We start from the raw sequence: 267098 nt of genomic DNA on the forward strand, positions 1-267098 counted from the left end.
CACACACACACACATTACACCCACAGGCTAATAAAAAACTGCCAAGATGCATTTAAACTTCCTACACTGCCAGTAAACTGACTCCTACACACGGTAACGGACTTTAGGTGGAAAGTAACTAATTACAAATGACTTTACTTATTTTATTGTATTTATGTGCCAACACAACAGATCTGTGATGTATGTCACATGATCAATAACAAGGAATCATGAATTGGAAACCAATTTTAGGTGAATTCATCACTAGAATTACAACACTTATACACAGTATTCCAGCATTGTTGGTCTGTGCTGGTGTCTGAATCCACTCCGACCTGTTACCCTTCACACACATTTTCCATCCAAGCCAACTGCAGGAATGAGGTGCAAGAGCCAAAACTGATGTCATGTGGTTTTGACCATTTCTGTGGTGGACTTTCAATTGTTGTGCTCAGACTGTCTTAAAACGTGTCCGCATGTGGGTGACTTTCACAAGGAGGAGATGAGGGAAACCCCAAAGAGAGTCGAGTCCAACGCCATGTCGGTAAATGACCAATGCAAACTTTTTATATTATGTTTTGGGAAAAGGTCCGTACTACGGAGGCCCAGAGTGGCCCTAGAGAGGAAAACATCTAATCGTGGATACAAGATATTATTTTGTGCGCACAAAATATTAAATCCAGGCCACAAGATACTAAATCGAGGCCACGATTTACTATCTCATGAAGTTCATTGCACCTCCTTCAACTGTCATCTGACCAACTATAAAGTCGATAACATCCTCAAAGTTAACATATTACCAACGATATAATCCACAAACTCTCAATATCATCGTTATTGACTGTTACTAACAATAATCCTTTGCAGCTCTTGAATTACCGCCATCCTGTTGTACTGTGCTGTCTCTATATAAACGTATCTCGTGCCACAAATGATTTATTACGTGCAACAAATTAATTAAAACGTGGGAACTAAATGCTATTTATTGCGCACGATTTTGTATTTCAGGTGCACAATTAAAAATGTTTTTCTCTCTACGGCCACTCGGACTCCGTACCTTCTCTTTATATTTGGTATCAATACTTCAACTGATCCTATCCATCTATCTATCCATCTATCTATTGATCTATCGCTTCTTCCACTTCTACCTCTGACACTGTTGGAGCTGCATTTTGAAACAAACCCTTGACTTAAAGGTCATTTCACTCAGCCACCCCTGCTGCTCTCTGATTGGTCGGCTGAGCGAACCGTTATGTGAACAGGGTTTCCAGACTGTAAACACAGGGACAGTCGAAGCTATGAGTGGGCTGGATGTTTTGTATCAACAAGATGTCTTAATGCTCATTTCAAAATATGAAATCTCATCAAAGCATAATTTTAATGCAACAAGTTTTTCATCTTTAATAACTATATACGCAGTATATGCCCTCCCATCCAACACGAGACGTAGGAGCAGTTGGAGATGAACTGCTAAAAATGATTGTTGATAAGTGCTATGATGGTTCAGTTAGGCTTAGATACAAAAACAATGTTAAAGTTGAAAGAAAGATGATGTTTTTGTTAAAGTAAGTACTTTATGAAGGCATGCGGGTTCACTAACAATTAAACTTTATGCAGGTGAGTCAAAATGGCTGCTGTGATAAAGGTCTGTTGTTGAGGCCAACGGTTCCTATTTATCTGATCCAATAAATCACTGATGTCACCATTTAATCACCACAGAAAGGGCAAATAACAGCAACATAAGGCTGCTGGTTTAAAATCAAAGAATACAACAACAGACCAGATGGATAGATACGGAGGTGTTAATACTAATTTAAAATATTAATAGTAATTTTAATTAATATTGAGTTCATTTGGGTGAATTGACCCTTTATTAAACAGCCCAACAGTAGAGATGCTGCAGTGTATTTTACTCTCTTCAAACTCCTTCAAGACTTCAAACTCCACCAATCAAAGGATGAGATATTCACATAAAATGCAGATTTAATAAAAACAGACGCTTGACAGAGAGAATTTAAAAAGTGTGAAAAGTTTAACATCTGTTTCACAGTAGATTGTTGAGGTCATGTGGTCGAAAGATAAAACAAAGTCAATAAGTTACTGCAGCAGACCAAACCCATCATTAACACACCCACTGTGTTCCCATTCACCTGCTGGGCTGTACTCACTGTGTGTGTGTGTGTGTGTGTGTGTGTGTGTGTGTGTGTGTGTGTGTGTGTGTGTGTGTGTGTGTGTGTGTGTGTGTGTGTGTGTGTGTGTGTGTGTGTGTGTGTGTGTGTGGCATAGTCAACTATGTGTGATGGGCCGCCCTCTAATGAGCTCTCAGGGAGGGGCGTGGTCACAGCGGGGGGATGTGATTGGTCAGACGGTCAGATTAAAGCAGCTTGTAAAACTTTATTAGCACCCCACATTGTGACCATGTACAGACTGTGGGATGCATGCAGGCTGTTCAGAACACCAGAGAACACCACACACACACACACACACACACACACACACACACACACACACACACACACACACACACACACACACACACACACACACACACACACACACACACACACACACACAAAAGTCATATCTGTTGAGAAACAGGAGGCCAGACAGACATCATGAAACATGTACTTAAAGAGCGTCTGGCAAGCGAAACATATCGGAAAGAAAAACAGATTCATTCAACCAGCACATTTAATTGTGACTCCTTTAATATAGAAAGTGAGACATGTTTCTGTGTGTAGCTGCCGTGGGAATCAACATGATGCACACTTTTTAGTTTAGTGTGACTGTGACTCTGATGGGATGCTGTCTGTTCTCATGACCTCATCCTGCTGCTGTCTTCCACTCACTCTCCTCACTTCTTCCTACTTGTTATTTCAGCTTTATAGTGAAAGTCAATTTCATGGTGAATTTTTTTCCTTTTGGTGAAGGATGTTCTCTTGTTGTTTACTCTGTGTTTTTAGTTAATTCTGACCTTTAGAACGAGCTTCATTGGGAGCATATTGTTACATAATTGTTTCATAATACTCACATATTTTGCCAATTTGTATTCATATTTGGGTTGTTTTTTCTAATATGTTTTATTCATATTTAATGATAATGCCATAACAATCTGTAAAACACTTTAACTTATTTTTTTTCTGAAATCTTTGGAGTCACAGAATTTGCACAATTTCTTTTGTCAAAACTTTATTGCCTTTAAAAAGAACACTTCAAAACATCTTTCTGTGAAGCTCCAGCAGGATTTTTTTTGTGTGTGCAAACAATTGAAATGAATTCAGTTCTATTGTATTTCATTTATATAGCGCCAAACCACAACACAAGTGATTTCAGGGTACTAAACATAGTAAAGTCCCTACAACAGAACTTTTTACAAAGGAAACCAACAATTCAACAATGCAAAACCTATTCCAAGATAACGCAAAACATAACAATACAAAAATGGTCCCCAAAAAAATTATCTCCGTGACCTTTAGGAGATTCTGAACCTTCTGTTACATTATTGGGAAAGTAGAAACTTAAGTAGTTACAGAGGTGTGGAAAAGTCTAAGGCCACATCATGTCTGTTATATTTTCAAATTATTTCTACATCATCATTAACACCGTTGCACTGTTTTTAATTTAATTTAATTTAATTTAATTTAATTTAATTTAATTTAATTTAATTTAATTTAATTTAATTTAATTTAATTTAATTTTTGTCTTATTTATTTGCATATACTGTGCATTTTTAAATCTTTTAGATTTATACTTTTACTACCTCTATTTTTATTGTGTAATTTATATTGCTTCTGCCATATCTTCCATGCTGCTGTAACAAACAAAGTTCCCCTTGCGGGATTAATAAAGTCTATATATATATATATATATATATATATCTATCTATCTATCTATCTATCTATCTATCTATCTATCTATCTATCTATCTATCTATCTATCTATCTATCTATCTATCTATCTATCTATCTATCTATCTATCTATCTATCTATCTATCTATCTATCTATCTATCTATCTATCTATCTATCTATCTATCTATCTATCTATCTATCTATCTATCTATCTATCTATCTATCTATCTATCTATCTATCTATCTATCTATCTATCTATCTATCTATCTATCTATCTATCTATCTATCTATCTATCTATCTATCTATCTATCTATCTATCTATCTATCTATCTATCTATCTATCTATCTATCTATCTATCTATCTATCTATCTATCTATCTATCTATCTATCTATCTATCTATCTATCTATCTATCTATCTATCTATCTATCTATCTATCTATCTATCTATCTATCTATCTATCTATCTATCTATCTATCTATCTATCTATCTATCTATCTATCTATCTATCTATCTATCTATCTATCTATCTATCTATCTATCTATCTATCTATCTATCTATCTATCTATCTATCTATCTATCTATCTATCTATCTATCTATCTATCTATCTATCTATCTATCTATCTATCTATCTATCTATCTATCTATCTATCTATCTATCTATCTATCTATCTATCTATCTATCTATCTATCTATCTATCTATCTATCTATCTATCTATCTATCTATCTATCTATCTATCTATCTATCTATCTATCTATCTATCTATCTATCTATCTATCTATCTATCTATCTATCTATCTATCTATCTATCTATCTATCTATCTATCTATCTATCTATCTTTGTAAAGAAGGTTTCATTTTCTCAGGTTGTGTCCCCTCATTTAAAGCAGAATCCAGATGATTTCAACAATTTATCAAACAATTGTTTAAGTAAATCAACTTGCAGTCAATGTTTACCGTGTGGAAACATGCATCTGAAGTAAACGAAAATGGGTGAAGACATATTAACATTTTGTAGTTTGTATTTAGAGACCCCAGTAGGAGAAAGAATAATACTGCAGTGTATCAAAGTGAAGGACAGCGGTGAGAATATTAAAGTTGGACACCTGCAAAGCAAACATTAAAAAAAAAGAAGCAAATTTTCACTTTACAGGAAATAAAGAAGTACAGATTACATTTTATGAAGGATTTTCATGTGAGAACAACAGTACAGTAAATGAACCTGTTTTGTATTCACCATCATGTTACTTATAACTCTCTAAGTATCATAACCTTCTTCTTTCCTTCCTTCCTTCCTTCCTTCCTTCCTTCCTTCCTTCCTTTCTTCTTTCTTTCTTTCTTTCTTTCTTTCTTTCTTTCTTTCTTTCTTTCTTTCTTTCTTTCTTTCTTTCTTTCTTTCTTTCTTTCTTTCTTTCTTTCTTTCTTTCTTTCTTTCTTTCTTTCTTTCTTTCTTTCTTTCTTTCTTTCTTTCTTTCTTTCTTTCTTTCTTTCTTTCTTTCTTTCTTTCTTTCTTTCTTTCTTTTACTTAATTATTATCACACCCATTCATCCATCCTAAGGAAAAAGTATCAAACCCGGAACTAAAGAGTCCTCATCTATGTTTCCGACCGGATAGCCGAACCAAACACCTCCGTCACCGCACGTTTCTATTTTGTATTTACTTCTGTATTCTGCTTCGTTGTGCTCATTTTTTCTTTTATCAATACATCACATCAAAGCGGTCAACAACATAAGCAGAAGAGTTTTACCGAGTTGAGCTGACGAGGTGAGTTTGTACGTCAGAGTGTCAAAATGAGAACAAAACTGTGTGTGTGTGTGTGTGTGTGTGTGTGAGAGAGAGAGAGAGAGAGAGAGAGAGAGAGAGAGAGAGAGAGAGAGAGAGAGATTTTTAAATAAAGTCAGTGGAGACACTTCAGTTCAAACACGATGTGACTGAACTGGTTTCATTTCGTTGTCAGGATTTATATAACCCGAACATGTAAACCTAAAACACGTGACTCTAAATCCTTCCGTCATTTAAAAATCACTTTGTATTTATTTTTAAAACAAATATCTAAATATAAACAGTCATTTCAGAGTAAAATCAAAATGCTAAAAAAAATTTGTCCGAAATAAAGGAATACAAGATAAATTACCAGCAAAAACAAGTGTAGTTTTAATTGTGTTTATATTTTATTTTCTCTTTTTCAAACCAATATCTTATAAATCTACTGCTGAACTCATTCAAGAAACAAAAAGTGGCAGATATGTAGGATTAAAAAAGTCCGCCTGATCCCTGTTTTACTCAATCAATGAGTACTTATTGTTAATTTATATAGAATTTTATATGAACATGATAAAGAGGGAAAGAGTCTTCAAAAATGATTTCATTTAAAGACTGATGAATACAGTCTCTCATTGTTTTATGGGTGTTGTTAGTGTTTGGAAGAATGATTGTATTAATGATATTAAATCTACTTCCTGTCCGTGTTGTGTGCAGGTTATTAATGATATTAAATCTACTTCCTGTCTGTGTTGTGTGCAGGTTATTCATGATATTAAAAGTACTTCCTGTCTGTGTTGTGTGCAGGTTGCCCGTCTCTGTGGTCATGCTCCTGGTGGACGCCCGTCTGTACATCGGCACCGCGGCCGACCTCAATGACCGACGGGCGCTGGCCGACGCGGCCGTCTCTCACATCCTGACCGTGGACTCCGTCGACCCGAGCCCTCTTCTTCCTGCTGACGCTCACTTTCACACCAAATGGGTCAACATATTAGATGAGGTGACCTCTGACCTCCTGAGTCACATGGACGACTGCTTCCTGTTCATTAAGGAGGCCGTGGACGGAGGACGGGCGGCGCTTGTTCACTGGTAAGAGTCCTAGGTAACCGCCCGGGTTTTACTGCTCACTCTTCACTGATGGTTTTCTGATTGATTCATACTCAGAATCATCATTAAAGTGTGTGTGTGTGTGTGTGTGTGTGTGTGTGTGTGTGTCAGCCAGGCCGGTCGGAGTCGCAGTGCCACCATTGTGACTGCTTATCTGATGAAGAGGTACCAGCTGGGCTTCACCGAGGCCTACGACAAACTGAAGAGAGTCAAACAAGATGTACAGTAGGTACCCCCTTCCTCCCCCACCACCACCACACACACACACACACATCCAGTGACATGTCCCCAGATCAGTCTGCTTCGTGTCCTGGGTTGTGTGTATTTCAGATGTGATGGATGTTGTGGTTGTGAATCCCCTGAAACGACAGACTGACTGTGGGAAGATGAAGCTGATTGATGGAAACACGAAATGAAATGCAGCTTCCAGTTTTCACTGTCTAAAATGTCATGAAGAAAAAGCGCAAAAGGGAAATAAGTGAGCAATGAAAAGGTTCAATACCACGTCTATTTGGCAGAAAGATAAAGTCTCTCGTGTGACTTCAGAGCATCGATGCACTGATCTGATATCTGGGCTTTAGGTATCAGTCGATACCGAGTAGCAATCCGATAACCATGTTTAATTAACACAATGTATGTCTCCCTGTGTGGGAGAGACTAGGATTGTTCTTTCATGTGGCTTTTTTTTAATTTTTAATTTTTATTGTTATTGACTTGAACATTGCTTTTCTAAGTTTGTGAAACCAAATGTAAGAAATTAATAAATGGGGCTGGTAAGACAAAATGGCTCCGATTCTAACTGCTGCTATTGTCACGGACGGCGGTATCGAAGTCAAGGTTTCACCACCAGAATCAAAAAGTATTGAATGATATCCATCTAGCCAAAAAAAGGAAACATTATTGATGTGCTTTACTGTTATTTACTATTGATATAAATAAATAATAGTCCACCGGCAATCTTGAACATGTTCATTTATGAAGTCCCTGTTCAGTCTCTCTATCTCACTGATGAAGATCTTTGCATTTGCAGTCTAACAAAGTGACTGAGATGAGAGTGTTTGCTGGTGTTGGAGGGAGAAATCCTAAACGATGCAGCGTTCTCCATCAGTGTGTCGAACAGACACCTGAATCACTGATTCTGTGCTTCAGGGTCAACGCTGGTTTTGAGGAGCAGTTGTGTCTGTATGAGTTCCTGCAGTGTGAAGTGAACACTTCCAGTCCGGTGTACAAACAGTACCGGCTGACCAAGATCTCACAGAAGTTCCCCGGTGAGCGAACACACACACACACACACACACACACACACACACACACACACACTGAGAAATACACAGAAACATAAAAATACACAAAAATGCACAAACACACGACAGACCAACTCAAGCACACTTTTCTACGAGTCTCGTTACTCATTAATGTTTCCCTGTTGTGTACATGCGTGCGTGCATGCGTGTGTGTGTGTGTGTGTGTGTGTGTGTGTGTGTGTGTGTGTGTGTGTGTGTGTGTGTGTGCGCGCGTGTGTATGTTTGTGTGTGGTGTGTGTGTGTATATATATATATATGTGTGTGTGTGTGTGTGTGTGTGCGTGTGTATGTTTGTGTGTGGTGTGTGTGTGTGTATATATATATGTGTGTGTGTGTGTGTGTGTGTTGGGTGGTGAACAGAGTTGCAGCAGGTTCCCAGGGAGCTGTTTGCCGTTGACCCCGCCCACTCCAGCTCCTCTGAGGTGTCGTATCGATGCAGGAAGTGCAGGTGAACGTTGATACAGCGGCTGAATATCAGAACAAAGATCCACTACAGACCTCTGAATGAACCTGAAACACAAAAGGAAACCTTCGGTGGACTTTACATTCTCCTGACCTGAACATCATATAACTTTACTACTAATCTGATTTATAAAAGCAGCTTCAGTAATCATTTGTTTGTGGATGTTGTTATAATGAGTGATGCAGTTGTTTCTTGTTTTAAGTGGGGATGCATTAATATTGGCCTGAGTTCTACTTCCTGTTGTTAAGCTCCACCCCCTCCTCTGCAGGCGAACTCTGTTCCGCGGCTCCAGTATTCTCAGTCATCCAGTCGGAGAAGGAGCTTCAGCCTTCGGCCACAAGAAGTCCAGGAACCTCAGCGGTAAGAAGACGACCGCACAGGAAACACTCGCTCTGTCGTTGTGAAAGAATAGTTTCTGTAGGTCGTCGAGGACTTTACATCCATGAAGGCTTCTGAGCTGACGTTCACCTCGACCTCAGAGACAGGAGGGACCGTCTGTACGTTAAAATCAATTTAATATATAAATAGCATTTCAAGTTGGTAGTACATTTTCATTCAAACTGTTCCTGTGCAGTTATTCAGCTGGATCAGTTTGTTTGCTGTCAAAACTTTAACTTTCAACCTTAACATTTTTTTGTTTAACTCGTAATTTTACTTTTGAATGAGTGAATTCAATTGTTGACTTCCCTGTTATGTTTTTTTTTTACACATTTTGTTTTTTATTTTATTAATTTTTTTCCCAGCTGAAATGAGCTTCCCCCTCCCAGGACACCTGAGTGTCCCATTGTTGATGTCGTTGGTTAAATGTCTTCGCTGATGACGGCTTGTTGTAATACTCACATGTGTTGACTGTAGGAGAAGTCCAGTGTACGTCGTACTTCATCGAGCCGGTGCAGTGGATGGAGGCAGCACTACTCGGAGTGATGGATGGACAGGTGCGACACACTGAACCCCACAGACACACACACACACACACACACACACACACACACACACACACACACACACACACACATAACTACACAGGAGTGTGTAGAACTGGTACAAGCTGAACAGAAGCACCGCGGCTTTATATTCCAGTTCTCATCAGATGGAGTCGGTCCACAAATCTAATAGATTTCAGGGATCTTATGGATGAGTCACAATTTCAATCCGTGTTTCTTCTACGTGTGTGTGTGTGTGTGTGTGTGTGTGTGTGTGTGTGTGTGTGTGTGTGTGTGTGTGTGTGTGTGTGTGTGTGTGTGTGTGTGTGTGTGTGTGTGTGTGTGTGTGTGTGTGTGTGTGTGTGTGTGTGCAGCTGCTGTGTCCGAAGTGTAGCTCCAAGCTGGGCTCCTTCAGCTGGTGTGGGGATCAGTGTTCGTGCGGCCGCTGGGTCACTCCGGCCTTCCAGCTGCACCACAACAGAGTGGACGAGATCCGGCAACTGAACATCCAGAAATAACACACACACACACACACAGATACATGTTTTCAGTCCATGCAAGCATAAAAAGAAAACATTTTATGAGCTTTAATCCAACGATCCAGTTCACAATAATTTTTTATGTGTATATAAAACATGATGGATCTGTAATATACACATATACCCAAATAAAACCATATTTGTAAATATCAAAAGGCAAGTCTAATATTTTACTGGTCTGTGTATTGCAGGAACAGAGAGAGAGAGAGAGAGAGAGAGAGAGAGTGTGTGTGTGTGTGTGTGTGTGTGTGTGTGTGTGTGTGTGTGTGTGTGTGTGTGTGTGTGTGTGTGTGTGTGTGTGTGTGTGTGTGTGTGTGTGTGTGTGTGTGTGTGTGTGTGTGTGTGTGCGTGTTGCATATGCCGCATATGCCCAAAAAGGTCCCATGAACAACCTTCTCTCTTTTGGATGATGTCACCGCCTCATTATCCAAAATCAGCTGTCGGATCACAATCTACCGAAGACAGATTGCTTCCTCCAGGCCTGAGTTCTTCATCCTTTCTCGCTTAAATTCAGAAATGTTTTCTTTCCACCTGAAGGTTCAGTGTGATTCACGTCCAGACCGATGAATCCAACGAGAAGATCTCGGTCTGAGTGATCTGTTCTGGCGTCCTGCTGCTGTGAGGCAGATGTTGGAAACACTCAGATTATGCTGCTCAGTCATAATTCAGATGACATCATATTTTCTTTAACCACAGCCCAAATAAACTCGCTGGAACATGTCAGTCAGAATGATCAATAGGAAGAAAGATTTTCCTCACACTAACGCCATCAATATGTCTTTAAAAAAATATTTTCTCAAGTTCTCTGTGATCCATTGTCATGTTTTGGTTGGTAAAAAGGCAGAAAATTGTACAAGACTTTTACTTATTCTTCTAATAACTAAAAGAACGTATTATTGTAATAAGTAAAAGTAGGTACAACACAGTTTTCAAAAACCTTGGGACGCTGTGCAAAATGTAAATAAAAACCGAATGCAATGATTTGCAATTCCCATAAACACATTTTAACTGCAAAAAGACAACATGTCAAATGTTGAAACTGAGAATTTTTTTTTGTTTTATGAAAAATAAATGCTTATTTTGAATTTAATGGCAGCAACACGTCTCAAAACAGTTGGGACAGGGTCGTGTTTACCACTGTGTTGCATCAATTCTTTTTACAACACTGTAAATGTTTGGGAGGAGAGCAGTTTCTGAAGTTTTAAAAATGGGGTTGTAAATGAATTTACATGAATGCATGACTACATATAAGGCATTGCTTCATTTGAGTAAGTTGACATCAATATTAACAGAGCTGGTGGAGATATAACTTATTGATACGTTGTAGGAGCTCAAAAACAAAACATAGCTTCTGTTTCCTGGACAGCTGGTGTTTCAACACACGTGGCTCAGATTTAGATTGGAGAAGTGAAGATGACATTAATAAAGCCCAAAAGAGCAAACATCTCTCGGAGAGATACCAAAGGTAATAAAATCAACAGGTTCATTTTCAAAGGGCTCACAGGAAAATTAGAAAATGGCAAACGAGCTGGTGGGAAGTCTTGTTGATGAGCTGAAGATTGTTTGCATGGTGAAGAAAAATCCCTTCATGATGCACAGAAAGTCAAGAGTGCTCTCAAAGTTGTAGGAGAACATGTTTCCTTTTTCCACGATCAAGACAACACTCCTTGAGCAGAACTTCAGAAGATGCAAATCTCGGGCACGATGGGCCGCAAGTTCTCTGAAGCTGTCGGATCCAAACCTTGTTCAGAGTGAAAGCTTCCTTTATTTACTGCATCCATGAAACAAACTCCACTTGTTGATCAAAGCAAAAAAGGTTTATTTTTCCACAAAAATAATGTTTCCACGAGCATTATCATCCTGCAAGTCTGCCTAATAAAAAAACCTTCAAATCATCCACAACGCAGCCAAACACGCTCAGGAGAACTGTACCGCTCCATCTCTGCTCTCGTGTCACTGACTGCCCAAACGTTTTATCACCTGAAGGACAGGTATGTGTCTTTCATACAAAGTATATCTCAAGCAAATGTAATATATGAACGGCAATATCTGAAGAGTAGCTGCAATTCAGCTGAATGTAAAAATGGAAAGAACAATAAACAATATTTAACTCCTCATACTAATTTGGCTCCTGTAGAAGTGACGCAGCAAAAATCGGTCTCCATTAAAATGATGAAGAAGGTGTGGAGTAAAAGAGAAACAGCTCATGAAGCAGTTCATCTGTGGAAGCTGCAGCTGCTGCTTTGACTGGTGTGACTGTCCGAGTCGTACCAGTATAAAGGAGCATGAAGTCGGTCTCCTGATCTCAGTCTGACCGAGCTGCAGTCCACCTGCTGAAGACCAGACTGAACGAAGAGAGACTCCACATCAGCCAGACCTGAAGGCGTCTGCAGTAACATCCTGTTCGCGTGTTCCTCACGTCTCTCATGGTTTCAGATTCTCTTAGTTTGTGTGAACATTTTCCATCATCCAAATTCAGAATGCTTGAAGATCTGAGGCAATACATGTCAAAACTTCAGTTGTTACCATGCACTCACATCAATGAGGTTAATAGCAGTAGTGATGGCGAGTGCTTTGTTAGCCCTCAGCTTTGCCTCTCAGACTACCAACGGGCTGCAGTACCTTACTGGTGAAGGTTGTTGTGGCGTTATGCAACTTAACAAGAATACAGAATACCTGCTGACACTACCGAGGAACATTTTTCAGGTTGAAAGAATAATTTTATCTATATTTTTATTCTCCATAAATTGTTATATTAAACAGCAGTCAGTAAGAAGTCAGTGAAGCACAGTGCTCTAAGATAGTGTGTATACTGTTGTATTACTTAAAATAAAACATTTAAGGTGGTTTATTTTTCTTTCTTAGATACTGTACAGTCAATCAAAATCTGAACATTTTAAACCAACAAATGCGTCTAAATTTGAAGTTGGTCACAGAATATTTTCTGATTGTCAGACTGTATTTTGCCCATTGAAATGGATAAATTCCCATAATGTCTTAAAAATGATTTAAATCTATGATTAAAAGACAATTCAGGTTAGAATTTGAGGGTTTACGGTGATAAAATTGAGACTGCCATGTGGCTCAGATGATACTGTAGGTGTTCTGGACCAAATCCAGTTTTAGCTGCCTAATCTGGAACAAACAAGGAATCCAGACCAGATGTGGTTATCTTTATATGTGTAGTTGTGTTTCTCTGTTATTCAAGGAGCTCATGTTACAGTCAGGACAAGTTGAGATGCTGCTGAGACAAGCACTGCGTAGTTATATTTCTTTCATCTTGTGAAGGGCTCGTTGCATGCAGGGAACATGATCTCAGTCCAAAATGTAAAGGTAAAATATCCTTTAGAATAAGGCACAATGTAGATTTGTGAAAAATTGAAATGCCTCCATGTTACATGGCGATCTGTATGTGACCACCTGTGTTCACTCTTCTGTAGTAACACCTGGCAGCCACCAGGTGGGAGAGGAGCTCCAGTAGAAACAGCTGCACCTCTAACAGCTGATTGTTGTGTTTCTTCCTCTTGAACCAAACTTTCATTTCATTTTAACTTCTTATACATTGCAGAACTATTTTAAAGCGATTTCAAGGTTTAATATGTACGGGGTTTTTTTTTTCAATTTGTCCCGTTTTAAGCGCAAAACACTGTTCACTTGCTCATTCGTTATCCAATCAGTAAACTGGGGGACAGTGGGACGTGTTACATCCTGCAGATACACTATTGAATGAGGGAAAAGCTCTGATCTCTGGCCTGATTGTTGGTGAAAGACTGAGGCTTCTGAAACTACTGACTCCTGAATTTTCTCTTTAACAGACAGAATTTGTCACCAACATCACGAGTCCAACCCGCCTTGTGTCCAAGCTGTTATAATCCAAGCAGGAATCTTTTTCTTTCAATTCATCTGTTTTTATGGCCATAGTTTTCCATCTAATTAGAGCTGCGTCCAGCAGGATAATGCACCAGGTCATGAGGAAAAGTTATAATAAATGGCTTCATCAACATCAGAGTGAGTTCAGTGGACTTCAGAGGCCTCCCCCGCCACCACATCTGGATCCAGTAGAACACCTGTGGGACGTGGTAAAAGGAGAGTGAATGTGCAGCCGACCGATCTGCAGAAATGACGTAAAGAATCATGTCAACATGCAACAGGATCTCAGAGGAAAGTTTGCATCAGCTGATCTACTAGTCAAATAAGAACTCTCCAGACCTTTGGGGTCATATGACTCTGGACTTCTAGTTGTTCCCAGAATTACTTCCAAACAAGCTGAAGCAGCTTTCAGCTTCCATGCTGCTCAAAGATGGAATAGGCTCCCAGAAGAACTGAGACTTTTCTGACCTTTCTGTTCAATACTGCTTTTGGTTGAAATTTCTATGATATTTTAATTATTTTATTGTTGCTGCAGTAGGCTGCATTGCCTTTATTGATTGTGCCTGCTGCCTGTTTTTGTTGATTGTGTTGGATTTGATTGATTATGACTTTTCCTGCATTTTTAAAAGCATTTTGTGTTGCCTTGTGGTATGAAAGGTGCTTTATAAATATATTTTGCCTTGAAGAATCCATGGCACCAAGAGCTGAGGCTGTTTGAGAAAAAAGGAAGGTTCAACCCAGCATCAGCATGCTGTTCCTTAAAGTGCTTAGTGAGACTATACTGATGCAATCAAAGCCAAATTCAATGAATAGCACAAACACTCAAAACGAAGGCACTGTTTGAAATCTTTATGTGGAGCTAATAACTATACATTATTACCTAACACTGAACGGTTATGATATAACATAGTGGTACAGTAAATTTAAGATTCTAATAATGAGGTACATTTTCACCAATGATTGCTGAGAGTGTTGAATGCACAGGTCCTCCAGTATTGAAAGGATAATGTCACTGAGACCAGTCCTGTGCAAACCTCCAAGTACAGTATGTATGTGCTGTCAGGTCCAACAGACACCTGGAAAACTGGAGCAAACACACTGGAAATGTGATGGCAGAGCAGAAGGAAGGAGGAGGAGGAGCAGGAACCACAAAAAAGGAGGGTTATGTAAAAGATGTGGAAAAAGGGTTCAAATAAGGCAAAGTGAAAATGTGTGAAATTGACCGGAGAAGAAAGGAGAAGGGGACGTGGCCAGACTTTTCCATGCTCTCATAAACGCTGCAGTTAGGAATCAATCGCAGGAGACTTCCCTTCCAGCTTCACGCACGTTAAGTCACGAAGGAGACACGAGACCATAGCAATCCAGAGTACTGCGCATGGTCACGTTTATTCTGATGAGATCCTGCAGCTGCCATTTTAAATAGACAAGTATGGAAAAGAGTTGCTTTATCCTGACATCGTCTCCAGAGAGAGGAGAACAGAAATCTGTCAATAAAAAGTGAACCTTTGTCTGCAAAGGCCTCATCTGAAATATGTTATGTAGCTTTAGCATCATTTTAACTCATCAGTCAGAGCATACTTTTCTGTGTTCACCATCTTTGGTGTATTAGTGTCAATGTTTGTCATTTTGTAAATGACCACTGGGGGCACCAAAGTCACAATGTTTCAATCTCAACAGAAGAGAGAATGCTGCTTCTTCTTGCAGGATGTGCAGCTGAGAGCTGAGTGACAGCACTCCATCTTGTTTCTAATTTGGAAAGTACAACTGACATGTTTGGACAAAACTAAAGTGATATTTTGCATCTGAAATTTAGAAAACAACCTTCCTCCAGGCAAGATGGTAGACTGACACCACAATGAGGAGGCTGACAGAGTCGCTGTGTCCAGAATCTCTCCATGTTTACTATATAAGACATGACATCTAATCTATGTTATTTTATTTAAGTGAACACATTCTAAGCGTATAAAGCAGACGCCTATGATTGTTGCTGGGCTTTGTGGCAGTTTTGGCGTTCCTGAGTTGTATACCGTAGGAATTCTTTACAGTCCCAATACTGTCCCAATTGGCATCCATCCATCCATCCATCCATCCATCCATCCATCCATCCATCCATCCATCCATTCATCCATCCATCACCGCTTCACTCCGCTTTCACCCCGCTTTGCCCCCGCACCATCCCGGTGTGTAGCGACAGTGCTAACCACCGCACCACCATGCTGCCAATTAATATCCATTCCTATATAAAGGTCCAAAAATGAGCAGCTTTACAATGGTTATAAATTTAGTTACAAACCACATAAAATAACTCGAATTTGATCCCTTCAGCGATTAACATTTGGAAAGTCCAGAGGAGAATTTATTGAATTTGATCCCATTTGTGTTTGCAGGAAGACAACAGGAAGTCAGCTGGCTTGTTAATTGAGAATCTCTGTCACGCTACTGGCTCAACAAAGAACAACCCTCAGGAGCTCTCTGGAACCAAACTTGTAGAATTTTTTTCTGCATATATGCAGCTCGATGCATGATATGAAAGAGTCAAAATATCCAAGAAATGTATCCAGTGGGAGACTTGAATGTCTGCTTTAGATTTCATGACAGTTCATCCAGTAGTTGTAGCAGATATGTCATTCAAAATCCAAAACGGGAACTTCATCATGGCACGAGAGGAAAAGCTTCAGGATGACTGAAGTCTGTGAGGATTTATTATCTGGGTACCAGGAACCTTACAGTCCATGTAATCGTTGTTGAGATATTTTAATCTGGACAAAATCAGTGCACTGAATTACCAACAGACAGACCAACATTACTGCCATCGATTTTAGTGGGATTTCTGTGAAAATTCTTAGTTTTTAAAACACGTTTATGATGTAGATTTTATGGCTATGAGGCAGATTTGAATGGAAATCATTACTGGTTACATGCTGTTATTTAAGGGCCCACTGAACTCAGACTGCTACCGGTTTGAAGGCTCCACGTCTGTTCTTCTGACACTTCACTCAGCTGACCATAAAAGTATCATCCTCCTCTCCGCTGAGATGATTTCTTTAACTTTGATGCCCTGTATGAGGACGGCGTGAAGTGCAGGATTAAAGAAAGTGCTTTAAATGGCTCACATATGGCCAATATGTCAGTAATTGAAAAAGTTCAGTTAGTTACTGATGGTGTTGGTGGAGCCTCAGGACAGCCGGTGCTCTCAGTTTAAGGCTCCTGTATGCCTGCAGCAGTGCGTCTGCTAATAAAGCTGACATTGAATTATTGTAGTAATAAAAGTTAGAGCAGTGATGCAGACGCCAGATGTTGCTGGAAACATAGAAAATGTTCAGTGATTTCTTTTTTGTTGTTACAAGTGTTGTCACAATGCCTGGATTTTTCCTTTCATGGCCATACTGAGGGTTCTCCACTCTTTTTGGAGTTCACAGTTTTTATTGCTGCTGTTAAAGAAACATTACAGGTGTTATTATTTCAGTTTATTTTTACTTCAGTACAACAGTGTCTGCACTGTTTCTGGGGTCAGCAATAGTACTTTTAGAGCTTTATAGCTTTTTATCTTTTAAATAACAGAAGTTTGACTCCAATACAACAAATTGTAAACAAATTTTGGTCCAACTCTGCTGAATCTCACCTCAAATTTATTTAAATTCTTTTCAACTGGTTGCACACATTTCATCCCACAGTCAGCACACAGCAGTGACAGTCAAAACTTAATTTTTTGAAAAAAGATGAATTTGATTCAACATTTTTCCATATTTATGAAAGGTTTCTTTCTACAGACTCTATATAAAAGTGGACGTAGCTTTAGGGTCTGAAAAATGAGGCAGATGTGAAAGTGCCTTAAGCTGCAATACTAATATAATAATTTAATTAACTACAAACTGAAAATATGTATTAAAAACAATGATAAATATTAGGTAATGGGAAAAAAATATCCTGGAAATATAAAAATATTGTTGTGAGGAATGATTATGAGTTATATGCAATAACCTTGGTATTTAAGTCTAAAATCAAAGTCATCTTGTTAGAGATGTTTTAAGTGTTTTTAAAATGAAGTTGAATAATGAAGATCTGTCACCCTGCGTCATCGTTTAATTCCACCTCGGTGAATTGATCCTGCTGTGCTTCATCTTCTGCTCCACTTCTGCTGTCAAATCCCTGTTCTTTAAATATCATTGTGATTCTGTCATTCCGACTTTCAGACCTCCTGATGCACAACCCTCCTCCTCCCCTTCCTCCTCCTCCTTCTCCTCCTTCTCCTCCTCCTTCTCCTCACCCCCTCCTCCTCCACCTCCTCCTCCTTCTCCTCACCTCCTCCTCCTCCTCCTCCTCCTCCTCCTCCTCCTCCTCCTCTTTCTCCTCCTCCTCCCCATCACCACCAGATACGTCTGGTTTTCCTGGGAATCTCATACCACGTTCCCATCAGTCATTTCTCCCCTCCCCTATCGGAGGTTTCTTCCCGTTTTCTCTTCAGGCTGTAAGAGGCTTTTTTCTTCCTGTTACAATTTATTACACAACTTTTTTAATGTCAGATGCTTTTAACCACTTCGGAGCACATAATGGTTACTTGTTCATAATGTGCTCATAAAGTGACTTGATTCGGCTGTCACTGTCAGACCCGTTCACCCTGCACGCAAGAAGCAACACAAAGCTTAGCGTGGAAAGGACCTGGGTGTCTTTCAAGAAAATTAGATCAGATATATTGAGCAGATGTGTCTGGATGCAGTTTTAAATAAGCAGAGATTTCATGTGGATGTCTGACACTTTTTTGGCTCTCATTCTTTCTCTTAGATGTTTTGCATCAGAGTAGAAGATGTCTTTGATGAACCTGCTTCCTGTAACCTGATCCAATGAAGATTTCCAGGAAGGACAGCAGGAGAAAAGGCGAAGGAGCGGTGGAGGATGTGAGTCACGTTTAAACCCCCGACCCTGTGACTCTGCGGTTTCTGTGTCTGGGCTCTGGGGAAAACTAGGCAGGATTTCCACTTAAAGAGCACTCAGCAGGGATCTGCTGCTCTGACTGGACTTTTGGGAAAAGTGATTTTAATGAGGTTTTGTCTCGGGCTTTATTCAGGAGAATGATTTTTTTGGCAGAGAAATGTGGGGGTCTGTCAAAAGTGCAATATTTGCAGATTCATGCAAAAAACATCTTTCCAAGTTTCTACAACAAGAAATGTCTTTCCTTCTGTTTCTTCTCCAGTTCTCAACTTCTGGCAGCAGACAGACACGGCAAACAAATTTATTTTCCTCTGTGTGAATTAAGTGTGATTTAATATCCTCTAGCCACTAATTTGTGATATTCTTCACAGATTTGTATCTCTACAGGCCACCTAAACTCCTTGTTATATCTGCGTTGTCTCCATTACCTCATTGACACCACAACAACGTTATCCTGTCAGTACTTTGACTGTATTTCTCTCTCAGTCTGTCTGAGACTCTCAAAGTGATAAACCAGATGTTGAAATCTAAAGTCTGAGGGACACATTAGCCCTCTCCCCTGTCTCCTCCTTTTCTTCCTCTCATTCATCTTTAATTTTTACTTCTCTATTTCCTCTCCCCTCCATTTTCTTTTTCCACCATTTTTCTCCTCTGCTCTCCAGTATTTCCTCTCAGGTCTGTCTAGAAGCTGAAGCACAGTCCCTTGCTGCATAAATATTCAAACCTCCACAACCTGTTGAACTTAGATTCATTAAATGCAGAAAGAAACTTTGTCCACATCAGGACATAGACCATAAGCACTATATGTTTATTTTTTTTTTAAGTTTGTAACTAAACCTGCACGATTTACATTATGTTTTTCAAATTTCCTAGTATCTCCCCCCTCCAAAATGCCAAATACACATAAATAAAAACAACTTTTTCAGTAAATAACTGGGGTCTTAAAAGAGGCCAACAGAACAACGTGTTCCCTCAACAAACAGAACAGGACACGATGGAAACCTTGATACTGTCAGATCTGACCTTTACAAGCACAAAGGGGATGATGACAGGAACCAAAGCTCAGTACAAAGAAACACAGGCCTCTGTGGTGAAGATGTAGGAGGGCGTGTCAGACCCTCAACCTGTGCTCTTTATTTTTATGTTGAGTGTGGTGAAACTATATTTCTATTTCAGTTGTGTGGCTGTGGATACGTCCCTCCCACCCAGGGTTACACAGAGGGAAGGTTTGGCCCAAAAATACTTTAATTTTGGAAGATACTCTTTTCATTTGTTTATCTCGGGCAGCTGCAGCCTCATATTAACTTCCGATCAACTTTGGAAAGTCTTTTTTCACAAAAGGACTGTGGAGTTTGGCCCCTTACACTTCCACTGGAAGCATGTTAGAGCACTATTCACACCTGCTATTAACATATATCAGGTAAAGCTCTTTTTATTATTATTATTACTTATTAGTTAATTATCAGCTGGAAAATAGCATAACCAGAAGGATGGAGAGTGTTGCAATCTGTTGGCACCTTCTTTGATTTAAATGAACATACTGTAGTATATTTTTTGACTGATCCCTCTGGACCAACACGTGTTGACATCTGCAGTGGTCAGCTGTTTCAAAGAAAACATGTTTAAAAAGAGCACAAAGTCTAAAAAGACCAAATGGGACGTTACAGTATAATTTTAAAGAGTTCAATTTTCAGGAGCCAGTGGACTTACAGTTGAGTATGGAAGTCAGAAAGTGTTTGTTTTAGTCTATTTACAAGATTTGTGATAATAAGAATCATCCAATAACCCCAGCCTCTTTCTGTAACACGCTGACTTGAAAGAGTACATGTTTCACTACATGTTAATGCTGCAGGACCAATTATGAATCAGCAAAATGTCAAGGCACATATGCAATAAAACCTTCATAATTTTGGCTTTTCTCCTTCTCCATGGTGGTGCTGGACTTCATACAGATGTTTAGATGGGAGGAGAATTTTTCCATGTGTCATCTAAAAGTCAGGACCCGTTGGTAAAAAAAATAAAGAAGTTTTCATGTGACCTCTGACCTTTAGTTTCCCATCCACTCTCCCTTTCTTCATGTCTTTTTTTTCCTCAGTCTTTTTGTTTTCTATAGTTGATTATAACGGTCCTCTTGATTTGTGTGTTTACAAACCAAAGATCTTGATAACCATAAGAACCTCTTTCACTTTCCAACTTTTTTTCTTTTCTTTGTTCAGAGTTTGAGCTCATTGGCAGTCAGGAATGTGTATTTAGATACCACCGCTATCTTGAAACCAGACATTATGTAGTGTGTGTGCGTGTGTTTGTGTGTTTGTGTATGCTGTAAACCAGAACTTCTCCTCTGTGAACTTGAACCGATCGCCTCCTTAGAATGTGCTTTCCAATGTTCGTGTGTATGTATGTGTGTATGTATGTGTGTGTGTGTGGGTGTGTGGGTGTGTGTGTGGTCCCCCAGCTTTCAGACAGTTATAGCAAGTGGGTCAAAGACTGACAGTTGTACAGAACACACACACACACACACACACACACACACACACACACACACACACACACACACACACACACACACACACACACACACACACACACACACACACACACACACACACACACACACACACACACACACACACACACACACACACACACACACACATTCATCCACTGTGCTCGATGAGTCATTTTGAGTATGCAGTGGAGGTGAATGGGCATCTTTCTTCTGCATCCTGCTAGGTGGTCACTCACCACACACACACACACACACACACACACACACACACACACACACACACACACACACACACACACACACACACACACACACACACACACACACACACACACACACACACACACACACACACACACACACACACACACACACACACACACACCAAACCACATAAACATGAGGGTTATATAACTTTTGATGTCATCTCCGGAGGATCCAATCAGCTTCAGTGGAGGAACATTCCTGCTGTAATTCATGCATTTGTAATTAATATGTCGTTTATGTTGCTACATACACCTTGTTTAGTTTTTTCTGAGGTTTAGTTTCTGCCACAGTTTGCTGTGTCCCATTATTTGAAGCTGTTGCTAAAACCCAGTGCCAGTGAGACTGTATCATGGAGAAAAAGGGAGCAGTTTCTTTTACAATTATTTTTCCCTGGAAAGTTTTGGGTATGTGTGTATGTGAGTTCTCTGGAGAGTCCATCATGGGTCAGAAGCTGCAGAATGAGTGCAAAGAGCCCATAAAAAAAAGTCCGTGAAGCAGGTATGAACTCCCATTGTGCTCCGAACACGTGTTCTTCTTATAAATCATTTTGTTTTCAGGCTGTTTTCAGTTGATTTGGACTGATTTCATGCGTAAAGAACTGAGCTGAACTAAAACAAGCCAGACTGGAGTGACATGTAACTACTCTTGGCCTTATCAAGCAGCCTTCATCACCCTGTTTGAATCTATCAGGCTTTCTGACATGTTGAAGGTCAAGACCTGAGCATTCCCAGCTGGAGGTTCACCAGCATCTGGCCCTGTGCTCATTTTCCACCCAAGGATCCTTCCAGTGGCTCTGCTGCTTCCAGGAAAACTAAACCAGACTCCACAAATCATGTCCACTACAAGCTGGACAGGCACAGGACACACAGGGCGGAAAGAAAGGGAGGAAGGCTAAAAAATTATCGTTCACCTTAATGTTTTTGAAACATTTTATTATAAATTAACAAAATAAAAAGCAAGCTTGGAGGTAAGCAGTTAAAATCAACTTTGTCTTTTTTACAAGTGAAGCAGTCGTGCTAGTTTGAAAATGGTTTTAAATGGATGAACTTCCCACCTGAATCTAAAGCTTATGAAGAACACGAATCAGACATACAGTAAAAAAAAACATTCAGTACAAACTTTGATTACGTAAGAAAATAGGCTGCTGCTTTATTACAAAATCAAAAAACAGAAGCTTAACAAAGCTTAACTCAACTTAATAAAGCTTGACTTAAAGTCAAAGTATCCGTTTTTAGTCTCTGTAGTTCAACATTCTTTGGAAAGCTGCTGATTTTTAGAGACTTCATAGGCAAATATGATCTGATGTTGTGCATACATCATTAAAAAGAAACTTTGCCTTTATCTGTTTCACTCTCCGAATGTTAAGAGAATTTACAAAAATATATCAGATATCTTGACTTTTAGTCTCTAAAACACTGGATCCCATGATGCAGTTTTATTAGTTTCATTTAAGAAAGGAGGTTAATTTTTTTTTTTTTTTTTAGGTATTATTTTTCATGCCCTTAGTTTACAAAACAATATTATAAATAATCTAAAGAATGTGATTAACAAAGTCATTTATTGGCTTTTTTTTTTGCACTGTTTCTCAGTGGTTAATGTGCACCAATACAACGTTGTACAGTCTGAATTTCTTCAAACCAATCAGTCAGTCAGACGGATCAGGACGGATGAATAGGGTGGAGATAACAGCAGCACCGCAGCCTGACAGGTGCACATGTAGTGAACTCTGGGCTCCATTCGTACTGTCTGGGGCTGAAAATAGGGACTGGCCGAAGTGCATGTGAGTAGCTGTTGTTTTGGGAAGAACCCTGGACAGCGCTGCGTTGTGTGTTGATCGAGAGACCGACAGACAGAACACGTCACCGGATTGGGTTTCTTGGCTTAATAGCTTTTTGTGGTGATAAATAAAACGTTTCCCTCCGTTGTGGCGATCCACAGGCAGAAGGGAAATAAAGAGTCAGAGAGAGATGGAAATCTGTAAGCAGCTGTTTCGAAACGTCTTTACCTGCTAACTTATTGTGAATTCTTTGATTATTAAATGTAAATAGATAATGCTTTTTGTTTGTGATGACACTTTTGGTCGGTTTTAACAGTTACCACCTCAGCATTGTCCAACATGCTCCCGGCACTGTAGATTTTTTCATTGATGTTTTTCCCCCTGACCTGCCCGAACAGTTTCCTCTGTGTGTAGAACAACCTCCTGGTTTACAAATTAAACACCGCAAACAGTTATACATGGTTTTTCATAAATGACAGGAAGTGTTCAATTTGTTGGAAAAGAATAAGATGTGTGTACATATAGTATATTTACATTCATTCATGTGGCCCGTGAGGTTTTGGGCTTCTCCAAAGATACATTTTCTGAGGTCTCTTGTAAGTGAGTGCTGTTCCTGCTGGTTAATATGATGTTGATGTGTGTTGCAGAGCAGCCGCACACTCAAAACACTGAATCTGACTGATCCACAGTCATTTCAAAATAAAACATCTCTTCATTTCTTCTGTTCCTCTGCTTTGTTTCAAGCTACTGTTGATTTGCTAAGCTACTGAACATCCATCTAACCATCATGTATTCCATCGGTGAGTCAGGTTTTTTTATGCTAATAAGCGAAGATGACATCATACATCATCTGATGTCCGTCATCCCATGCGTACAGCTTCTTGTCCAGCGGGCAGTAGGCCACCTGGGAGGTGTGCGCGTGCATGTTCGTGAATGCCAGGCTGGGAACTGTGTGTGTGAGCGTGTGTGTGTCGAAGGCGTACGTCACGTTGGCGTAGCGACGCTCCATGCTGTCCACCGCGTAAAGCACGCCGCAAACCAGAAAGCTGTTGCCATAGCGACCGCGCCGAAGACCCGTGCGAAAGCTTCGTATCGGCTGCAGGTCTCTAGGGTGGAGGTGGATGAGTAGGATCACCTCCTGGTGGAAGCCCTCAGTGTCCAGCGCCGGATAGAGCAGCCACAGGCCAGACTCATCCACAGCAAATTCAACCTGCAAAACAAAACATTATGGGATTTACACACAACCACATATCTAAAACTCTCATTCCAATTCAAGTTTACATTAACTTCAGGCCTAAAAGCGGCAGATGAACAATGGAAAACACAACCAGTGACTGGTATGTCGTAGTGATGGTCCTTTAACCTGATAATTCATGAATTAATCAGCTTGTTGTTGTGGTTTTAGGACCTGTAACATTACAGCAGCTGGTTATAACACTGATAATCCCACTGTACTGTTCTTACTCAGCACTGAACACCACACAGACAAAGTTAGCGGGTAGCTGGAGAACATAGTTTAGTACCTGAAATGCCAAATAGTTCTTTCAAGTGTTGGTAGAGACCAAAAACAGAGCTAAAAACAGTGAATAATTGACCTACATAGATCAAGTGGACACAAAGATAACTTCAAATGAATGCTAACCTGTTCCATGTTTGCTGGTTATGTAAAAAGACAACTATTTGCTAAAAATACCCCACATTTACATTTTCTCATTTTCCCTTTTTCTTTATTTAAAACCTCGGAAGATCCATTGAGGAGAAACCCTCATTTTAAGAGCTGCTGACGTACAGACATTAAATGAATCCGGGGAGAATTACAGCAATAGCAATAAAAGTAGAATACATGAATTATATCTAAAAACAGGTGAGGACAACTTAAAAGTATGACCATTATAATCAATAGAATTAGCAGTTAAACTTTAAAATTGTTTCAGTGGTACTAATGAGGTCGACTTCAAGTTTTGTTGAAGCATGTTCCAAATATGCAAGTTTTTTATTGACCCAAATGGCTGAATTCAAAAATATTGTTTTATAGAAATGTATTATATGATGGTGTTATTAACAGAAAAAAATGAAAAACTATCTTAATATTTCTTACATTCAAAAACAACATCAATTTAGTCTTTCCACAGTTTAGAAGTTATGTAAATGTTTTGAAGGAGGTTGTAAAGCAGCAGTAGATTTAGTGCGGTGGACTGAATCGAACTACACAGGAATAAAGGACATTGTCATCTGTGTGTAAATGAGAATTATAGTTTTGTTTGGTTTTGAGATTGGACGATAATGATCTAATATAGTTTTTTTACCACCTTCATGGGGAGGGAGGATGTAGGCAGTCTTTCAAACTTTGTGGGAATAATCTGAGAGGTAAAGCAAAGATTAAAAATAAAAGCTGTGCTGCGGATAAAAAAAAACCCCCAAAAAACAGTTTGAATTTTTTATCAGCTGTTGATTTTCACTAATCAAGACATCAGCCATTATTCTATTAGAGACAGGAGGTAAGCTAAAGGAGTAGTTTTCAATCGATGCAAGTAGTTTTAAGGAAGGAAGATGTCTAGGAAGACTATCGAATAACTGACAAGATGCAGCAAACTGTTAAATGCAAATTTATGGCTAGCAGTTAAGCAGCAACTCCACACTTAACCCACAGTGGTGATCCATCATCTCACGCTCCCAAACTAATGGATTCTGTGAATTTCCCAGAATTTTTAATCATTCCTTTGAAGATTTTTTTCCGACACCAGCAGCAGTTGTTTCTGCTCCTTACTATTTGCCCTTTCATGATTTGTAGTTTTTTTTGTTCCTCTTACTGACCTTAAATGACCCTTTGAGGAGTTCAAAATGTACAAACCCAGAGTGTAAATCACCATGCAGGGTTAGTTCAGTTAAATCAAAATGAGAGTGAAGAACACCGTGAATCTTACTTCAGTCTGTGTGCGGTGAACCTGCTCCTCCAGTAAAGCATCGTGTAACGTGGTCCAGGCAGCCACGTATCTGTGTCTCAAGTCGTATCTGATGACGTCCCTGCTGAAGGCCCGGTTGTAGTAGAAAGCTCCGTTAAACACCACGTGGCCCGTTCCAGTGAAGCTGTACGGCAGCTTGTACGTATTACTTGCCTGACCTGAACGGGAAGAACACGCAGAAAACACACATGCCATGCGTGACCGTCAAGGAAAGAAAAGTGTGACCATGGCTTCGTATGACAGTTTTATACAACCATCATTATCTAAAGAAAATATTTTATCAACTCACTGCACCAAAAAAAAAAACAACTGTAATATAACTGCTAGCTCAATGGATACTAATATTTCAAGCTTTCTAACCTCTGAGTACTGGCTGGTGATAAAACCACGTAGCCACCTTCATAACATTAGTGAAATGAGAAAAAAATGTACAAATGTCCATGCTAATGTGGAGATGGCATTATGTCTGTGAAGAAGCAAACATTAGGAATTTAAGATCATGTTTATTTTTGACGTAAGATAACAATTATCTCACTAGCTGTTTGATTTGTGAAGGAATTAAACCTCAATTTTAGTTTCAGTGTCCCATTCCACAATTTATTTTTATTTTCGGCTTGAAAAATGAACGAAATTTATGAAATTATGTGTTTTTGCAGCGCACACATATTCAAATCCCAGGTTGTGCTGAAATCAAAGACCTCAGTTATCAATTGCATGTATCTTTCCGTGTGCACCATTTTATTTATTCAAAGACCTGAGGTCAGATAAGCCCTCTTAGCCCTGCTGATGTTGAAATATCTCTAAAGTTACCGAATTCATTTTAAATTCAAGGATCTGATTATAATCTGTTAATCTAATCTCTATGAAAGGCTGTGTGTTTGCTTTTTTCTCTGTTTCTACTCATGTTTTCGTCATAAATCTATTTTCCTTTTTAATTGGTAATTTCCAGTGGCTAGCAGGGTCTGATATTGGAGTTTTAATTTCAGGACTAAATTACATCACTTGCATGAGTTGTATATATATGTTGTATTAAGTAAAGCTTGTAAGAACTGGATTGATCAAAGTACAAACAATACACAATTTAACTTGTGTTGTCAGACTCATCCAGATCTCATAACATGTTTTTTCACTCGTGTACAGTGTCAGGTTGTTGGAAAATGGAAGACAAATCATTGCTAACAGTTTTAAGTCTACCAGAAACAAAACACAACTTGAAACAAAACCAAAGGTTAACAGAACCTTAATGGGCTGGAAGATGAGGGGATTTAATTAAAAATGAATATTTTCTTGGAGCAGATTTGTTTTAGGAAATTCATTAGATTGATTACGGAGCCTGAAAGTGGGACTCTCTTCGGGTTGATAAGATCTCACATTTTTTTGAAAGTAGATTTGTCTTAAGACCTCTAATTGTACTGACTAAGTGAGCAATGTCCAGATTTTTGCAGCTAATTTATTCGCAGTTGTAAAAGATGGTTTGAAGGGGCAATAGATAGAAAATAAGTCGCGTCTGGTATTAACACTTCGTATTTTAGGAGGTTACAGCGAGAGGCAGTCTGTCTTAGGCTCTCAGAGGCTTCGCCATTTGGCATCAGGAAGTAGTTGGCTTTTTATAACTGATGATTGTAATGTGAGATTGTTTGGATTATTGCTTATCTTCATTTTTAGTATGATTATAGTAGCACTATGTGTTTTTCTGTTCACTTTATGTTGTCATTAGCTGCAAGAAAGATTCGTTTAAATTTATTCAAATAAGGTCTTCATCTAGTTTGTTTGCCACATAAACGGCCTCAGTTTGTTAGATCGCTGGATGCCGAGCTACTGGAGCTAATCAACACTATTTCTTCATATTCTGTGGATAGTTTGAGTTAATTGTTATATTTTTATATTAAAAACTTAAATGTTGCATTGTTAAATTAGACGTGGTTTAATGGTTTGGAACAGTTGAAAATAGATGATGAGTTTATTCTCTTCTACACACATAAACTCATACCTAATTTGAAGGTGTCCATATCTCGGAACTCCAGTAGATTGTTGCTATAGTGACCACTCGTGAGGTAGATGACGTTGCCATGGCCGCGGGCATCTCTCATCCAGGCTCCATCACTGAGTCCATAAGAGTTCTGCTGGACTGGTTCGGAGATGCTAGCTACTGTGTCTTTACACACCGCTGTAGGAACACACACAAAAAGTGACATCATGAGTCGGGATATAAAATATGTGCAATCATTACCAGATGGACTATTATACCATATATACACAGATGAGTCAAAAACAATCATCATCCATCAGTGATGTCATCAACCATCAGTGACGTCACCCGTTGGTTTGTGAACGTTATGAATCCTCCAGTTCAGATTCTGTCCGTCACCATCTTTGCTAGTTCGGAGCGGTTTGGAGCAGGAAGTGACCATATTTGGACGAGCTGGGGGAGGAGCCAGAGGTGGATCTGACCGATCTGACTGGAAACCTGACGATACTACGTCCCGCCCACCGATAGCTGTAACCTGACTGCACCGCAGGCCTGTCAATCAAACAGACACGCCCCCAAAAACAGGTCTTCTTGAATCTTCTTTTCTAATGAATGAGGGATTATTTTCAGATGGACCTCCAGAAAACTAAGAAGAAGGAGTGACTTTAGCTAACAACACCGAGAGAACTGATGGACACATTTTATTCACTTTGGATTTGATGAGAGAAGTTGAATGGGAGTCTATGGAGCCGGAGGCTTTTTGGAGCCGACCTCTAGTGGCACTCGCTGGTATTGCAGCTGAAGGTATCGGAACCATTTTTCAGAGCCAGAAGCCGAGAACACTTTTATATCCAGTCTATGCTCAAAAAGCTATGACCACGCCTGCTGTTGGTCTTTCACATGCCACCAAACAGCTCCAACCATTCAAAGCTGTGACTCTACAAAACTTCTGAAAGTGATCTTCATGTCCTGTAAATTGTTGGAGCAGCACATCCCCCAACACCCTGACACCAGTTCATGGTTTGTCCTTCCGCAGATCACAATAGGTTCTTTCAACTGCTGACCCAGAGCACCCCAAGTCTTCCTATTTGAAAGATTCTCCATCCGAGTTGTCTGGTCATAATAAGTGTTGCTGAGGTCTTTATACCTGCCTGTTTCTCCTGCATCCAACACACTGACCACTTGAACCAACTTACCGTCAAATATCCCAAACCTCGACATGTTGCATTATTCTCAATGTTATTAGTTTCATCTGTGAGTGGTCATCATGTTTTGGCTCATCAGTGTAACTTTACCGGGCTTTTTGGTCGTCTTTAGTTGGTCAGCCGGGCTCTCGGTCCAGCTCAGTCGACTTTTGCTTCCTGGCTGAGATGGAGATGCATCAACGGGTGAACCAATGTTGGTGTCTGAGGGTGAGATGGTCTGCAGGGTGACAGGCATGGGGGGCTGAGCAGCAGCTCTGGTAGTTGTAGTTTGCTGGGATGTGGTTGTCTGTTCGGTTGTCGTTGGTTTTGAAGTTGTTGTCGTGGTGGATTTAGTCTCTAGTTTGATGGTAGTGGGAGCTGCTTTGGTTGTAGTTGTGGTTTGTTGGCTGGTTGTCGGGGGAGCTGTTGGTTTATTTGTGGGTGCAGAGCTGCTCAGAGTCCTTGGCAGGTTCTTGTCTTCTGGTTCTGTGATCACAGCGGTTGAACGTCCGGTACTCTTGGTGAGGAAAGTCCTGGTAGATGGAAGCTGGTCTGCGATCAGCAACTCCACTGAAGCGTTTGTGGTTCGAGTAGCTGTAAGACGAGGACAGACATAAGCAGACAGTTTTCAATACATCTGTAATTTAAGCCATGTTGTCATTATAACAGCTCTTACCATTTGACTTACTGTCCTTTCCTCTCCCCTTCTCATTCTCCTGGTAGCTCTCTACCTCTGCCTTGTAAAAGGTCACACCCCTGATCACCACATTGTTCTTGTCTTTGATTGGCTGCTTTGGCTCCATCTTCTCTTTGATTGGCTTATGAGTTTCTGTCTCATTCCTGGTTGGTTCCTGTTGCTCCAGACCATCTTGTTGTTGATTTTTCTTGAGCGGACTTTCATAGTTCTTCTGCAACATAAAAATGTGTCTCATTTTACAAAGAATATGGCAATTTTGGTACATATAACAATATTGATATTCATCGAGGCTTCTGATTTTCAGATAGTTATCACCTGCTTTTGGGCATAGGCCGCTGCTCCACTTTTAAGTCCTGTATGCTCCAAGTCGTTCACCTTCTTTTTTTTCTGCTGGCTCTTCTTGTCTTTATCCTTTTCTTTCGCTTTTTCCTTCACGCGCTCTTTCTCTCTCGCTTTTTCAGTCAAGTTTCGGATGAAAGCCTGAAATGTACCAAGCGGTTGACATGGAGGGTAAATGTTGAACAGTCTGTCTTGAAGTGCAATTCACAACAAAAGTTTCCACATCCACAGCTGCATATTGAACCGTGGTTGGAGTCCAAGCTGATGGCAATGTCATAAATCTCTCTGGTTTGTACACGTTTAATATATTATCATATTAGGATGAGCCCTAGAACATTTTTCCACTTCAGTAGATGAATATGCAAAGCTACTGGTCTCAAACTTTGCATGAATAATACACCATCTTTAAGTAATTAAAAGAAGTATTGAGGTTCATAAAAAAAACTATCCGATCAAACATTTGCACTAAAAACAACAGACATAAATCACCTCCTCATCTGTTCTCTCTCTCCAAGCCCACATAACTCCGCAGCACACTGATGTCAGATTTTAGGACCTAATTTGATGAAACATCTTCAGCCTCATTCTTAGATTGAATTAAATTAAAATTGTATTGTCACAAACCACTGGCAGATATGTCAGATTGTCAAATTTTCATCCCAGCATGTTTAAGTGCGGTTAAACTGTAGGACAGCTGTATGGGAAGGCTATGTGCACAATCCTCTCTTTGAGGATAAGAAAAGTACAGCTCTTCCCAACAGAAAAGTAGGAACTGGGACAATCAGATTTATTTTTCTTGTCCTGACAATTAAAAATCTCAAGTACATTCTCGTATTTGGAGCTGTAGTTTTCAGCTAAAGGAACACTAAAACGTCCATTTGCTAATTGCCAACCGGTGTCATTCTTCCTTATGGAACAGATATGTAATCTGTAGCTGTTTAGGTGAGAGGTGGCGCCCCGGCAGAGCGTGCAGGAGGATGACAGAAACGTCATTAATATGCCCACCTGCTCGCTGTGAACTCTTTCGGACAATGACTTCATATTTACACGTGGGCTCTGTTGAACATTTCACAGTAGCTGGAGGGGTGAAATCCATTTGCTGTCCTGTCCAACTGATTCAGACGTTTGCGTTCTCACATACAGATCATGTCTGGATTCGGTCAGGGTTGTGTGAAAGCAGCTTGTGTGTGCTCACCCGTTCCATGTTGTCCACCCTGGTCAGCAGCTTGGTGGTGACTGAGTGGAGTTTTAACAAGTCCAGTCCATACAGAGATCCCTCCAACAAGTCAATGATAGTTGCCAGCTAAACAGACAAAACCATAGAGATGAATGGTATGAAGGAGGCATAAAGTCTTGGAAAGAAGATAACTTTTCAAATGGGTAACATCGTTAACTAAAGTTCAAACTCCAAAAAGAGATACAGGAAATAATTTGTCCTCAGTAGCCAACAGAAAAAAACATAAAGTGTGTGTATGTGTTTCTACCTTGATGTCATCTTTGCTCGCCTCCTGCAGTTTTTTGAATCTGTACTCTCCCTCACAAGGGTTAACGGCTGAAGGCGGAGCCATGCAAAGACACTTCTTGCAATCGGTTCCCTTGGTAACGGTCTCTACAGTGTAAAAATCCGAGGACAGTGATGCTGGGTTGCTGTCATGGATACGGCTGCAGTCCGAGCGCTTGATAGGTCGAACAATGCAGCGGCACACACAGTCGGACCCCGACGACACAGTTTTCACTTTGTCATAGTCACCCAGCAACTGAAAGAGAGGGACAGGCTCTCTTCCTCAGTACCTTTCTCAATTCCGGACAGCTCAGAGGAAAGGAAACTTAAAATAAATAATACACTGATCATTACTTTAAATGCATGTCTGACATTTTATATTAGCCTCAGAAATATATGAAGCAGAATTCAAACTAAAAAGAGAGTTGCAGACTGTGAGGTGAAGTGCAGCTGCAGCAGCGGAAAGCCGCCTGGGAGGAAGATCACTGGAGGCGTTTACAAACAGGCACTTTTTGGTTTGGAGCTCATATAGTGTGAAGGATAGGCCTGTTACATAACCAACCGCCAGAGGGATGCAGAGTGCACACACACACACGCACACACGCACACACACACACGCACGCACGCACGCACGCACACACACACACGGCTTTGGGTCTGATTCACCACGTCATTTAAGATGAACAATCTTAAATGATTAAAGGATTAAAACACAGACAAACACAAACCTGTTGAAAGGAAAAATAAAGTACAGACCAACTTTTGCAAACTAAAAACTGCTGTCTTATAGCCACCAACCTCAAATCCTATTTCATATAGCAAATGGGAAATTTAAGGTTTATAGTTAAAAAAAGTAATAAAGTTCAATGGGTTTCTCAGGACTTTTTCAGGCAATTCTCATGTGCTCGTCACTTGATGTAAAGGATGGAAAGTTTTGCTGAGTCAACTTAAAAGTTACAGCGAAGATCTTGTCTGATATGCAGGATTGTTGGAAAAGAGATCAAAGGAAGGGTCCTAGAAAGAGGAAAATCCAGCAGGTTGTGAGTTAAAGTTCAAGGTTTTTAATATGTCCAATTATTATCAAGTTGTTTTTTAATGGCATGGCCCACACAGAATTTCACTTATCAATTCAATTTTACAATCACACATCTATTAATCTTGTGATTAAAAAAAAGTTTTAAAACGGATTATTTTATATGACCAGTGCTGCTCAGTGTTGAATGATGCCGAATAGAAAATGTCTTCTCAATTATTTGAAATCTTTCTTGTACCACCTTTGTGCGTTTGCAGTGTGAAATCTCTCATTAAACTAAATGTTTGTTAATAAAGTTCGGCGTTGAATAAATAAAGCTGTATGAAGGTGCATTCACTGACCTGGCTAATTATATTCTCCTGGTTGTCCAACTCGTCCTCCAGAGGCTCGGCGGCGGGCGGCTGAACAGGAGCGTCTGTCCCCGGGAACTGGTGCTCACCTCCCCGCTGACTGTCCTCCACTTCAGCCGCGGATGGAGCATCTTTGTGCGGCTTCCCCAGCTCTTTGGCATCGGCCGACATCATCCTCTCCTGCGAGGAGCCCGCGCTACTGTCCGCTTCCAGAGCATCGAGTCCGCTCACAGCACAGCATAAAACCAGTAGTGAGAATCTGCGCCACATTTCTCAGAGTTTCACAGAACCAGATAATGAACGTCACTGTGTATAAAAGCAGCCTCAGGTAATTATCAGTTGTTACCAGCAATGACTGCAGGTCCAGTCTGACGGCGCGGAATAAATACAAGCCCACGTATCCAACAATCCATCAAACAACCAGAGGGTTTGTCTTCCCAAAAGCTTTCAAACAATAAAGGTCAGCGGGTCCTCAAATGGTCCACGTTCAGCCTTTACAACTTGCAGACTCAGATCAGGGTTTTTTTTTAGATAAAGTTATGAAATTAAAAGTTTGACCAAAAAAAAGAAAGAAATTATTCAAACTAAAGCACGTTAAATAAAAAAAGAGCTCTAACTCGGTACCGTGTGACGTGTCGCCGGTGAGTTGGGTGGTGCTGACGGAGGAGACAGTCCTCTACACACCGGCCCGGTCCAAGCAGGACTGACTGCGAGGGAAGGAGAGGTAGAGCGCGCGCGCAGGGTAGAGCATGAATTCAGGTTGGACGCTTGAGATTAAAGGAGCAGTGTGTCGGGTTGGTTCAATTCACTCTTAATGCAGCTCTACAGTCAGGACAGAAAACGGATTGATTTAGTTCCTTTTCCACATGGACATGCTGACTTTGCAAAAATGCCAATGTGTTATACTAAAGGGGAGTTTTCTTTATTTAACCCTTTTTATTTAGCCACGGCAATTTTTTTTGTCTGCTGGAAGGAAGACATCAAACCCATTTTGGTGAGGTGACACCAGGAAGCCCGTTTCCAAGTGAGATGAAAGAAAAAAAACATCCGACGAATCGTAATGAGAAATTATCTCCAAATATTGATTTACTATTTCTATATTGTGACTTAATATCTAAAAATAATGAGAACATTTCTCAGTATTTTGACTTAGGCCAACAAATCAGGAAGTCTCATGTACTAGCTATATTAGGGCAGGCGTGGTTTAGGTCAGTGGTTCTCAAACTTTTTTTGTCACGGCCCCACTTTGGAGGAAGAAAAATGTTCACGCCCCACCGCCCCAACAAAATTGTAACAAAGTGGTCCATGTTGGATTTTTATTGAAATAACAACATTTTGTGACTCCTCCATCGGTGCTTTTTCAAATAATAGAATAAAGAAAATTGCAATCACTTTCAAGTAAACCAGATTGCTCCATCAGACAAAAACAAATAAAATGTGCAATCACTTTGTTAGAACAATGCAAATAAAGTTCTATCTGTGCAAATAATAAGTAATATTTGGCCCAAAAAAATAGCTTATTGTGGCTGCAATTAACCTGTTTTGCACTGAATATCTTTTCAAGACAACAATAAAGTGCAACCTGTGAAAAACTAAATACAATTAGTGCAGATATGTGTGAGCTGTCACCTTTTATCAGTATTAGTGGCTGCAATGAGCCTGCTTTTCAATACAAATATTTTTAAAACGGGGTTGCAGACTTGATACGGCCACTCTCAATTCATGCTCAATGTTGAGCTTAGATCTGCATTTTGTTTTGAGAGAGGCAACAGCAGGAAAGCCGATCTCACAGAGGTAGGATGTGGCGAAGGGAAGCAGAATGCCCACAACCCTCTGTCCGATGAGTGGATGGTCCCTCTCCACACCGAGCCAGAACTCACTCAGTGTTAGAGCTGTAAACCTCAGCCTCCGGGTAGAGTCGGACGTGCACACTAAGCTACACGTGAGTCGGCGAGGATCTTGGCCGTCGCGCAAGCGGAATCTGTTAATGGCGTAACGTAAACATTTACACAAAAGTACAGGCATTTTACTTAGTTTTATGTCCGTGTACTTTGTACTTTTGTAATATGTGAACTTCTCAATAAAGTTCTTGAAATAAAAAAATTCTGCATTTCCCCCTGCGCCCCACCTGTAATACCACTGCGCCCCACTAGAGGGACGCGCCCCACAGTTTGAGAACCACTCGTTTACGTGCACTGATGTAGAAAGTAAGTCTGTTGCGGTGCTCCCACCAAGCTTAATTTAGATGTGTGCTTCGTAAAGGTCTACAGTAAAGTTAAAAAGATATTGGCAGATTCAAACTTTCCGAATCAATAACTCAATAACTAAATGTTAAAATCCAAAAGGCTGTTCTTACCTGTAGCAGGAAGGTAGACTACAAGCTACAACCTCAGTTTCATTAAAGGGAGCCCTCCTCAGAGCTGGAGAAATATACATTTGCTGTATTTTTGCTGTATTGTTGTACTTTTGTTTTGTTTGCCTTATTTCATCCACCACCCGGTCTTCAAAATTAGATTTGCTTTGGCTGATTTAATGAATATATTAGTATCAGTATTTATAACAATCTTGAAGGCCAAAAACATTCTAACTCTAAGTTATATTATGTTATACTTCACCAAAAGGTGGTTTGTTACAATGGTCCGTTTTTTCCAAGTTAACTCCTATTGTGTAGTGACTGTAGGAGAATACATGGTGGAAAATCACAAATATTGTAAAAGGCCCTCCAGAACTACTGTTTGGTATCTTTTCTGTGAGACTGTATTACAATGGTGTTACAATGACATGACCAGGGTTTGTTCTACCTCTGTTGCTGACTGGTTTGGCCTACGCAGGCTGCCTTTTGACAAACTTTAAACAAAATTAATTTGTTTTAAATAACATCTACAAGACAATAAAGTGGGCAAAAAGTGAAGAGGTCTGAAAACTGCCTGAAATTGTGGAGATCCTGAAAAAAAAAAAGGTTTAAGTGAGAAACAAACATTAATTTAAAAAAGTGTAAACAAACCTTGTGAAACACAAGAGAATAGTTGTTTACAATGATTATCTATGATCACTTTTTCCTCAAACTCATTACAGTAATAAAATCATCATTTAATAATGTCAGAGCTGTTTCATGTCAGTGTGTACCAGCAGATGGCGCTCCAAGTCAGACACAGATGCTACAGCTGTTTAGAGGACAAACTTCACCTCATACATCAGTTCCGCCCATCTGGCCACAGAGAACAGAAGAAATGTGCTGAGTGAAAAAAAGACTCTTGACACATTCGAGCAGCTGACATGTATGACATATAAACTTCCTGTGTTCACCGTTTACACGTCCAAACAACCCAATTCAGCTTTTCTACAGACATTTGTGAAGAAAGGAAACATAGATTATGGGAGCATCTTCTTCTGGCCTGTTGGATGAGGCCAAAATCAGCCACATCAAAGGTAACATCACTCACTTTTCTTCACTTATTTTTACCAACAGTTGCAAAAAATAAATTTAACAATTGAGATATCTTACATCTCAATATGAGCTTTCTATAGAGAAGGGATTTAATAAATAGAATTGGAAGGAGGAGAGAGACGGAGAAATGTCAAGTAAAAGTGAAATGACTGAAGCTGCAGGGGTGTAGGGGTGACAGGGACACTGGTAGTCATAGTAAGAGCAGCAATAATAGTGATACTTGTATGTATTGTAGAAGTGGCTGCAGCAGCAGTTACGTTTTAGTGTGTAGTAGCAGATAAAAAGCCTTTTTGCCTTCTGCCCCTGTCTCATGTCTCACTTTATTGGATCAGTTAATGGGATCTGGACTGACAATTTCTTAAAGTTGATAACTGCTGTTCAGAGTATTTAATTACAACCACAGAGTCCACAGCTGCATCACAACAGTTGATATTGTGCTTGTACTGTATACAAATGATTTCCCAACATTTGCACTGACTGGTGGGACAACCTCACTAGAGGTCACTGGCAGAGGGGAGCTTATTCAAAATACATGGTTGTTTTGGGGGCTGCAGTTTGTAATGTTTTGTTGGATTGCAGTCTAATAGACGACATTAATGTATTTTTGCTTTTATTGGACAGCTTTCAGTTCAGAGGCAGACAGGAAACGTATGGAGGGGTGTGACATGCAACAAGGGTCCTCTGAATCAGACTGCAGTTAAATGACACGAGGCCTGTAGGGTGATTTGGGTGTGATAGTGACATGTACGGGGAAATTATAATTTAAAGTCTAATAAAAAAAAAAAAAATTAGTTGACTTTAATTTTTAACTTCAAATCAATGATGACAACAATACAAGACAAAAATGATGTGCTGTGTGAATTTTTCTGCGTATCTCTCCCTGTGTGCATTCCTATAAATGTTATCAGCACGGTCACATCCTGTCACTAAGATTAGCTGCCAAACTAATTACAGCCATTTCCAACTATTATATTGTTATGGGTTGTCTGATGTCGCTCTGTCTTTATCTGTGTCAGTGTGTAAGATGAAAGTCCAGCCAGACGTAGAGCCAAAGAATATGCGATCCTCGCCACTAAAAGTAAACAAATGATAAACAACAGATTATGATCCACATTTAAGACCATCAAGAGCTTCCAATTTATAGATGTTAGAGCAGCAAACGAAATCACACACAGACCAGGATACAAAGCATTTAAAGACAGAAATAAAAATTAATTTTGGAAACAAGCTGCCAAATTCATACACTTTTAAATGATGTTTGTGTATTTGCTGGAGTTCATCCTTTATGTGAGAGGAATGCTGCTTTCTCCTCACCTCATCTTCTACAAATTGTCCTACAAACTACTCAGAGCAGAAAAGCATCCCCCAAAAATCACTTCCTGATAGACATTATTTATCTCAATGGGCGGGTCTTATTTCCCCCGCCAAAGCTTGTTTAAACCATTTGAAATTATTGAATGAAAAAGTCTTCCTGGAGACCAAAGGTCGTTCCAAGAGATACCTCCTCATCTCCACTCGACTAAAACCTCACTAGATGTACTTTGATAATGTAACTTCAAATGGGTGGGAAGTCTTTTTAATCACGAGTGGGGCAGTGGAACGAACTAAAAACAACTAATTTAGTTGTACAATAGTACTTGGAAGTGTTTGATGATTCACCTGATGAATGTAGGTGCAATGGTTCCTCTCCTTTGAGCTTAATTTGAATCTCCATTAATTCAGGCTTCTTAGCAGTGAAATGCTCCACTGTGTTCACCAGCTGGATGCTGATTTGGTCTGCTGAGAAAATGTTGTTGAGAGTGGCGATAGTGAACCAAAACAGGAACATTGCTGGCAATAAAATCTAAATAGTGAGCTAAAAGAAACCAAAACGCTCTGTAGAGCTCAGGAGCACTGCAAAGTATGGTGATAACTCTATAGGTTATTCTCTAAGATTGGTCCAAAAAACTAGAAGCACCACCAACAATTAGGACGCACAAGTATTTATGTTGCACAGATAAAATCAAACAAAAACACACAAACAAAAACAGGGAGCAAAAATAAATGTGCAGGAAGAGAAACAAAAAGCCCAGATGGGATTATCAGTTACCGCTGTGTATATACAGTATATATATATATATATATATATATATATATATATATATATATATATATATATATATATATATATATATATAAAAAAGCTAACAAAGATAAACTGGTGAAATATTGACTTTTCCATATGCTCGAAGTTATTTGAACAAAGAACACACTTTAACCCAATGCTAATCTGATTAAGACTATGGTTGTCAGATGTTTGGGAAGATGAATATTAGCTGACTCTGTTTGAGTAATCGGAATCTAAGACTTAGTTTCTGAAAGATCCTGAATGGGGTTGAATATTTTCTTCTTTGCATACAGCATGTGGAAAATATTATGTCAATAGTTGTGAGAAGTGTTTTTGTGTTTGTGTTTCTGTGCGTCCAGGACTTGTCGACAGCATGTTCCAGAGCTTCAGTGTGTTTTACCAGCAGCAGTACGCTGTCGCTTACTTTGGACACTTACACCAGGAGCTGGAGCCAAAGAAAGAAAGAAGGGGCCTGTTGCTCACACACAGGGTAGGAGCTGAACCTGTCAATCCATCAATCAATCAACACTGGTTTATACAAACTATATTTATACTGGATGCATCTGGATTAGCGTTATTCTAATTATCTTAAAGGCTAATCAATGTGTGTGTGTGTGTGTGTGTGTGTGTGTGTGTGTGTGTGTGTGTGTGTGTGTGTGTGTGTGTGTGTGTGTGTGTGTGTGTGTGTGTGTGTGTGTGTGTGTGTGTGTGTGTGTGTGCAGCCTCAGTATGCCCCAGAGGAGGTGCTATACCAAGGGAGTGTTAAGTTCTCCTGCTGGGATGAGCATGGAAAGAAATCCAGGGAGAGACACGTTGTCCTGAGGAGAGACTACAGAGTGGAGATACATGACAACATGGAGGTAACACACACACACACACACACACACACACTTACGCACACAAATATTGAATGTGTTTGTCTCATTATATTTTTGTGATTTACTTGGCGTTTAGTATTGTTAATACCCCTTTGCCATTTTTGTGACTAATTTGAGGTTTAATATGCCTTTAATGTATTTGTAGAAACTCTAAAAGTAGTTGAGTGAAAAGTACTTAACTTAAAAAGGAAATTAATAATTATAAAACTGGTGCATTTATTTTACTTAGTCAACACCTTATAGGCAAAGTTACTCGCTTTATTCTGATATTGTTTAGGCCAGTTTTCGGGTCAATAATCTGTTTATTGATATTTTAACATTTTAAAAGTTTCATAATTATTGGTGTGTTATTAAAGAGTTTAAAGGTGCTTATAGTGAGTGTAAAGGTTCATTACATGTAGTTATGACTTAATTATTTAACAAAGAAGACAGTCACACACTCAATACACATTGGTAGCACACATTAGAGTAGTTTTACTCTATTGAGTGTAGGTGAAGGAATCCAGTGCACTGTTGCACATGGCATATGCTATTTAAATGATTTGTGTCTTGGTGTTGGGATTGTTGCTTGTGTTTCCAATTGTAGACTTTCAATCGTGGATGTGCAGCTAAGTTGGTACTCCAGCCAGCAGGGGGCAGTGTGTTCACCACAGATGCGGAGTCCAGAGCTCACCTGGAGAAAACCTGTGCTGGAATACTCAATGGTATTTACCAATCGCTGGCATGTTCATACCCAGAAATGATATCAACCTTTATGATAAAGTGTGGATTATGTGCACTGATTGAGATGTTCACCATGTGTGTAATAATGTTTGGTAGAACATCTAAACAGGAAAAGTACAGACTGTCTTCAAACTGCTGAATTCACACAAAGCATCCCGATCCCTTTACTGTATCACTTTATCACCACTGGATATATAGATGTTACTCAGACCTGCTGCGAATGTAACACACAGGTCACTCGCAAAAGTGCAACAAAAAAAAAAAGAAATCTCCCGTGGCTCAAAAGATATTTTCTCCTTTGACAATTATTATAAAAGAGACATCTGTAAAAGAGGACACATTTGAGTGCAAACACGGGAAGATTTAATTCTTTCTCTTGGCTACTAAACCATTTCTACAAAATATAAAATATTATTATCTTCACCTGGATTATTAGATAAATAATTTTCTGTGTGTGTGTGTGTGTGTGTGTGTGTGTGTGTGTGTGTGTGTGTGTGTGTGTGTGTGTGTGTGTGTGTGTGTGTACGTGTGTGTGTGTGTGTGTGTGTGTGTGTGTGTGTGTGTGTGTGTGTGTGTGTGTGTGTGTGTGTGTGTGTGTGTGTGTGTGTGTGTGTGTGTGTGTGTGTGTGTGTGTGTGTGTGTGTGTACGTGTGTGTGTGTGTACGTGTGTCTAGGAGTGAAGGAAGATTCTCCTCCAGTGGATTCGTCTCCAGATGTATTTGCTGTGTATCTACACCTGCCTCACACAGGTCACACCTGCTTCCTGTTTCAACGAGAGGAGGAACGAGATCACTTCCTGTTCAGCCTCCAGACCTGCATCAGACACCGCAACCTTGGTAAAACACTCACATTTTCTCTGTGGCCGACCTTTACCCCATTGTGTTTGAAATATGTAGTGTTTTAAAGGTTCAGCGATCTATTGGTAGGAATTAAACATAATATTCATAGTTAGGTCTCATTTCTGTGTAATCAACCTGAAACTGAGAATTGTTGTGTTTTCGTTACCTTGGAGTGAGTCATCATATCTACAGGGAGAGCAGGTAATCTTCCACAGAGCCCACTAACTACTTCTACCTCAGGATATATCCTGCAGCCTTATATTGTTCAAGAAATAGTAACAGCATGAAACTCAGAGCCACCATGACTCCAGCTCATACACTGATTAACAAACTGTAGACAGACATTTCTTTTCTGCTAACCAGGCAAAACATGTCCATGTACAGCTGGAAAGACGGCAAATAGGCCTTTATTTCTACAATGTTAAAGTATTCATTTGAATGGCTAACAGACAATTAAAACAAAAACCTAATAATAAGTCTTTAGAAGTTTCTTTTAATTAACAAAGTCAATTTTATAAAATGATGCCTGATGTATAATCACATGCTGTGAATTCTCCCCGATTGAAAATCTTTCTGACAGCTGAAGCAGTATTTGAGCACTTTACATGTGTATGATATCAGATGAGGGTTTGAAACATTTCTTCCTGCTGTATCTGAGGCTGCTTCCGGTTGGCTCATCTTCAGCCTGTCAGCCTGTTGTGGCAGTCGCCCGGGCAACAGATACAAATATTAATGCTGCTGACTTCCTGTGTGGTTAGCCAGGGTACAAACCAAAAACAAGCCCCTCTACTTCAAGTTGTGAAAACCCAGCGTGTCATATCTGCACAAAGATATCCTGAGCAGTGAAACATGAAACAATGCCAGTGACTATTTCACTTTAGATATCTAAAGAAGCCCCAGTGCATTAAACAGTATTCATCGTATTGATCCCAAAGTAATACATCAGTCTCTTCTTCAAACAACGTTCTCATTTTATTTATGAACATCTTTGAAATGTATTTTGTATTTATTTATGAACCTTTAAATTTATAAACATACCAGACAGAGTTCATAAAGAGTGAATATTTAGCCTTTAGCCAGGCGTCCAGAAACACCACTTTAAATGACTGCTACTTTTACTTTATGCCTGTTAGTTGTGCAAATATGCAACTTTTTGTCAAAATATTAGTCATAGCGACTTAATGTGGGGATAGGGGCAGTGGTTAGCACTGTCGCCTCACAGCAAAAAAAAGGTTCTGGGTTCGAATCCGGTCCTGGGCCTTTCTGTGCGGAGTTTGCATGTTCTCCCTGTGCTTGCGTGGGTTCTCTCCGGGTTCTCCGGCTTCCTCCCATCATCCAAAAACATGCACCTCAGGTCAGGTTACCTGGCGCCGCGCTAGTGGCAGCCTGCTGCAGCATCTCCCCCCTGAGAGCCCCCCTGCTGTAGTGAAGAAATTTCCCCTCGGGGATTAATAAAGTGTATAAAATCAACAAAAAAAAATCAAATAAGAGAAACTAATTGTAAATAAACTTGTGTGTATTTTTTGTAAAGTATTTACAGTAGTTTATCCAGTTTTTGGGGAAAACCTGGGAGCATTTGGGGGCAGTAGAAACAAGTAATGAGCACAACATTGACATACCATCACATTTTAAATTGATGTAATGAACTGGTGAGCATACAACAGATCATTTTACATATTCATGAGCTGTTGAGTTGTTTTTTTCTGACCATCTCATGAATGTAATTTCAGCACTGACTCTGTTTTAGCTGTGTTTTGGTCTCCATGAGGGAAATATCCAACTCTAAGTGCTAAATGCTCTACTGTGCTCACCAGCCGGTCTTTGACCGTTCACTCACTCACTCACTCACTCACTCACTCACTCACTCACTCACTCACTCACTCACACAGACACATACACACACACACACACACACACACACACACACACACACACACACACACACACACACACACACACACACACACACACACACACACACTCCGTCTACTATCAAACTGTGTGGAGGGTCGAATTTGTAGAGCTCTGGTATGCAGTCAGATCTGCCTCATAATTCATAAATGCACTCAGAAAAAAAATCATAAATGTATTTCTGATGGACACACAAATATTTCTTATTATGTTTCTTGTTATATGTAGTTAATGAATTCCACAAATACATGTATTAAAAAGTATTTGTAATTTTGATGAAAAACACTTTTGGATGTTAAATTTATATACAAACTGTTGACTTACATTTACGAACTGCCTTTATTTTGTGAATCTCACTGCATTTGTGTGACATTTGACAAAATAAAAGTGTTTCATAAACGCAAGTTAAACAAATCCACACACAAATGCAGTGAGGTTCACAAAATAAATGTAAGTCAACAGTTTGTATATAAATTCAACAACATCCAAAAATGTTTTTTTTACAAAAATTACAAATACTTTCAAATATGTGTATTTCTGTATTTTAGTTGTATATTAAACAATAAATATTTGTGTGTGCATCAGAAATACATTCATGAATGTTGCATGAGTGTATTTATGAATTGTGGGACATATCACCATGTCGGTCACGGTGTGGGCAACACAGTCCTTTTGTTAGACTGAGTAAATAAAGATAGTTTAGGACAAAAACTGCTCTTATTTACTGCAACACTTTGGAAATATGACCCGAGAGTTTAACATGCAGCTTTTAACTTGAAACTTTTAATTCAAATTGTAACAGAAACCATTTTGTGTGTGTAAACCGCCACCCTCTGGATTAATTCAGACAGAAGTGAGCAAACCGTTCAGAAACGGGTGATGATGGTGCTTGTGTCAACTTGTGAAAGTTTTTTTTTTTTACTTCAAACTGTGTCGCTGGTGTTGCAACACATTAACTATTGGAGTACATCTCTTCATGAGTCAGTGACATCAGTGGGGAAATGGTCTCATAGCTGTCAGCTCTTAGCTGCACTCGTGTGATTCATATCGAGGATGTTGACGGTAAAAAGAAGTGTGCTTTCTCAGCATTAGTGGAGCTTTCTGTTCCTCAAATCTTTGCAATCAATTAAGTTAGAAAAGAGGTGTCCAAATGCCTCATAAGGAACTGGATGTTATGTGGTGGGTGTTTTACCAGAACCCAAATGCAGGCTCACAGACTCGGGTACAAAATACAGTCTTTTATTTCCATAAATAAAAACAAACAAACAAACAAACCAAAAGGTGGCACCTATAGTGTCCACTTGCTTCCAAGTCGGGAGGGCAACTCAACCGACTGATCCGGGGAGACACGGCTGGCAGGGCAGCTGGCGGACCAGCAGACAGGACCGCTGGAAGAAACAGAGTCTATAATCCTCTGAGTCGGGAGGGCAACTCCACCGACTGGTGACTCCGACAGGGAGCTCCGCAGGAGGAACAGAAGCCGGAGGAACGGGAACAGGACGGACGGGTGACTAACTAATGAACCGACCACCAGAGGAGTGCAGGGGCAGGGTACATATAGTCCGGGGAGGTGATCAGGGAGATGCAGCACACCTGCAGGTGGTGATCTGGGGTGAGTGGCTGCAGCTGCTGGGACTGGTGAGGGGCGTGGCCACGGGAGGTGAGAAGAGGAGGACACAGAACAAGCAGACAGGGGACTGAGGGGACACAGGAGGAGAGGAGAGGAGGACAGAGGAGGAGAGGTGATCGGGGGCAAAACGGAGGAAAACCAGACTCCTGACACTGGACAAGAAAAGGCGTAATAATGTGATTCAGCAAAGACAAAAACAGAACATGAGAGTGTTGAAAGTAAGAGATGTAGAAGCTGACACCATTAAACACAGAAAAACTAGATGGTGTGCCTGAACAGGAGAAATCAAAGCAGTGTGAATGCAGAATGTGAAAATTAACAGCAGGACTTAAACTGTTAAACAGATGAAAGAATTAGATGAAGGGTATTTACCACTCATATCGCTTTATTTACATATGTTTCTACAACGGTTTGATTTTTCATGATTTATTTTGGGCCCATTTTATGCCTGACAGTAAAGATATGACCAGAAAGGGGAGTTGGGGAAGGGCGTTCAATATGTGGTTCTTGGTCAACCGTAACGCCGACGCCACCATTTTAAATAGATTTCCTTCAACAGCTGGACGCTGTATTTTTTTTTATTATTTAAACAGTTTTAGGAAGTATAACACATTTGTTGGGGATTATTTTCAGCTGTGGATTAATTCCGATTTACTGATTATTTGTGGCAGCAGCACACTGTATCTGAGACCGAGTTCAAATGAACCACCGTGTGTGTTCATAGCGGTGAAAGAAGAGAAAAGTGATGTTTAATTTATCAGCTGGTCATTCTGATAATGATTTCAGGAATACAATTCAAGTTTTCATTCTAAGGAAGAATCCTGCCAACCTGAAATAAAATACATGTAAAATGGGAAGTTCTCTTAAGACAGACTCTATACTTCACTTTTACAACCATTAGAGTAAAACAGGAGTTTCACATGTTTTCCACCTGGGAAACATGATCACATGAGACACATGTTGCAACAAAAATCTGGAAATATTTTCACATGGGAATCTACATGGGCTTCACACAATAGACCATGAAAAGGTTCCATATGTTTCCCATGGGTCAAATATATGTTTCATGTGCACAATCATGTGTCATGTGATCAAATTAGTTTTTGCCCGTGAAATTCATGTTGTTTTCTGTCAGGATATATATATATTTTTTTACAGTATCCATGTTTTTAAATCTGTATCTTTTACTTTTTAATAACAGTATTTTAAGATAGTGCGTCCCTGCGACTGTCGTTGGTCCAGTGTGTTCGATGAGTGTGAGAGTCAGACACTGATGTCCAACATCCACGGAGGGAACAAGAGTTTAGTTCAGAGAAAGGAATGACTTCCACCAAACTCTTTCAGAATCCTAACTCAGTCTGCTCTCCCTGCAGACCCCTGGTGTGATTCATCCCATGAGAGCCAGGCGTTCGCCCGCGCCCTCCGACTCTACCGGCAGGACAAAGGATGCTATGAATCCTGGGAAAAGCTGCTGGGCACTGAGGAACAAGTGAGCAGATACACTCTTACTTCAGCCTCAAGTGTGTCAGCGGTTCCTCGTCCGATGAGCTTCATAAACGCTGCGTTTGTCTGTGCAGGTGCTGGCCTCCCAGGCAATGGAGGAAGTGTTGCCATGGTTACAGAGTCAGCTTCAGTCCAAGGTGAAGGGCAAGAAGACTGAAAGGATACGACTGTGGTTGGCAGTGAGTTAAACTAATACTCCGAGTCTACTGTATGTTGTCCTCTCTGTTGCATTCATGCTGTTGGTGCTCAGTTGATTCAGACAGTCCCTGAAGGCAACATACAGTCCATGAAGGCCTCCAATAGTGGACATGATGATGTTAAAGGACAAGTTCGCTCGAATCAGAAACGACCACTAAAACCTGGAGGCCTCCAGCCATGGAGATAGTTTTAGATCTACTGTATTTGATTGGTTTTCAGATTTCAGAAGAACAACTTCTCTGGTAAAAAGTAGTTCAGAGTGAAACCTGTTTACATTGAAGTCTGTCAGAATATCCAGCGTGAAAGAGGCACCACATGCTCAGCCGCATGTTGACCAAAGATCAGCTTCATAATGAAGTAATTCAAAGTTGTGCATTCAAGAATTTAAAAAATGTGAGAGTAAATCATGAAAAAAAAAAAAATTCTCAAAATCTGCACTAACCAATTTTTTGATTATGAAAGTTAATGAAATTATTATATTAAACACTACATTGTGTTTACAACTCTACCGAGCTTTTGCACTATTGAGGTCTTTGAGCCTGTTGACATCGGACGTTAGTATCCGTTCTGGGTGATCAGATCACAAGTGGTCAGCATGAACAAGTACAAACTTCGCACCTGGCATCATCATGTGTGTCCACATGCATCTCCAGGAAACACTTGTCAGAAATTAGAGAAGAGATAAACTAAAAGAAAAATAAGCTAAACCAAGAGGAGGCTTTGGTGAAGCAGCATGTACAGCTTGTGTTTTTAGATAGATATATATACGTTATTAATCCCTCAGAGGGACATTTTTTTTTATGTTACAGCAGCATGTACAGGGATACAAAATATTGAATATAATTTTTTTTTCTTAATTATATTTGAATCATTTTACAGATCTTTTATAGCCACCAGTTTCATTTGAAAGTAAATCTCTGGTGCTTTCCGCACAGTTCAGCTGAGCTCAGCAGAATCACGCAGGATAATTTTAATGGTGACAAAAAAATGAAAGAAGAGCAGGTAGAAATCTGCAGGTGTAAGAACATCCAAACGTGTGTGACGTGACGGTAAGACGTGGAAGCACCGAGTCAGATCTGAACACAGGATGGTGGCACAGAGCTCTTTCAGTATTTCTGTTACTTATTCATCTTTCTTATTTCAATCTTTCTCAGGAGTTAAGAGACCAAAACAGCAAAAAGGAGAGTGAATATTAAAAATAACTCCAAATATGTGCTTGTTTATTGCCTTAAAATTTTTAAATATCAATGTAGTGTTAACAACAGCTTGTTATGCTGCCTCCATATGTGCAGCTTTAACTGAAGCATGCAGACTTTTTCTCATATAATCTTATCACACACAAAATTTAGACATTAATCCGAAAACATTTATAAACTCCTTCAACACTGCTATCTTGAAATGTGTATTCAATTTACTGATTAATTGTGTTTAAAAGATGAATTACATTTTCAATGGGGTATGATTATGTGATTATATGTATTCATGTGTGTGTAGACAGTGCAGGCGACCTACACACTGGTGCTGGAACAGCTGACTGCAGATCTGGAGGCTATGAGGGAGGAGTGTCGTCAGACAGCATCAGCCAATCAGACGCTCATCAGATCCAACCTGGACCAGATCATGTCCTCTCACCGCTTCCTGGAGCAGAAAGTCAGAGGTACAGTATGTGGACGGTTAAACCCTAAAGTTAGAACATACCAAGAAAATGAATGTTTTTATAATGAGCAAACACAGTGCTGTTAAAGCAACATGTGAGGCTACAATCTGAGCTTCCTGTCTGATAAGTGTCATCCAATCCTATTTAAAGAACACTGTTCAAGGAGTCTGTTGTTTGTCCTCATGAAGTGAATGTGTGTGTGTTCCAGCGTGCACATGTGAAGAGGCAGAGAAAGCGTGCAGCGAGTCCGTGTCACCCTACCTGTCCTCCATCCTCCAAGCACTCACAGAAAACATCAGTGTAGCGATTGTCGGGATGCAACACACACTGCACACACAGATGAGCTCCGCCTTCTCACACACGAATGGAGGGACGGAGGACACAAAGACGGTGAGACAGGCTCTGTGTCCTCTGAGTGTGTGTGTGGCTCTGTCTGTCTTTAGAATAAGAGACTACAGGGCAAGTTGACTGCACATGTTATTTTCCTTAGTTTTCTTTTGGCTCATGGTTGTGATTTTATCTGTGTGTGTGTGTGTGTGTGTGTGTGTGTGTGTGTGTGTGTGTGTGTGTGTGTGTGTGTGTGTGTGTGTGTGTGCGTGTGCGTGTGCGTGTGCTTTAGGCCTTGTCCATTCTGCTCTCCATCAGACTGGATGAGTGCTACAGGCAGGTGGAGCAGCTGGCAGGGAAACTGGAAGACTTACAACAGCGATTTGGAATCAGCAGCACTCAGAGACTGGTTCATTCTGCACATCTGGAGATGGAGCAGGTACGAGGAGCAACCCTCAGGACAGCCACGGTCCCGCAAAGATCCTCGGCTGAAACAGGAAAAGGTCGAAGCCCACAGTGGAGGTTACAGAGTCACAGTGTTTGTTGTGTCCGTGTTGCAGCTGCTGGACAGCGCCGTCTACACCTTGGAGCAGTATCTCCGGTCCTCAGCCAGACTGCAGCCCGCTCAGCTTCCTGTGAAGATGGAGAGAGCTCGAGAAAGAGTCGTCAAGGTGAAGCAGTTACATCACACAACACCGAATGTCAACCATGTGTAACTTCAACATTTGTGAAATTAGACTAAAGAGGCATCTTTGCATGAGCTATTAATGATCCGAGCTCCATCCGACTTTTGCTCTCAGGGTTTGCTGTGACTTTAATCACAGTGTTGATAATTGTTTAGGAGCCACAATCTGCAGAAAATATTTGATATGTTGTCAGGCGGTAGACAACCATGCCAATCCCACCAGAACGCCCGTTCTTGTATGTTGTAGCCTGTGCTGTTTTCATGTAGAGGAATTATCCCTGAAAACATCTGAAAAGGAATTAAAACGCTCAGTTTTCTGAGATCGTGGATGGAGAGACGTGTTGAACTTTGGGGCTTCACAGAGTCCACTCTGTAAAAAAAAAGTTACCTTAAGCTAATGCTCTTTCTTCAAAGCTACGGCTCCTTCTGATACATACAGGTCGTGTCATCGGACACCGATGTCACAAATATCAAAAAATATTCAGAATCTCTAAATCTCTGTAAGAACAACAAGCATGAAAAAGTCTTGATGTTAAGAATAAGCTTCAGATTGATTAAACATTTATTAAAGATGAGGTGTTATGCTGCCTGTATACACGCTATAACTTTAAATAGTCTTTACGTTACAGGTGAATAATAATTATTCATGTTTGCAAGATCATTTTAAGCTGTGACTTTTCATATTTATGGGTTGAAAAACAGGCAAACTTGTACTAATATTAAATTACTGCTCCCACACTGGTGACTCTCTTTGATTCTAGTGGGTTAAACAAATACAATAAAACTATGACATGTGAGGATGGGATTCAATATGTTAAAGATTGTGTGTGTGTGCGTGTGTGTGTGTGTGTGTGTGTGTGTGTGTGTGTGTGTGTGTGTGTGTGTGTGTGTGTGAGCAGCAGCTGGACTACGACAGCAGGGTGGTGCAGCGGCGGCTCTACGAGGAGGCTCTGCTGGAGATCACTCTGCCTTCTCTCAGCAGGAGGATGGACAGCAGCTGGAGAACTGTAGGTCACACCGTCGGTCCGCCGCCGTCTCTCACACCAGTTACTGCCCGACTGAACTCTGCATGCAAAGCTGTGTTTTCTGTGTTTTCTGTGTCCAGGAGCTGCAGCAGTTCGAGCAGTTCATTTTCTCCGATTACGGCAGCTTCATCGTCGTTCGTAACGTCTATGAAGATGTTCTGAGAAACATCCTCAGGAAGGAGATAGAAAGAGGTGAGCACGACAACATTAGCTGCACACTGACCAAATCTCAGTGAGTCTACACAGGAGCCGCTTCATCAGCAGTATTTCAGCTGTCTGTGTGGGACAGAACAGACACTCTGCTCCTGGTATTAATCGAGCTTGTTTTGCAGTTGGCACATTTCAACACAGGAACTGAACACATCCTGTTTGACAGACAGCTGCAGCTTGTACTACGTCTCCTGTGTAGACACGGGGTCGGGTGGGGCGGGGTCAGGCGGGGTGGGGTGGGGTCGGGCTACACTCCCTGAGAACTTGTCATATTGTGGAGTACATTTTGAGGCGGTCTCTCCTGCAGGACTTCTACAGAGTTTCTGAGAAATACAGCACAAGTGTGCAAGCTTGAAAGATGATATTGGAGCACAGTGTGAGAGTACCGAGTACAACCTGCCATAATCTTTTGTTGTGTATGTCATGGATTAGCCGAATACAAGACAACTGTGGTCATTAAACATGAGTGCACTGTGAAGTATTGGGGCGTCACGGTGGTGCAGTGGTTAGCATTGTCGCCTCACAACAAAAAGGTTCCGGGGTTCGAATCCGGTCCTGGGCCTTTCTGTGCGGAGTTTGCATGTTCTCCCTGTGCTTGCGTGGGTTCTCTCCGGGTTCTCCGGCTTCCACCCAAAACATGCACCTCAGGTTAGTTGGTGCCGCGGTCGTGGCAGCCTGTTGCAGCAGCTCCCCTCAGGATGCTGCTGTAGTGAAAGAATTTCCCCTCGGGAATTAATAGAGTACAATCAAATTTAATATGACATCAGGCCTTCAGCCACTTCCCAGCGGTTGCAGATACACTGCTCACCACTCAGCTCACAGAACCACCGAAATAGCTGATGCTTCAGAATTTCCTGTTTACGCTCGCATGCAAACACATGTCGTTTCCTGTAACTGCTTCATAGATGACTAGTGAGGTCTGAATACCTGTCACTTAGAGATAGAGTTAGACCACGATATAGACCAGATATCACCTCTGCCTGTATGTGTTTCAAATTAAAAGCCTTCTAGCACTTTTATATATGGTCCCACTGGTTCCTAGTGTTCAGACCGAGTAACATACTATGTACTGGGACATAATAGATCTTTGTGACATGCATCTTGCCGTCACCGTGGGTTCTTCCAGCACGAATGAACAACGACCAGCCAAAGTATATTGTTCAATGTGTTTTATTCGCACACAGCACAGGAGCACAGCATGTGCTCTCCTGCCGGGCATTCGAGCACATGCTACCCGTCCTGTCTGCAAACAGCCTGCTGCTCAGCGTCCCCAGGAGTCGGCCCCATCCGGCGTCCTGCCAGGTGCTTTTATGTTGGGAGAGACAAAACATGATTCACTGCAGCTGGGGCTAATGAAGCCTCCTCCAGGCACCGGTCCCTGAACCACTCCCCCAATCAGGCCCTCCTACAGCTGAGCCAAACCACACCCCACTACCACAATCTTTTTCTGGCATACTAAGTGTGGTGGTGTGGATACTGACACACACACACACACACACACACACACACTTTAACATATTGAATCCCATCCTCACATGTCATAGTTTTATTGTATTTGTTTAACCCACTAGAATCAAAGAGAGTCACCAGTGTGGGAGCAGTAATTTAATATTAGTACAAGTTTGCCTGTACTAAAACACCTCCGCTCTGTACACGTGGAGGTCGGTGTGAATGTTGGGTTGTTCGTTTGGAAGTTTTCCTGAAATGGTTCAACACAGGCTTCTCAAATCCGACGCGGTTGAGTTCCTAAAGCTGTCGGATGCTTTGACAGGCAGATCTAACAGATTATCTTGATTCCCTCTAATACACAACGTGCTGTGAATGGTCCAAGTGTGATTTCTCTCTGTGCCTCTTCATGTCTCTCAGTGGTCCAGGACACGGCCAGTAAAAAGAGCAACAATCTCCTATTGGACATCTCCGATCTGGCCATCAGTCAGTACAGCCTTCTGGGACAGACGCCCCCCCGCTCGGCACCGGGCAGCCCGGCCGCTCACGCTCAGCGCTCCTCCTCCACGGTGCCCCGTGACCAGAAACAAACTGCTCCTGTGGTGGAAGAGAGAAGTCAGACAGGTGATGTTGGACCTCAGAGGGACCCAGAACTTACTGCTGATACCAAACAGGACCCCGGTACCACTCAAAGCTCTGACCCGAGTACAGCACTTCTGTCCCCTGAGATCGTTGTGACACAACAGTTGGATGATTCTGGAAACAAAGAGGCTCCGTGCTTCGAGGAAACCAGAGAAGAAGTCCAGATCAGAACCACAGCAGCCGAATCGTCCAACTCAGATGTAGCTGTTGAAGATGAAGGTGGTGCACCTGACCCACCTGCTGACTCCACCAACACAGACGCTGCAGATCCGTCACCTCTGGTCTCACCACAGTCCGCGGATGTCCAAGCTGGTTGTGATCAGTCTGAGAATCCTGCTCTACCTGACCTCAGATCAGCCTCAGACCAGATATCAGAGGAGGTTTCTCCTGGTACAGATGGTCAGGTGAAACTCAGTCTCGGCTCACTGAGCGATGCGATTGGCTGCAGCTCCTCTGAACCTTCTGTCATGCACACAGCGGTGCAGCAGACCACCGACAGAGCTGTCTACTTAACGGGAGAAATTAAAGACAACTGGGAGATAGAGAGGCTGAAAGAGCAGAAACACAAAGAGGCAGCAGAGAAAGAAGGAGATGAGATAATCAAAGAGAGGAGAGAGGAAACAGAAGGGACAGAAGAGGAGATGGAGGAGGAGGAGAGCGTCAAAGAGCAGATGGATGGCGAAGCCCAAACAGGAGGTGAGCAGATCGATGAAGGCTGCAGATCCTGTGCATCACCAGCAGAGGGCGCTGACGCCTCAAACAAAAAGCAGAGCGAGAGTCAAGAAACAGACACTGACCTTAAGACGGAGACGAGAAAGGAAGAGGAGAAAGAAGAAGCAGAGGAGAAAGGAGATGATGCAGGAGAAGAAGAAAAGGGGCGGGATGAGGATCTCCCTCGGCCAATAGGATCACAGCCTCAGACTGCTGCTGCGCTGCCATTGGACAGTGTGGCTCTTATCAGGGAACTTGTGACTGAGGTCACTGAGGTCCAGACAGTAGTCACCCCCCCCCCCTCCGTCCCAACAGCAGCAGTACACCCTGACATAACGTTACCATGACAACTGCAGGTCCTGACTGATGCATCTCCCAGCCTGATTAAAACCAACATTGCAGTTTCTAATTAAATGGTAGAGAACAGAGGTCAAAGAAGAGGAGAGGGATGAATCCAGACTGACGGTTTGACTCATTTCTTTCTTGATGCATCACATTTTCATACATTTTAACAAGAAAAAATTGATGATTTGATTTCTTGATGAAACCTAAAACTTTTTTTTTACTTGTCTTATTTTTCTCTATGACCTAATAAAGATGTTAAATTTGCTCTTTTCTTAAAGCTGCTTCAGTTCTTTTTTTTTTTGCCACTCGAGAACAAATAACCAAACATTTAAGCCTCAGAAAATGTAAAAACTTTGATTAGCGCAGCTTTAAACTCATCCTGTGGAACTATAGGGAAACGTCATTAAGAGAGTAATTGTTTGCATGTGTATGAGCACGTGAAAAACACAATACATACTGCTTCTCCATATAAATATTCTATACTTCCTGCTTATGTTCAATGAGGTACAATGCAATAACGAAAGCAGAAAAATAGACTTAAGTTTGCAAACTTGAATATTTAATGAGCTGTGTTTATATGAAGTTTTCCTTTTCAACTGATAAATGTTATTTTAAACTAGATCATAACACAATGACTTTTTAGGATGTCTGCATGACTTCCTATGGAATATCAATTGTTCTTATTTTTTTTTATGCTTACTGTCAAATCTGGTGTGTTAAAGGTTAGCGGACTGTGGAAACAGCAGGGTGTCCGATAGAAATAAGTCCTGTCATTCTATTCATGACAAAGTCTGCTTTGTTGTGTTTCATAAATAGATGCTAAAATTTTAATCAAATCTAAAATCCTGAAAAGTTCCATGCAGACGAATGGAAATAAAACAGAATTGAGCGCCATGAATGTCACTGTCAACAGGTTTTTATATCAAGAGTCGCATCACAAATATGAAATGTGGGATTCTGTTTTATTGAAGAATATGAGGATGAAAGACGGTGAGAGAGATGGGCAGTATCTCTACTAAAGTACTTGCCTCTGTTTACAGTGTCTTGTTAAGAAGCAATAAAGTTATCTATTATTAAAAAAAAAAACAACCCAGTAATATACACAGAATAACAATAACTTATCATTAAAAAACAAAACATGACCATGCATTGAATTTGAACTATTTGTGCAAATATGCCTAACAAAACACTATGTAACTTTCCTGCCAAAAAAACCACGTGTGAACCTGCCTTTCATATGTAGTTTGCCACAATAATGTTTTTGTTTTAAAAAATGGATTTATGTTGCTCTGATTCATGTTCATACATTTCGACATGGAGCTGCTGTGTTGTTAGTTTTCAGGTAATGACCTCCACAGCTGTGAGAATAGACAGTGAGCAATAACAGAGGGACACTTTGTGCAGGACACCGTTAACACTGAAATCACACCAGTCATGTTGATTTACGATGACACGGCAAAAACATTTCCTCCTCCTGATCACTCTGAAACAGGTGAAACTCAAAAGCACTGCACCGACAGGCTTCCTCATCACAGGAGAAATGCAACACTGCTGTTTGACACCAGTAACACATCCAGTGCACTGAATGAATGTCCACAGACACTTAATGGCACGAGACTGCAGTGATAACGTTTCACTCTGGACTTGAATCAGACCGCCCGACTTTTAGACATGTTCGGGGAAAAACTGGAGAACAACGGTAGAGACATGTGACCGTGATTGACAGGAGGGTGTCCTACAAAACAGGGAGAAACATGCACCCTCGTCCATTGACCCTCCCAGGAAGATACACACTGCTGGGCTTCAATGTTTCTGCCTTTACATCAACGAGGGATGAACTCTGACTGCATCATACTATGAGTTGTTTAGAGACTTTATTTTCTCAAGAGGGACTGTGGGGAGTTTTATTAATGTCCGTTTGTGATGTCACTTGAGTCCGTGTGATTTAGACTTTTGAGTTTGAAATATATATATATATAAAAAAAAAGAATCAGTGTGTTTGGCACACCAGGATTCTGTAACACACTCCTCATCGGTGCTGCAGGCTCGCAGCTACATCAGCTAATACTATTAACTATTAATACTGTTAACTCACAACCACGTTCTCACCAAACTGTCTGTAGTTGAGCTGCAACTACTAGTTACCTAGGCACTAGGTTTGTTCCATTTACTTGATTATCCTACATCAATTTTGATGCTTTTAACTGCCCATCGTGAGTCAGACAATGTCACTGAAATGCAGTGATTAACTTTAACTGATCTCAGATCACCTCACACAGGCAGAAGCAGCTGGAGCGTCCGGACTGAGGCACTCTTTAAAAACACAATGTGCCTGTTTTACAGTGACACAGACAAAACAAACCTCTGCACGTCGTAGTGCATGTTATTAAAATGTAATTAAAATGTGACATGTTGTCTCAAACACTTCAACAGTGGAATGTTTTCTTCACTGGATATGAAGTGGAAACAACTTTTATTACTACACAGGAAAAACATGCAAAACCCTTCAAACACACACTATCAGACATGTGGAGTCTGTTCACATTCTTTAAAGTATTCGCTGACTGTATGAGGATGGTGATGAGGAAGACCAAACTACGCATCTGTTTGAGATGATGGTGAATGAATGAAATGGTTGACTGTGAGATTATTACTTTAAAATCTGAAAATCTGTATCATTTATTTCATGTGTGACCATCGTGTGAGTAACTTCCCCTCAGGAGTGGTGACAGTGGGACTGGAGCGGTGTGATGGTGGATGGGGACTGGATCCAACATGACAGGATGTGCTGTGTGTGTGTCTATGAGTACTGGTAGAAGGGCTGTTCATCGGGTCTGAAGCCGTACGCAGTGGCCGGTCGCCCCGGTGACGAGCTGGTCTGGTCGAAGACATCGTTGGCATCTCTGGTGGGAAAAGTCAGACAAGAGCACAAAGAGTGTACGTTTCTATTTTACCAGATGATTAAAGGCAGTTTGCTCATTACTACTGACATGTGAGCTTTGACAATAAGATTACAGACCACGTTCTTCTCTGATTGGCTGGTGTTCAGTGAAGGACATTTAAGTGTGTGAGACTGGATGGTGTTTCTGGTGTGTGTTGAACTCACCCTGTGTGATGGGAGTCTCCGTTCTGGGGCTGCAGGTCACTGAAGAAATCTGGGCTGACCGAGCCGTCAGCTGGAGTTATTCCATCTGCAGACGCATTCACATGAGAATACCGACACACAAAATATGATATTTATAAGCTCTTTAGTTTTAGTGTTGAACATCCAGCAATCTCGTTAGAAAACAGTTTACACTGACACCAAAACCTTCAGAGGCTGAATTAATGAATCCAACAGTAAAAACCTGTTTTTCCTTCCAGTTCGTTTCTCTTATGAACCACTTTGGAGGTAGTTTTTAATTTAATGAATTTAATTGTACTGTAGTTCGCTATTACTACCCTTCCGCCTCATGTCAGAACCCAACCAGCACTGTAGATCACACAATCTGATTGGTCACAGACTTCAGTGTAACACTAAACTAAGCAGTGACTCACTATCGCCTCCTACAGCACAAAGTTGTATTACAAGATGATATTTACTTTGTAAAAACTGAATTTTTAACGCAATATTTACAAAACACTTTCTTGAAAACAAAAACCCTTTAAAGTGTTTATTCCTATATTGATGTTCAAGGTGATATTGATTACATAAATAACTTTTATAGGGCCAACAATCAAACCATGTACATTACATTTCATTTAGCTGACACTTTTATCCAAAGCGACTGACAACAAACTGATGGTACAACATCGGGAGCAAACACTTTAAACTTCTAATCATAATTTTATGATCAGATCTTGTCATTTCTAAGATCTGTTATTTTAATTATGACATAGTAAGTCATAATTATTATAAATTGAATGTGTTCATCAAAGTTAATAAATAAACATTAAAAAGAAAACAGTTATGGTAATGCTTAAACAATATTGATATGACCAACATGCACTTTGTGGAATTTTTGGTTTGAGCTGAATATGAGGATGAATTGTTCTGTGTGCTGGTTTGTCCCATAAAGCCATTGCGAGATGTTTAATTTCCCATCTGCAGTGTTTTGTAATGCACAATAGTAAAAAGATTATTATTCAGTCCCTCCAGGAAATCACCATCTTACAATCGCAATAATTAACGCAAATTCAAGCAAACTCTGCAATATTTGCAGGAGCTTGCAAATTTTTTTAAATTCCCACTATTCTTTTGTAAAAAACATCGGCAGCAGAATCTGTGCTGAAAGTTTTAACGACATGAAGTAAGTCTTTTCAAACAAAACTGACTTTATTAATAACAATAACTCCTCATTTCCAACCAGAAAGGCTCTGCTCCTGTTTTCATCACCAAGTAAAAGAAATCGGAACAAGAGGAGAAACAGGAAGTGACGGGGTTTGTGGGAAATGTGTTCTTCACATTAAAATGATGATTAAATGTTTGTGATCAAAGGAAGTGATTCCATATTACTGGATGTTAAATGAGTTTTCTCCACACGTCCAGTTGTCAGAGACGTCTCTTTGTTTGTTTCATCCAGCAGGTCTATGTGTTGAATGAACATGAATTAAACAGCATCTAAAGCTCTTATTTTGACAGCTGATGTCGTCCTTGTTTCTATATTCCAGTCACAGACCCTCTGTTCTGGAGACATACGCAGCTTTTTAGGAGATTTTAGGAACTTTTATCTCCACGGTTCTCTAAGTTCAATAAATGAATAAGAAAATGTATGAAAAAATAAAAAGTATTTTTTACTTTAACAGGTATTGCTTAAAAAAAAATTCACATTTTTCTTTTTGTACATGCAATTTTTTCAAATTCCCCCAATTTTACACAAAAAACTCACTTATGGCATCAAAAAACACTCAGCTCACTGGTAAAACCCTGTTATGTGTATGTTATGTGTATGTTGTGTGTATGTTAGGTGTTTGTTATGTGTATGTTAGGTGTTTATTATGTGTATGTTATGTGTATGTTAGGTGTTTATTATGTGTATGTTATGTGTATGTTAGGTGTTTATTATGTGTATGTTATGTGTATGTTAGGTGTTTGTTATGTGTATGTTATGTGTATGTTGTGTGTATGTTATGTGTATGTTAGGTGTTTGTTATGTGTATGTTAGGTGTTATATGTATGTTATGTGTATGTTAGGTGTTTATTATGTGTATGTTATGTGTATGTTAGGTGTTATATGTATGTTATGTGTATGTTAGGTGTTTATTATGTGTATGTTATGTGTATGTTAGGTGTTTGTTATGTGTATGTTAGGTGTTATATGTATGTTATGTGTATGTTAGGTGTATGTTATGTGTATGTTAGGTGTTTGTTATGTGTATGTTGTGTGTATGTTAGGTGTTTGTTATGTGTATGTTAGGTGTTATATGTATGTTATGTGTATGTTAGGTGTTTGTTATGTGTATGTTATGTGTATGTTGTGTGTATGTTATGTGTATGTTAGGTGTTTGTTATGTGTATGTTAGGTGTATGTTATGTGTATGTTATGTGTATGTTATGTGTATGTTCGGTGTATGTTATGTGTATGTTAGGTGTATGTTATGTGTATGTTAGGTGTATGTTATGTGTATGTTAGGTGTATGTTAGGTGTATGTTAGGTGTATGTTAGGTGTGACAGAGTGGATGAGATGGACAGACACTGACACGCCACTTCTACTTTGAATATTCAAATGAGCTTTAATAAAGAACATATTCTCTGAAGGCAGTATTATAATCTGTGGTTCCTGTGACTGAAACTTTAATTAAAAGTTATTCAGAGATTAAATGACCTGCTGATCTCATCACTTTTTGCTCCGTGTGTTTGTCTACATGCATCTGTCAGAGTTTGGTGTGTACCTGCGCTGTAGAATAGATCCGTCCTGTCATTGTCATTATCGTAGAGATACGGCTCCGACTCGTCGGCTTGGCGACTCTCGACCATCTCCAACCACTGGTTGTTATGGAAACGGAACTTCTCGGACTGAATCTTCCTCCCCCACTCCTCATCGTACTCCTGGTCGAGGAAGACAAGAGAAGTCAGCGAGCGGCCGACAGACACAGACAGAGGGGTGTGTTTCTAACAAACTACGTGCATCAGTAACATGTGGCTCACTTACAGCGATGATGTCGAGGGTGTTGTCGCACACTTTTCTAATCTCAGCGTTCTTGTCGTGCATTAGGTCGATGAGGTAGGCCGGAGCCTCTGTAGGAGACGTTGAGGAGAAACGACAGAAATTCGGCTGAAAGACTCACGGATATTTAACTTAGTAGACAGCGTGAACTGTGGGAAGGATACGGGTGTCTTTGATGATGACTTCTCGTGTAGCTTGGTGAAACACCATCTGATAGAAGACGTAGACGATCTGACACACAAACTCATCGTCCTCCTGCTGAGCTGCAGTCAACAAGCAGAGACATGTGGAGAGGAGGTTAGAAATACTCAAAGTGTGTGATCATGACAGCTACAACCACAGGTGTGTGTGTGTGTGTGTGTGTGTGTGTGTGTGTGTGTGTGTGTGTGTGTGTGTGTGTGTGTGTGTGTGTGTGTGTGTGTGTGTGTGTGCGTGTGTGCGTGTGTGTTACCGTTCAGCAGCTCTATAAGTGCAGGAATAATGCCTGATTTCGCCAACATGGCAGCGCAGGCGTCGTCCATTGAAACCGTTCCGATCATGATCACCACCTCCAGGATGAGGTCGTCCTCTGCGGAGCCTGAAGCACACAGAGGAGAAAAAGGTGTGAAACTCTGGGAACCTCACAGGTCGATTCAGAATCAATTCTCAAATTAAAATGGATCAGTTTAGCTAATGATGAAGGTGAATGACTGACTAACAACAACAACAACAACAACAACAAAAAACAGGTGTGTGGAAGTATGCAGTTTTTTTGTCTTTTGCTTTTTGAAGACTTAGGCTGCATCTCAAATAGCGTACTTATGTAATTACACTAATCTTAGTACATGAGTGCAGTATAGGAACGTGCAGGGAACCACGAGTACCCAGATGGTGTACTGATGAAACGTTGGACTTGGATCATAACCACGTAGCAGAGAGGGAGGGGTCACTAGCGGTGCAATATCAGATTGTTCACATCAATACTGGTACAATCTTTAACATATAAAAAAAAAAAAATACTATTTTTATAATGGCAATCCTCCAACCTGTTGACGTAATAAGGTCATACTGTTACGCAGTATAAACAGAGGACATACATTTCATACATTTACAGCTTATACAGCAACACAGATGGCTGAGAGCAGCTGTATTCTACACGCCTCCAGCTCAGTTTAATTCACATTTGAAGACAAACTGTTCCTGTATGCTGACATAAAACTCTTAACACTTATTTTATCAAATTTATTAATCAAACATTTTTCGGTATTTTGCCATATCCTCAAGAATATTGGTATTGCAAAAAACACTCAGACATATCGTGATATTATTTTGGGACCATAATCCCATTTTCAAACTGCAGCCGAGGAAGCTGCTGCTGTTACAGAATACAAATTAAAGTTGTACACGTCCGCACAAAAGTCTTTATTTCTTACTAGTTAAACTGCTGCTGGATAGAAAATAAAAGTATATTAATTGTTTACGTGAAACCGAGGGCACAAAGAGCTGTGATTTATTTGTATTTTTTAGTTACAATAACCAAACAAAGGCAGCTGATATGTTGGCAGGCACCAATGTGACTTGGCTGAATTATCGTGAGGTGTGTTTTGGTTGGCAGTCCTGGACTTCCCTTCCAGTGTAGTTCCACATTTTTTTACTCCATCAAAAGGAATAACATGATATGAAAAATGAGTGGAGGTGGTTCCTAAGTGTAATCAGTACCTGGCTTGAGTCTGTCTTTGAGATAAGGCACCAGGTTATACTCCTTCAGCACCAGCTCCCAGTCCAGGTCTGGGATGGTGAGGTTGGCCAGCGTCCCCAGACACTCCAGAACCCACTCCTCCTCTTCCTCGGCACGGATCTCCGCTGCCAGGTCACCGACGTAGTCCTGACAGAGACGGAGGAGGGAGCTCACATCACGAGACTGAACCATAACGAATACTGGTGCAAAGTCTTATATATAACTCACTATGAACAGTGGTTTGGTCGGCCCGTCATGTTGGGAGATGTTTCTGATCATCTTCATGAGCAGGCAGTCTTTCATCTTCAGAGCTCTCTTCATCAGCATCTTCAATCCATTTCCTGCAAACACAGAAACAGAAATACTGTTTTACCCTGAATCCCACAGCATGTTGTACACAGACGGCTTTCTGCTGAAGCCACGAAGACTCCACCAGACGAACCGGAGAGCAAACCACCACCACCGATCACTGAATGGAAGATACATGTGAGGAAAGTGAAATACCTTCACACATGAGTTGTCCATTCCTCTTGTTTGCAGCCAGATTGATGCAGATGGAGATGAGCTCAGCTTCCATCTCATCCTCACCATGCTCATACAGCATCTGCATTAGCTACACACACACACACACACACACACACACACACACACACACACACACACACACACACACACACACACACACACACACACACACACACACACACACACACACACAGGTCTCCCTCAGGCTCTACAACCATCAGTGAACACATATGTCATTGAATTAAATGGGCCTTCTGGTACCTGAGGGATGCAGTCAGTGTAAACAAACATCCCCTTGAAGCGGTCATCGATGCTGATGTGATACAGGATGCGCAAAGCGACCTGACGGTTGTTCTCGTCACCTGCAGGACAACAAACGCACACAATCAGTCAGGTTATTCATATACTCAAGGCTCATTGATCAGCTGACATTAGGAAAAACAGAAAGAATCATTATCATCTTACAGAATATGGAAATGAACACTTTGTTTATAAAACAAGACAATGAGTCCACAGTCATGCTCGCTGCACTGAGATTTAAGCTAAACGCTAACATCTGCATGCTAATATGATCTCAATGAACATGCTGATGTTAAGCTGGTGAAATGTTATAACCATGTTCACTGTCCTGGTTCAGCACGTTAGTCGGATAACGTTTGCTAATTAGCTGTAAAATGGCAAACTTGAGTTCATGTGTTACGTTCTGAAGGTGTTTCATCTAAAACCAAAGTACAAACTGAGTAAGTAACTTCTGGATTGGGTCATTTGTTCTTGATTTTTCTGCTTCTGATGTGTAAAAGTTACGCTGTCGAATGGTTTCTTGTTTTTGTGTGTTTAAATTGTGCTTTTTATTGTTATTTTGTTGGGCTATAGCCTACAAAGTTGACACAGTTTGTTGTGTTTTAGTTGTTAAAAAGAATTATTCCTCCTCCAAGTAAGAGGAGAAAGCATTTCTTGTTCTACTTGAAGAACTGTTTTCTAAGAACCATGGATGACCAGTCAGTCGCTGTTGAGCCGTTTCACAGGCCAGGAAACATGTTAGACATGTCAGTGATGGTACAGGAAGAATCATTAGGATGTTCATCCACCCTATAAACAGACAAACCTGACCAGATTAAATGTAGGTGGTTTTGGTAGAGAATAATATGCAGAAATAAATGATTACAGGTGACAAATGGAGGCTTTTAAACAACACAGAAGAGTTGAGCACACTGAGCTTTTGGTGGCTGTGTGCTGCAGCTCGACTGGTCCTGGATTAAAGTAGAAACAGATATTTGAGAATAATAGAAACCCAACGATGAAGAGTCAGACTCGTGCTGCAGGACGAACAACATGTTCAGCAACAATCCCACAGAAAAACGCAGATAGATGTGTTTGATATTTTACAGTTGAATTGTGAACAGTGTTGTTAGGGTTCCTCCTCTGGGCACCATGAACATCTGCATCAGATTCTTTCAACAGTTTATAAAGATGTTTCACTAAAATCTAGAATTGAAACCAGGAGATCATCAATAATGACTCATCGTCTGGGGACCATGAATGTTATTACAATCTTTCATGGCTGTTAAGACATTTCAGTCTAAACCATGACATCACCATTAAGGGCTAAAAACTGAGCTCTGTGAAGGCAGTTATTCATTGCAAGGCTACTTTACAATTAATAAAACCCAATGCACCGTTTGCTCCTCTACTGGTGTATGTTGTTACCTAGCAACGCAGTCAGTTTGGGTAACAGTCCAACTTCCACCATCTTGCCTCTGAGTCCGGAGTCAAAGGAGAGGTTGAGCAGCAGACGCAAAGTCAGGTTCAACAAATCTTCATGTTCACAGGGAACGAGACGGCTCAGTCTCTCCACGGTGTCCACCTCCGCCTGAAAACACACAGACATCATGGAACTCAGCTGAAGGACACTAGGGAGAGAGGCAGTGGAGAGGAGGGACGATGCCTCAGGCATGTTTTCTTAAAAAAAAAAAAAAAAGAAGAAAAGAAGAAGCCTAAATTAAACCGTTTGTCACGATCAGAAAACGTAAAAATAGATATTATTGTGGAGTTTTCAAATTTCTGACGATCCCCGAACTAATCACCGGAACCAAAAACATCTGTCAGCAAAAATAAACAAATCTGATCTGAAGTTTTTGATACTTCATTCATTCTATGTATCATTTAACATTTTACCCAAAATATAGCATGTGCACGATTCACATCTGTACAACAAATACAATTCTGCTCTCCAGACCAACAGTCATGTGATAAAAATTCAGCAACTTTTGTCGAGCTTGTAAAAATGTAAATAGTTGAATATGTGTGGCATGTGCAGCCCCTTTTTTCCAATATTGGTAACACTTGTGGGCAAATGTTGTATATGTAGATTCGATCTTTTTAACATTTTTGTAAAATGAATTATGATAAATCTTTTATGACATTATAATTGTGTTATACTGCAGAAAAGACATGTTTCAGTTCTCCCTCCTTCTGACCGTGCCGGTGCTCTTAGAGGAGCAGGAACAATATGACGGCAGCAACAAACATCCAGGAATTGTTCAAAGTGGCAAAGAATGATATTAATGATAAATGCAGTGAGTTGTCCTGGCTCACTTTTGGAAACTTAACATCTAATGAAAAATTTGTAGATAAAAATATATTGAGGTTCTTCTTCTGGTCCAACTCATCTCTTCCACTCACCATGTCGTTCTTGTTTTCCAGGAATATGGAGAGTTTTTTGAGGAATGAAACCACAAGGACCAGCAGCTCCTCATCGTCCCGCTCCAGTACTTTGACCAAGAGGCCAACGATGTTTTTATTTCTCATCTTCAGCTCTGTCCTCGTGTCCTCGGCAAGATTCAGCAGAAGGTAGAGAGACACTGGGAGACAGTCAGAGAGACAGGAAGAAATGAAGGAAACAGATTAGAAATGATATTTGTAACCTGTTAACTCTGATAACATTACTAAACTCATGCTTTGACTACAAGTCCCTGTATTGATAATGAGGTGAAACATCTCTGTGATTTTATGCTTTTACACTAGATATAATTATTTAATATGGATGAGAAAGTCACAGAATGGATTCTTATTCTTACTTCTAAACTCAGACAAAACTGAAGTTATTGTATTTGGTCCAGGAACTCTTTCTCCAATCGTTCAGTTCCTCTGGCCGACATGTGACCCTGTTTCCATTTGGCTATTTCAATCCAGACATGTGATCTGTCGGTCTTGAAACACGTTGCCCCCCCTCCCTCCCACAGAGGAGCGTCTCACTCCTCAGAAGAGGACCGTCTCACTCCTCAGAGGACAGTCTCACTCCTCAGAAGAGGACCATCTCACTCCTCAGAGGACCATGTCACTCCTCAGAAGACAGTCTCACTCCTCAGATGAGGACCATCTCACTGTCTCATTCCGCGTACCAAGCTCCACATGAACTTCTCTGATTGGTGATGTGATTGGAGAGATCTGATTGGTCAGTAGGCGGTACTTTCCTACATTTTGATCTGATATCTCCAACATAACCTGCTCCAGACCAGGTTAAGTTTGCAGCATCAGTTACCATGGTGACCTAGCCAATTTAGTAACACTTATAACCCTGGCTTTAGTCTCAACATACCTCTCTGACCCACTGATCTCACTTCATAGTTCACCCCTCAGGTCTGTGTCGTTGCTGCTGAACCACTAAATAACTCCGCCTACCTCGGAGCAGCTGCTCCTGCTTCGACAGAAGACCCTGGTACTTCCTCAGAGCTTTGTCCTGGTCTCTTCTCAGAGAGCCGTTCTCCGGGGCCGACTCACGTACAGAGAAGGATGTTAAGGAACACATACTGTACACGCACGCACGCACGCACGCACGCACGCACGCGCACACACACACACACACACACACACACACACACACACACACACACAGTGTGTCAGCTAAGCAATACAGGAGGAAGGTATGAAAGTAACAAACAGCTTAAACAGGAAACAGAGGAGAGCAGGAAAAAGGATATAAGCCTTGTTTTTCTTGCGTAGCTCCTCGCGCCACCCATCATGCCTCTTCAGCTCATGTTCCACCACACTCATACACAGAGCACCGATCTTATAGTGACTCACCACTCCGTGAAACTGGGAGAAGCTAGAGGAGAGGATGAAAAAGGATGAAGCACAACAGGAAGACATACTGAAGGAACGTGCGGCACTGAGTCGACGTTACCTGGAGAAGCAGAAGAAGATGTAGATGATGATGGTGGCCAGATCTACACTCTGCTTCCAGTCCTCCCGCAGCACTCTGGCCAGAGCACCGAGAGCTGCCTCTGAACACACACACACACACACACACACACACACACACACACACACACACACACACACACACACACACACACACACACACACAACCATCAGTGAGCACATATGTCATTGAGTTAAATGGGCCTTCTGGTACCTGAGTGTGTAGAGGAGATTGTTTAGAATCTGATAATATATGAACCATGTTTGTGGGAATCAACAATTTGAAAAAATATGTGCTTAGCGCTTGACAGAAAATAAATGTCATGAATGACTCCGGGTGGCCAAACCAGGAACTCACACTCAGGACATACGGCCCTGTGATGTGAGATAATAACTCAGCTGTAGTTTAGGCACAGAAATACATTAATATGACCTTATTTCTTTCCATCAAACTGGATGTAATGTCAGCTCTACGTTGGAGACAGTACAGAGGTCAGCTGTGATTATAAAACTGAGCTTAAAGCTCTTTGTCGGACAGAGAAATGAGAGGTATCATCAGAAAGGGTCAGTTCTGCTCTATTTTTGATATACAGCATGTTCTGAAGCTATCGGGACTTTGGGAATTATTCAATCAAGAGCAGCAGGTGTGGAGATGGACGCACGCTTCATACAGAATGTAACGACGATGCAACTTCAACTTCGATTATCTCTGAAACGCTTCGTCAAGCAGACGAGGCACCGAGTTTTCTGGAAAGCTCAAGTCTTTCAGTTTCAGAGGATATGTGTTACATCTCTCTGTGATGAAAACACACTGTGCTATTCAACTGAGAAGAAGAGGAGTAAATTTGAACGCACTTTGCGTTCTGGTGTAACCTGCAAGTTTCTGAATGTTTCGCTGCCACATAGGAAATAATATTGATGATGAGTGAAAATAAGATCATAGCTTCTCCAACTGTCTTATACTGCATCATCAGACTCACAGGTGCATCACCAGCAGAGATAAGCCCTCCAGAAACATGAGTGAACGCTGTGGGAGCTGCTTTGTTAAGCATCAGTATGGACAGGCAGGATGAAATGATACCGTTGTGCAGCAGCTCCTCCAGGTTATCAGGGTTGCGGGCGAGCTGAAGGATGAGAGACGAGCCTCTGATCTTCTCTGGAAGGCCTTCATAGAGCAGCTCAACATACTCATCCACTCTAGTTATATTGGCTTCCTCGTTTAACTATACACACACACACACACACACACACACACACACACACACACACACACACACACACACACACACCTGTTAGTTAGATTACTAGTAATAAATAAATGTGATTCAGTCAGAGAAAGACATTTGGGGTGACTTGTTGTTGTGTTCATGAAGGATCAGCTGGTGCAGAGCGATTTTCTCAGACACAAATGTAACAAAGAATGTTTCTCATTGAGAAAACTGAACGGTCGTGAAGAACAAACTAGAAATGCTGAATAGTGTGTGAGATGAAACTGAGTGCAGCGAGTTGTCACCTCCATTCCCTCAAACGGAGTCAGCTCTCTGGGCTTCACTGGTCTCTTCTCTTTCTTTTCCACTTGTGATTTAAAAAACAAACAAACAAAAAAACAGAAAAAGCCAAAAATAAACTTCACAGTACTTCATTCTATACATAAGTTTATATAAGATTTGTGATTTTATTGGAAACTGTGAGTTCAATAATTTTACAAAACATACTCTGACCTTTGTATGAGTAAATACTGACTTTAATGCTCTTAAAATCAGCCATCCTTCTATTCTTTACATGTTTAATATTTATGAAAACGTTAACAGCCAACACTCTACAACAAGTGTGCAATGAGGGTGACATGACTGACCTTTACCCTCCACCGGGGAGGACTTCCTGTTCTGCAGGTAGTAAAGAAGCTGCTCCACCTGGGGCAGACGGGAAGGAGGGATGAGTTTACACTCCTCCACCACCTTCTTGGCCAAAGCGCCCACATCTGTGCTGGGAGAAAGGCTTTTCACCCGGATACTGGAGGGAGAAAGAAAAGACACAGAGACGGGTGAGATGGACATTGATGGACTTCATCCATCTTATCTTACCTTACAGGTTTTGTTACAAACCTGCGACAGAGTTTAAGACCGATGCAAAACCTGAAGTGAAGCTGGAAAAACAGCCTGCTGCCAATTGACAAATATGACAACGTATTCGGGTGGGAATCTACACAAAAGAAATATCACCAAATATGTTGGACCAAATATGTCGATATCAATATTGCGAGTTTGTAGAGATGACTGCTGTTGCTTTCACAAAATATTTACACAGAATTATCCTCATTAAAGAGGATATAATGACAAGAACAGACCAATAAGTTTAGAAATTGACATCTCTTTCAGGGTTTCTGGAGGGCTTAGATCCTGTAGTAACACGGAGGGCAGGTCAGGTGGGCAGTTATTTGACTAACAATGCATTTACGGACAATTATCACAAAAATGTTGCCATAAAAATATCACCAAATGTTGGTAAAACAAACTTTATAGGCTATAGTGGCATAGACGCTGTGAAAAAAACACTTGGGTGTTAACACCTAAGTGTTATAGCGGCAGGGAAAACCCAAACTTTACTGTTACGCCGCCTTCAAATTTGAAAATATCCTAAATTGAAGATGATCTCAATAAAATATCTATACATTGCTCAGCCCTATCTATCCAGATTAGATGGAGAAGAGAAAGGCACATCTGGTGTTCGGGTTCACCTCTGGCATTACCAAGTATCTCGAGTGTTCCCCACTCTATACGTGAATAAAGACAGGAAGACCTGTGTTCAGTATTTCTTCCTTAGAAATATTAATTCAGAGGTGGTGGCCCAGGATTCATACACATGAACACCTTTTAACTGACCACTTGTGATCGGATCACCCAGGACAGTTGTTAATGCCAGCTGCTCCCTCAGTGCAGGAAAGAGCCCTACCGCAGGTCGTTTGTTCCGATGGCTGTCAGACTATTCAACACCACCCTATAATAACGTTGCACTGTTCATTTCATATCATAGCACCTCACACTTTCATCCTAAATTGTATATATTTATTTTAATGTCATTTATTTTTGTGTCTGTAGTCTGTGCGTGTGTATTTATTCATTGCTCTTATTTTTTTCTAAAATAATTGTTTTTGTCCATCATATTTTATGTATACCTATTTGTAAATTTGTTCATATTGTCTGCACCTTTTTTTTGTGTTTTCTATGTTGCTGTGATGACAAAATGTCCCCACTATGGGATTAATAAAGTCTAAATCTGATCTAATCTAATCTAAATATGCTGATTTCAGGTATCGATCATCCAATCAGTTTACCGCTCCATTTCAATTCAGGGAAAGAAAGAAGAGCAGGAACAGCAGCCCAGAATGAAGGAAGAGCAGTTGTGAGTAGAAAACCACGAGCACACTCACATTTTTTGTCCCTCCTTGCGTTCGCCCAGCATCTGACCTCCACTTTCCCCCAGGATAGACGCCTCCACCTCATAGTGGACCACGAGGGCCTTCTCTGTGGGATGGACGTCCAAACTGCCTGCAGTCACTTTGCTTCGGGTGATGAAGAACAGACAGTGAAGTCAACAACACTTCAAACGTTTAAAAATGTGTTTCCTGAAGTTTTTTGTTTTTTTTAACTCCAGTGACCTGATTTTAGATGAATAATCAAAGAGACTTGCTTTGGGCTTAACAAACTAATCAAATAATTCCACAATAACAGTGACTTATAATGTTGATAAATATGATCTTAAATGTCATGCAAGTGGCAATTAAACACTTTACATTCATCCAACCACCAGATTAGTGTCTGTAATATGTAGGACACGCCCAGACAGCACAACACAATGGTCGCACTGACGAGCTGCTTAACCAAAGAACATGATCCCATACAGAGTTGATTAACCCGAAAAATTAGCTCCACTCACAGTGTAAACTACCAGGCAGTAAACAAATTCAACATGACTTCTTCATATCTGACTGGACAGTTTGTCATTTCGCTGCAGCCTAGTGGCTCGGTGAGCTGTAACGCTGACAAGCCTCCTTTGGTTTATTGCCAAACCCGGAATGTAAATCTGTGGGAGAATGAAATAGATTTTTTTAATAACTTGTTATGGCCTGAAAGTGGATTCTGAGCTGTATAAATGTACGGCGTTACACAGATGTAACTCCTTGTCCTGATGTACACAGGTCGCCCCTGTAGCCGCGCTAACGAAGGGGAGAACAGTGGAAACATGCCGCTTGTCAAATGTGACATCTTCTCGTGTAAGCTGTGTGTCTTATCTGAGGACTTCATGTATGCCGAATGGATCGGTGGGTCATTGTGGCCAAGAAGAAGCTCTTTAGTATCTACCCTTGACGCTCGCGTCTCCTGACAAGCAAGAAAACATTAAATTGCCAAAACTTTGACTGGATATTGGCATGAGCTTCTTTCCATGAAACAGAACTGCACACATCGGGGTAGCTAACTAGCAATAATGTCAGTAACACTGCACAGTCTCGTCCAGGAGCTCGTTAAACGTCCGGAGCTCGTTAAACGTCCATGTTAATAGCCGGTTAGCAGCTGAATGTATTCCATGTTTTATTTCTATTGAAATGCTAGACTCATTAGCTAGCTAATGATAACGTTAGACTGAGCAGTCAACATCAGCTTTGTTACGTCTCACCGTTTGAGGTAGCGCGCGTCATCCTGCATCTTCCTCAAATTTAATGTTTCAGATTTTTTTTAAATTAATTTAATAGCTTGATTACATTTGATGAAACCTAGAAATCCGTGCGCTAACCGCTCGCAGTCCCGTAAACACACCGCGGTCGAGTCAGCCGTCCCTCGCGCTGGAGGTCTCCCCGCCCCGCTGGGATCCCAGTGCGCCACTGACCTCATATTTACGGTAATAATAATAATAATAATCAGAACAGCTCTGAGGAGCTGCCTGAGGGAATTTTGAACACAGTTACAGAAACGCTTTTTACATGACTTATTCCTGGTTTAACGTCTTTGTTTACAAAATATGTGATGAACATAAATTTTTCTTCGTTTTGATTTCACACTGCAAACCAACGTTTGAAGGTGCATGCCGCCCCCTACTGCACCGGAGCGTGTCACATCATGCCCTTATACGAAAGTTATATTCTGGATATAAAAACGTGTTTCGGTTAAATATTCTAATAAAGCCCTTTTAACCTGTGCTTCTTTGTCTTCGGTGCCCCGCTTCCTCTCCATATCTACTGCCCTCCAATCTGTCTCCGTCAGCACCAGTTCAACAATTTCTTTGCAGTTATGATTCACTCATTTACTCACCGTGTCCATTTCATGCTGTATAAAGTAGCATTGAGTCCCGTGTGTCATCATTTTAACCGAGAATAAATACCATCATCTTTCCGACATTCATGCCTGCCTGCATGAAAAGCAGGGGATCGAACCAACAACCTTAAAATTAGCATCTATTTGATGACTTGTGAATTCTACAATAAAATCTCAACCCTTTGGTGTCATAAATTCGGATTTCCTGTCAAGGTGTCATTACTCTCTGATGAATTTGTGATTTTTCTTCTGATCTCCCAAAACAAAATTTCTATTTCAATTATCATTTGTATTTTGATGGACTTTTTGCTAATTTATTTGCAAACCTCATGCAAGAGGGGAAAAGAGAAAAAATAAGCAGAAAACACGTTTTAGTTCTTATTTTCCTATTTTTTTCTTCTTATGGCATTTTAAAGTATTTGTATACTATATTATTTTTGTTAAAGAATTGAAAAGCAATTTTCATGCATTACAAAAGAAAGAAGCCAAAATCCAAAGAGTACAGGTTCAAATCCCAGCTCTGGCAGGGTTTACATTTATATTATACACATACAGTATGAACATAAAGTTGAACTGATGTAAAACGTTTACAAAATATTTTTTATGTTTAACACAATAGTTTAACATATATTATCTATAGTAAATTAATTTAGTTTTTAAGTTAATTTATCAAAGGTTTTAATTATGGATTATTTAATGTTTGTGTTCATCCTAAGGACGGAAAGGAGGCCCAAACTGTTTTTTTCAATGAAGCAATTTATTAGGAAATCTGATTGCAATAAATTACAATTTGGTATTAGTGTTGAAATGTTTATTGTGAGTTAGCTGATTTAACAACAAAATGGTAAAATGACTGTGACTGGTGGAAATGTAATATGATTAATTTAGAAGAAGAAAGAAAAGTCTCTTACTTTGACAAGTCGTCTTGCAGCAGCTCTCATCCTGGGAGGCTGTGGCTCAAAGAGATGCTGATTGAAAGGTTGGTGGTTTGATCCCCTGCTTCTCCTGTCCACATGCTGGTGTCCTTTTTAGTGACCTGCATATAGCATGTTGATGCTGCTAAAAATGTTTAATCTCCATTTATAAAACCAATCCTTCTACTATGACTATTGCTTTCCGTATACGTTTCAACACACGAGAAAATGTTCCCCCTTCCATGTTGCTCCATCGTCAGCTTGTCTGCTTAGCTGTACCTGTATGACAATGATATTAATCATTACAGTTGAAAAACATTAGATTTGAAAAACAGCTGGACCGAGGACCCTACCTTGCAGTATCCTGTTTATTATGGCAAAACTGTCCCTTACCCTACTTTAACTTGAATTGTTCTATTTGACAGAAGATCGATGATTCCGTCATTTAACCCTCGTGTTGTCCTTGGATCAAAATGACCCGCAGCTGTGTTCGACCAAGTTCTATTTTATTTTCATATTTTTTGGGATCATTGGTGACAAGGAGGCTGTGAGGGTTTCTTTAAAGAATGATGACCAATGATCCCAAAAAAATATAAAAATATAGAAATAAAATAGAACTTGGTTGAACACAGCTGCGGGTCATTTTGACCCGAGGACTACACGAGGGTTAACCCTCCAGCTTGTTCCGAGCTTGTTTATTTCACTTAAAGAACTTCTCTCCACATGGAACTCTAAGATTTCTGAATGTGAAAGGGGACTCTAGCCTTCCCTTCCTTCATACTGTATTGGGGGTCCTTTCCATCTCATTATTTGCTTTAACAATATAATTTGCTGTGGATCCTCTGTTTCTAAAGCCACTCTGATCAATCTTCTTTAAAAAGAAAAATGTTAACCTGGATACAATCATTTTTTTCCATCCATTTACACCGGCGGGAGGTTAGGGCTACTGGTGTGCCATTTTAGGTATTTGCTGCATCTCTTCTGCATTTCTTTTCTATCATGATCATTCAAATGACAAACAGCTTTCCAGTCACTGAAATTGATATTTCTAAATCTTGCTTCTATCTCAGTCACCTGTTGGATGAACACGGTAACGGGTCTGCTTTCATTGCTCTACAATAGAACTTAACTTGCACTGCTGTTTTGTCTGTTGTTTTGTTCTAATTCATTGCACTGTTGTTTATTTTAGTTTATTTCATATTATTCTATTCTATTTTATTGTATAGAATGTGCACTTTTTTTTGTTATATTCAATATTTTTGCCATGTACATGCTGCTGTAACATAAAAATTTCCCTCTGAGCGATTAATAAAGTATCTATCTATAGAAATTATGGAAAATTGGCTTTGGCTATGAATACTGTTATTACAACTACCAATATTCTCTAACATGTTCTCTTCATTCATTCACAGATTGTTTTCAATGTGAACTGGGTAGAAAAGTACCACTTCAATGGAGTTTTTAATCTCAAACTCATCATATACAAAGTAAGCGTGTCAATTCGCCACATTTAGCACAGTTCGACCGAAATACTTACTCCTCCCTGAAACAGTGCCGACAGATAAAGGTGTTATACTCCAAGAAAGGACACGTCAAATTGATATTTTGTTAATAATTAAAAGAACACATCACAAGGCACCTAATCAAGAACCCTTGATTAAGTTTTCATGGATTAGAAGATATGATCAATGTCGGGATGTATGTCCTTTTTTCCATGTGACTCTTTTTATATTTGAAATATTAAATTTACTACTAAGTGTCAATTATATGTCATTTCTTTGAGGATAAGATCGAGTGTTTGCTTGTTCAAATACTGTATGTTCAAAACGTCAACAATTTACATGGGAAGGACTTGTTTTTTCATGTGACTGTATATGACCTCCTATGGCAGTAAATCTATTAAAAACATAAAAATGTCCGCTAGTTACCTGTAACATTATAACACAGACAGACACAGACAGCATCTTTAATGAGGACGTCTTTTATTGGAGAGTTTTGATATGACTGCCAAGCAGTGTTTCAGCACGGACTTCCTCCCACCCTGCAGGTTCTACCGACCTGCTCCTAAAGACAATCAGCATTCAGAGTGCTGCTGGATGTTTACTATTGTGTGTGTTTATCTGGACATGCAGTATATATGCTTTCTTTACTTGTGTGCGTGTGTCCTCCTCCACGTCTTCAGCTCTCCTTACACCCCCCCCCCACACCCCTGCCTTCAGGTACTCTATTCCACGTCCCCTCCCTCGTCCTCATCATCAACACATGCTGCGAACTCCTTCTCTGGTAGGAGGCCGTATTCGTTGAGGAATCCCTCCACGTCCGTTGCAAAGAAATCTTCATTGAAGTGTTTGGTGACATCCAGGAAATTACCCAGTAACTCACCACTTTTATACACCAGCAGGGCGGGAAGAACCTGGAAGGAAAAAGACAGGAATCCAGATGTGCTTGTCTCTGAAGTGGATCATTTATTACTGACAGTGACACTTCTCTTAAAGGAGTCAATATTCAGCCTCTTATAACACGACATGCGTTTATAAGTTAATGTTCCTCAGTAATAATACAACAACTGACAACAATTAGTTATGTTTGTTATTATAGCCTATGAGCGGGTAAATTAAATTTAGCCTCATTATTGCTGCAGCTATTATAATGAGGCATTTTAGTGGGTTTAAAATTAATTTTAATATGAATAAAATTATAATATTTCAGCATGATGCTATTTACAACTATACCAGTGGTACATTTACCACTTATTGAAATGGAAATCTGTTTAAATTATCGGTCCTTGATTTAACACATAAGACAAACAGTTTTATTTATTTTTTACTTTAGCCAGCAGCCGTCAGTTCAGCCATCTGCTCAACAACTTCTCAACAACTGCTCAACAACATTTGGATTTCATGAGCTGCTGTCGCTGGTAATTCAACTTTACTTAAAGTTGTGAAGAAAACAAAGTCTTAATGTTGCTGGCTGACTCTGATAAACTTCCAAAAAATCCTGAAAAGGGACATAAAATAGAGATTTGATGGGGCATTTGTACAACGGGAAACTTTTCCAGTAGACCCTGAAACCTTCTGAGAAAAACAGTCAGAACTCAGAAACTAAATGTAGTTTATTTCAGGGACTAAATTCTGTTCTAACTCGGCGGTTGCCTTTCAAAGGTTCAGGATGTTTTGTGGAAGAGTTTGCAAGGTTAACTGTTTCCAACTGGTCAAACAGACACAGCAGCAACAAGGTCCTGACTTCATTCACTAAATAAGACGCTGCTTGGTGCAGCCATGATGGACTGGATACTTATGTACTAAAACATTTTGGACATGGCATGGACATCTTGTGCTGCTGATATCATATTTCTGTGATATCAGTCTCATGTCTCTTTGCCTCGGCCACTTCTGTGAACACTGGTTTTAAATGACATCGCCAGTATAAGATGGCAGCGAGCAGTTCTCCGATATTATGGCTTCACTTTCTTAAAGGACGTCATCCATCTTTATCGACAGTCTTTGGGTGCAACAAATGTCAATACGACAACGACACCTGGACATTACCTGTTGTTTATCACAGCTGTAGTGCAGGACTTTTAAATACAGCCCAGATGACATTTAAGTCCTTGCTAAACGATTGTTTTTCAGATGCACTGATAATGTGTGCAGCATTTGGACTTTTAGTTCCTTCTTTTGTCCCTTCGGTTCTTTAGTTCCAGGAACTTTGCTCTGTGCCATCTAAAAACATAATGTTGTGTTCTTTTGCCTTCTTTTGAAAAGACAGAAATCTCCTTTCGTACCAAGTACTTCTCTTTTTAACACCCTGTGCACAACACTTTAACTGTTGCTGTTCAAAAGGGGGAAGAATGGGAGGGGGGCAACAGTCATTTAACCTCTTATAACCTCACAGATCTTAATATGTGTGCCGTTTACAAACTTTGTGCTTTAATCAAAAGTAGAATCTATACTGTTTATGCTACATGTATATACAGTGAATATTGTGATTCAATTCACCCGATGTTTTGTTTTGCTATGAGTATTACCTGTGTGGTTTTGTTTTGGGAGCAGTTTACTAACCTCCGGGGAAAAGCGCTCAGCAGCGCCTGTCGCCACAGCATCAATACGACAGAACTTTACGCTGGAGTACTCCAGAGCCAGACAGTCCAGACATGAGTTCAACTGTTCACAGCCTGACAAAGGACAAACAACGTTGTTACCTATGAGCAAACAGCTCTGTAGCGAAGCATCCTAAAGAGATACATGGATTCATCAGGAGTATAATATCTTATTCAATCAGACTGTACTACACTGATGGGTCATTGATCAAGACTTGAGCATGCACAATAAAAAGAAGCCGAACCTTTGACGCCATGCTGGTAGATGTGGACAACCACAGGGGTCAACTGATGTTCCTTCTCTATCACCTCCAGGAAGGCTTCTCCACTTTCAAGCTCATGGACTATTTCAAACTTGGGACCGAAGCTCAGGCGCTCGTGCATTTCCTGCATACACTGTTTCCTGTAACGTTTCAGGCAGCGTTCATCCTCCTCTTGGATCAGTTCATACTCCTGAACACTCATCTACAGCCAAGGAAATACATGTTACTGCTTCGTTTTAGCTCCAGTTAAGTGTTTTCATTTGTGTTTCTGCGTCAGTGGTTTCCTGAGGTTTGGTGTGTGTTTCCGTTCACCTTTCTGTTGAGTCGCTCCTTGTCATCCTCTCGAGGAGTGGACATTTGCCTGAGCAGCTCTTTCCTGTTATGCGGGACAGTCTGATCCACACTGTCCAACTTAAACCTTCGCCAGTCATTAATTACACCTTTTGGACCTGGAGACACACGAAAATATGCCCTCGAAAATATTACTTCATGAAGACATACTTAAATATTAACATACAGTTTAAACAACAATAAAGTCAGTCAGCCTTTCCATGAAAGGTCTCGCTGGGGATTTGTTGACGCCTCAGTTAAACTATGTTACTGATACTCTATGCTGAGCTCAAACACTGCACTGCATCTGGCCGACTAATGTCTCTGACCTGTGTGATTGGCGGGCAGATCCTCTTCATCCTGGGAGGCAGACATCCTGCTGGCAGCCTGCAATGCAGAGAACACACAAACGGACCGGGTCCATGCAGAAAGCAGGTGAGGTGATTGGAAGTCAATTTCAACTCCAACTTCAAACAAGCCATTTATTTGCATTATTTATGAACAATCACTCCAATTGGCTGGAGGTGTGGCCCCGACATCAGCCAATTGGAATATTACCCAATGAATAATGAAAACATTTTTCCACTGCATATTGTACATAATGTCTGCACCTGAAAAGGTTCAGAGTGTGTAGCGGTCTATGAACTGAAATCTGATCCTGAATGAAGAACTTCCTGTTGCAGTGTTGAGACTCAAGCCGGATGTTTTGGATTGATAAGGACTCCTACAGGAGGAAGCTGGAGGCAAAACTCCAGCAGAACAACATGAGGGAGGTGTATGAAGGAGATTGCTGGGTTCAAGGGGAGAGAGAGACAACCAGGGGGAACCTGGAGAGGAACAACCAGGGGGAACCTGGAGAGGAAGAACCAGGGGGAACCTGGAGAGGAACAACCGGGGGAACCTGGAGAGGAAGAACCAGGGGGAACCTGGAGAGGAAGAACCAGGGGGAACCTGGAGAGGAAGAACCAGGGGGAACCTGGAGAGGAACAACCGGGGGAACCTGGAGAGGAAGAACCAGGGGGAACCTGGAGAGGAAGAACCAGGGGGAACCTGGAGAGGAAGAACCAGGGGGAACCTGGAGAGGAACAACCGGGGGAACCTGGAGAGGAAGAACCAGGGGGAACCTGGAGAGGAACAACCAGGGGGAACCTGGAGAGGAAGAACCAGGGGGAACCTGGAGAGGTCCAATGAGCTAAACTGTTTCTTCAACAGGTTTAGTTCACCACCCTCATCTGTCTCCTCCACACCTCACACCTCCCAAACACCTCTGCTGCCCCCCCTCCCCCTCTGTCCCCCCTGGTGAACTGCATAGAGCCCTCAATCTCAAAGGGCTCTTCCTCCATCGACACCTTGACCCCCCTCTCTGTGACGACTGGCCAGGTTAGGAGACAGCTGGAGAGACTCCACCAGCGCAAGGCTGCAGGACCTGACGGCATCAGCCCCGGGGTCCTGAAGACCTGCGCTGTCCAGCTGGCTGAGGTCCTACAACACCTCTTCAACCTGAGCCTGAAGCAGGAGGAGGTCCCGGTGCTGTGGAAGACGTCCTGCCTGGCTCCTGTACCGAAGAAGACGACTCCATCCGGCCTCAACGACTACCGACCGGTTGCCCTCACATCTCATGTGATGAAGGTGCTGGAGAGGCTGGTCTTGGCCCACCTCAGGCCGCTGGTGAAATCTTCTCTGGACCCTCTGCAATTTGCGTACCAGCCTCGTGTGGGAGTGGACGATGCCATCATCTACCTGCTGCAACGAGCTCAGTCTCACCTGGATGGAACCGGTGAATCTGTGAGAATCACTTTCTTTGATTTCTCCAGTGCATTCAACACCATCCAACCACTGCTGCTGAGTGAGAAGCTGCGGGTGGTGGAGGTGGATGCGCCCACCGTCTCCTGGATCACTGACTACCTGACAGGCAGACCACAGTTTGTCCGTCTGGGCAGTGTGCTGTCTGATACGGTGGTCAGTGGTACTGGAGCTCCACAGGGAACTGTTCTGTCTCCCTTCCTGTTCACCTTCTACACAACTGACTTCCAGTACAACTCAGAGTCAAGACATCTGCAGAAGTCCTCTGATGACTCTGCAGTGGTAGGATGTATAAGGGATGGACGGGAGGACGAGTACAGGGCAGTAGTGGAGGACTTTGTGGAGTGGGCGGGAAGGAATCACCTGCTCCTGAACGTGGCCAAGGCCAGAGAGATGGTGGTCGACTTCAGGAGGAAGACGACGGCTCCACAACCGCTGAGAGTTCTGGGAGAGGAGGTGGACATGGTTGAGGAGTACAAGTACCTGGGTGTCTCCATGACAACAGACTGAACTGGAAGACCAACATCAACGCTGTCTACAAGAAGGGGATGAGTCGACTCTTTTTCTTGAGGAAACTTCGATCCTTCAATGTGTGCAGCGAGATGTTGGAGATGTTCTACCATCTGTTGTGGCCAGTGAACTGTACTTCGCTGGGGTCTGCTGGGGGAGCAGCATTGGAGCCGGAGACACCAACAGACTTAACAAACTGGTTAAGAAGGCCGGCTCCATCATCGGCTACAAACTGGACAGTCTGGAAAAGATGGTGGAGAGGACGCTGAACAAACTATTATCCATATTGGATAATCCTGATCACCCTCTCCACCACCTGCTGCAGGGACAGAGGAGCACTTTCTCCAAAAGACTCCTCCAGCTCCGCTGTCACAAGGACAGATACAGGAGATCATTCCTGATACAGGAGATCATTCCTGATACAGGAGATCATTCCTACCGACCACAATTAGACTGTACAATAACTCACCTCTGGCAAAATACATCACATAACAATAATACTGTTGACTGTGTTTTCTTGGTTGTTTGTATATAATATATATAGATATATACTGTACTGTATATACTGTGCATTTTATATTTATATTTTTAGTGCTATTTTACTGCTATTTTATTGCTTTTCTATTGTTCTATTATTATCTTATTGCTTCTGTATGCTGCTGTAGCGAAAAAATTTCCCCTCGGGGATTAATAAAGTAACTACCTACCCTAACCTAACCTAATGTCACGTCTAAGTTACCTAACATAGTCACACTCTCCACATTGTATTTTAATTGTTCTGTTGCATATAATATATATAATATATGAGGAGAGAAAACTTTGGACCCTACCATCAGCCTAACGCAGCCAAAAAGCTTTTCTTCTTTTCCAGAATTCCACCACTAGTATTGTGCAACTGGTCTCAGTGACTCCAGTCCCTGTTACCAGCCCATTCAAAAGCTTAATTCTAAAGATTTGCTCACCAAATTGTTCAGTGCTTGATTGCCACTTTGACTAAGAAGTTGGACTCACTGAACTCAAACATGGTCATGGCATTCGTCACGATCCCCAATTTTGGGAATCAATATGCACTGCAAGCACCTGATATTTCAAAAGTTTCCTCACTGAATATCAGAGACAAACACTGGTTTTATTGACTCTTAGGTCTTTTTAACTGATCTACATTTCTGCATTCCTCTTGCGCTTGCAGGGGGTTATGGTACGGTAGTTATCCCAGCAAAGTAAATGAGTGTATCCCTGCACATTTGCTTGAAACCAACTGAAAGCTCATTGATCATCGCCACTTTAGAAAAGTGGGTTTTCCTGTGTACCTGACCTACAAATGTACATCTAATCTTGTACAATGTTCCCTCTCAGCAGGTCTAACTTTCTCCTAGATCCCTACAAAGCTTATTAGGAGTCTAAAAAATGGAACAATACCAAATCCTGCTGTTTGTTGCTAATGTTGAGTTTGATTCTGAGTTGATTCTGATTTCACATTTTAGTTCTTGTTTCTTTGCTCATGGTGTCATTTTGATGAGAAAACATTTCCGTGTGGATGAAAGGCCAAAACAATGAGCAATTCAGCATTCAGTAATATTGAACACTGTGACACATCCAACCCTGACTATCTGCAGCATCGTCTGTGTGTGTGTAAGTCTGAGGCCATGTGTGTGTGTGTGTGTGTGTGTGTGTGTGTGTGTGTGTGTGTGTGTGTGTGTGTGTGTGTGTGTGTGTGTGTGTGTGTGAGTGTGAGTGTGCATTGGTCCATGCAGAATGACACTGTTGTCATGAACACTTACTGTGAACCAGGCTGAAGTTTACTTATCAGCTTATGCTGCTGAGATTATCCGGAGTCTGACATGCACATATGCTCAGGATATCTTCCTACGTACGTATGTGCGTGTGTGATGACATAATTTGCCAGCTAATCTGATCATTCTGTTGACACTTTTGAAACTCAGATCAATTTTAATCTATTTTTGTGATCCAGAAAATATAACATGACATCTTTAGAGACTCTAAAAAGACAAAGAATGTTACTTTATCAATTAATTACTCATTGATCACCAGTATAATCACTAATTAAAGAGAATATATACTTTTTGAATATAATAATCTCATGGGAGATCACAATATTTGAGCTCCTTCGTCCAAGTGACTTCTTTTTTTCTCGTTAGCTGTTTTTCAAGTGACAGCAACATAATGACGTATGCATGCACTAAATAAATGACTAGAAAACTAACGGAGATTGTTGTTGTGGCTCTGCACAGATTGTGCACTGGACCTCATCATCCAAAAACATGCACCTCAGGTCAGGTTACCTGGCGCCGCGCTAGTGGCAGCCTGCTGCAGCATCTCCCCCCTGAAAGCCCCCCTGCTGTAGTGAAGAAATTTCCCCTCGGGGATTAATAAAGTGTATAAAATAAATTTAAAAATTTAAAAAAAAAAAGTACCAAGGAGCTGCCTCATGAAAAAACTACTTGTCCACTCAATCCACCAGTAAAGGCCACATTAAAAGTTGATGATGCAGCTGAGCTGACGATGACAACACGGTCCTAATCAAAGCTACGTCAGACATAAAACTGATAAAGCCCATAAGTCTGAGGCAGCTTATTCCTCCATGTTATCAAAGCAATACATTTGTTTGCAAGGTTGATATTACCTAACTCAAATACAATTCAGAAAGTATACATATACTATAAATCCCCATGTGCTGCTGAGAAAACAACGCACATGTCTGGGAAATCTGATGATACTGCAAAAGTAAATATATACAGAAAATATTTGAATGCAAAATGGTTACAAATTAAAGACTGCTGACCAACGACTTATATTAATGGAATTCTGTCTGTGTAAGAAGCTCTGATTAAGTCCTCTGTGGTGAAGTTATACCTGCTGCTCCAGAAATGGCTCTTTGCAATGCAAGAAAAGGGTTGTTAAACTATCTGCATGGTATCTAATTAAAACAGTCAGCAATTCTTACCTTTGTGTCTTGAGTGAGAACTATGTCAGTTTTAAGGACTGTCAGTTGTCTAGTTTATCTTTTATCTTCTGTCAATCCAGATATTCACTCTGCAGTCCAGAATGAGAACTGATGTGACTGGAGCACAAGTTTAGTAAACGGTGGGGAGAGGGATAAGGGAATAAGCTTTATCGTCACTGTCATCTTCATCATCACAGTCACTGTAACATGATGTTGTCTAATATGATTAGTTGTAATACCAGGCTCAGTGTTATAGACTGATGACAACAACAAAAAAGCAGAAATAAGAGAATGCGTTTTTTGATTTGTTCTAAACATTGGCAGTCAAAATAAAATTTGGCCAAATATACCAGTCTGGTACTTCCAAAACTTTTAAATTGTAACAAAAGTAAATCTGTGAAGTACAGTCATTCAACTACTGGATTAAGATGTTGGAATTGTAGCTGCCATCTCTGCAGTCACTTTTCTCATATTTTGATGCATTGTGAATGTGGATAGTTGTGCTTTCTAAATTTAACGGCAACAGTTCTCTTCTTTTGTTCACTGTTGGTTTCCATTCAGCAATTTCAGTTCATCACAGTATGCACAAAACGCTGCCAAGCTGCCTCACGCACAGTCAAGAAACTGTTTGCTTCCCCCATTCACACACCTGCTGCTCATCACCTGAAGCTCACTTCCACACATTTCCTGCACCTTCTCAATCAAACCAGGTGGGAAGACTGGTTTCCTTTTCATTGTTAGCAGGGTGTGACAGCTTCCACATCATTTGGTGTCCAGATAACTGTGATGGGGTGGTCGTTTAGAGTGGCTTTGACTTCATACAGAGCTGTATGTATGGAAACCTTCATCATTCAGGGTCTGTTGATGTAAAACTGATGTTAGTATTTGTCTGACCATCCTTATGATGCGCTCCCGTACACCTCCATGATGAGATGCTGTTGGTGGGTTGAAGCTTCACTTTATCCCTTCCTGTGGAGAGGCGTCTTGCATTTTTCTGTGATTTTAAACAGCAAGAGCTTCCCTTGACTTCCTTTCAGCACCAATGAAGTTGGTTCCATTGTCTGAGCATAGATGAGAGACCTGTCCTCTTCAATAAACAGACCTGGCCAGGGCGATTATATACAAGTCAGTATCCAACGAATAAGCAATTTCCAAGTGGACTGCTCTACGTGCCATACATGTACAAATGTGCCCATAGCACTTATCCAGGCTACGTCCTCTCTTGATCGCGATTTACCCCAAATAATCAACCCCAACGTTGGTGAATGGAGATCTGGAAGGATTCTTTATAAAGGAAGGTTGGCAATTTGTATGTATCCTTTGCCTCTTGTCTCCCTGTCTGGTGCCACCATCTTTTCTAAATTAGACCTACGTAATGCTTACCACCTTGTCCGCATCCATGAAGGGGATGAGTGGAAGACTGCTTTTAACACACCAACGCGATATTTGAATACCTCGTTACACCCTTTGACCTCACCAACGTTATGTCCTCCAAAGCCTTCTTGAAAATAAGCTTTTCATGAAGGTGGAAAAATATGAGTTTCCCGTTAGCTGGATGCAGTTCCCCGGATACATAATAGAGACTGGCCAGGTCAGGACGGACCACAAAAAGACCCGAGCTGTAGCTGAGTGGCCCACCTCCTCCGTGTTAGTGGCAGCCTGTTGCAGCAGCTCCCCGTGTGTGTGTTTTAGTTTTAAGTCTTTATAAACCTTTTTCCCCTCTCTTCTGAGTTGTTTTTTCTTTCCTGTTTTGTTAAGGCAGGCAATGGACCGTGGCTTTTTTTCCCACTTTTCTGGTTGCTTTTCTGTTACTTTTTTCCCTCTTTGTAACGGAGAGCCACACGCAGAGGATTGGGGGCATTGTTTACTCTTACGTCCACCTACCCCTGGATCACTGACTACCTGACAGACAGACCAGTTTGTCCGTCTGGGCAGTGTGCTGTCTGATGCAGTGGTCGGTGGTACTGGAGCTCCAAAGGGAACTGTTCTGTCTCCTTCCTGTTCACCTTCTACACCACTGACTTCCAGTACAACTCAAGAGTCAAGACATCTGCAGAAGTTCTCTGATGACTCTGCAGTGGTAGGATGTATAAGGGATGGACAGGAGGATGAGTACAGGACAGTAGTGGAGGACTTTGCTAAGACCAGAGAAATGGTGGTCGACTTCAGGAGGAAGACGACACAACCGCTGAGAGTTCTGGGAGAGGATGTGGACCTGGTGGAGGAGTACAAGTACCTGGGTGTCTCCATGACAACAGACTGACCTGGAAGACCAATATCAACGCTGTCTACAAGAAGGGGATGAGTCGACTCTGGTCAAATGCATCAACTAACAATAATACCGTTGGTTGTTTGTTTGCTGCTTAAATCTTTGCTCTATTGTTTAGTTAGTTTAATTTAATATGAAAGGCTGGGCCTTGTTCTTTGGCAGATTTAACTTCACCATCACCTACTGTCCCGGATCTAAGAATATCAAACCTGATGCCCTCTCTCACCAGTTCGCCTCTGAGGATGAACCGTCTAATCCATCTGTCAGCAACTTCAACACTTTTTAGGATTTGCACTTTATTTACCATTATTGCTCCATTGCTGTTTCTCTTGTTAACTTTACCACGGCCTTAATGATGTGTTGATGTGGTCCCCCAGCGGCTCAAGAAAGGTTTTACTATTATCCTGATCATCCCGGACACTGATCAGCATTTCATAGTGGAGGTTGACACTTAGATAACTTTGGTATTTGAGCTGTTCTCTCCCAGAGGTTCTTTCAAGACAACAAGCTTCACACTGCACATTCTTCATTTCTCTCAGGCAACTCATTTGTGTGGAGTGTGCTCAATACTTTAACCTGTTCCTCTTCTGGTCTCTCTCTCCTTTTCAGAGCTCCTACGAGTACACAAAGTCAGTGTACAGTTTACTCACCCTCTCATTCGAAGTGGCCGATCCTCCCATTGCCGAAGTGGTAAAACCGGTGTCTGAGAACACAGTGGCAGGGCAGAAGACTCCAAGTGTGTCACCAGGACAAATAAAAGTCATTCACTACAGTACCAGTAATAATTCCGTTTTTAAAAGCAGGCATTTAGCAAACTCTAATTCTGCAACAACAAAAAAATGACTGTAAGCAAAACATGACCAAACTGCATTAAGGAAAAATATATACTCCCCGTCGGGGAATTGAACCCCGGTCTCCCGCGTGACAGGCGGGGATACTGACCACTATACTAACGAGGAGAAGATGACAACTACAGGGTGAATTCCATTCTTGTTGCACAACATCCCATCAGTTACTTAAATAAATAATGATGATAAACCATTACGGGGAGGACGTTGACGGTTCGACCTACTGTATCACAGACTACATGAACTTCTGTGTGGAGAACACTGTGTCCGTCAAGAAGGTGCAGTGTTTTTCAAACAAGCCCTGGGTGACTTTAGATCTGAATGAAACGAGGACTGTTTTCTGATCAAGGGACAGAGAGGAGCTGAGGAGGGTGCAAAAGGAACTAAAAAGGAAAGTAAGAAAAGAAAAGGAAAGGAAAGGATTGACAGAAGGAAGCTGGAGGAGCAGAAGAGGTGGTGGGAGGGGCCATAATCTGGAGACCGCGAATGGGCAAAAAACTAAACATATTTTTCAATATGTTTGATTCTGCCCTCTCCCCTTTCCACTCCCCCTTCCCCTCCCACCAGAGCACAGTGCAGGCGTCCCAACCTTTCTGGCAGTCTCCACCCTCCCCCCACGTGACATCAAAAGCACATACAGATCAGCGCTGTGATGTACTTATGCACATTTTTAGGCTGAGCCTCAGCCTGCAGAGAGTCCCGGTCCTCTGGAGAACCTCCTGTGTGTGGTTCCCAGTCAGGTGAAATGAAAGATGTGTGTAAAGCAAAATAATAACCTCCCCGTCGGGGAATTGAACCCCGGTCTCCCGCGTGACAGGCGGGGATACTGACCACTATACTAACGAGGAGCAGATACGTGAATATGTTTGTGGCAATGAGTATGACTGTGCAATCCACACATAAGCACTCAAGAAAGACATATCAGCGTTTTAATCTCTTCAGGGACGGATGACAGACAGAACAACACGGATTGAAGGTGGCTTCCAGGCGGTGCAATTTGACACTGGACAACCATTGTGGGAGTTGTCCCATATATAGACTGGATCCAATTTTGCAGGATGGCCTCTTGACAGTTGAAGGAAGATCCTTGCTGAATGTGTTTGTTGCAGACGTTGCAAGGGAAGAGCAGTAGAACAAAATATGGCAGATCTTTGAAAGGAGAGAATTCTTCCTAATCTACCACCATTTACCAAGATGGAAGTAGATTAGGTAGGTAGGTATATACTTTATTAATCCCCGAGGGGAAATTTTTTAACCAGTTTGGACCAGTTGAAGTAAGGAAGGTGAGAAGTTCTTCCGCAGGTGAGAGTAGAGGACCTCCAGGACAGGTTCCTCCGGCAGACGTTCCGATTACACCCTCACTACGCGTTTGGGTTTGCCAGGACTTTCCAGCTGACTCTCCCATCTTATCCAACTCACCACCAGGTGGTGATCAGCTGACAGCTCCTCTCCTCTCTTCACATACAGCTGCAGATCAGCTGAAACAACTACAAAGTCGATCATTGATCTCCAGCCGAAGGTGTTCTGGTACCAGGTACACTCATGAACCACCATATGCTCGAACATGGTGTTTGTTATGGCCAACCCGTGACCTGGTCCACATTGTGGACTTATATGATTCTGAATAACACCACAAGGGTCAACTGGCTAAATATTACCACCTGCCTTCACCTATCAGATGCCTCACTAACTCTATACTATGCTTACACTGTGCATGCTATTCTTACACACCCAAGTATGACACTACCTCGTACAAAGCCTTAGCAACAAGGTAAGAGTGTGCAGGGGAACCTCCTTTTACCTGTGTTTCGTCACGTTAGGCCCACGACATCTTGGGAAGGCTCAAGAAGAAGTTGACATCCCAGAAGTTACTCCCCTCAACACTCATACGCTACATATTTTACAACTAAACTAGTATAACTTACATGCTTCGGCAACATTATCTTTACTCCATGCCAAGAGTTCATACCTGCTACATATGAATACCACTACCATTCCTACTTGTTCCTATGTCCTGGGCAACCTTTAGTCTTAGAATTTGTGTAGACCGTAACATCAACATCAGGCAGAAAATTATAGTTTTGTGCAGGCTCTACAATACATTAACCTTGTCAAGGCCAAAAAACACGTCCCTGGGTGGGCTTGAACCACCAACCTTTCGGTTAACAGCCGAACGCGCTAACCAATTGCGCCACAGAGACAGCCCATTATAGCAACTCAAACAGAAATGCTGCACCTGTTATGTGGACATACCACAAGACATTTACGATGGTCTTTCTTTTAGGACACTGTGCCTTCACCCTAAGAAACCACCCAGGATCCTGCAACATTAACTAGATGCTCTTTCCTATGGAATCTGCAACCCAGCTAGAGACCATGTTACCACCTTCATGTGTGGTTGCTGCTGTCTCTTGGGAGGTTGAGTCTCTGGTGAGGGAGTCCCAGCAGACTCACCCCCCCCATACAAAAGTACCATACTCACCATCATGGGCAGGTTCTCCAAGTGTGTACACTTCCTTACCCTACCTGGTCTTCCCATAGCACAGCAAAGATCAGATCGCTGCACCATTCCACCTTTCCGTAAAAACATTTCACTTGTCTTTCATTTATGGTCAATGTCCTGCATTTGGAGTCAGTTTTGTCACAAAACCTAACACACTGTTCTGTTTGGAGCACCACTCAGATCGACACATACTTAGCAATTCGGTGCACATGGACCCCTGTGCACATACAGAAGTGCCCTTGGGCAAAACACTGAAGCCCAAGTTGCTCCGGACGGGAGGTGAGCATTTTGCAATGCATCTCTGACTGATAAACTAATCTGGTAAATACTACATGAAAGAAATCTCATCAACTACTGGCTGCCAGAGAAAAACACATGCCTTCGTCCCTGGGTGGGCTTGAACCACCAACCTTTCGGTTAACAGCCGAACGCGCTAACCGATTGCGCCACAGAGACCTGATGCAGCACCTAACAGAGATATCTTGATACAGCAGATCCAACGTAACCTTGAGAAACGTCACGATAAATATAGGGGGGGGGGGGGGGGGGGGGGGGGGGGGGGGGGGGGGGGGGGGGGGGGGGGGGGGGGGGGGGGGGGGGGGGGGGGGGGGGAAAGTCATGTGATAATAGCCAAATGCAGCCCGGCTAGCTCAGTCGGTAGAGCATGAGACTCTTAATCTCAGGGTCGTGGGTTCGAGCCCCACGTTGGGCGGCAATGTTTTGTTAATATTATTTATAGTAGAGTAATACAGTTGCAACAGATACTATAAGTAAAAAAAAAAAAAAGCTACATCTAGTCTTTTTTGATTTCCTATATTGTACATTGCCCTGATTAAGGTTGCTTTTTAAACGCATGCCGACAACAAGTGTATGTCAGACTCATGTGGGTGGGGAGGAAGGGGGGGAGAGAGGGAGGAATGTTCAAAGCGGTAACGAATACAAAACAAATACCCTGTTGAGCAACAAGGGATATTTGACTTAGCTTGCAAACATGGCCGTCTATGAGGCCAATTCACAGATTTCATGGAATGTACATTTTTCTACAAAACAAAGCGTTGGTGGTATAGTGGTTAGCATAGCTGCCTTCCAAGCAGTTGACCCGGGTTCGATTCCCGGCCAACGCAAACACTTTTACTCTAAATGTTTCTTGCAGCTTTTGATATTGTGGTATTGTTAAAGGTTGTGCAAAGGCAAAAATAATCCTTCTCTTTTCCTGTGCCATGTGAATACAACTCAGCACAAGTAACTACTTACATGGTGATCCCCATCCAGAAAGAAACAAGAGCCAATTCTTTACTTTACTATTCCTGTACACACTACCAAATCCATGATTACATCAGTTTCAATTTAACAGGAAACGACAAGAATCATATCTTGTCACTTTGACTGATAAGCGTTAGTAATTGAAGTACCAAGTTCTCATGCAACGGACTGCACTGGGCCAGTGTAACAACAAACACAACTACTGCCGCTCTTCTAATACCAGTAAAAACAGGAGGGTGAAACTCAGGGACAACAATGTCCATTCAGCATCATCATGTCAGCAACATTAAGATAGAACATTTATCTCAGAGGAGTTAGTCACCCTTTAGTTGATCACTTGCTTCTGGGTGGAGAATGCTTGTAACTTTCATCCATCTCTAGATTCAGACAAAAGATACTATAGTGAATTCATTCATTTCAGTAATGATACTAATAAGTTTATAATAACTTCTTAGTTACCACACAGAAGCTTTCAAAACCAAAGTTACAAGATACAAAGTACTTTACAATAAAAACAGTAAAAGTAAAGACCTATAATTTAAGATAAAAGATTAAATAGTTTGAATAATTACAAACAATTGTCATTAGTTAAGAAACAACATACAATATAAGATATTCATGTTAGTGTCCTGTTTCAAAAACACTGTGACTTGACATTTAAAATTATAGGCAATGCCTCCTTTTTATTACTAATTCTCACTGCCAAATTGTGCACCCATTCATAGACATCATGGTTTAGCTTGATAAACCATTACGGGGAGGACGTTGACGGTTCGACCTACTGCATCACAGACTACATGAACTTCTGTGTGGAGAACACTGTGTCCGTCAAGAAGGTGCAGTGTTTTTCAAACAAGCCCTGGGTGACTTTAGATCTGAATGAAACAAGGACTGTTTTCTGATCAAGGGACAGAGAGGAGCTGAGGAGGGTGCAAAAGGAACTAAAAAGGAAAGTAAGAAAAGAAAAGGAAAGGAAAGGATTGACAGAAGGAAGCTGGAGGAGCAGAAGAGGTGGTGGGAGGGGCCATAATCTGGAGACCCCGAAGTTAATTTCCTGTACAATTAAATATACAGTACTTGTTTTTGAAGAAAACACCACAATGATGCTCAACTCCTAAATCCAAACATGTGTACCTGATTTATTCTTGAGCAGCGGCGTGCAAATCATCAGTAACAGTCATGGGCAATATGGGTCAAACAGAAAACTCAGTCAAATCACATGGTAATTTTGAAATTTTACTGTATATGGGCCATTGTTAATGTGTTTTTTGTTCAATAATATCAATAGCTGTTATAAAGCTGTTATGTTTTACAGAAGTAGATTTTCCTTCGTCTTCAGACACCATATATTTTAGCTAGACAGACGTTTCCTAACGCATGGGCTCAAAAGACCTTGTGGTGCTCAGCTGCATAGAAACCTTCCGCCAGCAGGGGGCGCTTCACGTGTACGAAACCTCTGTACGAGGACAGCGTTTCTTTTTTTCCCGCACACACGCATGCCTCGAAGCCACTGCAACACTTCCATCCAATAAAACACTGATTGGTTTATAATTATTATTTTTTTATCGATTTGAGCTGCTGTAAAAAATGTTTTATTTAAAGTCTAACGCTGGCAAACTGTTGTCAAATTTGTGGTGCAAAAACAATGATTTTCTTTGCACACACAAATAAGATGTCTACTTATAAATGTAAATAAATAAAGTACAACTCGCCCGATCACGTCCAAGTTAAAGAGAAACACTAAAAAAAAAAAAAAGGGGTTACGGAGAAATTGGACACCATCATGCCAATTTAACACGTTAACACAGGTGACACTTTACCTAGCAGACATTATTACAGAGCTGCCCTGGAGTCCGGCCAAACTCTTACAAAACATTACGAGAATTCAAATTTCCAACACTTGTCTTGGGCCGTGTTGTTGTTGACACGTTGGCTGAACGTAGATAAACAACAACACAACGAGCTCCGCGTCTGAACTTCACGTGAAGGGAACGACGCCTGGTGGGCAAGCTAGCATTAGCATTGAATTTAGCCGAGGTTTGCTCGGCTCCACAAAAATAAATCGTAAACAATCGCGAGTTAACATTAAAGTAAGGTGATATTTACCTGGGCTCTCGTTCCCAAATCCGGTAATGTCCCGTACCCGCACTGGCGAAAAGAGTTCCCAACACAGCATGCTTTAAATTCAAACTAAACCGCCCTGATGACGTTTCGCCTCGTCATCCACCGTTGACCTCGCACGCGCTCGCTCACTCGCTCCCAGCAGCACCTTCGCGAACAAGTGACCTACCTGTTCAGGTACCGGCCTTGTTACCTGGTTGTTATTTCAAGTAGTTTGGTTAGAATCAATTAAATCTCGGGTTTTTTTCACTAAACTAAAAGTGAGGAATGAATAAATGTGTCCTCTGTTATTTCCACACCTCCACTTGGTCACTCAGGCCTGTTGGATGTGATCCCTTCATAATTTAGGCACATTATATGGAATAAATCACTTTTTACAAACAGGTACATTTCGATCACATTTATTTAGAAATTAAGTTATTATTGATAACTGTTCGTTTTAAGTCATGTTGCTTTTATGTCTCAGTTTGTTAGATGAGAGCACTTGACTACTTTAACATTTGAAATGATAACTCAGTCATTCACATTAAACTTTAAAGTTAACAAAATATGAACAGACATGGAGAAAGACTAACCTATACAGGCTAATACGTTGTTGTCAAATTATTTGAAGCACAGATAAATACGTAATAATAGTGGTAATATATTTTGAAATGTAAAAATCCTAATAATTTAAGGTTGAAAGACAGATTTTTACCTTAAAGAGTAGAAAGCACTTGGGATTACATGAGGGATTTTACTTTATTATTTTTTTGTGCTGATGATTTAACTTAATTTGACCGTTTCATATACAGCTAAAAGTGCAAAAAGCATGTATCCAGACGTTCACAGCACGAGGTGGCGACATTAGTCTGTTTATATTCTTAAACATGATGGCTTTTCTGTGCTTCCTAAACTTTCAGCAGTGGTGGAAAATACATTTACTCAATGTCTGCAATTAAGTACGATACTTAATTGTTCTACTCCACTACATTTCAGAGGGAAATAACAACTTTATACTCCACTATATCTATTTTACAGCCATATTCAGTTACATGTCAGATTTTAGAAATAAAACATTTGATTATGATATGCTTATAAAATGTAATGCATTGTTATGAATGAAACTAGTAAAAGAATGTATAACTTGTTATCACATCAGTGAGACTTTATAATTTTAGTATTTTATACGATGAATACGAAGCTCTGAACAAGGAGTACTTTTGATACTTTAAATGGCCCAATGCGTTGTTGCTAATACTTCTGTACTTTGACTGAAGTAGAAATTATTCAACATAGGGGTTATCGTCTTCCGTTTAATTTAATTATAGCCAGAAATGGCCTTTGAAGATTAAACTGTACAACATTATGAACAACCACATTAATGCCTCAATAATCTAAAAACATGTTGACATGATATCCTCTGGATCAATGGAATGGTAAATTGTTCAAAAGACGTATTTTTACTTTTGATAATTCAAGTACATTTTGCGAATTATAGGTATCTCAGGTTTCCATGGAGAACTTTAACTTGTAAAAGAACATTTTTATACTTTTTTGCTACTTTTATCTTCGTCAAAGATCCAGTCCCATTTTCATCCATGTTTGTGTGGTAAATATCAAATGTAAGCGCAGTTTTTTTACGTATTAGGCGTGTTACAGTGAAAATAAATGAATCTTTGATTTGACAGGGATTTTCAGGGACCTTGCAACGAGCCGCAGGTTTAACCACGGACAACAACGTAACACGTCGTCACGTGACAAAGGCGCTACAGTCTAGTTGTCATGGAAACAAGTTCTTCATCAAACAGCGCGAGAGCTTGCAACAGCTGCAAAGCGACCAAACCAGAGGAAGCGAAGATATCATCGACGGGGTTTTATCTGTGGTGAGTACACGTCATTCATGGTGTTGGTGGTCTGAAGCACAGCTGGACATACTTTCATTTCAAAATAAAAAAAAGACAGCAAATGAGGAAGAAGAAGCCGCGGAGTTGGTTGTTATCTGCATGTCGCTGCTGGTGTCAAAGTAAACACAATTTGACAAGGTGTCTGTCAACGGCCTTCAAAATAAAACTGTCATTGTAGCTCACAACATAAGCTAATGTAGCTTTTGATGTTGGAGAGGGGGGAAACACAGAACATTTATTTTAAAAAACACAACAAAAGTGGCGATGAACAATATAATTAAATAATGAGAGTGTGCTGTCACATTTTGGATTCAAGTTGTGTCAATGTGCTTTTATTTTAAAGTTGAAGTCACTTCACATCCGGTCAATTACTGCGTAACTTCACAATGCGTGAGCCGCATGAAACACTTTTTACACTAAAACAGCCGGAATAGTTGTGCTTTTAATGTGTCAATCAGCTTTAAACACTCATACAATGATGACTCACATTTTAATGTTGTTTGTCTGTCACACACACACACACACACACACACACACACACACACACACACACACACACACACACACACACACACACACACACACACACACATTCTGCATAGATCTACTAAAGCCACATGTTTTGATTCATCCGAAACGCTCTAAAATGCTGTTTTGGGTTCAGAGACCATCTGACTTTTGTAAAAATGCACACACATCGGAGGGGTGCTTGGTGTTACTGCTATTAGGTAAAGGTAACTGCTGTTACACGTTTCCCCACAGGTCAATATGCAGGACACCAGAAGTGGGATGATGCCATTCCCACCACCAATCAGCAAAGACAGGATCATCTGGGACTTTCCCAAGGTACAGCTTGTTTTTGTTGTTTTTTGTTTTTGCCAATATACTGTACCGTTTGATCCAGGTCCAAAAAGATCCTCGTCTTTTCCAGTCTGATCTGTGGTTAAAATGGTAGGAGCGCCACTCAAGAGGATGTAACATATATAGGAGTCAAATGACTTCTACCTAACTTTCTCACATTTAAATCAGTATCACAGCACTCAGGGTAATTATGGGCAGCACTTATTATTATGGGTTGAAACTTCTCCAAACAGTAATTTTATTATTTATAATTTGAATAGAAATGTATGATGTTTACTGATTTTGGCTTCTAATGGGGTCAATTTAGTGTTCCTACCCGGCATAACAAAATACATTGTCCATTAAAACATCATATCTCAGGTTTTTATAATTCAGCTTCTTAAATGGTCATGAACATAGGTAAACATGTAATTATAAAATACACATTCAGTCTGAGAAGTCTTGTGGTATCTTGGCTTTTCAACTTATGCTTGGGGTGACATCAAAATGAACTTTCAAGACTCTGACTCTGGGTTTGAGGACCAAAAGTAAAAACTGTAAGTCAGACTTTGCAGTACTACAATTATTAGTTTAATAGCTCAGTAATGCAAGCAGGTAGGTTCCTTGGTATCAGTAGTATATCTTAATCTAGTTTGCTCTAACCTAGTTACTTGAGTAACCATGTCATAAAGGATTTCTCTTTCAGTGGTACTTATTGACTAAGTTATGTAATTTATTTGATATACGATTGCATACACAACATGAAGTGTTTTATATGATAAAGTATGTTTCATCATACCAGCATCCCGAGGGACGCCAAGTTTGAAAATGTGGCTGATGTTATCTCACTGGTGTTGCAATGGCATTTAATGCTCATATTCGCATGGATTGCCATAAAAGTTAGTGCCGATATTCATGGTGCTCAGCTGAAGAATCCTAATGACTTTAGTGATCCCCTGACTTTCATCATTAAAATCCAATGTTTCATTTATTCGTTGAAATATCTCAACAACTAATGACACAAATATTGGTAGACATTCATTTATTCATTCCAGTAGCTATATCTAAACACTGGTCGTCCTGGGACTTTTCTTCAAGCACCACACTGAGAGGATGTAGTTGTGAACATGTCAGCATGGTGACGTTGTAGCATTTTTATAAAAGCACCGCTTAATTTAGTCCTGTTGTAACAGGTTCATAGTGACTGTGTACAGAATGAATGTGAGTAGTGCTGTATGTGTCCTGCTGTTGTCAGTGCTACACGCCGGAGGCCTCCCTGCTGCTGAAGACAGACTGGGACATTCAGGCCAAAGCAGCCTGTAAAGACAGAGCTGCCAGGCATCAGCCGTGAGTCTCCTGCTTTTGGCTGACGTGTCATTCTTTACTTGGCTTGAACATCAAAATTAACAGCATGCGTCGCGTATATTTAATTAATAGAAAACCTGTTGTCTTCTTTAAAGGTGGGACCGACAGAAAATGTCAAAAGTGGTGGTTGTTGGAGACCTTAATGTGGGGAAGACCTGCCTCATAAACAGGTACATCATCAGCTAGTAAGGAGTTATGACGTGAGACAAAACACATCAGCATCAATATCAGATCTCTTTTACTATCTGCACATTGCCTGGCACCCTGACCCATGTTGCATATAGTTATCCATAATTAAAATAATCTATATAAAGAGGAACACAAATCAGATTTTAAGCACAAAGGGTGTTGAGGCAAACCACCAATAACATCCCCGATTCCAACAAGTTGGGCGGCACGGTGGTGCAGTGGTTAGCACTGTCACCTCACAGCAAAAAAGGTTCCGGGTTCGAATCCGGTCCTGGGCCTTTCTGTGCGGAGTTTGCATGTTCTCCCTGTGCTTGCGTGGGTTCTCTCCGGGTTCTCCGGCTTCCTCCCATCATCCAAAAACATGCACCTCAGGTCAGGTTACCTGGCGCCGCGCTAGTGGCAGCCTGCTGCAGCATCTCCCCCCTGAGAGCCCCCCTGCTGTAGCGAAGAAATTTCCCCTTGGGGATGAATAAAGTGTATAAAATTTTTTTTTTTTTTAAAGTGAATATTTCAATTAATGCAACTTGTACTATTATGCATCAATTGTCAGTTTTAGTAGCAAAGTACATGTTTCAATCTGATAATCTGTGATAAATTCAATCTACCGTAAATGAATCTGAATGAGTCTGGAACCATTTACTAGGGATGTTGCAGTGAACATTTGAAGGAAGTACCTGTGAAGCCTTCTGGCAGATCAGCAGAGTGACACAGATGTCAATGGGAATCTGCAACACAAGAGTCTGCTTCTTTATTTTCCAGATATTTGGCCAAAGTGTAAGAATTTTTAGACAGGTCCAAAAAATATGTCGTCGATTTGCCTCAAAACCCTCACATCTTTCCTTGTATGTATAGCTTACAGATATGAGGATGTAATTATTTTTATTCTAATAATTATTACCATGGTACGTTGTGAATTATAAGTAGTGAAAAACAAAACAAAGTTTTTCCAACAGTGACAGTTTTGAAATGACCCGCCAGTATATGACTGTGCTGTTAATTGTTTTATTCATTTAGATTCCACATTTCTTTTAAGAAATATTGATATTAGAGTTGCAATGTTATAATTAGCGTCTCCGAAGATATCACGGTATCAAAGTAAACAGAATTTCACAATTATTATTATTTGATTGATTATTTGCTTTATTATAGTTGAATTTTAAAAGAATCTTTTAAAAACTTGGAATTTAAAAAAAGTGAAGCCACTTTGCGTCCCTTTCCCTCCATCAGGAAAACCCCAAATTCATTTTTGGGGAATCCAAAGTAATCCCACGCTCTAACTTTTCTCCGTTCGGTTGTTTGTTTGTTTTTAAAAAATATTTATAATTAGCAATTGTACATGATTTAGTAACTATCACTTTTCATACCATGATGTACCATGATACTTCCATACCCCTGAAACCCTTATTGACATAAATGTAAGTAGAGATCTGACCATTTTTGTGCAGCAGAAATGTTTTTCTTTCTCTTCCCTGCTCACAAACAATTTGAAAAGTCTCTAAAACTTTATTACATTATGAGACATAGAACATCATTCAAAATGATAACAGAACTGCATTTAAAGAGAGTTTTATGTTGAATTTCAAGAAAATCTTTCTTACCTGCACTGTGTGAACAGGATTTTCTGTCACTGAACCCATGAATGTAGTCTAACCAAGAAAACCTAACTTGCTTTTACTGTTTTCAGATTTTGTAAAGATGTATTTGAAAGAGACTACAAAGCCACCATCGGAGTGGACTTTGAGATCGAGAGGTTTGAGATATCTGGAGTTCCTTTCTCCCTTCAGATGTGGGTAGTTTCATTTTAAAGAAATAGTTCTGCGCGTATCTTTAGAGTATTTTGTGTTTTTTCCATCCATGTTCATCAGCAATTACATTTTCTTCTAGCTGGGATACTGCTGGACAGGAAAAATTCAAGTGCATTGCTTCTGCATACTACAGAGGTGCTCAAGGTAAGAAGTTGCTGCAATACCAAACTTTACAAAGATAGTCTGATGTGGTCATGAGGACATTTTAGCTCGTGTAAACTACTAATGCAGAGATTTTGCATTCATCTTTTTCAGTCATTGTAACAGTGTTCGACATGGCAGACATTAAGTCCCTAGATCACACACGGTAGGTCGGATTCTTTTTATTCTGGGGAGAAATACAGTAAGCGGAAACATTTGTTTTTAACTGAGGTTATCTTGCATTTGAGCATCTTGTTTCACCCGATGAAAGCAATTTTTACCGCACGCAAGTTGCGTGCAGTCCACTAGATTAAAGACATCTCACCTCGCTAGCATCTTACCTGCAGGTAATAGCATCTATTGATAGTCTGAATGTGAGGCTTTTAAGGGACACCTACAACATACAGCTACAGAGAATAACCTGCATTACACTCTTTCCCTCTAAACTGCACGAGTCTCTGCCTACACGTCATACACTGCCCGGGAGGTCCATTCAGTAATCCTCCTTGTTTAGGTGTACAACATAATATCTACGTCAGAAGTCTTTAGCCTGACAAGCCATCTGAATCTGCAATTTCTTTCCCTTCATTGATATTTTGAATCAATAGACAAATTGCTGATGTGGATGGTAATTTGGAATTTTAAAAGTCTTTGCAGCTCTTCAAGACAATTGTTTCAATTTAAGTGTCCGCAACCATTAATATTAAAATTACTGTGATTTTAAAAACTGAACCAGCAACTCATTCTACTGTAAATTACATTTCTGTAGAAAGTTTATACGAATAGTGAAATAGAATCTTCTGTTCTCATAGTCAATGGTTGGATGAGGCCATGAGAGACAATGAGCCAGATTCCTGTTTCATCTTCCTGGTTGGCACTAAGACTGACCTGCTGGTGAGTATCGTTTATATTTCATCTATATTTTGCAGATTTCGTGGACATGCTTTTCTCCATTACCCAACTCTCTTGCTCTTCAGCCCTCAGAAGAAAGATGGAGGACCGAAAAAGATGCCATCAGGATCGCAGCAGAAATGCATGCAGAGTTTTGGGCTCTTTCAGCTAAAACAGGTAAAACCAGGAGTCCAGTGCTTTAGGGTACACTAAGACTGCAAAAATACAATCCATCAAAGAAAAGCATCTTTAAGAAACTGCATATTTTCTTATTTTCAGGGGAGAACGTGCAGGGTTTTTTCTTCAGGGTGGCAGCTTTGGCTTTTGAGAACTGCCTACTGAAGGACATGGAGAATGGGGTCCCTGTCAGCATTGGACTTGGAGACAGTATCAGTAAGTAAATGACTAAACTCCTAACAAGTTCAGATGTTCACGGTCTTGATGGTGTAAACGTGTTCATCTTGTCAGAATCAGATTGTGCCAACCTGGAGGAGGCTGCACCTCAAAACACGAGGAGAAGCTGCTGCTGATGAAAAGTGGAACGGTCCGTGTGAGCTGTTCAGGCGAGTAGAACCAGAACGAGGCTTCAAAAGTCGTGTTTTTTTAGTCTGCGTTCCACTGGACTGAAATGTGCCTAAGGACATGTTCCATTAGGTTACTTAAGTCATCAAAACTGCCATGTATTCTGATGTTTCCAGAAGGATTCACCGATTTCTTATTACAACAAGGCCACCACTAATTAAATATTTTTTTTGATACGAGCTCTCATGTATTGTGATTAGTGTGTCTCATTACAGTCACTTCAGTTCATGTTCTTCTCATGTAGTTATGAACAATCTGCAATAACCCAAAAATAAATAATCCCTAATCCCCATCATTCTGGAGGTGGGCTGTGGAACTAGACCAGACTCATTTGGGACAGACCATTTGGGACAGTGCTGAAATTCTTGTTTTGGATGCTTCAGATTTTCTTTGCTACTGTTATAATGTTTGTTTCTTCATACAGTATTGTTGTGGAAAATAATAATTCACCCTTTATCATGGGCTGTATGGAATGTTTTAAACTAAGGAAACCAAATGTAAATGTGTATTATGAAGTAATAAAAGAGAAAATTAGTCTCCCTGTTTACCAACTACTTTTGAACTGCTGGTGCAACACGTATAATGGTCAGAATATTCTTATGTAGTTTCTTAAAATAAACTATCAATGCAACAATTGATAGCATCTGTTCATTTATTAAACCAGTATTTTTGTCAAAGCCTTTTGTTAATTAATAAAGTAGTGCTGACTGAAGTGTCCCTGTTGAATGTCTTGGTTTGATGTGGTGGTCCAGATATCTAAACAAAATGAACAAAATATATATTTACATGACCTGGAAAAAAACCAATACCAGGATTTCTCTGAAGTACCTGCATTTAATTTAAAGAAATAAAGACACAATATGTTAGTAGTTTAGGGACGTTTGTGCAAATTTGCATTTTAATCTCCGGAAAGAAGAAGCGAAAACAAAACTAAGCGGAGTGATCCCTCTGTTCCGGTAACACGATCTCTGAGCGGCAGCGGACCAATCACGTCACACATCCCCGTGTTTTGGAGGAAGTGAAACATGCTAGTTAGCTGGCATATTTTCACCCCTAAACAGCGGTCCGAACCTATTTCAACTATACGGATGTGTTTTCATTGCGAGTAATTACTGTATCGTCGCGGCTACAATCACTTAACTTAGTTAACGAACTATTTGTAAGTTCTCAAATCAACCACATGCTACGCTAGCAAACGTCCATCTCCCAGGACAGTTCGAGTGCTGGGGAGAGTTCAGGTACTGATGTGTGTTCTGCATGTGTTCACTTCTTCAAACCTTCATGGGGTTTTAAATACTTATAAAGAAGTTACCATGTCACCTACATATAGCCTATATTCATTGTAATTGCTTGTTTTCCTTTGCAAAACCTTTGCTAACAGATCATTGTGAGCTATCACGGGGAAACGCAGTAGTTTATCAGTGTCAGCAGCTTTGAGCCCAAATATAACGTCATGATTACTTTGTCTAGCTCACCACCTGAAGACTAAAAATAACACATTCAATGAATCAAGCTATGTCACAAAGTTACAATGCTAATGTGGGAATTGAGTTTAGGAAAGGCAAGACAATAAGAGAAGTAGTGCCGCAGCTCACGTGCTAATTTCTCTGGATCTTTGAGCAGGAGTCACAAGAACTTCTGAGTTTGTTCCCCAGCTGGTTCCTCATGAAGACCAACAAGTCATACAAGCTTGTGCTGCACAAGAAAGGTTTTGGTGGAAGCGGTAAGAAGAAACTAGTCCAGCTGCATTGCATTTTTAGTTTTCTGCCTTTCTTGTGAAAGATTTTATTTCTCTCTGGTTGTTCTTCAAATGATGGTTTTCTTTGGAACAGATGATGAGTTGGTTGTCAACCCCAAGGTTTTCCCTCAAGTCAAATTGGGAGATATAATTGAGATTGCACATCCCACAGATGAATACAGGTGAGCTTGCAGAACTGTGCTGGGTTATTTCTTCACGCTCTTTAACTGATGTGTTTCCTTTGACATCCACTACTGAGCCTGTGATATTAATGTGTCACTTAAAATTCACAGTCCTCTCCTGCTGCAAGTGAAGAGCCTTAAAGAGGACCTGCAGAAAGGTAAACAAATTATGAATTTGTTGAGGTTAGATCGGATTAAACATGAATGATGTGGGAATCCCAACAAACAATTGTGTGTTGCTGCAACAATATTAAAGTTCATAGCAGAAACAATCAACAGGTGATGAACTGATCAGTAGATTTATGGAACATTTGGCATTTTGTTTTTTTGGATTAAAAAAATGACCTCTCCTGGTTTTTAGATATTAGGATTTACTGCTTTTCTTCTCTTCTGTCTTCTTCTCTGGTGAAACTACACCTCTGGCTTTGTTAGTTGCACCTCTTGAAATCTCTTAGTTGTGCAGAATAATGGGAATACCTCACAATGTAATGCGATCCAACACACCATATCGCGCCTTTTGATGCTTATAATGTTCTGTGCTTGTCTGCTCTGTGTTAAAGGGCCAGATTTAACTCTGTGGTCATTTTACAGACTATTTTTGGTGGCTGTACTGTATTTATCTGCATTAAATTCAAGTTATTTTCTTTTATCGTATCCACGTTTTTTGAATATAGAGCATGAATATGCGTTAATTGTAAATGTTCTGATGTTATATTTATTACACAATGCAAAAGTTTCTTGATACTTTGCTCAGCGGTGATTGATGTTCTTCTGCAGAGACGATCAGTGTGGACCAGACTGTAGCACAAGCCTTCAAGCTGCGTGCGTACCAGGATGTTATTGTTAACATAGTTGACCCCAAAGTACGTTACTCTGAGCACTCTGCAGGCCCTCCTCGTCACATTGGAACAGAATCTCTTATTTTTTTTTTATTTTTAATTTGCTCACAGGATGTTACACTGGACCTAGTGGAGCTGACGTTCAAGGACCAGTACATCGGTAGAGGAGACATGTGGAGACTAAAGAAGAGTCTGGTGGGCCACGGGAATATTTTACCTTTGTGAAAAAACTGTACGTGACGGCGCTTCAACTTTTGTGTTCTTTATTTCAGGTGAGCACGTGTGCTTATGTGACCCAGAAAGTGGAATTTGCAGGAATCAGGTAAATTTGCATAAAAGCACGTATAGTGAAAAATGAAATTAGCTGTAAGCAGTGAAATAAATTAGTATTTATATATAACCAATATAAAGTATGTGTAAAGGTTAAGAAAAGAGGCAAAAGGGACAGAAATAATGCTTCAGTTCACATAGATGGAGGCCAGTCTTCTTGGTGTGCACTGATGTGACTGCATACGTGCGTATTCATGATGTTTTTCACTTTCCAGAGCACAGACCAGTGAGCTGTGGGTGAAGGGAGAGAAAGTGACCTGTGGGTACATCAGTGAAGACACCAGGGTGAGTGGGGCACTGAGATGCAAGGCAGATGTTTACCAGTCAGTGAGTCTTCTTCATGTCCACCAAGGACTTGATGTTTTCAGTGTGGTGTGTAAATATCTTTGTTTGTTTACCAGCACAATTGCTGGAAAAACTACCCGTCTGATTTTCTTTTTAAACGAGGTGGAAATTCAATTCAATTTTGTAGCGCATCCAAATCAAAGGGCAGATCCTAAAATAATATTTCACTTTCATTAACATTATGAGTTAGTGCATTTGGCCTACATCTTAAAATCCAGTAGATGGTAGTAAAAGTTAAATAAATAGGCCACTCTTATAGTAGGATGAATACATATAACAATCTACATTCACAGTCACTTAATACAGCAAGCAATTATTATGGAGCCCTTTGGGACAGTGGTTTGATAACAGTGACCCAGAACTGGTTGAAAAGCTGAGTGAGAGGATTCATCTTGGCACACATATCCAGACAAGGTGGTGTGAAAAAGTGTTTGCCCCCTTCCTGATTTCTTATTTTTTTTGCATGTTTGTCACTTAAATGTTTCAGATCATCAAACAAATTTAAATATTAGTCAAAAATAACACAAGTAAACACAAAATGCAGTTTTTAAATGAAGGTTTTTATTATTAAGGGAGAAAAAAAATCCAAACCTACATGGCCCTTTGTGAAAAAGTGTTTGCCCACTAAACCTAATAACTGGTTGGACCACCCTTAGCAGCAACAACTGCAATCAAGCGTTTGTGATAACTTCCAATGAGTCTTTTCCAGCTGTGGAGGAATGTTGGCCCACTCATCTTTACAGAGTTGTTGTAATTCAGACACATTGGAGGGTTTTCCAGCACTAACCTCCTTTTTAAGTTCATGCCACAGCATCTCAATAGGATTCAGGTCAGGACTTTGACAAGGCCACTCCAAAGTCTTCATTTTGTGTTTCTGCATCCATTCAGAGGTGGACTTGCTGGTGTGTTTTGGATCATCGTCCTGCTGCAGAACCCAAGTTAGCTTCAGCTTGAGGTCACGAACAGACGGCCGGACGTTCTCCTTCAGGATGTTTTGGTAGACGGTAGAATTCATGGTTCCATTTATCACAGCAAGTCTTCCAGGTCCTGAAGCAGTAAAACAGCCCCAGACCATCACACTACCACCACCATATTTTATTGTTGGTATGAGGTTCTTGTTCTGAAATGCGGTGTTACTTTTATGCCAGATGTAACGGGACACACACCTTCCAAAAAGTTCAACTTTTGTCTCGTCAGTCCACAGAGTATTTTCCCAAAAGTCTCGGGGATCATCAAGATGTTTTCTGGCCAAAATGAGACGAGCCTTAATGTTCTTTTTGTTCAGCGGTGGTTTTGGTCTTGGAACTCTGCCATGCAGCCATTTCTGCCGAGTCTCTTTCTTCTGGTGGAGTCATGAACACTGACCTGAACTGAGGCAAGTGAGGCCTGCAGTTCTTTGGATGTTGTCGTGGGGTCTTTTGTGACCTCTGATGAGTCGTCGCTGCTCTCTCGGGGTAATTTTGGTCAGCCGGCCGCTCCTGGGAAGGTTCACCGCTGTTCCATGTTTTCTCCATTTGTGGATAATGGTTCTCACTGTGGTTCTCTGGAGTCCCAAAGCTTTAGAAATGGCTTTAGAACCTTTTCCAGACTGATAGATCTCAATTACTTTCTTTCTCATTTGTTCCTGAATGTCTTTGGATCTCGGCATGATGTCTATCTTCTGAGGATCTTCTGGTCTACTTCACTTTGTCAGGCAGGTCCTATTGAAGTGATTTCTTGATTGAGAACAGGTGTGTCAGTAATCAGGCCTGGGTGTGGCTCGAGAAATTGAACTCAGGTGTGATAAACCACAGTTAAGTTATGTTTTAACAGGAGGGGGCAAACACTTTTTCACACAGGGCCATGTGGGTTTGGATTGTTTTTCTCCCTTAATAATAAAAACCTTCATTTAAAAACTGCATTTTGTGTTTACTTGTGTTATCTTTGACTAATATTTAAATTTGTTTGATGATCTGAAACATTTAAGTGTGACAGACATGCAAAAAAATTGGAAATCAGGAAGGGGGCAAACACTTTTTCACACCACTGTTATATAGTGGTTGCAGGTGCAGATTTGTACATCATAGAAGAGTGGACCGTTGGCCTTGGTGAACATCTGCGCTCTCTGTGTGGCCTTCTAGTCATATTTGGATTTCACTTGTTCATAAAACAAAAGAACAGCAGGTTAGTCAACCTTTTAACAAAATCTAACACTCACTGAGTTTGAAAACATTCATGGAATCCTTGAACTGAATACTGACCTCCACATACAGTGTTTTTAATCTTGTTAAGGTAACTCACCTGTGTTGCCTGGAAGTCTGTGGTGCACAGTGTATCTGCAGCCGTTGATTTCAGTGTCCTTTAAAAACATTAAATAAGCCCACGACCCAGTGGCTCAGTATTTTGCTGGTTGAGCCGTTGTTTGACTCCCGGTCGCTTAGACCTTTTCTTCATGTAATTTTCCTGCTGTTTTTCCCCACATTTCTTGTGTGTGTCTACTAAACTGTGTATAGTGAATAAAGGCAAAATAGATCTTTTAAAAGGTATTAAAAAATCCTATCTGCCGTAAGCAGGAATGTAACAAAAGTTTTTAATGCGATATTTAACAAAAACTCCCCGGACAATCTTCAATACCGTTGTTGTGTAAAACTTATATGTGGATCTAAAATAGACAGATGAGTTGTTAATGTTATTGTTAGAAATGATTATTTTTCGTAGCTGCAAATGACACTAAAATTTTTATTAAAAAGTCATATTCATTTATTTTATAAAAGGTATTAAAAAGACAAAAATTTCAGTCTGTGTTTAAATGTATTAAAGTCACATGGTGGTGAACCTGCAGAAGAGATGGACAGCACTGACAGGCCCACATCTGGGATCTGGAAAACATGAAACATATTAAAAACCTTTTCGGAAACAAATTCAAAATTTCATTTTTGAGAATGTTCAGATACAAATAATTACGTTGATATTTTTGTGTACAATATGTTGGTTGTAGTTCTCTGTGCTTTATGTTGGAGTCACTGACGTCTCTCATCTTGTGACACAGGTGGTGTTCAGGTCCACATCTGCGATGGTCTACATCTTCATCCAGATGAGCTGTGAGATGTGGGATTTTGACATCTACGGTTAGTTGTGAAGGAGCTTGTTGATGACAGAAGGCTTCTCGTCTCGTGTCTCTGCAGCTGAATGTCCTGAACTTGGTTGAATGTCTTCCTCTCAGGTGATCTCTACTTTGAGAAGGCGGTAAATGGTTTCCTGTCTGACCTTTTCGCCAAGTGGAAGGTTTGTGTTTTTCCTTTTGTTTACCTGTGATGTAACTCTTATCACCCTTTTTATGTTAAAAATTAAACATAAGTAAAATGTTTAATGTTAAAACAGGAGAAGAACTGCAGTCATGAGGTGACAGTTGTTCTTTTCTCACGTACATTCTACAATGCTAAAACTATCGGTGAGTTTTTTCCTTTATAATCACAGTGAATTACGATGAATATTAATACTACAGCAATGTTAAAGAAAACAACATCTGACTTATTTTCCCACAGAGGAATTTCCAGAGGTTTTGAGAGGGTCCATTAGACAGGATCACGAAGGACGCTTTTATGAAGACTTCTACAGGTATACATACTAACGTGCTAACGTGCTTGGAGCTTAACAAAGAGACAGACTTGGATGACGGGGGTGTTTTACATCTCCTGACTGTTGTGATCAGGGTCGTGGCTCAGACTGAAAGACGGGATGAGTGGACTTCGTTACTGGTCACGATCAAGAAGCTCTTCATCCAGTATCCTGTCCTGGTGCGACTGAAAGAAACAGGTAGTGAATCATTTTAGCATTTGGGTCACTGATGGATCTCTGGATCAGGTTCCTTTTATAACCAAAATCTTGTGCTGATTTCCCTTCATGCCAGATGGGTTTCCTTTGGGTTTTAACTCCACTGCTGCTCAAGGAAACTACCTGGAGGCCATTAACCTTTCCTTCAATGGTAAGTCGTGTGAAACCAGAGTAACTTCCCACCTGTAAACTTCTAGTAGATAACCTGTTAATTAAGTTAGTTTTTCAGGAAAGTAAATGCTTTTAGGGTTTGCATTACACTTTAAAACTTTGTGCAAGAATTTAGTGAAATCAAATAATCTTTTCTTTGTAATTTAAAGGATAGGTGTGCAGAATTTATTGGCATCCAGCGGCAAAGTTTCCGAATTCAACTAATTGAATACGTCTCAAATTACCCCTTCAAGTGTGAAAATCAAATCAATGGCGGCCGCAAAACTCGCTGAAAACGCAAATGGCTCTTCTTAGACCCATAGTTTATTTGTCCCTTCTGGGCCACTGTTGAAACACCTTTTCCATTGATTGCACTGATTACACTAAGTTTTTCATTTAAGTGCAGGATTTTTTTCACATACCTTTTGATGCCTGTAATTTCTGAATATTATGCAACTGACTGAAGATTCAAACAGTATCTTGCTTCTTCGAGAAAGCTCAGAGACACTTTTACTGCTCCTTTGGAGTAAATTGGTTCCCATTCATGTCGCTACAAACAGCAAAATGTATTGACACAAAAATTCAAGAACTCTGCTTTGCTCATTGCATCGCATGATATTTATTCTTAAATGAAGATCAAAATATTCATGTGCAGCTCCATTTACAGTTTGTTCTGGTCACCGAGCTCTGCGCCGATCAGAGATGTCCACCTGTAAACTGTCTTTGGGTCCAAACAATTAAACCAGTGTGGAACTGCTTTAAAGTGCAATACCAGTGAGGGCCACTAGGGGTTGCCTCCAAAAACCTCTGGCTCCAATAAACTTAAATAAAATTTGAAAAGTGCCAACTTCTCTCATGAAATACAAAATAAAATAATGCCATGATGAATTGGATGTTAGGCCATAAAATGTGCTTTGTATTCCAAAGTCTTCATTAAGTTAGACAAATCAAGTGGATATCTTCCAAAGACTTTCCAACACAACATTTCCTCTTTGTGTTTCTCTGGCTGGTTCTTTGTTCATCTGCATTGTCCCAGAAAACAAGTTTTTACTTATGAAAGTGAGAATTTGTTCTTTAACATCAAGATTCAATCACTGTATTTCACTCAACTTGTACAAAAGAAGAGGAGCTGATAGTCTCTCTGTCTCCTCAGTGTTTGACAAGCACTACATCAACCGTAACTTTGACCGCACCGGCCAGATGTCCGTGGTCATCACACCCGGGGTCGGAGTGTTCGAAGTCGACCGTCTGCTGATGATTCTGACCAAACAGCGCATGATTGACAACGGTGAGCGTGAAGAAACGAGCTCAGTCTACTCATTAACAGAGAATTAGAGGTTCGTGACGCATACTTGTCCCCCTTCAGGTATCGGTGTAGACCTGGTGTGTATGGGGGAGCAGCCATTGCACGCAGTGCCGTTATTCAAGGTAACACATCCAGAGGATCAGTCCCTGAAGGTGCAGCAGGTCACGGGTTGGTTTGTTTGTTTGTCACTGATGGTCTTTGTCGTTTCCTCCGTAGCTGCACAACAGGACGACACAGGGGGACTCTCGCGTAGGCGACGACTACAACCTGCCCCACTGGATCAACCACAGGCAAGAGAACATGACTGATGACTGCAAAGATTCTACACAAAGTTACACTTGCAATCAAAATTATTCAGCCACTTTAACCTGAAAGGTGCTGAGGTGATGTGAATAAACTAAAACGACTAAAGCCTCGGTCAAAGTCAGAAAATGTTTAATTATGTTTAGTTAGGGTTTTAGGAGCATCATTTAGAGCTCACTAGTTGTGATAAAGATGAATAACATTTTCTCCAGAAAAGACTAAAAGCAAAATTACTCAACCTGCAGAGTCGGTGTTTTACGATGACATCCTTTGACCACTGGGACTAAAAAAACCTTTCCAGTGACAAGTTTTTACACCTCTATTTTGGAATTTAGCTCGCTCCTCGTGTACAAAAGCGTCCAGCTCACTACTCTTTGGTTTCTGTGCTGCTGCTGCTTTCTTGATAATGTCACCAACATTTTGAGAGAGGCTTAAATCAAGGGACTGAGATTAGGGGAGTCAAGAAAGAGTTTCTGCAGCAGCAAACAGAGCCTCCTCCATGCTCCGCTGTTGGATGCTGTTCTTCTTGTCCTTCTTTCCTCCACTGAACGGGAACTTGGTGGGAAGGCGCAACCAAAGCCTGCGAAGTAAACAAAAGCAGTGCGCAGTCAGAAAACCTTCCCCGAGGACACAGGAAGTAGAAGCATAATAAAATAAAAGCATCAACAATTATAAGCAGCTCAATAAGATAAAATGAAGAAATACAAATTAATCTCTTACACTATAAAACCTGAACACCTATATGGGCAGAATTTACATGTATAGTTGTGACACAGCTGAGAAATTCAATGTTCATAGCCTTAAATGAAAGTAAGTGGTTCCACATTTTCCTCATCAGTTTTAGTAAGTCTAATTGATCTTGTTTGCATCTTCTTCCATGATCACAGCTTCTACACCTCCAAAAGTCAGAACTCTTGCAGCTCCTTTACGCCTCGAATCAAACTGGCCGGCCGGAAGGTACGTTCACATTTCTTGCTCTGCTGTTGCTTGACCTTCATATTTTTTTAACAGCTCTTTAAATTGACAATTTCCTTTAGTTCCATGCTGAAAAATTCAAGAGCAGCAAAGACCACAGTAAGTTTTTACAGATGAGCTCTCTAGTGTCCTTTTATTTTTTTTAAAGCATAAATCAGACACTGACTTCATGCCCTCTTCCAGCTCTTTGTGCACCAAAGGACTCAGAGAACAGTTTACCAATCCAGGTGGACTATGACGCCTACGACGCGCAGGTGTTTCGACTTCCAGGTCCTTCACGAATTCAGAGGAGCACCAATTTCAGGTATTTCAATCGTGAAATCCTCAGTTGTTTTTTTTATCATCGTAAGCCCGGTTGAACAGCTGATCCTGCATGTCTTTCAGGTTGGGTCGAGACAAAGAGACAAGCGGGAGGAAGAGTTGGGGCTCAGTGGACGTCAGCACAGGTACAGGTGCGTCCCCTCCTGTTCGCTCAGGAGGTCCCGAGGAGCAGCGCAGCCTGGCCTCTGATGACAGTCTGGGTCCTGTGTCCAACATGCTGCTGATACCCCGGATGCCTCCTGCTCACTACGAAGTGAGCAGCTCTTTGGGATACACCAGCACCAGAGGTAACCGCTCCGCAGCTTCAGGGACAACCCCTGCAGGGGATGTGGTGGTTTCACCATGGTCTCCATCCCATCATCCCATTCCTCCAGTCGTTTTTTATCACTCTGTTGTTCAGAGCTGTTGGAGAAGATGATGGACTCTCAGCGGGACTCCAGCGCCCCGGGCCGGTTCACTGTGGGGAGTGCTGAGTCCACCCTGCACATCCGTCCGGGAGGCTACACCCCGCAGAGAGCACTCATAAACCCCTTCACCCCGTCCAGGATGCCCATGAAGCTCACCTCCAACCGCCGGCGCTGGATGCACACCTTCCCTGTCGGTGAGATCACACAAAAACACACTTTCCGTCATAAAGTCTGAAATTTACAGGAACAAGTGAAGTCCTAGAAAGAGTTTACTTAATGATGGTCCCCCTGCTGCATCAGCAGGATCTTTCTGTCTCTTTCTTAACAAACAACATTTCTGCAGGAAGTTTGCAGTGTTTTTTTTTTCTTCAACCTTAATTTATAATTTAGTGAGTTCATAATGATTGTCTGATCTGTTATGTCCCATCAGCCTGATAGACGGCACAAAGGTTCAGCCCATCTGTCTGCAGTAACTTCAGTATAATGTAGACCAGGAGTCTCCAACGCACAGATCCAGATCTACCAGTAGAGTGCGACCCGGTTCTGAGTAGATTGTGGAAGGTTTGAACAACATGCAATGCTTCCTATACATATGCTTACGATCCATTTCGTTTTTTTAAATTTATTAATTTTTTAACCTGTCCAAAAGAACAATGTTGTTAACGAGATGGATTAACGTTCTCCTCCACTTGTGTCTGCTTTGCACCGTGTGACTGACACACAGAGATCAGAGCACTTTAACTACCGCGACCTTCAATACGCCTGCAGAACACACACACACACACACACACACACACACACACACACACACACACACACACACACACACACACACACACACACACACACACACACACACACACACACACACACACACACACACACACTGAGCTGGAAAGAAACGGGTGCGCATAAATTTGGTAAATAGCATAAATACAATATTTTCCAAATTTGTTTCCAAATTCAAAATAATTATAATGGGATCCCAAAACTCATTTTACATCTCAATAATGTACTTTTTGAATGTCTTACTGCGCTGATTTCTGTCTGTTTAATAAACAATTTCTCAAATTATTCCAGCTTTAGGAATGTGTTTTATTTAATGTTCTCGGCTATCTCAGCAGTAATTTTACATTAATATATTATGTAGTGATTGATCTCATTGCAAAATTGTTTATTTTTCTAGTCTGAGGATGATAATCACCGTCGTCTTCGATCTGGTCCTGATCATTGCTAGAAATACATATAGTGTGACTCATGGTCCTCAGAGGAAACAGGAACTCTGAACTTAAAATGATTTCAAATATCCTCCTTGCTCTTATTCTGTGACCAAGGAGGGTAAAGTTGAATCGCAGGTTTTGTTTAACGCAACACAATGTGATGAGTAACTCCCTGACATGTTCTCTAGCACCATCATCAGTCTAAAATTTACAGTACAAATTTATGATACCGTGAGAATGAACCTTTTATCTGAGGGCCACCCGCATGTCTTAGATTTCTACAATGATGATGGACCTTCTATTGTAAAGAAGTAATTGCCAGAAACTATACTTTTTTCAATGGTTGACATTCATCTCATCAGCAAACTGTGTGTTGATGTTCAGGTCCATCTGGAGAGGCGATCCAGATCCATCACCAGACCAGACAGAACATGGCCGAGCTGCAGGGTAGCCAGCAGAGAGATCCGGCCCACACCTCCGCCGAGCTGCTGGAGCTGGCCTATCATGAGGCCACTGGGAGGTTAGTCCACACATTTCCTTTCAAAACAATGTCAGCCTCATAAAAATATCTTTATTTATTTGTTATTTTACTCTTCATTTAAGGCGAACGGCTTCCAGGCAAGCAGGAGAGAACGGCCTTTACATCAGTGGAGGGATGGAAGAGTTTACTGGAAGTCCAGGGAGCCACAACAGTGGTGATACACCTGCACAAAACAGACACAGTATTTAAACAAGTGTTGTGTAGCTCTACCTTACATGCAGTGACAAAAACTGCAATGGGCATATTAATCAGTCGCTGCATCCTTAACAACACTCTTAACTCTGCTGCTCTTCCTTCATTTTGAATGTGAACCCTGTACAGGAACTCTCACCAACCGCAGCTCCTCATTTCAAGATTTTTCCTCCAGCAGCACCGATCCAAGTGAGTCCAAAAAAACATATCCTTACTTATCATTTGATAGTTGTCATACTGCAGGATCAGGATGCTATTTTAAATCACCAAACTGATGATGGCAATAAACCTTCAGAGGTGTCTTTAACCTTTGGGGGCTTATTCAGCTTCGGCAGGCAGGTTGCTCCACTGGGCCCGTGTATCCAAGGACGCTTACAGGTCATGTGGTTCGGGTTCCCCTCTCCTTCCTCTGTATCCTCACTTTCTCGATCTTATTATTTTCTGTCTTTCTCTGGGTCTCTTCCTGGTTATCTTATTTCTCATAATACTTTATTAGCAGGTCTTAAGTCTGCTGATTAATTCGCACTCCCATAATTTTCCAACACCACGACCTGTTTGTATTCAACACGCCTTCTTTGTATATTCCATTTCTGCATGGCAGCGTTGTAGCATCTATCTCTTGGTTGACTGTAAATCGGTGCTTCTGTCAAACAAATCTGTCTGTTTCACACCATATTTTTATTTTAGATTTTGCTCACCAATCTATGTGTGCATGATGTGATTTCTCTGCTTAAATTCACTCAGTCACTTCACAGTTCACACCCTTGCTGAGCTCAGGACACATTTTCACTTGCTTCTGAGTGATGCTGATTACAGACTGACTGTCACAGAGCCACAATCTGCATGTCTGATCACTGCTCCACAACTACAGGCCCCTCAGGAATCACCAGCATGGCCGATGAGGCCAGTGAAAGTAACACTTCTCTTGTTTTTTTCTTCCCCTCTCTTCTTCTTTCTCCTTTTTTTGTTTGCATCTTCACTCTTTCTTTTCTGTCTTCATGTCTTCATCTTCCCTCTTCCTTTCATTCCCTGTCACCCCCCTGTGCTTGTCCATCCTTGCCACCTACACACATGTACCCCTCCACTTTGGGTACATGCATTTGTCTTTGCCGTGGGGGTGTTTTTTGTTTGTGCGTGTGTGAAGCCCTGCTGCTGTCTGCACCCCCGACAGTGCCCAGCTTCTGCTGCACGGTGGGGGTGGACTGGAAGTCGCTGACCACACCGGCCTGCCTCCCCCTCACTACCGACTACTTCCCTGACCGGCAGGCACTGCAGAACGACTACACTGAAGGCTGCTACGACCTGCTGCCACACAGCGACCTGGACAGGTAGGCCACATCCTGTAAGACTGTCTGTAGCCAATCACTTTGTCCCTGCACCTGGTTAGTGTGCTCAAAAACCCTGTTTCCAAAAAAGTCAGGACACCATGTAAAATGTAAATAAAAACAGAATGCGATGATTTGCAAATCATGTAAATCCATATTTAATATATATTGAAAGTGAGAATTTTTCATTGTTTTATGAAAAATATGTGCTTATTTTGAATTTGATGCCAGCAACACGCCTAAAAAAAATTGGGACAGGGTCAGGAAATGTTGTGTAATGCTAAAAGATACACCTGGAGGAACATCTCACAATCAGGTTACCTGGCAACAGGTAGAGTAACATGATTGGTTATAAGTAGAGCATCCCAGATAGGGGTGAGCTTCACCAGTCTGTGAAACACTGCATGGGCAAATAATTCAGCAATTTAGGAATAATGTTCCTCAACGTAATTTGGGGAATTTATCGTCTGAATCCAGAGAAATCTCTTTATGCAAGGGACAAGGCCGAAAACCAATATTTGATTGCCGCAATATTCAGGCGGCACTGCAGTGGAAATCACTGCATGGGCTCAGGAACACTAATGAAAACCATAGTGTGTGAACACAGATCATCGCTGCATCCACAAATGCATCTCTGGACCTGAGCTCATTTAAGGTGGACTGAGGCAAAGTGGAAAACTGTTTTAAAGGATGCTCACACCAAATATTGATCCAACTTCGTTTTTGTCTTCTTACTGTAGTTTGCACCAAAAATCCTTTATGTTTTCCTGCATATTGTGGAAGTTGTTAAAATTGAAGATGAAGAAAACAAATCCATTAGCACAAGAGAAACCACATCTGAAATGTTTATCTAGAATCACATGTAATTCTTGTGAAAACAAAGAAACAGCACACGGCAAACTACCGTCAGAACGATGAGCCGTCTCGTCGCGTTTGTGTCTCTTCATCAGGCGAGAAGATGAAGCTCCGGTGATGAGTGCATCTCAGGTGTTTGAAGAGTTCATCTGTCAGAGATTGATGCAGGGATACCAGATCATCGTCCAGCCCAATAACAGGAAACTGCCGCCTGCTGTGGCCACACCTCTCGGCAGCAGTCCTCTGTACTCCAGAGGTAAATCAATGTTTCATATAATTAACTTTTTATTTTTTCAAACAGACCTTAATTTCCTCATAAATAAACATGCAGGGAACAAACATTGATGGCCAAACATATTTTAGATGTGAATGAGAAAAATGAGGCTGCATCTGAAAGGTGAAAAAACAGCAAGCACCACTACCGCGCTGATTACCTCACCTTCGCATGACAGTCACAGGACCTCCTGCTTTTTAATTATGGAGCTCATCTTAACAGTTTAGAGCATCCATGCAGCCTGCATGAGATGTGTATCCGAGGCGCAGCTCGAGTTTTAGCATGCGGCCTATTTTTCATGCCTGAGAAACGCAGTTCTCAGCAAAAACGTACGGTGAAAAGATCTGTTGATAGTCATATTAAACATCATACTGGCCACATTACATAACTGACACCTCTCACTATATATCTAGGCTATATCTAAATATGCCCCGTACAAAAATATATACTTTTTTAAAACCATTTTAACAAATTGCATGTTATCAAAAGAGAAAATGGAGGCTATACAGGGGGGAATGGAAAAGTTTAGTGCTCCTGTTGTGCGTGGCACCATGATGTGCACGGAGCAGGAGGAAGCTACATTCTTCGTGAGTATTCAAAGTTTTGCCCCTTGATCAACATCAGCACCTAAATTACTCACAGTTTTGTGACCACTGGTACGTGCACGTTTGCGACGTCACTATGGACCTGAAACGTGAGCAGAGAGTACACATCAAATGTTTGGGGAAAAGAGAGAAGTTGCAGGGAGACAAGTCAGATGATTTATAGTGGTGGGGAGCGACAGTTGTGTTGTTGCGGTTGGGAAACTTGTGCTTTCAACACGCTGTAAGTTAACGAGTGCCGTCGATCCAGAGCTCAGGTTATTTGCACCTGAGGCGTCTGTGTTCTCCCACAGACACCTCACAGTCGAACTCGATGTTGACAGTCTGACCCGGCGGGAGAAAGTCATGATGCACAACGTTGTGTCAAAGAAAACGCACTCGGTCGCAACCCTGACCTGAGGCGTCCTCTTCAGCCTTGGACAGAGACGTTTTGCCCCTCTTGAAAAGCGAATGCGAGCTCTTCGCTTCATTGCTGTCGGCTTTCAGAAGCATTCCAACGGTCTTTGTTGACGATTTCCAGAGTTTGACTCAAAATGTCATGTGTTCTCTCTGCTTATCTACGTGGACAAATCGCAAATGTGCCCATAACAGTGGTCACAGAAGCGTGTGTAACTCACAACAGCGTTCTCTGAACTTTTTAATCCACCCTTGTATGTAACATGTAGTCACAGAAGAAATCCAATGTAGGCTGTAGTTATATGATGTCAATAAGTAAACAACACATGAGGTAAAAAGCAGGAGTTTTCCGGTGTACTCTCTCTCTCTTTCTGTCTTAACTAAATATAAATCATTTTTTAATAATGAAATGAAATCAAACATTCTATTATTGAGCAAACTCTGTTGTGTTCGTGTCTTCTCCAAAGTGTGTCTGTAAGAAACATCCACAGACCTTCTGGGACTGTATGTGCCCGATTTGTTTTGGTGTCTTCAGGTTTGGTGTCTCTTCGTCGAGCAGAGGAGGAGGAGACGGTTTACTGGCTCAGCATGGGACGCACCTTCCACAAAGTCTGCCTCAAAGATAAGATCATCACTGTGACTCGCTACCTGCCAAAGTGAGGGGACCTGACAACACCCAACAAACACACAAACACAAAGTCTGCACTCACATCATATCCCCCAAATGTATAACACATGCGTGATCTTACCCCGATCTCGTACTTCAACGGGTGCTTTTGAAGCTGCTCAATGAAAGAAAGCAGAAATTATGAAATGAAAAAGTCTTCACTTGATTAGGTGTAACTGTGTTGATTTTGAATGCATGAAAACTAAAGGTAGCAAAACGGCAAATAATTCTGAGCAGTTTGCTAAAAGTGATCGATTAAATGGTTAAAAGTGTTATCTCAAAGTAATATATAGTCAGCGAAAAGCACCAGCTGAAATAGAAAGTGATGTTTGGAACATGCCGGCTGGTGTCAGTGAAAAGGTATAGTTGTTTATAATACATAAATATAATATAATAAATAAAAAGTAACGTACAAGCAGAATAAATTCCTGTTTCAGGTCGACTTTGGATGACTTGTGGTGCGTTTGTGCTTCAGGTACCCGTACGAGTCGGCTCAGATCCAGTACAGCTACAGTCTGTGTCCTCCGCACTCCGATGCTCAGTTTGTTTCCTGCTGGGTGGAGTTTGGACACGAGAGACTGGAGGAGTACAAATGGAACTACCTGGACCAGTACATCTGCTCGGCTGGTTCCGAGGACTTCAGGTACGCACGCAATCACGCTCACGTAGAACGTATATTTATATTTATATTTACTCACACTTTCCTCTTCCTCCTCAGCTTGATTGACTCGCTGAAGTTCTGGAGGACCCGCTTCCTCCTGCTGCCAGCCGGAGGGGCTCGGCGGGTGGCAGACGGGGAGGGGCACTGGGACGTGTACGGTGAGGGGGCGGGTGCTGGGATGGGGGGCAGCGGGGATTGGGTCTTGCTGGACGGCTTCATTCGCTTCCTGGAGGGTCTGAACCGCATTCGCCGACGCCACCGTTCAGACCGGATCATCAGAGTGAGGCTCTGCCACCTTACACATTTTCTTAACACTAACACAAATGATACTGTGCTAAAATATATATTCATTTTGGTTTGTATTTTACACACCCAGCAGAAAGGCTGTTTCTTTGTTCATTTAGTGACGAAGTAGCGTCCTTTGATTTGTCATCAGCCGTTACTGTATTCAGTTGCAAATAATAAAACCCCTGTAGCAAGCTTGGTGCTACCGGGGTCTCTCCTGGACACAGATGACACGCTCAGCCGTACGTTCAGGTGTAAAATGCTTTTATTTGCCCGGCCCATACACAATGCACTCGTGTAACCACTTCCTCTCCTGGTCCTCCTTCTCCCTGCTCCCTTTATAAGGGAGAGCTCATTAGTCCACATCCAGCTCAGCTGTGCTCATCAGTCCGTATTCGGCTCAGCTGTGCTCATTACACCTGCCCGGCACTGTTCCCTGAACCACTCCTCCCACTCTCTACCCCCTGCAGCTGAGTTAACCACACCCCGCCACCACAACCCCGTTTCCAAAAAAGTAGGGACGCTGTGTAAAACGTAAATAAAAACAGAACACAATGATTTGCAAATCACAAACAGTTAAGAGGTTCTTGAGAAATCTCTGAATACAAGGGACAAGGTTTTGACAAGGGACCAATATTGGATGGTGGTGATCTTTGGGCCCTCAGGCAGCACTGCATTAAAAACACACTATTCTGGAGTGGAAATCACTGCATGGGCTCAGATAAACTGATAAACTGACCTCCTGCAGTCCAGACCTGTCACCCATTGAAAACATCTGGAGCATCATGAGATGAAAAATACGACAAAGGAGACCCTGAACTGTTGAGCAGCTGAAATCCTATCTGAGGCAAGAATGGGACCACATTTCACTTTTAAAACTCCAGAAACTGGTCTCCTCAGTTACCAGTCGTATAGAGTGTTGTTAGAAGAAGAGGTGATGCAGCACAGTGGTGAACATGACCCCGTCCCAACGTTTTTGAGACGTGTTGCTGCCATCAAATTCAAAGTAAGCATATAGTTTTCATAAAACAACATTTTCTGTTTCAACATTTGACATGTCTTTGGTTTATTTGCAATTGTGTTTGCAATATGTGTGTACATGATTTTTATTCACACGATTTGCAAAATCATTGCATTGAGTTTTTATTTACATTTACAGCGTCCCAACTTTTTTGGAAACGGGTTTGTAGATCTATAAAGGAAGTTTCCTAAATTTGATCTACTTGTACTCGGCACTGTAAAGTGTGAGGTCATGGTGTTTCAGTGAGAGCGTGTTTTAACGCTCACGATGTGTCTGGAGCTCAAAATGAAACCTCTCTCTCTGTCTCGTAGCAGAAGGGCACACCGATGAAAGGTCTGCAGGTCACCAGTCCTCTCCCTCCGTACCCCGCCGAGCCTTCGGGGCCTCCACAAGGCAAGAAAGGCACGTCGGCTTTATCCGCCCTGCTGGAGATGGAGCAGAACCAGAAGTGAGTGTCCGGCTGCCGCCGCTGCTCATCGTGTTCTCTGCACCGCGGCCGTGAATCTCAGTCTTCCCTCTGCTTCCTGTCAGGATGCTGGAGGAGCAGCAGCAGGCCAAGCCCTCAGCGGCGGGCAGCGACGCCTCCGGTGTCGCCACAGCTCCCACATACATAGACAGTCCCCGCAAGGTGAGCGTTATTCTGTTACACTGCTGTGTGTGTGTGTGTGTGTGTGTGTGTGTGTGTGTGTGTGTGTGCGTGTGTGTGTGTGCGTGCGTGCGTGCGTGCGTGCGTGCGCGCGTGTGTGCACGCGCACCACAATAACCTTCAGGCATTAAGCTTCTGCAGAAACATCTTAATTTTGTTTTTATCAGCTGCAAATATTGCGATCAGGAAGTTCTTCTCTGGTGGTGCTTTGGTTTTGGGGCTGTTGCTCTTGTGTCTCTCCTTCCATCTCTATTTCCCACCATGCTGTTGTGTTCCTGCTGCTGGGCTTTGGGTGTTTCATCCTGCGCTTTGTTCTTCCTGTACACGGACAGGACGCTGCCTTTATTTTGGATTTTATACGTAGCCCTCGCTCCTCCTACATCTATCACTCTCAGGTCAGTAATAGGGTCCGCGGGCATCGCTGTGTGTGTTTGTGTTGTTTGTGTTGCTGTGGCTCCTCTAACTCACTCTGCGGTACTGCACGAGCATGCTGTGCAGCGAACACACTCTCTGAGTGGATGTCACGTGACTTTTGACTTGAAGTGCTCCTTCACATTTGGTTTGTTGAGTGTGTACTTGTGTCATGTGTTGTAGTGCTTGCTGGTAGACAGACGCTTCACACTGGGATCAAATGTCATATTTAAGTTAAAGCTGCTGTTGTTTCTCGATTCAAAACCCCTCAGCTGAAACATTTGGACCTAAAACTTATTCAGGTTGTTGAGGTTAGTGGTTGTAGTTTTACCACAGGAAGTAATGTACCAACAAAATCAGGGTCTGTATTTGCAGAAAAGATTTTATTTAACTTTCAATTAATATTTAGTGACAAAACACTTGAAAGTATTTATTGATTGTGTTTAGTTTAGCCAGTTAAAAAGAGGAATGTGTGCTGCCAACCAAAGAGCTGCATCCTCAACAACAACATCTGTCTGTTTAGTCACAGTTTGTGGCCTAAATTCTAAAGCATTATCTTGGAAAGTCATGAAAAGGATTCAATTTATTTCCTGCAGGTAAAGTTTTGAAGTGAACAATAGTTGCATATTCAAAGCTCCTTAATATTTCTGCAAAAGGAGAAAAAGTTGATTTGCTTTTTTGATTTATTTAATAAGTTAAATACAAATTTTGGTGGAAAAACATTTCAAACTTATTTTATTCAGAATAATTTTAAATGTTTAAATGCATGACTTAAGAGAATGTTTATTCTCAAAGGGGTTTCTGTGGACGTAGATTGTGCTGCAGGAGGTTCTTTACTCATGTTTTGTCGTGGAGTTTCAGTCAGCACCATCAGCCAGGCAGCAAACACGTTCACTAATGATCAGAATTAGAATCAGAATCAGAATCAGCTTTATTGGCCAGGTATGTAACATACAAGGGATTTGACTACGGATTTAACTGCAAAAAACAGACAGACATAAATAGACAAATAAAACATAAATAGACGTATATACAACATAGAAAGAAAGAAAGAAATATATACACATACAACAATGGTGAACATTGATAAGATAAAGTCTGGTCCTGGTGTAACTAACACATACTGAAACACTTCTAGACTCACACTCTTTAGATGAATATTTGAAGCCTGTTTCCTGTTTCCTGTTTCTACGCATGCTCTCAGACTGTAAAAGGTCTCTTCACCATCTTACAAAATGTTTTCTCACTTCCCACCGGTGGTATCATACATGCAGATGAGTTGGACTTATGTATTTCCATGTTCATGAGATTTATACTTCTGCTTCATCACGTCTCAGTTGGAGATATTGTACATTAGACTCTCACATTTATCTGACAGCTGTAGTTACTGGTACATTACAAATGAAAGGCTCTGGACTTATTCTAGTGAGTCTCATTAGACCTCCAGCTCTGCAGGGTGTGATGCAATGTCACCAAACTCTTTTCACTCATCAGAATAATTGCAGAGTTGGTGTTCCTGCACTAATACAGTACAAGTACAACTAAACCTGCAGAAGGCAACAGGAGTGAAAATAGCTTGTTAGTTGACTGTAGGAGTGGTGGAGCTTTAAAATTCTTGTTTGGACTGTTTGAAGTGTCGTTGTATGAGCTACTATCTGTACTCAGTGTATTTCCTGCAGTAGCTCAGGGTCACGAGGTAGTTTGGAGAAGCTAATCTATGCATAGAGATGTGCTCTTTAAAAGTAAAAGGTTTCAGTGGTGTGTCCATTCACCTCCACTGTGTTGGTGGGTCAGAAGGAATCAAGGAGACTGACAGTTCAAACCGTCCGTGTGGCTGAATACCACTAGATGGGAGTGACTAAACAGTGTTTTTGTACTGTGGAGAAACCCTGAAAACATACAGAGTGAACCAGCATGTTGAGTGAAGTATGTGTGACTGTCCAGCTGCCCGCTGACACCAGCGAGGCTGCAGATAAAGGGGCGCCGCCCGGAGCGACCGCTGGAGCAGCAGCGCCGCCTGCAGGAGAGACGGCAGCCAGCAGCACAGACACCAGGTGACCTTCAGCTTTATGGAGCAAGGAAGGAAAAATGCTTGTAAAATGATTATAAAAGCTAAAACTGTCAATATGGACACCGTGACGGAAGTTAATAGTCTCTGGGATAGTCTGAGTTTGTCATTAAAATATTTTACTGGTTGATTAATATGAACCATGAATTATTTTGACCTGGTGTCAATGTTATTTTATCCTGTGCCTCGTATGTTGTGGTTGCCATAGTGATAACAGTGAAAAGCTGTGGTTTAGAGCTGATCTGTGATCTGTTCACAGTGGGCAGTCTGCAGTGGGGGGGGCCCTCTCTCTGTCCTCCTCCTCGACGCTGATGGAGATCCTGGAGGCCATCAAACATCCAACGTAAGACCTGTGTGTGTGTGTGTGTGTGTGTGTGTGTGTGTGTGTGTGTGTGTGTGTGTCCTCACACATTTGCATTGAGTGTCAGTAAGAGTTTACAAATCCTCTGAGATGTTCTTGATTTTCTTGATTCAACTCCAGTGAAGAAAAACACTTGTGTAGTTATGTAATCATCTCATTTTATATGTACTGAAACATTTTCTGTAAATTCTGTGTGCGTTAAATACATTTTACTTTGGGTAAAAGTACACGGAAACGGATAAGTGTCTGGACACGGATACGAAACACCTTTTCAGCTGGATGGAACATTCACTTCCTGAGGATCTCTTTATCTGCGCTGTCCATCCTGAACAAGCCTCCATGAATAGATTTATAACTGCAGAAGTTGCCTGAGAATCATCCTGTAATAAATTATTAAAGTTATTTATTAGCAAACAGGAGCAGCTGAAGACTGATTCATTTATAGTGGTGCCACCTCGCCAAAGCATAAAGAAGTGCAGTATGAGCCAAAAACACAGCTAATGTGAGATTATACTTCCTGTTTACCTCCCTCAGTTTATAAGAAGTGTAGTTCCACAAGAGAGTGCGAGGTTAATGGTCATCCTCCAGATCAGAGACACTGTCAACAGTAGTTTGAATCAAAAACAGGCACTTTGGTTTTCATCTTCTGTATTTTAGTATCTTGTTCCATGTACATGTTTTCTGCTCTTCTGATATTTCAGGACAGGTGTCCAGCTGCTCCCAGAACAGAAGGGCCTGCCACTCAACTGCTTCATCAGCGCTGAGGTTGTTCATTGGCTGGTCAACAACGTGGAGGGTGTGGCCACGCAGGGGATGGCGGTCGATATCATGCAGGTAGACGCTCCCTACTTTCCTTTCATTTGAAGAGATGAAAGAAAGATGTGAAGAAAAATGTATGAATGTACAGATTTTTTTCAGATTATTAGGATTTATGGTGTGTTAGTAGAGCAGCACTCAAACTGATGGGTGATGCAGAGACACTAGAAGAAGAAATGCAGGTGGCCGAGAAACAGGTTCAAATGATCAGTTGTAAACAATCTTCAAGGTGAAGCTGAATTATTTTAAAGACAAAACAAAAAAGTAAGTCCAGGAAGTCTGTTGTCGCTATGGTAACCAGCTGAGACATTTTTACATTGTGGTTTATGTGTAAATCAAACAATAAGATATGACATGTTAATACGTGAGCTTGAAAGGTTTTTTTTTCAGCAGATCATTGGCTTTTAACTTTTATCTTTACAGATCTATTCTCCTAGAAAACGTCACAATTCAAAGATTTTTCTTAGAATTTGTTCATTAGGAGTCTTTATGAAGACGCCCCCTGATGACTGATTAGTGTTAAAAAACAACAACTTTAGTGCTGAGAGAATTCCTCTTCATGTAACTTGTGAATCCAGAATTTGTCCCACAAACACAAACAGGATTTCACTGCATCAGGAAGGAAGGTCTTCTTCTCTGGAAACGCTCTTTTGAAAAACAGTTTGTGCGTGCTGACTTTGCTGTCGTGCTGTTTAAGCTGATGTATTGTGCGGAGTGTGTTTCACTGTTGTGTGTGTTTGTTTTGTGTAGAAAATGTTGGATGAAGGTGTGGTGGCCCACGCTTCTGGGGACGCCATGCGCACCTTCGTCTACGGCTTCTACTTCTACAGGATCGTAGGGGAGAAGGACGGTGAATGCATTTCAATAAAAAAGGACTCCATGCTTTTATCTCAAGTATATTTTCCATACAGTGACTCCATAGTTGATGTTATATAACCGGAGAACACGCCTTCTTCCTCGCTGCAGGCCTGACCTCCCAGCTCCCCACCGCCGCGGCGGGCGGCTGGTCCGCCGCGGCGGTGGAGGACTTCGCTCTGTTCCAGAGGAAGTGGTTCGAGGTGGCCTTCGTGTTGGAGGAGCGTCGACCCTGCGACCTCCCGGCCTTCCTCCTGCCGTGGCTGCCGAGCCGGCCGGCCTCCTACGCAAGTAGGCACAGCTCCTTCAGCCGCAGCTTTGGAGGGCGCAGCCAGGCCGCCGCACTGCTAGGTATACCCAGCCCGACCCTCCCGGCCCGACCCACACCGAGGAGGAGCCCCGCCCTCCTCCCTCATCCAGTCTGATGCAAACAGTCAGTCCACCTCTGGGGACGTCTGGGCCCGGTGTCATAAGGTCACACAGTACAGAGAGGGCGCATCTGTTGTCAGTATCTCGGTCAGATATCATAGAACCCATCAATACCAACAGAAACCCAAATTCTACTGATTATTTATGTTTATTATGGCCGATATCCGCTCATCACACGACCCACGAAGGTGTTGAGCAACTTCAAATGAGCCCTCAATCTTCCATGCAACATTTCTCCCACATCTTCCTACTGTCAGGCTCATTGTTGTCAGTTTTCAACCAAACGATACCTCCAGCATGAGGACCACCTCTGAACCGGAGCGCTGTGAGAGTTTCCAGCTGAATCTACGTGTCAGAGAAGAGAAACCGTGTTTAAACTGGAAACAATGAGCTCTGCGTGTACACAACCACCACCACCACTCACCATCCCAACGTCAGTCACAATCATACCATCACCTTCATCAGCGCTCGTCGTCGTGTCCATTTGACTGTGTGACGCAGACGTCCGGGCTCGGATCTCCTCTCGGTGATCTGCACATCTGCATCCAACAGCTGCTGCTGGATTCTCCGGCGCGTGCAGAGTAGATTTGGCTGTAATCCGTCAGTCTGATTTGATGCGATCAAACTTCTCTCCATCTCCACCTTCAAATCGGTGCATGCTGTGTAGTTGGTGTGTAGTAGTAGTAGTGTCCGTGTGGTGTGGTGTTCAGGTGCATGCTGTGGTGTTAGTGGCTGTGGTCCGGTAGTGCTGTGGTGTTAGTGGCTGTGGTCCGGTAGTGCTGTGGTGTTAGTGGCTGTGGTCCGGTAGTGCTGTGGTGTTAGTGGCTGTGGTCCGGTAGTGCTGTGGTGTGCGATGACCTCGGTGTCCTTCAGCGCTCTCACGGCACGTCGTGACAGCGTTTCTGCTTGGGCTTGATTCTTCTTTCACGCGGTCCGTTTAAAGCTTCGTTTGTCACCTTTGACCTCATAACGCTTGCATCCTAAAAGCAACAGCTTCGCAGCATTGATGCTTCTCCAGTTGGACTCACTGTGATGCTGAAATCCATCATCAGACACTTTTTCATGTTATTTGTTCAACCAGGAAAGCTCAGTCTGAACTGCAATAATTCAGACATTCATACTTCTTTATGTTTGATTTAAGACCGTGAGGGGAAAGACTCTGATCTTTACAGCTAAAAGTATTCATGCCATCAGATAACTAAAGACAGCATTAGTAACACACTGACTGAGCTGGTAGTCAGCGTGTGTGTAATCGTTTTATATTTATATCACTAACAAAAAAACAAATCCAAAAGGTCTTTATAATAGATATAAAAGCAAGAACTGCAAAATGGGCAACGAATTTATTTGATTGGTGGATTTAAGAGGCATCAGATTTTTGGGCAACAGGAGATGGATCGAATTTGGACAATATTATTTCCCTCCTCTCTTTCACTGCATTTACTCTTCGCCTCCTCTGTAAATATCGAATGAAGAGCAGAAATTGTCTTTAAGAAAATGTAGGGGAACGTCACCATCAGTATGATGGCAGATATGCAGGTCGATCAGATATCAGAAGGGGTTCTCCCTGCCGACCTGCTTTTACTTTTTAGAAGGTCTCATATGCAGATAGTTTCCCTTTATGACTTCAGTATGCAGCAGTACTAATACAGGATTGAAAACCTCTCATATATATATATATGTATATGTATATACATATATACTGTATATGTATATACATATATACATCATATTCTTTGGAGCAGCTCAGCAGCTACATATAGAAGTCATACATGTATATCTGTTGCACAGCCGCCTCCATGCTGAAAAGTGTTAAACTACATCATTTAGTTTAGATATAAAAGTTTTGATATTGAATGTAAAAAAAAAAGGTATTTTTGATAGATCTGGTGCTGACTTCTTTTGTTTCCCTAGTACAATATAATAATAATAATAATAATAATAATAATATAATACAGTAATAAATTCACTTTGTGAGTACCTGAACAAATTCAGTTTATCAGCAAAATTCCCGGTTTTTTTCTTATGAAAGACAGTTAATTTAGCATCAATAACAACTATAAACCACAACTTAAAAGCAAATATGTAAAAGTTGAGCTAGAAAAATAAGTTATGTAGAAAGTATATACAGTATTCAAGTTGTAGTAAAACCTATAAAATATTGTAAGGCCGCTAAAGTTCAAAATTATGAACGTTAAAAGAATCTTTAATTTCTTTTTATGGCGTTATTAACCCTCCATCACTTTTTCACAGTTTCCTGTTACTTACTTAATCTTGATCAAGTTGTGTAGATCAGATCAGAAGATCTTCAGAAGCTCAATAAATACCTGAACATCTCTGAGCCTCCATCCAGCTCTCATCGCCTCCGCCCGTCGTACTATCCAACTCCTCCTCCTTCTGTCCTCTTGTCTGTCTTCCTCCTCCCGTCTTCCTGTCTGTCCTCCTCCCTCCCGTCCTCCTGTCTGTCTTCCTCCTCCGGTCTTCCTGTCTGTCCTCTTCCCTACCATCCTCCTGTCTGTCCTCCTCCTCCCGTCTTCCTGTCTGTCCTCCTCCTCCTGTCTTCCTGTCTGTTTTCCTCCCTCCCGTCTTCCTGTCTGTTCTCCTCCCTCCTGTCTGTCTTCATCCTCCTGTCTGTCCTCCTCCTCCCGTCCTCCTGTCTGTCTTCCTCCTCCCGGTCTTCCTGTCTGTCCTCCTCCCTCCTGTCTTCCTATCTGTTTTCCTCCCTCTGTCTGTGTGTCCCTCAGCTGCTACAGTCCCGGAGCAGAAGACGGTCACGCTGGACGTGGACGTGAACAACCGCAGCGACCGGACTGAGTGGTGCAGCTGTTATTACCATGGCAACTTCTCCCTCAACGCTGCCTTTGAGATCAAGCTCCACTGGATGGCCGTCACCGCTGCAGTGCTCTTTGAGATGGTGACCGACCTACTGCATCTCTAGTTCTAGTTCTAGTTCATTGTCATCAGTCAACAACAAATTAGATTACAATTTAGATCACATAATGTTGAAACTTTAGTGTTTTTTGGCGAATATATGCTCATTTTAAGCAACTTTAAAAAGTAAAAGGAAGTTAGGGATCGGGGGAAATCGACTTTTACACTGAACTTTAAGGAGTTGTTGTCCGTCAGGTTCAAGGGTGGCACCGGAAAGCAGCGTCCTGCGGCTTCCTGTTGGTTCCTGTGCTGGAGGTTCCTTTCGCTCTGACGTCTTACCTGTACGGAGACCCGCTGAGAGCGCAGCTCTTCATCCCCCTGAACATCCACCGCCTGCTGAAGAACGGCAGCGACAACCTGTTCGAAGGTACCGACGTCCTCTGACCCGATGCTGCCTCCGTGTCTGCGTTTGTAGTTCAGTCATGACTTCTGTCTCCTAACAGGCTTCGAACCAGAGACGTACTGGGACAGGATGCAGCTGCTCCAGGAGGCCATATTGTACAGGTTGGTGTTTTTTTTTAAAAAGAAAAAGATTTCATTATATTTTGTTAAGAAATCATTGTCACTCAACAGTTGTGGTTACCAGGTTTGAAGGTTCGTTTTTACTGCAGAAAAAACACGTTAGACCGATTAAAGACAACAAAACATTCATCATTTTACAGTTTGATATTAAACAATATTGAATATGTATGAATGTTGAAGGAATGAGAATCACAGAATTTTTGTGTTTTTTTGTCTCCAGATTCGGCTTCGTGCACGACAAGTTTTCTGCTTCGACTTTTAATTTCCCGTCTGAGAACAAGCCGCAGTACATCCACGTCACCGGTTCGTCACATCGCAGCACAGAAAGCAGTGTTTCCCTCCGGCTGAGCGGTGACTTGTGACAGGGAGAGAGTTGAATCCAGGTTTTATCAGCCAAACGCCTCGTATGCAGACCGCCGGTTTACTGCAGTACTGTACACCCAATTTATGTGAAATAAGGCATCTCGTTACGCTGCTGCAGTCAAAATATGGCACTTATGTTATTTTCCCAATTTGTGTGCGCTCATTTCATTTTATCTCGGTGTTTTCCTGTAGTCGAAGGTCGCGCACATTTCTTTCCTCGTCTCTCTGTGTTTCTTGAAGGGCGTGGCTCCGCCCCCTTTACACACACACAGAGCGGAGCATAACGAGAGACAGGTGAAGACAACGTTACTTGAGTTGATGACAGCTTTGCTTGTTACGTTAGCACAAGTGAAATAAAAGTGTAACTAATGACGAGATTAAAATATGAACTGACACACATCAACTTCTCGTAGCAGCAGAGCGAACAGGACCGGGAGGGTTGGAGCGAGGGGAGGCCGGTAATCGGGTGGATGTCACCGTTCCTGGGGGGTGCCTACACGTAATGTTGATGCGCTTCGGTTTCTTCTTCTGGCTGGAGAGTTTTACTGCCTTCTGTTTCCGTCAGGTACCGTTTTCCTGCAGCTGCCGTACTCCAAGAGGAAGTACTCGAGCGGGCAGCAGCGTCGGCGCAGGAACTCCACCACCTCCATCAGCCAGGGCCTGTTCGGAGGGGAGGAGAGGGTGGGCTACTACTGGGCCTACAACACCATGCTGACCAAAGCCTGGAGGACCGGCGTGCTGGGCGACGAGCGGCTGGCCGACCGCCTCCTCCGAGACTTCACCGACTTCTGCGCAAACAAGGACGACCGACTGCTGAACTTCTGGGACGGCTGCCAGGAGAAGATGAACGCCAGCGCCCCCTGATGGGACGGAGGCTCTGAAAAACTCTTTTAACTTTTATTTCAGTCTTTACACTGAACAATATTTAAGCTCTTCTCAAACACTGAACCTGAACTTCCACACTGATAACGGTTCAGGTCATTATTCAGACGTGTAAAGCTTTATTTCTTACTTAACTTCCACAAATAAATCAAAACTTATAATTTGCGGTTTGATTTTTTTTATTTTTATGTTACCTTCATTTATTCACCACGTTTCCCGTTTTTTCCCGTTACTTTCTGACATTTTGAAACCTGCCCCTTTTGTTCAGTTTCTGGTTTTGTCTCTCAACTTTAATGTAAAAACTCTCGTCCTGATTGGTTCAGCCAGCCAACTGTCCTGGTTTGTATTTATCAAGTGTATTGGTGATATGAGGCGAGGACAACTGACTGGCTCACCTACTCACCCTGAATATTCATCTGCACACACCGGCTTGTAAGTGTGTGTGAACTGTTTATCATGTTTGTACTGGAGAGGTTGCAGCGAATCAGATATCAGGACATAAGATGACCTCAGGATGATGCTGTTTACACACTGTTGTTATTGTTGTTGTCGTTGTGTTACTCTGAGTCTCTACTATAGAGGTGGACAGTTAGCATTAATCATAGAACCATTAACAAGAGGCGGAAATAAACTGGAATGATCCTTTAATATAATTTCCATTCACCAAAATCACTAAAACAGATAAGTTTGACTTTCCTGTCTGGAAGATGTTTCACAACATGATTTTAAACATCTTTTCACCCAGTTTATGTCAATTATATTTCACTGATAATATAATTAGGGCAAACTGACCTGTTACACAGCAATAAGTTCATGTGGACTGAGTGTAGTTTGTGTCATTAACCAAACACATTACTGCACTGAAGAATCAGTCTGAGCTGATTTGGGTTTGTAGGAAGTCGATCGTTCTCTCGTCTCTCCGGCAAAAACTGAAAACTGGTCAGACATCTGAAAAAATGTTGCACGAGGTAATCACCGACAGAAGCTGTGGGACAGGAAGTTACAAGACAAAATAACAGAGCTACTTCCTTGTTGCTGAAACATTCAGGACCAGGTGGATCAACAGGAAATCAATCTCTTATCTCTAATGTGAAACAGACACACGTTGAACCCGTTTATGGAGCGTCCCTTTATTAAAGTCTGTCACACCCACAATCAGAGAAGTGACCCGGAGAGTAAACATCAAGTTATCAGAACTGAGATGAATGATTCTCACAGAGGTCACAGCAGAGAGCTTCAAGCTTAACAAATCATATCAATACACATATTGTAGCAATAATCCCTTTATATGACCTTTATTTAACCAGGTAGAATCAATTGAGAACCAATTCTCATTTACAATGATGACCTGTCATTTGATTTTTGTTAGACCTGAAGTGCATGTTTTTGGATGTTTGAAGATTTTTCAGATCAAACTCAGTTCTGCTTTTCAAGTTTCTTTTGATTATAAAAATATGTTATATTTCATTTGATTGGAAAAAACAATGTACAAAGAAAAATGATTAAAATCGAAAAAGTTTGAGATGAAAGCACGCAGTTGTTCCATCACAGAGAAAAAAATATATATATATATTGTTAATCCAAATAAAATCCACAACGTCAAAGTCCCCTGTAGAGGTTTTAAATGAGACTAACGCTCCTCGGATGAGACGTCGCTGAGATACAAGCTCTTGTCCAGAACATCAGGAGGGGCATCGTGTTGTCTTCTGACAGGCTCAACTCCTCCAAACTAAGTCCTTGTTAAAGTGGCCTTCGTCCTCGTCCTCCTCGTCCTCCTTCTCCTCCTCCTCCACAGAAAGTCTCTGACAGTCTGTGGACTCACTGGGTTTTAAATGCTCCCCACCTGTGAGCTGGATTCCCTTCACCTCCTTTCTTTGTCCCTCATCAGATGTTGTGCAGCAGCAGGAGAACAGTTTTTTTTGTTTCTTTTTTTCGTCTCCTGCTCTGAACAGTTTGATAAAGCAGATGTGCAATAAAATAAAAAAGTTGAACTGTTTTCTCATCATTTTCCAAAGTTGTGTGTAACAGCAGGTTCCCACTTTTATCAACCAAGTTGTTGCCTCCTTCATCGGCTGGTCAGCTGACTGGTTTCATCCAGTCTGATTGGTGCAGCTGCCGACACGCTCCGGTTTGCTGCTCAGGTTTGTTCAACGTGTTCAACAGGGAACGATTTATGAAGTAACACTTTGTAGTCAAAATAATAAGCAAGTTGTTGTTCAGTAACAAACAGTGTTAAGAGATTAAACATGTGGAATTCAGTGATTGCATTAAATTCCAGTGACGCATCTCTGGAGTGATTTGTTCGCTGTGTCAGCAGGACTTTGATGGAGTATTAGTTTCAGTGTGATTTGAACAGTTTGGGCCGAGCTGGCTCGGTCAGAAAGCGTCCGGTTGGGAGGTGAGATGTTCCAGTTAGAGGCCCCCGGTCTGGTGTAATGCAGCTGAGTGAAGCTGTGTCCATTGGTAGTGTATTTGTGTTGTCCTGACTGTACATTATTCTACATGGACAAATCTCCACATTTAGTTTAAAGCTTGTTTGCTTGGAAATATTGAATAACTATTTTTAATGATTTACTTTTAAATACATTACTAATTGCAGAGACACCTGAGATTTTTGTTTAGTTGAATCTTCTGTCCCTCCAGTGACTGACTGTAATTACACTATTTAATAACATACAAATTTTAAAAAAAATTTAAAATACATTTTTGAAAATTATATTACATATAAAGTTGTTGATGAATTTGCTGTTGATTGAAACGTTGAGTTTAAACCTGCAGTAAGTAAAACAGACCGAGGAACAACGGGAGGTTTTTACGTTTTAAGCTGATTTTTTTCTATATCACCAAATATTTGTTAGGAAAATGATGGAAAACACGGTTCAGGTTATAAATATCTGCAAATGTCAAATAATGTTAATCATTAAATTAAAAAAAAATCCCTTGTCACTTTCTGTTCACGCCAGCTGAGCAGCCAATCAGGAAATCTGAAAAAGAAATCTAAAAAAACAAAAAAACCTAAAGTGAAACTCCTCCTGTCCAGTGGAGAGTCGAGTCCGTTCGTCTCTGGTGCACCGCAGCAGAGACGGTTGGAGGGGTGTGTGTGTGTGTGTGTGTGTGTGTGTGTGTGTGTGTGTGTGTGTGTGTGTGTGTGTGTGTGTGTGTGTGTGTGTGTGTGTGTGTGTGTGTGTGTGTGTGTGTGTGTGTGTTGTGGAAGTGGGGGGAGCTGTTAGTTGACTCTGGCTGCATCGTCAGAGATGATTGGCTGACCGCCTACAAACACACACATTCACAGGAGAGAAGTGTTTGAGCGATGCAGGTGAACACACACACACACACACACACACACACACACACACACACACACACACACACACACACACACACACACACACACACACACACACACACACACACACACACACACACACACACACACACACACACACACACACTGTTTAGGAGCGTGTCTGCAGGACTCACGTGGTCGGATCTTGATTGGCCAGATGAGGATGGTGCAGAGGGCCGAGGCGGCGAGCACGGCCACGCCCCCCGTCACTATGACCATAACGTAGTGGTAGAACCAGACGCAGCCCGGGCAGCACATCACAGTACTGACAGGCACAGAGAGGACCGTTGTCATGGAAACACTACATACAATGAGTCGTGTTTGTTTTACTGTTCTAATGTTGTTGAACCTGCAGCGCTGAACTTAAAGGGCTATTCCACAATATTAAAGTGTGACCGACATTTAAAATAGAAGAGGGGTGATAGTCAAGCCTCACTTTTTAAAGATTTACATCTTCAGTAGGAATTACTGGACTTGGAGATGACAAAGTACTGAAGTTGGAAATTGCAGAGAGACTAAGGTGTGTTATTTGTGTCTTATTATGGGATTTGTTCACAATAAAATAAACTATAAATCCACAGCAGCCTTGTTTTCAGAGGAATGAACAGTTGAAGAGTGAAGCAGCAGAGAATGACATGTCTCCATTTTCTGGATCCTACATGTGGTAAGTCCTCACACTTCCACTCAATAACACAAACGGTGTGTGTCGGTTTCAAGCCAAAGTCAAGATACATCACCATGACATCATCAGGGTTGTTTACTCAAACTGGATAAAGGTCCTCCAGAGTCACAGCAACTGATCTTCATATGTAATACTAGTGGAAAACCCTTTTAACTGTCATAGCAATAATTAAATAACTGAAATCGTGTGTGTGTGTGTGTGTGTGTGTGTGTGTGTGTGTGTGTGTGTGTGTGTGTGTGTGTGTGTGTGTGTGTACTAACTGGCAGGGATGCAGGGCCTGGATGATCATCACAGCGACTCCATTAGCAAACTTATCGGTGAAGCTCATGGCTCCGTACACGAACGCTCCACTTTGCTGCAGACAGAGAGATGAAGGTACTGGTTGAGACTTCACTTTCTTTCTTTCTTTCTTTTCTCTCTCTCTCTCTCTCTCCCCCTCCTCCAACACCCTCCCCCCCTCCCTCACACACACACACACACACACACACACACACACACACACACACACACACACACACACACACACACACACACACACACACACACACACACATCTCACCGTCTGATTGGCGATGAGCTCGGCGGTCATGCTGAGCGAGATGACCAGGATGGTGGCCGACCCCGCCCCCAGCAGGACGGCGGCCCCGTACACCTGCTGACCCATCCTGATGTCCAGCAGCACCCAATAGGAGAAGACCATGATCAGCAGCAGGCCCACGAAATAGGTGAGCTGGACCAATCAGAAGAGGAGAAGACAGATACAGAATGAGAGCCAGCTGGAAAGAACACGGCAGCGTGTTACTGAAAACATGAGGAACTGAAACTACACAGAACCAGTTTAAATGCAACACACAAATCACTAGAGAGCATTTCTCTCTTCCACTGTTTCCTGTTTTTATTTCTTTCACTCACTTCACTGAAACTGGTCATAACAATATTTAACAATACCAAAGTAAACGTGCTTGTATGAAAAAAACTAAAAAGAGTCTAAAAAGGAGACACACGTTGAGACTCTAATTCAAGCTTGTGAAATAAACAAATTCCATCAGAGCAAACACAGAAATCTTCTGCAACCACAGGTGGCTATGAAGCATCCCAGAACCAACACAACACTGAGCTGTGACAATAAAGAGACGATGAATCAACTCGGCCGTGGCTGGATCTGAAGGAACGTTTACAGGGATGTAAGTTAAAGTGAAAGGAGCCTGAAAATCAGACTGATCTTCTGTTTTGTTTGAAAACTGTTGTTTTCTTGTGTTTCTTGTATTAAAAAAGACTCATTTCAAACAAAATAAAATACTTTCAACAAATATCTTGATATCAATATAGCAGCAATATAGTAGGGTTTACTGTTGGTACTTTCACTACATATTTACACAATGAGATGATTTGTAATAAATAACCTTCGGTAATGTGGATATAAAGGTATAAATGTGTAAAGTTACTGTAAGCAGGAAAAGCCAACAAATATTGCGATGTACGATCTCCATAATCTCAGATATCTGGTCTCGTTTCACGAGAACGATTTAAGATCAATATGTCGCTCAACAACAGTGGAAGGTCCTTCCTACTTACACATTTTCCGATGAGTTTGGTGACAGGCTTCACAATGAAGGAGGACACGAAGCCGCTCAGGTACATCACTAACGGGATCGTCGCAATGAACTTCTGTTAAAAGGTGAAAAGAGAAACAAACCATGAGAAAGAAGGTTTTTCATGAAACATATGGACTGGATGAGTGAAATGGGACGATGTGGTGTTACCTTGGGCAGCCCCAGCGTGTTGATGAGGTACATGGAGATGTAGGTCTGAGACAGGTTGACTATCAGCCGGGTGGACATGTAGAGTAAGGCCACCTGAAGACACACAGGGACACGTCAGACAGGGACAACCTTCAGATACCGTTCTGTTCTACGTCAAGTCCTTCTTTACCGACCAGCAGACAGACAGACAGACAGACAGACAGGCAGACACCCCCTTCCATTAGTTTTACTCTGCAGCTACATATATGTTTACAACTGTCAAATTCATAGAGATCAGTCCTGTTTAAAAAAAAAAAAAAGTCTGATCAAAAGTTTAATAGTTTTCTGCAAATATTGATATCAATAATAGAACAGTTACTCTTCAGCTTTTCAATAGAGGATTTAAATCTGCTCTTAATGTAGAAGTCACATAATCTGGATGAGAAAAACAGTTTGTGTCAGAATCATAACAATATAAAATATGTCATGTTACAGTTTCCAGAGAATCACTTTCAGATTAAAAGTCAATCAAAGGTCCATTTCTTTGATTATACAGGTATTCGTAGTATTTGCCTATAAAAAGAGACAGAAAAGGGAAGTTTTGGCTTCACGAAACACAAAATGTGGCAACCATCGGAGCTGCTGAAACAGGAAGTGCTATTTCTGTCCCTGTTGGAGGAGCTTCAGGTGAACAGCTGGTTCTGATTCTAGCAGAGTGACACTGGGTCAGACTCGCTGGAGTTCTCCTACCTGGTAGAACGACGGCTGCTGCAGCCAACATTTCCATTGCAGGAGAGATGAGGGGGTGTTGGAGCGAGGCAGCAGGGGCCTCCGCTCCCCCTCCCCCTCCTCCTCCCCCTCCACCCCTCCAGCCCCCCCTCCTGCTCCGGGCCTCCTCTCAGTGGTTCCCAGGTGGAAGAGGACGGAGAAAAGAGCACCGATGCCCAGCACGGTTAGAGCCAGATTCTGTGATGGAGCACAAGGACAGCAGAGCAGATGATGACATCACGCCGGAGGAAGACCAGCTGCTTTCTCTCACTTCCCATAAACCGTGTGAACGCAGACAGATGGTTTATGATGGTTTATGAAACACACGACAGCTGTGCTGAAGTAACTCATGGTACCACAAGAAGAAATTCTCGCTTAAAAGCTTCCAAGACCTGAAATGTGATCTCACCAATCACTGGTTGTTTTTTTTTTTTGTTTTTTTTTTACAGTTGAGACGCCACATTGATAAAAACATTTTTTTTAAATGTATAAAGAAGATCTGGAAAAACAAAATCCAGTAGTGGCCTGTTATTGGTGCATTTCCTATTAATGTGGTTTTATGAGTCATGCTAACTTTGCACCTCCTGTGTGTGTGACTCACATGGAGTCACACACACAGTGAGGCCATTTTGCGAACTGCATCATGGGTATACATCCTGCATATTCCTCTGCACATATCGGTTTGTTTACATGTGTCAGGTCCTGGATGGCGAGAATAAAATGATCAGATTGACCACCGCTGCGCATAAAAGAGAGATTTTGACGTAGTGGCTGATCATCATGTGAATTCACAAGTGTCATGTTGATTGTAAAAAGACCTGAGTTTTTTTCATTATTATTATTATTATTTGGAGAGAAAATTTCTTCAAATTCTTTTTGTAGTTTTCTTCCTTTCAACACAAAAGCTGCTGTCTAGTGACATCAAACTTCTCGCATCTCTCAAAAACCTCTAACTTTCCCAGTTCAACAGCCATTCAGGTGTTTTCTTCCTCTTCCAAGTTCCTCATGGATGCAAAATAAATGTCTAATTTCACTGGTCGGAGGGACGCTCATATGTTAGTGGCTCCTTCTATTCTAAAGTGTGACGTATCAGTGTATGAGAAGTCGTCCTCACCCTGAAGACAGGGATGTCCACCGGTCCCAGCACGTCGCTCTCTCCGTCCTGGACGTGGAACAGCAGGTACGCCAGCGCGTACACGGTGATGTTGGCGATCACTGTGAACGCATACCTGCTCACACAGGAAAGAGAGCATGTTCACAGTACCTCCGTGTACCTCTGTGTGTACCTCTGTGTGTACCTCTGTGTGTACCTCCGTGTGTACTTGTGTGTACCTCCGTGTGTACCTCTGTGTACTTCCGTGTGTACCTCCGTGTGTACCTGTGTGTGTACCTCTGTGTACCTCCGTGTGTACCGCCGTGTGTACCTCCGTGTGTACCTGTGTGTAGCTGTGTGTACCTGTGTGTACCTCCGTGTGTACCTGTGTGTAGCTGTGTGTACCTGTGTGTAACTGTGTGTACCTGTGTGTACCTCCGTGTGTACCTGTGTGTACCTCCGTGTGTACCTCCGTGTGTACCTCCGTGTGTACCTGTGTGTAGCTGTGTGTACCTGTGTGTAGCTGTGTGTACCTGTGTGTAGCTGTGTGTACCTGTGTGTAGCTGTGTGTACCTGTGTGTAGCTGTGTGTACCTGTGTGTGCGTACCAAACGTACCTGTACGCGGTGAGCTCCACTTTAGCGTGCTCACAGGTGACGAGCTCTGGAATGAGAGACAGGTGTGAGATCTGCGTGGCGGCCCAGCCAAACTGGAAGACGATGATGAACGGGATGAAGTAGATCAAACTGGCCCACTGGGGGGTGCTGGGGTCACAGCCCAGACACCGGTTGAAGACGAAGGAAAAGGACAGCACCACGCTCAGCGTACCTGGATCACACACACACAATGTATGACTTATGGTTTACTTTTTGTTATTTTTTTTGTTGATTTATTTGCACATATAACGATTTAAAATTAAAAAAAAAAACAGATTCTCTGTCTCAAACAAGTTGAGAAATGTCTCAACTTATTGTCAACTCGGCAGTCTTTCAGTTCATCACCCAAGAGTTTCTTTTTAGATCTATACTCTGATATTTAACACCACTTCTGCTTCTATCGTTTCAACAACCACATCATCAAAGGGAACTTTACTGTTGTACATATTTTGTACAGGAAATCATCAACATCGTGGAAAAGGTTTTTTTTTCTTCTGCCCGGTCAGTGATATTGTACGAGAGGCCAGTAAAACTCTGACCTCTGGGCTGAGTGGGCTGGCAGGTTGAACCCTGAAGGTCTGTACACGCATGAAATGACGCATGAAATGACGGCCTGATGAGTTTCAACAATCACAGCCACAGCAGAAAGGGTGAAATACTTTTCTGTGTCAAATCCTTCTTTACCGACCAGACAGACAGACAGACAGACACCAGTTTTACTCTGTAGCTACATATATGTTTACAACTGTCAAATTCATACAGATCAGTCCTGTCAGACAAGTTTCAGTTCGTCCTGCTTCAGTAAAAGAGAATTCAAGGCTGATCAAAAGTATCATAGTTTTCTGCAAATATTTATATCAATAATAGAACAGTTACTCTTCAGCTTTTCAATAGAGGATTTAAATCTGCTCTCAATGTAATGTTAAAAAGACGCAGACGGCTGCAGCGAGGTTCTGGTCACATGAAGATAAAAACATGTTAAAAAAGAAGTCACCATAGTTATGACTTTCTGCTTCCTGACATCTACTGAGGATTTCATATTTGAACTATCAGTCTGTCCGATTTAACAGCATCACATGGAAATTACTTCATTGATTTTCAATTTTTTTTTGTAAAATCTTCACAAGGTAACGGTTGTTTACGCCACAAGACCGCTGCAAATGTTCTATGAATGAACTACTATGTATACTCTTTATAAGATGAAATAAGTAAATGTTATAATGATTATTTTGCAACACACATCTGAATATTGGCAGAGTTGTTGTGGCTTCTTCCTGATTGATTGTTTGGTTGCCAGATTTCAGCATTATACTGCTAATTCTGTTCAAACCTGTGTGAATATGGATCAACAGTCTTCGAGGTCATTGTGGCTCCTTTCAAAGAGAACACAGACTCATAATAAATATAGAGATGGTGCGTCCTTACCTTCAACCTGAAGGTTTATTTCAGGTGTAAGTAGGTTATAAACTCTCTGTATTTAAAGTTCACCGTCTCGTAATCATCCCTGAATCTTGTGGGGCGGTAACATGGGGCTGCAGTGTGATGATGTCTGTCTGTCTGTCTGTCCAAGTATCTCACTTACCAACTAAATGCCATGTTTTCCTCTTGCCGTAGCTTCCACAGCCGGGCGTTTGGTCCGACTCATAGCCGATGAGAGGCGTACAGACGGCGTCGGCTATCTGCCCGACCAGCAGCAACACACCTGGAGGAGATGTTCACAGGTCAGACATGCAGAGGAACTATCTGAGGGAGAACCGAGAATATCTACACTCAGATGACAATCTATAGTTTACAGAACAGCAATATAGGCATCAATAGTCTAATTAGAAAATATAAACTGTTGTAAACTGACTGGAGGTACAGAAGAGTTCAGCTGACTTCATACATCCACTAAAATTATTAGTTTGAAAAGCAACAACAAAAAAAAGGCAAAGAGAAGTGAGTTCAGAGAGAAAGTGCTCAGTGCTCAACAGTTGGTTGTTTTAACAAAAAGTCCAAAAGCTCAGGACTAAAGAGTGAAAACAGAAAGCTGCAGTCGGACCGCACAGCTGTGAGAATACAGATCAGCAGCTCTACAAGATGTTTTCAGATTAGTTCAAATTTATCCTGCACGAATCTGATGGTAGAAAGTTTTCAGTTTATTCAAACCACATTGCATGAAGGGAACCAACGATGGAGGAGGGAGATGATTGAATCATAATCTCTGAAGGCCTGGGTTCCAACTTAAAGTAACTAAAGTGGATCCTTCAGCAGGATAATGATCTAAATCACAGCAGTCACTCATAGAAACGATAACTGACCCAGGAGAAAACCGAAAGTCTCTGAAAGCCTTCATCTAAATCATACCGAGCACCGACAGGATGCTGGAAACTTATTACAACTTATTACAACAACGCTGAAGAACAGATTATAATACCTCACGATGACGAGTTGGACAAAATAAAGGAAAAATACCAGTTACTGTGATGAAGACATGATGAGGGGCTAAATACTAAAACAAACAGACAGACAGACAGCATCACAGACAGACGGACAGAGTCACAGACAGACAGACAGCATCACAGACAGACGGACAGAGTCACAGACAGACAGCATCACAGACAGACGGACAGAGTCACAGACAGACAGACAGCATCACAGACAAACGGACAGAGTCACAGACAGACGGACAGAGTCACAGACAGACAGCATCACAGACAGACGGACAGAGTCACAGACAGACAGACAGCATCACAGACAAACGGACAGAGTCACAGACAGACAGACAGACAGAGTCACAGACAGACAGCATCACAGACAGACAGACAGACCAACACAGACAGACAGACAGCATCACAGACAGACAGACAGACCAACACAGACAGACAGACAGACAGACAGACCAACACAGACAGACAGGAGGACAGACCGACCTGCATTAGTGTTCTGGAAGCCCAGCACTGAGTGGTAGAAAACCAGCAGGTATGTGAACCACATGGAGGCGCACAGGTCATTGAGGAAATGTCCCACCGCATAGCTGAGCCTCCGGAGGGCTGGCAGGGACCTCACTGGATCCGACATGCTGGCGCGTGGAGGACCACAGAACAAAAATCTCAGCACGCGCAATGGTCAAATTGGTTGAGCGGGTAATACAGCTTGAATTAATGTCCTTAAGTTTGACGAACTTTTTAGGACTGAGAGAAGTTTGGTCAAAGCTGAGTGGCACAGACCCGTTTTCGGTTCCCTTTTTTTCCACGTTACTTCTTTACATAAACGTAACTTTTTTGTTCAATCAATAAGTTATATGTTGCTGCAGCCGGAGGTAGAACAAAAAGATGGTCCCTTTCAATGTCCTCTTCAAATCAGCTGACACTGTAGAGGTTTTGAAAGCCGGGAGGAGCAGCCGAGAAATAAAAACCGAAACAGATCCACACCAGGGAACGACCCGCTTCACCACCGCATCTCTGCCCTCACATCACATTTAAAGCTTATAAAATCATTAAACGGTACGAACCTTGCTCAAAATAAACCTAATACCCATTATTGACCTCCAAATTAGAGAGAAACCCCCTTTAAACATTTCGCAATTCCTGCGCTACAGAAGCAGGGAGCAGCTGAATAATTAGCTTGTAGCGAGCCGGCGAAAAACGTAAAGCGTATCTGGTGATCAAATGACGAACAGATGTAAACAACGCCGCATATCCGCAACGATGACGCATCGATCACCGATGAGAGGAAATAACCAATAGAAGAGTCGCCTCGATCCTTTCAGCCAATAGAAGTCGCCTCGTGGGTTCAACGTCCTCACGTGACGCCGCCTAAACAGCCAAAGATCGTGTATGCAACAAACAACGAAGCGGAATGTGAGCGAAATGCCAACCTCACTTCCTCCGTTGCGTAAAAAAAGCATGTGATGTCACAGATCAGGACTTTTCAGATCTATAAATCAGTGATGGGGAGATTTGAAAAGTAGGTGCTGTTAAATAGTCAGCATAATGACTGACTGACTGACTGACTGACTATCTATCTATCTATCTATCTATCTATCTATCTATCTATCTATCTATCTATCTATCTATCTATCTATCTATCTATCTATCTATCTATCTATCTATCTATCTATCTATCTGTCTGTCTATCTGTCTGTCTGTCTGTCTGTCTGTCTGTCCGTCTGTCCGTCTATCCGTCTATCCATCTATCTATCTATCTGTCTGTCTGTCTATCCGTCTATCTATCTGTCTATCTGTCTATCGCCATCCAGACATTTATCTATAATCGTAGTAACAATGTTTTCATTTTTATTTTTCACCCTTGACTTTGAACTGCTGCCTGTCAATATCTGTTCATCTGTGGTGAAGGTTTCCTCGTTGTTTCCCTACAGCATCCTGTAAGTGCATATTTATGACCCTGTATGTATATATTCAACCCTGTGTTGATATCTGAAAACCCAAAGTAGATAACTTGTGCAACTAATGCTTATTTTTTCTATTAAAGATGTAACGTTGTATAATAATGTTGCACTGAAGAACAGTTCAGAGAAATTATCGAAATCCCAATATTAACCTTAACATTCATGTCCATGATGAGTGTATGTAAACTCCTGACCATAACTGTAGGTCTGGCTATGAGGGACTTTACGTTCCCAAACTTTTCAGACCAAACCAAATGTACCAAGTATCCCTTCCCAGTGAAGATACCAACAAATCTATTCTTTCTCTTCATAAGATCAATTTCACTAATTTAACCTGACAAGTCTTTGAGTGGTTAAATTAGGCTTAAATACTAGTTTGGGACTCACTGTTCTAAATGACCATCAGAACTGCAGTCAGATTCTTCAGACTCGTGTCCCGACCCGTTTTATATTATCAATTTGTGTCTGCAGAACAATTTTAATCATAACACTTCCATATACTGTTACTTCAGACACTATTAAGAGATCTTGGTGTTGTAAATTTGATTGTAAATGCTAAAACTGGCATTCTTCCAACATCAAACTATCCTCAGTGACCCATAATAACAGTGAAAACATGTTTTTAGGAAACTTTTACAAATTTCTTAAAAATCTAAAACTGAAATCTCCCATTTTAAAAAAAGTATTCAGACCATTAATTCAGTAGCTAAAATCATTTAAAAGCCTCTGGCAGCATTTACAGCTTGGATGTTTCTTGGGTAAGGGTTTGTGGTGTTTTTCCAGGTTATGCACACTTGGATTTGGGAAGCTTACCCACTCCAGTGTTGTCTTGGCTGTTTGGTTGAGGTCACAGTGGTGCTGAAAGGTGAAGCGTCTCCTGGTCTCAGGTTGCAGACTCAGGACAATCAAGTTCTGCACACATCAGTGCTTATCTGAGCAAACACCACCACAATTTGGAGGGCCACATCAAAGAGTTGTGGTTTTGTAAATGAGAGAGCAAAAATGTCTCTTTCCCTTTGTCATTATGAGTGTAGATTTAAATTCTAAAACTGCAGTAAATTGTGCAAAAAATGGAGTTCCGGATCATTTCTGAAACGACAATATGTAAAAATTGCTTCCTTAAAACGCGTCACCATCCCCTTAAATAAAGATCAGTTTTTATTTGGTTGTTTTTTTAATGGAGTTATCTGACTTTCAATCCTCCAACCCAGAGAAAAAAAAAGAGGGAAAAAAACAAAAACAGAAAATTAAAAAGTTATTTCAGAAAAAACACATTTTGAGGAACACACTAGAAGCTACAAAACAAACTTTTTGAACAACTCAAAAAGACGGAAAAAAACAACAAAAAAAAAAACAGGTTCATATTAGAACAGGTTTTTTTTTAGTTTTTTTTTTTTAGTTACAAATTAAAATGGGCAAAAAGCATAGATTTCACTTAAACATCTTTTTTAAGCTTTTGATTCTGGTGGTTGTGAGGTTTTCCTCTGAGGGCGAATGAGAAAAAACACTGAGCCCGACCCACTGCAGGAAATACACCGGGACGCTCACCGTGTACTTCCTCTGACCCTAGGGAATAAAAACTTTATAGACTATGTGCGAGAGCTGCATCTCTTTGTCCATAAATTCTCTTTATGATGAGCTCAAGAAAAGTGTGCAGCGTGTTTGCACGTGTGTGTTTTGTGTGCACGTATGGTCCGACAGTCTCGTTGCACCCCTTTACTTTTGTAGTCCTCTCTTTTTGTATTTTCTCAGAAATACATTTCTCTCTTCTCTGAACCAGTCAGTAAAGAAGAAAAAAACAAAAACAAAAAAATTGAGAACAAGCCAGTCTGCCGGTGAAGCTGCTGAATACAGTCTGTCAATTAGCCGGCGTTTCATGGTCTGACCAGCGTGTCGGTGGCCACGTGTTTCCCACGGTGGTTCAGTCTGTGACCGTGAACACAGGAAGCGTCCGGCACTGGGACGGCCGGCCCACGTTTCAAACTCAGAGGAGGAAGAGCAAACACGCGCCGCTGCCCGTCCGCTCAGTCCGGAGCCGTCGGAACCAGCAGATCAGGCGGTCCAGCTGACCCAAGGTAGACTATAGGACCTCCGTCAGCGGAGGTGAAGAGGAGGGCGAGAGGAAGGGTTATATGAAAAGGGCTTAGAGAAAGAGAGAGAGAGAGAGAGAGAGAGAGAGAGAGAGAGAGAGAGAGAGAGAGAGAGAGAGAGAGAGAGAGAAAAAGGACGAACAGCTGGCGAACGAGAGAGCGGGAGTTTCACACTCATCTCGCTTTTCATTTGTGTCTCTGGAGAGCTTTCCTCTTCCTCCTCTTGAAGAAACAGCAGCACCTGTAACGCACAAGCCGCCATTAACGGTCTGCTCTAATACTCTTTCATTTCAAGTTATTGATGCCAAAGAAGGAAGAAACATATCACAAAATATGTGACTTTCTGTATGTACGACTGAATGATAAATGCACTGAACTGTTAAATGCGGACCAATCAGCGACCAGTATGGTGTTTAAGTGTGATGACGCTGGAGACCTTCCAACAACAGTGGTGGTAGACGGACGGTACATGGTGGTCAATGGTTGCTCCAAGAGTTTAAAACGTAACCTAACATCTAAGGCCTTTAGGTTGCAGCGATTAGAAATAATCCTGAATGGAGCTTGAGCACGGTTAGACCTACAAAATCACAATTGAACTGAGACCAAGACCGTCTGACCATTGGGGATGAATTCACGGCACACAAACCCCGAAATATCAAAGAAAATCATCATTTAATTTCAAGGGTTGTTCTGAAATACCGTCTGAAGTGTGATTGTCCGATTTCAGTTACACCACGTTCCTGTAAATGTTTTACAATACAAACCCTCTTTATTAAAAATGAAGGGTTGCTGTCTAATTAAACACTAAAAGGCTTTTATTTGAAATAATACAGGAAGTGTTGAGTTTGTATCACATGTACTTCACTAGCTTTTACAGCGCAAATGGTGTCCAATCATAAGAAGACTTCGAGCTGATGTCATGAATCTTAAATGTTAGTATGACTAATTTGACCGGTCCATTTGTTTTGATTTGCTCTCTTGCAGGACAAACACCTTTCAATTTTCAAACATTTAAAAAATGGACATGAATTTGAACCACAACTGTGATACTTAATTTCCTCACTTGGAGAAAAAAAGTGGCAGAGCGTCATGTTTCTATAATGTTGATATAGTCTACACATTGATAATACTTTAGTGTGTGTGTGTGTGTGTGTTGTGTGTGTGTTGTGTGTTGTGTGTTGTGTGTGTGTGTGTGTGTGTGTGTGTGTGTGTGTGTGTGTGTGTGTGTGTGTGTTCTCACTTGGTATCATCAGCCACTTCAACCTCTGCGTTGGCTGTGATTGGTGCGTTGGAGTGTCCGGCAGTGGGGTCGTCTGTGTTCAGCTCTCCGTTGGTCGAACTCATGACCTGGAGGACAAACATGGAAGAGAAGCTTGATGAGCACAGAGCTGCCGACTGCCACATCCGGAGCGATGAACTACAAAAAAGACTTGCATTACATCCACACTAAGCAGATCAATCGGAAAATGCTGTTTACGTGTAAAAACTTGTTTACGCACCAGTGACATTTTTGAAAAGTGCTTTTCCTTCACTGCAGAACAAAAGAAATACAGATTTGTCCTGCTGTCAGTAAGCACTCAGGAAAAGACTCTTTTCAAATGTGGCCAGCTTAATGTGGATGTTATCCTCAGAGTCCTTCAGAGCCGGGCAGCTTTACACCAGATACACGTTGTGCCAACATTCATCTCGTTGCCATGCATTTAGCAGCACCTCTGCTTCATAGCTGACACGTTTTTGGGTGTTCGGCTGATTTGAACTTTGAGGCCTTTAAATGTTTTAAAGCTGCAGCTTACATTTGCTTTTTTAATTTTGTTGTTTTTTTAAACTTTAAATTTGACTCTTCAAAACCTCTCAAGCGCAGTACTGAAGAGGAACAGGCTCAAGACGTAGGACCACAAATAGACCCTCAGCACTCCAACAGAAGCTCATTCAAAAATGGGCCAAATTTTTAAAAACACAATTAAAAACACAATCTTTCAGATCTCGATCATTAATGTCACTTTCAATAATGTGTGGCATGATGGAAATGTACTGCTCCAATAAAAACATGACATTTCTACTCAAAGCGGTTGCATCCTCTGGTATATATCGAGTCTCATCGCAGGCAACAGAATGATTGTCTGATACTAGTGGGGATGTGTGATGTCATAATCTGACATATAATCCTGGTTTTCAGGACCACCCGTCATTTACACTACGAATAAACGTGGTCACTATTACAGAAGATGTTCTTCACTAAAACACTGAGCAAATTATATTTGATTGACTGATAAAATAAAAGAGATTTAATGTGGCTCCACACCTAATAGGACAAGAGAAGTTTGGACCTACTTACTCAGAAGTTTTTCTTTATTTTTTTACTGCTTTTTACACTGTGGAACAAAACTGAAGACATCATAAAATACACGCATGTACTTACGGCAGTGTGATGATTCATTGTTACACACCTGTGAGTGGTGGTAAGTAAAAACCCTTTTCAGTATCTGGTGTGACCCTCTACAACTGCAACTAAATCTAAATTTTACCTTCAAATGGAAAGGTAACTCGCTGCCACACACAGACATGAAATATCAGTCACGCAGTAAATAATTGATCAAATATAATATTTTTTATCCCGTTTGTTTGTTTGTTTGGCTTCTCTTTATCTACTTTTGGGACTTGGGTAAAAATCTGATGATGTTTTACATCATATTTATGCAGACGTAGAAAATTCTGTGGTGAAAGCTTTGCAAATAGTTGGCAAAATGTAAACCAGCTTCATGAGGTCATCGACTAAAATGGTTTCCAACCAGCAGTGACATCACCCGTTGGTTTGTGAACGGCTGTTACGAAGCCTGGAGTTTGGAATTTGTCCGTCGTCATCTTGCTAGTCCCGAGTGGTTTGGAGCAGGAAGTGACCATATTTGGGCGAGCTGGGGGAGGAGCAAGTGGGGGATCTGACTGATCTGACTGGAAATCCGGCAATACTACATCCCACCCACCGATAGCTGTAACCTGACTGCACCACAGGTGTGTCACTTTTTAGAGGCAACTTCTAGTGGCCCTTGGTGGTATTACAGTTTAAGGCACTTCTGCAATGGCATCATTTTTCGTAAGCAGAAGTTACGCCCAACAGAAAGGCCTTATCAAAAGTAAACTGGATGAATTTCTTGTCTTCTTGAAGAGGTTGAGATCATTAGCTGTGTTGTGCTCTATTCAGCTGCTTCAGTCCGTACTATGGCAGGGACTGCTCCAGTAAGTAAAGAGAAACAACAGTCCATCATTACTTAAAGACATGAAGGTCAGAAATCACAAGCCTCAGAGATCACACATGAACATGACCGCAGATTAGAGCTGACATCAGTGCATTCATGTAGCAGACACATCATAACGTCAACTGTTGGGAGGCAACTATCAGGTCTTTATGGTCAAACACATAATCCACTGCTGAGGGAAACCACAAAGAAGAAGAAAGAAAAAAAACACAAGGAATGGAAATCAGACTAGTGGATATCAGACCAGTTAAAATCAGACCAGTGGAAATCAGACCAGTGGAAATCAGACCAGTGGATATCAGACCAGTGGATATCAGACCAGTTAAAATCAGACCAGTTAAAATCAGACCAGTGGATATCAGACCAGTTAAAATCAGACCAGTGGATATCAGACCAGTTAAAATCAGACCAGTGGAAATCAGACCAGTGGATATCAGACCAGTGGAAATCAGACCAGTGGATATCAGACCAGTTAAAATCAGACCAGTGGATATCAGACCAGTTAAAATCAGACCAGTGGATATCAGACCAGTGGAAATCAGACCAGTGGAAATCAGACCAGTGGATATCAGACCAGTTAAAATCAGACCAGTGGAAATCAGACCAGTGGAAATCAGACCAGTGGATATCAGACCAGTGGATATCAGACCAGTTAAAATCAGACCAGTTAAAATCAGACCAGTGGATATCAGACCAGTTAAAATCAGACCAGTGGATATCAGACCAGTTAAAATCAGACCAGTGGAAATCAGACCAGTGGATATCAGACCAGTGGAAATCAGACCAGTGGATATCAGACCAGTTAAAATCAGACCAGTGGATATCAGACCAGTTAAAATCAGACCAGTGGATATCAGACCAGTGGAAATCAGACCAGTGGATATCAGACCAGTTAAAATCAGACCAGTGGAAATCAGACCAGTGGAAATCAGACCAGTGGATATCAGACCAGTGGAAATCAGACCAGTGGATATCAGACCAGTTAAAATCAGACCAGTGGATATCAGACCAGTGGAAATCAGACCAGTGGATATCAGACCAGTTAAAATCAGACCAATGGAAATCAGACCAGTTAAAATCAGACCAGTGGATATCAGATCAGTTAAAATCAGACCAATGGAAATCAGACCAGTGGATATCAGACCAGTTAAAATCAGACCAATGGAAATCAGACCAGTGGATATCAGACCAGTTAAAATCAGACCAGTGGAAATCAGACCAGTGGCTATCAGACCAGTTAAAATCAGACCAGTGGAAATCAGACCAGTGGATATCAGACCAGTGGATATCAGACCAGTTAAAATCAGACCAATGGAAATCAGACCGGTTAAAATCAGACCAGTGGATATCAGACCGGTTAAAATCAGACCAGTGGATATCAGACCAGTTAATATCAGACCAATGGAAATCAGACCGGTTAAAATCAGACCAGTGGATATCAGACCGGTTAAAATCAGACCAGTGGATATCAGACCGGTTAAAATCAGACCAGTGGAAATCAGACCAGTTAAAATCAGACCAGTGGAAATCTGGACTTTGGTCTGATAAGTCCGAATGAGAGGTGGCTTGGTTCCAGCTTTCATGTCTTTGTGAGACGAAGAGAAGGTCTGCTATCAAAGCAAAGGGGACTCATGACGAATCTTTAAATGATTTAAATGATAAACAATAAACAATAACAGTTGACTGTGTTTCTTGGTTGTTTGTATATAATATATATATATACTGTACTGTATATACTGTGCATTTTATATTTAATATTTTTTACTGCTATTTTATTGCTTTTCTATTATTCTATTATTATCTTATTGCTTCTGTATGCTGCTGTAGCGAAAAAAATGTCCCCTCGGGGATTAATAAAGTAACTACCTAACCTAACCTAACCTAATACACTATTTTGTTCAGTACATAATGACGTGTTATTTCATGGTATCGATGTCTTCAGTTCGTTCTACAATGAAGAAAATAAATCAAGTACATTTTAACGAGTAGGTTTGTCCAAACTTCTGAGTGGTATTATGATACCTTTTATAGTACATTTCAGTCCGCTGCGTGACACAAACCACGATGAGGCGTTACTTTCTGCAAAGCATGACACTATTTATGGCAAAGTAAGCCATCGCAACAAGACAACAGCAGCGTGCTTTTACGAAGACCAGCAGACGTCAGCTAACGACGCTAACTGCTGGTGCAGCAGAATGCATTAGTATGTCTCAACATGGACTCTGTTAAATATCAACTTTCCAACACCACACTTACCTCTGCACTGCGTTTAATCACATGCCAAGTCACTACATGTTGCCACAGTGGACACCACCTACTGTCTCACAATCTCTAAAAGGGAAAATCAAGACTTAAAGGTGGAGTCAACGATCCTAATCCAAAACTGTTTTTGTCAAATCCAGCGAATATCTCCTCACGGGACGATATTTTCTTTTATTCTGTATGAGCTGGAAAAAAAAAAAGGTTTTTACAAAAACCTGGCTCTGTAAATGGGAAACAACTCAAATGGCTCAGATAGAGTAACACTGAACTATTACAGCCACCAGGGGTGCTGGTGTTCGCACACAGGACGGGGGGGGAGGGGGGGGCTGACGTACCAAACAGCACAACATAACCACACTGTCAAGAAGAAGACGTTGCCAAGAAACAGCCAAGGAGGAAGGGAGAGGAACAAAATCAGAGTTAAATGCTTCGATCCAATGAGCTGCTTTAACATTGGCGAGACTTTCCAACAGCGGAGATGTCTGATTTTTGAAGGAATGAAGACGGTTTCTGTTTCTGCTGGACAGGTGAGTAAAACGACTTTTGCAATGTTTCACAGAACCAAAAGATCAGTGTTGTACTTGAGTCACGTGTGTGCGTGTCAGGTAACCTTACATTACTTGCCCACAATTATTCTGCTTACATACTAGTTTGCCACTCTGAGAAACCGTCTCATCCTCTTTGCAGCAGGAAGTGTAGCGACACCAGGTACATTAGCGGCTGTGCTATTGGTCGGTTTCTATCATGGTAAGGGTTTTATAGCCACTGAGATCCAAGTTTGCTAGCACAGTGGGATTGTTTGGATTAATGCAAAATTCTAAATTCTATACTAGGTAACGTGATCATCTCTAATCCCTGTAGTTTTGTCGAACAAAGTAAACAACTAACTCTGACTAGTTTTTACTGGTTTGTATTTTGGATCTTGTGTTTGTGAGCTTGCATGTTGTTCCTTTGTGGATATTTTATGCTTGTTTTGCTTTGGAAATGAGAAAGACACATCACCTTCCATGCAGTATAAAGCTGGAACGTCTACCAGTTCGTGTCGGTGCGTCTATGAATATTGGCGGCCAAATTTCTGAAGGAGCACTGAAGGGAGCGGCGTATTTCATTGGCTGTTGTGTTCAAACATCAACAGTCTTTATTCTGATTCGTTGACTGGACCTTTAAAAGAAAATAATGACATATATTCAACTACGTCTGGAGACCTGTCTCTAGTGTCACTCTTCTACACCAGACGCCCCCCTCCCCACACACACACACATTTATCATACACAGTTATGGGTAAAATGGGTGTTAAAATCACAACAATTCTTATGGTTAGAATAATAACCTACTTAAGTTCTCTGCTAATGACCTCTGAACTCTGCTCTGTCAGTAAAGAAGCCAGGCAACCACCTTCTGTCCCCTTGCAGATATTGAACTACTGAACTACAGTATGAAAAAAACAAAAAAAAACATGATGTCTCAAACTAATGTGGACAACAAATTTGTACAATTTATTTTTTTCATATGCCCATATGAGGGAATAATTGAGGTTGTGACTTGAGGTCAGCCCTGCTGCAGAGACAGAGAAGGCCATGCAGGCAGACAGATAGACAGGTAGGCAGACAGACAGGAAGCCAGCAGAGCTAACCCTTCCTCTCAGTACCTGGACAGACCCGCCCAGCCTATCAGCAGTGAGATGGGAGCCCAGCAGCTCTCGATTGGTCACTGGAGTGGGCTGGGACTCACTGCCTTTCCCCTCTGGAGACTAGAGGAGACGGGAAGCCGTTCGCAGGAGAAACAAGAAGGAGGTTGAGGAAGAAGGTGGTGGAGAAGGGGAGATGGAAAAAGGACGGTCGCAGAGAGGAGGTGGAACAGCGTGAGAGAAATAGCAAAAGAAGTAGGAGGACGAGCAGATGGGTGAGGAGAGAAAAAGAAAGAGTGACAAAGGAAATAAAAAAAGAAATAGTGAGTTCAGAGTCAGTATATGGTGGAGGAGCAACAGGAGGGTGAGCACTCAGTCCAGTGGGCGTGTGTGGAGGTCCTGTGCAAAGGAGCTGCTCTTCTTCAACCACACTCATCACACACTTTCTGGCTCCCAGTACAAAGTGGGAACTGGTGACTCAGTAAACATGGATAGATTTCATGTGTGATTGTAAAAGTATGATGACTGATATACTGTGACACAGAGGTAGAGAATAAATCTGATTCATTTGAATGTTTGTTGTAAATCCATATAAAAATCAAGATGTGTCCTTCTGCTATAAACAATGAACCGGACTGAAGGAAAGTCCTCCTTTTACTTCAGGGATAAGGGATTGGTATGATTTTGCAAAGTGTGACATCAAACAGACAGCCACAAATCGTATTAGCTTAAAGATGTACGACAGTCCTGACCATTTAGTATTCATAGGTTTTCTTTCTTCTGTAGCAGTAAAACATTTTAAAGGAGCCTCTAGAAATGAGAAGACTCACTGGCCTCACATCATTAGAGCTGCAAACAACCCATTAAAGCAGACTATTTACTCTGATTCTCTCCATTCAAAAAATGATTATTTGATCTGTTATTGTCTCCTCCTTGAATATAGGATAATCCCCACTATTCAAAGGTGATTCTCTGAAAAGTTACAGTCTCTCTATGGTCAGACGGATGTATTCAAACATTGTTGTGAAAGGAAACAGACTGGAGACAAAACAAAATGCAACCTGTTCATTTGATGTAATATTATTCTGAAAATACTTCTGCCCACTAGTATTTTTATTTTAAAGGTGTTAGTGACATCCTGAAAGTGCTGCTATTTCATTCTTGCACAGCTGCTTCTAGTATTTCAATGTCTAAATATATAAAATGAATGCAGCCCTGATAGCAGTGATTTTCTTTGGTTTCACAAACTGGAATTGAGAAAAGATGTTCAGGTGTAATTGAAACATGTTTTTTGAAATACCTGTTGATTTTTTTGGCAGCATCACCGAGCCGTACCATACAATGAACTGAATGGGTCACATTACATAAAGTATGCTTAAATCGACACAAAAAGTGAAGTTGGGGCAGGGTGTTGTCGTGCTGAAAATATGTCACCCAAAACAAAATGCAGAAGTTGTACAACAGCTTTGTAATAAACAGTATAGCTGCTAATTGAAAGTAGTGTATTAGTATCTGTTAGCAGTTCATTTTAAAGGATAATCGTGGTTTATTTTGTCCACTAATCTAAAGGTTGGCGGTTCAGTACTCAGTGTCCTCCTGTCCACATGCCAGTGTGTCCTCAGGCAGGACACTGAACCCCGAGTTGTTGTTGACGGCCGGCGAACACTTTTCACTTTTAGTGTGTGAAGAGGTGACAGAGAGGCAAACTGTGAAGCGCCTTGAGTCTGCTGAGGTAAAATGAGTGCAGATTGTTTCAGCCTGCTGGATTTATCCTTTAATTTGTCTATTGTGGCTCTACGGTCATGCTAACTTTGAACTATTCGCCTCTGTTGTTGAGATTCTGGGAAACAAGCTACATGTAACAGAATATATCGAAGCAAAAAAAATGTAGATTCACTGCAGCTTTCCAAAAAACTCCCAGATTTTTACGTACATCGTTTTAAACGTCTGTTTATAAGTCTGACTGAATTCTAACAGTAATTAGCGGCTACTTTGCTAACTGTATTAGGGATCTGCATCCGGGGCAAATTCCTGGTTGACCTCATCACTGGCGTATTAAATTAAACCTGAATTATCCTTTAACTTCAGGCGATAAAAATAATTATCCCAGAATTTGGTCATTATTCACTTGTTAAAATTATGAGGCAAAATATAAATATACTGTTAGCTTATAGCACCCAACCCTTTCTGTGAGTGCAGTGTGTAGTTTGCATCAATATGTAAATGAAAAATTGTTGATAAAATAGCATGAAAACTATATTTCACACTATTTTCAAACAACTACACAGCTAGATTTGTACAACAAACCAATTCAGGCACGTACATTGAAGTATCTTTCTGACACATGCTCAGTCTCCATCCATCTGTTATTTATACCCGCTTTGCCCTGAACAGGTTGGCGGGGGATCTGGATCTGGGTGAAGGCCGGGTCCACACTGGACAGGCTGTCAGTCCATCACGGTCCAACACAGAAGGACAGACAGAAACAGGCAACCATTCACACTCACATTCACACCTACGGGCAATTTAGGATCCCCAATTCACCTGACATGTCTTTGGACTGTGGGAGGAAGCCGCAGGGCCCGCAGAAAACCCGCAGAGGCCCCGGTAGAAGATGCGAACCCCGACACAGAAAGACCCCCGATGAGGTACGAAGGCAGAACCACTGATCTGACACTGATCAACAGAACCACATTGAAGGGCAATGCTGGGATTTTATTACATTAAGTCAGCTCAAGAAGTCTCAATCTGACAAATGTGGAGCATTAAATTAATTTCAGGCACAAGCGTTGGTTGTTTTACGTATCGTCTAGTTTGTTTTATCGTCTAGTAGTGTGTACTAATGTGTGGGGAATAATACTGGAATATATAATGTTGAGGATGTGCTGCTGTCACCTGAAAAAGTAAAATTTTTACCTGGTTCTCCACTGGCTTATCAGCGTCATTACTGTGACAGTTTCAACATGTGCCTCGGTGTGTTTTCTTCATGTTTGTAGTTGAATATGCTCAGTCGTGAGTGTTTTATCTTGACCACTCCTCCTGTTCATACAAGAATGTTATTCAATATTCACTGAGAACTATTTGATTATGGGAGACATATGATATGCGACCCGTACCTGGACGAGTTTGCACCGCATCTTTTTAATTTACTTTTTTGATGGAGCTCTACAACAGAATGTTTTGTCGGCTGTAGCTGTCTCAGTATTTTCTGCTGTTTGTACTGTAGCATCTAATCTCACAGAACCGCACACTTTCATTGCGGGCTGGCAGTAACACGACCACCACAGATTACATAACAGACAGCAGCCTTGCTCTGCTGTCGATCAGACTACAGCTGCCGTCCTCTGTGAACGACCCACACTCAGTGTGTTCGAGCTGCTCGGTTGATCAGTGTCAAAAAAACATTGTGATTCGATTTGGTCAACGGTGATTAAATGCAGCGTTAATACTGTAACACAAGACTATCAGGATCCTGGTATTAAGGTGCTACAAAAACATGAAATATAACAATGAGGTATTCAGGTGTTAACCCTTATTTTACTGCTTGGACGTTTGCTGCTATATTTAGGAACCAAGCATGTTAACCCGGCAGCGAGGTCGGACAACTTTGCCAGTGGAGAAAACAAGAAAGTGATGAAAGCTGAGGGAGCAGCATGTTGAGGGAGACGCAGGGCAGCTTCATGTAGCCAGAGAGGAGTGAGGAGTGAGTGTGAGTGAGTGAGTGAGTGAGTGAGTGAGTGAGTGAGTGTGTGTGTGTGTGTGTGTGTGTGTGTGTGTGTGTGTGTGTGTGTGTGTGTGTGTGTGTGTGTGTGTGTGTGTGTGTGTGTGTGTGTGATGAGTGTGAGTGAGTGTGTGTGTGTGTGTGTGTGTGTGTGTGTGTGTGTGTGTGTGTGTGTGTGTGTGTGTGTGTGTGTGTGTGTGTGTGTGTGTGTGTGTGTGTGTGTGTGAGTGAGTGAGTGAGTGAGTGTGAGAGAGTGTGAGTGTGTGTGTGAGAGAGTGAGTGTGTGTGTGTGTGTGTGTGTGTGTGTGTGTGTGTGTGTGTGTGTGTGTGTGTGTGTGTGTGTGTGTGTGTGTGTGTGTGTGTGTGTGTGTGTGTGTGTGAGTGTGAGTGAGTGTGTGAGTGAGTGAGTGTGTGTGTGAGAGTGTGAGTGAGTGTGTGTGTGTGTGTGTGTGTGTGTGTGTGTGTGTGTGTGTGTGTGTGATGAGTGTGAGTGAGTGTGTGTGTGTGTGTGTGTGTGTGTGTGTGTGTGTGTGTGTGTGTGTGTGTGTGTGTGTGTGTGTGTGTGTGTGTGTGTGTGTGTGTGTGTGTGTGTGTGTGTGTGTGTGTGTGTGTGTGTGTGTGTGTGCGTGTGTGCGTGCGTACCTGGTTTTTGGTCTGCGGGGCTTTCTCTCGGTTGCTTGTCTGAAGTGGAGTCTCACTGGCCACTGGACCAATAGGAGTGGGCTAAACACAGGACGTGAGGTCACAATGGGAGAGAAAGACAGGAGGGAAACACACAGTTGGTTATTAGCCATTCCCATATGTGAACTTTATATCCCGGTTCTTCCCCTGTACGAACTCTACTGGAAACATTCATACAGTCCAATAATATTCATGATAAAAAATAGTGGTTACTAGAATTAACTCCAGTTCTGTAGGTAAGTGCAATGCGTCTACTGGACTTTTGGTGAGGCCTTCGACGCTATCATTTACGCTCTTATTATTAATGTTCTTTTAAATATTATCTATGTGTATTTATATGCAACAAAAATAGTTATTTTCTGCATCGTACCATTTCCTTCAGCCTCTAGAGACCTTCAAGTGTCAAACGCTTCCAATTAATGAACAGACAAGGCAAGATGAACATGACGAACCTGATCTACAACCATTCTGCTGTCGTTTTCAATTATTCTAACACCGACAAGGAATAGTCTCATCATTTCTACTTTCCTCACTCATGACTCAGATGACACATTACTTAGAAATTGTTTTAGGATGAAGGGATCAGGACTTTTTGACTTTGTGGGGAAATAAATCTCAATGGATAGGAAGACTTTCAGTTCCTGTTAACACGACACTTCAGTCATATGACCATGTTATCACTGTCAAACAAATCTCACAGCATTGACAGTGTGTGTGTGTGTGTGTGTGTGTGTGTGTGTGTGTGTGTGTGTGTGTGTGTGTGTGTGTGTGTGTGTGTGTGTGTGTGTGTGTGTGTGTGTGTGTGTGTGTGTGTGTGTGTGTGTGTGTGGCACCAAACACACACTAACCAGTGGCTTCCCGGTCCAGTCGTACTGGTAATCAAAGATGTATCCGTTCTTGTCAAAGAGGTCCGTGAAGAGTTTCCTCAGGTAGTCATAGTCTGGCTTCTCGAAGAAGTCCAGGCGACGCACGTACCGCAGGTAGGTGGCCATCTCTTCTGTTACACACACAGGGATGCAATTCACACGCACACACACACAAAGGCAGGAGGACACACACATGCACCCACATTCATAGATGGAGACACACAAAACTGAGATCAACATCTACTCTTCATGCAGCAGCCGCATAGGAACAACGGGCCTCATTCACCAACCGCTCTGAATACATTTCTTCAGAAAACCCACTTACACAGTTTTTAAGTAGATTCTGGAATTCACCGATGTTTTCTGATTCTGGATCTGTGTGCAGGTGAACGGGATCTTACAGGTTCTTATGCTACACTAATAAATATGACAGAGATCTCCGGTTCTGAACAACTGGAGTTGGTCTTCCTCTTGGATTCCGGTACTCCACAGTTTTTTCGTCATTGTTTTCTTTCTCTCAACTCCTCTTTTTTCTCCCTTACTTCCTGTGACTCCATGTTTTTCTAATTAGGAAAAATTGGGCTGTGGGATTCATCAAGATAAAAGCTTGTGTGCAACCAAATCTGGGGTTTAAGACCACTCCGTGAATCTGACGTTGACCTTTATTAAGAACAAATTAGAGAAAAATCTTAAGAAGATATTGGTGAATGTAGTGGAGGTGTGTGTGTATACAAACCTGGGAAGTTCTCACAGAGGACCTCTATCGGTGTGTCTCTCTTTGTGTCTCCGATCTTCTGATAACGTTCTTTCAGAGTGTCAGCCTAAAAAAGAGAGAGACAGAGGGAGGAATTTATTCATAACATGCAACGGATAAATGCAAAGTGACTGAAGATAAAGTGAAACACGAAAGAAAGAAAAACCAAAACAAAGCCAAACAAAGATGACAACTGATGTCTGGCTGGCGGGTCGGCTGTCTGCTCACCTTGAGTCCCTGCCAGGGCAGGCTGCCTCGCAGAAAGTACATGAACATGTGGCCAAGAGCTTCCAGGTCATCCCGCCTGCTTTGCTCTGAAATAACAGAGAACAAGAACAAAGGCTGAAACGCCACGACGGCATCATGGGTGTTAAATTCAACACCTTCAAAGCCAAGAACACAAACACTACATGATTCAACGATCAGTCTGGTTCTGGTTCTTATGATACCGGTGCTATGAGACAGGGAAATGAGTGTATGCATGTGAGGCTGCAGGTACGACGCTCAATCCCTCTCAACTTCACAGTTATGTTTTTACAGCTTTTCGGATTTGGCAGTGACGGTACAGAACATTTTCCGTTAGCAGAGCAGCAGCAGCATTAATTTCAGTCCTTCATCAATGTCTATTCAGGCTGCCTGAATGTGGCTCACCCACTTCATAGATGTAATAAATGGACTTAAATAAGTGTAGATATACTCTTCCAGTAGCAGTTAATTGGTAAAAGTGAAAGTCAATTCAATCAACTCAAAACATTTTCTTATGTCATCATTAAAAGTCATTATAACGCAACTAAAAAGGAGTGATTCCACCTCGAGGGCACAGTGCAGCGCCTGGATCAGGATTTTCTGGAGGTATCTTTTGGTTTGTCATCATTTGGATTAAAACAAAATTAAAAAGATGTCTAATCACTGTTGATGGTATATGTAGAAGCATATGAATAAATACATTCTCAGTGTTTCTGGGAACAGAACCATCAGCACCATGTACAGTGATATAAGGTGTTTTTCTCTGACCACAAGAACTATTTAAAATGTCTAAGAACAGTGGGAGGGAGTTCCCCTTTTTTGTGTGTCCACACAGGGGGAACTTGGAACCTTCTCACTTCCAATAACTGTTTTGTGGTACTTTATTTGCTCCTATGTCTGGGGAGGTACTTTCCCCATTACAATAGGAACCTCGCTGACGTCAGTGTGCAGTGATTGGTCGAACAGGAGCACCGGCGACCGCCATGTTTAAAACACGCGTGAACAGTTAGCCTGGTAAACTACAGCTACGAACGAAGTCGTTTAAAACAGCAGCGGTCCTCTGAACTGTTTGGTTGGAAAACGTCAATTGTTTGTGCTTTTTAATTGGCAAAAATGTCAACCTGAATAAAGAGCTGTATTTCAACATCATTGCTTTAAGGCACCCACACTGGCTGCTGATTGGTCTTCCCTTTGGAGTTACTGTGCTATCGTTCATGCAAACAGGGTTCCCAGACTATAATCACAGTGATAAAAACTGAACCTGTGAGCAATAGTCCATGGCCAACAGAAACTGAATCATTCTGCTGCCATAAATGTATGGAGGGGCAGTTGTTGTTGGACACTGTCACCAATGGCAACCAGGAGAGTTAGCTGGATAGAGAAGTGCATGAGACCCTCTTTGAGATACTAACGATAAAGTAAGAAAGATGACTAAAACCAGCAGACAGAGCGGATGATCTTTGACTGTGTTTTGTCGCCTGACTCTATGTTTTAGCCCCTTTTGGGACTTCACCCGTAATGAAAAACCAAAACCGGTGGGTTGTCCCTCTTTGGGGCTTGATCCCTCATCAGACTACTCTATGCATGAATTGCCAGTTTATAAAAGTGCATTTTATATGAGGGCGCCTGCCATGGATGATACTTGTGAGTTTATGTTGCAGGGTGAAGCAGCTCACCTTTCCCCAGGTGTGTATTGATGCTCATGTATCTCGCAGTTCCAGTTAGACTCTTGTGTTCTCTGTATGGGATGTGTTTCTTGGTCTCCGGGTCGATGTATTCTTTAGCTAGGCCAAAGTCTATGATGTGGATGGTGTGTTGCCGCTTGGAGCCGGGTCGGCCCACCAGGAAGTTCTCTGGCTTCACGTCTCTATAGATGAGGCTTCTGGTGTGGACAAACTCCATCCGAGTTATCTGAGGGAGAAGACGGAGGAATTTACATACAATCAGCCAACCGAGAAAGTCCAACAATAAAGTACAAGATTTTTTTTTACCATTATTATGTAATATATACAAGTGTAAAAATATTTGTTTTACCAGTTGTATGGCTATCATGAGTACGGTCTTTAGCGAGAAGGTCCTGTCACAGAGGTCAAACAGGTCTTCTAAGCTGGGTCCCAGTAGCTCCAGAACCATAGCATTGTATTTACCACATGGTCCAAAGTAAAACACCTGAGGTACACCCTCTGGAAAACCAATGAAACAGCAAGACATGAACAATGATCAAACATCAGTCACCAATCAAAAAAGTATTTATGCCCCCTACACCAAATTAATGCCATTTTACATTTTATTCATATTACCAGTTAATTTAGAACATCCATACTATGTTGGGTCGATTTGATTTTTTAAAATTAAATTAGATTGTCTCTGCCCTCCCTCAGTCAAACATTGAGTTAGCAGTCCCTGCACTGAATATGAAAATAGGCCTTCCTACAACTTCTTTACAAATGTTGGTGTAATTAAACTTGACTGATTCCAACATTAAAAAAAACATACAGCACCTAAAATGAAAAAAAAATAAAAAATCAAAGAGCTGATGGTTCTCACCTGAACCTCCCAGTTGTTTGTAGAAGCGATATTCTAGGTGGAGCTGTGGTGCCCGGGACTTGATTGGCTCCTACGCAGGAGGATTATGTTACAATCACAATGATTCTCAGTCATAGCAGTCAGAGTTCAAAGAGTCTGAGTATTCTTTTTTATAAATGACAGATTTAATTTGATTATGAGTTAGAGTGGAGATTTATGGGGGAAATGCCAATTTTAGAACTAGAATCAGCTTTACCGTCCACGTATGTTAAGACATACAAGGTTCTCTCAATGTGCAAAAATAAAAACAGACATAAACAGACATATAAAGAATAAGAATTAACCATTTAAATTAAATCTACAACAAAATAAAATGTGCAAAAGTGAAACACTCTAAATACTTTCTGAGGCAAGTACATAAAAATGTTTAAGTGCAATTACAAACTATTTTCTGTCATTTTTAAGTGACTAATGTTATCAAAAAAGACATTATTAACAATAGGGATATCATATTAATAAAATAATGTGTGCTGCCCTACAATGCAATAAATTTGACTAATTGAGTTCATGTTTACCAGTTTGATAGCCACGTATTCATTGGTGTACAGGTTCTTTCCAAGTCGCAGCTCTCCAAAGTTCCCACAGCCGATCTTCTTTCCAACCCGAAAGTTCGGGCCGACCATCAGAACCCCGGAGTTGGAGCCGGCCCCCCGGCCGCTGTGCCCCGACCGGCTGCCTGTCTTCCCAGACATCCTCTTCCCCTCCTCTGTCTCGCCCTTTCCTCCACCTCCACCTCCGCCTCCGCCTCCGCCTCCACCACCGCCCCCTCCTCCTCCTCCTACTCCCCGCTTGTCAAAGTCCATCAGTTTGTGGTAGCCTGGCCTCTCCACGGTTAAGCTGATTCCATGCAACCAAAACAACCACCAAAACAACTGCCTAGCGGCGTGACGGTCAGACGTTGCGGTGGTCGACGCTGGGCCACACTCTTTGACTTTAAAGAGGATTGGGACTGAGCTGTAGCAATTTAGGAGGAACTACGATGGATGTGAGACGAACTAAAAAAAAAAGAGAAGGGGATCTCATGAAGAACAAGATCTTAGTTGGGCGGAGCTAACTCGCCGTCAGCATGAATCTGGATCCAAAACAAAACAGATGAGAGCTGATGAGAGCAAAAGAAGAAACAGAAGCTGTTGATTTTTTAGTGGGTGGGTGGGTGGATGACTGAAATAAAAAGAAATGAAAAGATGATAAGGTTTGGGGGCAATACTAGCGATGACTTTATACCCCCTTGTAGGGGCCAGAGATGGTGATGAAGGATAATGGCCTGATCTGTCACCATAAGTGGCTGGCCATATGCTAACATGCTATATGAAACTGGGAAGCAACGCTAGCTTCGGGCTCAGGCATAACAATTTACCATGACAGTAGATAAATGAAACAAAAGGAGTTCAGAGGGTCTCTCTTTTTTCTTTCTTTCTTTTTTTTTTTTTACATCGAACTCTTAGTTATTACGTAATACTTCTGTTGTTTGATTTACTGCCATAGGTGTAAGCAAGACAGCTTTAGACCAAGACTTCCTATAATTACTGGACTTGTGTTCTCGTCCCAGGTCCCACAGGGGCTGCTAACATGTCACCCAGCTGCTTGGTCCTATAAAACAAAGCTTTGGCCGCTGGCAAGTGCTGCTGTGTGTCATACCACCTGAGAAAACAGACAGAAGAAAATAACAATTAGATTCAAAACATTTTAGAAACGGTCCACCATATTTTCACATCAAATGTATGATACAGTACATTTAGACAACAGGATTTTTTTGTAGCAGTAATGAGAAATTGCTTTGACAGCCCATCAACTCTGGTCTATTTAGAAAGGATGGTAACAAATCACTGATCAGCAACCAAAGTATTCTGGTGTTGTACTCAACCTCCTGAGCGAAGAGTCACATTATGGTTAAGTATGTAATAAATCATATGAATTAGTATCAGATTTATTAGTTTTTCCAGAGGTGCTGATCTTGTAGAAATGGCTACATGAGATAATACATTTTGGCAGATAAGATTTGAAAATGAACAGTAACCGACTGAGAGTAAGAGAAAACCAGGCCAGAACTTCTCCTCCAGGGGACAGGACATGTTCTCGAGTGGTTCAGATTCCTTCTTCTAGTAACACTCATTACGGATACTCCAATTCCTTCCTTCACTCCTCCAAGTCCTCTTCTCACTTCACTCTTTCTGTTTGCATCCAGTCTATCGTCACCTCTCCTCTTCTCACATCATTTTCATTCTACTCAACATAAGAGATGCACAATAAATTTAAACTTATGCCTCGATGTGATCTCATTTTTAAATGACAACAATTCTTCCACATTTTCATTCACAATATCAGTTTCATAAAAACAAGCGCTCCTACTCTCTTCTTCAATAAATGACCACCTGGAAGTGGATGTGCAGGTATCATGCCGAGTAGTGCCTGCTCACTGAGAATAGCAAGTACCTCGCAGGACGACGTACCGCTGCAGGTAAAACTGTCAAGATATTGTGATGATTTGGCAAAGTAGTTGGCCAACTGTTTCAAAACGATGCAATGTATCTTTTTCAGGTTCATTAATGATGAAAAAAATTATCTGAAGTGTGTTTTTTTTTTTTTAACAATTGATGATTTATTATATCTATAATATGTTTCATGTGTTTTAAATATACTCCGATAGTTTTAGATACTAAAACGGATAGTTATAATAAACAGTTTAAAAATGTGAACAAATGAATTGGGGGTGTTAAAATTCTTTTTTTTTCCCCACAAAACTGATTGTTTCTGCTGAGCAATACATTCCCTAATATTTCAGCTGTGGTCAGTATAAAATGTATGGAATTCATACCGTCAAGACATAACAGCCAAAAAAATGAGATGCATCCTGCGAGGTTCATGCAATTCTTATACATCAGGCCCCGTCATGTTATTATCAGTTGTCTTCTGTATTGGGTAATAAAGTGCAATAAACATTTATATTAAACTAAATTGTGAGAGAGAGTCATGATCTCAGTTCTACACCAAAAAACCATGATGGTCATTTTATCCAGAGCGACGCCGCCTTAACTCAAGACGCCCCTTTTCTCTCCCTGCTCTCCCTGTAAATGCTTATTGGGATGCAAGTATGCACTAGAAAGATGGATCAAGCTCTGTTTGTGAAAATCTAGAATAATCTTCGATGATTTATTAGTTGTGTTTCACTTGGGTTTTATAACACACAAAAGACTAGCACAACAACAACTCATTTTAAGTAACGTTAAACAAGTAGAAGGTTACTGCCCCCTCATACATGTGCACATAAATACAGGCTTCTTACTTATGATACTGACATGGAGGACACAGAAAAAGAAGGATCAGACTGCAGAGGAAGAGGAAATGTCTCCGATCGTGGGTGAGGACGTCAACGCGTCTCCTCTGAGGTCATTAACAGGAATAACATCGCCTCTGAGGCAGGGTCACATATGAACTATGAATATCAGGGTTTGCTGAATTTCTGCAGAGGCTTCTTGGAAATGCTTGAGGACAATCCAGACATATGTGCTTCTGTAGCCCCGACAACTCTTCTCTTCTCTTTAACTGATCACAACGCGTTAGCTTCAGGACTCGTATTCCTCCACTTAAACTTTTAGCATATATCAATCATTTATGCTGATCAGCTGAATAGTTTTAAACCAGGATCAAATAGCTTGTAAATAAACAAGGTGTTTCAGATTCATGAGCTACAGTTGTTATTTCAGTGTGTCAGATGCTTAGTGTGTCAATATTTAGGTAAATATACAGACACGTATTAGATCCATAACTGGAGATCCCCTGTATTAAAGGACTCAGCTCAGGATCTGGCTCCATGTATTTTAATTGGGACGTTCCTACTGTAGTCATTGGGGCACTTAAAGTTAAAACATACATGTTCGTATTAGGGCTGCCCCCTCAGGATCGTCGAGTCTAATCATCAGTCCAAAGACCCCCCAACTCCAATCTCTGTTTCTCAGTTGACTCCGCACCCCCTGGAGTACTTCTTGCATAATGCTATTAGTAAGTATCTTTTATGGTTTGTCTTATGTTCAGTTATTCTTCTGGAATCTTTGCAAAAAGTTGTTTATTTGCCCGTGATGGAGCTGGGGCTCAGTGAACTGGAAGCACGGCTCTGCACCACGAAAACCCGATCGTTAGCTGCTAAAGTTAGCCAGCGCCTCGGTAACCCGTGCGAGCAGAGCCAGCCAAGCTCGTCCTCGTCTGAACAGAAGCCCAAGAATTACAACCCACCAGCTCCACAGGGAAGAAATGAGTTATGTAACGCAATATTAAACTATACCAACATAAACAATATCGCCTCATTCTATATTTTATTTGAAAATATATCAATATATCCAACCCTGCCCTCGTAAAAGCTTAAATTATTTTTTCTTATGGCTAGCTGGATGTAGGAGAGGAGGAATCTTCATATGTACATGAGAGAGCATCAGCCTTGTGTTTTAGAAACCAAAACATGAACCAGGATACACGACGAAGGTACCATTAGTATTTTGTAAAAGCCATCTCTCTCTTCCTGGAGTTCATGCATTGGTCTGAAGTGTTGAATCTGAAAAACTCTGATTCAAGCAGAGGCCAGATCCAGATGTACCACTGTGTTAGTACAAACAACTATCTAGGTCAATTACAGTCTAGTCAGATACTGACATTCAGATCCCATCAAACCCCTGCAACTAGAGGCACAGGATATTTTTAGCAAATAACAGTGGCTGAATGCAAAAAAAAAAAAAAAAAGGGGGTTGACACTGATACCGATCTGTAAAGACTGCAGTAGGTGACAGGAGCTTCAACAGTGCAGCTGCATTGGGCTCTTTGCCTGAGAACCTGAATGTGTTTCTGTGGAAACGGTGCTCAGCTGAGTTGATCAAATGAGTGAAATAGGTTGCTCAACAAACAAGCTCGTAAGACTTCCTACAATCCGATTCCATTGATAAAATACGTTCTGCTCTGACTGAAGTTAGATCTATGCCTTTAATTACACCCCTGAAGCACTATTTTGTTTTACTCTCCCACAGAGGCCTCTGTCAGATTGAGCAACTAACTGCAAAAAAAAAAAAAAAAAAAAAAAAAAAAAAAATCAATGCTGCTCTATAGGCCATATATGAGAAAGGGTTCGGCCTGTGCAAAGCTACAGGCACATTCCCTCCCACACACTGTGGCCTCCGCTAAGAGAAGAGTTTGCAGATCTTGTATATTTACAGTCTATAAGCCTTTTACTTTAAAACACATATTTCAACTAGCTTTTTCTGGTAAAACTTCTCCTTGCTGCAATCACTGAACAATTTTTCATTTCATTATGCCTGTGCATGATATTTATATCCTTCAACAAACTCGGGTTATTAACATGTTTAAATTTAACAAGTTTAAATTTCTCAACTACGAACCATGTTTAACTAGGGAACATGTTTTAAAATAGCTCTTTTCTTCCTGACCACAACTGATAGTGAGTTAACATATGCTTAACAGTAAACTATACTGGAAAATATACTTTTTACATATAAAAAAAACAAAACAGTATTGAAGATGATAAACAAATACATGGATCCTGCTATTCAAAACTGACTTTGTTGTCTGCAATGTTTTGCATCATTCTCCCCTCTTCAAGCTAAGCAGTGTCAATTTATTTAGTGGCTTATTACGCCCTCTAACCTGCGTGAAACCTCACAAGCAACACTATCCGCCACACAGTGTGCTGCAGGCTCCAAACCTGACCCCATTCACTGAGCAACAGGGACAACAGACTCAATAGTTTACCACAAGAGAAATTTGACGCACAAGAACCGTTTCTTGCACATACCAATTTAGATGCAATTGATTTAATTAAAATCTGCTGACACATAATGCACCACCTATGACATATAAGCCTTTTGATTTATAGCATTTCATGCAAATATAATCTATGAGCTACAAACACAGTTTATTACATCGCTAATGATGGGGAGAGCTCACTTTGTGTTCATTGAAAGTTAGGAACATGAAAAAAAGCCTGGTGACAATACTTGATATCATTGTTTTACATTTCCCAAGCTCTCTCCTGGCTGGGCTGTACTTTAGATACTCCTGTGTGAAGCAGCAACTAGTGAACACATGGCGTCCTCTCCCTCTGCCAGCTGAGCATGAAGCAGTGCTTACTAATAATAAACTTCCTGAGGTCATTTAAAAACAAAAGTTTTCCCCCTGTGACAGGTGTCATTAACACTGTCAGCTAAAAAAATAATAATCTAAGAATACCTTTTTAATAAATATCTATGTACGACCTCTTGTTTAGTTTGCTCTGATATTATATTTTCTATAACAAATGACCAAATTACTGCTTTCTCTGCATTACCTGTCACCACGTCCTCCATTGTTTCATGTGTTGTAAACAGCATTTCAACTGCATCTTGTTTTTAAGGCATATTAGAGTATCACTGACAAGCTGATGGGTGCATGCAGACGCACAGCTGGGGAGCAGAGCCTTTATCTAGTAATCACTCGGCTCATTTTAAGCTTTTCTCAGCATGTGAAACAGAGTTTTTAGAGGAAATCCAGCAGCTCTTCGTGTTTCTACATGGCCTCGTCTCACCACCACAACGAGTCGACCGGGCTGCACCAGCTCTTTAACTCCATTCTAAAAAAAACAAGTCCGAGTGCTGGTAAACACTTTAAAGAGGCTGCAAATCAACGCTTTGTTCAAAGCTGTCGGTGTTTAAAATTTGGGGTGAAAAAGCTTCTCAGGAGCAGAAGAGCTGGAGTCTGCTAATGGTGCTAACGTTAGCCGATACGACTGCAGCAGATTTCAACATTCAGGAGGCTGCCGACTGTTAAATAAGACGACGGAGATCCGAGAGTCGTTCAACGACGACGGCCGGTCGCCCGTCTGAGACAAACACTCGTGTTGTTGTACGTGAGACTCCACCGAGCAGGAAGTTCGGCTTAGGCCGCAGGAGTTTGTGTTTGGCCTCAAGTGAAGCTTCACAGCGTTAGCTTCATTGAAACAAGTTTCCAGAAGGCTGTATGTGGAAATGTATTAGCGAGTAAAGAAAAGTAATGTCGGGCAGTACAACGACGACGTGAACAGACGGCGGTGTTTACTTTGGCCAGAGGACGACATCAATAGTCAGCTAACGTTTACGAGCTGCTGTGGTCGTAGCTAGATAGAAGCTAACATTAGCTAACGATAGCCAGCCAGCTAACTAGCCACTGTTGGCTAACGCTGAATTTCTGCAGTCATTCATAAACACCATCCGCAAAATGTACAAACACGCGTGTGTAAAGCTGGAAATAGAGCTTACGCACCTAAATCGGCTTTTCTTTGTGTCGCTATTTTTATATCTCGGAATAAATTGTTCTGGTTTTTCTTCGTCTCGTTTTCCGGCTCATCTCTTTTTTCTGGGGATGTTTGGCTAACCAGCTGAACAGAACCTGCCAGCGACGCTCACGCAGTTTGCGCAGATGGCGCAGATGGCGCAGATGGCGCTGAGTGCGGCGCAGTGGACGGAAGGAGCGCGTGCAGACCGCTTTGAAGAATATCCACCGACAACCTGCGTGGTGTGCGTGAGAGGAGCCACGCGCACCTCTATCTGTGGAGAAAAGTTGATTTAGACTTGTATGGCATCTTGCTGAGATTATGAGTGTGTATGTGTTTTATGAGAGTGTGTGTGTGTTTTATGAGAGTGTGTATGTGTTTTATGAGAGTGTGTATGTGTTTTATGAGAGTGTGTATGTGTTTTATGAGAGTGTGTATGTGTTCTATGAGAGTGTATGTGTTTTATGAGAGTGTGTATGTGTTTTATGAGAGTGTGTACGTGTTTTATGAGAGTGTGTGTTTTATGAGAGTGTGTATGTGTTTTATGAGAGTGTGTACGTGTGTACGTGTTTTATGAGAGTGTGTATGTGTTTTATGAGAGTGTGTATGTGTTCTATGAGAGTGTGTATGTGTTTATGAGAGTATGTATGTGTTTTATGAGAGTGTGTACGTGTTTTATGAGAGTGTGTACGTGTTTTATGAGAGTGTGTACGTGTTTTATGAGAGTGTGTACGTGTTTTATGAGAGTGTGTGTGTAGTGTGTTTTATGAGAGTGTGTATGTGTTTTATGAGAGTGTGTATGTGTTTTATGAGAGTGTGTACGTGTTTTATGAGAGTGTGTACGTGTTTTATGAGAGTGTGTACGTGTTTTATGAGAGTGTGTACGTGTTTTATGAGAGTGTGTATGTGTTTTATGAGAGTGTGTACGTGTTTTATGAGAGTGTGTACGTGTTTTATGAGAGTGTGTACGTGTTTTATGAGAGTGTGTGTGTTTTACGAGAGTGTATCTGTTTTATGAGAGTGTGTATGTGTTTTATGAGAGTGTGTATGTGTTTTATGAGAGTGTGTATGTGTTTTATGAGAGTGTGTACGTGTTTTATGAGAGTGTGTATGTGTTTTATGAGAGTGTGTACGTGTTTTATGAGAGTGTGTATGTGTTTTATGAGAGTGTGTACGTGTTTTATGAGAGTGTGTATGTGTTTTATGAGAGTGTGTATGTGTTTTATGAGAGTGTGTATGTGTTTTATGAGAGTGTGTATGTGTTTTATGAGAGTGTGTGTGTTTTATGAGAGTGTGTATGTGTTTTATGAGAGTGTGTATGTGTTTTATGAGAGTGTGTATGTGTTTTATGAGAGTGTGTATGTGTTTTATGAGAGTGTGTACGTGTTTTATGAGAGTGTGTACGTGTTTTATGAGAGTGTATGTGTTTTATGAGAGTGTGTATGTGTTTTTTTAGTGAGAGTGTGTATGTGTTTTATGAGAGTGTGTGTGTTTTATGAGAGTGTGTATGTGTTGTATGAGAGTGTGTATGTGTTTTATGAGAGTGTGTATGTGTTCTATGAGAGTGTATGTGTTTTATGAGAGTGTGTATGTGTTTTATGAGAGTGTGTACGTGTTTTATGAGAGTGTGTGTGTTTTATGAGAGTGTGAGAGTGTGTACGTGTTTTATGAGAGTGTGTACGTGTTTTATGAGAGTGTGTATGTGTTTTATGAGAGTGTGTAGAGTGTGTGTGTTTTATGAGAGTGTGTACGTGTTTTATGAGAGTGTGTATGTGTTTTATGAGAGTGTGTATGTGTTTTATGAGAGTGTGTATGTGTTTTATGAGAGTGTGTATGTGTTTTATGAGAGTGTGTACGTGTTTTATGAGAGTGTGTATGTGTGTGTACGTGTTTTATGAGAGTGTGTACGTGTTTTATGAGAGTGTGTACGTGTTTTATGAGAGTGTGTACGTGTTTTATGAGAGTGTGTATGTGTTTTATGAGAGTGTGTATGTGTTTTATGAGAGTGTGTACGTGTTTTATGAGAGTGTGTACGTGTTTTATGAGAGTGTGTACGTGTTTTATGAGAGTGTGTACGTGTTTTATGAGAGTGTGTACGTGTTTTATGAGAGTGTGTATGTGTTTTATGAGAGTGTGTACGTGTTTTATGAGAGTGTGTATGTGTTTTATGAGAGTGTGTACGTGTTTTATGAGAGTGTGTACGTGTTTTATGAGAGTGTGTATGTGTTTTATGAGAGTGTGTATGTGTTTTATGTGTTTATGAGAGTGTGTACGTGTTTTATGAGAGTGTGTATGTGTTTTATGAGAGTGTGTATGTGTTTTATGAGAGTGTGTATGTGTTTTATGAGAGTGTGTATGTGTTTTATGAGAGTGTGTACGTGTTTTATGAGAGTGTGTATGTGTTTTATGAGAGTGTGTATGTGTTTTATGAGAGTGTGTACGTGTTTTATGAGAGTGTGTATGTGTTTTATGAGAGTGTGTATGTGTTTTATGAGAGTGTGTATGTGTTTTATGAGAGTGTGTGTGTGTTTTATGAGAGTGTGTATGTGTTTTATGAGAGTGTGTATGTGTTTTATGAGAGTGTGTGTGTTTTATGAGAGTGTGTATGTGTTTTATGAGAGTGTGTGTGTTTTATGAGAGTGTGTACGTGTTTTATGAGAGTGTGTGTGTGTGTGTGTATGTGTGTGTGTGTGTTTTATGAGAGTGTGTATGTGTTTTATGAGAGTGTGTATGTGTTTTATGAGAGTGTGTATGTGTTTTATGAGAGTGTGTACGTGTTTTATGAGAGTGTGTACGTGTGTGTGTACGTGAGAGTGTGTATGTGTTTTATGAGAGTGTGTATGTGTATGAGAGTGTGTATGTGTTTTATGAGAGTGTGTATGTGTTTTATGAGAGAGTGTGTATGTGTTTTATGAGAGTGTGTATGTGTTTTATGAGAGTGTGTATGTGTGTGTGTATGTGTTTTATGAGAGTGTGTACGTGTTTTATGAGTGTGTAGTGTGTACGTGTTTTATGAGAGTGTGTGTGTGTTTTATGAGAGTGTGTATGTGTTTTATGAGAGTGTGTGTGTGTGTGTTTTATTGTGTTTATGAGAGTGTGTAGTGTGTGTGTGTTTATGAGAGTGTGTATGTGTGTTTTATGAGAGTGTGTGTATGTGTTTTATGAGAGTGTGTGTGTGTTTTATGAGAGTGTGTACGTGTTTTATGAGAGTGTGTACGTGTTTTATGAGAGTGTGTATGTGTTTTATGAGAGTGTGTATGTGTTTTATGAGAGTGTGTACGTGTTTTATGAGAGTGTGTATGAGAGTGTGTATGTGTTTTATGAGAGTGTGTACGTGTTTTTTTAGTGTGTGTGTGTTTTATGAGAGTGTGTATGTGTTTTATGAGAGTGTGTATGTGTTTTATGAGAGTGTGTATGTGTTTTATGAGAGTGTGTATGTGTTTTATGAGAGTGTGTATGTGTTTTATGAGAGTGTGTATGTGTTTTATGAGAGTGTGTACGTGTTTTATGAGAGTGTATGTGTTTTATGAGAGTGTGTACGTGTTTTATGAGAGTGTGTATGTGTTTTATGAGAGTGTGTATGTGTTTTATGAGAGTGTGTATGTGTTTTATGAGAGTGTGTGTGTTTTATGAGAGTGTGTATGTGTTTTATGAGAGTGTGTATGTGTTTTATGAGAGTGTGTATGTGTTTTATGAGAGTGTGTATGTGTTTTATGAGAGTGTTTATGAGAGTGTGTGTTTTATGAGAGTGTGTGTGTGTTTTATGAGAGTGTGTACGTGTTTTATGAGAGTGTGTACGTGTGTGTTTGTTTGAGAGTGTGTATGTGTTTTATGAGAGTGTGTATGTGTTTTATGAGAGTGTGTTTTATGAGAGTGTGTATGTGTTTTATGAGAGTGTGTATGTGTTTTATGAGAGTGTGTATGTGTTTTATGAGAGTGTGTGTGTTTTATGAGAGTGTGTGTGTAGTGTGTGTGTTTTATGAGAGTGTGTATGTGTTTTATGAGAGTGTGTATGTGTTTTATGAGAGTGTGTACGTGTTTTATGAGAGTGTGTATGTGTTTGTATGAGAGTGTGTACGTGTTTTATGAGTGTGTACGTGTGTGAGAGTGTGTGTGTTTTATGAGAGTGTGTATGTGTTTTATGAGAGTGTGTGTGTTTTATGAGAGTGTGTGTGTTTTATGAGAGTGTGTACGTGTTTTATGAGAGTGTGTATGTGTTTTATGAGAGTGTGTACGTGTTTTATGAGAGTGTGTATGTGTTTTATGAGAGTGTTGTGATGAGTGTGTGTGTGTTTTATGAGAGTGTGTATGTGTTTTATGAGAGTGTGTACGTGTTTTATGAGAGTGTGTATGTGTTTTATGAGAGTGTGTATGTGTTTTATGAGAGTGTGTACGTGTTTTATGAGAGTGTGTATGTGTTTTATGAGAGTGTGTAGTGTGTGTGTTTTATGAGAGTGTGTATGTGTTTGTGAGAGTGTGTGTGTTTTATGAGAGTGTGTATGTGTTTTATGAGAGTGTGTGTGTGTGTTTTATGAGAGTGTGTATGTGTTTTATGAGAGTGTGTATGTGTTTTATGAGAGTGTGTATGTGTTTTATGAGAGTGTGTGTGTGTTTTATGAGAGTGTGTATGTGTTTTATGAGAGTGTATGTGTTTTATGAGAGTGTGTACGTGTTTTATGAGAGTGTGTACGTGTTTTATGAGAGTGTGTACGTGTTTTATAGTGTGTATGTGTTTTATGAGAGTGTGTATGTGTTTTATGAGAGTGTGTACGTGTTTTATGAGAGTGTGTATGTGTTTTATGAGTGTGTATGTGTTTTATGAGAGTGTGTACGTGTGTGTACGTGTTTTATGAGAGTGTGTGTATGTGTTTTATGAGAGTGTGTATGTGTTTTATGAGAGTGTGTGTATGTGTTTTATGAGTGTGTACGTGTTTTATGTGTATGTGTTTTATGAGAGTGTGTGTGTAGTGTGTGTGTTTTATGAGAGTGTGTATGTGTTTTATGAGAGTGTGTATGTGTTTTATGAGAGTGTGTATGTGTTTTATGAGAGTGTGTATGTGTGTTTTATGAGAGTGTTTATGTGTTTTATGAGAGTGTGTATGTGTTTTATGAGAGTGTGTATGTGTGTGTATGTGTTTTATGAGAGTGTGTATGTGTTTTATGAGAGTGTGTATGTGTGTGTATGTGTTTTATGAGAGTGTGTATGTGTTTTATGAGAGTGTGTACGTGTTTTATGAGAGTGTACGTGTTTTATGAGAGTGTGTATGTGTTTTATGAGTGTACGTGTTGTATGAGAGTGTGTATCTGTTTTATGAGAGTGTGTATGTGTTTTATGAGAGTATGTACGTGTTTTATGAGAGTGTACGTGTTTTATGAGAGTGTGTATGTGTTTTATAGTTTCACTAGTTGAAAAAATGAAAAAGACCAAATTTGGTCATTTTATAAATAGTTTCAGGAATGAAAGCTTTTTATTTTTTTTTTAACTTAGAATGGAATTTTACGACACATAATTAATTGGATTAATTATTCCTACAATTGTTGAGACGATTAAATACGATCATTTTAATACAGTTTTTGTTGGTGGAGTCTGAGCCAGACACGCGAAGTCTTCCCTTTCTGTTCCTTCAGTTTAAAGCGTTTTGCTGTCAGTTTGATCTGAAACCAGACTTTGTCACTGAATATGGATGAGAACTAATAATAGATTACTAACAAGGCAAAATGAAAAGCTACTTCAGAGGCAACCCCAAAACCCAGGGTTCAAGGTATATGGTGACATAGTGTGCACTTTTTAAAGGAGTTTGCATCACTAAACTCAACCAAAGTGCTTCCTGCATCCACGAGTGTTCATACTGCGATTGCATAACCCGAACCTGCTGTGTACTTGGATGGGAGCACTCAGTGGTCTTTGCCCTGTCGGAGCATGCAGTAATTACTACCTGTTGGTCCTCCAAAATGGCAAACAAACAAACGAAGCATCAACATCAAACTACAACCCACTGACAGAACAAAATGTTTAGTATCTTCTTTTCCAGGCCTTTAAAACAGCTGCGTTCAGTTCATGTTTGTCCCAAACACACTCTCCGTCTTCAGGCTCCTTCTTAGCCGCTGCAATGCTCCAGCCAATCTGAGACTACCTGGTTTCTGTCACAGATAAAAGCTTTGGTTTTTGGTTTCCAACAAGATCGGAGGAAATGCTTTTAACATATCCAGACAACATGTTTGTGCTCTTCTGAATTCATCCTGCTGCTGTCATCATCTGCTCCATCAGTAGTAGAGAGAAGCGAGCCAGCTCCAGAGCAGCCCATCTCCATGTTTCACTGGTGAGCTGGAACTCTTTTTGCACGTCTTTGTATTTTATTTTGGTAAATGTGTGAGTGTTGCTACTGATAGAGGGTCCAGTATTTTATATATTGACCAACTAAGTGTCTCTGATTAAAATGCATTGTTATTATTGCCTCGTTCAGTCACTGGTCCATTTCTTAATAGGGTCTGAGTAGATCGGATCTCAATGCATCCTCAGTGCATCTTTGGAAACCTGTACTGTGAGCTGTCCACTTGTGATGACATCATCCAGGATGCACGTTAAAGCCAGTTTGTTTGTTTGGTGTGATATATAACAAAAGGTTTCCGGTTGCTCTACTGACGTGTCCATTCTAGTGCTGTTTTCTACTTTTCAGTGTAGCTGCGGATGTTAGTCACACCTCATCTGTGCATGTCGACACCAGTGGCGGTATTATGGTCGTTGTTATCAACAGAAACCTTTCCTGCGCCGGTTATCACAGGCCTCATCGGCAGAGATGTGCATCCTGTCTGGGATTCAGCTCAGCAGCTTGTGTTTCAGTCTCTCTCCGTGCACGTGAGGGTGAAATAGAGCCGGCGCTTCGTGACGTCCAGATGCTGCCGGTAACGGGCAGGGGACAGGTGCACAGAAAGGACGAGACACCAATCAGACACGTTGGTTCTGGTGCTGGTTTTGATGTATTAGACTCAAGCTGAAGGTGAGCCTTTTAGTCATTGTACATTAGTAATGCATACAATTATGGACAGCTAATTAAATAAAGTATTTTTTTTACTGTAATTCTTGTGGTTGCTTGTCCTCGTGATTTAAAAAAGCACATGACAGTAAAATACATAGAACAGATCAAGAAAAAAACTTGACTTCACTATCTGCTCATAAATTAATTATTATAGAAGAAGACGTCTGATTGGTAGTGTTTGGGAGAGATCAGAATGCATGAACAGGACCTTTATAAACCAATATATTAATTTCCAAATGTCATTTTCTGATATCATTTTCAGTGTGCATGACCCAACCGCCCGATACAAGCAGCCCCTCAAATCTTGATTCCAATAGAAGGAATTACTAAAACAATAAACTGTTATTGTGAAATGTTAATTCATAATCAATTTGTCTTTAAAAGCCTGCCATTGATGCATTTTCCAAATTACACTTTTATTTTATCTTAGGTTTTGGTTGACTACACCCTGCTTCTTAAACCAGCACTTTCATGAAGTTCCATCAAACACTATCAGACACTGTTAGCAAGTAAAAGCAGTGCTAAAGTCATTCTGAATCTGATAAAACAAACAAGCAAAAACTGTACTCAGACACAGAAACTAGACCTCCTCTGTTTTTGGCCTTCAGCCATATATATTATATATAATTATGGAATATAATATATATATATTATATTATATTATATTATTAATATATATAATATATACATATTTTAACAGGTTATTTCATGGAATTTCAGAGCATGTGTTAACAGAACCAGGCTCAGAGGTGGGCGGAGCATCTGCCTCAACCAGTTGGTGGTGAGGGGAGAGCAGAGAGAGAAAAGGACAGCAGAGATCCAAAACGTGGTAACCACACCCTCGATCTGGTTCTGTCATATGGCATTGAAACTGAAAATGTAATAGTATTTCCTCAAAACCCTGTTTTGTCGGACCACTTCTTATTAACATTTGAAGTTACAATAATGGACGACACAGCATGTGGGAATAAATCCCACTACAGTAGATGTCTGTCAGATGATGTCGTGGCCAAGTTTAAGGAAGCAGTTACATGCTTATCCTCTTCGATGCCGTGTGTTAAAGCAGTGGAAGACATCTACGTTGATCTTAGTCCCACACAAGTGGATCATCTGGTAGAAAACACTGCAGTATCTCTGCTACAACTCTAGATGATGTCGCCCCTCTGAAGAAGAGAGTCATGAACCAGAGGAAGTTGTCTCCATGGTACAACTCAGAACTACGCTCTGCTAGGCAGCGACTAGAAAGATGGAAAGGAAATGGAGTTCCACTAATTTAGAAGAATTTCACCTGCCTGGAAGGAGAGTCTAATATTATATAAGAAAGCTCTTGGTAAGGCCAGAACTTTATATTATTCATCATTAATAGAGGACAACAAGAACAACCCCAGGTTTCTTTTCATCACTGTAGCAGGCTGACAAAGAGTCCCAGTTCTGTTGAGTCCTCTATTCCTTCAGTTCTCAGCAGTAATGACTTCATTAACTTCTTCACTAATAAAATTCTTACTATCAGGGAGAGAATCGGGCCGACCCTTCCTGACACCATCACTGATGTGTTGCTAAGCAACAGCAGCCCTGAAAGCAACTGTAGGACCAGATGTAAACTTGGAACATTTCTCTCCTGTTGAGCTCTCTGAGTTAACTAGAATTATTTCTTCATCTGGATCCTCTAGCTGTCTGTTAGATCTCATCCCAACTAAACTTTTTAAGGAATTCTTCTCTTTAATTAATACTTCCATATTAGATCAGATCAACCTATCTATTGTAACTGGCTATGTACCGCAGGCTTTTAAAGTGGCTGTAATTAAACCGTTACTTAAAACGCTAACTATATATATATATATATGTACACACACTGGTCCACTAATTGAAAAGTATTTATCACCCTCCACACTCGCCACCGTGGCTACGTAGTGGAAAGGGAGCGACCACCAACTTTTTTTAAATCTGGCTAAGCTGCAGCTTTTGTGAAACACCGTTCAGATACAAGTTGTACATGTCCACACATAAGTGTTTATTTTTCACTATGTAACACTATCCTGTTGGTAGATGAGGCCTTCAGTATGTCCATTGCGTGATTGAAAGAGAGGGCACAAAAACACATTCGTATTTATTTAGAAAGCAAAGCCAGTGGACAAATCGGGAAGTTTGACAGGTGCATAGATTGTGTTTGAAGATAAGTGGTTTAAAGATCAGGTTGTTGTGTGCTAATAATTTTAGAAATACCTGTTTTCAATCGTGCTGCCAAGACTGTCGTGAGAAGTGAGATTTCATTTTATAATACAGTCAGCAGCACTTTACAAAATATGCTTCTTCTTCAAACGTCTTCAAATGCTCATGTCTACTATCACAGCAAATACCGGCTTGTTGTGTGTAAGTGCTGTCGTTCTTATTGCTAAATTACAGAGATGGTCCCCATGGTAACCATTATCCACTTAACAATATGTCAGATGTTTAAGGGATTAAATTAAATCATATTCAGGGTTTGCTTAAATTTTCTTCATTTGCTTTGGAGTGAGAGTTCATTTTAGAATTTATTCGACACTGGAGAGGATTTAGCAAATCCACATTTTTTTATGTACATAATATTTGGTTATGATTATTATGTTGTTCACAAGAAATTCAATTTGTTTGTCCTTCAAAGTTAATCCTAGTTGTACACATTCAAAGGAAAAGAAATCTCTATTTATGGATTTGGATTTAAACCAATCATGCAGCAATCTCCATCATCTAAGGAAGTGAAAACCATAATTCTTTTCCATTTCTTCTGAAAGACCGAAACCATTTCATTTGTAGTACTCCATTCATAATTTCCAAATCAATTGCTTTTAACTCTCATTCTTCAGTTTTTTTTTAATCAGGTCTTCTTTTATTTTTGTTTGTGTAAACACGTTGTCGGGTTGGTTTGGCTGACGTGTCCATATGTGTTGGCTAACGTTAGCTGACGCTAGTGAGCTGACGTCACACTGCTCTGCAGTCGATCGATCAAAGTGTAACTTGGTCCTCAACTTCACCGGATTTTGGGGTGAATTTAAAGATTATTTTAAGATCCTCAAACGAATTAATACCGAGAAAAGTAACAAAACTGTGTGAAGAAATTATTGAAGAGGAATAATATGATATTTTTATGCATATATCTTTTTCTCCCATGATACTTTTGCATCAAGGGAATTTACATATTTAAATCCAGACATGTTTATTTATTTTAAAGCTTAACGTGGTGAAATGACGTTTGTACTTTCCGGTAAAAAAGACGACACTGAGGTAAGAGGCGGACGGACAGGATGCTGGTTCGAGGTGAGCACCAAGACATTGTGTTACTCAATCAACACCAGCAGAACAATGTTGGTGGAAGCAGCCAGTGGTGTGGTGCGTTCAAGTTCATTGTTGCACATTTCTTTCCGGGGAACAAAAAAAAGGTTGCATGGCTTAACAAACAATTTACCCTTGTTGGACTTGGGCTCCTGCTAAAGTAACCAATATGTGTCAGCCCCCAGTCCTGCGTGTTCTTTAATGAGGCAATAGGAGAAGATGTCAGGCTTCAATATATTTATTTAACAGCAACAGAATAACCAGTTTACAGAGCTCTGGGTCCAGACTATGTTTCCCTGACCGCAACAGAGTATGTGTCAGTTCACAAAGTCTCACAAACACAGCCTTTTGTCTCCACCTTAGGATTAATAGTTGATAATACGACTTTATATATAAGTAATATGATATGGCATACATATATGTTGTATTATTGTAAACATAACCTCGCACAGAATCGCACAATTCCCCCTTTTGGTCTCTCACAGGAGACCAACAACCGTAAGAAAGAAAGAACATGCACATACCTGCTGCCGGCGTGGCTCCATTATAACTAAAACGTTCCAGATGTTGCTGTTCAATATCTTCTCTGTATTGTCAGTAAAAATGTTTCTCACAAGCCCTTGTAACCTTCTTATTACAGCTCATTACCGCTGCAGCACTTCACACATTGCATATATATCAAAACACACAATCACAGTTCTTTCTCACAGGTGATTCTTTTTTTTTCCCCACTTACTGTTGATCCTGATGTTTCAGATCAACTGTTACCCGACCCAGCGTCCACTGGGGAGGTTCTGCTGCCGTTCACTGTGACCAGTGGTACCAGTTCTCTCCTTTGCCGTCCAGCCGGACCGCGTGCGTTGTCCTCTCCTTAACTCTGTACGGTCCGGTCCACCTCGGTTCCGACCACTTCCTCTTGATCACCTTTAGGAGGACCCGCTCCGCTGTATGTGGTGTTCCTGGTTCACTGCCCCCTTTGGTCTCCGTCACCTGTGTAGAGAAACCTGACACCAAAGCTGTTAGTTGATCATAGTACGGCTTATATTTCATCCAGGAACTTGTTTCGATCGTCACCGGGTTTCCTGCGCCTGGACCCGGAAACTGCTGTCCGGTCCACAGCTCAAAAGGAGTGAACCCTGTGGTAGAATTCACAGAGCTGTGCACTGCCATCAATGCTACTGGCAGAGCCTCCACCCAGGACAGCTTGGTTTGACCACATACTTTACTGATTTTACTTTTCGGTGTCTGATTCATTCTTTCTACCCTCCCCTGTGACTGAGGGTGGTAGACCGGGCCAAATGCGTGTTTTAGGCCCAAATGTTTTTCTCCTTCTTGTAAGTCTTTATTTTTGAAATGGGAGCCGTTATCTGAACGGATGCGACGAGGAAACCCATGCACGGGTATGTAGTGATTTATCAAGAATTGGGTCACTGTTTTTGCATCCTCTTTTTTAGCAGGTATTGCCTCTGGCCAGCCAGTGTATGCATCCACGGCTACCAGGAGGTACCTGTGTCCTCCCACTCTGTCAATCATGTCGGTGTAATCAACGATAATGTCCTGCCCGGGAGCTGTGGCAGGGGAAACTGTCCTTGGTGAGGCTTAATGGTCGCCTTTACCTTGTATACCATACACACACTACATTCTCTCACGTGGTTTTCTATCATAGCCGGTAGAAATAGATGCCACCAATGGGTCAGATGTCTCTGCATCTGTTTCTGTCCACAGTGAGTGAGACCATGTGCTTCCTGTAATGTCCTCTGTACCAGGCCTGGTGGCAGAACTAGTCTACCATCCGGGGCTCTCCACAATCCATCCTGTTCTGTGGCTCCTCTGTCCTGCCATACACTGGTGTCCCATGGAGAGGCCTTTGTCTGCTCCTTTCTTATCATGTCTACATCACACTGTGGCAGCATGTCCTGTACTGTCCTGTCGGTTTGCAACATAACTACTCAGCTCCATATCCTGCCGTTCTCTTGGCTGCCTGGTCAGCTTGATCATTGCTCATTGCAATCCAGGTGTCTGTTTTGTCGTGTCCTTTACACTTCATGATAGCCACAGCTTTTGGCTTCATCAGTGCCTCCACCAGTCTCTTCATGTCTGCTTCATGTCTGATGGGTGTCTTGTCTGCAGTCAGGAATCCTGCTCTGATCCATTGTCTCAGCTCTATATGAACAGCACCCACTACATATGCTGAGTCTGTGTAGATGTTTACAACTTTCCCTTCTGCCCATTCTGGTGCTTTAATCATGGCCTGTAGTTCTGCTATCTGAGCTGACTCTTTTCCAACTACTGGTTCTGCTACCACTTCCTGAAATCCTTCCTGTGTTCTCCTGACCACCGCTAGGGCTGCTTTCAGTCCGTCCGTTGGGTGTCTGTAACAACACCCATCTGTGAACAGGGTTTCATCAGCATCAGGGAAAGGGATGTTCTGCCAGCTCTCTCTCTCCCTGACATCTTTCTGCACTCTTTCCTCACATACATGTGGCTCCCCTTCTCCCATGTTGTCTGCCATGTTTATGTCTTCATGTGTGTATGTGATGTGTGGTGATGTCAGTGTTTTGTCCAGCCTGGTCTGTCTTAGTGATGACATGGTGTGGAGTTCACATATGCCACGATGTGTGTGTGGTGAGTACTATCAATTGATGTTGCATGACTATGTGTGCCGTTTTCTGCAAAATGTTCACCACTCCTGCTGCATGTCTCGTGCATGGTGGGTGTCTGTTCTCTGTAGCATCCAGTGTCACACTTACGTACATCAGCACCTTCCTGTCACCCCCCTTTTTCTGAAACAGCACACCATTTGCTGTCTGGGCTGTTTCAGAAACATCCAGATAGAATGGATCCGTGTCATCTGGTACCGACAGGTCAGTGGCATTGCTCAGGGCATTTTTGAGTGATATAAACGCCATTTCAGCCTGTGTGGTCCAGAATAAGGAGGCAGTAAGGTTCCTCCTCGTCTTTTGCTCATTACCTTTTCTTTTATTTATTTTATGTTGTGGTCCTAATGTTCTATTATTATTTATCTACTTATTCTAATCTGCCCTTCTACTTCTGGTGTGACTACCGCTCTCCTATACTACACTGTCTTTGGGCCCCTGTAAACTTTAACTCTCACGTCTTAAATCTTAGTATTCTCTTATTTTCTTTGATCTAGCTTATCCTTAACTTTGATCTATTAACTTCGGTCTATCTTTTCTATGAACTCATCTCTAACTAATCTCATATTATTTTAACTTGATTTATTTTACTTTATCTTATCCAATCAATCAACTATTCTTCTGAGACAGGTTCTGTTTCAGAAGTTGAATTGCTTGTTAATCAGACTTCCTATTTGATTGTTTAACTCATTTTTCCACATCACCGCCCCCTTTGATCCTCTGTAGTATTCTGTTGTTAGCGTCTCCTATCAGTGATCACCTGACAGGTATGAAAGGAGTTGGAGTCGGTGGAGTCTGTCGAGGTCAGCCAACTGTTTCTGACACCCAGATTGTCCGTGCCTCCCGTACTTGTGGGAGGACGTTTCCCCACCGGATCCGTCTCGGTGTTTTACGGCCTCTTGTCATGATTTCAGTGTGTCTTTTCTTTTTTAGTTTTTATTTTGATGCCTGTTGCTGGTGGTTGCTCCGAGGAGGACTGTTTGTCTCTGTCCTCACTCTCTCTGTCCACTTCTTGCGGTGCAGACATGGTGCTGGTCTGCTGTATTGCCTCCTTTGCTCTCAGGGTGTCTTGACTGTGTTGTTGCAGAGTTTCATCTTCCTCTGCACTGGTAGAGTCCTCCTGCTTCCCTCTCTGGTTACCACCCAAACCCTCTCAATCTGTCCGTGATCTTTGCATCTTATAATATCTCTCGTTTTTACTGTGGGTTTGTTTGATTTTCCCACCTTAGGGCTCTCACGGGGCTGTGATGCAGATTTTGCTGTCTCTAACCTTATTTTCTCCCTTAATCTCCCCATTGTTTTGTGTCCTTTTTACTTATCAGTAGCTTTTGCGTCTGGCGTCATCTAATTGGAGTTTCAAAAGCTGAGCCTGTGTCTTTAACAGCTCCTCCTCCTGTTCCTTTTTCCTCTGTTATCTCTATGCTATCACTTATCTTAGGTTATTCTTGTTTATTCATGTATTTTCTTCAATCTTTAACCCATATTTGTTTGTTTCTCTCTTTTTTTTTTTATTGGCTTCCTTAACCATATTGCTTCTCTATCTTTTTTATTATTTCATTTTTAACTATCACTATTATTAATTGTTCCCATTCTTTTTATTTATATATATTATTACGTTCTGGATTATTCTAGTCATTTGTCTGTCTCCGTTGTTCTAAGTTTTTGTTTGTTTTAGCGCGATCTTTCAGCGTGAATGAATTCAGTCCGGTCTCACTCTAGGGGTCGCCCCAGATACCACAAATCTTTTAATTCACGCTCACTTCTTCACCAACACCACCTTTTGTCCCCACAGAACAAGAACCTGCAGAGACTGGATGTCTCTATAAAACTTGCTTAGTTCTTGGAAGCCACCCACATTTCCCCGTATTTAAATGCTTTCAACAATCTTCAATTTCACTTCAACATCAGACTGCAGTGGTCAGTTCTTCATAAGAAAAATTAATGACCTCACACACATTGTTTCGCCGGGCCTCTTTAAGTTTACGCCTTATACAACGATCTTTCGCTCCGACTCTAACGGAGGCAGGTCTGTAACCCTGGGTCTTTGCTACGACTCTAACGTAGACGGGACTCCAACCCTTGGATTTTTTTGGAGGACTATAACCTCTCTGGTTTCCAAACCCTACCATGGGCCTTTAACCCCTACTTTTACCGACGCTGGGCCTCTAACCCCCGTCTCACACTTGATTACTCTGCTGCTTACTGGGACATTGAGGTATTTACCATGACAACAATATAATTTGACAATATCCAATTGCAGAACTTTGTTAAAACAGGTGTCTGCTTACCTTCTTAGATGTGGGCCCACTGTTGTCACCGTTGACCAGATGTCCGCTGTTGGTAGACTTTTTACCGCCTTCACTTCTCCGTCCTCATCACGTCGGGGTCACCAAATTGTTGGACTTGGGCTCCTGCTAAAGTAACCAATATGTGTCAGCCCCCAGTCCTGCGTGTTCTTTAATGAGGCAATAGGAGAAGATGTCAGGCTTCAATATATTTATTTAACAGCAACAGAATAACCAGTTTACAGAGCTCTGGGTCCAGACTATGTTTCCCTGACCGCAACAGAGTATGTGTCAGTTCACAAAGTCTGAGCTCCTGACTTTCCCTCACCCAGTCTTCTTATAGTCCAGACACCAAAAAGTCATGTGTATTGATGGATCCTTTGTTGGTTGGTGGAGGTGGTGGTTGTCTTCCTTCACATCCTGGAGTCCTCCAGACAGCCGTCTGTTCCTGTTTATGCCTCAAAGAACAACAGTATGTGACCCCACAGGTTGCAGACCCCCTCCTGTGACCTTTTGGTTTGGCACAGTACTCTCACTCTTATTTACAAACACAGCCTTTTGTCTACACCTTCATTCACAACCACACCCTGTTGTCTACACCTTCATTCACAACCACACCCTGTTGTCTACACCTTCATTCACAAACACAGCCTTTCGTCTACCCCTTAGGATTAATAGTTGATAATACGATCTATATATAATTCATATGATATGGCATATATATATATATATATATGTTGTATTATTGTAAACATAACCTAGCACAGAATCGCACACAATTCAAACCTTTACTTTCCTCTGGAGGTCTACAGTTTGGGTTCCATCCTAGCCGCCATTGCTGTCCTGAAGCTGGTGAGCAGCTGTCTTTGTTAACTCTGAATACAGGAGACATATTTTCAACTTAAGTCCATGTACAGTCATTCTGACTTCTGCAGCAGACTTTCATATTACTTCTTCAAAAAAGGAACATGAACATCCTTAGATGTGTATTTCAGTGATCACTCACTGTTTCAAATCATTTTGTCGGCTCAGCCTCATTATGGGTGAGAACATGTACAGATACATTCAGATATCACGGTCATTTCCCTTATGTTGCACCACAGTGGTGTTTGACTGCCCTGTTTAAAGCCATTCACCACACAAAAAAGTCCACTAACATGTAAGTATGCAAATTGAGAATTGTCCTGGGTGATAAAGTTTTACATACAGTCAATTGTTCTCATGCACTGCAGCAAATATTCAAAATTCAGAAAGGGAGAAATTAAGGAATATAGATAAAAATCAACGACGGGACTTCAGATGGAGCTTTGTTGGAGATAGAATGTGCTTTTTATTCTATTCTATTTTATTTAACTCCGCCACAGTATTCTGATAAACTAATGCCATAAATCGACATACTCCGAGACAGCAGGTGGCGGTATGCACCTTTAAACCTGGTTTCCGATCCGCCAATAAACCAAAAAGAAGAAGCAGCCGAGGAAGCATGGCGGCCCTCTGTGACTGACAGGTCAGAGCAACAGCTTCACACTTGAATACTCATTACGCACCGAAACAGGATTCGGCATGTTTCCAGAGACGGCTCGGTGTTTACGAACGGCGGCTCCGTTGTCGTCTCGAACAGTGTTCCTGGCGGATTTGACCCGGTGGTGTGCGCATGGAGGAGCCCGGAGACACTTCGCTGCCAGCCACTGTGCGACGGCCCAGATCGCCCCTCCTCGCAGACCCAGGGAGAGGGTGGACATCCCCGGCTTGGAGAGGGTGTCCTACGGAGACAGGATGCACTATGTGCCGGGGCTGGCTCGGCCCGTCTACCCTGTGTGGCAGAGGGACTACAAGGACCCGAGGTTTTACAAGTCTCCCGCCGCTCATGAGATGCCGCTGCACCGGGACAAACCGTGCTACGTGTTCAACCAGAGGACCAGCGTGCTGGAAGGTACACGGACGCACTGAAAACACGTAATGTAAAAGGGAGCCAGTATTTAGTGGATTATTGATATCAATCGGAATAAACCAACTCATACGGTGTAGTTTCCTGTGTGCACCAAAATTTCTACAAAATTCTACGACTTGAAATTAGTTCATGTTTTGGATCTCTGCTGTCCTTTTCTCTCTCTGCTCTCCCCTCACCACCAACTGGTTGAGGCAGATGCTCCGCCCACCTCTGAGCCTGGTTCTGTTAACACATGCTCTGAAATTCCATGAAATAACCTGTGTTAAAACCTGTTAAAATCTATATATATAGATCTATATATATATATATATATATATATATATATATCCAGATATATATCCAATCACAGAATCACAACATGATAACTTTCAGTTTTTTGGGTTGATTTGTGATCTGTTTTAATCATTTTACAAATCCTAACATCACTTCAAATATTCATCTCTCTCTGACTCTGTCTGTCTGTCCGTCCGTCCGTCCATCCGTCCCTCTGCCCTGTCTCTCAGGTGTGCGTCAGGCTGCGTGGTTGACCAAAACCAAGCTGATCTCAGGTCTGCCCCCTCGGCTCCTCTCGCTGGCTCAGAGTCCTGAACGTCAGATTCCAGATCAGTGTGAGCGAGTGCAGAACACCATCAAACACGCCCGCTTCTGGGACACGACAGAGGAACGGCCGGGCAAAGAGAAATACAGGTGGGGCGACAGCCACACTCGTCATACATGTGTGTAATATAGTCTAATCAGTTCCAATTAAACTCCACTTTATGTGGAGAGATTTTATGCTCATCACTCTCTGACAGCTGTGTTCATTAAAACTGAAGGAGTGGCATAGTTGAAGCAGCCTCAAGGAGTCGGTGACGATCCTCCGTTGATATTAAACGCTGTGCAAAACATTTAGAAACTTTAGATGTCAATGTTCTTATACGTGACTCAGAACCACCAGGGAGGCATCTGATTGGTTCCCACCATGACAGAAACCATATTTGGGGAGAATTTCTTGGAGTAGATTCGCTGATAGCGAGCAGGCCTCGGTGACCTGTGAGTCCACGGAGCAGGAGATTCATTCAAGACGCTGAACAACCGACCCGTCAAGCACCTTGAAAGGTTGAGTGCAAGTCTACCAATTAGAGCTCGAGCTGTTTAAAAGGGCATTTTGTGTCTAAAGGCCTTTGCACATAGTACAGTGTGTCATTATGGGGTTGTGAAATTTCAGGGAATTCCTTGAGAAATCAAAGCACTTCATTACATTGATGCAAAAATGCACTGAACTCTCATTGATTTATAACAGTGCTGTGGTATTAAAAGGAGTATGAAGTATAGGACAAAATCTTCCTTTGTTGCCTCTCATTGTGTGTGTGTGTGTGTGTGTGTGTGTGTGTGTGTGTGTGTGTGTGTGGGTGGGTGGGTGTGTGCGTGCGTGCGTGCGTGCATGTGTGCGTGTTCGTCCCGCAGCAACACTCTGCTCCTCAACCTGCTTCACCTGTGTGCAACGCTGCAGTCCAGCCACCCCGCCGTCGGCCAGAGGGTCCTCACAGAGAACTACTCATTGGCAGCCACGTGGACCCCCCCCCCCCCCCCCCCCCCCCCCCCCCCCCCCCCCCCCCCCCCCCCCCCCCCCCCCCCCCCCCCCCCCCCCCCCCCCCCCCCCCCCCCCCCCCCCCCCCCCCCCCCCCCCCCCCCCCCCCCCCCCCCCCCATTCTACTCTTGTGCACTTAAATCAGTCACAAACTTGTAGCCAGCAAAGTTTTGCCTGTTACTAATAGATCTGATCAAATAAACAAACTAAATTCGCTGGTTAATTCTACTCATGTTCTAATCACAGACTGTATATAAAAGTGTTCGTAGCTTCCAAGTCTGAAAAAATTAGGCATTAAGCTGCAATACCACCGAGTGCTCCAAAAAGCCTCCGGCTCCATAGACTCCCATTCAACTTCTCTCATCAAATCCAAAGTGAATAAAATGTGTCCATCAGTTCTCTCGGTGTTGTTAGCTAAAGTCACTCCTTCTTCTTAGTTTTCTGGAGGTCCATCTGAAAATAATCCCTCATTCATTAGAAAAGAAGATTCAAGAAGACCTGTTTTTGGGGGCGTGTCTGTTTGATTGACAGGCCTGTGGTGCAGTCAGATTACAGCTATCAGTGGGCGGGACGTAGTATCGTCAGGTTTCCAATCAGATCGGTCAGATCCACCACCTGGCTCCTCCCCCAGCTCATCCAAATATGGTCACTTCCTGCTCCAAACCGCTCCGAACTAGCAAAGATGGTGACGGACAGAATCTGAACTGGAGGCTTCATAACGTTCACAAACCAACGGGGGACCTCACTGCTGGTTGGTTCTGAATGGATTTCCATTTCCTGTTTGTGTTCCAGGTGAGGACCTGTTTCAGATTAGGGGTCAGAACGGTTTACTGCACACCAGCATGGATCCTCTCCCAGAGGTCTCCGGGAAACAGGAAGTGTCTGACACAGCAGATCACATGCTGGAGACCTTCTATCCCGTCTCGCCCTCCATTGACCTTCAGAAGGTCCACGTATACAAAGAGGAGGTGAACTGCTCAGGTGAGGAGACGTGGTGGTCCAACTGTGTCTAAGGTCCCCTGATTTTTTTGAAGGTCTGACTGAATAACATCTCTCACCTTCCATCAGGCTTTAGGGCGGACTACCCTTATCCTCACGCTCACACCCTCTACCTCCTGGAGTCAGCTGACGCTCGCTATAAGCTCCGCCCAGAGCAGTTCAGAGCCAAGATGGTCATGTTCGCCTTTGGAAACGCTCTGGCCCGCGCACACACACTGTATGGGGTAAGAATATATAAATACACACACACTGTATAGGGTAAGAATATATAAATACACACACACTGTATAGGGTAAGAATATATAAATACACACACACTGTATGGGGTAAGAATATATAAATACACACACACTGTATGGAGTAAGAATATATAAATACACACACACTGTATAGGGTAAGAATATATAAATACACACACACTGTATAGGGTAAGAATATATAAATACACACTGTATGGGGTAAGAATATATAAATACACACACACTGTATCAGGTAAGAATATATAAATACACACACTGTATGGGGTAAGAATATATAAATACACACACACACTGTATAGGGTAAGAATATATAAATACACACTGTATGGGGTAAGAATATATAAATACACACACACTGTATCAGGTAAGAATATATAAATACACACACTGTATGGGGTAAGAATATATAAATACACACACACACACTGTATAGGGTAAGAATATATAAATACACGCACACTGTATGGGGTAAGAATATATAAATACACACACTGTATGGGGTAAAAATATATAAATACACACTGTATCAGGTAAGAATATGTAAATACACACACTGTATGGGGTAAAAATATATAAATACACACACTATGCGGTAAGAATATATAAATACACACACTGTATGGGGTAAGAATATATAAATACACACACACTGTATCAGGTAAGAATATATAAATACACACACTGTATGGGGTAAGAATATATAAATACACACACACTGTATAGGGTAAGAATATATAAATACACACACCGTATGGGGTAAGAATATATAAATACAAACACTGTTTGGGGTAAAAATTGTTTGCTGTAAATCCTAATTATTCTTCTTTCTTACTCTGTGTGTGTGTGTGTGTGTGTGTGTGTGTGTGTGTGTGTGTGTGTGTGTGTGTGTGTGTGTGTGTGTGTGTGTGTGTGTGTGTGTGTGTGTGTGTGTGTGTGTATTTCTCAGACTCAGCCCCAGCGTGTGTTACAGCGTCCTGTGACGGTCCAGTCAGTGGGGACCAACGGTCGAATTTTCCAGTTCCTGGTTTTCCAGCTGAACACGACGGACCTTTCAGGAGACGATGGCATCAAGAACCAGGTGAGCTGTGAGAGGATCCGAAACACTGATACTGATAACTGTCGGAGGAGAGAGGACATGCAGCTGTGAGAGACATGATGCTGATCGAGGACGAGGAGAGAGGACGTCATGTACTTCCTAGTGTTCACAGCGCTGGAGTCTGGCTGCACTGAGAACATACAGCGAGTGTCTTCACCGCTCAGACTCCTCCTACATGTCGCTCAGACTCCTCCTACATGTCGCTCAGACTCCTCCTACATGTCGCTCAGAGTTTCCCGTGAGAGCGACTCACTAAACAAAACAAAGCATTGGCTTGTCGGTTATATTCTATCAAATATCATCAGCTTGTGATATTCTTTCCTGCTGAAAAAGTATGTAATTATTTTTGATGATGTAATTCTACATATTTACAGCATTTTACAGAATAATCAAGTAAAGGCTGAGAAATCGACTTTTTGTTGTAGCTGATGCCTTTAAAATACAGTTTTCAAAACTTCATTATCATGCTATTTAAAAAAAAACATCTGCATGATTAAATTACCTTTATGAACATGGAGCTGTTAAATTAAAACTAGGATTAGCTCTAACATAAGTGTTTACTACGTGGAGTCTCACATGACTGCACTAAATATTTACAGGGCAGAGTTAAAGATATCGGCACATCTGAACTGAAACTTGGAACTGTTTAATTTTGCTGTAAATCTTGAAGACTTTAAATTACACTTGACTTTAAGTAGCAGCTCCATTTAGCTTTGTGCTGTTCAGTGAATGTGACTCCAGAATGTTTTGTAGATACAGGAACCAAATTTTTGCTCCTAAATTCTTGTTAATGGTTTAATTTAGAACAAAATACCTTTTTATTAAGCAAATAAATCAGGAGATCCAACAGCTTTTGTCTTTTTTTCATCACCGTTTATATCTGATTTAAAAAAATAATAATGATGTCTTCGCCCACTTTGCAGATGTGGCTGGATGAAGATGTTGAGCTGTACGATTTTGCAAAAGTTCGACCACTCATCAAAAAGAAGCAAGTGAAGGTACGATGACCTCTCTGAAGCTGGCTGCTCCTCTACAGCCGTGTTCTCTCATATAGATGGATCTCTGGCTACTTTTTGGCCGGCAAATAGATAATCTTGCAGTACATGAGGATTTAGGAGTTACCATTATTTCAATAATCATATGTATGTAGGAGATTGTTCCCTCACAATATGGCCTTTAAACTAGCAGTTTACTTGAAGGAAAAGGGAAACAAATTTCAGTTTTCTACATGTTTGATGACTGATGAAATATATGTCACTCAAAATGGAATTTTAGAATTATATTTGAATCTGAATTGCATTAAAAAGGAATTTGAATCAAAGTTTTAAGTTACATTGTTTAACTTGAGTAGTTAATGAACAGCATAGTTGACACTGAATTCATAAAAGTCCACTAACTGTAAGCACAGAGATTTTATTTACAGAAATGACACATTTCTGTGACGTACTTTTCTATAAAGTAAACAGATGTCAGAATATGAGACCGGTTATAACTCTGTTTTCTGCAGGGCAGTGTTGTTTGTGTGTGAATGTCCTGATTCTTATTGGTTGCTGTGTCTCCCTGCAGGTACCAGCCGGTCTGGCAGGATACAAACCCGAAACATTCAGCAAGTTCCTGTCTCTGTACCTGCATGGAGCTGCTTAGGACTGCTCGTTTCAAGGATGTGTGTGTCTGCGATCTAAACTCGTATCTGATCAGAAACTTCTCATTTCCTCTCAAACAGTCAGACGTTGACAACCTGTTATGTTTTATGGACAATTTGAACTGACTTAAACTACAGACTTTGCTTTTCACCCACTTTTTCCCATCTAAAAAAATAAATACTGTCACCATCTGTGTCAGAGAACATTCAATAAAAACTGTCAATCTGAAATTAAAGCCAACAGGCTAAGGCTTCTTTCTTTGTTTATTCTTTTTTTGTTTGTTTCATTATTCGTTAGTTTCTATTTTTTGTTTGTTTCATTGTTTGTTTGTTTTGTCTTTGTTTGTTTCATTCTTTGTTTCTTCCTTCCTTACTTCCTACCTTCCATTTACAGTGTAGAGATGTGCTGATATTCTGGGCAAAAATCCAGAAGGTCTTTTCCTGCTCCAACACCACAGACATCTGCTATAAATCAAATTCCCAGCGAGTCCTTGAGAGACCTTTTGTCTCATGAAGTCAATAATTGTCTTTATGATCACATGTTTCGAAATGTTTGCCCCGCCTCAGGTGATCTGTTCCTGGGTTCACTGACATTTATACAACCATAATTAACAGCCTTGATTGTTTTTCATCTCCTGAACCGACCTCAGCGACAGGAGGAGAGCAGCCGGAGGAGGTTTACACCACACACAGGACGAGAGAGACAGCTAACTTAAGACATTATTACAGTTATGACCTTTGAGGTATCTGACGTTTAGGGTTAAACTTTGTGCCATGAAGACTTTGGTCAAGTTATCAGAACATATTAGTGCTAGTACCGGAAGTTTGGGTTTTTGCCCTAATAAATAAAGCTAGAATCATAAAAACATTGTTGTAGTAACTTTCTTAAGTAAAGCTACTGTGTTGAAGTTATCTTGGTATATTAATTAATTATTTTCTTTTCTGTATTATTGTGTTCTAAAATGTAGGTAGGTATTTACTTTATTAATCCCCGAGGGGAAATTTTTTTCGCTATTATAGTATGCTTGATATTTATGAACTCAAATAGTTTTCATATGTTGTAGTTGTTGTAAAAGTTTCAAAAATACTACCAGCTTTAATTACACACGCAAATCACACATGGCCGGAAAGCAGTGCGCAGGCACATGAATAGTTACCATAGCAAGACAGAAACCCGTGTCGTTCAGAGTGGCTTTTATTTTGAAAGGTACTACCGGAATAGCAGTGGCTAATTTCTTTACATGCTATCTGTGTTGTAGTTGTACTTGACGTTACGAGTGGCCGCTGGCAGGTTTGTGCATCTTGTACTTATTTACAGCTGACATTTAACGCATGTAGCTGGTGTTAGCGGATTAGAAAGTACTTTTACCGGCTCTCCTCGACATGTAGAAAGTGTGAGATGGATTCGGCAGACGTGCACTTCACGGGTTGTTAACGGAGGAGCTGTTAAAAGTTGGACTTCCAAAGCTCTCCTTTCATTTCCTTGCTTCATTATTGGACACGCTTTGCTGAGAGGGTGTAGCTGACAGGTAAACTTGGAGACTACAGGTATGTACCGTCAGCATGTTCGCGTTCGCTTCCGTACTGTTACACACCTCGCTGCTGATGTTGTTTGTAAGAAAACAATAGCAACATCTTAGTTCTCGAAGAAATAAAAAAAACCTTCAAGTGAAAATGAGTCACTGTGCAGGAAGCTGTTGCTCTTAAACTGTGTCGCCATCATAAGAGTGCAATCATCACAGACTGACTTGACTAAGTGACCTGATGAGTCAGTGGGCTGGATTTACATTTACAAGGACTTTCAAGGTAAATGTCACATAACGTTAATCTGGAGTTTGAGATTCAATTCAATTCAATTTTAATTTCAATTTTCTTTCTATAGCGCCAAATCACAACACAGATTATTTCATGGCACTTAACACATTAAAGTCTTTACAGCAGAACTTTACAACATTATACAGAGAAACCAACAATTCAACAATTCCCACATAAGCTAGGAAGGAAAAACTCCTCTTTAAGGGAGAAAAACCTCCAACAGAGGGAAGAAAAACTCCCTTTAACAGGAAGAAACCTCCGACAGAACCAGGATCAGAGGTGGAGAACATCTGTTAACAGAACCAGGATCAGAGGTGGAGAACATCTGTTAACAGAACCAGGATCAGAGGTGGAGAACATCTGTTAACAGAACCAGGATCAGAGGTGGAGAACATCTGTTAACAGAACCAGGATCAGAGGTGGGCGGAGCATCTGTTAACAGAACCAGGGAGGTCAGAACCAGGATCAGAGGTGGGCGGAGCATCTGTTAACAGAACCAGGATCAGAGGTGGGAGGAGCATCTGTTAACAGAACCAGGATCAGAGGTGGGCGGAGCATCTGTTAACAGAACCAGGATCAGAGGTGGGAGGAGCATCTGTTAACAGAACCAGGATCAGAGGTGGGCGGAGCATCTGTTAACAGAACCAGGATCAGAGGTGGGAGGAGCATCTGTTAACAGAACCAGGATCAGAGGTGGAGAACATCTGTTAACAGAACCAGGATCAGAGGTGGGCGAAGCATCTGTTAACAGAACCAGGATCAGAGGTGGGAGGAGCATCTGTTAACAGAACCAGGATCAGAGGTGGGAGGAGCATCTGTTAACAGAACCAGGATCAGAGGTGGGAGGAGCATCTGTTAACAGAACCAGGCTCAGAGGTGCGCGGAGCATCTGCCTCAACTGGTTGGGGTGAGAGGAGAGCAGAGAGAGAAAAGGACAGAATAGAGATACAAGACAGGGAACTGAATGGAGAGACAACAGACAATAAGCAAAAACTATGGGAGAGATGTTTCAGAGTGTTTGACGGTATGGATTTGGCTCCATGTAAATACTGTGTGTTTGGTGTTAATTTGTAAAATATCCTGCATGTGCAACTGTTAAGCTCTCTGTTTCCTGACAGATAAATAATATGATGACAGCAGCAGATCTATTCCCCTGTTGAACAGGTGTGCTTGAACAAAGTGTCCTGCTACAGAATAATCTAGATCTTAATTTTAGTGATATATATTGATTATTTCCTCACTCCCTCTGTCCTTTAAGTGTCTGTCAGTGCATCCACTTAAAGTCATTTCATAGAAAGTTGTTGTTTTGCATTAAATTGAATTGCACTTGCACGGTTTGAAGGCAGAATAGCTCAGCTTTAAGAAAGCCAGACCTGCCTCACAGGCTCGCTTCGTTTCCTTTCATATTTTCCACATGTTCCCGTACAGGCTAACGTCTGTGACGGGTGTCAGTGTGGATCTCAATCTGTTACCTGCTGGGATCTGAAAGGTGAATCAGACAGCGTTGCTGAAAACTTTAGTGAACTTGTAAACACGTTGGGTGTTCAGTGGTAATGAATACAACATGAATCATAGTATGTGCAACAGTGAAATTCAAACATGATGACGTTTGGAAATCAGCCTGTTTTATGCTTAAAATCTACTCCAGGCTAATTTGAATATCCATCCATCCATCCATCCATCATCTTCCGCTTATCCGGGGTCAGGTCGCGGCGGCAGCAGGCCAAGCAAACTGACCCAGACTTCCCTCTCCCCTGCAACATTTTCCAGCTCATGCTGGGGGATCCCGAGGCGTTCCCAGGCCAACCGGGAGATATAATCCCTCCAGCGTGTCCTGGGTCTTCCCCGGGGTCTCCTGCCAGTTTGACATGCCTGGAAAATTTCCAGAGGGAGGTGCCCAGGAGGCATCCTGATCAGATGTCCGAACCAGCTGATTCCTTTCGACGCGAAGGAATAGCGCCTCAACTCCAAGTTCCCTCCTGATGTCCGAGCTCCTTACCCTATCCCTAAGGCTGAGCCTGGCAACCTACGGAGGAAACTCATTTCGGCTGCTTGTAGCCGCGACCTCGTTCTTTCGGTCACGACCCAGAGTTCGTGACCATAGGTGAGGGTCAGAACGTAGATCGCCCGGTAAACCTTTTCACCAACACCTGTTGTACTGCTGCAGATACTTAAACTCCTTCGCTTGAGGCAGGCACTCCGTCCCCACCTGGAGGGAGTAGTCCACCGGTTTCTGGCAGAGAACCATGGCCTCAGATTTGGAGGTGCTAACCCTCATCCCCGCCGCTTCACACTCGCCTGCAAACCGCCCCAATGAGTGCTGGAGGTTGCGGTCCAAAGAAGCCAACAGGACCACATCATCTGCAAACAGCAGAGATGCGATCCGGAGACCCCTGAACCCGACGTGCTCCTCCCCCCGGCTGCACCTAGATATCCTGTCCATGAAGGTCACAAACAGGATCGGTGACAAAGGACAACCCTAGCGGAGGCCAACACTGACTGGAAACGAGTCTGACTTAGTGCAGAGAATACGAACACAGCTCCTACTGCGGTTGTACAGAGCCCGGATGGCCCGTTGCAACGGGTCCGGCACCCTGTACTCCCGCAGCATCCCCCACAAAAACCCCCGGGGGACCCGGTCGAAAGCCTTCTCCAAGTCCACAAAGCACATGTAGAATGGATTGGCAAACTCCCAGGCCCCCTCCAGTAGCCCTGCGAGGGTAAAGAGCTGGTCCACTGTTCCACGACGAGGACAGAATCCACACTGCTCCTCTTGAATCTGAGGTGCTTCACCTGGAGGCGCATGGAGGCGACCCTCTCGTTCTCCGGTGAGAACTCCAACACATCGGCGCTCAATCGGGGGCTCGTGAGTATCCCCACTCCTGCCCGGCGCCTCTCACCTTGGGCAACTACAGAAAAGGATAAAGTCCAGCCCCTCTCCAGGAGCTTGGTTCCACAGCCAGTTCTGTGCATGGAGGTGTGCCCAACTATATCTAGCTAGTACCGCTCCAACTCCTGCACCAGCTCTGGCTCTTTCCCCGCTAGCGAGGTGACGTTCCATGTCCCTGGAGCTAGTCTGTGCTGCCGGCGATCGGTTTGCCCGGGCCCCCCACCCAGCCTGCCGCCCAATATGCAATGCACCCGACCCCGATGCTTGTCCCTGCGGGTGGTGGGTCCCCAGGGTGGCTGCTCCATGATGCTTCTTCAGGCTGAGCCCGACCAGGCCCCATGGACAAAGGCCTGGCCACCAGATGCTCGCCGGCGAGCTCCCCTCCTGGGTCTGGCTCCGGGAGAGTTCCCCGGTTTCCCTGATCCGGGTGAGGTGGCTTCAGTCTGTGGGCTGCTGTTCATCGGGGTCTGTGTGAGCTGCTCTTTGTCTGGGCTCTCAGCTGAGACCAGTTTGCCTTGGGAGACCCTACCAGGGGCTGATGCCCCGGACAACATAGCTCCCAGGATCACTGAGCCACTCAAACCCCTCCACCACATTAAGGTGGCGACTCGCGGAGGATAATTTGAATATATCTTTGGTAAATACAGAAACATACCCTCCAAAGAGTTTGTTCAAGAGATCTGTTTAAGGAACTCGCTACAGCAGCTGTTGGAACAACCTCAGTGTGTACAGGCTAAACATGGAAAAATGCAGCACGACCACCGGTGATCTAAAAGGTGCATATCGATAACTTTAGTGCTTTTGTTTTTTTATTTAAAAAAAACCTCTTCCCTCCCTTTGCAGCTCTGAATGAGTTCCAGAGTGTCAGGTGATCTGGAGGAAGAAGAGGAGGAGGAACAGGAAGAAGAGAGCTTCAACCCGACAGAGGTGAAGATGAGTCAGATAGTGATGCCCTGTCACAGCAACCATCGACACGAGCTGAGTGTGGGACAGCTGCTCAAGTGGATCGACTGTACTGCCTGCCTCTCTGGTGAGGTGTGTGTGTGTGTGTGTGTGTGTGTGTGTGTGTGTGTGGTAGTCAGTGTGTGTGTGTGTGTGTGTGTGTTGTAATTGAAGACTAGTCGGACAGGAAATTACTGGTAATGACTTGTGTCTGGTTCATCTGGGCAGCTGAGCGGCATGCTGGGAGTGCCTGCGTCACCGCTTCCATGGATGACATCCACTTTGAACACACCATCAGGTAAGAGGAAGTGTGTGTGTGAGTGTGTGAGAGACCCATGTGGCAACCTACTATGACTTCACCCTTTTGGTTTTGTGAAGTGCCACTTTGAAGCCTTGAGTCTGGCAGTTCGTCCTTTGCCGTCCTGTTTTTTTTTTTGGAGCCAGAAGTGACCATATTTGGAAGAAGTGGGTGGAGCTAGCGCCAGATCTGACTCATTCTGACTGAGGACACGAGGACGCTACGTCTGCCGACCTATACGGAAGACGTGAAATGGAAATCTTTGGTGCCGGAGGCTTTTTGGAGCCAGCCCCTAGCGGCCCTCGGGGGTGTTGCGCTTTAAAGACCTTCCGCACTGGCTTCACTTTTCAGACCTGGAAGTTTCTTTACAGTCTGTGGTATGAGCAGAAGGGTTGGTCATGTACTGATTATTTCTCCTTGTCTCTCTGTTCAGCGTTGGTCAGGTGGTGAACATCAGGGCAAAGGTTAACCGAGCCTTTAACACCAGTATGGAGGTCAGTGAAGTTCACATTGTGTGTTTCCTATAGACGGGTTTCCCCTTACGAACCGTCATTATTTTAAAATCAAGAAGTTTGCTGGAAAGCTGTCAAATTAGAGCTTGTAAGTAGAGCTTGTAAATCACCACTGTCGGAGTGACGACACAGATTTCAACCTTATCTGTAAATTTAAATCAACTATTGTTGAGAAATCCAACCAAGTTATTTGACATCTATTATCTTCAAATAAAATGACCCCAATGTGCCATATAAGACTTTTAGATAAAAAAATAAACCACATTCACTAAATTTCAGGAAAAAGGTGGAACACATCAGGAACATTCACTTGATCATAGCTCATTTATACCCTATGTAAGACTAAAACAGTTTATATGATAATATATTTAAATAAAATAAGGATATGATAGTTGTGTTAACATCTTGCAATCAGCACAACTCAAACACTGTTCAAAAGTACAAATTAGCGTATCAAATAACTGTTCGCCAACACTTCTAAAAAATGTTTTAAAATGTACAAGCATCTAATAAAAACAGAAAATAATTTAGCACAGCCTGTCTGAGACTGAGAGGTCGAGCTGTTAAACATACTTTCATCAAGTGGCACCTTTTACTATCTGAACACATTATAGAATAATTCAATTCAATTCAATTTTATTTATACAGCGCCAAATCACAACATAGGTTATTTCATGGCACTTAACACATTAAAGTCCTTACAGCAAGACGTTACAACATTATACAGAGAAACCCAACAATTCAACAATTCTCACATAAGCTAGGAGGGAAAAAAAAACTCCTCTTTAAGGGAGAAAAACCTCCAACAGAGGGAAGAAAAACTCCCTCTTAACAGGAAGAAACCTCCAACAGAACCAGGATCAGAGGTGGGCGGCCATCTGCCTCGACCGGTTGGGGTGAGAGGAGAGCAGAGAGAGAAAAGGACAGCATAGAGATAGAAGAGAAGAACTGTTGGTGGAGACGACAAGCGCAGAGCAGAGACATGCAGCTCCATGACGGGACATCTGGAAAAGAAAGAACAGAAACTCTGCGAGCGAGGGAACTGAATGGAGACAACAGACAATAAGCAAAAACTATGGGAGAGAAAAAGATGGTGAGGTATGAGTCAGTTAAAGAGTAGGAGGAAAGAAAAGAAGCTCGGAGTCAAAGTCAAAAGACTATTCAACATATGAGTAGACACTACTCATACTGTATATTGACTGTAGATATGTTCCATGTCAGGTGGGCATACAGGTGGGCTGCGAGGACCTGTTCTCTGATCGTCACTGGAGGGTTTGTCACGCCTACGCCACCTTTGTTACCCAGCGCACAAACACAGGGAAAAAGGTAAGAGGTGTTTTGTGTGGTCCGGGATGGCAAATTATTTTAAGGTTATGATTAAGACCCTGTGTGACGTGGACGTTTGCGTCTTGTTAAATATACACTAAAGTTGGCTGTAATTTTGGACTCATGACCTCTCAGGTGACCTTGAAGCCCATCGTTCCTCACACTCAGAGGGAGCAGGTGGAGTACAGCGTGGCGGCCGAGAGGAGGCGGGTCCGCATGGTGCATGATGACATCATCAAAGACCTGCTCTCCAGCAGGTCTGTTCAGCAGGGTAGGTTGGATGCACGCTACCTCGTACCAGCATACAGCAGACGATATTCACGTTTCTCCCTGATAATTCCCTGACGAGTGTTTTTGGCTGCAGTTGGCTGGATTCAGAATGTTTCATGTTGAAGTGAGTTAGTGATGAAATATGAAACAGCAAAAGAATCAGGGCCTGAATCTCATCGCTTGATGTCACCTGCGGAAACAGGGGGAAACTATTAAAAACACATGAATGAGTTACACACTGTGGTTTATTTTGATCCAGTCCCATATAGAGACAACATAGTGCAAATATGGGTCCACAGTGCAAAAGTTCAGAGTCCATGGGGGGGAGAGAGGAGAGAGAGCCCAGCAGCCCGGCAGCCTCATGAGTTCTCATAAGAACCAGAAAACAAAAGTGCAGTGACTTTACTCTAACTAGTGGCTGCTGAGAGAGATTTAGCTAAACACAATGTCCCTACTTCCTGTTTCATAGAATTTGAAAATCTGTTTTATTGCTCCAATTTCTGTTTGTGTGTGTGTGTGTGTCTGTCTGTGTGTGTCTGTGCGTGCGTGCGTGTGTGCGTGTACGTCAGCCGACAGCTCAGCAGTTTCCAACGCAGTGGCAGCCGTGAAGACCAAAGTGGAGAGTGTTGAACTGGTTCTACCTCCACATGCAAACCATCAGGTTATTTATTTATGTGTCTTTGTCTTTTTAGAAAATCAGCAGTGATTCTCTGGTTAGATGCTGCAACATAGTTGATTCTGTTTTTTCTTTCTATTATACTTCAAGTTTTGGAATTACATTGGGATTCTTGTTCTATTAACATCAGTAACATTCATAATGTGTTTGTCTCATTTCTATCTGTTGCATTTGACACAAAAAAGAGTGTATGAACATATTTCTCTTTTTGCCCATGTTATATACGACCTAAATCCCTGCGTCCCCCCGATGTATGGACATTTTGAGGCAAAATTTTCAAATGATCCTTATCATGCATCTAATTTTACTTGAATATGAAATTAAATGTAATTCATAATGTGGAATAAATTATGATTTACTTTATATTACCACTTTATCATAAATACCCAGGACAAAGTTGTTCTGTTGTGTTTGTGCACCTCTCTGTTTTAATAGATACAGGCCAACAGAAATCAAAGCCTTTTACGTTGTGATTTATTTTCTTCAGTTACAGTTTAGTCCTCTGAAACGGTGCACTGGAGAGGTGTCATATTCACTCATTCAGGGATTTAATGTCCATTTCTGCTCAGTTGTTGGTGTCCAGTGGGTCGGAGAGTCTGAGGCTCGTCCATAAACGACGAGAATTTTATTTTGGCGTAAAGCATTTTTGTAAACTTTTGGAATAGATTTTACTCTCAGGTTTTATAAAGGTGGTCTCTGGTATTGGATGATTTTTAAGACTTTTTACTGCTCCTGTGTTCTGTATCTCATCAGTGTTGTGATATCATAAAGTTCAGGTTGACTGTCAAATCACTTCTGTGTGTCTAAATCCCAGGTGAACACGTTCGGAGGGCAGATCATGGCCTGGATGGTGAATGTAGCTACAATTGCCGCCAGGTGAAATTCCACAAACACACACATAAAAATACACTCAAAGCGTACATGTACGAGAACACATCTGGATTTGTTTACTAGCTGGTATAGCACACTTTGTTACGTATGTTGTTACTGTTCGGCCAGAACAGTGATGTGTGCATTTTAATGAAATTACAGTTGTTTCAGGCCATAATGGTGAAAAAAAATGTTCACTGGTTTCAAAGTGATAAAGTCACATCATTGGTTGAATGAATGCTGTGACTTCCTGCATCCAAATCAAAGGCCATGTTGTTTTTTGGGTTTCTTCCAATTCTACTCAATGTTTTCAGTCGTATATCTCATATGCACCTTTTTTTGTGAGTTCATTAGGTCAGCAAAGAGGACAAAATCAGCAAAGGGTTAAAAAAGAAAAGTCTAATCAGTGTTTATGGCACATGTAACTATTTGAAGCAACACCTTCCTCAATAATTCTCTGTGTCTCTGGGAAACAGCTGCAACGATCTGTTGTTCCATTGAACTCGCGGCTAACTGAGCTGTCGGGGTTTCTAGCAAACGTGTTCTCGATGCAGCTCACAACCTCAATTGTACTGCAAAATGCTACATTTCCAACAGAGAAAAGGACGTCCCAAAATATGAGCAGAGGATGGACAAGGAGACATTTCACCGTGTGTTGCATGCTATTCAGTCAGAGTATACGATCAAAGAAGCCCTGCATGAGGATATGACTGAGGACACTGAGCTGCCGAGAACAAACAGCAGACTGGAGACCTTCTTCAGGATTTTTGTCCCATGATGCTCTCTTTTGGACAACAAAGTAGGCGAGGGGTTACGTGTAAGAAGCTCTCGTGCAATGCATCCTGGTACATGTAGGCACTGCCAGCAGGAAAACTCGGCTTTCCCCATCAGTATAGTTCACACTGAGGACAGCATCGCTTCAATTGACAACATTTGCCATCAACAGAGTGAACTTCCACATAAAAAGTGACGAAATAAAGTAGTTGATTGAAGGTGTCTTGCAGGTAAATGACGGAGACACAAAGCGTTCTCTGTTTTGTTGTTGTTGTTGTTTTGTTTTCTTCTATATTTCTGAATACTCCTCCTTCCTCTGTGCAGTCGTCTGTGTCAGGCCCATCCGACTCTTCGGACCATCGACATGTTCACTTTCAGAGGACCCTCTCAGGTTGGAGACAGACTGCTGCTGAGGGCAATAGTCAACAACGCCTTCAAAAACAGGTGGGAGTGTCTCCAGGGAAACTCATAAAGACACAGAAGATGAGATAAAGATGAGCCGTGCTGGAAATCATGGGTTAATGCCAACAGTATTGCGATCGTACTGCACTGATGTTGTAAGGTCTGCTGTATTTCCTGCAGCATGGAGGTGGGGGTGTGTGCAGAGGCCTACCAGGAGGAGGGGCCTAACCGCCACATAAACTCGGCCTTCATGACCTTCGAGGTGCTCGATGATGGCGGGAAGCCCTGCACGTTACCATGCATACGCCCCGAACCCCTGGTGAGTCAGACCGTTCAAGAACATTTATTGTGCACATGATGTTCTCGACTAGTCTCAACCAGAAGGATAGTTTGTGCGGTAACATGAAATATGATCAACATCAGTTGAAATGCAGTGAGGCTGTAATGCTGCATTAATGCCACGTGGGAGGAAAAGTAATAACAATGATGCCCATGTTCATGTCAATTCAAGATGGCGGCCGCCAGTCTTCTTCTGAGTCTTACTCATCACTGCAGCCTTCTGGAAACTTTTAACAATAAACACAAATTCTCAAACCTCACAGAAGGAACAATAGTGGGATAGATTGCAGCTGTTTTGGAGCTTTAATGATAATTATGATAATTAGGACTTCAACACTGTTTACAAGTAGGAAAACTGGCAATTACAGTACCTTTAGTATAACTTATTAATTCAATTCAACTTTATTCATATAGCGCCAAATCACAACATAGGTTATTTCATGGCACTTAACACATTAAAGTCCTCACAGCAAGACTTTACAATATTATACAGAGAAACCCAACAATTCAACAATTCCCACATAAGCTAGGAGGGAAAAACTCCTCTTTAAGGGAGAAAAACCTCCAACAGGGGGAAGGAAAAACTCCCTCTTAACAGGAAGAAACCTCCAACAGAACCAGGATCAGAGTTGGGCGGCCATCTGCCTCGACCGGTTGGGGTGAGAGGAGAGCAGAGAGAGAAAAGGACAGCATAGAGATAGAAGAGAAGAACTGTTGGTGGAGACGACAAGCGCAGAGCAGAGACATGCAGCTCCATGACGGGACATCTGGAAAAGAAAGAAGAGAAACTACACGAGTGAAGGAACTGAATGGAGACAACAGATAATAATAAGAAACTATGGGAGAGAAGAAGATGGTGAGGTATGAGTCAGTTAAAGAGTAGGAGGAAAGAAAAGAAGATCAGCATGTAACGAGCTCCCCCAGCAGCCTCGGCCTATAACAGCATAACTAAGGGTTGGTTCAGGTCTACCTGAGCCAGCCCTAAATATAGGCTTTATCAAAAAGGAACGTTTTGAGTCTAATCTTAAAGCTAGAGAGGGTTTCTGCCCCTCGAACACAAACTGGGAGCTGGTTCCACAGGGGAGGAGCCTGAACACTGAAGCTCCGCCTCCCATTCTACTTCTGTAAACTCTAGGAACCACAAGTAGACCACCAGCGTACTGAGAGAGAAGTGCTGTGCTAGGATTATATGGTTCTGTAAGATCTCTGAGATATGATGGAGCCTGGTCATGTAGAGCTTTGTAAGTCATCAAGAGAATTTTAAATTCTATTCTTGATTTAACAGGAAGCCAATGAAGAGAAGATAAAACTGGAGAAATATGATCTCTCTTGTTAAATCCCATCAGTACTCTTGCTGCAGCATTTTGGATCAGCTGCAGGGTTTTTAATGAGTAATTTGGACATCCTAACAGCAAGGAATTATAATAATCTGGCCTAGAAGTAACAAACGCATGAATGAGTTTTTCTGTGTCACGCTGAGGAAGGATTTTTCTGATTTTATTAATATTACGTAGATGAAAGAAGGCAGTTCTGGAGATTTGCTTTATATGGTGGCTAAAGGACAAGTCCTCATCAAATATGACTCCAAGGTTCCTCACAGTTTTGCTGGAGGCCAAGACAACGTCATCTAGAGTAACTAAGTGATTACAGAAAGAGTTTCTGAGGTGTTTAGGACCAAGTACAAGAACTTCCGTTTTGTCTGAATTTAGAAGCAGGAAGTTTTTGGTCATTCAGGCCTTTATGTCTTTTAGACAGGCTTCAAGTTTTACTAACTGATTAGTTTCATCTGGTTTTATAGAAAGATATAGCTGAGTGTGATCTGCATAACAATGGAAGTTGATGCAGTGCTTCCTGATGACATCTCCTAATGGAAGCATGTACAAAGTAAAAAGTATTGGGCCTAACACTGAGCCTTGTGGAACTCCATAACTAACTCTTGTTTGTCTGGAAGACTCATTATTAGTGGCATAATACACGACAATGTGTCCTGACAACACGACAATAACAAACAGAAAAGTTGTTTCTTATCTTCACACTGTCACAAGTCTTCCATCAGGTTTCTAACCGTCCAGCGTTTCACTACACAAACACTTCGTATCAAGGCTTTTATTGTGGAAAAAATGGCAGGAATGTGTTGTGACTGACAACAAACGAGAACACTTCACGTTGACTTCATCAAGTTAAGGTGATTCAAATATCTAGGTTATATTTTATGTGAACGTACCTCCACAGTGGTTTCACAACATTAGAAGTGAGCTGCAACTTAATAGTTTTGGCACTCGTGTGAGCACATCAACAAATAGCACTACACCCTGCTTGTCCTTATGTTTATTTACTTTAAGTAATATGGAGGTGTAAAGGTTTGACTGAGCAAAGATCAGAGCTGTAAACTTGAAGGTTGTAAGTGTTGAAGGAAAAATTTCCCCGGTGATAAACGCTTTGAAGGAGCGGCCTTTGTGTTTATTAAAGCAGCTCTTATCACACTGAGGTTCAGCTCCAATGTGTTTCAGCAGGAATCAGTTAGGGTGAACGGTGCTCCACTTATGGGTTACTATATAATAAATTGATAGCATTATCAGCATAAACAAACTCAGCCAATCCAAACCACCAATTAAAGGTGCATTCAAGATCAGTTCACGACTCAAGAAGAGTTCAACTCTGCCTGTGAAAACGGTTTCATGTCGTCTATCTTTCTGGAGAAACATCACCTGGTGTCATTGTGGTTATTTCAGCTTTGGCCTGTTATGAACCGAAGGTTTTAAAGATGTGGGAGCTTACGAAGCAGGAAGAGTCTGACAAAGTCTAACGGTCTAACCAAGTGCTCCACAGACAAGAAGTGTAGGATACAGTGATTTGGTCCCATACTAGGAAATAAAATTCAGGATAACTCCGCCTCTATTGCTTTAATTTGTACCCTTTGTTATGTGTACCTCTTCATGAGCTTCATGAGCTATTTTACTGGAGTGTCCCCCTTCTGATAATAACATAAAAATGTCTAAAAATGACCAATATTGAAATGGAAATTGAAATAACATTCTGCTGAATTGAGTGACTGCACTCCCTCCTCCTCCATCTTCTGTGTTTACAGGAAGGTGAGAGGAGGTTTGAGGAGGCAATAGCCAGAAACAAGATCCGACTGGACAGGTAGGACAATGAATCTGTCATCCTGTAAACAGCACAAACTCTCTGAGCTTCTAGATGCAAAGCAAACAGAAAGTAGTTTGCTTGGACGTGAAATAAGTAGGAGTGGCTGAAAGTTTTCGACAGAACCTCATGCTAAGGTTGTCCATGGAACATGTAAACATTTAATCGACATCACCGCTATTAGTTAAATCTGCAGCCTCGCAGTTTTAATGTAGTTGTTTTGCTCACTATAAAAATGTTTGCTTTTGTTTCTCAGGAAGTACATCATTTCCCGTAAGCAGTGTGAGGTCCCTCTGTCTGTTCCTTGGGACCCCACAAACCAGGTGAGGAGACTCATAAAGACTTCTAGAAGGTTTACAAACACTTTATTTACTGCTTGTTGTGGTCCAAACGGTCACTAAAAGAAAATAAATTTGTTAAATGAGGTCCATTGGTTTACACTGCCTCATTATCAATGGCTGAACTATGAGATTTGTTTACTTCACTACACCAATTGGTCAACAATGTCACCAGCGTTTAATATTAAAAAAAACTCGACGGCCCCTGTGATATTGAGAGAGTTAAATTTTTCTCCATATCACAAATGTGTGTTCAGATCCAAACACAGATACCAAACAACTTTAACACATGTAAAACTCTTGTACAAATCCACACATTGCAACCTGAATTAAAACATTTAATTTTACGTACATCACTGGTCGGATCATCCGTGTTGTGATTTGGCGCTATATAAATAACATTCAATTCAATTCAATTCAACTTTATTCATATAGCGCCAAATCACAACATAGGTTATTTCATGGCACTTAACACATTAAAGTCCTTACAGCAAGACTTTACAATATTATACAGAGAAACCTAACAATCCAACAATTCCCACATGAGCTAGGAGGGAAAAAAAACTCCTCTTTAAGGGAGAAAAACCTCCAACAGAGGGAAGAAAAACTCCCTTTAACAGGAAGAAACCTCCGACAGAACCAGGATCAGAAGTGGGCGGCCATCTGCCTCGACCGGTTGGGGTGAGAGGAGAGCATAGAGAGAAAAGGACAGCATAGAGATAGAAGAGAAGAACTGTTGGTGGAGACGACAAGCGCAGAGCAGAGACATGCAGCTCAATGATGGGACATCTGGAAAAGAAAGAAGAGAAACTACACGAGTGAAGGAACTGAATGGAGACAACAGATAATAAGAAAAAGCTATGAGAGAGAAAAGGATGGTGAGGTATGAGTCAGTTAAAGAGTAGGAGGAAAGAAAAGAAGCTCAGCATGTAACGAGGTCCCCCAGCAGCCTCGGCCTATAACAGCATAACTAAGGGTTGGTTCAGGTCTACCTGAGCCAGCCCTAAATATAGGCTTTATCAAAAAGGAACGTTTTGAGTCTAATCTTAAAGCTAGAGACCCAATCGGTAGAGAATTGAATTGAACTGTTGGAAACCTTCCCGTGTATACACATTTCTAAAAGTATTTGTATTTACAGATTGTTAAATGATGTGGACTTTTGAGACTCTTTTCGCGTCTCCAGCTCCACAGATTCAAAAATCCACGCTGCAGTTAAATGCTGGTGGAAAACTGGGTTGTAGTAGATAGAAAAGCTCATCACCCCTCAGTTAGAATACATATTTCTCATCAATAGACTCCATACAGAAGCCTATGAATGTAAATATGTGGTTTAAATTAGCTGCTAGGTGGTAGTTTTGTGCTTCTGCCGGGAAAACACAGTCTAAGTGTTACGGCCAGTAGTCTGTGTGTGTGTGTGTGTGTGTGTGTGTGTGTGTGTGTGTGTGTGTGTGTGTGTGTGTGTGTGTGTGTTGGTGCTTTAGTTTGCAGCAGTAGCCGATTGGTTGTCCTTTTAAGTTTTGTAAATCGGCTCCTGGGGCTCCTACTGCTTGTCTTTAAATGATCCTTTTTGTAAATAAATTACTGCATTTACTTATACAATGGTTTTTTTGGCTCCTTTTTATTCCCCTGGGTTTTTCTTTTTACTGTAGTACCCAAAATGACGTACACTGAGTGAGTGGTGTAACCACTTAGTATAATTGCATTTGTTAGATAATGTAAATGATATCCTCGGTCTGTTTAACTTTCTTAGTGGTAAAGGCCAACAGGGGACACATATGGCAGCATTGTGGCTTGTGATCATAATGTGTTGTGTGTTTGTGTTTCCAGGTGTATCTGAGCTACAACAATGTGTCAGCTCTGAAGATGCTGGCTGCTAGAAGCAACTGGCGCCTCAGCTCGGAGGAAGACAAGGTATCTCATAAGGGAGTTTTATTTTTTTAATTGGTTTTACTTACTGCTCAAAAGGTTTATATTTTTTAAGGAGCTGAATGTTTCACGTGAATATTTGTTCTCAGGTTCGACTTTACACCCTGGAGCAGAAGTCCATGTTGAGTATCAGGGTGGAATCAGAGGTGAACGTTCCTGCCCAAAGAGCCTTTTGTCTTCTCGCTGAGCTGAGGAACAGACCGAGCTGGGATACACATTATAAGTAATGCACGCACGCACGCACACACACACACACACACACACACACGTATGCACTTAATAAAAAAATCTATTGACGCTTGACGAACTGTCTCTTCCCTGGGAAACAGATGGAAGTTCAGGGCCTTTATTCCTAAATGCTGCATTAGCGGTCCAACTTTTAGGACCGAGAGTAGAGACATTTTATCAGCCAAGATTTAGGAGACCTTCAGAGGTGTCTGAGCAAAGCTGTGAAGAGCTGCCAGGAGGTGGTGTTCAGGGGGACACTTGATTACAGTGAGTGAATTAAAAGATATTACAACTGCAGACAGCAGGATCAGTCCATGACTAGATACCATCCCTACAATGAAGCATGGTGGTGGCAGCATCATGACTCAGCAGCAGAGACAGGAAGACCGGTCAGAACTAAGGAAAGTATGAAATATAGGGATGTCCTTGAAGAAACGTACTCCTATACTCAAAATTAGCACAGTTCATTTTTGCGTAGCTTTTTTGTAGCACCACTTGTAATCAATATTTCAGCTCATTGCTTAGCTGTGATTTTATTTCATTTATCACATATTAACGTAACAAAACCTTGTTTGGCTTAAGTTGGTTATTCGGTGCAGAAGGGAGGAATTTCATCCATCATAAAGTTCACATTTTACTGATGCCAAAGAGTTGTTTTTGTTTAATTGAGTGTGAACTCTGGTTTGCAAGAGGGAGGCCAACTACAGACACAGGTCACACTCTCTGGGACAGTCCACTGAGATGAGTCAGCACAAAGTGTTCAAATATCGGGTGATATAGGAGGTTGAGAAGTAATTTATGCAGAGTCAGTGTCTGGGCTGAGGGATAAAAACAGGTCAGATGTCTGCGTCCGGCTAGGAAAGAAGAACAATGTGTGGTTTTCACAGTTTTCATACAGACTAAATAAGTATATAGTATGTTATTACTATAAACTATAAAGAATAGATCAGCTGTAACTGACTGGTAATAATTGTGTAGTCTGTCATACGTCTCAGTTCAAGTCAAGTAAGAACTTCTGACTCGGTAAATAAATGTGTTAATCAAGCGGCAACCAACAGTGACTTCACCTGTTTGTTTGTGAATGTTATGAAGCCTCGAGTTCGGATTTTGGTTGGCACCATCTTGCTAGTTTGGAGCGGTTTGGAGCAGGAAGTGACCATATTTGGATGAGCTGGGGGAGGAGCCAGCGGTGGATCTGACTGATCTGATTGGAAACCTGACGATACTACGTCCCGCCCACCGATAGCTGTAACCTGACTGCACCACAGGCCTGTCAATCAAACAGACACGCCCCCAAAACCAGGTCTTTTTGAGTCTTCTTTTCTAATGAATGAGGGATTATTTTCAGATGGACCTCCAGAAAACTAATAAGAAGGAGTGACTTTAGCTAACAACACCGAGAGAACTGATGGACACATTTTATTCACTTTGGATTTGATGAGAGAAGTTGAATGGGAGTCTATGGAGCCGGAGGCTTTTTGGAGCCGACCTCTAGTGGCACTCGCTGGTATTGCAGCTGAAGACACTTCTGCATCAGAACCATTTTTCAGACCTGGAAGCTACGAACACTTTTATATCTAGTCTGTGGTATTACCCAAAATGTGGAACTATTTCTTGAGCAATATTATCAATATGCCTTGACTTTTTAAAATAAACTACTTACTACACACTGATCCATCTGTGTCCTTTCTAAATCAGGGAATGCGCGCTGATTCACCGGGTTGATGACGACGACTTCCTCTATCGCGTGGTGACTCCATCGGTGCGTCACGGTGCGGTTGGATCCCCCACTTCAGCCAATCTGGGAGGAGGGATTCTCCAGGATTTCATCTTGTTGGCTTCCACAAGGAAGCCGTGTGGCAGCGGGTCAGTAGAACGACTGGCTGAAGGTCAAAGGTCGTCCACATCTCTCCTGGAGGATTTACTGTTGTTTTTTGTCCTTTATTCTTCAGAGATCCCTATGTCATCGCTCTGCGCTCAGTGTCTCTGCCCACTAACCCCCCAACTGAAGGATTCAATCGAGGAGAGGTTCTGTGTGCTGGATTCACCATCCTGGAGACCAAAGACAACAAGTCACTAGTGAGACAGACTGCAACTGTCAGCAGGTTTATTTTAACAAGTGATCTCAACACACCTAACCATTATTCTGTTGTTGTTCTGTTCAGATCAGTTACTATAACCAGGCGTCTCCAGAGGTGCTGCCCTACATCTCCACAGATATTGCCGGCCTCTCCTCCTCCTTCTACCACACCTTCTGCTCCTGCAGCCAGTACCTGACCAGGAACCGGCTCCAGTCCACCTGTGAGGAGGCCAGAACCAGGCCATGAGAACCAGTAGTCCCACCGGGCTGTCAGCGGCCCTCCACAACACTAAGCTGTAGACTCTCTGTGGTACTAACCTTAACCAAGTTTACATCACAGAGCGTAGAGTGACATCCATCTGCTGATCTTACAACACGGTACAAAAACCTGTCATGTGTTTACAGTAACTAAAAGGTGACATTTTTATACTTTTTTTTTTTAATAAGGTATTGCTCACTACAATATTTGAGGTCGACATTGACCCAATTTCAAAATAAATACTCATTCAATATTAATTGTTATATTTGGACATAAATGAGTGTGATTTGTTTCACCAGTCAGTTAATTAGTTTTTTTTATGTTTGTATATCCAATAATAATAATAATGCAGTCAATTTTAACCACGTTTTGGGCTTATGGGAAATGTTGGGTTGATTTTGACAAATAAGAGCTGACTGCAAGTAGCACAAGGAAACATGTTTATCTTGATTAAAATAGTGTATTAAATGTTTCTATAGGACTTTAGTAAAACTGTACCTGTGCTGTGTTCCGCCAATCAGAATTCTATGCAATTTTACCGCAGTGTTAAGGCATTTTACCTTGGAGTCACTTTGATGGCAATTAATCTCTAAAATATTACCATGAGAAAGAACTGATTAACAAATATATAAATTGAATTTTTTTTTTTTTTTAATTTTATACATCTGTTTTTATGACTTTTTTTTCCTAATGACTTATTTTAAGTTACGTTTGGAGACCATGTTAGTTTTGTGGAAGTGTACTATTTTTATTCACAGTAGCTAATAGTTGATTCAGAACAAATTTAGAATTTTTGGGGGGAAACGGGCACTAACTGATTAATTCTGGTAGCACTTGGAAAAGGGCCTCTGAGATGCGAGAAGGAACATAATGGCAATGATAGCACTGTTCTGAAAAGTGGCATTATAACATGTGTTGTTGTGGAATAAAAGTGATGTTATATTAAGAAAGAAATATTGAATATGATGTGAAATAAAAAGATTATTAGTAAAAATGCCATGAAGTGAATGCAGCTTTGAAAAGGCATTTTTGAAATAATTTTTTTTTATGGAATCAAATTGCACACCTATCAAAACTATGAAAATATAAGTGATGTTTTCTTAATGTATGTCACAAATAATCATTTAATTTATATTAGGTTTTAATTTAATTCATGTGATTGTTTTTGGGTTTTTCTTACTTTTTGATAAATACTTTTTTATTAGTGTATTAAAAAAAAAAATGAATTAAATTTGTGTCCACCTCCACTAAAAAGTCCCATCTGTTCATCATTCCCATCAGAGAGTGAAGCTCATTCTCTTCTTTGGCCAGTGATGCCGTTTCACATGCAGAGCCACCCTCTGAGACAAGCCGGTCACCCCAGCCTCAATCAATGGAGGCCACATCTGTTCAGCCAGGACGATGGTGACATAAGGAAACAGCCTTTCTACTGTGGATACAAAGTCCCGAAAGAGACGAGGAAGACCATGTCGAGGAATAGAAGCAATATTACAAAATGCATTTAATTAAAACACCTGAAAAAGTGCCTCTTCAACCAATCTACAACTCACAGTTTTCCTGAATATTTCATATGCAACTCAATGCATGTAAAAACATTGATGTAATAGGTTGTCCATTGATTTTCACACTGTGGAATTGAGTGACAACTAATGGCAGCATTTAGAATTTTAAAAACATTTCATTCATGAAATTCAGCTTAGTGCTTTTACAAATGAAACATATTTAAATGTGTCAGGATGTAAAAAATAAAAACAAAATAGGACTTGTTTTATTCTTATTCAACTTGATGAACATTTGAGTCTAATGGAGTCTTAATAGAGCTGTAATGCAGTTCTCAATGGAGAAAAGGGATGAAGACATCAGGACTGACAGCTTAATAGAGCTGAGTGTCATCTGCATAGAAGTGGAACTCAGTACTGTTCTTAGAGTGGTGAAATACGGGCTGAACAGTAGTGGACCCAGGATACAACCTTGTGGTGCTCCATATGGATATGTAATAAGAGACGCTGTGCCAATTAGCGAATGATTGCAACCTTGGGAGTGTGTGAGCAAGAGAATGGAGAATTGAAAGGGTCTAAAGGGAGCTGGCGTGTTGGTCTCTGAGGATCGCAGCTCGGTTCCTCCAGCTCCGCTGTCACAAGGACAGATACAGGAGATCATTCCTGCCCACTGCCATAAGACTTTACAATAACTCACCTCTGGCAAAATCCATCACAGTACAATAACACTGTTGACTGTGTTTCTTGGTTGCTTGTATATTATATATATAGATATATACTGTACTGTATGTATATATATATATATATATGTTGACTGTGTTTATTGGTTTGTTGTATATAATATATATAGATATTTAATGTACTGTATATGTACTGTATGTACTGTACATTTTATATTTTATATTTATATTTTTTATTTTATTGCTTTTCTATTATATTATTCTATTCTATTATTATTTTATTCTATTGTTTCTATTATTGCTTCTGTATGTATGCTGCTGTGGCGAATTTACAGTAGGTAGAGCTGGAGAACTAGTGGGGAAACATGGCGGTCGTCCCCACAGCTGACTCTGTTTGAGGCCGGACCAGCGCCAAGATCAGACCCCCGAGTAGGGTCTTAAACCCTGGGGATGTTAAGTTGTTATTCATTGCTTATTTGTATGTTTTTGTCATGTCTCGTACGGTTCTCACCCATTCAGTTGCTGCCACACATGCATCCTGATAACACGTCTCTTTGCATCGTAGAGATTTCAGCTTGATGTGTGATATTTTCTGCTATGCCATGTGGGGGTGTGATTGGGTGTGAGTTGCAGTGCAGTGTTGGTTGCGGTGCCCCAACAGGGTTTTATGGTTTTTTATGTTGTGCTGCAGGGCAATCCCTTGTTACATTGTCATAAGGGAAAGTCCTTTAGCTTTGAAGTGGTCTAGTTTTGCTGAGACATACACTTGTTTCTGTTCCGTCTGGGTGGTAGTCAGACAGCAGTGTAGGACTCAGACAGCGTCCAGTTCCTGTGTGCAAGGCTGTTTTAAATTTATACATTTGTAATAATAAAGATTGTTTTTTCCTGCTACCTTTTGGTTCGGTTCTCCTTTAATTGTGTGCAAAGGAAGCATTGTGGGCAGGCCCTTTGCAGCTCGCATTTGAGACAAGGTTTATTATAGACATATGGACTAGTGGATAAAGAGAAACTTTCCAGTGGCAGTTATTTTGAAAAAGAAACCTGTGTTGGTGGAAGCAAAACAGTCAGGCAAGGAGGGTAAATACCTTTCTGATGTCGCTGTTCTGTAAACCTTGCATGCTGATCCAGACGGGCTGGTGGAGCTTCTCGGAGTTGTAGGCCGAGTGCAGCAGATTGAGAGAATCTTCCAGAAGCTGAAGAGTGTGGACCCGCAGGTAAACTCCCTAGGGAGCATGAGGATCCTCACCAAACAGCTGAAGGACATCCTGTGAACATTAGGGCTTATTAATAAAGGGAGACGATACATGCAAAACCTCTTCAGTAGCTGTACACCAAAAAGGCCTGGCTAACAAGTGACCATCATGCTAAGACATCATTTAGCTTTCTTTTTAAAACAAGACATGTCCAGTCACATAATCCAACCGTTTTGAGAGTGACAGATATGATGCACCTGTCCGGCCAAGTGAGAACACCTGGTGAAGCACCATGAAGCACATGTTGTCATTTAGAGGTTTGCCACTCAGACAGAAGGTCATGGCTGCGACCTCCATCTTCAATCCATTATTATCTGTTATCTATGACAGAGTTCTCCAACCCAAACCAGCTGAATGAGCTTCTTTTAAGTGAACAATAACAAACTGACACTCTTCACACACATTTTGTTTGGCATCTTAAATTCAGCAACACGTGCATCCTTTTTTATGGATGCATTTCTTTATGTTTTCAATTGAAGGGAGGGATTAAGTGATAATTACACAGCTGTTCCCTAAATACCTACTGCCTTGCACACAACTCGTGTGGCCAAACTGGTTTGAAAAGTTTCAAAGAAAGTGCTGAGATTTAACAGGAAAATCCAGTGTTTCCCCTTTGATTGGGGAACCCTGCCCCTCCTCAAAACAAACTCGTCTGGACCCTGTGTGAAACTGTAGGGTTTTTAATCTGAAAAGTCTTGGTGTAACTTTGATCTCTCACTCACTCAATTCAATTTATCAAAAATAAAAAGAAAGAGAAACTGATATACCTGCAGCGTGAGTGTCTCCGAGCTGCTTCCAGAACCCGCCACCAGAGGGACTCCCGGTTGGCGGCTGTGTGAAGCCAGACGAATGACCAACATCCCACCATTCACATCTGGACATCCACAGATAACACATGTTATAAATGAGACAGGAAGGGGTTAATGGGTCATAACGGTCACTGTGACTTTAAAGTTTGATATTTGTTCGACATGATCACAATGACCTTACATACATGAAATCAGGTTTAGATGACTTTTGGTTCTGACATGGTGCACTCTTAAGAAGCAGCCGTTAGACAGCAAACTGTGTCCATAAAGGGATGCACGGTCACCAACAACACTAATACAGGTTATGGTGTTCAAACCATGAATGGTATTGATCCCACATTGCCAGCAGCAGCCTTGATTGTTGAAATGATGTCCATGGATTCGTGCTGTTGATGCCAAACTGTGATCTTACCATCTGCAGCCTCAGCAGAAATGGAGATTCATCACACCAGGCAATGTTTCCAGTCCAGAAATGTTCAGTTTTGGTGCCACGATCAAAGTCTCTGGGATTACATTTGTCCCCATTCTGATATTTGACAGGAACATTAATTGAGTTGTACCTGCGGTATTTTATGCTTTGCACTATTGCAACATAATCATGCTGAGAGGATAATTGTCAGAGCGTGCAGATAGTCTGAAACTGGCCATTTTGGTGTCAATCACAACACAAAAAATAGGTGCTTTTTATTATAGCTGAGATCATTGTTGATTTTTTTTAGGGAGGAACTTGGGTGCTTCAGAAACAAATTGTCAAACAAGTACACATGAAATCACTTAATGCAGTTTGTTACTTCGTCACTTTGTTTTTTCATAAGTAATGAAAGTAATGAAAGTAATTCATGATGATGGTCTGTGTTACCGGTGAGGAGCTCCACCACTAAAAGCTTTTAAAAATCATTTAGTGACAACAAACGTTTAATTCATTTTGTTGAATATTCACACATCCAGCAGTAACAAAGTCTTTCATTCATTTGGAGTAATGTTTGTGTCCACCTGATGGATGTCTGTCCAGCAGTGGCTTTCTTTTAGCTCTGTATTTGGTCTCCTCCAAGTCCTGAAGTAAATACTGTATGTGGTTCTTCAGCTGCTAAATGCTCCACTATGTTTACCGGCTTAATCTCTAACTGCAGTTTGGTGTAAATTCATTACCGCACGTGACCACTTTCATATTGTAATTTCATACATTGGTTTAGAATATTCCTTATACAGCAGCTGCTTTAGATCTGGGAATTCCTCAAGATGAAAAGCCTCAAATTACTCACTGTTATTTACCATTGTTAGATAAATAGCTAAATAATGACTATTAGATAATAAAAGATTAGATTAGATAATTTCCCCCCCAGCATAATCAAATTCTAAATGTTTGATGTCAATCATGTTTTTGAGTGTACACACCTGAGAGCTGAGCCGACAGGGAGGCCTTATCAGTGACTGTGAACCAACGCACCGCCAAGCTGTCGCTCTGTGTGACTGCTGACTGGAGGTTGTTTGTTGAGTCGTGAGTTGGATAAAGGAAGTCCATCAGGTCTCCGCCAGGATAGAATCTCCTCGGGCGGCTCTGCTTTCCTGTAAACACAATCACAACGTCAAGAAGTAAATGGTAAATAAAACACTGGGATCTTATCTCCATCTGATACCTTGTCAGAAAATCAGAAAATGTGGAAAAGTAATTCAATTCAATTCAATTCAATTTTATTTATATAGCGCCAAATCACAACAAAGGTTATTTCATGGCACTTAACACATTAAAGTCCTTACAGCAAGACTTTACAATATTATACAGAGAATCCCAACAATTCAACAATTCCCACATAAGCTAGGAGGGAAAAAAACCTCCTCTTTAAGGGAGAAAAACCTCCAACAGAGGGAAGAAAAACTCTCTTTAACAGGAAGAAACCTCCAACAGAACCAGGATCAGAGGTGGGTGGAGCATCTGTTAACAGAACCAGGATCAGAGGTGGGTGGAGCATCTGTTAACAGAACCAGGATCAGAGGTGGGTGGAGCATCTGTTAACAGAACCAGGATCAGAGGTGGAGAACATCTGTTAACAGAACCAGGATCAGAGGTGGAGAACATCTGTTAACAGAACCAGGATCAGAGGTGGGCGGAACATCTGTTAACAGAACCAGGATCAGAGGTAACAGAACCAGGATCAGGGTGGAGAACATCTGTTAACAGAACCAGGATCAGAGGTGGAGAACATCTGTTAACAGAACCAGGATCAGAGGTGGGAGGAGCATCTGTTAACAGAACCAGGATCAGAGGTGGGTGGAGCATCTGTTAACAGAACCAGGCTCAGAGGTGGGTGGAGCATCTATTAACAGAACCAGGATCAGAGGTGGGTGGAGCATCTGTTAACAGAACCAGGATCAGAGGTGGGAGGAACATCTGTTAACAGAACCAGGCTCAGAGGTGGGCGGAGCATCTGCCTCCACCGGTTGGGGTGCGAGGAGAGCAGAGAGAAAAGGACAGCATAGAGATACAAGAGAAGAACTGCACTTATTAACTGCTTAATAAGTGCTTAAGTGCTGATATATTGAGCAACATCATCATATCTGAAGACAGTCACAATTCATTGCTCACATGTATTTACTGTCCTTCTGCACTGGGTTTTTAATTAATAAAGTTTCAGTTTATATATATGTATAATATTAAATTGAAAATTATTTTACTGATTTTATATTTTTTCGCCCAAACTTCAGCCAGTTCTTAAATGTGTTGCACATAAAGAAAACATGCTGATGACCTGGGCTGCTTTCTAACTTCCTGCTAATAGACTCCGCCTCCTGTCTCCTGGTGTCTGCAGTTTGATTTAACAGGTCATTCCTTACTTGCAGCCTGTTTAAGTTCAGACAGTGTGGGGTCATATATGTCGTAGTAGACCCTCGCAGGGTGGGTGTTGTCTCGGACGAACAGCAGGTCGCTGATGTTTGGGTGAATCGAACCTTGCCACAAAGTCAGACTGAACCTGAGAACAAAATCACGACATGAAAACAGTCATCATGACAACACAACATTATATGTCAGTCATGTAGTCATGTTTTAGGGTCTTAATCTGTTACTTCAAATAACCTGAGAAAGAGCACCTAGCAAATTGCTGTATATAAAAAATAAATCACAGATTTTCAGTCACGCTCATTGTATAGGAGGATGTTTTCTGTTACCGGGGTGACTGGCTGAGAAGCCAGCTGATGTGCTGCTAGCCGCTGTGAACCAACAGAGCGTGGACTGGGAATGTCACCTGAAAAAAAAAAATACATCCCTGATGGTTCATTACAGATCTCAGTACTGTCGTTGAGCTGCAGCTGCTGCATGTGGTCACATATCAAGGTCAAGTTCATCGGTGGTTACGTAGCTACTCGTCCTCTCCAGCTAATAATGAACAAATGACTTTCTATTTTAGTTGTCAATCAGCACACAGTCCAGACTATGCCATAAGTTTTAGCAGTCATATGTAACCATATCTAAAACAAAATGGGTCTTAATCTGTTAGTTCAAAGGTGGTCTCTGTTCCAAACGTGTTGAATTTGACACATCACAGTAAGTAATTCTTCTCTGGACTGACGTATGAATGAAAGTGACAGTTGATGCTATGCTAATTTAAGTTAATTATCAGGTGAAGAAAAAAACTCTTTCTTTTTTAAGTTGGGACATTTTGTAAAATACAATAAAAACAATAGTCTGTGATTTGTTCCTTCTCTTGAACATTTATGTAACTGACAAAAAAAAGAAAAGAAAAGGTGTTTTCACTGAACCGCTGAACTGCATTTCGGAAATATAAACATTTCATATTTAGAGGACGTCTTAATGGCATTGTATGTCTCTCTAAAATCCCTCGAGAAGGAATTAAGGAACTAAGCATCCTGTATCGTTGATCCATATCTACCATTTGTAACAAACAAACCGAACAGCTGGGCAATTTAAACCAATGAGGTTTTTAAATACGTGTACTCTATATATCTATGCTATTAAAAAGAGAAAAAAGATTCTTCGGTCTTTTTGGTACATTCAGATCTTTAGTTCCTGTCACTGTAGAAACAGCATTACTTTCTGTTTCTTGCTGTAAATTCATTCATCAGATTTCTTACTAAGGCTGATCTGATGGTCTTTGTATTCTTGTTTGTTGGTGGTAATCATAGATAGCATATTTAAATCAGTCAAACCTTTGCTGAAATATCAATATGACTTTTTTGAATGGAAGAGTTTAACTTTGATATGCAAATGAATAGCTCTGACCAAAAAGTGCTGATCTGATCTGGAGAAACTCCCTCAGTTTTAATATGTTTTCCACCTGTTTACCTTCTGGGGGACATCCTTGATCATATCATACATGTCCTCCACCATGGTCCTGGAGTATGACTGAATGAAAAGTGGCGGAGCGTAGGCAACCTGTCAGAAACAAGGCAATATTAACTGTAAATTAGAAACACTCAGATAAGAATAATTCCACGCTGATTATTTACTGTCTGATGTCTTCATGAAAAATGTAGATACTACTGTGTTATTCTTCCATCCTGACCACCCGCTGGGCAAAACGGTTTGTCCCTAAGGGTGATGCAAAGGGAAAGAGTGTCTTCAAAGAGCCCCTCCAGTGAAAATCAAGTGTTTAACATGTCCATGTGGTGTTTTTTGATATGCTACAAGTTCGATCAGGACTGATATAAACAGCCAGTGCGGCTGAGCATTGACAGTTGGAAAAGCAGCTTCAGACAACCTGGGTTTTATATGTCACATACCTAATAAATAAATCCTGTTGACGTACAGGGTGAAGCTTTCCATATCATGTAATTTTGATGAACAGAGACAAGTGTTTAAGGATTTGATCAATGCCAAAGGAGAGACTTTAACCACATGGAAACAGTCAAAGTTGTTTCACATTAGAAATCTCTGCATTTCTCATGTTTCTCTGTAGTCTTCACACTTGATTAAAGTGGGTGGGACTCAAGCAGAAAAAAGGTGATGTCACCGACCTCCGTCCACCATCAGGGTTTAGCAACAATACAATCAAAATCTGACAGCTGGTTGGTTATTTATTCATATTTAATCAGAGCTGATCAACCCATAACTTGGAAGTATTTAAAAGAACTGGACATCGGACTCAAAGTCTGCAGCCATTTGAGTGAAAAACGCTCACCTGGTAAATGAGTTTCTAGGTTTGCTTCTGTGTTGTGCAGCCTACTGCATATGTGCATTAGTGTTTCCATGCACTCCTGCTCGGCTAATAGACTTTACATTATGATGAAGTCACACACGTAAAACTCCCTTTTCTTGACGGCAGGAACATTTTACAAATATGAATGAATAATCTACTATAGAAAGAGCAAAAAATACAGAGAAAAATACTCCCTCACATTAACATGTAGGGTTTTAAAATAAAATGTCGTAACCACTATTGAATGGATTTAACTTTGGTCATCCTGTCAACTTTTCATCTGGCACCATCCTCAGGTCAAACTTTCAGACTGCAATAAATGTATGTAGGACTAATTATATCATAAATATATAGTGACATACCACACAATCTTTGACTTAAGCTCTACAGTGTTGGAACCACAGACCGACCAGCCCACCAGGGAACCCCTGGACCAGCCCACTGACACTAATGTCCCCTGAACTCTTTAATCAGTTTGGCTGAAGAGCTCCAGGTTGGCACACAAACTCTGTGTTCTGATTCTTAGACTGTGAAAATGCAATACCTTCCATCCAGGAGACAACGTCACATCAGGAAACTTCTCCTGAACCAACTCCAGAAATCTAGAAAAGGAGAACGGAAAGAGACAGTTTTAGCATTTCAGCATTACTTGCCTCCAGATCTCCCAACATGGAAAATTAGTGTATCTCCAAACCTAAACCTAAGCAGGGTTTCTCACCTGGTTCCATTGACTGTCGGCATGAAACCTGGTAAATTAGGACCTTGGAGGATGTCTGCATTGAGCCACAAAGGCCTGTTTATTCCTCTGCTACTGTTCTTTTGACTGAGCAGGTCCAATGACAAACCCACTGAATTTAGAGATTTAAAGTCCAACTTCATGCCTGCAGGGAGACGCAAAAGCATTAAAACATTTTCAGGGAATCTATTATGAAGACTGATCTGACTTGGTCTGTTTCGTACCTTTTCTGGAGGCTAGCACAGCATCCAGCCACTGGTCAAGAATGTTGTCACTAAAGATGTCAGGAGGTTGAGCCATGATTGGGACCGGCTTCTGATTGGGGGTTCCAGACCCCTCCAGGGTGACGTCAGCCTCCAGGATCATGACATCACCTGAGAGGATCAGGGAAGTGGGTGCAGGTTTTGTCCAAACACATATTTTATAAGTAGGATATTGCTATTCTTCAATAAAGTATGTGAACTCCACAGCTCCAGGCACAAACACTGTCAAAGAGTTCAGTATTGTCTCTGTGTATAAGTGTGTGTGTTGCTGTTTTTTTTTACTTGTGAGAGCTTTGTTCATTTCCTCCTTGCTGTTGGCTCGGTGAAACCAGGTAGCCAACAGGCCATCGGGTTTGCTGATGTCACCAGGAAGTCCAGCATGTCTCCACCAGTAGCAAACGAGGGAAGAGGATCTGGAGAACCTGATTGGACGGCAAGACAAAAACAGGCTCATACTCAAATATATTTTACATTCAACAGCTGTTCTAATCTGAAATTGGTAATAGAATAAAAACTTTTGGTAAATTTGTTTAAGAACTGGAATTCTCTTCATTATTGTTCCTTGTTTTAAAAGAACAAATCAGGGAGTATATGGAAGTTATTGTGGAGGAGGACGATTCAAAAAAGAGGGACGTTTATGTATTTCATCGATTCATGGATTTTAGTTAGTAATTATTAACAAATATTGAGTTATTTGTGCTGCTAAAGCACAACATCAACGAATATGAGCCCTAAATTATCATCTAATTATCTGGCTCATCTTAGAGAGCCCTAAGTCAAAATCTTACTGGCAAACACCTGCGTCTTTTAAACTCCTGCCAGACTTCCTAATTCAGGTTTTCTGTTTTGCATTTGTAGTGTCAAATACACAATATATATATATATATATATATATATATATATATATATATATATATATATATATATATATATATATATATATATATTTTATATCTTAAATTGTGTTCAAATCTTTATCTGAGAAATAATTATGAACAATGACAATATATTTCAACTAACAGCACACAAATCAATGCATTGTTCTTATCCATAAAAGACTACAATTAACAATCATAGTGAAACCTGAAGCAAATGTGTAGTATTGTGTTCAATAAAGACACTAAAGATGAGAATGGTTTGGCTTTGAGCACATTGCTTGTTTGTACTTGTGGCTTAAATTGATTAATACAGAAAACCAGGTTATTCCAAAGGGTTCATTTACTCTCCCGATATAGTCAATAGGAAGTTCACAAGAGCGGTTGCCTAGTGATGACTGATGCCTGCTCCCATTCACATGAAAAGTGTGTGTTATCACATGAACTTTGAGCCCTGGAATCAAACAAAGCTTGAAGTAATGACATCCTGAAGTTTTTTTTATCTGATGTTGTGTTAGCACAGCAGCTATACAGGCAGCTGTTCAAAGATGTGAAAACACACCTCTGACATGTCTACAAGAGTCCAGATCTCTGCTCATAGAGTTTGTGGACAAGTGTTTCCTTTAATTCATCAGCTGTATTTTTAGCAGTGACGTTCTGCTGGACGTACAGTACTGACTCGCTGCATTCAGGGATTCCCAGTTACTCACTGAGAAAACTCAATTTTGAGAAAAATACATTGAGCTTGTTTGACAGTCTCTGACTTTGCACTATAGGTGCAACCATTGTTTAGGTGTATATGTATTTTTTTTTAGCTGTAAGTATGTAATATAACTTTTATATGTCTGTTTATGTGTTTGCACATTGAGAGATAACATTATGACTGGACTCAAATTCCTCACGTGTAAACATAGCTGGCCAATAAAGCTGATTCTGATTCTGATTCTTAATATGATGAATGAAAAGATGAGCATACCCATTTGTTTTTGAAAGGGTACAAGAATTGAACAATAATTTGGGGATTTTCTTTGAGCTGGACATAAATAGTATGGGTGACTGAAAAGGGAAGTGGTTAGGGTGCATACCACTTGGATGCAAAGGCCGTCAGCAGTGAGTCTCCATGGATTCACTGTGGGCTGGACCATTCCTGCAGCTCTTTTCTCTACTCTTTCCCCACCTTTCCTGTCTGTCTGCAATGTCACTGTTATTAAAGGCATAAAATGCCCTAAAAAAATTATGTTATAAAACTAGTATGGGGTTATGTACAAAGTAGTGGTAAATGCATTTAGTTAAGTTAAGCAGAAGTACCTCAAAATGTTACTTAAGTGTCTTTACTTGAGTAAATGTATTTGGTCATTTCAACAGTTGATGGAAATCTTATTCAACATAAATAAAGATACATAATGGAAACATACATGTAAATGTCTAAGAATGTACCTGACTTCTGGGTGAGCCACACAGCAGTGACAGTGATGACAATCAATGTGATGACAAGACTAACAGCCAGCGCTATCCTTCTCAGGTGTTGTTTGGTTAGACAGCCCGAGGAAAGATGTTGACTCGTCTTTTGACCTGCGTCCAAACCCTGACAGTTACACTGCGGCTTCATCCTGGAGAAGCACAACAAAAACACAGCAGAATCATCTGTCTATGCAATCATAAGAGTGCATTTACTATAGCAACACAGGGCTGCAATGTCTTTACAGAATGAAGGTTGTCACCAACCTGTTTTCACTGTACTCTCCTTCTCCTGTCATGGTCTCGTCTGCCAAGTTTCTCTGATGTCTTCAGGCTTCAACACTATGAACCTTATCTAAAGAGCAGAGACCACAGTGGTTCCACTGATAAGGTGTGCATGCTTTCTTCGCTCTCGACTCTTCCCTTTTATCCGTGACAGATCCAGGAGGACTTTTATCTAAGGTCAAAAACGAAGCAGGTATGAAGTCTGGGTAGCAGTGCAGCGTGTGGACTGTGTGATTCAATAACACAAACATCATTATTAAAAAGGAAACTTTTCCCTTACATCTTCTTTAATAATAATAAAATAATAATACACTCACGCCCTGTACGCCCGTTACAGCCACTGAGATAACCTTAGCTCAAGATAATTTTTTAGATAAGGTAGAGCTGCTAAAATCTAAATTGCAGGGGTCAGCAGAGCTGCAGTATCTGTAACAGCCACAGACTGTAAAGGCAACTCCACTGGAATCCGTGGGTTTATTTGATAAATATAGCCGACTTTAAATCTCCGTCTCTATATGTTTACACTTAATTAGGGAGGAATTTATTAAATTATGTCATTAGTCCAAAGGAGCCAGAAAGTTGGAACAAGAATATGTTTTGTCTTTATTCTGTGGTCTGCAGCATCTAAATAACTTCTGAAGTTTTGTGCAAAGTCAGTGACAATGTTAATAATCAACGGGAAATGAAGGCTTTATAAGTTAAATATCTGTTACACAGTTTAACCCTTGTTGTCCACGTTGTATCTGGACTGATTGCCGTCTGCCTGTCCAGCAGGGGCGCGCGGCGTCACGTTGCCCTGGCAACGTAGTTAGGAAGCCAGGGCAACAAACAGCGCCGCAACAATGTCTACCCCGGTGGCAAAAGAAGAAAAAAAGACGAGAAGGACTCTGGTGCTGAGGCCGTACGTGTTTCCTCGGTCGCATGGTCGTGATAAACAGGGTAGCCGTGCTATAACTGTATGTGCTCATTTCATATTTTTTTGCTTTGTAGTTCTTCTCGAGCGATAAACATTTCCCTGTCGGGCCCTCATGGCGTCAACCAAGGCTCCAGACCCACGAACAGCGTGCTCGGTTCGTCCAGCAGGAGGAGCTTCAGTCTGTGCGGCGGCAGCAAAGTTCTGGAGAAGAGCAGCATTCAAACTCCGAGACCTGCTGTTCGGGTAATTTAGGAGTAGCAGACATTTCCATCCATCCATCCATCCATCCATCCATCCATCCATCTATCTATCCATCTATCTATCTATCTATCTATCTATCTATCTATCTATCTATCTATCTATCTATCTATCTATCTATCTATCTATCTATCTATCTATCTATCTATCTATCTATCTATCTATCTATCTATCTATCTATCTATCTATCTATCTATCTATCTATCCATCCATCTATCCTATCCTATCCTATCCTATCCTATCTCCATCTATCCATCCATCCATCTATCTATCTATCTATCTATCTATCTATCTATCTATCTATCTATCTAGCTACCTACCTACCTACCTACCTACCTACCTACCTACCTACCTACCTACCTACCTACCTACCTACCTACCTACCTACCTACCTACCTACCTACCTACCTACCTACCTGTCTGTCCGTCCATCCATCTTTATTTATATATATAATTTTTCCAAGCTCAGAGATGCTCCTACGGGTGGCTCTTGTACACACATTTCAACCCAATGAAATGTGTGTTTAACCTGTTTTTGGAGGGTAATCAAAATACTGGCAGCTGATTTTCTGTGAGTCTTATAGATGAATCCATCAAGCATTTCAGATGTTGTGATTATCTGTAACAAAGCAATGCATTTTATGAGCGATCAAATAAATTGTTGTGTAAAAAGTACTCTGCCTGTAAAATACAGTGGAGTAGAATTAGACTTGCGGGTGACTGTGTGCAGATTTGATGGGCAAAAATGGCAGTTTGATGTTTTTAAAATCTACAACACAAACTGTACAAATCATAAAGTCATCAAAATAGTTTCTCACACGACTGTATGTGTTATCACGCGTTTAACTGACATTTTTTTCCAGGTCCATATCAGGTAGCAGCAGAACATCCAGCCAGTCTGCCACAGAGTCAGGGAGGGAACAGATTGAGGATACATTGTCAAGTACAAGAACCTCAAATTTGCAATTAGCAGCAGAACTTAATGGGCTATTTTTGGTTAGTGGCCAATTGTTTTCTTGTTTGCAGGTGTTTGATGAAGAAGGCAATGACGTCACTCCTGAGCCGCTCCACCAGGCGGATCCAGGAGCGGCGCCGGCCAAAGCCAGCAGGTTCCTTCTGGACGAAATCTCTGCTGGATCAGCATCAGAACAGACGATGGCCACGGGCAGTTTCACCATGCCTTTCTTCAGGTAACACAGCACGTTGTCTTTACCAGCTGAGCTGATGGTCACACAGTTACTGGACCTGCCCCACCTGCAGCCACTCTGCAATCAGCCCATTCAGTAGATCCAGTCTGTCACCACTCCATCTTTAGAAAGTTAACTTGAGGTTAGTTCCCAGTCAGTCTAAACATGTTATCAGTTTGTCATTTTGGGTGATTGTGTGCAGATTGATGGGCAAAAATGACAGCCTTACCTGTTTAAAATCTACAACACAAAGTGTCCAAAAAGTGATGTCATGAAAAGAATTTCTGAAGCGACCACATATTTTTACTCTGTTTTCCAGGTCGGTGTTCGGTAGCAGCAGAATATCCAGCCAGTCCACCATAGAGTCTGTGAATGAGGAGATTGAGGATGCATTTTCCAAACGGGACTTGACCATCACCTTCCCAGGTTAATCACAAATGTTTTAATATATATTTATATACGCTGCATGTAGGCTGTTTCTGCGCTGTCTATGCCCTTTGATCACTTTATTCATTATTTGCGTTCCATCATTAATTTTGGTCCTGAGCATAAATCATTTAAATACATGCCTTGGAATGTACATTCGTTCTACCACCTTTTATCATGTCAGAGAGCGTCAATATTTATTCTGTGTATTTGGTTAAAATACATTTAGTCTTTCATGTCTTTTCCTGCCAGAGGTGAAGGGGAAAAGGGAGGCTGTGGAAGAACAGGTGACAGAAGATGTGCTGAAAGAGCTCCTGGATGTCTTCACCACTGAGACAGACATCATCTCACTGCTGGACATACCCAGCACCGTTGTGTCTGTGGATGCTGATGATGCAGAAGCTATCAAGTGAGTGATACTTCCTGATATTTGTAACTAATTTACTCACGCTGAAATATGTACAAGGGCAAGTTTAAGTGTGCTGTTACTACAAGACAAAACTTTCCCTCTATGGAACTTACTGGGGCACACATCGTTTGGCAGAAAGTGACTCTGGCATTTATTTATTGATGAGAAAGCTAATGTGTATTTTTTTGGTCAGAACAAGCTGTTGTCACCACCTTGTTTTCACAGAGAGAGGAACAATCAGTACGCTGAGCTCTGTAGGAACAAAATTAGCAACGACAAGTATGTGGATCGATCAATGCAGACACTGAATGGAGCGACTAAAAACAAACATGTCCAGAGTGACACCACGGTCATGGTGGACGCAGGTTAGACTCCACTGTTTGTTTTACTGTTTTCAGTGACTTTTACAAGTTTGTTAAAGTGAATACCAGGCAAGCTGATCAGTGTTTTTTCTTTACAGTTTAATATTAGAAGCGCATTTTTTTTTTTGGCAGCTTGATTTAAACCTTGTTAGCTTTTATCTGCAGATGTGTTTTTGGCCCCCTGGGACATGATTTTAACTCATTTAACTGAATATTAGTCAACTCTTTTCTAATGATAGAAAATTAAAGATATATATATATATAGATCCAGTTTACCACTTGTTAATGTTTTAGCTAAATATTTTTAACCATTTATTCATTACTTTTGGCTAACTACAACCCTATTTCCCCAAAAGTCAGGACGCTGTGTAAAATGTAAATAAAAACAGATTGTGATTATTTTCAAATCATGTAAAACCCATATTTTATGGAAAACAGAACAAAGACAACATATTAAATGTTGAAACTTTTTTAAAACTTTTAATCTTATCGTTTTTTGGAAAATATATGCTCATTTTGACTTTGATGCCAGCAACAGTTCTCAGGAACATGTTTACCACTGTGTTGGATAACCTCTTCTTTTAACAAGCTCTCTGTGGATACTTGAGAACTGAGGAGACCAGTTGTTGGAGTTTTAAAAGTGAAATATTGTCCCACTCTTGCCTGATATAGTTCAGCTTCTCGACAGTTCCCTTTGTCTCAGGTTTCCTTTGTTATATTTTTCTGTTTCATTTTTGCACCAGTGTTTTCAATGATTGACAGGTCTGGACTGCAGGAGGCCAGTTTATCAGCCGGACTCTTCTACTATTGAGCCATGCTGTTGGAATACGTGCAAAATAGGGTTTGACATTATTTTGCTGAAATAAACAAGACCTTCCCTGAAAGAAACATTGTCTGGATGGCAGCATATGTTGCTCCAAAACCTGAATATATCATTCAGCATTAATGCTTCCTTCCAGATGTTCAAGCTACCCACTTCAGCTCAGTCCATCTTCAATGATCTCGGTCCAGAGAAGGCGGCGGTGTTTCTGGATCATGTTTCTATCTCGTTTCTTCTGTGGAGAGTTTTAACATCATTTGTGGACGCAGCGATGAACTGTGTTCACAAATGATGGTTTTCACAAGTGTTCCTGAGCACATGCAGTGATTCCCACTACAGAATAATGTGTGTTTTTAATGCAGGGCTGCCTGAAGATCACCACCATTCAATATTGATTATCAGCCTTGTCCTTTGCGTAAAAAGTTTTTTCCTGATTCTCTGAAACTTTTAATGATTTTAAGTACCGTACACGATGAAATCCCACAGAGTGGTGAACCAATTAACCTCATTAGTTGTGAGATGTTCTACCAGTTTTTTTTTTTTTTTTTAAATTTTGCATCACACATCTTTTGTTGCCTTTTGTGTCCCAACTTTTTTTAAATGTGTTTCTGGCATCAAATGAGCATATATTTACAAAAACAATACAATTTCTCAGTTTTAACATTTGATATTTTGTCTTTGTTCTATTTTCAATGAAATATTTTTTTTAATTATTTTTATTTATTTCACTTTATTAATCCCCGAGGGGAAATTTCTTCACTACAGCAGGGGGGCTCTCAGGGGGGAGCTGCTGCAACAGGCTGCCACTAGCGCGGCGCCAGGTAACCTGACCTGAGGTGCATGTTTTTGGATATGTTTTGGATATGTGTTTACATGATTTGCAAATCATCACATTCTGTTTGTATTTACATTTTATACAGCGTTTTGGAAGTGGGGTTGTAATTGTCTTTAATGACTTTTAGTCTATTTTATCCAGTAGCCACTACTTTTTTCAGCATTTACTATAATAACAATTTAAGTTACTGATTCAAAATGTTATTTTTTTTTAACCTATTTTTCATTACTTTAGCTATTTCAACAACTTGTTGACTAATTGTGGTAACCATTTATTCACTTGAAGCTTTTTAACTTTTGGTTTAATATCAGTTTTAACATTGAATTAATATTTCACCTTATCCCTTTGTGCACAATTAGGATTTTCAAAGTGGACAATCTTTTACAATGTTTTAATGTCCACAGCCATGACTATTACCACCTGGGACATGTATGAAACTTTCTGCAGCCCTGAGCAGGAAACAACAGAGGGCAGGTCTGAACCGAAGAAGCCTCACGGCCCAGAAGTTTCAGTCGAGTCCAGCAGAGGTACTGAGAGGAGCATGTCGGTGGGCAGCACCGCCAGTACAGGTAACAATGAGGGATAACTGCTCCAAAAAGGCTGCTAACTTCTATTATTCACACAGCCATTAAAAAAGCTTTAACTCCTAACTGGAGTGATGTCAATTGTTAGTTTGAACACTTTTACCGTTCAGTCAGGGTAGTTTTTCAATAACAGACGTGTATTTTCCCAAACATATTTCTCCTCAGTCAGTGCTTCCAGCTCGCTGAAAGAAGTGGAAGCGCTCGGGAACAGTTTAAACACTGAGCCAGACTTGCAGCTGTTCATGCTGTCAGAAAAATTCCAACAGTGCTTACAAGTCATGGAGAGAAACATCCTGCAAAACAGCTTCCAACCTCAGTTGGCTGCTTACAGACAGCTGCCCCTGCTACCAGGTAGGTGTTGTTGTTTTCACTTCAGAAGCTCTGATACATGCAGGTTAAAAAAAAAACAGGTCATTTGCACGTCATGCCTGAGACACGCATTGTGTCCCAGTGCCTGGTGAGGTCCAATAAAAAGGTTTTATGTACTAATGGATGAAATGTAATGACTGAGCACCAATGTGATGATTTTGTCAGACCCAGACGGTCCGGTGAAGCTCAAGACCACCGGAAAGGTAGAGGGGGATTCAGAGAGTTTGGATTCTCCAGCCCTGGATTGTCTCTGGGTTTTCAGCTGTGAGCTCACCAGAGGACAAAGAGTCAGCAGCATGGCCTGGAACAAGAAGCATCTGGTAACAGATGGCAGGGAACAAATAGGCTGCCCTACAAACACTTTAATTACAGAGAGAGGATTTTTAGAAAAAAAGGAGTTGAAGTTGGGATGCTTCCAACTAAACTGTGCAACTAAAGTTAATAAAATGTAATTTAAATTTAATTTAAAAATATTTAAAAGTCACTGTGTTTCAGTCTGAAGGGCATGAGGAAAACATGGTATCCACAACTCATTTGAACTGATGAGCTAGTTTAATAAATTCATCTTTAAATTGTATGATTTTGCTGTAGTCTGGGGCTGCAGAGGCTGTGAAATAGGTTAATTAGTTTTTAGCACCATGAGGTTACTTTTTCCAGATTTACAAACTGATTTAAGCATATGTTGAAGTATCAAAACAAATTTTTGAAATAGAAGAAACAGGAAAAAGTGGAATGGATTAATTTAGCTCAGGTTACCTAACTGGCTCTTTGGGGATCCTGCAATCAGCACTTGGGTTACATGCATTTGAATTAATTTGATTTTGGAGGGCTCTGTGTAATCCTCACGTTTAGAACTAAAGCCAAGCTGACAGCGTTTTTCACTTCCTGTAATGTTTATTGATCAATGTTTGTGGAGAAATGTGGAAAAGGCCAGATTAATATTGTGCCTGTTGTTAACATGCTACTATAAGTTAATCACGATAATCAATGCCAGGTAACAGAGTAACACGAGTTGGTCTGAAACTTGTATTATTCTGTCGGCCAACATTTATACATTTAAACATTTATATTTATCTTTTATGATCCTGCTACTTCAGTCGTTTGTCATCATGTCACTTCACCTAAACATCTAAATGTGCTGGACTCTGTGCTAGGACCTGCTGGCGGTGGGTTATGGTGAGTCTGACCCCGGGAACCAGAGACCAGGTCTGGTGTGCTGCTGGTCCCTCAAAAACACCATGGTGTGACTTTTTATTTTTGTAAAAAAAAATTATGTCTATTTCTTTTTAGAGATAGTCTTCCAGTGTTTGACATCTCTTCAGGTGCATGCAGGATTTAGTTCATGCGTGAGTGCCAGCTGTTATGTATGTGTATATTTCCTCCCTCTGCAGTGGCCTGACCGTATCATCCACTGCGACAGTGCTGTGACTTCTCTGGATTTCTCAGCCAGCATCCCCAGTCAGCTGGCTGTGGGGATGCACGATGGCAGCATAGCTATCTATAACGTGCAGAGTCAAGACAAGTCGCAGATCATCAGCAGCTAGTAAGGAGAGTGTGTGTGTTTGTTTCTTCATGCTGAACTTGAACTGAGTGTCACTCATGATGTTTATTTCGGTGTGCTTTTGTGCAGTGAATGTCCCAACAGGCACCTGGGACCAGTGTGGCAGCTCAGGTGGATTCAGCAGGAGCTGAGCTTAACCGAAGAGAAGGTGGAAGCTCTCTTCTCTGTGGGGGCGGACGGCCGGGTCAGCAAGTGGTTCGTCTTCAACAACAGCCTTGACGGCATCGGTACTGTTCTCAGCAGCAGCAGGCTTTAAGATTGTCTGCTGCTTGATATGCAAAAGAGATAATATCTCTCAGAGTACACATAGACGCCGATGTAAACAAAGTGTCACTGTAACCTTTTCACAAAACCTCTGTGGGGGTGCATTTCCAACATACAAGTCACAACATGCTTGCGATATGCTGATATTCATTAGATATGGACACCATATGCACCTCACTAGATTTGAGTGTTTGCATGCTGTGGCTTGCTATTTATGTCAATGTACAGCTGAGGCTAGTTTTGCAGTTACTTGGTCATAACTGAAATATTTGACCTGATGATTATACGACATGAAACATTACAGGATCACCAGCTTTAACTCGCCTCCCTCTGAGGAAGGAAGACCGTAATGAATCCATCCAATAGCTGTCAAGGCATTTTATTCTGAAACGAAATATCAAACTGCTGATGATGCTACATGACAAGTCAGATAATCACTTCAAATTCAAAATATTTCAAACATTTATTGCAATATTTTAGTCTGGACCAAAGCGGTGGAACGACCAGCTTACGTGAACTATTTAGGTGTGTTGTTAAACTAATAAAACCATTCAGAATGATAGAATCTATTTATTTATTTATGTTTTTGGTATAGACCTGATGAAGATCAAGAGGATTGATAATACAAAGAGGAAGGCAGGAGTCAACACGACAGAGAAGATGACAGAAAGTGTTCTGTCAGCACTTTCTCCTGGTTTGTGTTTTGACTTCCATCCAAAAGTAAGTTCAGAGAAATTCACGATATCTTTTCCATTCAGCCAAAAGTAGCTGTTCTGCTATAAAAACTGAAATCAAATCCTTTCCTGTCGTTGTCATCATCCATCCCTCTCCTCTCCTGTGGTACATTTTATCTGGCAGGACTCCAGTATCTACTTGACTGGGACGTGGGAGGGTCTCATCCACAAGTGCTCCTGTTCCAACAGTCAGCAGTTTCTGGAGACATACAGAAAACACCTGGTGAGGACAAAAAAGACACCACACAAGACACAAGAGCCAAATATCCCTCTGAAAAGATCCGTTGAGGTTTCATGTACTCTGTAGTTGTACAGTCCAGAGTGGTTGTGAGTTCAAGGATATGAGCAGAGTATCCTGTGTGTGTGTGTGTGTGTGTGTGTGTGTGTGTGTGTGTGTGTGTGTGTGTGTGTGTGTGTGTGTGTGTGTGTGTGTGTGTGTGTGTGTGTGTGTTTGTATGGTTTAGAGGCACACTATATAACTTGAAAGTGAAAACTTATATGAAGGGCGATCAAAGACTTCTTTGTTCTCTATTTTTTGAAGCACCCAAGCGCCAAACTTCTGGTCGTTTGCTTCCCTCAAACTCCTCAAGACGTCACAGTCCAACTTTGTGTTGACAGTCAACAGTGAGAAACAAATTATTGGTGCGCAACGGACCTGACGAGGCCTCTCACGTCTCGGACATTCTGTCCCTCTTGAAATCTCAATGCCATTTAAAACACGCTGCCATTGTCGTGGGCTTTTTGAGGCCTTTCAAAAATGTATGTGCACTCAAATACCAGTGGTCAGAAACACAGGAAACTCAGGTGATGTTGATTGAGCGAAAAAAAACATTCAATAGTTATGCATAAAAGTAATTGCTTCCCTCTTCTCAACATGCATTATTGTGCTGCATTCTTGGAACTTTTTGATTGCCGCTCATATCAAAGGTCGTGACGTAGGACACACGTAGCCCTACCTCACCTGTTGTAGCGCCATGTGAGACTTCATGTTAAAGAATCTTACCTGTTGGTTAATGAAACTGACGCTTACCTGAAAACCCTGGTCATCTTTCAGACATGAAAAAAGTGAACCGCCAATGTCTCACATATAGAACCAGTTGAGAGCGGCAATATGCTGCGAAAGGAAGAAATGCCCCAATGAAAAAGATAACAGAGCAGGTCAGTGTGAAGGATTCAGATTTGAGGGCTTTGAAAATGTTTTTTAAGATAAGAAAATCATTCAACTATTCGGCCTTAAGTCTCGTCATAAACATTTTACAGTGAACACTCAATAGTGAAACTTTGATATTGGAAAAGGAAAACAAAACAAGATTACTAAAATTACATTTATGTTTTTTGATGCTGAAATGTAATTTTTTTGACCACTTGTTATTCCAGTCTGTGTCCTGTTAATCGGGGCTGATTAAAGAGAGTTTCTCAGTAGTGTCGACCTCTCGCTCCCTCTCAGTGTCCTGTGAACTGCATCACATGGTGTCCACTCGATCCTGACGTGTTCCTGAGCTGCTCTTCTGATTGGACCATCCAGCTGTGGAAGCAGGACCAGCTGAACCCCGTGCTGAGCTTCGCCTCAACCCAGACGGCCGTGTGCGACGTCAAGTGGTCCCCGAAGTGGGCCACGGTATTCGGAGCCGTTAACGAGGAACAGCTGGAGATCTGGGACCTGAACTCAAGCATGTATGTCGGACTGAGGGGGGACAATCTGACTACTCTGCTCTCTGTCTCAGTTTGTGTCTCTATGTTCATCAATGCACGTCTCTCCTGCAGTCTGGACCCTGTGATCGTGCAGCCTGCTGCCGCCGGTGTGACGATGACCTCGCTGCTGTTCGCCCCACAGACTGATTGCGTTGTGGTTGGAAACGCTGACGGACAGGTCACCGTGTTCCAGCTCAGGAACCTCAGCGTGGGAGAAGGCAGCCAGGTAAAACACAGGAACAGTTGGCTTCATAGACACGTCATGCAAATACTACAGTAGAGGAACACATTTTAACCGCTGTGTTGATGTGTGCAGTACAAAGTTAAAGTCTCAGGATGTCTCTCTTCTTTCAGGTGGATGTTCTGGAGGACATCCTTCACTCTTCAGTTTCCAGATAAAAAACAGACATTTATGCCGTTCATCTCGTCCAACTGGGCTTCTGTCAGACAAACATATGTATAAGCAATAAAAATGAACAACCTGTCCAAACTTTTAGGGCGTTCTTGAACCTTAGAGGTCAGTTTCTGCTCTTTTGTAACAGTAGTTTAGAAACCCAAGAGTCCTAAAAGTGTCCCAAGCAACAAATAATGTAGACAAAATCCATACATATATAAATGAAAGATATTAAATACTCTTTTTCATTATGAAGAATAAAATAATTAGCATTTAATAAGATGTTTAAAAATCAAGCAATAGTGTATTGATAATGTTTTTCACATTGTATTTAGCCCCTCGACTGTTATGTTTTCTCATCTTCTTCTTATGCTTATTAAAACAAAAATTCTAAAATGATATTTTTCTGTTCTGTGTACAGTCAGGAATATAATTCAGGTGCAGAAATACAAAATCTCTTCATCTTCTGGTCCTGTTTCCTGGTAGTTTCTCTTCCTGCTGCTGGGTTTGTTGCCTTTAAGACATTTCTCACCCACACTTCCCATTATTATTATTATTATTATTATTATTGCATATAACTACATCTATTATTCTGGTGACTATTTCTAATACTTTTACTTTTCTTTAACTTAAATTTTTTTGGACTTTGTTTTCCCTTTGTGGTTTTTTGGATCAAGGTCTGGACTTTTGTGAGCTTCTGAACAAACCTTTTATCAAATTCTGTAAAATGGTGGGAACCAGAAAAGGTGTCAAACTTTACTTATTGTTGTTGAGCATTTGAGTCCAAACCCCCTGAAAACGTGACACACCGCTGAAGTTTATCTGGCAATATATATACTCAACAAACCTGGGCCTCCATCGTTCAGTGTGTCACTGTTCTTTGTTTTTTTGTCTCAGTGTTTTGAACCAATAAAACTTTCTGTCAAAGATGAATTATTATCATTCTCAAAAAAAAAAGGCACCACATACAGTCATGTAATAAATAGGCTGGTCTCATAAATTATTGTCTTTTTTGACAGAATTGAACAAGCCAACAAGAGATCTTCTTTAAAACCCTGCCTACAGATAATGTTGATACTTAAATGACACCACAAGGAAAATCAGCCTTTCAATTCTTTACTGAACTAAAATATAAGTAGATGTAATGTTCTTCTTTAAGTATGCGGTTGGCCTCAGAGGTTAGTATTGACCCCTTTAACAGAAATAACTTGTGCAGGCATATTGCAAAGGTTTTCTACCAGTCTCTGATATCGGCTCGCTGATATTTTTCACCATACTTCGATGCAAAAGAGCATTTCAGTGGGAATCATTTAAAGCCTTGACCAGGCCATCCCATAAACCCCATTTCTTCTCTTTGAGTCATTCCTTGGAGGGTCGGGTGTTACGGAAGGACCAGATTTACTTGTGTCCTTATCAGAATTAAAAGGTCTACTTCCAGTTCAACTTCACCTTTCAGACATATATTCATGCAGTCTTTGTCATGATGCAAAATTCATAGTCGTTAATAACCGAGACGTGTTTTTGCATCAGTCAGTCTGCTCTTGAGCTGAATTCGCTGGACAGTCCTGGACAGAATGACAGTTGCTTGTCATCTATGCCAATATGATTTTCCTTGCAGTGGACTAATTATTTAACCCTCCCGTTGTCCTAGGGTCAAAATGTTGCTCCAAAACCTGAATATATCATTCAGCATTAATGCTTCCTTCCAGATGTACAAGCTTCCCACTTCACCTCAGTCCATCTTCAATGATCTCGGTCCAGAGAAGGCGGCGGTGTTTCTGGATCATGTTTCTATCTGGTTTCTTCTTTGGAGAGTTTTAACCTGCATCTGTGGACGCAGCGATGAACTGTGTTCACAAATGATGTTTTTCACAAGTGTTCCTGAGCCCATGCAGTGATTTCCACTACAGAATAATGTGTGTTTTTAATGCAGGGCTGCCTGAAGATCACCACCATTCAATATTATGTTTAATATTGTGTGTGTGTAGCTGTGTTCAACCGAGTTCTATTTTATTTTTATATATATACAGTGAACCCTCGTTTTTCGCGGGGGTTACTTTCCAAATAGAAACCGTGATAGGCGAAATCCGTGAAGTAGTAACCTTTATTTTTTTTACAATTATTATACAATGAAATACTCCATAATACATTGAAACCAAAGAACAAAACCTTTTTACAGGCCCAAGCATTTGTTTAACAAATAAAAGTACTGTATAAATGTTTTTTTTACAAATAACTACTGTACTGTAAAATAATAATTTGAATCATCAATACGAACTGAAGGCTTCAAATTGCTGAGATCGGCACCGCCCCACTGCGACCCGAGTCATTGGATTAGAACGGGAGGAAATGAAAAATGATTATGAAAACAAATACAAAGTACAGTAGGACAAATAGTGACTCGTGTATTTCACTGCTCTTCTGACTGAGCCGCTGCATCCTGACTCCGCTCTGCAGCGGTTCTTTCTTCTAAAGCCGGCGGTGCAGGTGTGGTTTTTCGAGAGAAGAACATAGTTATCGGTAGTTGTTGTCGCTCTTTTTTCTTCTGGGCAAAAAGATTCTTATAAACCGACATGCCACCATCGATTATTTTTAATTTGGCAAGCTGTTTTACGTACGTGTACATCATTTCTCAACCTTTATTCTGTATTTAAAAAACACTCAGCATCACAATCTTATCAAACTCTGTATGACTAATGATTGGTTTTCCTCCTTTTGAATAAACTAGTGATCAGACAGTACATTCTGAAAACAGCACCTGCAATGATCAAACATAATGATATACAGGATGATACAATAATAACTTAACAGTTTGAATACTGATTATAAATTTTATAGCAAGATTAAAACTGATGTTACAACAAAATACATAATGCAGGTTTTCCATACATTTGCCCAGAAAAAGAGAAAATCAGTTTAACACAAACGTAATAAGTTACCATCATAAATGACTTTAGTCAAACATCTGTTTGGTTGCCAAAATTGTTGGCAAACCACAACAAACAAAAAAAACATTTTTACAATTATTCTCATTTGAGAACCTGTGATATAAAGTGCCTTGTTTAGCCTCAAAACTTTAACTTTTACTGATCTGCATGTAAAAAACTATTAATGTGTTATCCTCTGTCATTCATTCAAAACATTTTCGAATGACTTGAGTTAATTGTTTCATCTAAAATATTTCATATATTAGACTTTTTATGATAAAGTGCATTAGTTATAGAGTCATGTGGCTTTTATTTTCACCCCTCTAATGACATTATTACCTTGTTTAAATATTAAAAGAAGAATAGAAAAGGAAAACCAAAGATTTTAAACTTTTTACCATATTAAGTTGGTATATTGTACGATGGTGATATATCTGAAGCTGTGAAGAAAAGCCTCGAATTTACTGTAATAGTACACATCACTACATCCAGTAATTTATATTGAACCCTGACTTTCAGTCAATGATCACTGACACAAATCATCACCTGAAGTGGAAGTTTGGTCCCATTGTCATCTGAACCAAAACAAAACCTAAACGACACCAAAACGGTGTCTCTGGCACACAGTGTGTACTCATTCATTTCAGGAGGTTGCTGCATCATTATCCAAAGTATCTCAAGAGATGTGATCTTCCAAAGTTAATGTGGGTGTTGATCCTCCTTTGACTGAAACCCTCCTGAAGATAGATATTTGTATAGTAGTAAAGTGCATCACATTATAAACCCTCGCAAATCGACATGCAAAAATCTGTGCTGAAAATCACTGTTCTGCAAATGCACTAACACACAGCACGTGGTTTGCTGTGGTTGATCAGTGTCTAGTTGGGTTTTTTTGTGCGGAAACTAGCCCTGAAAAGTGTTAAGAAAATGAAGGTGACGACATGAAAACGACCTGCCAGACATCCCAGTTCTAGTTGGAGTTGCTGCAGATCAGAACTGTTCCAGTAACCTCAGCTGGTCGATCAGAAGGAGATCTGGGGAATAATACTTTGAATCCTTCATCATGTTTGTCGTCTCAGAGCAGGTGTCAGGCTACAGTATCCTGCTGAAACAGGCCACGGCCATCAGGGCACTTCCATTGTCATGAGGGGATGTTTGCTGTCTGCAGTAATGTTTGGTTTATGTTCTTCCTACAGTCCGTCCTGGTATCGTCACTTTCCTTACAGAAACAGCACGCTGTTTAAGTCCTCGGGCCAATTTTTCCACGGTCCACTTCTGACGCCGGCGTACCCATTGATGTCACTTTTGATGGTGGGCAGAGGTAAGCATGCCTGCTACTCTCTGGCTATGCAGCTCCATACACCGGATATTCCTCTGATAACCATCATTAAAAGGATCTGTGACTTGTGTCATCAGCAGCCCTTCTGTTGATTCGGACCGGACAGCCTTTATTGCCCAAATGCATCAGTGAGCCTCAGGAGCCCAGCCCTATCTTCCAGTTCAGGACTAGTCCTTCGTCACCACCGCTGACTTGAAGAGCCCAACCAGCTCTGCTCTTTTAGAGATGTCAGTCATCTGGTTATGAAGATTCAGCCCTCGTCTGAGTCATCCAGTCTTTACACCTCCACCCAACATGTTTACTGGGAGAACCATCTGTGCACCATCAAATATATCTAATATAAGCGCTGTTATAACAAGATTCAACCACAAGAATTGCAAAACATTGTTTGTATGAGCATAACAGGACAGTATTAGAGAAACGTCTTGTGTTACAGTGGCCATGGTGTACACTTGTACACTTGACGGCTGATGCCAATAATGAAAAATGAAATGTCCGTACTCTGTCTGACCGTATAGAAGTCCCGTGTTACAGCTGCTACAAGTTTTCTACGATTACAGAGCACTGTCTGCTCTTTACGTACTGGAGACGGAGGAGTCGAAGGCTGTGTTTCAAATGGTGTACTTCCTTTAGTGCACAAACATTTAGTACTCTTAGGGTCTGATTTACTAAAGTCTTGCATGTATGAAATCACGTGCAAACTCCACATCACCTGCAAAAAAATATCCAAGCAGATTTACTAACGACGTGCAGTGAGGACTGCGTCTTTCAAATGTGTAGTTTAACACACGTTGTCCATTTTGCGTGTTTGCCTGCATGCATATGTAATATCGGGCGTTTCAACTTGAAGGTGTAAAATACTGGGAGGGAACATGCAAATAGAACAATTTAGCACCCGCAACGACATTTACTAAACCTGAAAGTAGAAACAGGAGAAGTGATTGTTGTGTATTTTGGTACGACTGAAAGGAACGTATTAATCAGATGCGCAAATCTGGAGAGACGGCTGCTCTTATTGTTTTGAGAAGGAGACGCAGGAAAGTAAAGAATACGTAGAGAACGTGGTTTTACACCCATGGAAAAAATGTTGAGATGTCAGAGGCATAAATTAATCAGACATATCGTTTGTCAAGTGATGATATTTCTGAGTGATTGAATGAACTGAATGATGAATGACAGCAAACAATAAGGAGGAGAGACGAAATACCAACAATTAAATAACTTCTTGCGAGTCAGCATTGTCCTGCCTCTGGATCATTCCAGCGTATCGCAGCTTGGATATCCCACCAGTCCCGTTATTCAGGTGAGCTGTCACAGGTCCTGAAAGTGTCCCGCAGAATTCACAGGTAGCTTCATAAGGTTCACGAGCACTCGCGAGGCACTGGATGAAAAGTCACCTGTTCATCAAAGAAAGATCTGGACCTGCTGATCGGTGTTTGTTAGAGGATCTCATCCACCGTCCTCCTCTTTTATTTGCCGACGTTTTATTATTAAGCCTTTTTATTTTCCCCACAGTACTGACTTTCTTGCTAATAATGTCCAATACTGTATAGCGTTTTGTTCTTGTTATATTTATATTTCTTAATGTCAATGGCATCAGATTTACTTTTCCTTTTGCGGTTGCTCTGTTTTCCATTGCTTGAATCACTTTAACACGTAAACCCTCATTTAAATACAGCGATTTGCACCTGATTTCAATGATGCAATTATTCAGTAAATCACCCGCAAAACGGGTGCAAAAAAATGTGCAAACTTTTGGGAGGAACACGCAATTTAGTACCTGCTGCTTTTCTGCTGCGTGGCCAAGATGACGACCGGTGAGTGCTGAACGTGTCCAGCGTTTAGTGTGCTGCATGTTTACATACTCGTCAGTGTAAACACACACTAATGGACTTAAAATGAGTGTAAGTACGCCATTTGGAACACAGCAATAGTGCCGGATCTTTCATCACACACTGATGAAGGAGACCAGTGATGGAGCCCTTTAAGTGTTCACTTCATTAACTGCATTAGATAAAATATTCAAACATTTGTCGGGGCTGACAAAATGTTTAAGGCCGATTCAGCGTCAGTGGAGTCGACTTCATCCCCAGAAACATGTCAGTGAATTAATGCCGGCCGGGTGCTGAACAGACCCAGGCTGAAGGGACTGAGGAGAGAGGCCGACAGTCGACAAACAGTAAGATAGAGACAAATAATAAAAAAAAAATGATGTCTCTTATTTGAAATTGAAAAAAATGATGGGCACCCACCTCTTCATCTGTGTAATGGACGATGTCGAGTTTTGTACAAGCTTTTTAGATGAGGTGGAGGAGGAGGGAAGGGAGAGAGGGATTTTGGGGGACTTCGGTGGGGGCAGGATGGAGCATTGCGAGGACTTGGACATGTTGAACCTGAATGAGAAACAGAGAGGAGTCAACAAATTATAACATATGTAGTTTTGATACAGTATTTTTTCCTAAGACAAAAAGGAACTGTATATTTTTTCTATAGCAAAGCATTTGAAAAGATAAACGAATAATCCTTCAAAGCTCTGCAGACACACAGACATGACATTAGGTCACCCAACTCGATGAACCAACAGGAATAATCATTTTTACTTTTTGTTCAATTTTTAATGGAATTAAACAACAATATTAACATGTTTTGTTAACAAATCCAACAGGGTGCGGTGGAAATGGGAAAAAAACAAGCATCAACCAGCGGTGACGTCACCCGTTGGTTTGTGAACGTTATGAAGCCTCGAGTTCGGAATTTGTCCGTCGCCATTTTGCTAAATCGGAGCGGTTCGGAGCAGGAAGTGACCATATTTGGATGAGCTGGGGGAGGAGCCAGAGGTGGATCTGACTGATCTGATTGGAAACCTGACGATACTACGTCCCGCCCACCGATAGCTGTAACCTGACTGCACCACAGGCCTGTCAATCAGACAGACACGCCAAAAACAGGTCTTTTTAAATCTTCTTTTCTAATTAATGAGGGATTATTTTCAGATGGACCTCCAGAAAACTAATAAGAAGGAGTGCAGTTGAGACAAACCCCTCATATGAGGCTCAGCAGACAAACTAAGGAAAAACACCTATATGTAGACAGGCCATGGTTGTGTAAGACTATTTAAATTTTCTTTTTTTGCTGCCCACAAGAGTTTCTACAGTCTGTCATTATCTCTCTAAATGGCAGTTCTGATCCTATTCTGGATTCAAGCTTAACAATTACCAAAAAAACAAGTAATAAGAAAGTGTCACCTCAAAGAGGATGAGACTGAGCGAGGTGGCCGTTGTCCCTTCAGTGCTCTCAGTTTGTCTCCCTGAGTTAGACTGGTTTCGTTGCAGTTATTCTACACAGAAAGAGAGAGTGTTATCAGTATTAAAAAAGAACAATTATTCATATTGATCTGTAAGAAAGTGTGAAGTCTTGGGGTTGCATTGCAAATATACAGTGGGTACGGAAAGTATTCAGACCCCTTTAAATTTTTCACTCTTTGTTTCATTGCAGCCATTTGCTAAAATCAAAAAAGTTCATTTTATTTCTCATTAATGTACACTTAGCACCCCATCTTGACAGAAAAAAACAGAAATGTAGAAATTTGTGCAAATTTATTAAGAAAGAAAAACTGAAATATCACATGGTCATAAGTATTCAGACCCTTTGCTCAGTATTGAGTAGAAGCACCCTTTTGAGCTCGTACAGCCATGAGTCTTCTTGGGAATGATGCAACAAGCTTTTCACACCTGGATTTGGGGATCCTCTGCCATTCTTCCTTGCAGATCCTCTCCAGTTCCGTCAGGTTGGATGGTGAACGTTGGTGGACAGCCATTTTCAGGTCTCTCCAGAGATGCTCCATTGGGTTTAGGTCAGGGCTCTGGCTGGGCCAGTCAAGAATGGTCACAGAGTTGTTCCGAAGCCACTCCTTTGTTATTTTAGCTGTGTGCTTCGGGTCGTTGTCTTGTTGGAAGGTGAACCTTCGGCCCAGTCTGAGGTCCAGAGCACTCTGGAAGAGGTTTTCTTCCAGGATATCTCTGTACTTGGCCGCATTCATCTTTCCTTCAATTGCAACCAGTCGTCCTGTCCCTGCAGCTGAAAAACACCCCCATAGCATGATGCTGCCACCACCATGTTTCACTGTTGGGATTGTATTGGGCAGGTGATGAGCAGTGCCTGGTTTTCTCCACACATACCGCTTAGAATTAACGCCAAAAAGTTCAATCAGACCAGAGAATCTTATTTCTCATAGTCCAGCTGTGTTTAATTAAACTGATTGGACTTGATTAGGAAAGGCACACACCTGTCTATATAAGACCTTACAGCTCACAGTGCATGTCAGAGCAAATGAGAATCATGAGGTCGAAGGAACTGTCCAAGGAGCTCAGAGACAGAATTGTGGCAAGGCACAGATCTGGCCAAGGTTACAAAATAATGTCTGCAGCACTCAAGGTTCCTAAGAGCACAGTGGCCTCCATAATCCTTAAATGGAAGAAGTTTGGGACGACCAGAACTCTTCCTAGACCTGGCCGTCCAGCCAAACTGAGCAATCGTGGGAGAAGAGCCTTGGTGAGAGAGGTAAAGAAGAACCCAAAGATCACTGTGGCTGAGCTCCAGAGATGCAGTAGGGAGATGGGAGAAAGTTCCACAAAGTCAACTATCACTGCAGCCCTCCACCAGTCGGGGCTTTATGGCAGAGTGGCCCGACGGAAGCCTCTCCTCAGTGCAAGACATATGAAAGCCCGCATAGAGTTTGACAAAAAACACATGAAGGACTCCCAGACTATGAGAAATAAGATTCTCTGGTCTGATGAGACCAAGATTGAACTTTTTGGCGTTAATTCTAAGCGGTATGTGTGGAGAAAACCAGGCACTGCTCATCACCTGCCCAATACAATCCCAACAGTGAAACATGGTGGTGGCAGCATCATGCTATGGAGGTGTTTTTCAGCTGCAGGAACAGGACGACTGGTTGCAATTGAAGGAAAGATGAATGCGGCCAAGTACAGAGATATCCTGGAAGAAAACCTCTTCCAGAGTGCTCTGGACCTCAGACTGGGCCGAAGGTTCACCTTCCAACAAGACAATGACCCTAAGCACACAGCTAAAATAACAAAGGAGTGGCTTCGGAACAACTCTGTGACCATTCTTGACTGGCCCAGCCAGAGCCCTGACCTAAACCCAATTGAGCATCACTGGAGAGACCTGAAAATGTCTGTCCACCAACGTTCACCATCCAACCTGACGGAACTGGAGAGGATCTGCAAGGAAGAATGGCAGAGGATCCCCAAATCCAGGTGTGAAAAGCTTGTTGCATCATTCCCAAGAAGACTCATGGCTGTACGAGCTCAAAAGGGTGCTTCTACTCAATACTGAGCAAAGGCTCTGAATACTTATGACCATGTGATATTTCAGTTTTTCTTTCTTAATAAATTTGCACAAATTTCTACATTTCTGTTTTTTTCTGTCAAGATGGGGTGCTGAGTGTACATTAATGAGAAATAAAATGAACTTTTTTGATTTTAGCAAATGGCTGCAATGAAACACAGTGAAAAATTTAAAGGGGTCTGAATACTTTCCGTACCCACTGTAAATGAATGGTCTGTTTGCAGTTTTATATTGTGCAATTATCGTTTCATAAGAGCTGTAATAATGATGGCAGAAAGTCCCTCCCCTCACCTCGTCCAAGCTGTATGATTTGCAGAGGGTGGTATTGATTGACAGGTCATCCATGCTGGAGAGGAGGCGGGACATGGCTTCCTGTTTACCTCCCTCCAGGGAGTCACAGCTGTGGAGCTGCTGCTGACGCTGTTGATGCAGCTGCTGTCGGCGACTCAGTCTCGCATGGACCAGCTTCTGTTTGGACCGATGCACATCGCCCTGCACCCACAAACTGTGCTGTTTCCTACATATATACACACACACACACACACACACACACACACACACACACACACACACACACACACACACACACACACACACACACACACACACAGACAATAGTCACGTAAAAATGTATATACATTTTTCATGTTAGCATACAACAGTAAAAAGAAAAAAGCAAGTAGAGATGCTTTGATAGGAATCAGATAACAATTTTCAGCAAAGTATCGGACCCATGCGACGTTAAAGAGACGACCAAAACTGTTTGTACTAAAAATTTTAGCAATCCACTGTGGGTGTGTTAAGATATTTCAGTAACATATAAAAGTGGACAATTAAAAAGACAATTGCTGGTATTATTCTACATTTTCATTGTCAATAAATCCCCCCAAAAAAGGTTACAAAAAACATGATAAGTCTTATGACTCCCTGCCTGTAGTTCTTAGCCCATCTCTGAATCTTCAAAAGTAACCCAAAAATGTCATTAACGTTGAGTAATGTTACTCAAAGAAGAAATAAGAAATATCACTTTTGTTAGGAAATATTTTCAGCAGCTGATTAATCCACATTTGGTTCTGTATTGATGATGATGATGACCAACAGCTCAAACAACGTTGCCATATCGGGCAAAATGTACCTGGATTAAAGGTTCAGTGTGACACATGTTGGGGTATCTATTGGCAGATATTAAATATAATATTCATAATGGCTCAGTTTTGGTCTTTCTATCTGTAATTTATTCAGTTTATACCCTGTAACACTCTCAGCCCACCAGAGGTCCCCAGTCTCTCTCTCTCAGTGTCCTGCCTGCCACCTCATCAACCAGCTCCACCTTCAGCCACTCTGCAAACAGCCATCTGCTCTCATGTTGTGTTCCAGATGACTCAGTACACTAACAAACAGGGTTCACATGTTAGGACTCTGGTGTAGTGCAGGAGATGTCTCAAAAGCACACTATCCTTTTGTACTGACAGGAAATTACTTCAGCATGTGAAGCCAAAATATCTGCAGCTTCAATTATTTTACCCAGAAAATGAACATGTTTTTCATGCAATCTGTTTAACACACAATAAACAACAATAAACACTCTGATGGCTTTCGTTCAGCAGCAGCAGTGAAAAAGAAACACTTCCTGTTCAGGAAACAGCTGCAGCTTGCTCAGACACTTTTAATTTGAACATTCTTTACATTGGTGGCCCCGCCCCTTCTTCTACAGAGCCAAGATGGCGACCGTTTAGGGTGGAAGGTGTCCAGAGTTCCACACCTCTTCTTTTGGAGGTTCTGAGTGCTTCATCCTGGTACTTGTAGTGCACTGCATGTTTCTGGACTGACAGAGTGAACACACTGATACACTCAGAGTAGAGAGAGTTAGAACACAAATACAACATCTGGAACACAAGTACAACATCTGGAACACAAGAACAACATCTGGAACACAAGTACAACATCTGGGACACAAGTACAACATCTGGAACACAAGAACAACATCTGGAACACAAGAACAACATCTGGAACACAGGGACAACATCTGGAACACATCACCAGTCTGCCACTACTAGTTACCAGATGATAGTTTTTGTTTTTTTCTCTCTGAGCCTTGACGTTAGTTTTCCTAGAGTTCTGTTTACCTGTCTGTCTTTTGTTTCAACAATTCAACAATCCCTTGTGAGTAAAGTTCTCAGTCAGCTTCAAACTGCCTCCGTGTCCTTTTCCTTGTTGAACTTTATCAATGATTGTATTTACATTAGTGTACAATCACCTGAAACTAAGAATCACTGTGTTTTCATGACCTCAGAATGAGCCAATCATATCTACTTATAGGACGCAGGTTCTAAGAAACCGGTATGAAAGTGTCTGTAGAGGGTTTTCTTGTTTTCTGTAAACCACATTATATTCTCTTCCACGTGTGGAAGAGGAGGGTGAGATATTTAATTTATGGCAATCTGTAATCTCACCACTAGATGTCACTAAAACCCTAAACACTGCTGGAAACCACCAGTCCACAACTCTATAAAAAACCTTCTGATGCATCTCAAAGGGGGAAAACAGTGAACTCTGTTGTTTCTGAGCCTGAAACTCACTCTTCTAAGAAGTTCTGCTGGGGGCCGATGACGGATCCGGGTCGGCAGATTCTCATCCAAGCGATGGCCTCAGCTGCAGTGAACCGGAAGTGCTTCATCAGGTAGCAGCCGATCAGAGTGCCGGTACGGCCCAGTCCAGCTAGGGTTGGACAGGGTTTTTAAAGAAAGACCTTCAGGACGTGCACTTTTCACTGTGAAACAGAAAATGAATGCAGTCTCACCTTTACAGTGCACCGCCACAGCCCCTTTAGTACTTTCACACACATGCAGGAACCGCCTGGTGATGAGGTCGGAGGGCGTGGTCCCGTCGAGGAAGAAGAGATCATGGTGCTCGAATCCCGCATCCTCAAAGCGCCGGCTGTCATACAGCTTCCTGTTCAGACGAACCACGGCTGTTACATTGTTCTGGTCGAAATATGCGAAGTACGCCTCGGGTGAATGGAGAGGATAACCTGCAGACACAGTCAGGGAGAGAGTTACAGTAGTGGGACATTTTCATCACTTTCTATAGACGAATGATTTACTTCTTGGGAGCTCAGGAAACCTGCCCTGTGCTGTGTTGGTGTGAAATGTGACTCACCGTTCTCTATCTTGCTGCGAGGGTGAGGGCTGCTGAACGCCATAATTTTCCCTGGAATGATCCAGTTCATATCTCCGTTTTCAACTCGCTATAAACACAGAGAGAAAAGAGGCAGCTGTAGCGTTACAGAGATAATCCAACCACGTGGAACCAATTCAGATCCACTTAAACTTTTGTCTGTTCCGGAGACACGTTTTTAAACTAAGGGTGACAAAGCATTTTCAGTCAAGAGGCCCCGAGTTATGGATCGAGCTGCCGAGGAAATAAGGTCTGCAGAGTCAGTGACATCTTTTTGTGAGCTTTTGCTGATTTTAGTGAGACACTCTTATTTCTTTTATACCCTGTTTTAATTTATTTTTATGTTTGTTTTATACGATCATTGGCTTATTAGAATTCACTTGTTATTTTGTTTTAATGGCTTATTTTATGCGAAGCACTGTGTCACTGGAGTTTAGAAAATTGCTATACAATAATATTGTTAAGATAGCCTGTACACCACAATAAAAACAAGAACATGCCTCATTGATGGGATTGCATTCTTTCGTTTTTCCATGTTTTGTCTGTTTGCCGTTCATTTTGATGACAGACAGTCCGTCACATATCTGTGGAGAGCTGATTCTTCTCAGCTGCTACTTGCTGGAGATGAATGGTTGCTCTCGCCTCCTCAGACTCCCTGATTCAAGTCAGGGGACATAGTTGGCCAGAAACTTGTACGTTTTCAATGTGACACTTGGTGATAACATTTTCAAACTTGCATTCATAGTGCCATCTATAAAAGTCATCTCCCCTACAGCACAAATTCAGCAGCGTGTCAGCATGTTTCACGGTTGGTCTTCTGCACTCACTGTGGTGGTTGAGTCCAGTTGCACACCAAACATGCTAAACCCGGTCTGATCCGGAGTCATTTATTTTGGTTTCCTCTGACTAGTAAATGTGTTGCCAGTGTTAATCAAGCTTCTTTTTATGGTCTTTGACAAATTTTCATCTTTCAGTTGTGTGACATTTAGTGACCGATACATTTCCTCTTGGACTCTGTGTGTAGAAGTTGACTTCATGGAAATCCTTCAAACTGTCTGAGCATCATGAAAACCAACGTCCACATATAATCTTTGCGCTGTTTCAGAAGCATTTAGCCTTCAGTGTGTTTTTAAGTGAAAGGTTGTGTGAATTGTGCATTGTCTTCATTTTTCAGAACCTAACTGCATGTTGTGTAATTGATAGTCTGACTCTAACTCTGATCCACTGTCACCACTGTTTCAACTTTTATTCAGTAGTTACCAAACTTCTCCCCTTTTTATGAAACTTCACAGTCTGGTTTCCCACTTGTTCAGGCAACGTCTTTACATGTAGAATCATGTAATCCAGTCCAAAACGGTTTACAGGTTCTTTGATGACATAGTTCATGTATTTACCTGCATTGGGGCCTGTGTTTCAACAGTGTTGGGAAGGTTACAGATTACTATTTCATCTTTTTTAACTGTAATATGTGATTTAACTATTTTCATTCCATCATCAAAGTAATGTTACTTATTACATTTGATTACTTTTCCAGATAATGTTTTACACAGAGAAATAAAGCTGAATAGTCAAAAAAAATTTAATATATAGTAGGCAAATTAAACCTCACAACATTGATTACTGTCAAACTTTTATTAAAAGTTCTTCAATATAAACTGAATCAAGATTTGAATGTTTCATTTTAAGGCACAAAGACCAAAAACAAATCACAAGTATGTTGATCACAACTGACTGCAGCAAAGTAAAGATGTTCCTTTAAGTTTAAACTCCACGCTGAGTGATGACAGAATGATCAACAGGTCTGACAACTGGTCACAGTTTTTCACACTGGTTCCTGAATGACTTTTTAAATACCTCTTTATCTTATTCTACAACATGGCAGTTGCTTAGAGAAATACACATTGATTTGATTGGCAGAGAGGCAGTGCAAATTCTAACAGGAGAAAAAAAATAATGCTTAAAATTTAAGCACATACAGTGAACCCTCGTTTTTCGGGGGGGTTACGTTCCAAATAGAAACCGTGATAGGCGAAATCCGTGAAGTAGAAACCTTTATTTTACAATTGAAATAGATAGAACTGGACATTAAATATATCTACGTTACATATAGTCGTAATGTGATTTCAATGCACGATGCAAATCCGTGAAGCAGCGAGACCGTGAAAGGTGAACCGCGTTATAGCGAGGGTTCACTGTACTGCAAAATGAATGTAGTCTGTCTAGACGGAGACAGACTACATTCCTGTGCAGCAACAAAATGAACATTATATTGTATATATATATATATATATGCTTTTTACAGAAAAGTCACCAACAATTTCATTAGTAACTATAGTAACTTAAGTTACATTTTTATTCTCAATAACTGTAACTGATTTAAATGATTTATTTTGGAATTTGATTACATGTAACAAGCCTGAGACTGGTTTTCAATGTTCCCTTTTGAACTTGTGGGTTTTTATCAGCTCAAACAACCTTCACTTCAAGTTTGAAGTAATAGTAACTATTGAAAGATGATACTATTTAGAATTATTTAACATAATTTAACATGTATTCAGTTTACTTTAGTTGTATAAGGTGTTACCTCATAATGTTCATATTCCTCAGCGTTGAAATTTTCAAAGTCCAGGAAGCTGTGCTGTAAAGCCTGCAGAGAGAATAGAGAGGACAGTGGAGGAGAGTTTTTATCTGCAGCTGCACGTTCATATGTAATTTACCAAAGTGATCTGTTGTTGTTGGTCTCAGCTGTTCTTGTTGTTTACCTTGCGGACTCCTTGTAAGCAGTCCAGGACCGTGAGGTTGAAGGAGCATTCACCTGCTGCTGCATCTCTGTGGAGTGCACACAACACACACACACACACACACACACACACACACACACACACACACACACACACACACACACACACACACACACACACACACACACACACACACACACAACAACGGGGATATGTTCATTTAGTTTAAAGTAAAGAATTCATTTGTGGCATCAGATGCATTCGGTGTGGTGGGACGTTTGACTACATGTGAAGCCTCTCCAACAATCAAATGTTATAATATTTCTGATTGTACTTTTGTTTTTTAATATATTATATAATGATGGCAACATCATGTCCAACCTGCTTGTCTCGAATAAAAACCATCAAGTTCACAGTGAGGAAGTAGTGATGGCGGAGAACGTTGAAATCTCTATTTTTCCAAACCATATGGAGCCTTTATTGAAATGAAAATATACAAGAGGCAAGCAGGGATACGCTCTGACCTTTGTGAGTTGTTCCAAGTTATGCTGCTTGATCAGAAACAGCACCTGAGTTACATGTTTTTGTGAGCAGTTGTACGTGTATATCCAATTTTGGGTCAAACTCAGGAAATCAGAGACCTTTGAAATGCTTCAGAAAATCTACAGAAACGAAAAAGCGAGCCAGGTGAGGTGTTTTGAGTAGCATTGACATTTCAAGAGGGGAAGAACGTCATGCATCAGGCCAGGAGTGCAAAACCTGTGAGTTTTCTTTGACTTTTTGGAGGTTGTGCATTGTGAATTCTTTTCTCAAGATTAAACTGTCAACACAGAGTTTTACTGTGATCCTCTGAGGTGTCTGAGAGAAAATGTTCAGTGCAAACCAGCTGAACTGTGGCGCGATGACACGAGTTCTCCAACATGACAACATGAAAACACAAGTTTTCTCGCCCTCAACAACACAGAGATCATATCAAATCATCTCCGCCCACCCCGTCTCCTCGGTGGATTTGGCTCCATGTGACTTCTTTCTGTTCCCCAAAGAACGTGACACAAAATTGGATGTGTTCTCTCTGCTCAGGTTTCAAGTGCACGGTGAGATCGTTGCCAGTGGTCACAAAAAGGTGTGTAACCATACTGACTCGCGAGGGTTATAGCTTCGCCCTGCTTCGTGCATGTAGCTGCAGTGCTGCGCTCCCTTCATGTGCAACAGGAGCAGTCTTGGGACTTTTTGATTGAATCTTGTACAGTATTCTTGCCATCACGTTCATGGTTTTCCAAACATGACATGAAAGGAAAACAGGATATTTCCACAAGACGTGTGTCAGTGTACCTGAACGGCAGGTAGCCGGTGTTGTTTCCTGAGATCAGAGTCCGGTAGACTTCTTCAGGACTCCTTTTCAAATAAATCACCTACAGTGTGAGCACAGGTGAAACTGTGTTACTAATAATGGACAGACGGACAGATGGGTTGATATGAATTGATATGAAGTGATGGATCAATAAAAATATATATATTTACAGCGAAGGCACCGATGAGAACAGCAGCATTGGCTCTCTTCTTCTGGTCATAACTTGTGTAGTGGACCAGTTTTTTTCTCGACATTGTGAAGGACTGGAAACAAAGCGAGTCGATACCCATCGTTAATAATCAATGACATGAGTGTGAATAATTTAATTGTCCACTGCTAGAACAAAGTAGACTATAAAGTTAAAGTGCAGAGCTTCCTGTCAGCCTGAGGTGGAACCTGGAATCTCTACACAGGATAAGACATGAGAGCCGTCCTGCATGTGACGTGCGGCTGGATTACCTTGAGCTTCTTGTTGAGTTTGCAGCAGTATCTGTACAGCATGGCCAGGTTAAGAGGCCCAAAGTCGGCATAGAAACTGCAACACAGTAAACAGATGTACAGCAGTGTGTAAATTAAGTTACTATTATGTGTGTAAAGTTTCAGTTAGTCTATGCATTAAACTGTAGTTGAAATGTCTCATACTGCAGGCACATTCCACGAGTTCCTCTCATGGCCCCTCGGGGGAAGGAGGAACTGGCTTATCTAGTTTAGCACACATAGAGCAAATGCCATATGGGAGACAAAGAGACCACATGCTGTTTTATAACCCCATGTATACAATAAAAGGAGCAAAGAGGGAAGTCTGTGTTGGAGTTGGCTGATGCCAGGTAGAAGACCCTGCAACACAGTAAACAGATGAACATGTCATATGATCTTGTATGTGTTTTTGAATTTATATTTTTGGAAAATACAAAACTTCATATTTTTTTATAACAGACAGTAAATGTGATACACAGAACAGGTTTTAAACCAACATATACATTTATATGTATATGTGTTTGTATATTGTATTGTGAGGGGATATTGTTTCCTTCCATTTAAGTTATTAATGTGCCAGCAGACGCACAAATGTTATCGCGTTACACCCTGAATTATGTTTGGACCTGTAACAAAAAAACAAAAACAAACAAAAAAATGATGTAAAAGGATTCAGTAATTATTGCGTCACTGACCATAGCGCTGCCATGAGCGATCAACAGCAAAGAACATTTTACCAGGAAACCTCACAGAGATTAAAATCCCCTTTAACAATGCTGCCCAGCAACCACAGGATCCAGATCAGATCAGACAATAGAAACTAAAACCTTCTAAGTTGAAGAAATCTGAAGCACTCAAGAGTTTGATTATTTCATAATGTAAGACTTGTATTTGTGGTTTCCTCTGCTGGACGCGGTTTATCATGTGACTTTACCTGCGTACACTGATGAGGTGACTGCTCAAAATTGATCATTGCCAACAGGAAGACAAAACATCCATTCTGTATTTGCCGTGATGAATGGCTGAAACTTGTTGGCATGTTTTTTTTTGTTTTTTTTTTTTTTAACTTTGATTAGATATTAAAGTCTTTTTAAATGGCCCTCTGGAATGCTTCAGATTTATTCAACTCAAACTGGTTTGATCCCCAAACTGAAGCGCAGCAGAGGGACACCTGTTGACATCCGAGCAAGCGCTGCAGGCCGACTGTGGTGCAGTAAAACTAAAAATACAGAAATCTGACAACACAAGGTGACAAAAATGTGAAACTGTGACAAAAATGTGCAGAAAAAATATTTCTAGGAAGACACCATAATAAGATCATACAAATCTTTGTTTTATATATTGTTGTGGTGGTTTTGTGACTCTGCAGTTTTTTGGTGTGTTTTTATTCTAGTTTTGGTTTGTGTTTGTGCTTGTTTTTCCTCCCTGAGGCTGTTTTGCATCCATTCGTGGTTGTTTTGTGTCTTTGTTGTCACCTCACATCTGTTTACAGTTGTTCTGTGTGTGTAGTTGTTTTCTAAACCTTTCTTGGCCATTTTTCATTTCTTGGTTGTCGTTTTGTGTCTTAGTTATTTTTTTATTTTCCATCCCAACATAGTTGTTTTAATTCCTGGGGCCTCTGACTCCTTGGGCCCTTACGTTTATGACCAGCAGGCCCCATTCAGTAATCCATATGTGTCTGTATGGGACAAAATAGAAAGCTTTTACTTTGAATGGATGTACAGCTGATACTTCCTGTACAGATTAGTACACTGGACAGATGTGTAATAAGGCAGAGTGTCCTCTGGGGGTCTCTGTGTCCCGTCTACCTGAAGTGTCTGCAGGATATTAACCTCTATTTGAGTTATTTAACTTTACAAATGTATTCTGTAGTTTTAAAGCAAATAAAAACCTCACGAGGTCAGTTCAGTGTGTCACAGGCCAGTGGAACACCTCCTGGTGTATCATGATAATCTGCGACAGCGTCTGACTTTGACGTATGATGAGATGAGCGTTCAGTGACCTCTTAAACACATTAGGCGCCTGGATTTCCTTTTTGCTGTTTTACAAACCCGACCGTCTGGATCTTCACTCCAGATGTATTCTGATGCCAGAAGGCCCGAATGGTAAATAATGGAGCCAAAACCTTTCAGCGTCATCTCGTGGGAAAATCAGACTTGTGTAATTTACAGTGCAGAGGCCATCCATGTCAGCGGATGCTGACCTTGCACATTTTCAGTGCAAGCTTGCAGCTTAAAGCATGGGAACAACATGATTCTGACTTCTGTTTTATGAGGGTTGAATCTGTTTTCTTTATTTAAAGTGCTCCCTTTATTATTTGAGGTTCTGAACAAAATATACCACGTTTCAGTTTTACCTCATTTGGATCATTAGACCTCCATTCATCACTTGTTTCAACATGCAGAGACACCCAGAGACACAAGTTCATATCCACCTTTATCTTTCCTTTACAAGCTGCTGTTACTACAGTGTTATTTATTCGACTTCTGACCCAAAACAAGAACAAGAGATCACTGGCAGAGGTCTGACGGATGGTTAGGAACTCAGGCTGTTACTTAATGTCTAATTTCAAATTATTTCTTGAGAGACCGTTTTACACAAAACCTTTAATTGTTCAATTAATTTATTCTTTTAGAATTGTGTTTCTTTTTTTACTTATGGGACAGAAACTTGCTTTTGGCCAAAGTCAGCTGGGATAGGCTCCAGTTTATTATTATTATTAGTAGTAGTAGTAGTATTCTTATTAATTGTTATTATGTGCTTTGTTCTTTAAATCGTACAAAAGATATTATACAAATAGTGTCAACTTACAAGGTATTTTTATTTCTTTTAAATCTTACAGAGAATCCTGGTTCTGACTCGCCTCCTTTGACCTCTTTAGTCACCGTGTCCACCTCAGTCACTAACAGCACCAGCGTCAGGAGACCCTGCACCACTAAAGAACACGTAAGTCCACAGTCTTTATGAGCGCATGCAGTTTACGGTGCTTTTATCTGATACAAACCATGTGATTATTTATCCTCCCTTTATGGTTCACCCTCTATTATGTCTCATCTCTGTATTTGATCTGACTCACACAACTGGAGCCCACTGCTGTTTTAAATACTATTTAAATACATAACTTTTTAGTGAACTATCTGCATTTTTTGGGATGCTAAGGATTAAAGCACCATGTCAAACACCACCTGCTGCCCACACTGGAGGTAGAAACGGGAGGCTGGGATGATTAAGAGTCCAGTCTGAATGGCATCATCCAGTGTTTGTCCTAAATCCCTCTGCATCACGAGGGCACAGCCACTGATGTCATCTTGGCCTTGGTTTCTCTTACAAACACAAAGATTACTAATGCTGACCAAATCATGAAGGAAGGAAGGAAGGAAGGAAGGAAGGAAGGAAGGAAGGAAGGAAGGAAGGAAGGAAGGAAGGAAGGAAGGAAGGAAGGAAGGAAGGAAGGAAGGAAGGAAGGAAGGAAGGAAGGAAGGAAGGAAGGAAGGAAGAAAGGAAGGAAGGCAGGGAGGATTGTAAAAAAGGCTGGGATGGATTTTGTTTGTACATACTTTGCATAAATGTGTTATTAAAGGCAAACAGTGATGAAGCTCTTGTGAAGCTCACATTGCTCAGTTGGATTGTGATCAGGTAACCGTGACGAACGTCTTTCTAAACTTAAATGATCTGCATTTAAAATAAAAACAATCTATTGTTCATCATAAATGAGAGCACGCTGATAAATTTGAATCTCAATTTGTTATTCATTACAAACAGAGAAGTTTCTTTTGAGTTTTTTTTTCAGGGAATTCAGGAATATCAACTTTTACTGTGTTTACTTGTCCTGTAAAATCTCACAACTTAAAGGTGCGGTGTATTAAGACTAAGTTATTGGCAGAAATGGAGTACAATATTCATAATTATGTTTTCATCAGTGAGTAATCATCTGAAACTAAAGTTGTGTTCAGACCAAAATTCGCTTTGTGTTACTCGCAGGTGTTAAAGTTCAATATTTTCAACACGTTGCTGAATTTGTGGACATTTGTGTCTTTGCATTGACCTTGTATGTAATCACTCTGTGGAAATAACTCGCTTTGTGTTTGATCTTAACAGACCATTAGAATCGCTGTTTGTTACCTCAGAAAAAACAAACACCGGCTCTAGAGGGGGACTTTTGCATTTTTTCACAAATGTCGCGGCCACCACAGATTCTCTGACACCCTTCCAAGGTGAAGGTGAGCAGAAAGGTGTTTCTGCTGGTTTCAATCTGAAACCTCGGACGTGACTGAATCCTGCTCACTGTTCCTCTAAGATCAGGAGCTCAGTTGACTAAATGTCCAGTGGATTGTTTATCGAACTCATCAACATTATTTTGTATTTAGGTTGAATTTGAATCTTTCTTTTTCCTCATTTAAAAAAAGCTTCATGAGGGAGGCCGTTATGTGATGATGATGATGATGATGATGATCCTCAATGGCTGAGTGAAAGTTAACGTGAACAGAGTTCAGTGAAGAAAACTGAAGCTGTGAGTAATAATATAAGTGGCAGTAGGTACGACATTAAACTGACAGCATGAGTTATTATTTATTTTTTCACGTCATTTAATAATTGCCCCGGACTGACTCCCCTCTGACTGATACAGAATGAAACCACCAGTTTGGCCTTTAACCTGCAGGCACTGCCTCCACAGGTTATCTGTTCAGGCTTGGATCAGATTTAAGGCCCTTTTTTCCAGCTTATAAACACAAGAGATGCCCCTCCGATCCCTCAGTATGATAAATCATCAGCTCCCCATAACTGAGGATTCGTTGGGTTATGCATACAGATTGACAAGACAAAAGAGTCGTGAAGAGAAGAGACGACAAAAAGGGGAGAAACAAATACAAGACGGACTGTGAAACCCTGAATCACTCCTGCATACATTCAAACAGTGGACTCTACATCAACCTCCATATCCTTAGTGCCACATGCTGTCACAGAGGAGGCACTGAACTATAGTTCCTAAATCTGACTGTAACTCAAATGATAATAACCTCATAAGAAAAAAGTTAGTGTGCGATCTGTCAGTGGAATCATTATACAGTAACTGTATGTTTAAAGAAGAGTTCAGACAAACCGATACTGTCAGTCAGTGAGGAAACTTAAACCTCCTCAAACCGAGAGTGAAGTCAACGTTTAGAAGCCACTTATAGACGGAAAACTGCTGATGTATTTGATATTTGTGAGAAAATCTTGGAATAAGTTTATGTGCACTGAATTGTATTGTAATATTGTTTGCACCAAGTACTTTTATACTGTTTAGTTGGTGAGTTTTATGCATGAGGAGTGAGGGTGAGAATATCAGGACAGCGATGGGTCACAGATTTTAGTGCAACACCGACTCAGACTTTGTGCAGTTTGGTTTTCTGATTGTGAATGTGATATAGTTTATGTCAGGGTTTTTCAACCTCAGCAGCAAGACAGACGGACACGGACATCACTGGAGACGCAGCGGGTGTTGTCAATTATTGGTTACGAATAACTCTTAATGTTAATCTATGCATTAATGAAATACACTAATTTACACACATTTCTTCAATGTATAAATTTCAGACCATTTGTTTATGATACTATCAAATCGGTGTTTACAGCAGGTGCAGCAGGAAAACAGTGAAACAGACAGGTGTCTTCTTCTTCTAGAAAATCTTAAACGGGTAAATTTCGGTCCGTGAGCCAGAGTTTAAATAACCCTGGTTTATGTTACAGCTTGCTTATCTCCATTTGCAGCAAGAATGTAATAGCAAGAAAACAGCCATGGCATTAATATATATCATATATACATATACATGTATATATAGTCAGATCCACCGCACGTCTTAATGCGGTCACTCAAAGCTACAAAAAAAATAAAATGGCAACAGACAACATGTCAGATTTGGAGCTTTAAAGTATCAGTTAACAAGCCAGCTGGTGGTTTGTCATTTGTTCAAAATAATGCTTTACAACTTTGAAATAACAAAAGAAAATCCTCCAAATAATTATAGTATTGATGAAAGGTAGTACAGTGTAATCGATGGTAACACATTTGTTTGTTACATTACTTAGAAAATATCTTTTCTAGGTAACATGTGAACTGTACATGAGGAGAGCTCCATAGGTTCATCACTTTTATTGAAATGTATTGTTTAGATTTTTTTTTTAAATTTGTCCTTTTCTTTCATTCTTTAAACCTAAATATTCATTGAAATTAATATTGGTCTGTGTTTTTAAAAAAATTTTTAATCACACAGGTCATTACAGTTTAATGTCTGTAGTTTCCTATTTGGAAGTAACTTTTATGAATTTTTTTTAAATATGAAAACAAACTTATTTTTACATCATTATTTATTGTTTTCCAAAAAGTATAAACTTTGTTTTGCTAGATTAAGAAAAACATTCATATTCAATTTCTCCTTTAGAACTCTATTTAAATTCTGCCCTGAACAAAATGCTGTCATCTGCAAATAAAAAACACTTTAACCTTTTGGAAACTTGCATTTAACTAGTGGTAATCTAGCCATTAATTCCAGTCTGTCTAATCTACTGAACATCCGTGACACAGAAGGCCTCCATCAACAACACTGCTCACACCCATGTGACAGCTGTTTTGAATTTGTGTGAAACAGCAGCAACAAATGGACGAACACACAAAGTGATGAGTCGGAGTGCTCATTTGAAACCACCTGTTGAAGTCTCACCTCTCATACAGGAATTCTTCATCGGTGCTGAAGTAGTGTGTGCTGGCCGTGTTCTTCGGTTTGACACGTAGACTGGCAAAGTACAGCCGGTCTGTGATGTACAGCGCACACACACACACACACACACACACACACACACACACACACACACACACACACACACACACACACACACACACACACACACACACACACACACACACACACACACACACACACACACACACACACACACACACACAGAGAGGAAGACAAGCAGACAGAAAACATGGCATTACTGACAGGTGTTGTGGGATCACAGGCAGCTCTGGCTTCATTTCAGGGACATGCCTCTCAAGCGAACCATGCTGGTGTGTTCGTGGACCATACAGAGAAACAGACGGTTCGTGAAACGCTCTCACGGTTCATTTTGGACATTTCAAAACTTGCTCTTCATGAAATGTGAATCAAACATGTGACATTTAGACCACTAGAAACTCCTCATACATCTCTCATAGCAAACCTTTCTATGGCACTTCAATGCAGAAACTCTTCTCTGCTTAACTAAGTTGCTATGGCAACATCATCCCAAAGGTCATCGGCCTTCCACCAGACACTTGTGCATGTCTGTTACTTAACTGTGTTAAAATACAACTTAATCCTGGCACGACTGATGAGCTACTCCAGAGCGTCATCCCTTACAGAGCCTTTATAAAAATACAGTCACTCTAAACAAGGCCATGGCTTTATAAATAAACTACTCATGACTGTGTATTAGTATTACCATTTACTGTCTTTAATAGATCATGAAGACCCTTAAAGACTGCTCCTTTAATGATTTTTAAACATTTAAAACTGCAGAAATGAAGTTTTTTTTTAAGAAGTCAGAACCTGGCAAACATAAACTTGTTATTCGTAGGCTATATTATATCAGTGTTTGTTAACCACTGATAAATACTTTATAAAGGGTTACCTAAAGTACCTTCACATTTACCTTGATACAGCACGTGTTCCTACTGACATCATCTTTTTGCTCAATAAGTGAGGTAGCTGAGGGCCAGCGCATTACACCTTGAGCCCAGCTCTGAGCCTATATTTGTTATAAAGTTCTTTATTAGTTGAATCCATTCAAAAATATGTCAAGTTCAGTGTGAACAGATGTTTATTGCAATGTAATTAGGAATGTACAAATAACTATCAGTGAATTATACTGTCACTGAAAAAAAACCCTTTTAAAATATGATTACTTACAAGTTCTGAAATAAGAGCATTTTTCCATCTGGTTTCGAAGTGTATTTACTGTATTCCAAAGGGATATTGGAGATGACGATATCATCACTGAATCTAAAATTAAATGCATCATGCCTGTGTACATATAACTGACACGACAATAAGTAACATCCCATTGTTTCTACCTGTTAGAAACAATCAGAGAATAAACAAACTAGTGGTCTACAAGGTATTTCAGGAATATTTCAGAGGGAATCTGGTGTGCCAAAGATGATATTTTTTTTATCTTAAGGTGTTATTGTTGTACTCTTACAACGTCCCTCAGCGTCCATTAGACGCTAATGGTGAGTCTGTGGTTACCTCCCAGGATTGATGTTTAACGTTTACATAAAATGATGTTTATTATTGATTAAAATACCACAGACACGTAAAACGTACCTTTAATGAGTTCTGACGCGCCGGATTGTTCACACTGGTCTGCCATTTGACTCACTTACAGGTGTCTTCTTTAATAATATCCGTTTAAGGTGACATCAGAATATGAAATGAAAAAGAATCCACTGGTCCTGTGATTCAAACTGAAATGGGTTTTTGGGTTATTTGTTGTGAAGATGAAGCCTCTTGAGATGTGTCCAGAAAATCACACGTTCACTTTTAAATATCATCATATCATGTCCATTTTCCCAGTTTAGTGTTCTTGTAGATAAAAACGTCCAACTTTAAGTGAACTCAGAATAACTCTTCAGTGCTAAAATGTTTGAAGCTCCATGTTCACAGCCGATGAGGCGACCAGCACGTGTCTCCAAAGTCAAATAAAATCCAAGTTCCTCATCTCTCTCTCTCTCTCTCTCTGATGCCTACTGACTCACTTTGAACTGACAAAAAGTCCCCCCCGCAAAAAATTCAGTTCCCCAATGACCGGAATATTCCATCAACCGGAATCGGAGACACTCCGTCCCGCGTCGGCAGGAGCGCTAATCTCCCTGCTGCTCTGCACATGCTCAGTCAGTGGCCACACACACACACACACACACACACACACACACACACACACACACACACACACACACACACACACACACACACACACACACACACACACACACACACACACACACACACACACACACACACACGCGTTTATCTTTCTATCTCTGTGAAGACACTAATTGACATAATGCATTCCTTCACCCTTACTTTAACCATCACAACTAAGTGCCCCAACCCTTACCCTTATCCTTATCCCCCCCCAATCCCCTCCCCACCCCACACACAAACTCTAGCCTTAAACTTTAAATGAGGTCACAACAAAGGTTTTTTAGCCACATAAATTAGGGAGACTTTAGAGCATGCTGCCAAATCTGGTGAGGTGGCTGAAACAGTGCTTGTTGTTTATGTTCCTGTAATCCCTTTTTCTCAGTAATGTGCATTTATATAACAGCTACATTTTCATGCTGCTGAACAAAAACAGCGTTCCGTATCTGTGATTTACCATTAAGTTGGAAGACATTTAATGTGATTTGTTTTCATTTCCAGTCTATCAATACACAGTATCTGCTCTCAGGAAATGTCCTGCGATGTGGATTACAGTCACTTCCAATGGCTCACACAGCAGATTGGGTGAGTCATCCGGTCGGAGGATTGTACTGTAGATTGCTCCCGTCACCCGAGGGTGTGGAGCCAAGGGCCTGGGTGGCAAATGTCTGAGCTCCCCACTGGCCTGGCTGAGCTGTGAGTTTCACATGCAGGTCAACTAAATCTGCACTTATACACAAGTGTTTCAGATGGTGGTTATACAGGAAGTGTTTGGCTTATTATAAAAGAAAAATTCGTACAATCACTAATCCTCCAAAAAAAATTCTCGTAGGAACACGAACAGGTTCAAATATATCGATTTCGAACGGAACGTGTCAGCATATGCAGTCATTTCATGCACACTGCTGTCAAACAGTGTCACGGCTTCATATGTTTGGTGCCATCATCTTATTACAGCTCATAGTTACGTTTTAAAGTTAAGGGACCTCCAATAAATAACAACAATCTGCTGTCTCAGAGAAGTAACGTAGTTCAGATGATGTTTATGATGTGAGTTTATAGGAGGAAGAGGGTGGATGATTAAATGATTGCAGGAGACCAGTGTTCAGTTCCCGTGCAACCATAATTCAAGACTGTTTTTTTAAAACTAGGTTTACTGTTTCCATGATGACAAAGGTTATATATCTTGGTTTAAGCCATCGTTTTAACCCAAACCGTTATCTTTCTCTCACCCTAACTACTTTTTGTGCCTAAACTTAAATAAGGGACGCTAACGAAACACTGTAAATGATCCTCTAGACTAGAGTGTTTCCTTCTGTTGGGAACATAATGTGTGTTTGTGAGTTTGAGAACAAAATAATTCCCAGATATAATAGGTGTTCTGTAGCTGGTTCTGAGGATACCAATGTCAGTCTGTCTGTTGGTCAGTCAGTTGATGTCTTGGTACAGAAAAGCCTCCCAAACCCGAACGGGGAGCTGAAAGCTGAAGACTCTTCCCCCTCTTCTGCTTCTGAAGAATCTAGGAATTGCAAGTAAGGAAGCTTTCTGAGAGCATGAAGATGTTCAAGATAAGCTGCAGTTTGGTTATCATAAGCTTTGTAAGTTAGGAGAAGATGTTTGAATTCTATTGTTGAGCAAATGAAGAGAGATGTGATTTCTCTCGTTAAATCACGCCAGTGCTTTTGCTGCAGCATTTTGGATCAACTGCAGACTTTTTAAAGACTTACTATACTCCTGGGTAGTAATAACAAATGCATGGACTATAGTTTCTGAGCATTGTTTTCAGACAAGATGTTCCAGATCTTAGCGTAATAAAAACCTCTGCAATGCCAGAACTGAGAGGACACGATAACAAACTTGACATCTTTAAGAGTCAGAGTTCTGTTGAGCCGTGTATTCCTTTAACTGTCACTGATGATTTCATGAGATTTTTAACATGTATCATTGTAAGTGTTTCGTAAAAATGAATCACATCCCTCCTCGCCAACAGTAGTTTTACAAATGTCTGTAAGACCTGATTCATGTTTAGACCACTTCTCTTCCATAGATCTCTCTAAATTCAACAACTGTTTCATCTAAACTATTAAAATGTCTTTTAGACCTCATCACAAATAAACTTCTTAAGGATATTTTACTTTTTAATCAACACTTATTATCAACCCTGCTAGATCTGATCATTATTTTATTTTTTTATTAAGAAGCTACATACCACAGACTTTTAACATTGCGGAAACTGAACCTAAAGAACTATAACTAACCTTCCTTTTTTTTTTTTTTTTCTAAAATATCGCAAATAAATGATGTTGCCATTTGTACAGGAATAGTTTGAAGATAAGATTCAGGTGACCCTAAAACTCTTGTTAGTTATGCTGCTGTAGACCAAATGTGCTGGAGGACCTCCCATGATGCACTGAACACATTTCCTCTGCTCTCTTTCAACTCATTCGCATGGAGACATACAGTATCATATCATTAGCGTTGTGTCTTCTTTATCCAATTGTTTGTGCTTTTTCCTCTCTGTCCTCTTTCCGTCTTTCTACAGGGGTCTCTGATGAGTTTCTTATTTGTGGTTCTTTGCCTCGTTAACCTGTCCAGCGTTTATTGACTGTTGTTTTTCTGTGCGGTTCTTCTCGCTCTCCGCTCACCCCAAGGCAGATGGCTGCCCACCTCTGAGTCTGTTTCTGTCCAACCCAGCATCACAGCAACGTGAGAAATAGACACGCTTTGGCCTGTCTAGGTGTGAAACGTACACATTTTCCTGTAGTGGACGAAAATGAAACCTTATCATTGTCACAGACTGCCAGGCAGGAAGATGAGGTTTGAATCAAGGAGGTGACAAAGTTTTTGTTGAGGTGTTTCTTGTTTTCGAAACCCAACCACGTGTTTTAGCAATAAGTTTCATTTTCCTGTAAATCACATGGCTCTCAGCATGTAGTAAGTTTCATAATCTTCCACAACAGGAAAATGTGTAACTGTCACGCCTAGACAGGCCAAAGTGTGTCTATTTCCCGTTTTACCGTGATTAATATGCGGTAGTCCTCCACACTGTCGCTGATCTGAGATTTAGTGAATTGTTGGCATCTCTCTACAATGTTGTAACATCTGGACCTTACTAGTGCCCAGAGATGACTTATCTTGTGATTTGGTGCTGTACAAATAAAATTGAAATTGAATTGAATTGAACACTCAAGCGTTTGTCAGTTCAAGTCCCAAGAGACAGATGGCTTCCATAAAACCAAAACCCATTTCAGTACCATGTTTCTCCACTTCACTCATTTTACTCTGGCTCTTGAGAAATTAATTCCCATCAGTACTACTTTTTTTTTAAGGAACTGGTGAGATTCTGATGGTTTCAAGTCAAGATATAGAGCTTCAGTGCTCCTTCTGTCACTTACAATCTACCAAAAGTAAAACTTCTTTGATAAATGCAAGTGGTTCAAAGTCCATTTTATTTGACAGAGTTTAAATATTTGTATTTCTCTTTAAGTAGAGCAACACGCAAGTAAAATGTTCATCTGTGTTGTGAGTAGATGCCGACATTGTCTAAATCTTTCCTTTATCTTGGTAATGTTGTCCTGACCTCACACTCTGTCTGACCTCTAACACACACACATCTTTGTGTACGGGATGTAGTCCTATTCCTGGTTTTAGCTTCACCTGCCCCAGTTAGCCAATTAGACATCAGATTAACAGAAGGGAGGGAATGAGTAGGGTCACAGTCGAGGACACCTGCACCAGGAACGTGGACTGAATCACAAGATAAACCATCCTTGTAATGGTTTATCATCAAAAAAGAAAAAAAACAATAAATGGATGTTGTAATAATAAATGCATCAAAAGTCATTCGTATCACCAAAGTACAACATTTTAATTTATACATGTTAAACTTCAGAGGTGAATTGTAACACTATTAATAGTCACACTTCTGTTCCAGGATTGGAGGGAGTGTTATAATGATTTGGAGGTTGGTCCTTCAATGAGAGACTGCCCCCATGTGTTCATTCACATTATGACGTCTGCTCTATCTGCTGTTCTTTCCCAGTGAGTCTGAATGAAAGTGTTCTACTTGTTTAACTGAAACATGATGATTGATATCTTATAAATGACCTCTATATCTCACAAAATTATAATCCTAATCTGGTGTAGAGGGACGCAGTTGGTTGGTTTACCGATCAGGCAAAGAGGACAACTGTCCCAAGAAACCACATGTATTACTGCTCAAACACAGTAATAATGAGGGTATTAGGGCTTGACCTGCTTTATCTCTGGGCTCCAGAGCTTAATGTTTCTACTGCCCCCACCAACCTGCCTCTTCTTTTCTACCTCTACAAAGCTCTGAGCCTGGTTTTATTGGAGGTTTTCTTCCTGTTAAAAAGGAGTTTTTCCTTCCAGTTATTGCTCACATGGGAATTGTTGACTTATTGGATACCTCTCTAATGTTGTACACTCAAAGTTACTATGTTAAGTGCTATAAATACATGAATAAAATTGAATGGAAATGTAGGTTTCTGAAGAGGACAAGCAATCATTCTTTTTATTCTTTTTAAATACGGCATCATGAGTCCAACGATGTTGTTGCAATGCTAAATGGGTGTAGTTTAAAAATGTTTTTTTACTTTTCTCTACTCAGCTGTTTTGTGAAATATTGGATACTTTTACCTTTCTTTGCCGACTGTTGTTGAATGAAAGCATGCGAGAAACAACACCATTTGAATCTTGACAGGGGCTCTGAATAGACGTTGATATTTTTCTGATAAGTTACAAGCCAAAAAGAGTGTGGCTTTATTTTTAACATGATTTTTTTTTTCTGTGCTAATCTTGTGTTTTTAAGAAAAATCAATCACAACCTGAAAAATACCTAATTACAATATCTGTTATACATGGTTTCCACCCCTTAAGTCCATTTTTAACCTGACTCGTTCAAAGATGAACAGATTCGTTATTTCGATGGACGTCAGTTTAATCAACAATTACATGTTAATGAATAGACAAGTTCGTTATTACATAGAAAGGATGATGAGGAAAAGAGTGACTTAAACAAGTAAAGATGAAAAGACCGGACATGAAGAGGGAAAGATAGCTGCATGTGGTCAGAGTCGCTGCTCTGTCTTCCCTCTGATGAATGTAACACATCTGAGAGTGAAAACACTTGAAGTGTCAATGAACTTTCCAATCTGCTCCTCTTTTGCCGGGATTAAATTGTTATTGATTTCATTTAGAGAACATGACGTAGCACCAAGTTTCAGCATGAACAGAACGTTTAGCACACACCTGAAGCTGTGTGCTAAAATGAAAGGAAGCACACCAGGTTTAAATGATGGCTTCATCACTGTGATACAGTCCTCAATCAGAGAATCGTGTCAGTGCTGGACAGACTCCCAGTCAGACTCCTTCAGTCATTTCATGAAGCATCAGAGCTCTCAAAGGCTGCTTTCACTCACAGCAGGCTGGATAGTTCAGTTCCTGAAGCAATTTCTGCTGCAATTTCTTACAGAAAATCACTTTCATTCTCGAGATCCAGCAAAACGTCCTCAAGAGTGGAAGGACAGTGACACACTCACCATGTAGAAAAAGAGGAGGCACATGTGGAGAAGAAATCTTGACAATGTCGTTGTAGCAGCTGGTTTCTGTTCTGTAATTTGGATCCTCTGTGAAGAATGATCCAAAAGGCAGAAAAAGGTGAAAGATTTAAAGCATTACAACCTCTCATGATTATCTGGTAACAAGGGAATATGCAACCTGGTATCACAACAAAACGTGAAATAGACACACCCTGGTCTGTCTCAGCGTGACAGTTACACGTTTTCCTGTAGTGGACGAAAATGAAACCTACTGGATGTGTACAGCCATGTGACTTACAGGAAAATGACACTGATAGCAAAAACACAGCTGGGGAAACTAAATAAGCACATGGTTTGGGTTAGGTAACAAAACATCGTTGAGGTTAGGAAACAAATCAAGCAGTCTGTGACTAATGCCACCAAGCTGCCCCTCCTACCTCGTAATACTGCCAAAAAAATGTACTTTGTTGCCTCTGTTGCCGACATGGGTCACATGATCCCGCGTCACATGATATTTACATGCATGTAAGTTTCACGCTTTCAAAACGTGTAACTGTCACGCCTACACTGGCCATAGCATGTCTAATTCAGGTTTTGCCGTGAGATCTGGGATATATTGTGCGATGAAACAGTCAGTTCTTGTGGTAAACAAATATGGATGCAAAAGAAAGGAAGAGGTATGAAGACCTGAGGGACTTTGACAAGGTCCAAACATTTATGGTCAGGTGATTTGGCCAATGCATCTCAGGAATGGACAGGTTTGATACTGACAGTGGCCCAAGGAGGGACGAACCATAAACGAGCAAACAGAGTGTCGGGGATCTGCTGGAGCAAGTCTGATCCACAACAACTCTACAACCCAGTTCACAGGAAGTAAAGGATCTTTGTCTAACATCTTGGTGATAGAAACCTCAGGTCATTTCCAGAGGTCTTGTAGAGTCCATGCCTTGGTGGCACATGCAGGAGCAGCAGCATATTAGGCAGCGAATTATATTTCTATCATGTAAAGCATCCCAATCTCACAGGAAGGATGGTGGCATCAGTAAACCCGTAGTTTTGGTTTTATTTATCCAGGTTTTTAGATTTCTGACACCACTTCAGTGCACTAGATGAGTAGGTGACATGACAACGGTCTCATTTCAGAGCAAAGAGTAAAAGTGCCAGGCTGCTATTTCTGTACCAAAAGGGTTCATGATTTTTGTCAAATTCATATCCAACTCACATCAAGTCCAGGTCTTAAATCAGATCATATTGGGATAAAGTCCAAGTACAGGAGTTAAGAGAATGGTCAAAAGCAGTGCAGTACCGGCCATCGGCCAACTCAAACTCTAAAAGCATTGGCTCCTTTAGGCATCACAGTGCATGTCAGTGTTGTACCACGCCCGCCTCTTTCAACCTTTTACAAAAGCTGCAATCTCAAGCCAGAATAACCCAGATCACATCATCAGGTTTGTTTTGTCAGATTTGCAAAATCTCCTTTAGAGATACAGGAGACATTATACAGCTGCAGGCTGAGCTGCACAAATAAATGCAGGTGTTGATGAAACCTTTGACTTAAACCTTTAATCAAAATCAAGCGATTTTTTTTTTCTCTTCATTTTAGTGAATTTGTCCAAAAGAAAAGCAAGTTAGTCAAAGTCCGAGTCAAAGCTCAAACAACTTTTCTCCAGGCAGAGTCCTGGTGACCTCCCTGGAATATGTTGCTGCTCAGGTAATGTGATGTTGCCGTTAGTAATATTGATCATTAATCATTACAAGAACAAATAGATTACCACAGTTTAAAAATTAATTGTCAATAACAAACAGAACTACAAAAATAATGAATGAAATTGTGTACAGACGTTCATGATCTCCACAGCACAATCTTTTTAAATTTAGTGATCCTCTGACTTCTTTGACTTTTGCAAATATCAGCAAAAAATAATGACGTTCCATCAAACCTTGAAATCAAACCTAAAGCGCTTTGTATTTAACACTAGTTGTGCCAATTGCAGCATTTAGCTCAAAGAGTCCCAGAGATGTTTGCATTTCTTTAAAAAACAAAAAAAACAAACTCTAAGCAAGTATAATGGTCTTTACATGAAATCAAACAAAAGGGGACTCATTGGGTGGCTGCACAATCATTTTTTATTTGGGACACATTATTTTATCATGCAGCCACATTGATGCAAACATATTAAGTTCAAGTGCATTGTGTATTTTTTGTATTTAATGTATTATGGGTACGTTGCGCTTTGCAAATATTTGAAATGGCTCATCAAAATTGTGTCATTTTGTGTCACTGTTGTTCTCATTGTAAAGCCATTATCACACAAACAACCTTTAACTTTCATCTTATTTTATGATATTTTGTCATTTTCCAACGGATGCCTTAAGTTTGAATATGATTTTTGAATAGCATGATATTACTGTGTTTTCTTCCTTACGCTCCCTGCGCTGTTAAAGCCGCTGTAAGATGGGAAATCGGGCAAAGTGACAGACCCAAATGGCAGCATCAGCTGTGCATGAGCCCCGGTCTCAAGGGCAAAGGAGGGGGAGGGATGGTGGTGGGGGATGAGAGGAGAGCATCTGTCTGAATGGTGACGTCACCCCGCCCCAGCCGGTGGAAGCCTTCTGCTGCGCGTAAGCCATCGCCCGCCCGCCCGTCCGTCCGTACCGTCCGGGAGGATGAATCCAAACACTTTGTGTTCATTTAACAAATCCGTCTTGAATATTAAAACCAATTATTATCCAAGATAATTTTTTTTGCTATCCAGGGAGTGAGAAGAGGAGACTGGAAAGAGACTGTGCGCCTCATCGACATGGACTCCGATTTCTTTTGATTTAATTTTCTTCCTCTGATTTATTTTTTGTCCTGCATGAAAGGATGTGGAATAGAGAGGAGAGGAGGAGAGGGAGGATGTGAGGGCTTCGGGATGGATCCTGGAGGAGATAATGCGACAAGGAGGCGAGCAAGATATCGACGCATATTTAGGAAATTCATTCTAAAATTTTCAGCGCTAGCTCTTGATACGAGGCTGCCTTTGTGTTGAAAATGTCTTATTCCTATTGAAAAGGCACATGTTTATATTTCATTACTCCGTTTTCTCATAGTTCATATTTTGTATTATTGTGTAGCAGAATGCGGTGGTTCAGGCCTTGGTGGAGTATATAGGCTAATGTTGCATGGTCCGGCCTACATACTTAATAATCTGCTCCATTTAATGTCGGAGGGGGGTGTAAAGCCTGATGAAAAATCACTCTTCTATAACACTCCAAGAGGGACATTTTGTGTGTGTATGTGCATGTCACGTTATTGCGCCTTCAATATGATGAGGTTTTT

At 41.2% G+C, this 267098-nt stretch overlaps 14 protein-coding genes and 6 non-coding genes across 39 annotated transcripts; 9 read left to right on the plus strand and 11 right to left on the minus strand.

Annotated features, from left to right (window-relative positions):
• The first annotated feature begins 5463 nt into the window (after positions 1 to 5463).
• dusp12 (dual specificity phosphatase 12) lies at positions 5464 to 33529 on the plus strand. Of its 2 annotated transcripts, XR_011311701.1 has the most exons (9): positions 5464 to 5600; positions 6405 to 6686; positions 6816 to 6929; positions 7854 to 7972; positions 8369 to 8456; positions 8740 to 8831; positions 9327 to 9406; positions 18586 to 18698; positions 33355 to 33529. XR_011311701.1 is itself a non-coding variant. In XM_069715881.1 (8 exons), exons 2-8 carry the CDS (start codon positions 6424 to 6426, stop codon positions 9910 to 9912), a joined length of 900 nt encoding a protein of 299 aa, XP_069571982.1. In that variant the 5' UTR covers positions 5464 to 5600; positions 6405 to 6423; the 3' UTR covers positions 9913 to 10093. The 2 variants fall into 2 exon arrangements, 1 of the variants encoding a protein (XP_069571982.1); XM_069715881.1 differs by lacking the exons at positions 18586 to 18698; positions 33355 to 33529 and adding an exon at positions 9769 to 10093.
• olfml2bb (olfactomedin-like 2Bb) lies at positions 22430 to 33843 on the minus strand. Its single transcript, XM_069715880.1, has 9 exons — positions 33313 to 33843; positions 31922 to 32194; positions 31633 to 31740; positions 30414 to 30578; positions 30078 to 30309; positions 29513 to 29995; positions 28239 to 28415; positions 26210 to 26406; positions 22430 to 24495 (listed from the first exon to the last, which is right to left on the minus strand). Exons 1-9 carry the CDS (start codon positions 33589 to 33591, stop codon positions 24106 to 24108), a joined length of 2304 nt encoding a protein of 767 aa, XP_069571981.1. The 5' UTR covers positions 33592 to 33843; the 3' UTR covers positions 22430 to 24105.
• Positions 33844 to 36602: 2759 nt separating this feature from the next.
• Positions 36603 to 53837, plus strand: LOC138631122 (protein Niban 1-like). Its single transcript, XM_069715887.1, has 14 exons — positions 36603 to 36750; positions 39236 to 39366; positions 39599 to 39736; positions 40341 to 40458; positions 41152 to 41313; positions 46231 to 46346; positions 46435 to 46539; positions 48053 to 48215; positions 48424 to 48605; positions 48835 to 48981; positions 49103 to 49213; positions 50127 to 50234; positions 50333 to 50444; positions 52329 to 53837. The coding sequence occupies exons 1-14, from the start codon at positions 36696 to 36698 to the stop codon at positions 53606 to 53608; spliced, it is 2928 nt and encodes a 975-aa protein (XP_069571988.1). The 5' UTR covers positions 36603 to 36695; the 3' UTR covers positions 53609 to 53837.
• Positions 53838 to 54549: 712 nt separating this feature from the next.
• Positions 54550 to 71049, minus strand: LOC138631124 (kinesin-associated protein 3-like). Of its 2 annotated transcripts, none has more exons than XM_069715890.1 (20): positions 70870 to 71049; positions 69626 to 69757; positions 68051 to 68208; positions 67709 to 67770; positions 67277 to 67418; positions 66179 to 66278; positions 65976 to 66100; positions 65677 to 65775; positions 64678 to 64856; positions 63703 to 63865; positions 62257 to 62357; positions 61975 to 62083; positions 61699 to 61811; positions 61452 to 61617; positions 60205 to 60330; positions 59918 to 60016; positions 59739 to 59824; positions 59479 to 59635; positions 56713 to 56797; positions 54550 to 56509 (listed from the first exon to the last, which is right to left on the minus strand). In XM_069715890.1, exons 1-20 carry the CDS (start codon positions 70896 to 70898, stop codon positions 56407 to 56409), a joined length of 2334 nt encoding a protein of 777 aa, XP_069571991.1. In that variant the 5' UTR covers positions 70899 to 71049; the 3' UTR covers positions 54550 to 56406. The 2 variants fall into 2 exon arrangements, with proteins under 2 accessions (XP_069571991.1, XP_069571992.1); XM_069715891.1 differs by having other exon boundaries at positions 70955 to 71042.
• Positions 71050 to 74642: 3593 nt separating this feature from the next.
• pdca (phosducin a) lies at positions 74643 to 91412 on the minus strand. The gene is made up of 7 exons (XM_069715879.1): positions 91378 to 91412; positions 89594 to 89648; positions 77440 to 77497; positions 77093 to 77229; positions 76763 to 76982; positions 76480 to 76592; positions 74643 to 74831 (listed from the first exon to the last, which is right to left on the minus strand). The coding sequence occupies exons 3-7, from the start codon at positions 77483 to 77485 to the stop codon at positions 74643 to 74645; spliced, it is 705 nt and encodes a 234-aa protein (XP_069571980.1). The 5' UTR covers positions 77486 to 77497; positions 89594 to 89648; positions 91378 to 91412.
• Positions 85545 to 85616, minus strand: trnad-guc (transfer RNA aspartic acid (anticodon GUC)). The gene has a single exon. It is a non-coding gene; the product is annotated as a tRNA-Asp (tRNA).
• On the minus strand, positions 86282 to 86353 carry trnad-guc (transfer RNA aspartic acid (anticodon GUC)). Its single transcript has one exon. It is a non-coding gene; the product is annotated as a tRNA-Asp (tRNA).
• On the minus strand, positions 87633 to 87706 carry trnan-guu (transfer RNA asparagine (anticodon GUU)). The gene has a single exon. It is a non-coding gene; the product is annotated as a tRNA-Asn (tRNA).
• trnan-guu (transfer RNA asparagine (anticodon GUU)) lies at positions 88391 to 88464 on the minus strand. Its single transcript has one exon. It is a non-coding gene; the product is annotated as a tRNA-Asn (tRNA).
• Positions 88648 to 88720, plus strand: trnak-cuu (transfer RNA lysine (anticodon CUU)). Its single transcript has one exon. It is a non-coding gene; the product is annotated as a tRNA-Lys (tRNA).
• Positions 89061 to 89132, plus strand: trnag-ucc (transfer RNA glycine (anticodon UCC)). Its single transcript has one exon. It is a non-coding gene; the product is annotated as a tRNA-Gly (tRNA).
• Positions 91413 to 93190: 1778 nt separating the features above from the next.
• rab36 (RAB36, member RAS oncogene family) lies at positions 93191 to 99803 on the plus strand. Its single transcript, XM_069715878.1, has 11 exons — positions 93191 to 93257; positions 94041 to 94124; positions 95374 to 95465; positions 95579 to 95653; positions 97357 to 97458; positions 97557 to 97621; positions 97733 to 97784; positions 98431 to 98512; positions 98596 to 98686; positions 98789 to 98902; positions 98978 to 99803. The coding sequence occupies exons 2-11, from the start codon at positions 94047 to 94049 to the stop codon at positions 99037 to 99039; spliced, it is 813 nt and encodes a 270-aa protein (XP_069571979.1). The 5' UTR covers positions 93191 to 93257; positions 94041 to 94046; the 3' UTR covers positions 99040 to 99803.
• Positions 99804 to 100075: 272 nt separating this feature from the next.
• On the plus strand, positions 100076 to 128284 carry depdc5 (DEP domain containing 5, GATOR1 subcomplex subunit). 10 transcript variants are annotated; one of them, XM_069715863.1, is made up of 43 exons: positions 100076 to 100329; positions 100715 to 100814; positions 100924 to 101011; positions 101123 to 101169; positions 101789 to 101874; positions 101962 to 102045; positions 102123 to 102172; positions 102396 to 102465; positions 105554 to 105632; positions 105728 to 105789; positions 105886 to 105955; positions 106050 to 106122; positions 106217 to 106320; positions 106415 to 106489; positions 107642 to 107776; positions 107855 to 107916; positions 108011 to 108084; positions 108985 to 109054; positions 109135 to 109171; positions 109256 to 109376; positions 109457 to 109680; positions 109794 to 109994; positions 111405 to 111540; positions 111624 to 111742; positions 111883 to 111942; positions 112898 to 113081; positions 114029 to 114189; positions 115741 to 115861; positions 116348 to 116515; positions 116591 to 116813; positions 118151 to 118287; positions 118371 to 118467; positions 118818 to 118880; positions 120841 to 120950; positions 121224 to 121307; positions 122027 to 122159; positions 122892 to 122991; positions 123108 to 123347; positions 126170 to 126339; positions 126552 to 126723; positions 126800 to 126860; positions 127099 to 127181; positions 127807 to 128284. In XM_069715863.1, the coding sequence occupies exons 2-43, from the start codon at positions 100757 to 100759 to the stop codon at positions 128103 to 128105; spliced, it is 4791 nt and encodes a 1596-aa protein (XP_069571964.1). In that variant the 5' UTR covers positions 100076 to 100329; positions 100715 to 100756; the 3' UTR covers positions 128106 to 128284. The 10 variants fall into 10 exon arrangements, with proteins under 10 accessions (XP_069571964.1, XP_069571970.1, XP_069571965.1 ...); XM_069715869.1 differs by having other exon boundaries at positions 123108 to 123287; XM_069715864.1 differs by having other exon boundaries at positions 118154 to 118287.
• A 1238-nt stretch (positions 128285 to 129522) lies between these two features.
• LOC138631107 (major facilitator superfamily domain-containing protein 12-like) lies at positions 129523 to 140122 on the minus strand. The gene is made up of 11 exons (XM_069715860.1): positions 139322 to 140122; positions 137992 to 138111; positions 136371 to 136581; positions 135776 to 135890; positions 134644 to 134859; positions 133915 to 134007; positions 133727 to 133819; positions 132711 to 132881; positions 132412 to 132506; positions 131604 to 131734; positions 129523 to 131393 (listed from the first exon to the last, which is right to left on the minus strand). The coding sequence occupies exons 1-11, from the start codon at positions 139467 to 139469 to the stop codon at positions 131350 to 131352; spliced, it is 1437 nt and encodes a 478-aa protein (XP_069571961.1). The 5' UTR covers positions 139470 to 140122; the 3' UTR covers positions 129523 to 131349.
• A 1812-nt stretch (positions 140123 to 141934) lies between these two features.
• Positions 141935 to 166406, minus strand: LOC138631111 (casein kinase I-like). 5 transcript variants are annotated; one of them, XM_069715875.1, is made up of 12 exons: positions 166162 to 166406; positions 159402 to 160527; positions 158848 to 158917; positions 158335 to 158483; positions 157977 to 158211; positions 156283 to 156368; positions 156037 to 156121; positions 155283 to 155428; positions 154396 to 154476; positions 150054 to 150155; positions 144130 to 144236; positions 141935 to 143130 (listed from the first exon to the last, which is right to left on the minus strand). In XM_069715875.1, the coding sequence occupies exons 2-12, from the start codon at positions 159687 to 159689 to the stop codon at positions 143076 to 143078; spliced, it is 1404 nt and encodes a 467-aa protein (XP_069571976.1). In that variant the 5' UTR covers positions 159690 to 160527; positions 166162 to 166406; the 3' UTR covers positions 141935 to 143075. The 5 variants fall into 5 exon arrangements, with proteins under 5 accessions (XP_069571976.1, XP_069571974.1, XP_069571975.1 ...); XM_069715873.1 differs by having other exon boundaries at positions 155283 to 155431; XM_069715874.1 differs by lacking the exon at positions 166162 to 166406 and adding an exon at positions 160908 to 161440 and having other exon boundaries at positions 155283 to 155431.
• Positions 166407 to 182910: 16504 nt separating this feature from the next.
• Positions 182911 to 189213, plus strand: mrpl37 (mitochondrial ribosomal protein L37). The gene is made up of 8 exons (XM_069715861.1): positions 182911 to 183392; positions 183914 to 184097; positions 184857 to 184967; positions 185768 to 185961; positions 186049 to 186203; positions 187186 to 187317; positions 188259 to 188333; positions 188902 to 189213. The coding sequence occupies exons 1-8, from the start codon at positions 183023 to 183025 to the stop codon at positions 188977 to 188979; spliced, it is 1299 nt and encodes a 432-aa protein (XP_069571962.1). The 5' UTR covers positions 182911 to 183022; the 3' UTR covers positions 188980 to 189213.
• A 1007-nt stretch (positions 189214 to 190220) lies between these two features.
• On the plus strand, positions 190221 to 209089 carry acot11a (acyl-CoA thioesterase 11a). 5 transcript variants are annotated; one of them, XM_069715840.1, is made up of 17 exons: positions 190221 to 190268; positions 194526 to 194712; positions 194853 to 194922; positions 195356 to 195416; positions 196656 to 196760; positions 196896 to 197031; positions 197600 to 197691; positions 198521 to 198582; positions 199675 to 199794; positions 199933 to 200071; positions 203180 to 203235; positions 203492 to 203558; positions 205401 to 205484; positions 205589 to 205722; positions 207426 to 207593; positions 207680 to 207806; positions 207893 to 209089. In XM_069715840.1, exons 2-17 carry the CDS (start codon positions 194532 to 194534, stop codon positions 208052 to 208054), a joined length of 1764 nt encoding a protein of 587 aa, XP_069571941.1. In that variant the 5' UTR covers positions 190221 to 190268; positions 194526 to 194531; the 3' UTR covers positions 208055 to 209089. The 5 variants fall into 5 exon arrangements, with proteins under 5 accessions (XP_069571941.1, XP_069571940.1, XP_069571942.1 ...); XM_069715839.1 differs by lacking the exon at positions 190221 to 190268 and adding an exon at positions 190284 to 190525; XM_069715841.1 differs by lacking the exon at positions 190221 to 190268 and adding an exon at positions 192097 to 192281.
• On the minus strand, positions 208885 to 221091 carry fam151a (family with sequence similarity 151 member A). Its single transcript, XM_069715892.1, is given in 16 exon segments — positions 208885 to 208914; positions 209309 to 209388; positions 209391 to 209515; positions 211335 to 211510; positions 212266 to 212372; positions 213703 to 213873; positions 215140 to 215276; positions 215473 to 215549; positions 216608 to 216697; positions 218005 to 218062; positions 218179 to 218341; positions 218421 to 218570; positions 218742 to 218828; positions 218831 to 218881; positions 220772 to 220944; positions 221060 to 221091. Coding segments are annotated over 16 exon segments (1707 nt in total).
• Positions 221092 to 221908: 817 nt separating this feature from the next.
• Positions 221909 to 232839, plus strand: dnai4 (dynein axonemal intermediate chain 4). Its single transcript, XM_069715897.1, has 17 exons — positions 221909 to 221978; positions 222068 to 222236; positions 223278 to 223441; positions 223758 to 223864; positions 224117 to 224273; positions 224499 to 224638; positions 226695 to 226859; positions 227040 to 227225; positions 227409 to 227563; positions 228398 to 228484; positions 228635 to 228786; positions 228874 to 229031; positions 229664 to 229788; positions 229927 to 230025; positions 231250 to 231476; positions 231567 to 231720; positions 231849 to 232839. The coding sequence occupies exons 1-17, from the start codon at positions 221920 to 221922 to the stop codon at positions 231891 to 231893; spliced, it is 2349 nt and encodes a 782-aa protein (XP_069571998.1). The 5' UTR covers positions 221909 to 221919; the 3' UTR covers positions 231894 to 232839.
• A 4494-nt stretch (positions 232840 to 237333) lies between these two features.
• Positions 237334 to 258026, minus strand: LOC138631120 (dual specificity protein phosphatase CDC14AB-like). Its single transcript, XM_069715885.1, has 14 exons — positions 257619 to 258026; positions 255972 to 256062; positions 249253 to 249328; positions 248964 to 249056; positions 248775 to 248854; positions 247464 to 247530; positions 247286 to 247348; positions 244684 to 244771; positions 244325 to 244555; positions 244104 to 244242; positions 241816 to 242041; positions 239400 to 239491; positions 238407 to 238547; positions 237334 to 238303 (listed from the first exon to the last, which is right to left on the minus strand). The coding sequence occupies exons 1-14, from the start codon at positions 257662 to 257664 to the stop codon at positions 238255 to 238257; spliced, it is 1482 nt and encodes a 493-aa protein (XP_069571986.1). The 5' UTR covers positions 257665 to 258026; the 3' UTR covers positions 237334 to 238254.
• Positions 258027 to 267098: the final 9072 nt, after the last annotated feature.

Source organism: Brachyistius frenatus, unplaced genomic scaffold (genome assembly GCF_029030835.1).
Source record: "Brachyistius frenatus isolate BFR_SWC_R1_liver_20210118 unplaced genomic scaffold, ASM2903083v1 Contig_149, whole genome shotgun sequence".
Classification (NCBI taxonomy): domain Eukaryota; kingdom Metazoa; phylum Chordata; class Actinopteri; family Embiotocidae; genus Brachyistius; species Brachyistius frenatus.

Coding starts and splice junctions, on each gene's coding strand:
- dusp12 (XM_069715881.1), top strand. CDS start 6,424: ATGCTCCTGGTGGACGCCCGTCTGTACATCGGCACCGCGGCCGACCTC. Junction 7,973..8,368: donor GATCTCACAGAAGTTCCCCG/GTGAGCGAACAC, acceptor GGTGGTGAACAG/AGTTGCAGCAGGTTCCCAGG. Junction 8,457..8,739: donor TATCGATGCAGGAAGTGCAG/GTGAACGTTGAT, acceptor CCTCCTCTGCAG/GCGAACTCTGTTCCGCGGCT.
- olfml2bb (XM_069715880.1), bottom strand. CDS start 33,591: ATGTGGCGCAGATTCTCACTACTGGTTTTATGCTGTGCTGTGAGCGGA. Junction 28,416..29,512: donor AAAGACGACCAAAAAGCCCG/GTAAAGTTACAC, acceptor GTGTTCCTACAG/CGGTGTGTAAAGACACAGTA. Junction 26,407..28,238: donor TATGGACACCTTCAAATTAG/GTATGAGTTTAT, acceptor CTTCCCGTTCAG/GTCAGGCAAGTAATACGTAC.
- LOC138631122 (XM_069715887.1), top strand. CDS start 36,696: ATGGGAGCATCTTCTTCTGGCCTGTTGGATGAGGCCAAAATCAGCCAC. Junction 41,314..46,230: donor CATCAGACACCGCAACCTTG/GTAAAACACTCA, acceptor CTCTCCCTGCAG/ACCCCTGGTGTGATTCATCC. Junction 48,982..49,102: donor CACATCTGGAGATGGAGCAG/GTACGAGGAGCA, acceptor TCCGTGTTGCAG/CTGCTGGACAGCGCCGTCTA.
- LOC138631124 (XM_069715890.1), bottom strand. CDS start 70,898: ATGCAGGATGACGCGCGCTACCTCAAACG. Junction 59,636..59,738: donor ACACCCTCGACATCATCGCT/GTAAGTGAGCCA, acceptor TTCCTCGACCAG/GAGTACGATGAGGAGTGGGG. Junction 56,798..59,478: donor GGATCTATTCTACAGCGCAG/GTACACACCAAA, acceptor ATGCGTCTGCAG/ATGGAATAACTCCAGCTGAC.
- pdca (XM_069715879.1), bottom strand. CDS start 77,485: ATGTCTGCCTCCCAGGATGAAGAGGATCTGCCCGCCAATCACACAG. Junction 77,230..77,439: donor TCTGCCCGCCAATCACACAG/GTCAGAGACATT, acceptor GTGTGTCTCCAG/GTCCAAAAGGTGTAATTAAT. Junction 76,983..77,092: donor AGGAGCGACTCAACAGAAAG/GTGAACGGAAAC, acceptor CCTTGGCTGTAG/ATGAGTGTTCAGGAGTATGA.
- rab36 (XM_069715878.1), top strand. CDS start 94,047: ATGCAGGACACCAGAAGTGGGATGATGCCATTCCCACCACCAATCAGC. Junction 97,622..97,732: donor ATACTACAGAGGTGCTCAAG/GTAAGAAGTTGC, acceptor CATCTTTTTCAG/TCATTGTAACAGTGTTCGAC. Junction 97,785..98,430: donor AAGTCCCTAGATCACACACG/GTAGGTCGGATT, acceptor CTGTTCTCATAG/TCAATGGTTGGATGAGGCCA.
- depdc5 (XM_069715863.1), top strand. CDS start 100,757: ATGAAGACCAACAAGTCATACAAGCTTGTGCTGCACAAGAAAGGTTTT. Junction 118,468..118,817: donor ACATAGACAGTCCCCGCAAG/GTGAGCGTTATT, acceptor GTACACGGACAG/GACGCTGCCTTTATTTTGGA. Junction 122,992..123,107: donor GATCGTAGGGGAGAAGGACG/GTGAATGCATTT, acceptor TCCTCGCTGCAG/GCCTGACCTCCCAGCTCCCC.
- LOC138631107 (XM_069715860.1), bottom strand. CDS start 139,469: ATGTCGGATCCAGTGAGGTCCCTGCCAGCCCTCCGGAGGCTCAGCTAT. Junction 135,891..136,370: donor GTGGAGCTCACCGCGTACAG/GTACGTTTGGTA, acceptor CTGTGTGAGCAG/GTATGCGTTCACAGTGATCG. Junction 132,507..132,710: donor AGCTCATCGCCAATCAGACG/GTGAGATGTGTG, acceptor CTCTGTCTGCAG/CAAAGTGGAGCGTTCGTGTA.
- LOC138631111 (XM_069715873.1), bottom strand. CDS start 159,689: ATGGACTTTGACAAGCGGGGAGTAGGAGGAGGAGGAGGGGGCGGTGGT. Junction 158,918..159,401: donor AATACGTGGCTATCAAACTG/GTAAACATGAAC, acceptor CCTCCTGCGTAG/GAGCCAATCAAGTCCCGGGC. Junction 150,156..154,395: donor CCCCGCAGACCAAAAACCAG/GTACGCACGCAC, acceptor CGTCTCCTCTAG/TCTCCAGAGGGGAAAGGCAG.
- mrpl37 (XM_069715861.1), top strand. CDS start 183,023: ATGTTTCCAGAGACGGCTCGGTGTTTACGAACGGCGGCTCCGTTGTCG. Junction 185,962..186,048: donor AGAGGAGGTGAACTGCTCAG/GTGAGGAGACGT, acceptor ACCTTCCATCAG/GCTTTAGGGCGGACTACCCT. Junction 187,318..188,258: donor ACGATGGCATCAAGAACCAG/GTGAGCTGTGAG, acceptor CCCACTTTGCAG/ATGTGGCTGGATGAAGATGT.
- acot11a (XM_069715840.1), top strand. CDS start 194,532: ATGAGTTCCAGAGTGTCAGGTGATCTGGAGGAAGAAGAGGAGGAGGAA. Junction 199,795..199,932: donor AACAACGCCTTCAAAAACAG/GTGGGAGTGTCT, acceptor TATTTCCTGCAG/CATGGAGGTGGGGGTGTGTG. Junction 205,485..205,588: donor TCAGCTCGGAGGAAGACAAG/GTATCTCATAAG, acceptor ATTTGTTCTCAG/GTTCGACTTTACACCCTGGA.
- dnai4 (XM_069715897.1), top strand. CDS start 221,920: ATGTCTACCCCGGTGGCAAAAGAAGAAAAAAAGACGAGAAGGACTCTG. Junction 227,226..227,408: donor ACAGCTGCCCCTGCTACCAG/GTAGGTGTTGTT, acceptor TGATTTTGTCAG/ACCCAGACGGTCCGGTGAAG. Junction 228,787..228,873: donor TCGCAGATCATCAGCAGCTA/GTAAGGAGAGTG, acceptor GCTTTTGTGCAG/TGAATGTCCCAACAGGCACC.
- LOC138631120 (XM_069715885.1), bottom strand. CDS start 257,664: ATGGCAGACCAGTGTGAACAATCCGGCGCGTCAGAACTCATTAAAG. Junction 239,492..241,815: donor AATCATACAGCTTGGACGAG/GTGAGGGGAGGG, acceptor CTTTCTGTGTAG/AATAACTGCAACGAAACCAG. Junction 238,304..238,406: donor TCCATTACACAGATGAAGAG/GTGGGTGCCCAT, acceptor CTCTCTCCTCAG/TCCCTTCAGCCTGGGTCTGT.